Source organism: Lithobates pipiens, unplaced genomic scaffold (assembly GCF_037356315.1).
Source record: "Lithobates pipiens isolate NorthernLeopardFrog02 unplaced genomic scaffold, aLitPip1_a1.2 Scaffold_10, whole genome shotgun sequence".
Lineage (NCBI taxonomy): Eukaryota > Metazoa > Chordata > Amphibia > Anura > Ranidae > Lithobates > Lithobates pipiens.
Genome location: NW_027507686.1, coordinates 99613277 through 99896155, shown reverse-complemented (window position 1 = coordinate 99896155; position 282879 = coordinate 99613277). Strand labels below are relative to the sequence as shown.

Genomic DNA, 282879 nt, shown 5'->3' with positions numbered 1-282879 from the left:
TGAAGGGGTTAATAATATCAGCTCCCAGCTTGAAACAATGGGAAAGAAGTGAGAAATCTTCATAGTGTAAGACTTTTCTTTTTAAGAAAAAATAAAAAAAACACATTCACCAAAAAACTTACATTATCTCTGCTCTGTCCTCAGGATCAGCCTCATGGGGTGACAGTCTGCTCCCCCGCAGCCTCTCGTTTGTTCTCTTCCTGTGGTCAGGCTAGGGAATTTTTTGCGCCCAGGAATTGCTATTAGGCCACCGGGACTACATGTCCCACAATGCTTTGCAGCTGCTGGAGGCTCTGATGGGCTCCCTCCCTCTACCAATGAGGAAGCAGGGGAGGGAACAGAGTGGGCGGATGCTCACACAGGCTGCAGTGTTCGGAGGAGAGGAGGGGGGGAATCCCCCACACGAACTGACAGGTCAGGTTGGCTCTCACTCCACTGTCAGTGGATTAGTGTGAGTGCGACCGACGGGAGGTGCAAGAACAGAGCGGCCTCCACTACATAAGTGAGTGTGAGTGTCTCTTGAGTTTCCGTGCCCCTCCCTCTGCTTCAGCTTGCAGCCCCTGCCCTGACCCAAAAAGGAAAAAAAATCGTGAGCAGTGGCCGCCAGCCATTATGCATATATTGTTAGGGCAGCCTAGGGGGAAATTGCCACCCTGCCCCCCGGCCCAGCCCGCCCCTGTAGACCGCCAAGGACCGGTGGACCTAAACTGCAGCCTGCAGTACACTGCACCCAAAGGTGATATCCTCTTGCCCTCTGACATCCACCTGATAGAATCTGGTGAATGTGTGGACTGATGACCAAGTTGCAGCCTTACAGATCTGAGCCAGGGAGGCCTGGTGATGCACTGCCCAAGAAGCACTTACAGCCCTAGTTGAGTGCGCTTTCACTTGAAAAGGAGGGATCTTCCCTTTAACACTATAGGCCTGAGAAATAATCTGTCTAATCCACCTTGAGAGAGTGGATTTTGATGCCTCCTGGCCCTTCCTAGGGCCTTCCGGCAAAATAAATAAGCAATCAGTTTTCCTTATCTGAGCAGTTGCCTGATGATAGATACTGATTGCCCTTACCACATGCAAAGTGTGCAAAGATTCTTATTCTGCGGACTGTGGGTCCGGAAAAAAGGATGGTAGGATTACATCTTGATTCAAATGGAATCCTGAAACCACCTTAGGCAGAAAGGACCTGTTGGGACGCATTACCACCCGGTCCTTATGAATAATTAGATACGGCTCTTTGCTGGAGAGAGCTGCTAGTTCTGACACTCTTCTAGTCGTGGATATGGCTACCAAGAAAACCAATTTTTTAGTCAAAAGAACTAACGAAGCCTGATGCAAAGGTTCAAAAGGTTGCCCCTGCAAAGCTGAGAAAACCAAATTCAGAACCCATGGGCACACCGGAGGTTTGACTGGCGGCCTTATCCGCATAGCCCCCTGGATGAAAGCCTGCACCAGGGAATGCGATGCAAGTGGCTTCTGAAAAAACACTGACAAGGCCGAAATCTGCACCTTGATAGTGCTTACGGCCAAATTCATTTCTAGGCCTGACTGGAGGAAGGCCAAGATCCTGCTAATGACATACTTTCTAGGATGCCATTCCCTGAGTTCACACCAGGAAACATATGCCCTCCAGATTTTGTAGTAAATAAGCCTGGAGGCCGGCTTTCTGGCATTGACCAGAGTAGAAAGGACTGGCCCCGAAAGCCCACGGTCTCTCAGAATGTGGGTCTCAGCAGCCAAACCGTCAAATTCAGACTGTGTAAAGCAGGATGGTAAATTGGACCATGTGAGAGCAGATCTGGCCGGAGAGGGAGGATCCACGGCCTGCCTACTGCCAACTTCATGATCTCTGCGTACCACGGTCGCCTGGGCCAAGCCGGGGCTACCAAAAGAACCAACTTTGTCTCCCTCTTGACTCTTCCCAGGAACCGCGACAGAAGCGGACACGGGGGGAAGGCATAAATCAAATTGTACTTACCCCAGGGAACTGTCAGAGCATCCGACCCCTGAGCGAGTGTATCTCTTGTCCTTGACACGACCTTGTCCAGTTTTCTGTTGAACCTGGACGCAAACAGATCTACGTCTGGAGTACCCCACCTGCGACATATGTTCCAAAATACGGCGCGGTGCAGATCCCATTCTTCTGGGCACAACTGCTGGTGGCTCAGAAAATCCGCCTGCCAATTTTCCACTCCTGGAATGAAGACTGCAGAAAGGCATGGTACATGCCTTTCTGCCCAGACAAGTATGCGATTCACCTCTTTTTGAGCAACCAGACTCCTGGTACCGCCCTGGTGATTGATATAGGCCACTGCAGTGGCATTGTCAGACTGAACCCGAACAGGGAGACCCCGTAGTCTGAAAGACCAGTTTATGAGAGCCATATAAACTGCCCGGATCTCCAAGACATTTATGGGCAATAGATTCTCGATCGCAGACCATTTCCCCTGCGAGCACGTCTCCTCCAACACTGCTCCCCAGCCTGTCAGGCTGGCATCTGTCGTAATAATCTTCCATGGAAGAGGAAGAAAAGTTTTGCTTTTCAGCGAATTCTCGTTTGTAACCACCAGACGAGACTCTTGCGTGTCCCTGGGGATAGACGCATAGGAAGATCCAACGACTGGGGCTTCCTGTTCCAAGCCGCAAGGATGCATCTTTGCAGAGGCCTTCAGTGGAACTGGGCGAATGGAACGGCCTCGAAGGAGGCGACCATTTTCCCTAACAGTCTCATGCACAACCGAATGGGGGAAGATCATCTGCCCAGAATTAGGCGCACCAGATCCCCAATGGCCAAGGCTTTTGGCCTTGGTAGAAACACCTTGCCCTGAGCGGTGTCGATAACCATACCCAGGTATTCCAACCTGGTAGCAGGCTGTAGGGATGACTTTTTATAATCCAACCTAGACGTTCCAGGTGTTCTAGCGTTCTGGTAACACCGTGGTTCAGGAGCGCTACTGTTTTCTCTATGAGAAGCAAATCATCTAGATAAGCCATGACGGCTATACCCTGAGCTCTTAGGTTTGCCAAGAGAGGGTCCAGAATCTTTGTGAAGACTCGAGGGGCCGTCACGAGCCCGAACGGCAAGGCTACAAATTGAAAATGGCACCAATCTACCGCGAACCTTAGATACTTTTGGTGTGCGCGAAAAATTGGCACATGGAGATATGCATCCTTGATGTCTATTGATGCCATAAACTCTCCCCCTTGCAGGGAGGAGACCACAGTGCGAATTGACTGCATTCGGAAGGACTGGATGCGTAAAAAACTGTTCAGATCCTTCAGATCCTGGATAGGTCTGACACTTCCATTTGGCTTTGGAACAGTGAAGAGATGCGAGTAAAACCCTGAACCCTGTTCTTTTGGGTCCACTTCTACTATCACCCCCTGGGATAGTAAGTGATCTAAGGCCAGAAATAGCGGTCTTTGCTTTACTGGGTCCCTGGGGATCCTTGACCTTAGAAAGCGAGAAGGTGGAATCTCCTGAAACTCCAGCTTGTAGCCCAGAGATACCGAAGAGACCACCCACTTGTCCCGGATCTCTTCCCGCCAGGCTTCCGCAAACTGCAGGAGCCTTCCTCCCACTCGGCCGAGCGGGGGCGCCCCTTCTCAAGGAAGCTTTTGGGCTCTGCTTGGCAGGCTTTTGCCCCCCGGATTTCTTCTGCGCCTGGGCCCGGCCTTGAGCCTTTCCTGTAGAGGGGGGTTGAGAAGACCGTCGCCACTGCTTAGAGCTTGATGCTCCGGGAGAGAGAGAACGCCTAAATGATGGACGTTTTGACTGCAAGGAGAGTAGATTTACCCCATGAAATTTTTTGGACGAATTTGTCTAATTCTTCTCCAAACAAACTTTCCCCTTTAAACGGGAACCCAATCAAATGCTTCTTGCATGATAGCTCAGCTGTCCAATTCTTTAGCCATAGGGCCCTTCACATGTGTACCAACAGGAGAGACAAACGAGATGCTTGTTGGACAGAATCCAAAATCGTATCAATCATGAAACACAGAATTTGAGGTATTTCTGCATAATTCTCCACTTCCTCACTGGGAAGGAGGCCAAGCATCTGCTTAACCTGTTCCTTGAGGAACTGACACAACCCCACAGCTGCGACTGTAGGTTGCACTACAGCGCCAGTCATGGAAAAGGAGGCTTTTAATAATGTTTCCAGCTTTTTATCAGTTGGATCTTTAAATACCTGAGCATTATCCAAAGGACAGGTCAGGTTTCTATTCACGCAAGAAACAGCCGTATCGACAGATGGGACCTCCCATTTCTTGGTGAAACTTTCCTCCAGAGAATAAAGCATAGAAAACCTTTTAGGAGGAGCAAACAGTTTATCGGGATGTTCCCAATCCTCATGCAACAATTTATCCATTAAGGGATGAATTGGAAAGGAAAAGGCAGTCTGTGGGATTTTCCTGACTCCCAGGGAAGAAACAGAGGACGTAGCGATCTCAGCAGCAGACATTCTGAATGTGGTACGCACCAATTCAGTATAATACTGCACCTGTTTTCTGAGCGCCTTGGAGGAGGGAACTCTCTCCTCTTCCTCTGGTTCATCCAACTGCTCAAGATCCCTGTCCCAAGCTAGGGATCTCTCCTCATTGTCAGAAGTGTCATCTGAAAGAGGAATCTCAGCAGAGGGAGGGGGTCTACCCCTTTTCCTGCTGTCTTTCAGGGAAGCTGAAACAATATGTTTCTCCCTTCAAAACCCTCCAATGTAGCCCTAAGGGAGTCCTCAGTGACGTATATCGGGGCTGAAATATTAGGAGAGGCTGCAAAACCTGACAGGGGCACTGACTCATCCTGTGAGGCTGGCTCCAGTCTTGCAGGGGGGGGGGTGGTAACCTACAGGCATTTTTATAACCCCCTAGACCTAGGAAGTGACTTACCAGTGCCCTTGTATATCAAGAGGCTTCCGCGCTCTATGGCAAATAAGGTCAGAAGGCAAAATAACAACAGGAGCAGCAATCACTGTATGAGTTGGCTCTCAATGCTATATATACTTAAAACAGGGGGGGTTGTGTTGCGCTACCTTGAAAACCAAATAATATGAAAAAATAAAAATAAATCATTAATACTAGCAAAAACGAGTATCGGTGCAACTGAGTTTGTAAACTAAAACAGTGCCAAGTGCTTAAAAGTTATATGAAAAGTGCATACATGCATTTATACATAAATTAACTATTTAAAGGTGTCTCTGTGCATCATTCAGGTGTCAAAAATTCAGGGTACATTGCTAAATGCAATAAAACACATATCACCAAATAAAAAAAATAAAAAAAAAACAGTGTAAAATTGCAGTGTATATAAAATTAATTAAAACACGCAAAAAATAGACTAATTCCAACGGGAATCAATAGCAGCAAATGAGTGAGTTACGATAACATCAGTGAATCACACTAAAGTGTCCCATACATAGTCCAATCGTGCAATTTGAATGCAATAATCACAATCCGAAAATTAAAGTGCAATGTGCCAAACCAACTCTCTTCTGGTGATATTCCGTGCCAGTGATGCTTATGCTATATAATTACCTCGCAGCTGCAAGGTATGCAGCGAGAAACAAAGCAACTAAATTACAGAGAATGATCAAAGGGATGGCTGCAGAGCGGACTTCTGGAGATACCACAAACTCCTCCGATTTCCTCGTGGGTTATAAATGACAGGCAAGCTCAAAGGGATAAGTCAGAAAGGTCCACCATGGTGTAGTATTTCAAACCAACACTTTTATTTAAGATAAAACTTGTCTACTCACAAGAAAAACGGAACAGTACACAGTTATAACAATGGACCGGCGAGCGCCTTGCTCGGATGTAAACGTCACTTCCGGTTTCCTACGCGTTACGTCATCCAATGACTTCAACTGGGATCCCAGTTCTCATCTGATCTCAGAGGCTAAACAGGGTCGGGCCTTGTTAATACCCGGATGGGGGACCACCTGGGAATACTAGGTGTGGTAGACTTCTTCTTATGTTGTTGGCGTTGACTTGTTTTTTTTGTTTCCCAAGGTGACCATCTGGGCGTTTGTCAAGAGGGTGAAAAAGTGCCTGAAGAGATTGCCTACGGGCACATCACCCTGAAAGCACCCGATCTCGTTTGATGTTGGAGGCTAAGAAGAGTCAGGCCTGGTTAGTACCTGGATGGGAGACCACCTGGGAATACCAGTTATTGTAGGCTTCTTTTTATGTTGTTGGCGTTGATTTTTTTTTTTTTTTTCACTTGTTTCCCAAGGTGACCATCTTGGCATTTGTCAAGAGGGTTGAGAGTGCCCAAAGAGATCGCTTACAGCAGCAACACCCTGAAAGAGCCCTATCTCTTCTCATCTCTGAGGCTAAGAAGGGTTGGGCCTAGATAGTACCTGGATGGGAGACCGCCTGGGAATACCAGGTGTCGTAGGCTTCTTTTTATGACCTGTTTTTTTTCCGCTTGTTTCCCAAGGTGACCATCTTGGTGTTTGTCAAGAGGGTTGAGAGTGCCTGAAGAGATTGCCTATGGCCACATCACTCTGAAAGCACCCAATCTCATCTGATCTTGGAGGCTAAGAAGAGTCAGGCCTGGTTAGTACCTGGATGGGAGACCACCTGGGAATACCAGTTATTGTAGGCTTCTTTTTATGTTGTTGGCGTTGATTCGTTTGTTTTTTTCACTTGTTTCCCAAGGTGACCATCTTGGCATTTGTCAAGAGGGTTGAGAGTGCCCAAAGAGATCGCTTACAGCAGCAACACCCTGAAAGAGCCCTATCTCTTCTCATCTCTGAGGCTAAGAAGGGTTGGGCCTAGATAGTACCTGGATAGGAGATGGCGTTGGAATACCAGGTGCCGTATTCTTCTTTTTATGTTGTTGACATTGACCTGTTTTTTTTTCGCTTGTATCTCAAGGTGACTATCTTGGCATTTGTCAAGAGGGTTCAGAGTGCCCAAAGAGATTGCCTATGGGCACATAACCCTGAAAGCGCACAATCTCTTCTGATCTCAGAGGCTAAACAGGGTTGGGCCTTGCTAGTACCTGGATTGGAGACCACCTGGGAATACTAGGTGCCGTAGGCTTCTTTTTATGTTGTTGGCATTGACTTGTTTTTGTTTCGCTTGTTTCCCAAGGTGACCATCTTGGTGTTTGTCAAGAGGGTTGAGAGTGCCTGAAGAGATCGCCTACAGCCCCATCACCTTGAAAGTGCCCGATCGTGTCTGATCTCTGAGGCTAAGCATTGTCGGGCCTGATTAGTAACTGGATGGAAGACCGACTGGGAATACCAGGTGCCGCATGCTTATTTTTATGTTGTTGGCGTTGACTTGTTTTTGTTTTGTTTGTTTACCAAGGTGACCATCTTGTTGTTTGTCAAGAGGGTTGAGAGTGCCTGAAGAGTTCGCCTATGGCCACATAACCCTGAAAGCACCAGATCTCGTCTGATCTCAGAGACTAAACAGGGTCAGGCCTTGTTAATACCCGGATGGGAGGCCACCTGGGAATACTAGGTGCTGTATACTTCTTCTTATGTTATAGAAACAATATGGTCCAACCTATCCAGTGACACCGTGCAGAGATAGGCACATCATCTCCTAATAAATATGAAAATTACAAAACGGGGAAGGGGGATGGGAAGGGGAAACAAGGGAGATTTTTAAGCGGTGCAATTATAAACACTAATAGAACGAAATATAATAAAAATTAATTTATTCATATACATTAAAAAGCACTATAGTGTCAAATATAGTACGTAGAAATACAAAGAACAATGTACGCATTTTTACTGGACTAGAGGGATCCCGGAAATGCAAGTTGAAAGACTGATAGCACTCGTTCCCAACATGTTTCGCAACAAGCTTCTTCAGGGGAATGTGCAACTAACGATAAATATAATATAGAATTAATATACAAAGTAACATAAATCTACAATGTAATTACAAAGATACATAGATAAATATAGATATATATAGCAACCCAGGCATATGTGATCTAAACAAAATGGCGCTTACCACCTATCGACCAGCAACCGCAAACCAGGAATCAACACTAGATGAAGATATGTGCAACCGGCGTCACCGGTGTCACCGGCGTCACCGGCGTCTGACGTCACCGGCTCGATGCGGACATTCTGGAGAGAACACCGCGCATGTGCAGAGCCAGTTACGCCGACTGCCAGACTACATTTCCCATCATGCCACTAAGCTGGAGGTGGAGCTTCCAGCTGGGCAGTTGCCAACAGGGTTAACATTAGAGAGATGGCCATAATGGGTCTCTGGTGTTATAGAGACGGAAGTAGACAAGCCTGTATGCAAACTAGCCCTATCCCCATAATAGGGGTAACAGCCAGTGATCCACCATAACGGGTGTCCCCAAAGTCAATGACTCAAGAGGCACCCTGGGTGTCCGTATGCCCCCCAACCAAAAGGAAAAGGCTAATGGACCCACTGATTTGTCCCAGCGATGCAAAAAAAGGTATCGATTAATCCCGGACACGGCGCTAGCGATCTGTGGAGCGCCGCCCTGTGAACGAGAGTCATAGTGAACAACAGAGATCCCAATGTTTGTGCAGCATGATCCGCGAACACAGATACAAACAAACCAGGGTACCATGATAACTAGTTTATTATTAGACACAAAAGGAGAAAAAAATATCAATTATAATTACAGCAATGATCAAGTCAATTCATATGGTGTTATAACAAATCCAATAATGAAATAATAAAAAAAAAAAAAAAAAAGGGGGAATGGGGGGAGGGGAGGAGGGGGAGAAAAAAAGAAGGAAATTTCTTCATCTAAGTCCTGTTGTCAGGGAAAACCCAGAATGGGGTTTAGGGGAAAAAGTGGAAAAGAACACTGTTATAAAAATGATCTAAAACTGATATTTTCATTGAACCCCGGGTACTGGGTATCTTTTAAAGTGAAAATCCATTTGGCCTCGGTTTGTAAAAGAAACTTGTCAACAGAACCACCTCGTGAATTCAAGGGTATATGTGCCAAAGCTGTAAAACGAATCCAATCAGGGTCAAAGGAATGGTAAGTCCCAATATGCCTACTTATGGCTGTGACTTATTTAGTATAGGTTTAATATAATCCTTAATGCGGATTGAAAACAGTCGTTTAGTCTTACCAACATAGAAGCCTCCGCATCGGCATTGCGCTAGAAATACGATGCCGGGGGTGGAACACGTAACATGAAACTTAGGAAAAAAACAACTACCATTGGGTAGTTTCACTTTACAAGAGTTATTAATATACGGACACGTGTCGCATTGACCACAGGAATATGTGCCGAATTGTTTCAAAGAAGTGGATAATGGATTGTCAATAAAATGACTTTTAACTAAACAATCTTTTAGAGATTGTGATCTCTTAAAAGTAATTGCAGGTGAGTCAGTTATGTATTGATTTACAATAGGGTCGGCCTGTAATAAAGGCCAAAATTGTTGCACGATGGTCCGAAAGCATTTTGTTTGTTTACCAAGGTGACCATCTTGGTGTTTGTCAAGAGGGTTGAGAGTGCCTGAAGAGATTGCCTATGGCCACATCACTCTGAAAGCACCCAATCTCGTCTGATCTTGGAGGCTAAGAAGAGTCAGGCCTGGTTAGTACCTGGATGGGAGACCACCTGGGAATACCAGTTATTGTAGGCTTCTTTTTATGTTGTTGACATTGATTCGTTTATTTTTTTTCGCTGGGCACATCACCCTGAAAGCACCCAATCTCCTCTGATCTCAGAGGCTAGAAAGGGTCGCGCCTTGTTAATACCTGGATGGGAGACCACCTGGGAATACTAGGTGCTGTAGGCTTCTTTTTATATTGTTGGCGTTGACTTGTTTTTTTTGTTTGTTTCCCAAGGTGACCATCTTGGCGTTAGTCAAGAGGGTTGAGAGTGCCTGAAGAAATCTCCTACGGCCACATCACCCTGAAAGAGCCCAATCTCATGTGATCTGAGAGGTTAAGCAGGGTTGGGACCAGTTTAGTACTTGGATGGGAGACCGCCTGGGATTTCCAGATGCCGTAGTCTTCTTTTTTTTTTTTTCACATCAATAGCATTTATTGAAAATAAAGGTGAAACAATAACAGGAGTTATAACATTACAATTGCGTTTGGTGGTACATAAAAAATACTTTAAGAATCAGCGAAATCTTGTCCTCTTGGTACACCTATTTGCCAGAGGCTATAGCTTGTACAATAAAAGCTACTCGATCGTCTAAGGCAAACCCCCTTCGTCTAGTATTCTTAACCAGTGAGGAAAGAATGTGAGTAAGCTCGCAGGTGCCTAAACCGCCTGTACCATACAGCAAAATGAACTAATCCTCCAGATAAAATCTGTGATTAATAACTGAAAGAAAGATCATTCAGAGTTGAAGGGAGCAGAGAGGAAAGATAAAAGAGGAAAAGAGGAAAAAAGAAAGAGAAGAAAAAAGAAAAAAAAAAACCAGAGAACAGAGGTGAGTAGTCTATGCAAGTATACCATGCCTCAGATGGTCTGGAGGATATCGGCATGTCTCTTAGAATATCTGAACACTACCCAAGGTGTCCAGGTGTCATCAAATTGGTCCACCACATCATGGGCCTGAGCCACCGTTTCTTCCATTGCATAGGTATCAGCTACCTTAATCAACCATTCTTTCACCGTGGGGACTCTGGGGGAACGCCAGTGCAGCGGCACCAGTGCTTTAGCAGCATTCAGCAGATGTTTGAGCAACAAATTTTTATACCTCTTCCGAGGTATGTCGGTGATGTGCAGGAGACAACAAGCCACGTCCAATGTAATGGAGGTACGTGTCATTTGAGTGATTAATGATCTCACCTCATCCCAGTAGGGAGTTAACTTGGGGCAGCTCCACCAGATATGTGTAAGTGTCCCCACATCGCTTTGGCATCTCCAACACATCTCCGACACCTGTGGGAACCATCTGTGAAGTTTGTCTGGAGTGTGGTACCATTTTATCAGTAGTTTGTAGCATAACTCTTGGGTGGAAGCGCTAATTGAACATTTATGGGCCAATGCACAAGCGTCCCCCCACTGCGAGTCCGTAATATTTCTTTGGAGTTCCAGAGACCACTTAATCTTACAGTTGTCCTCAGAGTGCTTAGTTAGATTCTGCAGCCAGGAATACGCTACAGAGGTAGTCTTAATCTGTCGCTCACCAGACGCACAGACCGACTCAAAATCCGTCAAGGGTCTATGAAATGCTTCCTTATGTCTCGGGGAATTAACAAAGCTCCTGAGTACGAAGTACGTCCAAAGGGGGATTTTGGGGGCTTCCCAGTCTCTCCTAAGTGTGTTCAGGTCTTTCATTCTGCCATGGGTGAAACAGTCCTTCACCAGCCTCGGGGCTTCGGAAGTCGCGTTATAGAAGAAAGTGTTTCCCGTCCCCGGAATAAAGTCCGGGTTGTCTCGTAGTGGAGTCAGGGGGCCATATGGGGTTGTTACAGCAAAATATTTTGTCGTCGCGTGTAGCAGTGCCAGTGTTGTCTCAGTCAGGGGGTTCAGGCTAATCTCTTCTTTTAGTCTGTTCAGGGGAATCAATGGAGAGAATCTTAATCTATTCTCAGACAGCATGTCTTCCAATCCCACCCAGTCCTTATCGCTCTTATGGCATTGCCAATCGACTATCCTGGTCAGGTGGGCCGCTAACTGGTATTTCTTGAAGTCCGGAAGCCCCAGCCCTCCCTTGACCTTGGGTTTCGTCAGAAGGGCGAATCTAATCCTCGCCCTCTTTTTGTTCCATAAGAAATTCAACACCAGTGAATTTAATTTATGGAAGAAGCTTCTCGGAATCCGGACCGGTAGCGTCCTGAATAGGTAAATCAGTCTAGGTAATATTGACATCTTCAGAATAGCGGCCCGTCCAAACCAGGAGAACCACCGCGCACCCCATGAACGCAAGTCTTCTTCAATTGTTTTTAGCAACGGGGGAAAGTTAAGATCAAAAACTTTACCAATGTCTGGCGCCACCCACACCCCTAGGTATTTAAGCGCTACCTTCTCCCAGCGGAACGGGCAGTTCCCTTCAAATCTAGTTAGGTCTTCAGGGTTTAAGTTTATATTTAAAGCTTCAGATTTGGAGTAGTTGATTTTTAAATTTGATATGTAACCAAAGTTCGTAAAGGCCTTAAGTAAATTGGGGATCGGCGTGTGTGGGTCAACTAGGTAAAACATCAGGTCATCGGCGTAAGGCGCTACTTTAAACTCCCTATCTCGAACCCTGAACCCTCTGATCGAGTCCTCCCCTTTGATCGTTCTAATAAACGGCTCAAGGGAGAGTATGAATAAAAGTGGGGACAGGGGGCATCCCTGTCTGGTCCCATTTGCTATAGTCACCGGATCCGACAAGGAACCATTAACCCTGACTCTAGCCAAGGGATTTTGGTATATCGCCGAGAGCCACGACATCATCCGCTCTCCCATTCCTACCCATCTGCATGAGGCCAGCATGTAATCCCACGCAACTCGGTCGAAGGCCTTCTCCGCATCCGTGGACAGGAGAAGGCCTCCGAGCTGCCCTGCACGAGCGGCCTGAGTCAGCAGAAGCGTTTTAATAATGTTGTCTTTTTCCTCCCTCCCCTGCATGAAGCCTACCTGCTCCGGACCAATCAGGTCCGATAGTAGGGGGCACAGTCTGCAAGCTAGGATTTTTGTCAGTATTTTTAGATCTAAATTTAGTAGCGATATCGGCCTGTAGCTCGAGCATAGGGAAGGGTCTTTATTGGGTTTGGGCAGCACCGCTATATGTGCTGATAGGAAGTCGGGGGTGACCTGTCTGGGTATGGACAGGGAGTTCAAGGCTTTCTTAAGGGGAACCGAAAGGATATTCAGGAATGTTTTATAATAAATGGCCATGTAGCCATCTGGCCCAGGGCTCTTCCCAGTCTTCAGTTCGTTAACAGCCCTTTTAATCTCTTCATCAGAAATCTGTTCGTCAAGGAGAGCTAGGTCTTGGTCCCCAAGAGATGGGAGTCCACTTTTTAGTAAGAAGTCCGTGATAATTTGGGATCTGTTGCCGTCCAGGTCGGGTGGTCTATGTTGTGGGGTAGGTTATATAACCCCATATAGTAGTCGTGAAAGTGTGCAGCTATAGTTTCGTTGTTGACCGCTAAGGAACCGTCCGCATTCCGAATCCCATTGATGGTCTGTCCTGAGTGGTGTTCCCGAAGGGCTGTGGCAAGCAGTCGGCCAGATTTGTTGCCCCCTTCATAATAAATATTTTTTTTGAAAAATAACATACGTTTGGATTTAATGAGAAGCAAGTCATGTAGGTGTTTCCTGGTTTCCAACAAGTCTGTGGCCGTTCGTTCGCATAGTGTGCGTTTGTGCAAAGTTTCAAGTCTATTTATTTTTTCCAATAGGCCCCTCGTCTCCTCTTCCTGAGCTCGCTTGCGTCTCAAACCTAATTTGATTAGTACCCCCCTAACAGTGCATTTATGTGCTTCCCAGAGTACCAGTGGGTCCGTGTCGGGTAAGTCGTTGGTCAAGAAATATTATTTAATCGCTTCCTCAATTTGAGGTAGAGTGTGGGGGTCTGTCAGGAGGGATGAATTTAATCTCCAGGTGTCGGATTTCTGTCTATGCAAATTAAGGTCCAGGGTCACCGCTATTGGAGCATGGTCTGAGATAACTTGTGTGCCTATTTTGGCGGCACTGATGACTGATAAATCGCGTTGGGACACAAACAGGTAATCTATGCGGGAATATTTTTTATGAGGTGCAGAGAAGTGTGTGTAGTCTCTACCCTCTGGATTCAATAAACGCCATGAATCTACGAGTTGTAAGGATTGCAGAAGCTTCTTGATCTGTCTCAGTACCTGAAACTGGACACATGACTTCCCCGTCGAGGTATCCGCTAGTGGGTCTAAGGGGATATTAAAATCCCCGCCCAAAATGATGCAACCTGACACGAAACCCTGTAATTCCTGCATTAGTTTTTTGCAAAATTGTAAGTGGTTCCTATTGGGAAAGTAAGTGTTGGCCAGGGTAAGAGGCCTGCCCTTGTAGGAGCCTTTTAGGAAAATATAACGTCCCCCCGGGTCGGAGACCGTCTCGGATACTTCAAATGGAGTATCTTTACCCAGAAGAATTGAAACCCCCTTTGTCTTGGATAAGGGATTAGTAGCATGGAAAGCTCTTTTAAAGAATCTATTAGTCAGTCTGTGCGTCTGGCGCGAGAGAAAATGCGTCTCCTGAAGGAAAACGCATTGTGGCCTACTTTTTTGCAGTTCTCTGAGGACCGTGGTTCTTTTTTCCGGAATGTTCAATCCCTGTATATTGTGGGAGACCACCAGGGGCGTGGAGCCCAACGTTGAGTATGCCATTCAAGAAATTCCTTAGGCCTATAACCCCAGGCTTGTGTTCAGACTGGTCTCGCCCTCTGTGGTCTGGAGATCTAGGAAATCAATAAAATAAAGGTAGAACTAAAAGAAAAAGAAAAGAAAAAAAAAACCCTTGGGTTATGGACAAAGTACGAAACTGTTGTACCCTTTAATAAAGCAAGTCAACGCGTGGGAGGTATTAGAATCTAGTAACAGATAGGAAAGAACAGTGGAGAAAGAAGGAGAGGGAGGAATGAATGAAGAGCTGAAAGGAATGAAAAAGAGGTAGGGAACAGCAGACAGAAGATAGCTGTCCCCGAGTGTAAGTGAACAGATATTTAACCTCTGTGAGCTGTACTCAGCCCACAGGATTACAAATTAGCCTCTCGCTGAATCCGGCAAAGCGCCCGATCCTGGAGGGCTTGGTAGGGTCGTGGGTCAGTCCAGAAAGCGTATCGCTTTTTCTGGAGTGCTGACCTGAATAAGCGACTAACCAGGACACTGTAAAAAAACAACAGAAAAATCAAAACAGAAGAAAATAAAGAACACAGTGTCTAAGAACAATCAATTAAACAGCACGCTGAAATGGGATAGAGAGTCAGCAATAATAAACCAATTATTTGTAAAAGAAAAAGCAAAAAAAAAAAGTCTGTCATCTTCGTTCTTCTTAACCTATAAAAGGAGAATACATTAAGGCCATCTAGGCAAGAGTCCGTGGGTCATCCTTCGTCTGACATTGTCTCCTCTGGGGTATGAACTTACATTACAATACCGGGTAGGGTCACGGCCACCTCTTGTTGGACCATCACTGCCCTGATAGAAGCTGTACAAAGTAATTGCTCACTGAGCACGAGGATAGACCAGTCTGTGGGTATGCTGGGGGCAAACAGTGAAGGAGATGCACACTAAAAAAGCCAGATGCACAGAGTTAGCCGGGAAACAAAGTTCATGCAATCCTCGAGGGGGCTGATGAGTGTGAAGCGTGTCCAAGCTTTACCCGCCTAAGACAGAAAGTGCAGCAATCCTCCCCCAGACTCCTGTGCCATGCAAAATCCTTCAAATAACTGGCTCTGCAAGGTTGCGCTCTAGGTACATGGACACAATAACACTGCTTGGGTAGTGGAAATTTCTAATATCGTCTTATCGAGTCATTACCTACCCACTAGTTGCACCCCAACCACAAAACAAGAGAGTTAGTAGGTCACAGTATGAAAGGCGAGGTGTTCATTACCAGGGGTGGGCTAATGTGTGTCTTCCATAACATCAATCTCTAGCCCGCCCAAGACATACCCCTCGAAGCCATACGTTTTGCAGGGGTGACCCAAAGAATTCCCACGTAGAGCACACTGTGGGATAGAACAAATCAATCTAACCCTGGTCCCCCTCTCTAGCTCTAGAAGGGGCACGGCGGGAGTCAGGGGTTCCCATGGCTGAGTGATTCCCTGGGTTGTTCCTCATGCGCTTCGGGAGGTGTTTTTCCGGCGTTGAACAAGCTGAACCAGGGGGCTCCTGGGGCCCTACCGATGGCAAGAACTCCTGGTACCAGTCCGGTAGTGACAGTGGTTCTATGTGCAGGGCCTCGCAGAATTCCGGAAGGTCTTGCGGGGTACGCAGGGAAAGCTGCTTACCTCCGTGTGTGACTACCAAAGCGAATGGGAAGCGCCAGGTATAGCGAATCTCCCTCATCCTGAGGACATCTAATAGAGGGCGCAGGGCTCTCCTATTGCGCAGTGTGATTTGTGATAGGTCTTGGAAAAGCATGATGGCTGCTCCGTTAAAGACAATGCAGTCATTCCTCCTGGCTCTTCTCATTATATCCTCCTTAAGGGGGAAGCTCTGAAGACAGCAGATTATGTCCCTGGGGGGGGGCAGAGTCCGGTCCCTTCGCTCTGAGTGCTCTGTGGGCCCGTACAAAATCTATGGCGGTGTCTTCCTGTCTATCCAAGAGGCTATTAAAAAGTCTTCGTAGAGCAGGGACTATTTGATCCGGTTCCACCGACTCTGGGATCCCCCGTACCCTAATGTTATTCCTCCTCCCCCTATTGTCCAGGTCCTCTAAATGACGGTTCATTTCTATGAAATGTGAAGAGTGGGCCACCGCCACTGATTCCAGTGCACGGATGTCTTTGTCTCTCCGTTTCCCTGCCGCCTCTGCTGCTGTGATATTCTCTGTGAGAACCAGCAGGTTGGTTTTTAAGTCCGTAATGGCCGCTGAAAATGTGGACTTAATGTCTGCAGCAAAGCCCGACATGTGGTCGTATGTGAGGGGTTTGGAGGAGTGAAAACGACTCCTACCTGTGTCCTCCGGAGCGGACTGAGAGTCCTCGCTAAAATCTTCCTCCTCGCCATGCGCCCGCGCCATCTTGTCTGGGCCGCCGGTCCTCAGCATGGATTGAGATTTGAAGATTTCGGTGATATTCCTGGCTGCTCCGCCACTTGGGTTCCGCCGTGCACTCAAGTGAGGGGTGAGCTGTGTTTTCTTGCCCATCTCGAGCTGCTGGTGTGGGACAGACTGTGCTTTTTGCCGACTCTCTCCCCGGAGCTCAGCTAGTGCGCCGCCATCCTCGCTGCTGGCCAAGCCACGCCCCCAGTCTTCTTTTTATGTTGTTGTCGTTGACCTATTTTTTTCCGCTTGTTCCCAAGGTGACCATCTTGGCGTTTGTCAAGAGAGTTGAGAGTGCTTGAAGATATCGTCTACGGCCACATCACCCTGAATCTGTTCCATCTCGTCTGATCTTGGAGGCTAAGCAGGTTCGGGCCTGGTTAATGCCTGGATGGGAGACCGCCTGGGAATACCAGGTGTCGTAGGCTTCTTTTTTTTTTCAAATATAATTTTTTCTCCAAACGGGAAGATGGTCCCCCGAGTACATAATGCAACAGAGAAATACAGAGCAAAAAGCAGCTGAACAATACTTGATACTGGTATATTTGCAACTGTGAGTCTGCCTTCCATCAATCATAATGATTTGAGGCACGGATGAAGTACTGTACCAAGATCCAGGGTCACACAAACCCCAGGTCCCTCCGGCATAATCCATCCAGAGGGGGGTGTGGGGCCGTCATTCCCAATTTTCCACTTTTTCCAAAAGAGAGAGGGGGTGGAGGGGGTGAGAGATAGGGGAGGAAGGCAGAAAAGAGAAGGGGTGAAAGATCAGGAAAGGAGAAGAGGGGACGAGACACGATGGCAGCCACTGCCCAAGGGGCCAGTCAAAGAAAGCTCAGAGCACTAAGGCGATAGCAGGCTACATCCTTCCAGCGAGAATATAAAGGTATTCCAGATGTCCCAGGTTTGTTTAAAAAATTCTTGTTTACCTTGTGATGTGAGTCCTCCATTTTTATTTTTTTTATTTTTTTTCAAATAACAATTTATTTGGTTTTCGTGGTCGCATAACAAAAGTAATAGCACAGGCATACAGCAGTGGTAACATGGCTTCCAAAACACAGGAGGCCCATTGTAAATAGACAGTGCAGAAGAATACAGTACCGGGAAATGCAGCGTAAATCAGACCAACCGACCCAGGGTGCACAGCAGGACGGAAGACACCAAAAGTCAGTTATCCGTGCTGGAAACCAAAAGGCCACCCAGGGCCTGCTGCCTAGCTTATATGCCAAACTTAAAACAAAACAAGGACCATCAGTAGTATGAGCGAGAAGAGTGGAAAAGAGAAGAGGAGAGAGAAGGAAAGAAAGAGGGAAAGACATAGAAAAGGGAATAGAGTGCCAACGGTCCACATCACCATGTCCACACCGGTTCACCATCAGTCCTCCAGCAGCCGCCATCTCCCCCAGACCAGGTCATGCTCCTCAAGCCTGTCCCTCACCCTGGCAGTCATTTTCTCCATGAGCTCAACATCCTTGATCCTGGAGTAAAGGGCCTCCCTAGACGGGGGCAATGGATTTTTCCAGTTAAGGGCTATCAGGCAGCGGGCCGCTGTCAGGATGTGCCTAAGGAGCTTCCGGCCCGGCCTAGTCAGAGCGGGTTGGGACCGGCCCATCAAGAAAAATTTGGGGGAGTGGGGCACAGGAACGTCGAATAGACGCTGGAGCAGCCTACGAGTCGTAAGCCAGTATGGGGCAATCAGGGGACAGGCCCAGTAGATATGGAACAGGGAGCCCCGCTCCCTCAGACATCGCCAGCAGCGATCCGAGGTAGAGGGGTATATCCTGTGGAGAATATCCGGGGTCTGGTACCAGAAGAAAAGAATTTTGTAGAAATTCTCTTTGTACAATGTACACAGAGAAGATTTGGCTGCCTGGCGCCACACCCCCTGCCAGGTCTCAAGGGGGAGCTCCTCACCCAATTCCCCCTCCCAGCGTTTCATGTAGGAGTGCTTCCCCTTCGTTTGAAAGTGGTATGCGTTGAGGACGCGATAAATGTCTGAAATCAACCCTCTGCGATTCCATCCTGCCAGGATTATCAGTTCAAAGGGAGAGGGCGGGGAGAACCGTAGGTGAGGGGCCCTAGATTGTGCAAAGTGCCTAATTTGTAGGTAGCTGTAGAACGTCTGATGGGGGAGGTCATGCTTAGCCTGGAGCTCCGAGAAGGACAACAGCCGTCGTGTTCTGGGGTCCACCAGGTGCCCCAAGTGGAACAGGTCACGCGAGGCCCAAGGCCAGGACATCTGGTGGGTCAAGCTGGTCGGTAGAGTCGGGTTGTAGAGGAAGGAGGTCAGTAGGGAGAACTCAGAGTGGAGACTGTGGTCGCGGGAGAGCTTCCGCCAGAGGAGACGAAGCTGGGCCATCAGCCCCAGTAGTCGACCCGAATCTATATCGAACTTCGCTCCCCATAAGAAACTGTTCGGGTGTACAGGAGCCAGCCAGATCTTTTCAATCTCCGACCATCTATTATAAGACTTCTGCGGAAACCAGGAGGCTATGGCCCGCAGCTGACCGGCCTGGTAGTAGCGGACTAAGTCGGGGAACGCCAAACCGCCGTCAGAGCGCAAGGCCGTCAGGACAGAGCTTGGGACCCGGTGTTTTCTGTAGTTCCATACGAATTTCAACAGATCCTTCTGGAGCCCGCGTAACTGTGCATACGGGACCGGGATTGGCAGTGCCTGGAACAGATACAGGAGCTTGGGGAGGATCACCATTTTAATAGACGTGATCCGTCCTATGAGTGATATGTGGTGGGCCTTCCATTTACGTAGTAATTCCCTAATCGCCCGAAAGAGGGGGGGGAAATTAGCCTGATATAGGGAGTGGAATGATGGCGTAAGGAGGACCCCCAAATATTTAAGGGAAGAGCTTTCCCATTTGTATGGGAAAGCGGCGCGTAGGCGGGTCGTCTCAGTCGCCCCCATGTTTAGTGGGAGGGCCACCGATTTGGACGGGTTCATTTTGTAGCCGGAAAGTTCCCCATATCGGTCTAGCTTGGAGTGGAGGTTGGGGAGTGAGATCCCGGGCTGAGCCAAGGTGAGGATAACGTCATCTGCGAAGAGCGAAATCTTGAATTCCTTGCCCCTGACCGGGATCGCCCGAATATCGGGGTTGCTTCTAACGGCAGCCGCCAGAGGCTCCACACATAGAGCAAAAAGGAGAGGAGAGAGCGGACAGCCCTGGCGGGTGCCATTAGTGATAGAGAAAGTTGAGGACGTGGCGAAGGGGGTTTTAACCTGCGAGGAGGGGGTGGTGTAGAGGTGCCGCACCGCTCGCAGATATGGGCCCCGGAAGCCCATGCGGTGTAACGTGGCCTCCATAAAGGGCCAGCTGAGGCGGTCAAATGCCTTCTCGGCGTCTAAACTGAGAACCAAAGATCCTAGGTTATCCCTATTCGCCACGTCAATAAGATCAATGATCTTTCTAGTGTTATCCCCTGCCTGTCTCAAGGGGACAAATCCCACTTGATCCTTGTGTATTAGGGAAGGGAGGATTGTGTTAAGGCGATTCGCTAGCAGCTTCGTAAAAATTTTTAGGTTATAGGTCAGTAACTAGCGCAAACAGTCGGGTCTTTGTCTGGCTTGGGAATAAGGGAAATAAACGAGCCTAGCATGTCGGTCGGGACCGGGGTCTGTTGGAGAAAGGAGTTAAAAAGCTTGGTCATGTGCGGGCTTAAGAGGGGTATAAACGCCTTGTAGTATTCGTAGGGGAGCCCGTCTGGTCCCGAGGACTTGTGGGCAGGGAGGGTCCTCACAGTCTCCAAGAGCTCCTCTTCAGTGACAGAGGCGTTCAGTTCTCGGAGGTCCGCGTCTTGCAGTCGGGGTAGAACTATATTGTCCAAGTACTGGGTAATGCGGGCGGACTGGTCCGAGGTTGGGGGATTGTGGGGGATGTCCGGTCTGTTGTACAAGTCAGTATAATAGTCCGCGAACGCATCCACCATCGCTTGGGGGTGGGTCAAAAGGTCCCCCCCTTATTTTTAATTTGGGCGGGGGCAGAGGTCGCCGTACGGTCCGCCAGTTTCCGGGCCAATAGTGACTGTGCTTTGTTCCCTTTGTCATAGTACAGTTGTCGTAAGCGGACTAGAGCTTTTTCAACCGATCCCAACGCCAGGTCCCGAAGTGTCTGCCTAGTCTGGACGATTCGCTTAAGGGTGGGGACGGAGGGGGAGACCAAGAGACGGGCCTCAAGGGTCTTAAGTCGTTTTTCAGCCAGTAACCTGGCGGTCCGTGCGTCCCGCTTTAAGGCTGAAGACAGAGCTATACAGCGCCCCCGGATGACAGCCTTGTGGGCGGCCCAGAGGGTAGTGAGGGAGACGTCTGGAGTGTCGTTCTCAACAAAATAGTGCCGGAGCGAAGACTCCAGCTCCGCCTTTGCCGGAGCATGCTGCAGGAGATAGTTATTCAGCCTCCAGGTGCAGGGCTTATAAAGGGGGGAGTCCAGTGCTAGAGTTAGAGTTATGGGGGCGTGATCTGACCAGGAGATGGGGAGTATATTTGCAGATTGGACCGCCCGCAGTGTCGCGTTGTTAACAAAAAAGTGATCGATGCGCGAGTGTGTGCCGTGGGGAGCGGAGAAGAAGGTGTACTGGCGGTCTTGCGGGTGCAGAGCTCGCCAGGCGTCAAAAAGACCCCGCCTTCTGGTAATTTGGCGGAAGAGCCTGGAGTCTCTCAAGGTCCTAGCCTGAGGCATCCGGAGGCCCACTGCTAGGCGATCTCGGAGTGTGGACTGAGTAAGGTTAAAATCTCCCCCTATCACCAGGAGCCCGGGGGGCGTCTTAAACAAACGGGAAAACACCTTAGACAAGAATTTATGTTGATGGACATTGGGGGCATAGAGGACGCATAAGGTCAGTGCCTGCGTACGCCACAGACCACGGAGTATAATGTAGTGGCCCCGTGGATCTAGGTGCACGGATGTACAAGTAAAGGGGACTCCCCGCCGGAAAAGAATGGCCACTCCCGCTCTCTTCCGTGGGTTGAAGGCCTGATAAACCTGAGGGAAATGCCTGGAGGCAAACGCAAAGGAGTCTCCCCGGTTGAAATGTGTCTCCTGAACCATTACTATATCCGCCCCCGCCTGTCGGAACTCCCTAAGTGCCAGGTGCCGCTTTTTGTTGGAGTTTAGGCCATGAACGTTAAGGGACAGGATCCTAGCCATGGTCAAGTAGGGGTGGAGCATAGGGCATACTTAGCTCGGTCCATTGGAGGCCCAGGTGCCTCGGGAGGAGCAGCGACCACTGGAGGAGATACGGCAACCGGGAGAACCACTGGCATGGCACTTCTGAGGAGGCAAGAAGAGGAAAAAGCCTAGAAAGAGAGGAAAAAAGAGGAACAAAAACACAGTACAAGATAAAAGAAAACATTATCAAGTAACAGGTCCGGAGGTCCTATAGGGACACCGGATCTGTACGGTTCCTTATCGACTCCCCAACCCAAAAAGAAAAAAAAAAAAATCGGGTTAGGGAGGCACCAACAGTCCACTCCACCAAAGGAACCAACAAGTGCAAAACCACAGGGGGGGCAGTAACCCGGGAGTCGATCCGGTTCGAGACTCAACCTAGGCCAGCCCGAGGAAGAAAAACTGGTAAAATATGTAGCTCCGGCAATCGGGGGGAAAAAAGTAACAAAACCCCAAAAATAGGGGAAAAGAAAAAACTGTAGAGGGGAGACGTCCGTTGGACAGGGCCAGTGCTTCAGTCACGCTTGGGTGACCCGCGGTGGGGATCCGGGCCTCTGCGCCATTTGGCTGAAGGGACTTTCTGCCAGAGCACCGGCATCGGAGGGGGAGAGGCGACCAGATTCCAATCAGGCAGCTGAGGGACAGGAATGTCAAGAGTGTCACAAAAGGGGACAAGATCTTCCGGGTAGCGGAGAGTTGCCGACTTTCCTTGATGTCTCGCGGTCAGGCTGAAGGGGAAGCCCCATCTGTAGAGAACGTGCTTATCTTGCAGGGCTCGGAGAAGAGGCTGCAACAGCCTCCGTTTCTGAAGCGTGATCCAGGAAAGGTCCGGGTAAAGCTGAATCGGTGAGTTATCGAAGGCCAGATTTCGGATGGCACGGGACTTGCGCATAATGTCTTCCTTAAGCGGGAAGGAGTGAATTCTGCAAATAACGTCCCTGGGTTTGGAGGCCGGGCCTTTGGGTCTCAGGGCCCAATGGGCTCTATCCATTTCAATGTGCTTGTCCGGATCTTCCCCCAACATCTCGTTGAATAGCGTTTGCAGTGAAGACTGAAGGTCCTCGGCGCCCTCCGACTCAGGCAGACCGCGAATGCGGATGTTGTTTCTGCGACCTCTATTGTCGAGGTCTTCCACGTGGCGTTGCATATCCCGTAGCAAGAGGCGGTGGTCAGAGGTCTCCACCTGAGCACGATGGACCGCCAGCTTGGTCTCCTGGACCTCCTCTTCCACCATCTCCACACGGTCAGATAGATGTTTGAGGCCAGTGTGCAGGGACTGGATCTCAGCGCGGCAAGTGGCCTGTACCTCCGTGATAAGCTGTTTAAAGTCCTCTTTCGTCTGCATAGATTGCAGGTACATCTGCCAGTCAGGGCGAACGGCCTCATGGCATCGGGTAGGGGAGGGGGGCCACGATGGCAAAGGTCCCCTGGGGTCAGCCCAGGAGGTAGCATGGGGGGGGCAGGGTGAGGGGTCCAGTTGGGCAGTACCTCGGAGGCGGCCAGGGGCCCGGGCCACCTGGGCATAGGAGGGGATGGCATCTGAGCGGTCCCTGACTTCACTAGAGTCCCGAGAACGGGGGGGCCTCTGCGCCTTAGGGGAGGCAGGCTGCGGCCATGCCACCGGAGCCCCCCCATAGCCGCCAGGGGCGTTCCAGCATCCCCACTAGGGAGACAGTCCGAGCGCTCCCGAGAGTCCTCCATAACGCCCAAGGATGTGGGGGACAAGGAAGAGCTGAGGGCCTTGCTCGGGAGAGGAGCTGAGCGGAGAAGGCGGGGGAAGGCCTCTGAGCACTGGGTATGCAGCAGGGAAGGTGGTGGATCCATGGCCTGCTCCCCCCAGAGCACAGAGGGGGGGAGGGAGATGGGGAACCCTGGGTGGCCTCTCCAGAAGGTTGCCTGCCCTGCAAAAGGTCCTGGGAGAAGGCAGACAGGGACAGGGGCTGTGCGGTTGCAGGCAGGGGGGAGGGCTGGCATACCTGAGAGGACGCTGGGCGCCCGATCCGCGCCATCTTGCCGTTGCGGCCTAGCGCAAGGAGAGGATCCCTGGCCGGCCCATCCGGGGCCTCCTGGCAGTCCAAAGCAGGGTCCGGGGGGTGGTAGAAGGCATCCCGCTCCCCCGCAATCTCCGGGGGGAGCAGGGGCTGATATGCGACATCCGTCCGGAGGTCAGAGGGCGCCGAAGGAGGCCGTCTGTGAGGCTCCGCGCCGTCCGGCGCCATCTTGCTTCCTCCGCCCGGCAAGGCCTCGGGCGGCTGGAAGTAGCTTTTGAAGGCCGCGGCGGGTCCCGGCGGAGGCTGAGGCGTTCCCCGGAGTGAGGAGGAACGAGTGGCCCGTGATCTCCCCATGAGGTGCAGGTGGGGTCCCCGATTCAAGGCCTTGTAGCGGCGGGCTGGAGGAGAGCACTCACACTGTGCGTCCTTCCAGGTCGGCTGCCGGACACGCCCCCTATTTTTTTTTTTTTTTTAAACTTCTTTTTTTTTATTATTAGTAATTGGTACAGACAGGTATGATATAACAGACATTGTACATCAGGGTGTAATACAAACAGGACATCATGTATAGTATCAAGTCTTACGTTTTTAGCTTCCCTGTGCTTCATTTATTCAGTAAGTGTGTACTTTTTCTCCCCCCCCCTAAACCCCAACAACAATAAACAAACATACAAACAAACTGTTGCACGCATATGTAAGATAGTCAGGTGGCAAAAAGTTCGAAGCACAAACCCATTCCTCTGAGGTCAAGAGAGTCTCATGGTAGTATTCTCATATAATGTTAGGTTCACAATTCAGCAGTTCCACATGTTTCTACCTTTTCCACCCAATCTCCCCATATTTTAAGAAACTTTCCTGCCCTTCCCCTTGCCTCATATGTTATTTTGTATATCGGTATGTCCTGATTAATCAAGGCTTTCCATCTGTTTAAGGAGATCATTGCGGTTTGTGTCCATTGTAAGAGTACAGTCTTCCTAGCATAATATAGCAGAAAGCGCAAAAATTGCTTACGGTAACTACTAAGATCTACCTCCTCAAATACCGAGAGGAGACACCATTTAGGACTACATATATTGGGCAGGTCAAAAGTGACCGCAGCAAAGTGGGTCATCTGAGACCAAAATGGTCTTATCTTCTCACAGTCCCATAGCATATGTAACAAGTTTCCCTCCCCTCTACCACACTTATGACACACTGGGGTAGGTATTTTCCGCATACGAAAAAGACGTAGAGGAGTGTAGTATATCCTGTGAAAAATACGTATCTGTATCATTCTATCTCTGGCGGAGATAGCAGTGCTAAAATACGTATCCAGGAGTTCCTCCCAGTTACCCTCTGAAAGCTCAGGTATATCCCTCGTCCATTGTTGTTTCAGGATTTGTAATCTAGTAGCTCTAGGTTCATTCAGTACCTTGTAATAAGTGGAAACAAGTTTAACATGCTCTGGTCGTGCTAGCGCTCCCTCTAATGTAGAATTCTGAAAGAAAACATCCCTGAGTCCAAACTGAGAATCAGATGCGTGTTTCAGTTGTAAATATCTAAATCTCCAGGACTCAGGTATATCCAGCTCCTGTCGCAACGTTGGGAATGTTTTAAAGCCCCCCTCCTCGTACAGTTGGTGAACGTATTTTAAGCCTCTTTCAGCCCATCTGCCTGCAGCAGGTAAATCTCGAAAGTGTGGGAATGAAGGGTTGTTCCATATGGGCTGATTGGGTGATATCGTAGGGTGGGCTTCAGGCACCAGTGTCTGACATACTTTAAAGATTTTGAGAGAGACCTTGATCATGTCTGTACCACTCCTCCCAGCAACTCCCCCCCTAAATACAACGTTCGATAGTGCCTCATAGGAGGAAAGCAATGCTGCCTCTGCCGCAGTCGCAGCATTATTCAATTGTGGGAACAGCCACCAATGTACATATACCAATTGTGAGGCATAGTAGTACAGTCTCAGGTTTGGTAGTGCCAGCCCCCCCTTATTTATGGGTAATTGCAGAGTAGTCATTGCTATCCGTGGGTTTTTAGGAGACCACAGAAATGTGGATACTAAAGAGTCAATCTCTTGAAAAATTGCCTTGGGCACATATACCGGGCAGTTTGCTAAGATGTATAATAGTTTGGGAAAAAACACCATTTTAAATAAATTGGCCCTCCCCATCAACGTAAGGGGTAAGTTAACCCAGTTATTAAGTTTAACCTTAAGGGAAGCTATACAAGGGAGAAGATTATCTGGGATGTACTTTGAGATTGGTAGCCGAACCACCACCCCTAAGTATTTAAACTTTGTGGCAATCTGCAGAGGACAGTTTTGTGGTAATTGATCAGGGGAATCTGAGTCTATTGGGAATATAATGGATTTGATCCAATTAATCTTCAGCCCTGAATATGCGCCAAAAGCAGTGATCAACTGCAGCAACCTGGGAATCGTACATTTAGGATTCGACAAATAAAGCAGCACGGCATATAGTGATATACGCTCTTCCAACAGCCCTATCCACATGCCCTGTAGCTCCGCGGAACCCCTTAACAACCTTGCCAGAGGCTGCACTGCCAACGCATATAGAAGGGGTGACAGAGGACAACCCTGCCGGGTGCCTCTATGAATTCTAAAGGGTTTAGAAATTACACCATTAAGCCGAAGGCGTGCTATGGGTTGGTCATACAATATTCTAATCCAGGTAATAACATTGTGTCCGAAGCCAAATTTTTCCGTAACATATAGGAGATAAGGCCATTCCACTGAATCAAACGCCTTATGGGCATCCAGAGACACAATTGCTCTAGGGACTGTTATGCTGCGTACACACGAGCGGACTTTTCAACATCCAAAGTCCGGCGGACTGATTCCGTCAGACTATTCGATCGTGTGTGGGCTGCAACAGACTTTTGATTCGCCAAAGTCTGACGGACTTTAGAATATGGAACATGCTTCAAATTTTTCCAAAGGAACTCCGCCGGACCCGGTCCCTTCAAAAAATTTGCTCGTGTGTATGCTATTCTGACGGACTAAAACCGACACTAGGGCAGCTATTGGCTACTGGCTATGAACTTCCTTATTCGAGTCCAGTCGTACGTCATCACGTTCGAATCCGTCGGAGTTTAGTGTGATTGTGTGTGGCCAAGTCCGCTCATTCGAAAAGTCCGTCAGAACTCTGTCGGAACTCCGGCAGAACTCCTTCGGAAGTCTGTCAGACATAAGTCCTCTCGTGTGTACGGGGCTTTAGTGGATTGGGGGTCTGTAGATTGGTATATAATCTGCGAACGTTACTATAGGTAGATCTTCCGGAGATAAAGCCGGTCTGATCCGGGTTAATTAGGGTGCTAATTATAGAATTTAATCGAGTGGCTAGAATTTTTGATAAAATTTTCAGGTCCGTATTAATTAACGAGATTGGTCTGTATGATTCACAGTAATGCGGGTCTTTGTTGGGTTTGGGAATTAATACAATAAGTGCTTCTTTCATGGATGGGGGTAGGCAGCGCTGTGCAAAAATGGTTGAAAAAAGTTTACACAGTCTGGGCACTAGGATATCCTGATATTCTAGATACCATTCAATGGGGAATCCATCTGGACCCAGGGTCTTGTGTTTAGCAAAGTTTTTAATGGTGAGCGTTATCTCCTCAGCAGAAATGGGCGATTCCAGGGACATCTTCTGTTCTAGGGGCAACACTGGGAAGTCAATCGTATCAACATATTCATATAGTTCAGGAATGGTATAGTGGGCCTGGGAACGATATAAGTTTGTGTAGAAGCTTTGGAAAATCTCCATAATCTCATCCTGTGTATCTTTGAGTGTATTCAAAGTATCATAGACACAAGGGATGAAAAAGGGGTCAGGGAGCGGTGCGGCCAAAAACGCCAGCAGTTTCCCGCTCCTATCGCCCATTTCAAAAATCCGCTGACGTTGGTATAGGGCTTTTTTTGGGTCTTTGAAAGAAGTGCAAGTTCATATTCTCTACTAATGCTCTGTAAGTTCTGATAACAGAGGGGAGAGGGATCCCTGACATAGGAATCCTCCGCCACCTTTAGCTGAGAGGCCAACTTTCGTAGGCGCTCCCCATTTGCCCTCCTCAGATCCAGTACCCCCTTCATGTAGGCCCCTCTAGAAACCGCCTTAAAAGCATCCCAAGTTATTAGTTCGGGGACCTCATCCCTGTTTTCCTGCCAAAAGTGTGTCACTGCGTCTTTGCAGGTATATGTCACCATGGGCTCCTGCAGCCAATATGAGCTCATCCGCCACACCCGGTCGCCCAAGGCAGTGCATGTTCTCATAGTCAATTGCAGGGGTGAGTGATCCGATATTGCCCTCGGTAAGTAGGAAATCTCCTCTACTCCGGGAAACGCAGCCCCAGAGAGGAAAAACATATCCAGTCTAGAAAGAGATCTATAGGATGCCGATGCACAAGAGAACTCCCACAACTCCGGGTGCTTCCAACGCCATACCTCCTTAAGGTCATAGGAAGCGGCCCAATCACTCAACACTGTGGACGACGGTCTAGTGCATCGGAGCCTATCTCGATCTGCGCTCATAACCTGGTTAAAATCTCCTCCTATAAGGAGGTGACCTTGTAACATGGGAAGCACCACCTTCATACAGGCCCTCAGCCTTTGCAAGTCAAACGGCGGCGGCATATACATATTTACTAAAGTATACAACACTCCTAGGTATTGTTTACTGCCTAAATCTTAATAAAAAGATTTGCAAAAAAAAAGAAAGGGTATACAGAGAGGCTCGTGAATGCAGAAGACGGGCTTGTTTATACAGAGAGGCTAAAGTGTACAAAACACAGGCTAGTGTATATAGATAGGCTAGATTATACAGAACAACGTCCTAGGTATGCAGAGATGGAGGCTAAGGTATACAGAGAGAGAGGCTAGAGTATGCATACTTGCTAGTGTATACAGACGGACTAGTGTATACAGAAGACCTTTCTAGTTTATACAGAGAGGCTAATGTGTACAAAAGACAGGCTAGTTTATACAAATAGGCTAGATTATAGATAAGAAAGTCCTGGGTATGCAGAGATGGAGGCTAGGGTATACAGAGAGAGAGGCTGTGTTACACAAAGGCTAGTGTATGCAGACTTGCTAGTGTATACAGACGGACTAGTTAAGACTAGATAATGTATAAAGAGATACTAGTGTATACAAAAGACAACCAAGAGTAGACAGTGAGGCTCGTGCATACAGAGGAACGGCTACAGAGAGGCTAATTTGTACAAAAGACAGGCTAGTTTATACAGATAGGCTAGATTATACAGAAAAACTTCCTGGGTATGCAGATATGGAGGCTAGGGTATACAGAGAGAGAGGCTGAGTTACACAGACTTGCTAGTGTATACAGACGGAATAGTGTATACAGAAGACCGGCTAGTTTATACAGAGAGGCTAATGTGTACACAAGACAGGAAGGTTAAACAGAGGTAGAGGCTTTTTTACACAGAGAGGCTAGTGTATGCAGACTTGCTAGAGTATACAGACAGACTAGTGTATACAGAGAGGCTATTTTATACAGAGAGACTAGGGAAAACAGAGAGGCTAGTGTACAGAGACAAGCTGACAGTGAGGCTGGGGTATAAAGAGAAGCTAGGTTATACAGTAGACAGGCTAGTTTATATAAACGACAAGATTGGGTAAACAGAATACAGGCTGGGGTATAATGAGAGGCAAGATTATACAGAGAGGATAGGGTACACAGAGAGGCTAGTGTATAAAGACGTATACACGAGACCTGGGTATACCGAGAGACTAGGTGTATAAAAGACAAGCTAGACCGCCTGGGGTATACAGTGAGGCTATTATAATTGGAATGAGGCTGGGGTAATAAGAATGGTTCGGGTATACGGCGAAGTACAGCCTAGAAAAGAAACAGAAAACAGAAAAGTCAAACAAGGTAATACAGATAGGCTAATGTTATTCCCCTGAGCCTAGTGTATACAGAGAGGCTAGTGTGTACAGATAGGCTTGTGTATACAGAAGACAGTCTGGGGAATTCAGTGAGGCTAGTGTATGCAGAGAGGCTGGGACACCGAGACTATTGTAAAAAGAAGGCAGGCTAGTGTATATAGATTATGGGCACGGAGAGATTATTGTATACAGAAAGGCTAGCGTGTAAAGAAGACATGACTTTATTTTTTGCTAATGCAACTACTTCTGAATCATGTAAAGCGTTACAGTGCTTTTTTCATTCTTTGGTGCTGTTAAAAGTTCAGTGGTGTGTTGTCAGTGGTGATATCAATGTGACAGTTAATGTGGAGAACTACAAATATACAAAATAGAGCAAAAAAGTGCTAAGTTTATTTTGTTAAGTCATTGACTGATAGACGTTAAGTAATTGGCCATTATTGGTTTGGCAGTACATTGTTTTGTGTTGTTCTGGTAGCACTGAGAAGATGTTAGATGAGTGATACTATTGCAGAGATACCGGCTAATATCTTAATATGTGCTGCGTGTAAGGTAGAAATAAGATGGTTTTGTGTGATTTGGTTTACCAGGATTTAGAGATAGTAATGTGTTTATTCTAATAATAAATATAGCAAAATTACTCAGATTAATATTGAGACAGATATACAGGTCGGGTTTAAGTGGAAATACACGAAATAACAGCAACGACGTGTGTAGGTTTTTATCAATCAGGTTCATTACGTGTCTTTAATCATGTAGTGAATATCCCCCACATATAGCATGAGAATGAGAAAGGATAATAACTGGCAGAGGATGACATGGCAAAAAGACAAACTGCATTAGAAATGTGAAAGTGAATTTGAGATGAAATGTCAATCCCCATTGGTTACTTACAGGTAACCATTAATACAGTTAACACGGCTACGTACAGAAAAGTGTGAGCTAAGCAGCTAAATATTACTTAATATTACAGAGATTAAGTATTGAAGTTGAAAAGAGATTTGAAGCGTTAGTAGCCTCAAAATGACTGAGAAATCATTTCATTACTCTAAAATGTAAAAGTTATCCCGGTAGCACTGATTGGACTGATATTAGATGAGTGATCGTTGTAGTACAAATTCAGTTTCCTATAGCAGAGACTGTTTTCCGTTTCTACTGGTTATCGGCATAATGTAACAGTAACCCTGAACATTAATAGTGATAGACATTAGGATGTATGCTTGATGCTTTATTACAGAAATGCAAGGGTGTACAGATAAGCTGGTATATATAGAAGACTACAGCATACAGAAGAAAGGCTAGTGAATACAGAATACAGACTCATGTATGCAGATAGGCTTGAGTATACACAGAGAGGCTAGTTTAAAGAGAGGCTAGTATATACCAAGATGTTAGTGTATACAGATAGGACAGTGCATATAGAGAAACTAGTGTGTACATAAAACAGGCTTGGGTATAAATCAAAGCTGACAGTGTATACAGAAGACTGGGTAGTATACAGAGAATCTAGTGGGTACAGAAGACAGGCTGGTGTATACAGAGGTGTTAGTTTATACAGAGAGACTATTGTTCTAATGCTCTATTTTGCATATTTGTAATTCTCCACATCAACTGTCACATTGATATAACCACTGACCACACACCATTCTGACTTATTTTGCTTTATTTATTATTAGAAATACTATCTCAAAATCCGGTTAAATCTATTCACTTTGATGAGGTCTACCGCTAATTGTACGGTAATGCAAAATTTTCACAAAACCATCCATTTGCTACCAGACAAGATGTACATACGAAGAGCAATGTAAATATCGCTCGCTAAACAGTTTTATGGCTTTTCTGACATTAACTGAGTATCTCTGACTTTAACTGAGTATCTCTCTGCACTAGGATTGTAATAATAATAATAATAATAGAATTGTGTAATGCAAAGATCAACTAGTCTAATATAAGCTTTCTCAATGGTACCGACTTATCCTTTAAATTTAGACTAACGAAACAATTTTCGGCCATGCTCAAACTAAGCTTTCAATCTCCTACCGTTGAAACAGCGATACTTCCTCCCTGCAACATTAAGCCATTCAAATGTCCTATTGGTCGCCTATATTATACAACTCTCTGAAAAGCATATATATAGCGAATAAAACTAGTCTTACATCTTAATAAAACAGTTTTATTGCTCAACCAGTATCAGCTGTCATGACACAAGCAAATAAACGTTTTTATTTCACTGTTTGACTCTCTTTTCTGTATTACTTCTTTTTCTCCACCCTAACTGTCACAGTTAAAACACAGTGACAAAACATTCCTTTTTACCGCAGCAAAATCTGAGAAAAGCAGTGTAAGCCGTCTTTCTGCCATATGCTTCAGAAAATTAATGTACCGCTTTAAAATCCATATCAATGCCACATACTAATGTAAACCATCATACAATTTTAACATTTACTGATATTAGATTACGATTATACTAGTGGAAAAGGACCGTGTAATGGAACTGTCAAATTAATCATAATCTCATTGATTAATAATCTCATCAATCAGACGAGATAACACATCTGATAAATTTACGATTTTCTCAACGATTTACTCAACGATTTAAACTTAGATTTTTTCAAGCTAAATCAATTTAATCTTAAATAATTTATACTATATTCTACTGTACTCTTAAATAATGTACTGTTTTTCTGTATTTTAGCCGTGCTCATATTTCGTGTTATGTTGCAACCATCTAATCTCATTGCTATTCCGACATTCTGCCTTAATGATACTTTGCAACTATCCCTTGATCCCTTTTGTGTATTCACTTTATCTCGACCTATATATACTGCCTCAATATTTTCCTAATTTGTTTTGCTATACTTATTATTCTATTATAGAGATTACTATCTCTAAATCGTTGTAAACCTAACCATAGTTACAATGTCTACAGCTAATTTTACGTTAACGCAAAATTCACACAAAACCATCTTTTAAAAACGTTTTACACACTGCACATTAAGAGTAATGCATCCATCTCTCGTTACCTCTATGAAATGGGATTCTCTTTCTGACTCTATTTTGTGTATTACTTCTTCTCCACATTAACTGTCACACTGATAACCTTTTGTAACACATAACACTGGCAATATATTTTTTAACAGCAGCAAAATGTGAGAAAAGCAGTGGGACGGTTTACTTGATGTAGTAGTGGTTGCAGTAGCAAAGGATAGCAATAAAGCTTGATTACATTTAATAACACATAATGCAACTATTTTACATTCACATCAAGCATACATCCTAATGTCTATCACTATTAATGTTCAGGGTTACTGATATGCCGATAACCATTAGAAACGGAAAACAGTCAGTGTAAGCCGTCTTCGTGCGTAACAAAATTTATGGAACGATTTACACGTTGGAATTTTCAAGCTACAACAATTGACTCTTAAACAATGTATACCCTTTAGCTGCTTAGCTCACGCTTTGCTGTATGTAGCCGCGTTAACTGTATTAATGGTTACATGTAAGTAACCAATGGGGATTGACATTTCAATTCTATCTCACATCGCTAATGCAATTTGTCTCTTTGCCATGTCATACTTTGCCAGTTATTACACTTTCTCATCCTTAAAGACACGTAAGGATCCTGAAAAAAGATAGAAACCTAGTCACGTCGTTGCTGATATTTCATGATTACAGCAATCATCTCATCTAATTGCTATTCCGACATTCTACCTTGGTATCACTTTGCAACGCTCTATTGAACAATGTAAAGGTAAGCTAGATACTTTGTATATTTCCACTTAAACTCGACCTGTATATACTGTCTCAATATTATCCTTTCTAATTTTGCTAAATTCGATTATAGAGTTTGCTATGTCTAAATCCAGGTTACCTACTCACCTTTATTACGTATTCTGCAAATTTTAAGATAATACAAAACAATCTTATTGCTTCTTTACACGCCGCACATATTAGGAGTAATACAATGCTACCGATGTGAACAGTTTAATTGCTCTTCTCACCTTTATCTGGTATCTCTCTGCTATAGGAAACTGAATTTGTACTACAACGATCACTCATCTAATATCAGTCCACTCTGTGCTACCGGGATAACTTTTTGATCTCTTTTTAACTGCAATACTTAATCTCTGCAATATTAAGTAATATTTTGCTGCTTAGCTCACACTTTGCTGTACGTAGCCGTGTTAACTGTATTAATAGTTACCTGCAAGTAACCAATGGGGATTGACATTTCATCTCTAATTCACATTCACATTTCTAATGCAGTTTGTCTTTTTGCCATGTCATCCTATGCCAGTTATTATCCTTTCTCATCCTTATGCTCTATTTGGGGTATATTCACTACATGATTAAAGACACGTAATGAACCTGATTGATAAAAACCTAAACACGTCGTTGCTGTTATTTCGTGTACTTCCACTTAAACCCGACCTGTATATACTGTCTCAATATTAATCTGAGTAATTTTGCTATATTTATTATTAGAATAAACACATTACTATCTCTAAATCCTGGTAAACCTACCTTACACGCAGCACATATTAAGATATTAGCCGGTATCTCTCTGCAAAAGTAAACGTAATGTGTAGATCACTCATCTAATATCAGTCTTCTCAGTGCTACCAGAACAAAATAAACAATGTACTGCCAAACCAATAACGGCCAATTACTTAACGTCTATCAGTCAATGACTTAACAAAATAAACTTAGCACTCTTTTGCCCTATTTTGCATATTTGTAGTTCTCCACATTAACTGTCACATTGATATCACCACTGACAACACACCACTGACCTTTTAACAGCACCAAAGAATGAAAAAAGCATGAATGAAAAAAGCGCTTTACATGATTCAGAAGTAGTTGCATTAGCAAAAAATAAAGTCCTGTCTTCTTTACACGCTAGCTTTTCTGTATACATTAATCTCTCCGTGCCCATAATCTATATACACTAGCCTGCCTTCTTTTTACAAATACTTTCGTTGTCCCAGCCTCTCTGCATACAATAGCCTCACTGAATTCCCCAGACTGTCTTCTGTATACACAAGCCTATCTGTACACATTAGCCTCTCTGTATACACTAGCCATTCTTCTGTATACACTAGGCTCTATTATCTATCCTATCTGTATACACTAGCCGGTCTTCTGTAGACATTAGCCTCCCTGTATAAACTAGCTGGTCTACTGTATACACTAGTCCGTCTGTATACACTAGCAAGTCTGCATACACTAGCCTCTCTGCATACCCAGCACGTTCTTATCTATCATCTAGCCTCTCTGTATACACTAGCCATTCTTTTGTATACACTAGGCTCTATTATCTATCCTATCTGTATACACTAGCCTGTCTTTTGTACTCATTAGCCTCTCTGTATAAACTAGCCGGTCCCCTGTATACTCTAGTCCGTCTGTATACACTAGAGAGGCTTGGTTACACAGACTTGCTAGTGTATACAGACGTATTAGTGTATACTGCATACTCTAGCCACTCTGTGTAACACAGTCTCTCTCTGGGTACCCTAGCCTCCATCTGTGCATACCCAGGACCTTCCTCTGTATAATCTAGCCTATCTGTATACACTAGCCTGTCTTTTGTACAAATTAGCCTCTCTGTAGCCGTTCCGCGGCTTCCGCGCACGAGCCTCACTGTCTACTCTTGGTTGTCTTTTGTACACACTAGCATCTCTTTATACATTATCTCTCTGTATACCCAAGCCTCTCTGTATATACTAGTCCGCCTGCATACACTAGCAAGTCTGCATACACTAGCCTCTCTTTGTAACCCAGCCTCTCTCTCTGTATACCCTAGCCTCCATCTCTGCATACCCAGGACGTTCTTCTCTATTATCTATCCTATCTGTATACACTAGCCGGTCTTCTATAGACATTAGCCTCCCTGTATAAACTAGCTGGTCTACTGTATACACTAGTCCGTCTGTATACACTAGCAAGTCTGCATACACTAGCCTCTCTGTATACCCTAGGTTCCATCTCTGCATACCCAGCACGTTCTTATCTATCATCTAGCCTATTTGTATACACTAGCCTGTCTTTTGTACACATTAGCCTCTCTGTATAAACTAGAAAGGTCTTCTGTATACACTAGTCCGTCTGCATACACTAGCAAGTATGCGTACTCTAGCCTCTCTCTCTGTATACCTTAGCCTCCATCTCTGCATACCCAAGACGTTCTTCTGTATTAATCTAGCCTATCTGTATACACTAGCCTGTGTTTTGTACACTTTAGCCTCTCTGTATAAACTAGCCCGTCTTCTGCATTCACAAGCCTCTTAAACCCTTTTTTAGCCGTCTGTGTAACCAAGCCTCTCTAGTGTATACAGACGGACTAGAGTATACAGAGGGCCGGCTAGTTGGTACAGAGAGGCTAATGTGTACAAAAGACAGGCTAATGTATACAGATAGGCTAGATTATACAGAAGAACTTCCTGGGTATGCAGAGCGCTCAGCTTTAAGGGATGGCCAACGTGAGTAATATAAGGGACACTCCTCACCCCCCCCCCCCATCTACTAGATCTGATTTTCATCCCCTTTCCCTCTCTGCCCCGGTCATCTGGTGGCAGTTTTATGGACTCCCTTGCCCCCACCCATTCATAATCCTTACCAACCTTTCCTTCCGCTGCTCACAGGAACACACTGGATGACTTGTCTAATTAACCAACTGTACAAGACAGCGCTATCATCCTGGAGGAGGCTTTACCCCTCACTGTTTGGGTGGTCCCTTCCTCCCCCTGGATGCTCCACATATACCCCGACGACATTGTCGGAGGGGCACCACTTGACAGGACATGGGGCTGTCATGCCAGTGGCATCTCCCATTGTAAGAAGGGATGATGGCCCCAACCCCTTAGCTGCAGGTTCTTTCATGTACAGACCAGGGCGGCTCATCTTCCCTTCTGGAATCTTGACCTTAGAGGGGGGGTTGCACTTTGGGGGGTCTGAGTGATACTTAGTGCGCTGTACTGGAAGGGCTTGACATTCCCGCATATGTGTCCCCAACCCCGGTTTGCGCCCCTCCCCCCCTCTGGCCCCCACCTACTCTTTGCCGACATTGCCTTCTGCAGCTTTCGGGAACACCCTGGATGACTTATTTATTGAACCTATTGGTACGAGACACTGCTTCCCTCCAGTTTGACTCTGGACCCCCCTGGAGGATTTACCCCTTACTGTTTGGGCGGTCCCAGCCTCCCTCTGGATGCTCTACACAGCCCCCGATGGCGATGCAGGAGAGACACTAATTGGCGGGCCCCAGGACTGCTGCTCGGGTGAAGTCTCCCATTGGATGGAGGGACGGTGGCCCCAGCCCCTTGCCTGCCGGATTTTCCATGCACTAACCAGGGCTGCTCCTCTTTCATCTTGATGTGGTGACCATGGAGGGGAGGAGTTGAAATTTATGGGGTCCGGGTGGCTGCTGGTGTGAGTGCGCTAAAGGACTTGACATTTCCGCATGTTTGTCCCCTCTCCCTAGCTTCCCCGCCTTCCCTCCCCCCTTCCCCCCCTCCCCCTCTTCCCCCCCTTCCCTCCTTCCATTCCCTCCCCTCCCTCCTTTCCCCCTTCCCTCCCCCCTTTCCCACCCCCTTTCACCCCTTCCCCCCGTTTTCCCCCCTTGCCTCCCCCTTTTCCCCCCGGGGCATGGACGGGGGAGAGGGGGTAAGGAGAGGACAATCTGCCAAAGGGAGAAATGCATTTGTTCGGGGGCTGCATGTACTTTTGGGGTATGGGACGGGGGTGGTGTATCCCATTCTGTGATGCCTTTTCTGTTGTGACGGGCTCCCTCGTGCATGCCTACGTTTAGGGCGAGCCAAGGAGACCCCTCAGTGCTGATAGTTATCTGCTCAACCTCGGTTTTGATTATACTATTGTTTTTTGGTTCTATGATGTTACTGATTGTCTTTTATTTGCATACCGGTATCAGACGTGACATTTACCACTGCCAGGACTGGGGGGACTGGGATCCGGGGGCTCCCTCTCCGACCTGTCTACCCACCAACCCAAGTAGGACGGCGCTTTAAACCCAGTGTACATCTGGTAAGCGCTATAGCATAATTGTGCTGTTTTAGTATACCCTTCCTGTACTGTTGAGTGCAGACAACCCTTAATTTCCCTCTCCCCCTGGGGTTGAGGTGCCCGGCCTCTTTTTCCCCTTACCTTTCCTTCCATTTGCCCTTCCTTTCTCCCCCTTAGTTCCCACCATCCATTACCTACCCAATACCTACCTTGGTTCAACTTTATTTGCTTTTCTCTGACGTCCACCTCCCCCTCCCCGAGGAGCGATGGCAGACTCAGTCAAGGTCACCTCTCTAAACGTTAAGGGACTGAACTCCCCTGAAAAACGGCGGATCCTCCTGTGAGAACTGAAGACTTTCCGTACTGATGTGGCCTTTATACAAGAAACACATTTTAAAAATACTAGCCTCCCCTTTCTATGGTCGAGATCCTTCCCTCAGGCCGCGTACACACGCGGGGACTGTTCGCTCAACTTTGTCCGCTGAACAGTGTTTCGGCGCACAGTCCGCTCGTGTGTGGGCTTTCAGTGGACAGTTTCAGCGGACAGTCTGCTGAACAAAGTTTTTCAGAAATTCCGAAAAACTGTCCGCTGAAACTTTGTTTCAGCGAACAGTCCCCTCGTGTGTAGGCTTGTTCGTCAAACTAAGTTCCGCGCATGCTCAGAAAGGATTTACACGCAGAAGTTTGCATTGCAGTGTATAGGACGTCGTTTTCTAGTCCCGTCGTACGTGCCGTTCACGTCATCGCGCACGGTTTCAGCGGACTGTTCGTTCGTCGTGTGTGGCCAAGTCCGTCCATGCTAATTTTGAGCGGACTGTCCGCTGTTTGACGGACAAAGTTGAGCGAACAGTCCCCGCGTGTGTACGCGGCCTAAGGTCTACCATTCTACTAACCCCTCCTCTAAGACCAAGGGAGTCTCCATTCTGATCTCTAGCAGGCTCCCCTGGGTTCTCCAGAATTCTCTGGTGGACCCTGGGGGTCGATATCTTTTTCTTAGGGGCCACATTGGAGAGCTCCTTTTTACATTTGCCACTGTGTACGCTCCCAATGATCACCAAGACACGTTCCTCAGAACTACCCTGCACAGATTATGTGACTTTCGGGAGGGCCAGTTGATATTAGGTGGGTTGACACTTCTGCCTCTTGCTCCTCGCTCCCCATTTCCTCTAGAAAGCAGATTACTAAGTGTTTATTGAATGACCAATTAGTTGATGTCTGGCGTCTGCAACACTCCGGGGAAAGGGACTACTCTTTTTGCTCTTCCCCTCACAAATCATACTTTAGGATAGACTTCTTCTTGATTCCACATGACCAACTGCACTTGGTGAGCTCTTCCTCCATCGGCCATATTACTTGGTCTGACCACGCTCTTGTAGCCCTTACCTACACCCTCTATAGGGCCATAGGTGATCTCTTTGGGCACTCTCAACCCTCTTGTTAAACACCAAGATGGTCACCTTGGGAAACAAGCGAAAATAAACAGGTCAACGCCAACAACATACACAGATGGTCTCCCATACAGGTATTAACCAGGCCGTACGCTGCTAGGCCTCTGAGATCAGATGAGATTGTACGCTTTCAGGGTGATGTGGCCAAAGGTGTTCTATTCAGACACTCTCAACCCTCTTGACAAATGATGGTCATCTTGGGAAACAAGTGAAAAAAAAACAGGTCAAAGCCAACAACATAGACCCTGGCGGTCTCCCATCTGGCCCTAACCCTGCTTAGCCTCTGAGATCGGGCGCTTTCAGGGTGATGTGGCCTTAGGCGACCGCTTCGGACATACTCAAAACTCTTGACAGATGCTAAAATGGTCACCTTGGGAAACAAGCGAAAAAAAAACAGGTCAAAGCCAACAATATAAAAAGATTCCTATAGCACCTGTAATTAGGTACTATCCAGGCCGGACCCTGCTTAGCCTCTGAGATCAGATGAGATCGGGCGCTTTCAGGGTGATGTGGCCGTAGGAGATTTCTTTGGGCTCTCTCAGCCCTCTTGACAAATGCCAAGATGGTCACCTTGGGAAACAAGCGGAAAAAAAAACCATGTCAACGCCAACAACATAAAAAGAAGCCTACGGCACCTGGTATTCCCAGTCGTTCTCGCATCCAGTTACTAATCAGGCCCGACAATGCTTAGCCTCCGAGATCAGACAAGATCGGGCGCTTTCAGGGTGATTTGGCCATAGGCACTTTCTTTGGGCACTCTCAACCCTCTTGACAAACGCCAAGATGGTCATCTTGGGAAAAAAGCAAAAAAAAAAAACAGGTCAACGCCAACAACATTAAAAATAGGATTTTTATATACAGCTTACCTGTTAAATCCTTTACTTGAGAGTACATCACGGGACACAGGAGCTTCATTACATAGTGGGTTATATAGGCACCTCTGGTGATTGGACACTGGTTAACCCCCAATTAAGGAGAATTCCTCCCCTATATAACCCCTCCCATATGGGAGGCACCTCAGTTTTGTAGCAAAGCAATAGGAAACCACGTAAAATCCAAGAGGGACGGGAGCTCTGTGTCCCGTGATGTACTCTCAAGAAAAGGATTTTACAGGTAAGTTGTATATAAAAATCCTATTTTCTTGATCATACATCACGGGACACAGGAGCTTCATTACATAGTGGGATGTCCCAAAGCAATGCTCAGATTGAGGGGAGGGAGACAGAGATCATAATATATAGACCGCCAGGGGAGGGCTGGCAGCCTTAGGCCTGGGGGGCAAGTCTAGTCAAGTGGCCCATTAATCCACGAATCAGCTCACCATCAACAGTGCCCATCAATGCAGCCTCACCAATGCCCATCAATGCAGCCTCACCAATGCCCATCAATGCAGCCTTACTAGTGTCTATCAATGCAGCCTCATCATTGCTCATCAATGCAGCCTCACCAGTGCCCATCAGCTCAGCCTTGTCAGTGCCCATCAATGCAGCCTCACCATAGCCCATCAATGCAGTCTGTTCAGTGCATGGGGATTAGAGAGAGAAAAGCTGCTGGATAACACAGAGCGGAGATCTCCCGCTTACCCAGTGCGGCTTCTGTCATACGAAGTCGTGCCTCCTGGACCAGGTTCTATGATAGATGTCACCAGTGTGCTCTTTATCATAGGACATCCTTGGCTTCCTGGCGGTACACTGAGGTACACGTCACGAGGAGCCGATGCACGTACCCAGTTGCTGTGATGTCTGCCGGGCACCCGCAATCGCTCATGACAGAGCAGGAATGTGGATCTGTGTGTGTAAATACACAGATCCACATCCTGTCAGGGGAGAGGAGACAGATCGTATGTTCCTAGTATATAGGATTGGTCTCCTCCCTAGTCAGTCCCATCTCCCCCACAGTTAGAATCACTCCCTAGGTAACACATTTAACCCCTTGATTGCCCCTAGTGTTAACCCCTTCCCTGCCAGTGATATTTATACAGTAATCAGTGCATTTTTATAGCACTGATCGCTGTATAAAAGTCACTCGTCCCAAAATAGTGTCAAAAGTGTCCGATCTGTCCACCGCAATGTCACAGTCACAATAAAAATTGCAGCATTACTAGTAAAAAGAAAAAAATAATAAAAATTCCATAAATCAATAACTTATTACTGCTTATCGCAATTTTTTTTACCAAAAATATGTAGAAAATTACACATCAGCCTAAACTGTTAAGGCTTAAGTTGGCATATTATAGCAAAAAGTAAAAAATATTGTGTTTTTTTTAACCAGTTCCCGACCAGCGCACGCCGATGTACATCGGCACAATGGCACAGGCAGGCATATTGGCGTACAGGTACGTCCAATCTGGTTGGGACCCCTGTGAGTCCGGTCATGGGTCCCGCGGACTCAATCGCCGCGGGCATATCTGCGATCGTCTCACGGGGCGGCTGAACGGAGAGATGCCGTTGTAAACAGCATCTCCCCGTTCTGCCTAGCAACAAATTACGCTGATCTCTGCTCCGTGTGATTGGAGCAGAGATCAGTGTTCACTAAATGAAAGCCCAGCCCCCCCCCCACAGTTAGTAACACACCCCTAGGAACACTTAACCCCTACACTGCCACCCCCTGGTTAACCCCTCCACTGCCAGTGTCATTTACACAGGAATCACTGCATTTATATAGCAGTGATTGCTGTATAAATGACAATGGTCCCAAAAATGTGTCAAAAATGTCCGATGTGTCCGCCGTAATGTCGCAGTCACAATAAAAATCACTAATCGCTGCCATTACTAGTAAAAAAAAAATATTACTAAAAATGCCATAAAACTATCCCCTATTTTGTAAACGCTATAACTTTTGCGCAAACCAATCAATAATCGCTTATTGCGATTTTTTTAACCAAAAATATGTAGAAGAATACGTATCGGCCTAAACTGAGGGAAAATTTTTTTTTTTTATATATTTTTGGGGGATATTTATTATAACAAAAAGTAAAAAATAATGCGTTTTTTTCAAAATTGTCGCTCTATTTTTGTTTATAGCGCAAAAAATAAAAACCGCAGGGGTGATCAAATACCACCAAAAGAAAGCTCTATTTGTAGGAAAAAGAGAACGTCAATTTAGTTTGGGAGCCACGTCGCACGACCGCGCAATTGTCAGTTAAAGCGATGCAGTGCCGAATCGCAAAAAGTGGTCTGGTCTTTGGCCAGTAAAATGGTCCGGGGCTGAAGTGGTTAAAGTTGGCACTCTTTTTTTGTTTAAAGTGCAAATAATAAAAACCGCAGAGGTGATCAATTACCACCAAAAGAAAGCTCTATTTGTGGGAAAAAATTTATTTGGGTACAATGTTGCATGACCGCACAATGAAAACTGACCTGGGCAGGAAGGGATGAAAATGCCGGTAGTGTATTTCTTCCAAAAAAAATTGTATTTGAAAAACAGCTACATAAATACAGTGTGACGTAAAATATTGCAACAATTGGCATTTTATTCTCTAGGGTCTCTGCTAAAAAAAAAAAAAAAAATTTATATATATATATATATATATAGAAAGGCCAGTATGGTGGCCTGAAATTATGGGTGGAGCCCGGTGGTATTTAAGCAGCCGTTCGCCCATCCTTCCTCGTCGGTTCCAGTGCGCGATATCTGATACGTCAGATATCAAGGGCCGACTATCCAGACCAGACGCAGTGAGCCTGTTCGTCAGCTCCCGCGTTATTCGTCTCCAATTTTTTGACAAACCGTCTCTCATCCATCAGCACCCGTAGGTTTTCGCCGTCGGAGTGTCGTTGTACCCGTCGAATTTGTCGCTACACCTCGGGCCGGCTGTCGCAGGTAGGGCTTCGGCACCCTCTTTTTCATTATGTTTTCGATGTACCGTCATCATGCTTATACTCACGAGCCGCTCGGTCCTTTCATATCGAATGTTTTCGGTGGCCTCGTACGCATGTCACTATGTTCTACTTTCGATGTAGTCGTTATCATCATTCGACACGTTCGATTTTGCCACGTCAGGCGATTCATTCGCAGGTACGGCAGTCGAAATCGTTCGACTGCCCGAGCATTTCTATTTGTAGCGGTCGAATCGTTCGACTCACAGCCGACTGCTTGTTACGACAAGGCAAACAGTCCGCACGTTTCGCTTGGTCCACTCCAGTTCGAATATGTCTCTTCATTTATGCAATTGTGTTATGTGTCTCATTTATCATCTCGTTTCATTCATTTCAGTCCCAGTCATTTCTACTGTCTCAAAATCATTTCTGTCACTAGTCGCGCTCCGGCGCGAATCCTGTCGCACCTCCGGTGCACCGATTCGCTTTGAAGTGCCCCAGGGTTCGGCCTCATTTCTGTACATGCTCCAGAGACTGAATCACTCGCAGGATCACGCACGGTCCCCGATTCTTGTCTTTGTCATGGCATACCATTTCTGTCACTTATTACGCTCCAAATCGAGTCTTGTCGCATTTCTCTATGCACTGATTCGTCCTGGTGCGCCCAGCTGCTACGCCTCATTTCGGTACATGCCCCAGAGACGGATTCTCTTGTAAACCTACAGATCAGTCCTTGAATCCTGTCTCTGTCATGGGACATCATTTCTGTCACTTATTACACTCCAATTTGAATCCTGTCGCATATTGTTATGCACCGATTCATTCTGGTGTGCCCAGCTGCTACGCCTCATTTCAGTACATGCGCCAGAGACGGATTCTTTGTTGCTACCATCAGTCCAGTCGTTGATTCCTGTCTCTGTCATGGGATATCATTTCTGTCACTTATTACGCTCCGATTCGAATCTTGTTGCATTTATTGGATGCACCGATTCGTCCCGGCGTGCCCAGCTGCTACGCCTCATTTCAGTACATGCTCCAAAGACAGGATTCATCTGTTAGGTGCATGGGCTCGTCTTCTGATTCCAGTCTTTGTCATGGGTTTCATTTCATTTCACCTATCACGTTCCGGTACGAATTAATCACATTTACGATCCAATTCGTCCCGGCGTGCCCCAGGATTGGCCTCATTTCAGTACATGCTCCAGTTTCCGTTTCGTGCTCGGTCGCAAGTCTGTGGCATGGCGATTCGGATCTCTGTCATGGCAGATTTACTCATTTCACGGTCACGTATCGCTTCCCGCTTCGAGTCCAGTTGATTCTTCAATGTTGGATTCCTATCGGGGGGCCCTTGCTCGTCAGCCTCATTTCACAAAAAAAAAAAAAAGAGGGGGGAAAATATATATATAATAAAGGGGGTAGGGGGGAAGAGAAGAGAAATTTCATCTGTTTTCTTTCATTGGTGTCATCTCATGTCTGAAGTCTCACCTCCACTGTTAGCTAGCCTTCATCAGGTGCGAGTCTCAAACAAAACTTCACCTTCATCTCCTCAGGTCAGTCGAGTTCAGTAGGTCCAGCCTGCACCTGGTCGGACGGTGCCTCCTTCGGTAAGCATAAATCATCTAGGGGGAAAACGCCCTTCAGCAAAAGCATCCTTCCTTAAAACAGGTATTTCTGTAGGAGTCTCCAACCAGTTATAATCCATGTCACCCCTTGTAGGTCCATATTAGGAGAAAACCCGGATCACAGGGAGTAGCCTCATCAGACCCACGTTCCGTTACCATGTCACAGGCTGACAGCGAGGACCTCACGGCTCCATTATCCCCATCCGTTTCAGAAAATGGCAGTCAAAGGGCATTCAGAGCATGGACCATTCCCAGGCTGACAGCCGAGCTGAGACGCAGGGGCGTCCCCTTTCCAGCAACAGCCAGAAAGGCAGAGCTTTTCCGGCTCCTGTTTCCTCCCCCCGCGGTGGTGGAGGCTTCGGCTCAGCAGGCCTCATTGGGCTCCATCGCCTCCTCTATCTCGCAGCTCCACACCCTGGTGTCGTCCCTCACTACCTCGATGTCTGATCTACAGGGCCGAGTGGCCCTCCTCGAGACCCACCCCTCTGTTTCTCCGCCAGAGCCAGCATCCCAGCCAGCTGTTAGTCTTCCCGCAGGTATCTCCGGAGGTGCACCAATAGTGTACCCATCTCATTTGGTATCAGCAAACATCAGAAAAGATATATTAGAGGGCAAGGACGTCAACTTGGCTTCTCTTCTGATCTCGATTCACGAGCTGGCAGAGAATAAGGCGTATACTTGGGGGGACGTATCAGTGGTCCTCAAGGCCAAGGATCCCAGACTAGACAGGAAACTCTCTATCACCGAGTTTTCCCTGGCCTTCGGCATGATGAGGGACATCATTTGCTCAGCCTCCCCTGGCAGAAGGGAGGAGCTAGATCGGTACCTCCATGTGGTAGTTGACCTGGGGTACAAGTACGGCGGGTTTTCATTCTATGACTATCACCGCTCCTTCTCCGCTAGAGCAGCTGCCAGGCTCTCCCAGTTCCAGACCCCTACGGACTGGAGCACCATGGACACCGAACTGTTTTGCCGCCACTTCGCGGGGCTACGGTCCCCTCTGTGTGCAATATGCCAGTCAGCAACACATACTGCGGCCTGGTGCGCTACCTCAGTGGCAGCCTCTCCCTTCGACGGTCCATCTACCTCGGGTACCGCTCAGGGCCTGCAAGCACCAGCTCGCCCGCCACAGACCGATAAGCTAGGGCGCCCAGTTAAGACCATGGGCGGTGCTCCGATCTGCAACAACTACAACAGCGGGTCGTGTAACTTCAGTCAGTGTAGGCTGCTCCATGTGTGCACCCAGTGCCATAGAGCTCACCCCCGGCTCATGTGTGAGGTCAAGCAGCTCAAAAGGTCCTGACTGAGCCGACTCAATGTCGCATGGCTTAGCGTCTACCTTTCCAGTCATCCTACCCCCTCACTGTCCACCTTCCTCGTCCAGGGCTTCACAGAAGGTTTTCACACTGGACTTGTCTCCCTCCCTCACTGCACGCATGAATGCCAGAACCTACGGTCAGCAGCCACGGATGTACTAGCCATCCACCAACTGCTGCAATCGGAGCTAGATCAGGACTTTGTCATCGGCCCTTTTGAACAGCCCCCTTTCAGCACCTGGCGAGTCAGCCCTATTGGGCTTGTCAAGGGCAAGTTCTCTAATAAACTCAGATTGGTTTATGATTTGTCAGCGCCTCATTCCTCCATGGTTCCCAGCCTCAATTCCCTTATTCCCTCTGAGGAATTCTCCCTTAAATATGCATCAGTAGACATGGCCATCCAGGCCATTCTTAAAACAGGCACAGGTACCTGGCTTTCCAAAGCCGACATCTCAAACGCTTTTAAACTTCTTCCCATCCATCCGTCCCTCTGGTGCTGGCATGGAATCAAGTGGAGGCAGCGGTACTACTTTGCCACTAAACTCACGTTCGGGTCCAAAAGTAGTCCTTGGCTCTTCGACACCTTCGCGTCAGGAAGTCATTCATTATCTGGATGACTTCCTGCTGATAGAGCCACCCGGCTCTCCTCCACGAGATCTGGGTAAGTTGAGGGTAGTCTTCAACAATCTTAATGTCCCCATCGCCGAGCACAAGGTGGAGGGTCCGTCGCAGGCTATCACCTTCCTCGGGGTCAGCCTAGACACCAACACTATGCAGGCCAGCCTTCCCCCGGATAAACTGACCCGCATCAGGACGGTCATGAGGGACTTCACTCATGCCAGAACTTGTACCAAGAGACAACTTCAGTCCCTTCTTGGTATGCTTAATTTTGCTATGCGCATCATCCCCCAGGGGCGCTCGTTCGTGTCACGCCTGTTAGCCTTGTTATCCCACTCCCAGGACCCGGAGCAAGTACTCAGCCTGGATTCCGCGGCTATGGCAGACCTAGCCATGTGGGAGGAATTCTTATCTTCTTGGAACGGAGTGTCCCTGTTCGTCCCCTCCGTGTCCGCCCTTTCACCTCGGGTGGTGACCGACGCGGCGGCCTCCACTGGCTTTGCGGCGATCTTTGGCAACCTCTGGCTCGCAGCCCCCTGGCCTCCACAGATACTGGCTATTCCTGGCTTCACTGAAACGTCCTCCCTGTTTGAGCTATATCCCATTGTAGCCGCTGCACACACCTGGGGCCGCAGCTGGTCGGGCCAGACGGTGGTCTTTTCTACAGATAACCTGGCCACTGCGGAGATTGTTAATAAAGGCAGGTCCAGGTCTCTACAGATTATGTCCTTCCTGCGGCGACTGACCCAGCTCTCATTATTGTTTCAGTTCAACCTTCATTGTTCCTTTGTTCCCGGCAAATTTAATCAGGCGGCGGATGCTCTCTCCCGCTTTAACTTTGTTTCATTTTTTAATCAGGTACCCGGAGCCGAACCAACATCAGCAGCTATCCCGGACTGGTCTCAACTGATCTTGGATTAGCCCCACACTTGTCAGCAGCAACGCAACTCATCGATCACTCCCTCTCAGACAATACCCGCAAGGCCTATCAGTCGGCCTGGAGGGCCTTTAGTCGCTTCACATCATCTCACAATACAGAGTCCTCCCGGGTCAAACAAGTCCTTGCCTTCCTTTCCTACTGCCATTCGGACTTGGCATTATCCTTTAACACAATCCGCTTGTACTTGGCCGGGATACAACACTTCACGTCCCTCCAGGACCCTACCAAGCCCTCCTTATTTACCTGTCACGCCGTCCGGGCTCTCATGCGCGGCATTCAGAAACGTCGGCCAGTTTCCAGCGTCAAACGGCTGCCCATCACAGGCGAAGTGTTCAGGGACATGTCAGACATTTTGGCCTCTTCACCTTTCGGTCTCCATGTCAGTGTCGTCCTGCAAGCAGCCATACATCTGGCCTTCTACGGCTTCCTGCGCCCAGGCGAGTTTACCTGCAGTAGCCCCTCGGCACGTATGCTGTGCAAGCACCATCTAGTCAGGTTCGAGGACCACTTCATCTTGCACTTAGCGGTTTCCAAGACACAGCAGCTTGGCCCAGGGACGGACATACATTTCTATAAGACCTACAACCGCTGGTGTCCGGTTACTGTCCTCTCCCGCTTGTTGACCCTTTTGGCCGATCAACCAGGGACTGGCCCACTTCTACCCTTTCACTCAAAACCTCTCAACGCAGCCCAGTTCATGGAGCATGTCAGGATACTCCTGGGCATCCTTCACCTCAATCCTGCGCACTACTCAGGACATTCGTTTCGCATCGGGGCAGCTTCAACGGCCTCCCGCCAAGGGGTCCCGGTCCATGTTATAAAAAAGTTGGGCAGATGGAAGTCCTCCTGTTTTGCACGTTACGTACCCAATCCGCAGATTGAGATGGCCCAGGCCTTTGTCAAGCTTACCCAGTAACAGTCTGTGTTCAATAAAATGCTTCCCCTACCTGAGTGTTTTGCCCCCTTATTTTGGTATACCGTACGTTAGACCAAGGCACACTTTCAGGTCCATTTCAAGTAAGCAAGTTTATGTTATCCTTGTCTGTCATCCTTATCCGTATCGGTCAGAGGGCTCTACACCATAAATAGAAAGGCCAGTATGGTGGCCTGAAATTATGGGTGGAGCCCGGTGGTATTTAAGCAGCCGTTCGCCCATCCTTCCTCGTCGGTTCCAGTGCACGATACCCGCCCACCCGCCCCTTTTATCAGGCCTTTACTCTAGCACACTCCTCATATGAGTACTCATTTCACCCATTTCATATTTATTTCATTTTAAGGTATGCCCCCTTATTTTGGTATACCGTACGTTAGACCAAGGCACACTTTCAGGTCCATTTCAAGTAAGCAAGTTTATGTTATCCTTGTCTGTCATCCTTATCCGTATCGGTCAGAGGGCTCTACACCATAAATATATATATATATATATATATAATGCTTGGGGGTTCTAAGTAATTTTCTAACAAAAGATTTGTTACTTGTAAACAAGTGTCAAAAAAGGTTTAGGCATGAAGGGGTTAATAATATCAGCTCCCAGCTTGAAACAATGGGAAAGAAGTGAGAAATCTTCATAGTGTAAGACTTTTCTTTTTAAGAAAAAATAAAAAAAACACATTCACCAAAAAACTTACATTATCTCTGCTCTGTCCTCAGGATCAGCCTCATGGGGTGACAGTCTGCTCCCCCGCAGCCTCTCGTTTGTTCTCTTCCTGTGGTCAGGCTAGGGAATTTTTTGCGCCCAGGAATTGCTATTAGGCCACCGGGACTACATGTCCCACAATGCTTTGCAGCTGCTGGAGGCTCTGATGGGCTCCCTCCCTCTACCAATGAGGAAGCAGGGGAGGGAACAGAGTGGGCGGACGCTCACACAGGCTGCAGTGTTCGGAGGAGAGGAGGGGGGGAATCCCCCACACGAACTGACAGGTCAGGTTGGCTCTCACTCCACTGTCAGTGGATTAGTGTGAGTGCGACCGACGGGAGGTGCAGGAACAGAGCGGCCTCCACTACATAAGTGAGTGTGAGTGTCTCTTGAGTTTCCGTGCCCCTCCCTCTGCCTCAGCTTGCAGCCCCTGCCCTGACCCAAAAAGGAAAAAAAATCGTGAGCAGTGGCCGCCAGCCATTATGCATATATTGTTAGGGCAGCCTAGGGGGAAATTGCCACCCTGCCCCCCGGCCCAGCCCGCCCCTGTAGACCGCCAAGGACCGGTGGACCTAAACTGCAGCCTGCAGTACACTGCACCCAAAGGTGATATCCTCTTGCCCTCTGACATCCACCTGATAGAATCTGGTGAATGTGTGGACTGATGACCAAGTTGCAGCCTTACAGATCTGAGCCAGGGAGGCCTGGTGATGCACTGCCCAAGAAGCACTTACAGCCCTAGTTGAGTGCGCTTTCACTTGAAAAGGAGGGATCTTCCCTTTAACACTATAGGCCTGAGAAATAATCTGTCTAATCCACCTTGAGAGAGTGGATTTTGATGCCTCCTGGCCCTTCCTAGGGCCTTCCGGCAAAATAAATAAGCAATCAGTTTTCCTTATCTGAGCAGTTGCCTGATGATAGATACTGATTGCCCTTACCACATGCAAAGTGTGCAAAGATTCTTATTCTGCGGACTGTGGGTCCGGAAAAAAGGATGGTAGGATTACATCTTGATTCAAATGGAATCCTGAAACCACCTTAGGCAGAAAGGACCTGTTGGGACGCATTACCACCCGGTCCTTATGAATAATTAGATACGGCTCTTTGCTGGAGAGAGCTGCTAGTTCTGACACTCTTCTAGTCGTGGATATGGCTACCAAGAAAACCAATTTTTTAGTCAAAAGAACTAACGAAGCCTGATGCAAAGGTTCAAAAGGTTGCCCCTGCAAAGCTGAGAAAACCAAATTCAGAACCCATGGGCACACCGGAGGTTTGACTGGCGGCCTTATCCGCATAGCCCCCTGGATGAAAGCCTGCACCAGGGAATGCGATGCAAGTGGCTTCTGAAAAAACACTGACAAGGCCGAAATCTGCACCTTGATAGTGCTTACGGCCAAATTCATTTCTAGGCCTGACTGGAGGAAGGCCAAGATCCTGCTAATGACATACTTTCTAGGATGCCATTCCCTGAGTTCACACCAGGAAACATATGCCCTCCAGATTTTGTAGTAAATAAGCCTGGAGGCCGGCTTTCTGGCATTGACCAGAGTAGAAAGGACTGGCCCCGAAAGCCCACGGTCTCTCAGAATGTGGGTCTCAGCAGCCAAACCGTCAAATTCAGACTGTGTAAAGCAGGATGGTAAATTGGACCATGTGAGAGCAGATCTGGCCGGAGAGGGAGGATCCACGGCCTGCCTACTGCCAACTTCATGATCTCTGCGTACCACGGTCGCCTGGGCCAAGCCGGGGCTACCAAAAGAACCAACTTTGTCTCCCTCTTGACTCTTCCCAGGAACCGCGACAGAAGCGGACACGGGGGGAAGGCATAAATCAAATTGTACTTACCCCAGGGAACTGTCAGAGCATCCGACCCCTGAGCGAGTGTATCTCTTGTCCTTGACACGACCTTGTCCAGTTTTCTGTTGAACCTGGACGCAAACAGATCTACGTCTGGAGTACCCCACCTGCGACATATGTTCCAAAATACGGCGCGGTGCAGATCCCATTCTTCTGGGCACAACTGCTGGTGGCTCAGAAAATCCGCCTGCCAATTTTCCACTCCTGGAATGAAGACTGCAGAAAGGCATGGTACATGCCTTTCTGCCCAGACAAGTATGCGATTCACCTCTTTTTGAGCAACCAGACTCCTGGTACCGCCCTGGTGATTGATATAGGCCACTGCAGTGGCATTGTCAGACTGAACCCGAACAGGGAGACCCCGTAGTCTGAAAGACCAGTTTATGAGAGCCATATAAACTGCCCGGATCTCCAAGACATTTATGGGCAATAGATTCTCGATCGCAGACCATTTCCCCTGCGAGCACGTCTCCTCCAACACTGCTCCCCAGCCTGTCAGGCTGGCATCTGTCGTAATAATCTTCCATGGAAGAGGAAGAAAAGTTTTGCTTTTCAGCGAATTCTCGTTTGTAACCACCAGACGAGACTCTTGCGTGTCCCTGGGGATAGACGCATAGGAAGATCCAACGACTGGGGCTTCCTGTTCCAAGCCGCAAGGATGCATCTTTGCAGAGGCCTTCAGTGGAACTGGGCGAATGGAACGGCCTCGAAGGAGGCGACCATTTTCCCTAACAGTCTCATGCACAACCGAATGGGGGAAGATCATCTGCCCAGAATTAGGCGCACCAGATCCCCAATGGCCAAGGCTTTTGGCCTTGGTAGAAACACCTTGCCCTGAGCGGTGTCGATAACCATACCCAGGTATTCCAACCTGGTAGCAGGCTGTAGGGATGACTTTTTATAATCCAACCTAGACGTTCCAGGTGTTCTAGCGTTCTGGTAACACCGTGGTTCAGGAGCGCTACTGTTTTCTCTATGAGAAGCAAATCATCTAGATAAGCCATGACGGCTATACCCTGAGCTCTTAGGTTTGCCAAGAGAGGGTCCAGAATCTTTGTGAAGACTCGAGGGGCCGTCACGAGCCCGAACGGCAAGGCTACAAATTGAAAATGGCACCAATCTACCGCGAACCTTAGATACTTTTGGTGTGCGCGAAAAATTGGCACATGGAGATATGCATCCTTGATGTCTATTGATGCCATAAACTCTCCCCCTTGCAGGGAGGAGACCACAGTGCGAATTGACTGCATTCGGAAGGACTGGATGCGTAAAAAACTGTTCAGATCCTTCAGATCCTGGATAGGTCTGACACTTCCATTTGGCTTTGGAACAGTGAAGAGATGCGAGTAAAACCCTGAACCCTGTTCTTTTGGGTCCACTTCTACTATCACCCCCTGGGATAGTAAGTGATCTAAGGCCAGAAATAGCGGTCTTTGCTTTACTGGGTCCCTGGGGATCCTTGACCTTAGAAAGCGAGAAGGTGGAATCTCCTGAAACTCCAGCTTGTAGCCCAGAGATACCGAAGAGACCACCCACTTGTCCCGGATCTCTTCCCGCCAGGCTTCCGCAAACTGCAGGAGCCTTCCTCCCACTCGGCCGAGCGGGGGCGCCCCTTCTCAAGGAAGCTTTTGGGCTCTGCTTGGCAGGCTTTTGCCCCCCGGATTTCTTCTGCGCCTGGGCCCGGCCTTGAACCTTTCCTGTAGAGGGGGGTTGAGAAGACCGTCGCCACTGCTTAGAGCTTGATGCTCCGGGAGAGAGAGAACGCCTAAATGATGGACGTTTTGACTGCAAGGAGAGTAGATTTACCCCATGAAATTTTTTGGACGAATTTGTCTAATTCTTCTCCAAACAAACTTTCCCCTTTAAACGGGAACCCAATCAAATGCTTCTTGCATGATAGCTCAGCTGTCCAATTCTTTAGCCATAGGGCCCTTCACATGTGTACCAACAGGAGAGACAAACGAGATGCTTGTTGGACAGAATCCAAAATCGTATCAATCATGAAACACAGAATTTGAGGTATTTCTGCATAATTCTCCACTTCCTCACTGGGAAGGAGGCCAAGCATCTGCTTAACCTGTTCCTTGAGGAACTGACACAACCCCACAGCTGCGACTGTAGGTTGCACTACAGCGCCAGTCATGGAAAAGGAGGCTTTTAATAATGTTTCCAGCTTTTTATCAGTTGGATCTTTAAATACCTGAGCATTATCCAAAGGACAGGTCAGGTTTCTATTCACGCAAGAAACAGCCGTATCGACAGATGGGACCTCCCATTTCTTGGTGAAACTTTCCTCCAGAGAATAAAGCATAGAAAACCTTTTAGGAGGAGCAAACAGTTTATCGGGATGTTCCCAATCCTCATGCAACAATTTATCCATTAAGGGATGAATTGGAAAGGAAAAGGCAGTCTGTGGGATTTTCCTGACTCCCAGGGAAGAAACAGAGGACGTAGCGATCTCAGCAGCAGACATTCTGAATGTGGTACGCACCAATTCAGTATAATACTGCACCTGTTTTCTGAGCGCCTTGGAGGAGGGAACTCTCTCCTCTTCCTCTGGTTCATCCAACTGCTCAAGATCCCTGTCCCAAGCTAGGGATCTCTCCTCATTGTCAGAAGTGTCATCTGAAAGAGGAATCTCAGCAGAGGGAGGGGGTCTACCCCTTTTCCTGCTGTCTTTCAGGGAAGCTGAAACAATATGTTTCTCCCTTCAAAACCCTCCAATGTAGCCCTAAGGGAGTCCTCAGTGACGTATATCGGGGCTGAAATATTAGGAGAGGCTGCAAAACCTGACAGGGGCACTGACTCATCCTGTGAGGCTGGCTCCAGTCTTGCAGGGGGGGGGGTGGTAACCTACAGGCATTTTTATAACCCCCTAGACCTAGGAAGTGACTTACCAGTGCCCTTGTATATCAAGAGGCTTCCGCGCTCTATGGCAAATAAGGTCAGAAGGCAAAATAACAACAGGAGCAGCAATCACTGTATGAGTTGGCTCTCAATGCTATATATACTTAAAACAGGGGGGGTTGTGTTGCGCTACCTTGAAAAGCAAATAATATGAAAAAATAAAAATAAATCATTAATACTAGCAAAAACGAGTATCGGTGCAACTGAGTTTGTAAACTAAAACAGTGCCAAGTGCTTAAAAGTTATATGAAAAGTGCATACATGCATTTATACATAAATTAACTATTTAAAGGTGTCTCTGTGCATCATTCAGGTGTCAAAAATTCAGGGTACATTGCTAAATGCAATAAAACACATATCACCAAATAAAAAAAAAAAAAAAAAAAAACTGTGTAAAATTGCAGTGTATATAAAATTAATTAAAACACGCAAAAAATAGACTAATTCCAACGGGAATCAATAGCAGCAAATGAGTGAGTTACGATAACATCAGTGAATCACACTAAAGTGTCCCATACATAGTCCAATCGTGCAATTTGAATGCAATAATCACAATCCGAAAATTAAAGTGCAATGTGCCAAACCAACTCTCTTCTGGTGATATTCCGTGCCAGTGATGCTTATGCTATATAATTACCTCGCAGCTGCAAGGTATGCAGCGAGAAACAAAGCAACTAAATTACAGAGAATGATCAAAGGGATGGCTGCAGAGCGGACTTCTGGAGATACCACAAACTCCTCCGATTTCCTCGTGGGTTATAAATGACAGGCAAGCTCAAAGGGATAAGTCAGAAAGGTCCACCATGGTGTAGTATTTCAAACCAACACTTTTATTTAAGATAAAACTTGTCTACTCACAAGAAAAACGGAACAGTACACAGTTATAACAATGGACCGGCGAGCGCCTTGCTCGGATGTAAACGTCACTTCCGGTTTCCTACGCGTTACGTCATCCAATGACTTCAACTGGGATCCCAGTTCTCATCTGATCTCAGAGGCTAAACAGGGTCGGGCCTTGTTAATACCCGGATGGGGGACCACCTGGGAATACTAGGTGTGGTAGACTTCTTCTTATGTTGTTGGCGTTGACTTGTTTTTTTTGTTTCCCAAGGTGACCATCTGGGCGTTTGTCAAGAGGGTGAAAAAGTGCCTGAAGAGATTGCCTACGGGCACATCACCCTGAAAGCACCCGATCTCGTTTGATGTTGGAGGCTAAGAAGAGTCAGGCCTGGTTAGTACCTGGATGGGAGACCACCTGGGAATACCAGTTATTGTAGGCTTCTTTTTATGTTGTTGGCGTTGATTTGTTTTTTTTTTTTCACTTGTTTCCCAAGGTGACCATCTTGGCATTTGTCAAGAGGGTTGAGAGTGCCCAAAGAGATCGCTTACAGCAGCAACACCCTGAAAGAGCCCTATCTCTTCTCATCTCTGAGGCTAAGAAGGGTTGGGCCTAGATAGTACCTGGATGGGAGACCGCCTGGGAATACCAGGTGTCGTAGGCTTCTTTTTATGACCTGTTTTTTTTCCGCTTGTTTCCCAAGGTGACCATCTTGGTGTTTGTCAAGAGGGTTGAGAGTGCCTGAAGAGATTGCCTATGGCCACATCACTCTGAAAGCACCCAATCTCATCTGATCTTGGAGGCTAAGAAGAGTCAGGCCTGGTTAGTACCTGGATGGGAGACCACCTCGGAATACCAGTTATTGTAGGCTTCTTTTTATGTTGTTGGCGTTGATTCGTTTGTTTTTTTCACTTGTTTCCCAAGGTGACCATCTTGGCATTTGTCAAGAGGGTTGAGAGTGCCCAAAGAGATCGCTTACAGCAGCAACACCCTGAAAGAGCCCTATCTCTTCTCATCTCTGAGGCTAAGAAGGGTTGGGCCTAGATAGTACCTGGATAGGAGATGGCGTTGGAATACCAGGTGCCGTATTCTTCTTTTTATGTTGTTGACATTGACCTGTTTTTTTTTCGCTTGTATCTCAAGGTGACTATCTTGGCATTTGTCAAGAGGGTTCAGAGTGCCCAAAGAGATTGCCTATGGGCACATAACCCTGAAAGCGCACAATCTCTTCTGATCTCAGAGGCTAAACAGGGTTGGGCCTTGCTAGTACCTGGATTGGAGACCACCTGGGAATACTAGGTGGCGTAGGCTTCTTTTTATGTTGTTGGCATTGACTTGTTTTTGTTTCGCTTGTTTCCCAAGGTGACCATCTTGGTGTTTGTCAAGAGGGTTGAGAGTGCCTGAAGAGATCGCCTACAGCCCCATCACCTTGAAAGTGCCCGATCGTGTCTGATCTCTGAGGCTAAGCATTGTCGGGCCTGATTAGTAACTGGATGGAAGACCGACTGGGAATACCAGGTGCCGCATGCTTATTTTTATGTTGTTGGCGTTGACTTGTTTTTGTTTTGTTTGTTTACCAAGGTGACCATCTTGTTGTTTGTCAAGAGGGTTGAGAGTGCCTGAAGAGTTCGCCTATGGCCACATAACCCTGAAAGCACCAGATCTCGTCTGATCTCAGAGACTAAACAGGGTCAGGCCTTGTTAATACCCGGATGGGAGGCCACCTGGGAATACTAGGTGCTGTATACTTCTTCTTATGTTATAGAAACAATATGGTCCAACCTATCCAGTGACACCGTGCAGAGATAGGCACATCATCTCCTAATAAATATGAAAATTACAAAACGGGGAAGGGGGATGGGAAGGGGAAACAAGGGAGATTTTTAAGCGGTGCAATTATAAACACTAATAGAACGAAATATAATAAAAATTAATTTATTCATATACATTAAAAAGCACTATAGTGTCAAATATAGTACGTAGAAATACAAAGAACAATGTACGCATTTTTACTGGACTAGAGGGATCCCGGAAATGCAAGTTGAAAGACTGATAGCACTCGTTCCCAACATGTTTCGCAACAAGCTTCTTCAGGGGAATGTGCAACTAACGATAAATATAATATAGAATTAATATACAAAGTAACATAAATCTACAATGTAATTACAAAGATACATAGATAAATATAGATATATATAGCAACCCAGGCATATGTGATCTAAACAAAATGGCGCTTACCACCTATCGACCAGCAACCGCAAACCAGGAATCAACACTAGATGAAGATATGTGCAACCGGCGTCACCGGTGTCACCGGCGTCACGGGCGTCTGACGTCACCGGCTCGATGCGGACATTCTGGAGAGAACACCGCGCATGTGCAGAGCCAGTTACGCCGACTGCCAGACTACATTTCCCATCATGCCACTAAGCTGGAGGTGGAGCTTCCAGCTGGGCAGTTGCCAACAGGGTTAACATTAGAGAGATGGCCATAATGGGTCTCTGGTGTTATAGAGACGGAAGTAGACAAGCCTGTATGCAAACTAGCCCTATCCCCATAATAGGGGTAACAGCCAGTGATCCACCATAACGGGTGTCCCCAAAGTCAATGACTCAAGAGGCACCCTGGGTGTCCGTATGCCCCCCAACCAAAAGGAAAAGGCTAATGGACCCACTGATTTGTCCCAGCGATGCAAAAAAAGGTATCGATTAATCCCGGACACGGCGCTAGCGATCTGTGGAGCGCCGCCCTGTGAACGAGAGTCATAGTGAACAACAGAGATCCCAATGTTTGTGCAGCATGATCCGCGAACACAGATACAAACAAACCAGGGTACCATGATAACTAGTTTATTATTAGACACAAAAGGAGAAAAAAATATCAATTATAATTACAGCAATGATCAAGTCAATTCATATGGTGTTATAACAAATCCAATAATGAAATAATAAAAAAAAAAAAAAAAAAGGGGGAATGGGGGGAGGGGAGGAGGGGGAGAAAAAAAGAAGGAAATTTCTTCATCTAAGTCCTGTTGTCAGGGAAAACCCAGAATGGGGTTTAGGGGAAAAAGTGGAAAAGAACACTGTTATAAAAATGATCTAAAACTGATATTTTCATTGAACCCCGGGTACTGGGTATCTTTTAAAGTGAAAATCCATTTGGCCTCGGTTTGTAAAAGAAACTTGTCAACAGAACCACCTCGTGAATTCAAGGGTATATGTGCCAAAGCTGTAAAACGAATCCAATCAGGGTCAAAGGAATGGTAAGTCCCAATATGCCTACTTATGGCTGTGACTTATTTAGTATAGGTTTAATATAATCCTTAATGCGGATTGAAAACAGTTGTTTAGTCTTACCAACATAGAAGCCTCCGCATCGGCATTGCGCTAGAAATACGATGCCGGGGGTGGAACACGTAACATGAAACTTAGGAAAAAAACAACTACCATTGGGTAGTTTCACTTTACAAGAGTTATTAATATACGGACACGTGTCGCATTGACCACAGGAATATGTGCCGAATTGTTTCAAAGAAGTGGATAATGGATTGTCAATAAAATGACTTTTAACTAAACAATCTTTTAGAGATTGTGATCTCTTAAAAGTAATTGCAGGTGAGTCAGTTATGTATTGATTTACAATAGGGTCGGCCTGTAATAAAGGCCAAAATTGTTGCACGATGGTCCGAAAGCATTTTGTTTGTTTACCAAGGTGACCATCTTGGTGTTTGTCAAGAGGGTTGAGAGTGCCTGAAGAGATTGCCTATGGCCACATCACTCTGAAAGCACCCAATCTCGTCTGATCTTGGAGGCTAAGAAGAGTCAGGCCTGGTTAGTACCTGGATGGGAGACCACCTGGGAATACCAGTTATTGTAGGCTTCTTTTTATGTTGTTGACATTGATTCGTTTATTTTTTTTCGCTGGGCACATCACCCTGAAAGCACCCAATCTCCTCTGATCTCAGAGGCTAGAAAGGGTCGCACCTTGTTAATACCTGGATGGGAGACCACCTGGGAATACTAGGTGCTGTAGGCTTCTTTTTATATTGTTGGCGTTGACTTGTTTTTTTTGTTTGTTTCCCAAGGTGACCATCTTGGCGTTAGTCAAGAGGGTTGAGAGTGCCTGAAGAAATCTCCTACGGCCACATCACCCTGAAAGAGCCCAATCTCATGTGATCTGAGAGGTTAAGCAGGGTTGGGACCAGTTTAGTACTTGGATGGGAGACCGCCTGGGATTTCCAGATGCCGTAGTCTTCTTTTTTTTTTTTTTCACATCAATAGCATTTATTGAAAATAAAGGTGAAACAATAACAGGAGTTATAACATTACAATTGCGTTTGGTGGTACATAAAAAATACTTTAAGAATCAGCGAAATCTTGTCCTCTTGGTACACCTATTTGCCAGAGGCTATAGCTTGTACAATAAAAGCTACTCGATCGTCTAAGGCAAACCCCCTTCGTCTAGTATTCTTAACCAGTGAGGAAAGAATGTGAGTAAGCTCGCAGGTGCCTAAACCGCCTGTACCATACAGCAAAATGAACTAATCCTCCAGATAAAATCTGTGATTAATAACTGAAAGAAAGATCATTCAGAGTTGAAGGGAGCAGAGAGGAAAGATAAAAGAGGAAAAGAGGAAAAAAGAAAGAGAAGAAAAAAGAAAAAAAAAACCCAGAGAACAGAGGTGAGTAGTCTATGCAAGTATACCATGCCTCAGATGGTCTGGAGGATATCGGCATGTCTCTTAGAATATCTGAACACTACCCAAGGTGTCCAGGTGTCATCAAATTGGTCCACCACCTCATGGGCCTGAGCCACCGTTTCTTCCATTGCATAGGTATCAGCTACCTTAATCAACCATTCTTTCACCGTGGGGACTCTGGGGGAACGCCAGTGCAGCGGCACCAGTGCTTTAGCAGCATTCAGCAGATGTTTGAGCAACGAATTTTTATACCTCTTCCGAGGTATGTCGGTGATGTGCAGGAGACAACAAGCCACGTCCAATGTAATGGAGGTACGTGTCATTTGAGTGATTAATGATCTCACCTCATCCCAGTAGGGAGTTAACTTGGGGCAGCTCCACCAGATATGTGTAAGTGTCCCCACATCGCTTTGGCATCTCCAACACATCTCCGACACCTGTGGGAACCATCTGTGAAGTTTGTCTGGAGTGTGGTACCATTTTATCAGTAGTTTGTAGCATAACTCTTGGGTGGAAGCGCTAATTGAACATTTATGGGCCAATGCACAAGCGTCCCCCCACTGCGAGTCCGTAATATTTCTTTGGAGTTCCAGAGACCACTTAATCTTACAGTTGTCCTCAGAGTGCTTAGTTAGATTCTGCAGCCAGGAATACGCTACAGAGGTAGTCTTAATCTGTCGCTCACCAGACGCACAGACCGACTCAAAATCCGTCAAGGGTCTATGAAATGCTTCCTTATGTCTCGGGGAATTAACAAAGCTCCTGAGTACGAAGTACGTCCAAAGGGGGATTTTGGGGGCTTCCCAGTCTCTCCTAAGTGTGTTCAGGTCTTTCATTCTGCCATGGGTGAAACAGTCCTTCACCAGCCTCGGGGCTTCGGAAGTCGCGTTATAGAAGAAAGTGTTTCCCGTCCCCGGAATAAAGTCCGGGTTGTCTCGTAGTGGAGTCAGGGGGCCATATGGGGTTGTTACAGCAAAATATTTTGTCGTCGCGTGTAGCAGTGCCAGTGTTGTCTCAGTCAGGGGGTTCAGGCTAATCTCTTCTTTTAGTCTGTTCAGGGGAATCAATGGAGAGAATCTTAATCTATTCTCAGACAGCATGTCTTCCAATCCCACCCAGTCCTTATCGCTCTTATGGCATTGCCAATCGACTATCCTGGTCAGGTGGGCCGCTAACTGGTATTTCTTGAAGTCCGGAAGCCCCAGCCCTCCCTTGACCTTGGGTTTCGTCAGAAGGGCGAATCTAATCCTCGCCCTCTTTTTGTTCCATAAGAAATTCAACACCAGTGAATTTAATTTATGGAAGAAGCTTCTCGGAATCCGGACCGGTAGCGTCCTGAATAGGTAAATCAGTCTAGGTAATATTGACATCTTCAGAATAGCGGCCCGTCCAAACCAGGAGAACCACCGCGCACCCCATGAACGCAAGTCTTCTTCAATTGTTTTTAGCAACGGGGGAAAGTTAAGATCAAAAACTTTACCAATGTCTGGCGCCACCCACACCCCTAGGTATTTAAGCGCTACCTTCTCCCAGCGGAACGGGCAGTTCCCTTCAAATCTAGTTAGGTCTTCAGGGTTTAAGTTTATATTTAAAGCTTCAGATTTGGAGTAGTTGATTTTTAAATTTGATATGTAACCAAAGTTCGTAAAGGCCTTAAGTAAATTGGGGATCGGCGTGTGTGGGTCAACTAGGTAAAACATCAGGTCATCGGCGTAAGGCGCTACTTTAAACTCCCTATCTCGAACCCTGAACCCTCTGATCGAGTCCTCCCCTTTGATCGTTCTAATAAACGGCTCAAGGGAGAGTATGAATAAAAGTGGGGACAGGGGGCATCCCTGTCTGGTCCCATTTGCTATAGTCACCGGATCCGACAAGGAACCATTAACCCTGACTCTAGCCAAGGGATTTTGGTATATCGCCGAGAGCCACGACATCATCCGCTCTCCCATTCCTACCCATCTGCATGAGGCCAGCATGTAATCCCACGCAACTCGGTCGAAGGCCTTCTCCGCATCCGTGGACAGGAGAAGGCCTCCGAGCTGCCCTGCACGAGCGGCCTGAGTCAGCAGAAGCGTTTTAATAATGTTGTCTTTTTCCTCCCTCCCCTGCATGAAGCCTACCTGCTCCGGACCAATCAGGTCCGATAGTAGGGGGCACAGTCTGCAAGCTAGGATTTTTGTCAGTATTTTTAGATCTAAATTTAGTAGCGATATCGGCCTGTAGCTCGAGCATAGGGAAGGGTCTTTATTGGGTTTGGGCAGCACCGCTATATGTGCTGATAGGAAGTCGGGGGTGACCTGTCTGGGTATGGACAGGGAGTTCAAGGCTTTCTTAAGGGGAACCGAAAGGATATTCAGGAATGTTTTATAATAAATGGCCATGTAGCCATCTGGCCCAGGGCTCTTCCCAGTCTTCAGTTCGTTAACAGCCCTTTTAATCTCTTCATCAGAAATCTGTTCGTCAAGGAGAGCTAGGTCTTGGTCCCCAAGAGATGGGAGTCCACTTTTTAGTAAGAAGTCCGTGATAATTTGGGATCTGTTGCCGTCCAGGTCGGGTGGTCTATGTTGTGGGGTAGGTTATATAACCCCATATAGTAGTCGTGAAAGTGTGCAGCTATAGTTTCGTTGTTGACCGCTAAGGAACCGTCCGCATTCCGAATCCCATTGATGGTCTGTCCTGAGTGGTGTTCCCGAAGGGCTGTGGCAAGCAGTCGGCCAGATTTGTTGCCCCCTTCATAATAAATATTTTTTTTGAAAAATAACATACGTTTGGATTTAATGAGAAGCAAGTCATGTAGGTGTTTCCTGGTTTCCAACAAGTCTGTGGCCGTTCGTTCGCATAGTGTGCGTTTGTGCAAAGTTTCAAGTCTATTTATTTTTTCCAATAGGCCCCTCGTCTCCTCTTCCTGAGCTCGCTTGCGTCTCAAACCTAATTTGATTAGTACCCCCCTAACAGTGCATTTATGTGCTTCCCAGAGTACCAGTGGGTCCGTGTCGGGTAAGTCGTTGGTCAAGAAATATTATTTAATCGCTTCCTCAATTTGAGGTAGAGTGTGGGGGTCTGTCAGGAGGGATGAATTTAATCTCCAGGTGTCGGATTTCTGTCTATGCAAATTAAGGTCCAGGGTCACCGCTATTGGAGCATGGTCTGAGATAACTTGTGTGCCTATTTTGGCGGCACTGATGACTGATAAATCGCGTTGGGACACAAACAGGTAATCTATGGGGGAATATTTTTTATGAGGTGCAGAGAAGTGTGTGTAGTCTCTACCCTCTGGATTCAATAAACGCCATGAATCTACGAGTTGTAAGGATTGCAGAAGCTTCTTGATCTGTCTCAGTACCTGAAACTGGACACATGACTTCCCCGTCGAGGTATCCGCTAGTGGGTCTAAGGGGATATTAAAATCCCCGCCCAAAATGATGCAACCTGACACGAAACCCTGTAATTCCTGCATTAGTTTTTTGCAAAATTGTAAGTGGTTCCTATTGGGAAAGTAAGTGTTGGCCAGGGTAAGAGGCCTGCCCTTGTAGGAGCCTTTTAGGAAAATATAACGTCCCCCCGGGTCGGAGACCGTCTCGGATACTTCAAATGGAGTATCTTTACCCAGAAGAATTGAAACCCCCTTTGTCTTGGATAAGGGATTAGTAGCATGGAAAGCTCTTTTAAAGAATCTATTAGTCAGTCTGTGCGTCTGGCGCGAGAGAAAATGCGTCTCCTGAAGGAAAACGCATTGTGGCCTACTTTTTTGCAGTTCTCTGAGGACCGTGGTTCTTTTTTCCGGAATGTTCAATCCCTGTATATTGTGGGAGACCACCAGGGGCGTGGAGCCCAACGTTGAGTATGCCATTCAAGAAATTCCTTAGGCCTATAACCCCAGGCTTGTGTTCAGACTGGTCTCGCCCTCTGTGGTCTGGAGATCTAGGAAATCAATAAAATAAAGGTAGAACTAAAAGAAAAAGAAAAGAAAAAAAAAACCCTTGGGTTATGGACAAAGTACGAAACTGTTGTACCCTTTAATAAAGCAAGTCAACGCGTGGGAGGTATTAGAATCTAGTAACAGATAGGAAAGAACAGTGGAGAAAGAAGGAGAGGGAGGAATGAATGAAGAGCTGAAAGGAATGAAAAAGAGGTAGGGAACAGCAGACAGAAGATAGCTGTCCCCGAGTGTAAGTGAACAGATATTTAACCTCTGTGAGCTGTACTCAGCCCACAGGATTACAAATTAGCCTCTCGCTGAATCCGGCAAAGCGCCCGATCCTGGAGGGCTTGGTAGGGTCGTGGGTCAGTCCAGAAAGCGTATCGCTTTTTCTGGAGTGCTGACCTGAATAAGCGACTAACCAGGACACTGTAAAAAAACAACAGAAAAATCAAAACAGAAGAAAATAAAGAACACAGTGTCTAAGAACAATCAATTAAACAGCACGCTGAAATGGGATAGAGAGTCAGCAATAATAAACCAATTATTTGTAAAAGAAAAAGCAAAAAAAAAAAGTCTGTCATCTTCGTTCTTCTTAACCTATAAAAGGAGAATACATTAAGGCCATCTAGGCAAGAGTCCGTGGGTCATCCTTCGTCTGACATTGTCTCCTCTGGGGTATGAACTTACATTACAATACCGGGTAGGGTCACGGCCACCTCTTGTTGGACCATCACTGCCCTGATAGAAGCTGTACAAAGTAATTGCTCACTGAGCACGAGGATAGACCAGTCTGTGGGTATGCTGGGGGCAAACAGTGAAGGAGATGCACACTAAAAAAGCCAGATGCACAGAGTTAGCCGGGAAACAAAGTTCATGCAATCCTCGAGGGGGCTGATGAGTGTGAAGCGTGTCCAAGCTTTACCCGCCTAAGACAGAAAGTGCAGCAATCCTCCCCCAGACTCCTGTGCCATGCCAAATCCTTCAAATAACTGGCTCTGCAAGGTTGCGCTCTAGGTACATGGACACAATAACACTGCTTGGGTAGTGGAAATTTCTAATATCGTCTTATCGAGTCATTACCTACCCACTAGTTGCACCCCAACCACAAAACAAGAGAGTTAGTAGGTCACAGTATGAAAGGCGAGGTGTTCATTACCAGGGGTGGGCTAATGTGTGTCTTCCATAACATCAATCTCTAGCCCGCCCAAGACATACCCCTCGAAGCCATACGTTTTGCAGGGGTGACCCAAAGAATTCCCACGTAGAGCACACTGTGGGATAGAACAAATCAATCTAACCCTGGTCCCCCTCTCTAGCTCTAGAAGGGGCACGGCGGGAGTCAGGGGTTCCCATGGCTGAGTGATTCCCTGGGTTGTTCCTCATGCGCTTCGGGAGGTGTTTTTCCGGCGTTGAACAAGCTGAACCAGGGGGCTCCTGGGGCCCTACCGATGGCAAGAACTCCTGGTACCAGTCCGGTAGTGACAGTGGTTCTATGTGCAGGGCCTCGCAGAATTCCGGAAGGTCTTGCGGGGTACGCAGGGAAAGCTGCTTACCTCCGTGTGTGACTACCAAAGCGAATGGGAAGCGCCAGGTATAGCGAATCTCCCTCATCCTGAGGACATCTAATAGAGGGCGCAGGGCTCTCCTATTGCGCAGTGTGATTTGTGATAGGTCTTGGAAAAGCATGATGGCTGCTCCGTTAAAGACAATGCAGTCATTCCTCCTGGCTCTTCTCATTATATCCTCCTTAAGGGGGAAGCTCTGAAGACAGCAGATTATGTCCCTGGGGGGGGGCAGAGTCCGGTCCCTTCGCTCTGAGTGCTCTGTGGGCCCGTACAAAATCTATGGCGGTGTCTTCCTGTCTATCCAAGAGGCTATTAAAAAGTCTTCGTAGAGCAGGGACTATTTGATCCGGTTCCACCGACTCTGGGATCCCCCGTACCCTAATGTTATTCCTCCTCCCCCTATTGTCCAGGTCCTCTAAATGACGGTTCATTTCTATGAAATGTGAAGAGTGGGCCACCGCCACTGATTCCAGTGCACGGATGTCTTTGTCTCTCCGTTTCCCTGCCGCCTCTGCTGCTGTGATATTCTCTGTGAGAACCAGCAGGTTGGTTTTTAAGTCCGTAATGGCCGCTGAAAATGTGGACTTAATGTCTGCAGCAAAGCCCGACATGTGGTCGTATGTGAGGGGTTTGGAGGAGTGAAAACGACTCCTACCTGTGTCCTCCGGAGCGGACTGAGAGTCCTCGCTAAAATCTTCCTCCTCGCCATGCGCCCGCGCCATCTTGTCTGGGCCGCCGGTCCTCAGCATGGATTGAGATTTGAAGATTTCGGTGATATTCCTGGCTGCTCCGCCACTTGGGTTCCGCCGGGCACTCAAGTGAGGGGTGAGCTGTGTTTTCTTGCCCATCTCGAGCTGCTGGTGTGGGACAGACTGTGCTTTTTGCCGACTCTCTCCCCGGAGCTCAGCTAGTGCGCCGCCATCCTCGCTGCTGGCCAAGCCACGCCCCCAGTCTTCTTTTTATGTTGTTGTCGTTGACCTATTTTTTTCCGCTTGTTCCCAAGGTGACCATCTTGGCGTTTGTCAAGAGAGTTGAGAGTGCTTGAAGATATCGTCTACGGCCACATCACCCTGAATCTGTTCCATCTCGTCTGATCTTGGAGGCTAAGCAGGTTCGGGCCTGGTTAATGCCTGGATGGGAGACCGCCTGGGAATACCAGGTGTCGTAGGCTTCTTTTTTTTTTCAAATATAATTTTTTCTCCAAACGGGAAGATGGTCCCCCGAGTACATAATGCAACAGAGAAATACAGAGCAAAAAGCAGCTGAACAATACTTGATACTGGTATATTTGCAACTGTGAGTCTGCCTTCCATCAATCATAATGATTTGAGGCACGGATGAAGTACTGTACCAAGATCCAGGGTCACACAAACCCCAGGTCCCTCCGGCATAATCCATCCAGAGGGGGGTGTGGGGCCGTCATTCCCAATTTTCCACTTTTTCCAAAAGAGAGAGGGGGTGGAGGGGGTGAGAGATAGGGGAGGAAGGCAGAAAAGAGAAGGGGTGAAAGATCAGGAAAGGAGAAGAGGGGACGAGACACGATGGCAGCCACTGCCCAAGGGGCCAGTCAAAGAAAGCTCAGAGCACTAAGGCGATAGCAGGCTACATCCTTCCAGCGAGAATATAAAGGTATTCCAGATGTCCCAGGTTTGTTAAAAAAATTCTTGTTTACCTTGTGATGTGAGTCCTCCATTTTTATTTTTTTTATTTTTTTTCAAATAACAATTTATTTGGTTTTCGTGGTCGCATAACAAAAGTAATAGCACAGGCATACAGCAGTGGTAACATGGCTTCCAAAACACAGGAGGCCCATTGTAAATAGACAGTGCAGAAGAATACAGTACCGGGAAATGCAGCGGGATCAGACCAACCGACCCAGGGTGCACAGCAGGACGGAAGACACCAAAAGTCAGTTATCCGTGCTGGAAACCAAAAGGCCACCCAGGGCCTGCTGCCTAGCTTATATGCCAAACTTAAAACAAAACAAGGACCATCAGTAGTATGAGCGAGAAGAGTGGAAAAGAGAAGAGGAGAGAGAAGGAAAGAAAGAGGGAAAGACATAGAAAAGGGAATAGAGTGCCAACGGTCCACATCACCATGTCCACACCGGTTCACCATCAGTCCTCCAGCAGCCGCCATCTCCCCCAGACCAGGTCATGCTCCTCAAGCCTGTCCCTCACCCTGGCAGTCATTTTCTCCATGAGCTCAACATCCTTGATCCTGGAGTAAAGGGCCTCCCTAGACGGGGGCAATGGATTTTTCCAGTTAAGGGCTATCAGGCAGCGGGCCGCTGTCAGGATGTGCCTAAGGAGCTTCCGGCCCGGCCTAGTCAGAGCGGGTTGGGACCGGCCCATCAAGAAAAATTTGGGGGAGTGGGGCACAGGAACGTCGAATAGACGCTGGAGCAGCCTACGAGTCGTAAGCCAGTATGGGGCAATCAGGGGACAGGCCCAGTAGATATGGAACAGGGAGCCCCGCTCCCTCAGACATCGCCAGCAGCGATCCGAGGTAGAGGGGTATATCCTGTGGAGAATATCCGGGGTCTGGTACCAGAAGAAAAGAATTTTGTAGAAATTCTCTTTGTACAATGTACACAGAGAAGATTTGGCTGCCTGGCGCCACACCCCCTGCCAGGTCTCAAGGGGGAGCTCCTCACCCAATTCCCCCTCCCAGCGTTTCATGTAGGAGTGCTTCCCCTTCGTTTGAAAGTGGTATGCGTTGAGGACGCGATAAATGTCTGAAATCAACCCTCTGCGATTCCATCCTGCCAGGATTATCAGTTCAAAGGGAGAGGGCGGGGAGAACCGTAGGTGAGGGGCCCTAGATTGTGCAAAGTGCCTAATTTGTAGGTAGCTGTAGAACGTCTGATGGGGGAGGTCATGCTTAGCCTGGAGCTCCGAGAAGGACAACAGCCGTCGTGTTCTGGGGTCCACCAGGTGCCCCAAGTGGAACAGGTCACGCGAGGCCCAAGGCCAGGACATCTGGTGGGTCAAGCTGGTCGGTAGAGTCGGGTTGTAGAGGAAGGAGGTCAGTAGGGAGAACTCAGAGTGGAGACTGTGGTCGTGGGAGAGCTTCCGCCAGAGGAGACGAAGCTGGGCCATCAGCCCCAGTAGTCGACCCGAATCTATATCGAACTTCGCTCCCCATAAGAAACTGTTCGGGTGTACAGGAGCCAGCCAGATCTTTTCAATCTCCGACCATCTATTATAAGACTTCTGCGGAAACCAGGAGGCTATGGCCCGCAGCTGACCGGCCTGGTAGTAGCGGACTAAGTCGGGGAACGCCAAACCGCCGTCAGAGCGCAAGGCCGTCAGGACAGAGCTTGGGACCCGGTGTTTTCTGTAGTTCCATACGAATTTCAACAGATCCTTCTGGAGCCCGCGTAACTGTGCATACGGGACCGGGATTGGCAGTGCCTGGAACAGATACAGGAGCTTGGGGAGGATCACCATTTTAATAGACGTGATCCGTCCTATGAGTGATATGTGGTGGGCCTTCCATTTACGTAGTAATTCCCTAATCGCCCGAAAGAGGGGGGGGGAATTAGCCTGATATAGGGAGTGGAATGATGGCGTAAGGAGGACCCCCAAATATTTAAGGGAAGAGCTTTCCCATTTGTATGGGAAAGCGGCGCGTAGGCGGGTCGTCTCAGTCGCCCCCATGTTTAGTGGGAGGGCCACCGATTTGGACGGGTTCATTTTGTAGCCGGAAAGTTCCCCATATCGGTCTAGCTTGGAGTGGAGGTTGGGGAGTGAGATCCCGGGCTGAGCCAAGGTGAGGATAACGTCATCTGCGAAGAGCGAAATCTTGAATTCCTTGCCCCTGACCGGGATCGCCCGAATATCGGGGTTGCTTCTAACGGCAGCCGCCAGAGGCTCCACACATAGAGCAAAAAGGAGAGGAGAGAGCGGACAGCCCTGGCGGGTGCCATTAGTGATAGAGAAAGTTGAGGACGTGGCGAAGGGGGTTTTAACCTGCGAGGAGGGGGTGGTGTAGAGGTGCCGCACCGCTCGCAGATATGGGCCCCGGAAGCCCATGCGGTGTAACGTGGCCTCCATAAAGGGCCAGCTGAGGCGGTCAAACGCCTTCTCGGCGTCTAAACTGAGAACCAAAAATCCTAGGTTATCCCTATTCGCCACGTCAATAAGATCAATGATCTTTCTAGTGTTATCCCCTGCCTGTCTCAAGGGGACAAATCCCACTTGATCCTTGTGTATTAGGGAAGGGAGGATTGTGTTAAGGCGATTCGCTAGCAGCTTCGTAAAAATTTTTAGGTTATAGGTCAGTAACTAGCGCAAACAGTCGGGTCTTTGTCTGGCTTGGGAATAAGGGAAATAAACGAGCCTAGCATGTCGGTCGGGACCGGGGTCTGTTGGAGAAAGGAGTTAAAAAGCTTGGTCATGTGCGGGCTTAAGAGGGGTATAAACGCCTTGTAGTATTCGTAGGGGAGCCCGTCTGGTCCCGAGGACTTGTGGGCAGGGAGGGTCCTCACAGTCTCCAAGAGCTCCTCTTCAGTGACAGAGGCGTTCAGTTCTCGGAGGTCCGCGTCTTGCAGTCGGGGTAGAACTATATTGTCCAAGTACTGGGTAATGCGGGCGGACTGGTCCGAGGTTGGGGGATTGTGGGGGATGTCCGGTCTGTTGTACAAGTCAGTATAATAGTCCGCGAACGCATCCACCATCGCTTGGGGGTGGGTCAAAAGGTCCCCCCCTTATTTTTAATTTGGGCGGGGGCAGAGGTCGCCGTACGGTCCGCCAGTTTCCGGGCCAATAGTGACTGTGCTTTGTTCCCTTTGTCATAGTACAGTTGTCGTAAGCGGACTAGAGCTTTTTCAACCGATCCCAACGCCAGGTCCCGAAGTGTCTGCCTAGTCTGGACGATTCGCTTAAGGGTGGGGACGGAGGGGGAGACCAAGAGACGGGCCTCAAGGGTCTTAAGTCGTTTTTCAGCCAGTAACCTGGCGGTCCGTGCGTCCCGCTTTAAGGCTGAAGACAGAGCTATACAGCGCCCCCGGATGACAGCCTTGTGGGCGGCCCAGAGGGTAGTGAGGGAGACGTCTGGAGTGTCGTTCTCAACAAAATAGTGCCGGAGCGAAGACTCCAGCTCCGCCTTTGCCGGAGCATGCTGCAGGAGATAGTTATTCAGCCTCCAGGTGCAGGGCTTATAAAGGGGGGAGTCCAGTGCTAGAGTTAGAGTTATGGGGGCGTGATCTGACCAGGAGATGGGGAGTATATTTGCAGATTGGACCGCCCGCAGTGTCGCGTTGTTAACAAAAAAGTGATCGATGCGCGAGTGTGTGCCGTGGGGAGCGGAGAAGAAGGTGTACTGGCGGTCTTGCGGGTGCAGAGCTCGCCAGGCGTCAAAAAGACCCCGCCTTCTGGTAATTTGGCGGAAGAGCCTGGAGTCTCTCAAGGTCCTAGCCTGAGGCATCCGGAGGCCCACTGCTAGGCGATCTCGGAGTGTGGACTGAGTAAGGTTAAAATCTCCCCCTATCACCAGGAGCCCGGGGGGCGTCTTAAACAAACGGGAAAACACCTTAGACAAGAATTTATGTTGATGGACATTGGGGGCATAGAGGACGCATAAGGTCAGTGCCTGCGTACGCCACAGACCACGGAGTATAATGTAGTGGCCCCGTGGATCTAGGTGCACGGATGTACAAGTAAAGGGGACTCCCCGCCGGAAAAGAATGGCCACTCCCGCTCTCTTCCGTGGGTTGAAGGCCTGATAAACCTGAGGGAAATGCCTGGAGGCAAACGCAAAGGAGTCTCCCCGGTTGAAATGTGTCTCCTGAACCATTACTATACCCGCCCCCGCCTGTCGGAACTCCCTAAGTGCCAGGTGCCGCTTTTTGTTGGAGTTTAGGCCATGAACGTTAAGGGACAGGATCCTAGCCATGGTCAAGTAGGGGTGGAGCATAGGGCATACTTAGCTCGGTCCATTGGAGGCCCAGGTGCCTCGGGAGGAGCAGCGACCACTGGAGGAGATACGGCAACCGGGAGAACCACTGGCATGGCACTTCTGAGGAGGCAAGAAGAGGAAAAAGCCTAGAAAGAGAGGAAAAAAGAGGAACAAAAACACAGTACAAGATAAAAGAAAACATTATCAAGTAACAGGTCCGGAGGTCCTATAGGGGCACCGGATCTGTACGGTTCCTTATCGACTCCCCAACCCAAAAAGAAAAAAAAAAAAATCGGGTTAGGGAGGCACCAACAGTCCACTCCACCAAAGGAACCAACAAGTGCAAAACCACAGGGGGGGCAGTAACCCGGGAGTCGATCCGGTTCGAGACTCAACCTAGGCCAGCCCGAGGAAGAAAAACTGGTAAAATATGTAGCTCCGGCAATCGGGGGGAAAAAAAGTAACAAAACCCCAAAAATAGGGGAAAAGAAAAAACTGTAGAGGGGAGACGTCCGTTGGACAGGGCCAGTGCTTCAGTCACGCTTGGGTGACCCGCGGTGGGGATCCGGGCCTCTGCGCCATTTGGCTGAAGGGACTTTCTGCCAGAGCACCGGCATCGGAGGGGGAGAGGCGACCAGATCCCAATCAGGCAGCTGAGGGACAGGAATGTCAAGAGTGTCACAAAAGGGGACAAGATCTTCCGGGTAGCGGAGAGTTGCCGACTTTCCTTGATGTCTCGCGGTCAGGCTGAAGGGGAAGCCCCATCTGTAGAGAACGTGCTTATCTTGCAGGGCTCGGAGAAGAGGCTGCAACAGCCTCCGTTTCTGAAGCGTGATCCAGGAAAGGTCCGGGTAAAGCTGAATCGGTGAGTTATCGAAGGCCAGATTTCGGATGGCGCGGGACTTGCGCATAATGTCTTCCTTAAGCGGGAAGGAGTGAATTCTGCAAATAACGTCCCTGGGTTTGGAGGCCGGGCCTTTGGGTCTCAGGGCCCGATGGGCTCTATCCATTTCAATGTGCTTGTCCGGATCTTCCCCCAACATCTCGTTGAATAGCGTTTGCAGTGAAGACTGAAGGTCCTCGGCGCCCTCCGACTCAGGCAGACCGCGAATGCGGATGTTGTTTCTGCGACCTCTATTGTCGAGGTCTTCCACGTGGCGTTGCATATCCCGTAGCAAGAGGCGGTGGTCAGAGGTCTCCACCTGAGCACGATGGACCGCCAGCTTGGTCTCCTGGACCTCCTCTTCCACCATCTCCACACGGTCAGATAGATGTTTGAGGCCAGTGTGCAGGGACTGGATCTCAGCGCGGCAAGTGGCCTGTACCTCCGTGATAAGCTGTTTAAAGTCCTCTTTCGTCTGCATAGATTGCAGGTACATCTGCCAGTCAGGGCGAACGGCCTCATGGCATCGGGTAGGGGAGGGGGGCCACGATGGCAAAGGTCCCCTGGGGTCAGCCCAGGAGGTAGCATGGGGGGGGCAGGGTGAGGGGTCCAGTTGGGCAGTTCCTCGGAGGCGGCCAGGGGCCCGGGCCACCTGGGCATAGGAGGGGATGGCATCTGAGCGGTCCCTGACTTCACTAGAGTCCCGAGAACGGGGGGGCCTCTGCGCCTTAGGGGAGGCAGGCTGCGGCCATGCCACCGGAGCCCCCCCACAGCCGCCAGGGGCGTTCCAGCATCCCCACTAGGGAGACAGTCCGAGCGCTCCCGAGAGTCCTCCATAACGCCCAAGGATGTGGGGGACAAGGAAGAGCTGAGGGCCTTGCTCGGGAGAGGAGCTGAGCGGAGAAGGCGGGGGAAGGCCTCTGAGCACTGGGTATGCAGCAGGGAAGGTGGTGGATCCATGGCCTGCTCCCCCCAGAGCACAGAGGGGGGAGGGAGATGGGGAACCCTGGGTGGCCTCTCCAGAAGGTTGCCTGCCCTGCAAAAGGTCCTGGGAGAAGGCAGACAGGGACAGGGGCTGTGCGGTTGCAGGCAGGGGGGAGGGCTGGCATACCTGAGAGGACGCTGGGCGCCCGATCCGCGCCATCTTGCCGTTGCGGCCTAGCGCAAGGAGAGGATCCCTGGCCGGCCCATCCGGGGCCTCCTGGCAGTCCAAAGCAGGGTCCGGGGGGTGGTAGAAGGCATCCCGCTCCCCCGCAATCTCCGGGGGGAGCAGGGGCTGATATGCGACATCCGTCCGGAGGTCAGAGGGCGCCGAAGGAGGCCGTCTGTGAGGCTCCGCGCCGTCCGGCGCCATCTTGCTTCCTCCGCCCGGCAAGGCCTCGGGCGGCTGGAAGTAGCTTTTGAAGGCCGCGGCGGGTCCCGGCGGAGGCTGAGGCGTTCCCCGGAGTGAGGAGGAACGAGTGGCCCGTGATCTCCCCATGAGGTGCAGGTGGGGTCCCCGATTCAAGGCCTTGTAGCGGCGGGCTGGAGGAGAGCACTCACACTGTGCGTCCTTCCAGGTCGGCTGCCGGACACGCCCCCTATTTTTTTTTTTTTTAAACTTCTTTTTTTTTATTATTAGTAATTGGTACAGACAGGTATGATATAACAGACATTGTACATCAGGGTGTAATACAAACAGGACATCATGTATAGTATCAAGTCTTACGTTTTTAGCTTCCCTGTGCTTCATTTATTCAGTAAGTGTGTACTTTTTCTCCCCCCCCCTAAACCCCAACAACAATAAACAAACATACAAACAAACTGTTGCACGCATATGTAAGATAGTCAGGTGGCAAAAAGTTCGAAGCACAAACCCATTCCTCTGAGGTCAAGAGAGTCTCATGGTAGTATTCTCATATAATGTTAGGTTCACAATTCAGCAGTTCCACATGTTTCTACCTTTTCCACCCAATCTCCCCATATTTTAAGAAACTTTCCTGCCCTTCCCCTTGCCTCATATGTTATTTTGTATATCGGTATGTCCTGATTAATCAAGGCTTTCCATCTGTTTAAGGAGATCATTGCGGTTTGTGTCCATTGTAAGAGTACAGTCTTCCTAGCATAATATAGCAGAAAGCGCAAAAATTGCTTACGGTAACTACTAAGATCTACCTCCTCAAATACCGAGAGGAGACACCATTTAGGACTACATATATTGGGCAGGTCAAAAGTGACTGCAGCAAAGTGGGTCATCTGAGACCAAAATGGTCTTATCTTCTCACAGTCCCATAGCATATGTAACAAGTTTCCCTCCCCTCTACCACACTTATGACACACTGGGGTAGGTATTTTCCGCATACGAAAAAGACGTAGAGGAGTGTAGTATATCCTGTGAAAAATACGTATCTGTATCATTCTATCTCTGGCGGAGATAGCAGTGCTAAAATACGTATCCAGGAGTTCCTCCCAGTTACCCTCTGAAAGCTCAGGTATATCCCTCGTCCATTGTTGTTTCAGGATTTGTAATCTAGTAGCTCTAGGTTCATTCAGTACCTTGTAATAAGTGGAAACAAGTTTAACATGCTCTGGTCGTGCTAGCGCTCCCTCTAATGTAGAATTCTGAAAGAAAACATCCCTGAGTCCAAACTGAGAATCAGATGCGTGTTTCAGTTGTAAATATCTAAATCTCCAGGACTCAGGTATATCCAGCTCCTGTCGCAACGTTGGGAATGTTTTAAAGCCCCCCTCCTCGTACAGTTGGTGAACGTATTTTAAGCCTCTTTCAGCCCATCTGCCTGCAGCAGGTAAATCTCGAAAGTGTGGGAATGAAGGGTTGTTCCATATGGGCTGATTGGGTGATATCGTAGGGTGGGCTTCAGGCACCAGTGTCTGACATACTTTAAAGATTTTGAGAGAGACCTTGATCATGTCTGTACCACTCCTCCCAGCAACTCCCCCCCTAAATACAACGTTCGATAGTGCCTCATAGGAGGAAAGCAATGCTGCCTCTGCCGCAGTCGCAGCATTATTCAATTGTGGGAACAGCCACCAATGTACATATACCAATTGTGAGGCATAGTAGTACAGTCTCAGGTTTGGTAGTGCCAGCCCCCCCTTATTTATGGGTAATTGCAGAGTAGTCATTGCTATCCGTGGGTTTTTAGGAGACCACAGAAATGTGGATACTAAAGAAACAATCTCTTGAAAAATCGCCTTGGGCACATATACCGGGCAGTTTGCTAAGATGTATAATAGTTTGGGAAAAAACACCATTTTAAATAAATTGGCCCTCCCCATCAACGTAAGGGGTAAGTTAACCCAGTTATTAAGTTTAACCTTAAGGGAAGCTATACAAGGGAGAAGATTATCTGGGATGTACTTTGAGATTGGTAGCCGAACCACCACCCCTAAGTATTTAAACTTTGTGGCAATCTGCAGAGGACAGTTTTGTGGTAATTGATCAGGGGAATCTGAGTCTATTGGGAATATAATGGATTTGATCCAATTAATCTTCAGCCCTGAATATGCGCCAAAAGCAGTGATCAACTGCAGCAACCTGGGAATCGTACATTTAGGATTCGACAAATAAAGCAGCACGGCATATAGTGATATACGCTCTTCCAACAGCCCTATCCACATGCCCTGTAGCTCCGCGGAACCCCTTAACAACCTTGCCAGAGGCTGCACTGCCAACGCATATAGAAGGGGTGACAGAGGACAACCCTGCCGGGTGCCTCTATGAATTCTAAAGGGTTTAGAAATTACACCATTAAGCCGAAGGCGTGCTATGGGTTGGTCATACAATATTCTAATCCAGGTAATAACATTGTGTCCGAAGCCAAATTTTTCCGTAACATATAGGAGATAAGGCCATTCCACTGAATCAAACGCCTTATGGGCATCCAGAGACACAATTGCTCTAGGGACTGTTATGCTGCGTACACACGAGCGGACTTTTCAACATCCAAAGTCCGGCGGACTGATTCCGTCAGACTATTCGATCGTGTGTGGGCTGCAACGGACTTTTGATTCGCCAAAGTCTGACGGATTTTAGAATATGGAACATGCTTCAAATTTTTCCAAAGGAACTCCGCCGGACCCGGTCCCTTCAAAAAATTTGCTCGTGTGTATGCTATTCTGACGGACTAAAACCGACACTAGGGCAGCTATTGGCTACTGGCTATGAACTTCCTTATTCGAGTCCAGTCGTACGTCATCACGTTCGAATCCGTCGGAGTTTAGTGTGATTGTGTGTGGCCAAGTCCGCTCATTCGAAAAGTCCGTCAGAACTCTGTCGGAACTCCGGCAGAACTCCTTCGGAAGTCTGTCGGACATAAGTCCTCTCGTGTGTACGGGGCTTTAGTGGATTGGGGGTCTGTAGATTGGTATATAATCTGCGAACGTTACTATAGGTAGATCTTCCGGAGATAAAGCCGGTCTGATCCGGGTTAATTAGGGTGCTAATTATAGAATTTAATCGAGTGGCTAGAATTTTAGATAAAATTTTCAGGTCCGTATTAATTAACGAGATTGGTCTGTATGATTCACAGTAATGCGGGTCTTTGTTGGGTTTGGGAATTAATACAATAAGTGCTTCTTTCATGGATGGGGGTAGGCAGCGCTGTGCAAAAATGGTTGAAAAAAGTTTACACAGTCTGGGCACTAGGATATCCTGATATTCTAGATACCATTCAATGGGGAATCCATCTGGACCCAGGGTCTTGTGTTTAGCAAAGTTTTTAATGGTGAGCGTTATCTCCTCAGCAGAAATGGGCGATTCCAGGGACATCTTCTGTTCTAGGGGCAACACTGGGAAGTCAATCGTATCAACATATTCATATAGTTCAGGAATGGTATAGTGGGCCTGGGAACGATATAAGTTTGTGTAGAAGCTTTGGAAAATCTCCATAATCTCATCCTGTGTATCTTTGAGTGTATTCAAAGTATCATAGACACAAGGGATGAAAATGGGGTCAGGGAGCGGTGCGGCCAAAAATGCCAGCAGTTTCCCGCTCCTATCGCCCATTTCAAAAATCCGCTGACGTTGGTATAGGGCTTTTTTTGGGTCTTTGAAAGAAGTGCAAGTTCATATTCTCTACTAATGCTCTGTAAGTTCTGATAACAGAGGGGAGAGGGATCCCTGACATAGGAATCCTCCGCCACCTTTAGCTGAGAGGCCAACTTTCGTAGGCGCTCCCCATTTGCCCTCCTCAGATCCAGTACCCCCTTCATGTAGGCCCCTCTAGAAACCGCCTTAAAAGCATCCCAAGTTATTAGTTCGGGGACCTCATCCCTGTTTTCCTGCCAAAAGTGTGTCACTGCGTCTTTGCAGGTATATGTCACCATGGGCTCCTGCAGCCAATATGAGCTCATCCGCCACACCCGGTCGCCCAAGGCAGTGCATGTTCTCATAGTCAATTGCAGGGGTGAGTGATCCGATATTGCCCTCGGTAAGTAGGAAATCTCCTCTACTCCGGGAAACGCAGCCCCAGAGAGGAAAAACATATCCAGTCTAGAAAGAGATCTATAGGATGCCGATGCACAAGAGAACTCCCACAACTCCGGGTGCTTCCAACGCCATACCTCCTTAAGGTCATAGGAAGCGGCCCAATCACTCAACACTGTGGACGACGGTCTAGTGCATCGGAGCCTATCTCGATCTGCGCTCATAACCTGGTTAAAATCTCCTCCTATAAGGAGGTGACCTTGTAACATGGGAAGCACCACCTTCATACAGGCCCTCAGCCTTTGCAAGTCAAACGGCGGCGGCATATACATATTTACTAAAGTATACAACACTCCTAGGTATTGTAAAACTACCACAACATAGCAGCCCTGCGGGTCAGTCTTGACTTCCAGTATCTGGACTGGTAGAGATCTCAGTATAAGTATAGACACACCTCTAGAGTAATTTGAATAAGTTGCATGAAAAGCATGTGCAATGTATCTCTTTTTTAGGGCCATGACCCGTGATCCCACCAGCTGAGTTTCTTGGAGCATAAGTATTTGCGCCTTAGTACGCTTTAAGTAATCAAAGACGAGTGATCTCTTAATCTTTGAATTTAGTCCTCTGACATTCCAAGTAATACAATTAAAACTCATCGGTGGGATGTAGAGCCCATATAACAGAAAAGGGGAGAGAGGACAGGCCAGAAAAAAACTAGCCCCCATCTCCCCCCCTCTACCAACATATCATGAACATTGTGTAAGGAATTCAAAAATCGATCATGTCTATTCCACCAGTATTTTCGTTGCCAGTTTGTGCGTGCATTGTCTATGCAAGAAAAACAGAACAAACAACCCAACCTTAACCATCCAGGTTCCCCCCTCCCCCCTCCCTGCTCATTGTCCCCAACTGTAACGAGCTTCATCCCAAAAACCAAAAAGGAAAAACAGTTCAGTCTAGGGAGTGACCAGACGTAGCTCCCAGGTTCAGTTAGTAGTAAAACCTTGTCAGGTCAGTTAAGGGGAATCTTGGGCATCCCCCAGCAAATCATAGCAAATAAAAGGCACCTGATGTTGTAACAAAATGAAAAAGTGCGCATCCTATGTTGGGTTATGGGCACCAAATCTAGGTCCGCCAGGTAAACGTGAGGGTAACTCAGCATTAAACATAACTCCTGGGTAGGAAAACACAGAGATACCTCACACGATGTTCGCCCCAGCCCGTAAACAACAAATCCATCCGTAATAATAGGTAAGGGCAATCTCCGCGATGTCTGTGCAATGCCTTAGAAAGATAGGTTTATTGCAGTCCATCTAACCATTCCGAAGCTTCTGTGGGTGAAAGAAAAAATTGTACTCTGCCTTCATTAACCACTCTCAGCTTAGCAGGATACATCATGCTTTAAGGAAGGTGTTTCTCTCGTAGACGCTTCTTAACGTGGAGGAAAGCTGCTCTTTGTTTTTGGGTGTTTGCAGAAAAATCAGGGAAAATGGAGATCTTCTTTCCGTTATATTGTATATCTTGTAAGTTCCAGGCAGTAAGCATAATGCATTCTTTGTCCCGAAAGTGGAGCAACTTTGCCAGGATGGGACGTGGGGGCGCTCCAGGGGGCATAGGGCGCATAGGTACCCTATGAGCCCGTTCAATCGCAAACAAGGGTGACAGGGCCTCCCGCCCCAGCAAAGTACCCAGCCATTGCTCCAGGAATTGCTCTGTGTCCCTGCCTTCCGCGCCTTCCGGGAACCCCACGAATCGCAGATTGTTCCTGCGCATTCGGTCTTCAAGGTCTCCCAAATTAGTGGCATGCTCTTTAAGCTCCTGTTGGTGCATGCAGATAGTAGCAGACATAGGTTGTATACTGTCCTCCATATCACTGATTCTTTGCTCTGCAGTAGATATCCTAGAGCAAATCTTCTGCATGTCATGTTTAACAATGGATAAATCCAGTCTGACTGTTTCGATCTGTGTGGTTAGTGTAGTCTGGCATTGATGTATAGCCTCCATCACATGTTTTAAAGTAAGCTCTTCCTCTCCCTCCACCGTCCCCTCAGCCTCCATCCCCCGGTCCGCCCATGGTGTGGGATCGCCAGGGTCACTATCCTTCTCCCAGGCCCCATCCTCCTCCCATGGCTCCATGTCCGGTGATGCCACAGGCGGAGGGGTATGCTGACTGTGCGGGGAGTCCGCAAAATGTTCCTTAATGGTCGTCGGGGGCTTAGGTTTAATGCCATTGCTAGAGGATGTTTGTGTACCGGCCGAGGGGCCGGATTCGTCTGCGGCTTGCATTTCGGCGGCTTACCATTAGAGGAGGATGCGCCGGCGTCATCTTTGGCCTTGTTCCCCGCCTGTGAGGCCGCTCGCTCCGCGGCGGATTTATGACTCGCCGGGCCATTCCGACCCATTCTAACGGGTCCTGGCGAAGGCGGTGGGTGTTCCGGTGGTGTCTGCGAGACAGGGACAGTGTCGGTGCGGTCGGATGCTGTGCAGGATTCTTTGGTGCCGGAGGAGCTCTCAAGACACGCTGTCTACATGTCCGCCGCTGGCCACGCCCCCATCCATTTTTTTTAATGTCCTCTATTTTCCTAAGCCAGTGAGTAATGAAAGGGGGGGAACATTTTTTCCAATAGAGAGGGATTCAGGATTTCGCCGCATTTATCACATGCCGTAAAATTGTACTTCTTAATGGGAATCTGTGAATGGTGCAAGAGAAAGAATGCAGCCTCTTCCGGGATGGAGAAGTCTGTGAATTTTTTTGTTATGCATCGGATCTCTGTCCAGAAGTCCACCAAGCTGGGGCAGGACCAAAAATGTGGAGCAACGTGCCCTCTTCTTCTCCAAACCTCCAGCATATGTTCGAGGAAGAGGGGAAACATTTATGCAGCTTTGATGGTGTCAAATACCACCCGGTGAGAAGTTTAAAATTTGTCTCCTGTATCTTCATGCACAGTGAGGTTTTGAGAGCCAAAGTGATAATGCGTTGTCTCTGTGCTGGGGAAAACGAGCAATTAAGGTCCTTTTCCCAGTTGGACAGACAGGTTAAGTGTGGGTGATCTGTTTGAGAGAGAATGTGGGCCAAAGGGTCTTCGCTCCTGCATAGAGTCTCAAACTCCGTCTGAGGGCGGGCGAAAGTTTGAGGATTGGGGATGGAATGGAGAAAATGATGTCGTTGCGCCGCTCTCCAAAAAGGCAGTTGGAAAAGCCCTGTCGGATCTCTTAGGGTTGAGAAAGAAGGCCATTTCCCATCAATGACGAATTTAGACGCATGGTCTAGGTTGGAATTTCTAAGTGGGTCCCCAGTTCAAAGTTCGGATGGCCACGTATAGGGAATAGGGGGAAAGTCAAAGACGTGAGTGTGTTTTGGGTAGCGATCAGGTGACTGACTTTCAACGAAGCCCCTATAGTGGGATGTGACGTCAATTCTGTGGGTAAATCCATATAGCACCACATGGCGCTTCTTAGCAGAATTCGGGAGTGAGATTGTTCTAGTTGCACCCAGAGCTTAGAAAGTTTGTTTCAATGCCAGTCCAATACACGCCCCAGATGGGAGGCCAGGTAGTAGCGTCGCAAGTCAGGGAGAACCAACCCTCCCTGTTGTTTAGACAATGTCAGCTGTGACCGCTTAAGTCTGGGATTTTTGTGGGCCCAGTTAAATTGAGTGAGCAGGGATTGAGCTTGCTTAAAAAATGGGACTGGAATCTGGATCGGGAGAGCTTGGAAAAAATAGGTAAATTTAGGGAGTATGTTCATTTTAATGAGATTGCATCTCCTGAACCAGGAATGGAGGCCAGAATGCCACCCGGGAAGCAAACTGCGGATCTTACTGACAAGGGGTGGGGGGAAGTTCAACATAAACGAACGCGTGATGTCCAGTGGAATGTAAGTACCTAAGTACTTAAGGGCTGTATGGGTCCATTTAAAATGAAAATTGGACTGCAAGTCTAGTAATGTTTGCGGGGGGACTGCAAACCCCTTGGCCTCTAATTTCAAGAAGTATCCCGTATATCTGGAATTCCCGAAGGAGATTTGGCAAGGAAACTCTGGGATTCGTCAGCGAGAACAGCATGTCATCCACGTAGGCAGATATATCTTGCACTCAATAGTACCCATTAGGAGTCCCGTTATGTCTGAGTTTTGTCAAATTGTGGAGAAAAAGGGTTCCAATGACAGTGCGAATAATAGGGGCGACAGGGGGCAACCCTGTCTGGTCCCATTCCCGATGTCAAGGGGAGATGAGAGCACCCCATTCGCTTTGACTTGAGCTGAAGGGCGTGAGTATATCTTACTTATCCATGCCAGCATCCGTTCACTCAGACCTATATGACGAAGGACCGAGAACATGAATGTCCATTTGGATCAAAAGCCTTCTCGGCATCAGTACTCACGAAAAGACAAGGGGTCCCAGATGACTTTACTTTATGGACCAGGGTAAGCACCTTAATGGTGTTGTCCCTATCTTCCCTGGTGGGAATAAAACCTAACTGGTCAATCTGTATAAGGGACTGCAAGTGCTGTGCCAATCACGTGGCGAGGATTTTAGAGAATAGTTTTAGGACCGAATTTAGGAGGGAAATGGGTCTGTAGCTCCCACATAGGCCCGGGTCTTTGCCCTCCTTAGGTATCAACGAGATCTGGGCTCTAAGGGTAAATCCCCATTTGAGCTCAGAGTATTAAATAAATTCACCAAGCGCGGGCCGAGAATAGGGAGGAAGGTCTTATAGTATTGTGCGGTATATCCGTCAGGGCCCGGAGGCTTACCCACCTTCGGAGGTCCCACGGCCGTCTGGACTTCTTCCAGTGTAATCGGGTCCTCCAAGTACTCCCGTGATTCCGATGAGAGGGTTGGTAGACCAGAAGCGGTTACATATCTGTCTATATTGTCCTGTCCAGACCCTGAATCGGGCAGGTTGTAGAGATCAGAGTAAAATTTTTCAAAGACTTCGGCTATTTGGGTTGGGGTAGAGGCCCTCTGGCCATTCTCATCTCTCAACTGTGGTATGTAAGAGGCAGATTTCAACTCCTTTACCGACCTGGCTAAGATTTTTCCGCATTTGTCCCCTGACTCCTACGTCAAAACTGGAGTGCCGCTTTCGCTTTATAATGGAATAGGTCAGTAATCTGGGTATGGAGTGTCCGCAATTCAATCTCTAAGGTCCGTGAGGGGGCATGTTTATGTTTCGCTTCCACAGAGGCAAGTTCACGAAACAGATTAGCAAGCTGTTCCTTCCGTGTTCGTTTGATGCGCGCCCCGTGCCTGATAAGTACCCTGCGGAATACTGACTTATGTGCCTCCCAAATTATCCTCGGGTCGCAGTCCTGCGTTTAGTTTTCTTGGAAATAAAAGTCCAATTCCCTGGTCACATCTGCTAAAACTTCCGGTATCTGGAGGAGGCTCTCATTAAGGTGCCAGAATAGAGACCTAGGTGAAGGGTTCCTAGAGAGGGTGTAGGTAAGGGCTACAGGAGCGTGGTCGGACCAAGTAATATGGCCGATGGAGGAAGAGCTCACCAAGTGCAGTTGGTCATGTGGAATCAAGAAGAAGTCTATCCTTAAGTATGATTTGTGAGGGGAAGAGCAAAAAGAGTAGTCCCTTTCCCCGGAGTGTTGCAGACGCCAATCAACTAATTGGACATTCAGTAAACACTTAGTAATCCGCTTTCTAGAGGAAATGAGGAGCGAGGAGCAAGAGGCAGAAGTGTCAACTAATGGCGAAAGGGGACATTAAAGTCCCCACCTAATATCAACTGGCCCTCCCGAAAGTCACATAATCTGTGCAGGGTAGTTCTGAGGAACGTGTCTTGGTGATCATTGGGAGCGTACACAGTAGCAAATGTAAAAAGGAGCTCTCCAATGTGGCCCCTAAGAAAACGATATCGACCCCCAGGGTCCACCAGAGAATCCTGGAGAACCCAGGGGAGCCTGCTAGTGATCAGAATGGAGAATCCCTTGGTCTTAGAGGAGTGGTTAGTAGAGTGGTAGACCTTAGGGAAGGATCTCGACTGTAGAAAGGGGAGGCTAGTATTTTTAAAATGTGTTTCTTGTATAAAGGCCACATCAGTACAGGAAGTCTTCAGTTCTCACAGGAGGATCCACCGTTTTTCAAGGGAGTTCAGTCCCTTAACGTTTAGAGAGGTGACCTTGACTGAGTCTGCCATCGCTCCTCGGGGAGGGGGAGGTGGACGTCAGAGAAAAGAAAAGAAAGTTGAACTAAGGTAGGTATTGGGTAGGTAATGGATGGCGGGAACTAAGCAGGAGAAAGGAAGGGCAAATGAAAGGAAAGGTAAGGGGAAGAAGAGGCAGGGCACCTCAACCCCAGGGGGAGAGAGAAATTAAGGGTTGTCTGCACTCAACAGTACAGGAAGGGTATACTAAAACAGCACAATTATGCTATAGCGCTTACCAGATGTACACTGGGTTTAAAGCGCCATCCTACTTGGGTTGGTGGGTAGACAGGTCGGAGAGGGAGCCCTCGGACCCAGTCCCCCCAGTCCTGGCAGTGGTAAATGTCACGTCTGATACCGGTATGCAAATAAAAGACAATCAGTAACATCATAGAACCAAAAAACAATAGTATAATCAAAACCGAGGTAGAGCATATAACTATCAGCACTAAACGTAGGCATGCACGAGGGAGCCTGTCACAACAGAAAAGGCATCACAGAATAGGATCCACCACCCCCCGTCCCATACCCCAAAAGAACATGCAGCCCCCGAACAAATGCATTTCTCCCTTTGGCAGATTGTCCTCTCCTTACCCCCTCTCCCCAGTCCACGCCCCAGGGGATAAGGGGGAGGGAAGGGGGGAAAAGGGAGGAAGGGGCGAAAGGGGGAGGGAAATGGGGGAGGGAAGGGGGAAAGGAGGGAGGGGAGGGAAGGGAAGGAGGGAAGGGGGGGAAGGGGGGAGGGAAGGAGGGGCATCTAGGGAGAGGGGACAAACATACGGAAATGTCAAGTCCTTTAGCGCACTCACACCAGCAGCCACCCGGACCCCATAAATTTCAACTCCTCCCCTCCATGGTCACCACATCAAGATGAAAGAGGAGCAGCCCTGGTCGGTGCATGGAAAATCCGGCAGGCAAGGGGCTGGGGCCACCATCCCTCCATCCAATGGGAGACTTCACCCGAGCAGCAGTCCTGGGGCCCGCCAATTAGTGTCTCTCCTGCATCCCCATCGGGGGCTGTGTAGAGCATTCAGAGGGAGCCTGGGACCGCCCAAGCAGTAAGGGGTAAATCCTCCAGGGGGGTCCAGAGTCAAACTGGAGGGAAGCAGTGTCTCGTACCAATAGGCTCAATAAATAAGTCATCCAGGGTGTCCCCGAAAGCTGCAGAAGGCAATGTCGGCAAAGAGTAGGTGGGGGCCAGAGGGGGGGGGCGAGGGGTGCAACCAGGGGGAGGGGACACATATGCGGGAATGTCAAGCCCTTCCAGTACAGTGCACTAGGTATCACTCAGACCCCCCAAAGTGCAACTCCCCCCTCTAAGGTCAAGATTCCAGAAGGGAAGATGAGCCGCCCTGGTCTGTACATGAAAGAACCTGCTGCCAAGGGGTTGGGGCCATCATCCCTTCCTCCAATGGGAGATGCCACCGGCATGACAGCCCCATGTCCTGTCAAGTGGTGCCCCTCCGACAATGTCGTCGGGGTATATGTGGAGCATCCAGGGGGAGGCAGGGACCACCCAAACAGTGGGGGGTAAAGCCTCCTCCAGGAGGATAGCGCTGTCTTGTAAAGTTAGTTAATTAGACAAGTCATCCAGTATGTTCCTGTGAGCAGCGGAAGGAAAGGTCTGTAAGGATTATGAATGGGTGGGGGCCAGGGAGTGCATAAAACTGCCACCAGATGACCGGGGCAGAGAGGGAAAGGGGATGAAAGTCAGATCTGGTAGGTGGGGGGGTGAGGAGTGTCCCTCATATTACTCACATCGGCCATCCCTTGAAGCTGAGCACTCTGCATACCCAGGACGTTCTTCTGTATAATCTAGCCTATCTGTATACATTAGCCTGTCTTTTGTACACATTAGCCTCTCTGTATCAACTAGCCGGTCTTCTGTATACTCTAGTCCGTCTGTATACACTAGAGAGGCTTGGTTACACAGACTTGCTAGTGTATACAGACGTGCTAGTGTATACAGAGGACCGGCTAGTATATACAGACAGGCTAGTGTATACAGATAGGCTAGATTATACAGAAGAACGTCCTGGGTATGCAGAGTTGGAGGCTAGGGTATACAGAGAGAGAGGCTGGGTTACACAGAGAGGCTGGTTTATGCAGACTTGCTAGTGTATACAGACGGACTAGTGTATATAGAGAGGCTTGGGTATACAGAGAGCTAATGTATAAAGAGAAGCTAGTGTATACAAAAGACATCCAATGGTATACAGAGAGGCTTGTGAATGCAGAAGACGGGCTAGTTTATACAGAGAGGCTAAAGTGTACAAAACACAGGCTAGTGTATATAGATAGGCTAGATTATACAGAAGAACGTCCTGGGTATGCAGAGATGGAGGCTAAGGTATACAGAGAGAGAGGCTAGAGTATGCATACTTGATAGTGTATACAGACGGACTAGTGTATACAGAAGGCCTTTCTAGTTTATACAGAGAGGCTAATGTGTACAAAAGACAGGCTAGTTCATACAAATAGGCTAGATTATATATAAGAACGTCCTGGGTATGCAGAGATGGAGGCTAGGGTATACAGAGAGAGAAGCTGGGTTACACAAAGGCTAGTGTATGCAGACTTGCTAGTGTATACAGACGGACTAGTGTATACAGAAAGGCTTGGGTATACAGAGAGATAATGTATAAAGAGATGCTAGTGTATACAAAAGACAACCAAGAGTAGACAGTGAGGCTCGTACATACAGAGGAACGGCTACAGAGAGGCTAATTTGTACAAAAGACAGGCTAGTGTATACAGATAGGCTAGATTATACAGAAAACTTCCTGGGTATGCAGATATGGAGGCTAGGGTATACAGAGAGAGAGGCTGAGTTACACAGACTTGCTAGTGTATACAGACGGAATAGTGTATACAGAAGACCGGCTAGTTTATACAGAGAGGCTAATGTGTACACAAGACAGGAAGGATAAACAGAGGTAGAGGCTGTTTTACACAGAGAGGCTAGTGTATGCAGACTTGCTAGAGTATACAGACAGACTAGTGTATACAGAGAGGCTATTTTATACAGAGAGACTAGGGAAAACAGAGAGGCTAGTGTACAGAGACAAGCTGATAGTGAGGCTGAGGTATAAAGAGAAGCTAGGTTATACAGTAGACAGGCTAGTTTATATAAACGACAAAATTGGGTAAACAGAATACAGGCTGGGGTATAATGAGAGGCAAGATTATACAGAGAGGCTAGGGTACACAGAGAGGCTAGTGTATAAAGACGTATACATAAAGGCCTGGGTATACCGAGAGACTAGGTGTATAAAAGACAAGCTAGGGTATACATAAGACCGCCTGGGGTATACAGTGAGGCTATTATAATTGGAATGAGGCTGGGGTAATAAGATTGGCTCGGGTATACGGCGAAGTACAGCCTAGAAAAGAAACAGAAAACAGAAAAGTCAAACAAGGTAATACAGATAGGCTAATGTTATTCCCCTGAGCCTAGTGTAAGCAGAAGAATGGCTATTGTATACAGAGAGGCTAGTGTGTACAGATAGGCTTGTGTATCCAGAAGACAGTCTGGGGAATTCAGTGAGGCTAGTGTATGCAGAGAGGCTGGGACACCGAGACTATTGTAAAAAGAAGGCAGGCTAGTGTATATAGATTATGGGCACGGAGAGATTAATGTATACAAAAAGGCTTGCGTGTAAAGAAGACATGACTTTATTTTTTGCTAATGCAACTACTTCTGAATCATGTAAAGCATTACAGTGCTTTTTTCATTCTTTGGTGCTGTTAAAAGTTCAGAGCAAAAGAGTGCTAAGTTTATTTTGGTAAGTCATTGACTGATAGACGTTAAGTAATTGGCCATTATTGGTTTGGCAGTACATTGTTTTTTGTTGTTCTGGTAGCACTGAGAAGATATTAGATGAGTGATATATACACATCTCGTTTACTATTGCAGAGATAACGGCTAATATCTTAATATGTGCTGCGTGTAAGGTAGAAATAAGATGATTTTGTGTGAGTTGGTTGTTTTACACAGAGAGGCTAGTGTATGCAGACTTGCTAGAGTATACAGACAGACTAGTGTATACAGAGAGGCTATTTTATACAGAGAGACTAGGGAAAACAGAGAGGCTGACAGTGAGGGTGGGGTATAAAGAGAAGCTAGGTTATACAGTAGACAGGCTAGTTTATATAAACGACAAAATTGGGTAAACAGAATACAGGCTGGGGTATAATGAGAGGCAAGATTATACAGAGAGGCTAGGGTACACAGAGAGGCTAGTGTATAAAGACGTATACATAAAGGCCTGGGTATACCGAGAGACTAGGTGTATAAAAGACAAGCTAGGGTATACATAAGACCGCCTGGGGTATACAGTGAGGCTATTATAATTGGAATGAGGCTGGGGTAATAAGATTGGCTCGGGTATACGGCGAAGTACAGCCTAGAAAAGAAACAGAAAACAGAAAAGTCAAACAAGGTAATACAGATAGGCTAATGTTATTCCCCTGAGCCTAGTGTAAGCAGAAGAATGGCTATTGTATACAGAGAGGCTAGTGTGTACAGATAGGCTTGTGTATCCAGAAGACAGTCTGGGGAATTCAGTGAGGCTAGTGTATGCAGAGAGGCTGGGACACCGAGACTATTGTAAAAAGAAGGCAGGCTAGTGTATATAGATTATGGGCACGGAGAGATTAATGTATACAGAAAGGCTTGCGTGTAAAGAAGACATGACTTTATTTTTTGCTAATGCAACTACTTCTGAATCATGTAATGCGTTACAGTGCTTTTTTCATTCTTTGGTGCTGTTTAAAGTTCAGTGGTGTGTTGTCAGTGGTGATATCAATGTGACAGTTAATGTGGAGAACTACAAATATACAAAATAGAGCAAAAGAGTGCTACGTTTATTTTGTTAAGTAATTGACTGATAGACGTTAAGTAATTGGCCATTATTGGTTTGGCAGTACATTGTTTTTTTTGTTCTGGTAGCACTGAGAAGATATTAGATGAGTGATATACACATCTCGTTTACTATTGCAGAGATACCGGCTAATATCTTAATATGTGCTGCGTGTAAGGTAGAAATAAGATGGTTTTGTGTGAGTTGGTTTACCAGGATTTACAGATAGTAATGTGTTTATTCTAATAATAAATATAGCAAAATTACTCAGATTAATATTGAGACAGTATATACAGGTCGGGTTTAAGTGGAAATACACAAAATTACAGCAACGGACGTGTGTAGGTTTTTATCAATCAGGTTAATTACGTGTCTTTAATCATGTAGTGAATATCCCCCATATATAGCATGAGGATGAGAAAGGATAATAACTGGCAGAGGATGACATGGCAAAAAGACAAACTGCATTAGAAATGTGAATGTGAATTAGAGATGAAATGTCAATCCCCATTGGTTACTTACAGGTAACCATTAATACAGTTAACACGGCTACGTACAGCAAAGAGTGAGCTAAGCAGCTAAATATTACTTAATATTGCAGAGATTAAGTATTGCAGTTGAAAAGAGATTTGAAGCGTTAGTAGCTTCAAAATGACTGAGAAATCATTTCATTACTCTAAAATGTAAAAGTGATCATTGTAGTACAAATTCAGTTTCCTATAGCAGAGACTGATTTCCGTTTCTACTGGTTATCGGCATAATGTAACAGTAACCCTGAACATTAATAGTGATAAACATTAGGATGTATGCTTGATGCTTTATTACAGATGCAAGGGTGTACATAGAAGCTGGTATATATAGACTACAGCATACAGAAGAAAGGCTAGTGAATACAGAATACAGACTCATGTATGCAGATAGGCTTGAGTATACACAGAGAGGCTAGTATATACCAAGATGTTAGTGTATACAGATAGGACAGTGCATATAGAGAAACTAGTGTGTACATAAAACAGGCTTGGTTATACATCAAAGCTGACAGTGTATACAGAAGACTGGGTAGTGTTTACAGAGAGTCTAGTGGGTACAAAAGACAGGCTGGTGTATACAGAGGTGCTAGTTTATACAGAGAGACTATTGTTCTAATGCTCTATTTTGCATATTTGTAATTCTCCACATCAACTGTCACATTGATACCTTGGGGTGGTGGTCTTGAGGCAGGCTTCAGACTTCTTACCTCTGAATCTATCCCCAGTGGTTCAGGAGACACGACTGCGACTGAAGGCATGGGAATCTCTACCCCTATCATTGCTAGGGCGGATAAACCTGATAAAAATGAAAATCCTGCCCAAATTTCTCTATCTACTTCGCCAATCCCCACAATGGATCCCTAAATCATTTTTCTCCCGACTGCATAGCCTTTTTACCTCCTTTATCTGGGGGGGGGGCAGTCCCTCAGGTATGGATGGTCAGCGCTTACGCGTCAGTCCTCCCAGGGAGGACTGGCGTGCCCTGACCTGTACAAATATTTTTTAGCCACCCATCTGGTTACTGCGGCTTGGTGGCTCACTCCTGATAGGACGAACCCTGCCACCTTGGTTGAGGCGGCGGTGGTGAAGTCACTGGAAGCGCTGAAATTTTTACTGTATCGTGGCCCAAAAGCCCCATACCCGTTGACCCCCTCCATGCGCACCACGTTGTGTGCATGGGGGGCAGGACTTAAACTTGAAAAATACCCTGCCAATGCACTTTCTCCAGCTGCCCCCTTGTAATTGAACCCCACCCTGGAGCAGTTTTACAAACTACCTGAACCCCATGCTTGGACTAAGTTTAACGTTAAAACAGCGGACCAAATAATTTCCGACCAATCGCTGGCCCCATTCCCCAAGTTGATTTCTGACTTCAACGTCCCGCAGAGCTATTTTTTTAGATATCTACAACTCTCCCATGCCTTCAGATGCCAAATTCTCCGGGTCTCCCCCCCAGGTTGTCCAGTCCGTACCTCCTCACGTCCAGATGTGAAAATAAGCCCACCTCGAAACTTTACTCCCATTTGATAACGACCTCCCTCCCTACCTTGGGAAAACTCAGAGACAAATGGGTGCGCGACATTCCCACCTTTGATAATGATGATTGGGATGACATGTGGGACTTCCCTTTCAGATCCCTGGTCTCCCTGAGAGACCGGCTAATACAGTTTAAGATGGTCCACCGAGCATATTTCACCCCATATAGATTGCACAAAATGAACCCCGCTTCCCCCCCCGGGGTGTTGGCGTTGTGGGACAATACCGGGGGACTTCACTCATATTTTTTGGACCTGCCCGGCCATTGTCGACTATTGGAAGGAGATACTGAGGGTCATTGCACAGGCCACCCCCATATCGCTCCAGCCCTCCATAGAAATTTGCATACTGGGCCTGATAGATCATATTATTCCCACTGTGGCGCGACGCACCCTGGTTGGGCTTCTCCTGTTCTATGCCCGCAAGGTCATAGCCCTCAGCTGGCGTAAGCCAACTCCTCCTCCTCTCTCCCTGTGGAAAAAATTGGTCAACGGCAGCCTGCCTCTTTACAAAGACTGCTATGTTAATAGGGGTTGCCCGCAAAAATATGACAAGGTCTGGTCCAGCTGGCTGGCTGACGCCTCCACAGCCTCTGACCCGCAGCCTACTTAACAAGTTACCTTTTGCTAGTAAACTGGAAACTGCACCAGTGGAAATGTTGTTTGTCTGAGTAGCATGTTTTAACTCCAAGTTGTCCTGCTGCACATGGAGTCAGCTATCTGTGGCCAATGAGGTGCCTTAGACTCTCCGTCATATTCTGTATGTACCAAACTGTCTTGTATTACAACTCTGTATACACCACGCCTGTAACTGTAGTCGTGACCAATGTATGTGTTCTTTTTTGTTTGTTAGTTTGCTTGCTGTTGTTTACTGCCTAAATCTTAATAAAAAGATTTGCAAATAAAAAAAGGGTATACAGAGAGGCTCGTGAATGCAGAAGACGGGCTAGTTTATACAGAGAGGCTAAAGTGTACAAAACACAGGCTAGTGTATATAGATAGGCTAGATTATACAGAAGAATGTCCTGGGTATGCAGAGATGGAGGCTAAGGTATACAGAGAGAGAGGCTAGAGTATGCATACTTGCTAGTGTATACAGACGGACTAGTGTATACAGAAGACCTGTCTAGTTTATACAGAGAGGCTAATGTGTACAAAAGACAGGCTAGTTTATACAAATAGGCTAGATTATAGATAAGAACGTCCTGGGTATGCAGAGATGGAGGCTAGGGTATACAGAGAGAGAGGCTGGGTTACACAAAGGCTAGTGTATGCAGACTTGCTAGTGTATACAGACGGACTAGTTAAGACTAGATAATGTATAAAGAGATGCTAGTGTATACAAAAGACAACCAAGAGTAGACAGTGAGGCTCGTACATACAGAGGAACGGCTACAGAGAGGCTAATTTGTACAAAAGACAGGCTAGTGTATACAGATAGGCTAGATTATACAGAAAAACTTCCTGGGTATGCAGATATGGAGGCTAGGGTATACAGAGAGAGAGGCTGAGTTACACAGACTTGCTAGTGTATACAGACGGAATAGTGTATACAGAAGACCGGCTAGTTTATACAGAGAGGCTAATGTGTACACAAGACTGGAAGGTTAAACAGAGGTAGAGGCTGTTTTACACAGAGAGGCTAGTGTATGCAGACTTGCTAGAGTATACAGACAGACTAGTGTATACAGAGAGGCTATTTTATACAGAGAGACTAGGGAAAACAGAGAGGCTGACAGTGAGGGTGGGGTATAAAGAGAAGCTAGGTTATACAGTAGACAGGCTAGTTTATATAAACGACAAAATTGGGTAAACAGAATACAGGCTGGGGTATAATGAGAGGCAAGATTATACAGAGAGGCTAGGGTACACAGAGAGGCTAGTGTATAAAGACGTATACATAAAGGCCTGGGTATACCGAGAGACTAGGTGTATAAAAGACAAGCTAGGGTATACATAAGACCGCCTGGGGTATACAGTGAGGCTATTATAATTGGAATGAGGCTGGGGTAATAAGATTGGCTCGGGTATACGGCGAAGTACAGCCTAGAAAAGAAACAGAAAACAGAAAAGTCAAACAAGGTAATACAGATAGGCTAATGTTATTCCCCTGAGCCTAGTGTAAGCAGAAGAATGGCTATTGTATACAGAGAGGCTAGTGTGTACAGATAGGCTTGTGTATCCAGAAGACAGTCTGGGGAATTCAGTGAGGCTAGTGTATGCAGAGAGGCTGGGACACCGAGACTATTGTAAAAAGAAGGCAGGCTAGTGTATATAGATTATGGGCACGGAGAGATTAATGTATACAGAAAGGCTTGCGTGTAAAGAAGACATGACTTTATTTTTTGCTAATGCAACTACTTCTGAATCATGTAAAGCGTTACAGTGCTTTTTTCATTCTTTGGTGCTGTTAAAAGTTCAGAGCAAAAGAGTGCTAAGTTTATTTTGGTAAGTCATTGACTGATAGACGTTAAGTAATTGGCCATTATTGGTTTGGCAGTACATTGTTTTTTGTTGTTCTGGTAGCACTGAGAAGATATTAGATGAGTGATATATACACATCTCGTTTACTATTGCAGAGATAACGGCTAATATCTTAATATGTGCTGCGTGTAAGGTAGAAATAAGATGATTTTGTGTGAGTTGGTTTACCAGGATTTAGAGATAGTAATGTGTTTATTCTAATAATAAATATAGCAAAATTACTCAGATTAATATTGAGACAGTATATACAGGTCGGGTTTAAGTGGAAATACACGAAATAACAGCAACGACGTGTGTAGGTTTTTATCAATCCGGTTCATTACGTGTCTTTAATCATGTAGTGAATATTCCCCACATATAGCATGAGAATGAGAAAGGATAATAACTGGCAGAGGATGACATGGGAAAAAGACAAACTGCATTTGAAATGTGAAAGGGAATTAGAGATGAAATGTCAATCCCCATTGGTTACTTACAGGTAACCATTAATACAGTTAACACGGCTACGTACAGTAAAGTGTGAGCTAAGCAGCTAAATATTACTTAATATTGCAGAGATTAGGTATTGCAGTTGAAAAGAGATTTGAAGCGTTAGTAGCCTCAAAATGACTGAGAAATCATTTCATTACTCTAAAATGTAAAAGTTACCCCGGTAGCACTGACTGATATTAGATGAGTGATCGTTGTAGTACAAATTCAGTTTCCTATAGCAGAGACTGTTTTCCGTTTCTACTGGTTATCGGCATAATGTAACAGTAACCCTGAACATTAATAGTGATAGACATTAGGATGTATGCTTGATGCTTTATTACAGAAATGCAAGGGTGTACAGAGAAGCTGGTATATATAGAAGACTACAGCATACAGAAGAAAGGCTAGTGAATACAGAATACAGACTCATGTATGCAGATAGGCTTGAGTATACACAGAGAGGCTAGTTTAAAGAGAGGCTAGTATATACCAAGATGTTAGTGTATACAGATAGGACAGTGCATATAGAGAAACTAGTGTGTACATAAAACAGGCTTGGGTATAAATCAAAGCTGACAGTGTATACAGAAGAGTGGGTAAGACTCTTACCGTTGAAACAGCGATACTTCCTCCCTGCAACATTAAGCCATTTAAATGTCCTATTGGTCGCCTTTATTATACAACTCTCTTAAAAGCATATATATAGAGAATAAAACTAGTCTTACATCTTAATAAAACAGTTTTATTGCTCAACCAGTATCAGCTGTCATGACACAAGCAAATAAACGTTTTTATTTCACTGTTTGACTCTCTTTTCTGTATTACTTCTTTTTCTCCACCCTAACTGTCACAGTTAAAACACAGTGACAAAACATTCCTTTTTACCGCAGCAAAATCTGAGAAAAGCAGTGTAAGCCGTCTTTCTGCCATATGCTTCAGAAAATTAATGTACCGCTTTAAAATCCATATCAATGCCACATACTAATGTAAACCATCATACAATTTTAACATTTACTGATAGCAATTACTGATATTACATTACGATTATACTAGTGGAAAAGGACCGTGTAATGGAACTCTCAAATTAATCATAATCTCATTATTAATAATCTCATAAATCAGACGAGTTAACACATCTGATAAATTTACGATTTACTCAACGATTTACTCAACGATTTAAACTTAGATTTTTTCAAGCTAAATCAATTTAATCTTAAATAATTTATACTATATTCTACTGTACTCTTAAATTATGTACTGTTTTTCTGTATTTTAGCCGTGCTCATATTTCGTGTTATGTTGCAACCATCTAATCTCTTTGCTATTCCGACATTCTGCCTTAATGAAGATATTACTTTGCAACTATCCCTTGATCCCTTTTGTGTATTCACTTTATCTCGACCTATATATACTGCCTCAATATTTTCCTAATTTGTTTTGCTATACTTATTATTCTATTATAGAGATTACTATCTCTAAATCGTTGAAAACCCAACCATATTTACAATGTCTACAGCTAATTTTACGTTAACGCAAAATTCACACAAAACCATCTGTTAAAAACGTTTTACACACTGCACATTAAGAGTAATGCAACCATCGCTCGCTACCTCTATGCAATAGGATTGTCTTTCTGACTCTATTTTGTGTATTACTTCTTCTCCACATTAACTGTCACACTGATAACCTTTTGTAACACATAACACTGGCAATACATTTTTTAACAGCAGCAAAATGTGAGAAAAGCAGTGGGATGGTTTACTTGATGTAGTAGTGGTTGCAGTAGCAAAGGATAGCAATAAAGTTTGATTACATTTAATAACACATAATGCAACTATTTTACATTCACATCAAGCATACATCCTAATTTCTATCACTATTAATGTTCAGGGTTACTGATATGCCGATAACCATTAGAAACGGAAAACAGTCAGTGTAAGCCGTCTTCGTGCGTAACAAAATTTATGGAACGATTTACACGTTGGAATTTTCAAGCTACAACAATTTACTCTTAAATAATGTATACCCTTTAGCTGCTTAGCTCACACTTTGCTGTATGTAGCCGCGTTAACTGTATTAATGGTTACATGTAAGTAACCAATGGGGATTGACATTTCTAGTCTATCTCACATCTCTCATGCAATTTGTCTCTTTGCCATGTCATACGTTGCCAGTTATTACACTTTCTCATCCTTAAAGACACGTAAGGATCCTCAAAAACGATAGAAACCTAGTCACATCGTTGCTGATATTTCATGATCATCTCATCTAATTGCTATTCCGACATTCTGCCTTGGTATCACTTTGCAACGCTCTATTGAACAATGTAAAGGTACTTTGTATATTTCCACTTAAACTCGACCTGTATATACTGTCTCAATATTATCCTTTCTAATTTTGCTAAATTCGATTATAGAGTTTGCTATGTCTAAATCCAGGTTACCTACTCACCTTTATTACGTATTCTGCTAATTTTAAGATAATACAAAACAATCTTATTTATCTTATCATATTTTGCTGCTTAGCTCACACTTTGCTGTACGTAGCCGTGTTAACTGTATTAATGGTTACCTGTAAGTAACCAATGGGGATTGACATTTCATCTCTAATTCACATTCACATTTCTAATGCAGTTTGTCTTTTTGCTATGTCATCCTATGCCAGTTATTATCCTTTCTCATCCTTATGCTCTATTTGTGGTATATTCACTACATAATTAAAGACACGTAATGAACCTGATTGATAAAAACCTACACACGTCGTTGCTGTTATTTTGTGTACTTTCTCAATATTAATCTGAGTAATTTTGCTATATTTATTATTAGAATAAACATATTACTATCTCTAAATCCTGGTAAACCAACTCACACAAAATCATCTTATTTCTACCTTACACGCAGCACATATCCTTGTCAGAATTGGCTCCAGGAAGCCGATCTGGTCAGTGTTGGGGAGGTAAAGGTTTATCAGTGTTCCCTCAATAGCCCTCCATTGGTCTCGGAATGCCCACGGAGTTCTGGAGCGTATCAGCATTATGACCCCTTTTAGATTTAGACTCAGAGGAGCACCTGTGGTAGGCAACTGGAAAACAGCGATCATGGAGTGGTTGTGGTCTATCAGCTCGGAAATGAATTTCCTGGAGGAAGCATATGTGGGCTTTCGAATGTCTTAGATTGTTTAGTACCATGGACCGTTTCTCTGGGGTATTGAGTCCCCTGATGTTAATAGACATTAGCATAAGGGTCTCCGACGAGCCCATGGCCTCGGTAGAGAGCAGGGGCAAGGGGAAGCAAGGAAAAAAATGGGGGGAAGGGTGCAGGAGAGAAAGGGGAGGGTGAGGGAAAGAAGAGGGGAAATACCAGAGAGAGGATCACAGAGCTAGTAGTGATCCCAATGATCTAAAACGCCACTGGCGTATGAGAGAACTAGTCTCGTTACACCCTCAGGGCTCCTGCAAGGGGCCCTCAGAAGGGTAAAATCCTATGTGGGGAAAGGGGTCTGGTACCGCGGAATTCAGGAGCTCCCCAACCAGACCCAAACTATCAACCAACATCGTATAATAAGAGGTAAGCCAGCTATCTATCTAAAAAACTATATACGCTACATTATAACAGTCGGCATTCCCCGTTTCTTGTAGGGAGCATCCCTGGGGGACCCCAAATAGGACCCCCAGAAACGGTCCAACGGGAAGGATGACCAGAACACAAACATCAACCCCCCTCCAGTGGCAGCAAAACCCATCAGTCCAGAAGAATACAATAGCAAGATGCAAGCTGAGCTGTAAGGAAGGAAAAGGTTAATACAGCAGTAGTAAAACCTACAAATCAGTCCTCCCACCCTGACTAGTCTCTCCGGGGGGTCCCCAAGAACAGGTTGTGAGCAGCAGAGTTTACACCTAGGATCCTCAGGAGGCAGCGCCCTCAGCTACAGGCGGCGGAGCTCCCCAAGAGGGGATCTACCAAGTTACACAGGGGGCCATTCAGTCAATTCCTTGGAGGGAGGGGGCAATGAGGACCTAAGATGACAAACCAGGGAGGAGAACCCACCGCCAGCATTATACCGTCTAACGGGCAGGGGTTACAGTCAGTTGAGCACAAAGAAGCCCTGGGGTGCAAGCTACTTACATGGGGGTGTCCTGAAGATTCAAGGCTCCGGGTCGTCTCTCCCGATCGGGGAAGGCTACCTCCGTCTCCTCCTAGACGACTGGCATGGCAAGCCCAGCGGGGCTCCTCCAGGTGCAGGCTGAGCATATCTAGTGGACCAATCCGGCAGCTGTATCGGCTCCATCCCCAGAAACAGAAATAAATCTGGGAGGTCAGCGTGGCATCGCAGTGTGAATGGATCATTTGCCTTGTGGACGGTCGGTTGGATGGGGAAACCCCATCGATATGGTAGCGCAGCCCTGGGTAGCATTCCAAGTAAGGGCTTCAGCATCGCTCTTCGGATAAGTGTGGCTCAGGAAACGTCCGGGAAAAAAGAGATCTGTGCCCCATCAAAATCTATCAGACTCTTTGGGCGCACCGCTCTCAGAATCTGCTCCTTGGTTGAAGATTACATCCCGGGGTCTGTCCACCTTCGTGGGTCTGGGGCCGATCGCCCTGTGGACCCTGTCGAATTCTATGGGCGCTAGGGATTCTCCTTTGAGAATGATCGCCTGAACCGTTTCTTGCAAATTCTCTGGACCAGTCGCCTCCGGGTTCCCACGGAGCCGCAGGTTTTGGCAGCGGCTCCGGTTCTCCAAGTCCTCAGCGTGCGGCTGCACTTCCACCAGCTGGTCCTGGTTCCTCCGATGGGCTCGTTCTAGCTGGGCCACTCTCATCTCCAGGGCATCTCTGGCTGCCTCCTGCCTGGTCAGTCACCCATCTATCCCTGTCACCTCCATGCGTATCTCCTGAAGGTTCTGGCGGTGCTGTTCTTCCACCCTCTGCTACTCCATGTCCACCTTCGTGGGGAGGCTCAGTCCTCTCCCGGTGTCTCTGAGGAGGTATCAATACCGATCTGACTCCTGGAGCGGGAACCGAGAAGAGTCGAGATCCCCGTCCCCGCCAGGGGGAGAAGAAGAAGCCAGCCCCGCTGCCTCAGTGCAGGCATCCGGGGCACTTCTGGCTCTGTCCCTGAGGAATCGGTTGATCTGGATCACCGCGGCCGCCTTGAAACACCCCCTTTGCTTTCCTCTACGTCTGCTGCTTATGGCCAATAAAAGCAGAACTTTTACAAAAGGGCTTAACCTCCTTGATCAAAGGGTCTGGCTGCGGGAGCAAATAAGTAGAAACATAAAAAAGGTTGTCGACGCCAACAGCATATTATAAAACTGCCTACAGCACTTGATATTCCCAGGGGGTCTCCCTTCCAGGTACTAAATAGGCCCAACCCTGCTTAGAATCCGAGATGGGCGCATTCAGGGTGATGTGGCCATAGGCGATCTTGCTGGCCACTCTCAACCCTCTTGACAAACGCCAAGATGGTCATGTCGGCAAACAAGCAGAAAAATAAAACAGTTCGTCGATGCCAACAACATATTAAAAAAAAGCCTACGGCACCTGGTATTCCCAGGTGGTCTAGACCCTGCTTAGCCTCCGAGATCAGACGAGATTGGCCTCATTCAGGGTGATGTGGCCGTAGGCGATCTTGCTGGCCACTCTCAACCCTCTTGACAAACGCCAAGATGGTCACCTCAGCAAACAAGCAGAAAAATAAAACAGGTCGTCAACGCCAACAACATATAAAAAAACAACGGCCACAAAGCCCTGAATGCGCCCGATCTCATCTGATCTCGGATGCTAAGCGGGGTCGGGCCTGGTTCGTACCTGGACGGGTGACCGCCTTGGAATACCAAGTTCTGTAGGCAGTTTTTTAATATGTTGTTGGCGTCAGCGACCTGTTTTATTTTTCTGCTTGTTTCCCGAAGTGACCATCCTGGCATTTGTCAAGAGGGTTGAGAGTGGCCAGCAAGATCGCCTACAGCCACATCACCCTGAATGCGCCCCATCTCATCTGATCCTGAATGCTAAGCATGGTCAGGTCTGCTTGTTTGCTGAGTTGACCATCTTGGCGTTTGTCAAGAGGGTTGAGAGTGGCCAGCAAAATTACCTATGGCTACATCACCTTGAAAGCGCCCAATTTTGTCTGATCTTGGATGCTAAGCAGGGTTGGGCCTGGTTAGTACCTGGATGGGAGACCGCCTGGGAGTACCAGGTGCCGTAGGCTTTTTTTTAATATGTTGTTGGCGTTGACGACCTGTTTTATTTTTCTGCTTGTTTGCTGAGGTGACCATCTTGGTGTTGGTCAAGATGGTTGAGAGTGGCCAGCAAGATCGCCTACGGCCACATCACCCTGAATGCACCTGATCTCGTCTGATCTCGGATGCCAAGCAGGGTCGGGCCTGGTAAGTACCTGGGTGGGAAACCGACTGGAAAAACCTGGTGCTGCAGGCTTTTTTTAATATATTGTTGGCGTCGATGACCTGTTTCATTTTTCTGCTTGCTTGCCGAGCTGACCATATTGGCGTTTGTCATGAGGGTTGAGAGTGGCCAGCAAGATCACCTATGACCACATCACCCTAAATGCGCCCGATCTCGTCTGATCTCAGATGCTGAGCAGGGTCGGGCCTGGTAAGTACCCGGATGGGAAACAACGTGGAAAAACCTGGTGCCGTAGTATTTTTTTTAATATGTTGTTGGCATCGACGACCTGTTTTATTTTTCTGCTTGTTTGCCGGCATGACCATCTTGGCGTTTGTCAAGAGGGTTGAGAGTGGCCAGCAAGATTTCCTACGGCCACATCACCCTGAATGCACCCAATTGTGTCTGATGATATGCAGGGTTGGGCCTGGGTAGTACCTGGATGGGAGATCACCTGGGAATATCAGGTGCCGTAGGCTTTTTTTAAATTTGTTGTTGGCGTTTACGACCTGTTTTATTTTTCTGCTTGTTTGCTAAGGTGACCATCTTGGTGTTTGTCAAGAGGTTTGAGAGTGGCCAGCAAGATTGCCTACGGCCACTTCACCCTGAATGAGGCCAATCTCGTCTGATCTCGGATGTTAAGCAGGGTCAGGCCTGGTTAGTATCTGGATGGGGGACCGCCTGGGAATATCAGGTGCCGTAGGCTTTTTTTTAATATGTTGTTAGCGTCGACGACCTGTTTTATTTTTCTGCTTGTATGTCGAGTTGACCACCTTGCTGTTTGTCAAGAGGGTTGAGAGTGGCCAGCAAGATCACCATGAAAGGGTGCAATTTCGTCTGATCTCAAATGCTAAGCAGGGTTGGGCCTGGTTAGTACCTGGATGGGAGACCGCCTGGGAGTACCAGGTGCCGTAGGCTTTTTTTTAATATGTTGTTGGCGTTGACGACCTGTTTTATTTTTCTGCTTGTTTGCTGAGGTGACCATCTTGGTGTTGGTCAAGATGGTTGAGAGTGGCCAGCAAGATCGCCTACGGCCACATCACCCTGAATGCACCTGATCTCGTCTGATCTCGGATGCCAAGCAGGGTCGGGCCTGGTAAGTACCTGGGTGGGAAACCGACTGGAAAAACCTGGTGCTGCAGGCTTTTTTTAATATATTGTTGGCGTCGATGACCTGTTTCATTTTTCTGCTTGCTTGCCGAGCTGACCATCTTGGCTTTTGTCAAAAGGGATGAGAGTGGCCAGCAAGATCGCCTATGGCCACAACACCCTAAATGCGCCTGATCTCATCTGATCTCGGAAGCTGAGCAGGGTCGGGCCTGGTTAGTACCTGGATGGGAGACCGCCTGGGAATACCAGGTGCCGTAGGCATTTTTTTAAAATGTTGTTTGCGTCGACGACCTGTTTTATTTCTATGCTTGTTTGCCGAGGTGACCATCTTGGCGTTTGTCAAGAGGGTTGAGAGTGGCCAGGAAGATACCCTAGGGCCATTTCACCCTGAAGCAGGGTCGGGTCTGCTTAGTACCTGGATGGAAGACCACCTGGGAGTACCAGGTGCCGTAGGCTTTTTTTAACATGTTGTTGGCGTCGACGACCTGTTTTTTTTTTCTGTTGTTTGCCAAGTTGACCGTCTTGGCATTTGTCATCACCCTGAATGCGCCTGATCTCGGATGCTGAGCAGGGTCGCGCCTGGTGAGTAACTGGATGGGAAACCGCCTGTGAATACCTGGTGCCGCTGACTTTTTTATAATATGTTGTTGGCGTCGACGACCTGTTTTATTTTTCTGCTTGTTTGCTGAGGTGACCATCTTGGCATTTGTCAAGAAGGTTGAGAGTGGCCAGCAAGATCACCTATGGCCACATCACCCTGAATGCGCCCGATCTTGTCTGATCTCGGATGCTGAGCAGGGTCGGGCCTGGTAAGTACCTGGATGGGATACCGCCTGGAAAAACCTGGTGCTGCAGGCTTTTTTTAATATATTGTTGGCGTCAATGACCTGTTTTATTTTTCTGCTTGCTTGCCGAGCTGACCATCTTGGTGTTTGTCAAGAGGGATGAGAGTGGCCAGCAGGATCGCCTATGGCCACAACACCCTAAATGCGCCTGATCTCATCTGATCTCGGAAGCTAAGTAAGGTCGGGCCTGGTTCGTACCTGGATCGGAGACCGCCTTGGAATACCTGGTGCTGCAGGCTTTTCTTTAATACATTGTTGGCGTCGACTACCTGTTTTATTTTGCTTGTTTGCCGAGCTGACCATCTTGGCATTTGTGAAGAGGGTTGAGAGTGGCCAGCAAGATCGCCTACGGCCATATCACCCTGAATGCGCCCCATCTCGTCTGATCTCGGATGCTAAGCAGGGTCAGGTCTGCTTAGTACCTGGATGGAAGACCACCTGGGAGTACCAGGTGCCATAGGCTTTTTTTAACATGTTGTTGGCGTCGACGACCTGTTTTGTTTTTCTGTTGTTTGCTGAGTTGACCATTTTGGCATTTGTGAAGAGGGTTGAGAGTGGCCAACAAGAACGTTTAAGGCCACGTCACCCTTAATGCGCCTGATCTTGGATGCTGAGCAGGGTCGCGCCTGGTTAGTACCTGGATGGGAAACCGCCTGTGAATACCTGGTGCCGCAGGCATTTTTTTAATATGTTGTTGGCGTCAACGACCTGTTTTATTTTTATGCTTGCTTGCCGAGCTGACCATCTTTGCATTTGTCAAAAGGGTTGAGAGATGTCAGCAAGATCGCCTATGGCCACATCACCCTGAATGCGCCCGATCTCGTCTGATCTCACATGCTGAGTAGAGTCGGGCCTGGTAAGTACCTGGATGGGAAACCACATGGAAAAAACAGGCTTTTCTTTAATACATTGTTGGCGTCGACTACCTGTTTTATTTTGCTTGTTTGCCGAGCTGACCATCTTGGCACTTGTGAAGAGGGTTGAGAGTGGCCAGCAAGATCGCCTACGGCCACATCACCCTCAATGTGCCCAATTTTGTCCAATCTCAGATACTAAGCAAGGTCGGGCCTGGTTAGTACCTGGATGGGAGACCGCCTGGGAATATCAGGTACCGTAGGCTTTTTTTTAATATGTTGTTGGCATCGACGACCTGTTTTATTTTTCTGCTTGTTTGCTGAGGTGACCATCTTGGCATTTGTCAAGATGGCTGAGAGTGGCCAGCAAGATCACCTACGGCCATATCACCCTGGATGCGCCCCATCTCATCTGATCTCGGATGCTAAGCAGGGTCGGGTCTGCTTAGTACCTGAATGGAAGACCATCTGGGAGTACCAGGTGCCATAGGCTTTTTTTAACATGTTGTTGGCGTCGACGACCTGTTTTATTTTTCTGCTTGTTTGCCGAGGTGACCATCTTGGCGTTTCTCAAGAGGGTAAAGAGTAGCCAGCAAGATTGCCTACGACCACATAACCCTGAATGAGCCCGATCTTGTCGGATCTCAGATGCTAAGCAGGGTCGTGCTTGGTTAGTACCTGGATGGGTGACCACCTGGGAATACCAGGTGCCGTAGGCTTTTTTTTTTTTCAAATATATATTTTTATTTATCTCCGGTAGAGAAGTACCCCACAATACAGGCAAAAATAAAAACAAAAACAATTAGAGCCATGAATACAGGAAGAAATGTGGTACAGAGAAAGAGTAGCAACCCAAGCAGTGTAATGAACAAGATATGGTAAAACAAATGGGTACATAGGAGATCCTTGCTTTCACCTAATGAAAAAACAGTGGGCGTGAAAGCTCATTGAAGTGGCACAGAAACGGTGTACAGTATCTGAGCTTCCTCCTACCAACCATGGGGAGGAAACTCAGAGTTGCCGGAGGAGTATAAGGGGAAGAATTAAGGAGGGACAGAGGTGGAAAAAAGGGAATTAGGGGGAAAGAGGTAGGGGACAGACAGGAGAAGGATTGACCAATAGACATGGCGGTGGTTCAAGTCATCAGTTCCACAAAGGGGGCCGGGGGAGAGTCAGGGTTTTAGCAAGGATTGTCCTTCAGCGGAGAATATGAATAAACACCAGATTTCCCAAGTTTTTTTGTATATTTCTTGTTTGTGCTGTGCAGGGAGAATTAGGTCCTCCAATTTCCGTACATCTTCTACTTTCCGCAGCCAATGCGCCACTGTCGGGGGGGAACTTTGTTTCCAGTGAAGAGGGATGCACGCCTTAGCTGCATTGAGGAGGTGGCATATAAGTGATTTCCTATATTTTTTAAGGGGTGTCACTGAGAGATGAAGCAAAAAGAAAGCGGCATCCTCCGGGATGGGGTAGGCCGCAAACTTCTGGGAGATGCGACGAACCTCTTCCCAAAATGACCGCAGCCTGGAGCAGGACCAGAACACATGAAGCAGTGTACCCTTTTCCTCATTACAGCGCCAGCACCGATCTGAGGACGAGGGGTAGCATTTGCTCAACCTGGAGGGTGTCAGGTACCAACGGGTAAGGATCTTGAAGTTGGTTTCCTGAATTTTGGTACAAAGAGAAGATTTGAGGGCCAGAGTATCAATGCATTTCGTTTGTAGTGGTGAGAATTTATGGTCAAAGTCCTGCTCCCATTTACTTAGACAGGGTAAAGCTGGCTGGTCTACAGGTGAGGATAACAGGGCATAAGTCTGGGAAAGTACGTGAGCCAATGGGTCAGTCGTCGAGCACAAGTGCTCAAATGGCGTCAGGTGTTGCGCGAAGTCCCGGGGACGCGGTAGTGATTGTAACAAATGGTACAATTGTAAGGCTGTCCAGAATGGGAGACGGTATGTTCCTGATGATACAGTAAGTTCTGTCAGAGAGGGCCATCTCCCCTCCATCAAAAATTTGGCAGCATGGTCGTGGTCGGAGTCAACTAAAGATGCATAGTTAGTATAGTGTAGACCCGGTTCAAAACTCGGATGACCTAAGACGGGAAGCAGGGGTGAGATTTTAGAGATAAGGGAAGTTTTGATGGCAGCACCATAACTATGTCTCAGCGTTGTGCCAATAAGGGGGTGCAGTTTCAGAGGTGTCGGGAGCTCTTTATAGCACCACAGCGCTCCTTTCAAGGATATGTTGGTCTGGGCCTGTTCGATCTGCACCCAGAGTTTGGATGCCCCATTACGCCTCCAGTCAATGATCCTTCCCAAATGGGATGCCAAATAGTAGTTACGTATGTCGGGAAGCGCTAGGCCCCCCCAATGTTTGGGGAGTGTCAGCTGCGCGTGGCATAGCCGAGGTTTCTTACGCACCCAGACAAATTTGGTGAAGAGGGATTGCACCTGTCTAAAAAAAAGGGGTGGTATATGTATGGGCAGGGCTTGGATGAGGTAGATAAATTTGGGTAGGATATTCATCTTCAGGAGGTTGCATCTCCCAAACCAGGAGTGCAGTCCTCCCTGCCACTGTTCCAGCAATCGAGACTTAGTCAGTAGGGATGGAAAGTTAAGATCAAATGTCTGGGCAATAGTAGCCAGGATTTTCGTACCCAAGTACGTCAAAGCTTTGTCGGTCCATTTAAAGCTGAAATTGGCCTGTAAGTCAGAAAGGGTTCGGGGCGGTACTGCTATGCCCATTGCTTCGGACTTAGTAAAGTTTATTTTCAGGTGGGAGATCGCACCATAAAGCTGGAATTCTCTGAGGAGGTTCGGTAATGAGATTCTGGGGTTAGTCAGTGAGAATAAAAGATCATCTGCATATGCTGATATTTTGTAGTGTGAGACACCAGACCGTAGCCCTGATATATCAGGGTTACTTCTAATAGTACACAGGAACGGTTCCAGGGAGAGGGCAAAAAGCAGGGGTGACAGGGGGCAGCCCTGTCTCGTCCCGTTCCCTATGGGGAAGGGGCTTGAGAGGACTCTGTTAGCCTTGACTTGAGCAGTAGGGGTAGAGTAAATATTAGTGATCCATGGCAACATTTTGTCCCCCAAACCTATGTGGCGGAGGACAGAGAACATATAGCGCCAGTTGACTCTGTCCAAAGCTTTTTCGGCATCTGTATTAACCAATACACAGGGGATTTTTTGGGCTTCTGCAATGTGAAGTAGGTTCAACACCCTAATGGTGTTGTCTCTTGCTTCTCTAGTAGGTATAAACCCCACCTGATCTAAATAGACAAGGGACTGGATGTGTTGTGCTAGTCTGGTGGCCACAATTTTGGAGAATAGTTTCAGATCTAGGTTTAAGAGGGATATCGGTCTATAGCTACCACAGTGGCTCGGGTCCTTCCCGACTTTAGGGATCAGGGAAATATGTGCCCTCAGAGTGTCTCTCTGGAAGGAGGTGTCTGCACCTAATGCATTAAAAAAGGTCACCAGTCGTGGGCCCAGTATTGGAAAAAGGGTTTTATAGTACTGGGCAGTGAAGCCATCCGGCCCTGGTGCCTTATCTGCCTTTAATGCGGTGACTGCTATTTGTAGTTCCGCCAGAGTGATGGGCTCCTCCAGAAGAACTCGTGTCTCCGGCGGGAGTGAGGGGAGTTGGGAGTTGGTGATATACTCATTTATTTGGGACTGGCTACTGGAGTCCGGCAGGTTATAGAGACCCATATAGAAGTCCCAAAAGGTGCTAGAAATCTGCGTTGGAGTAGAGACTTTCTGGCCTTGCGAGTTAACTACCTGCGGAATATATGATGCCGATTTGGTAGCCCTAACCAAATTGGCCAATGTTTTCCCGCATTTATCACCACTTTCATAAGTTATGCGTCTGGAGAATTGTATCGCCGCTTTTGCTTTATAGCGGAGAGTCTCGGTTATTTGCGTGCAGAGTGTCAACAACTCCGTCTCCAAGGGTTGCGTGGGGGCATGTTTGTGTTGGGCTTCCACTGTAGCCAATTTGGTAAGCAAGTGTGTGAGAAGCTCATTCCTTTTTCTTTTAGTGTTGAAAATATTTTTATTAAAACATGTCAAGTAAAAACAATAAACAGAAACCATCATGAGGCATATACAGACAGGAACAGTAACAGAGGTACAATTACAGGAGATCGGCTAACGACAATCGGCCACAGCCGGTCCCTGACAGGAAGTTTGGAGGGTAGAAAAGACGGCCTGTGCTCCGGTCCCTAAGGTCACAGTAGGGAGAAGCACCCATGGGTTACTACATGACGCAGTTTTTAGACAAGAACATAAAAAAGAAAAGATAGAAAGGAAGAGAGAAGAGAAAGGAGCAAAGTAAAGAGGAGCAAGGCAGTATAGGGGAAAGCTAAATAGCAAGAGGAGAGGAAGGAAAAGGGGGAGGAAGGGGGGAGGGGGAAGGAATTGGGTAGGGGGGATAGGGTAAGGGAGAGCCCACAGCGTCTTTATGCGTTTAAGATTTGGTTCATTAAAGTGTCAGAAGAAGAGAAGCGGAGCCAGATCGACCACTGAGAAACACATTTGGCGTAAGTGTCATTGTCCAGTGCCAACATCTCCTCCATTCTCATGGTGTCATTCATAATCGATACCCATCGTGACAATGGGGGGTGGTCGTCGTCTTCCAATAGGCAGGTATCAGTTGCCTAGCGGAGGACATAAAAAAATGGAGCAACCTTTGTTTCTGCGATTTAATAGACCCTGGTAGAATAGAGAGTAATGCAATTTTTGGAGAGATAGGAACCGGGGTATCAGCCAAGAGATTATAACATTCAAAAACCTGTGTCCAGAAGGGGCGGATCCTCTCACAGTCCCACCAGACATGCATGTAAGTTCCGACTGAAGCTTCACAGCGACAGCAGGTGGCCGGGGTAGATGGGAAAATCCTGTGTAAAGTAGCAGGGTCCCTGTACCACCTGGATAATAGCTTGTAGTTCTTTTCTTGGGAGTAGCAGGAGATTGTTGACTTATGTGTGAAATGAAAAGAGGTATGCCATTCCGGCACAGAGATGTCCTCACCCAAATCCGCAGACCATAGCCTGGTGTAATGTGGGAGTTGATCATGTGCTAAAGTCTGTAGCAGGTTATATAAGGAGGACAGTAAGTGTTTGGGAGTTTCTGGAAGCAAACACAGTTCCTTGAAATTGGTAAGCTTGCAATGTATCTGAGAGGAGGAGTGTAGTCGTTTGGCAAATGCGGACACATGTAGGGCCGTGAGCCAATCTCCAGAGTCTGCCACGGAGACCGGGGTCCCCTGAGAGGGGTGCACAAAGGTACGGGCCTGCGGCCAATCTGTGCGCTTAAAAGGTCCTAGGGAGGTTGCCCCTGCACTTTGTGGCAAAGCAGGATGGTCAAAGAGGGACGTCAAAGGGCCCAGGTCCGAGGAGAGAGTGGAGTTTAGTCCCGTCCTGTACCACATCGTCAGGGAAGCCAAAGTCAGAGGGGACAAGGAGGTCATACGAGAGTAGGCCAGGTTATAACCCCATGAAAGGGCTCGGAGATCTACAGGAGAAAGGTCCTGTTCAACAGACACCGAGGCCTTGCAGGAAGGGCGAGAGAACCACTCAATGATGCGAGTCAAATGAGCGGACTTATGGAAAGTCTCAAAGTCAGGGAGGCCTGTGCCTCCCAGACTCTTCCGGATCGTTAGTAGTTTAAATTTAACCCTGGGGAGGCCCCGGTTCCACAAGAATCTGATTGCCAGCGAGCGTAGGGAGATAAAAAATGATTTGGGGACGTGGATGGGTATTGTTTGAGATAAATATAGGAACTTGGGTAGAGTGTCCATCTTCAGGATATTAATCCGTCCGAACCAGGGCAAGGGAGATCCCCCCCACTCCTCGAGGTCCTTCCGTATACGGTTAAGCAAAGGGATATAATTCAGAGAAAACAAATCAGCTAGGTTGGAGGGTATAACAATCCCTAGGTACGAGATCCCCTTAGCCTGCCATTTAAAAGAAAAGTTGGATTGCAGAAGGGACAGCGTGGAGGGGGCAAGGGATATGTTAAGGGCTTCCGTCTTAGAGATGTTGAGCTTAAAGTTACTATAGATACCAAAGCGTTGAAATTCACTAAGTAGGGATGGTATGGAGATGTGTGGATTCTGAATATACACTAGGAGGTCATCAGCATACAAGGAAAGTTTGTGATGGGCAGACGGAGTTTGAATACCAAGAATGGAGGGGTTTTGTCGTATGGCAAAAGCCAAATGCTCAATGATGATGACAAAGAGGAGGGGGGATAGGGGGCAGCCCTGCCGAGTACCATTGGCAATATCAAAGGGAGCCGACGTTGTACCATTGACCAGGACCGCAGCTGAAGGTCGGGAGTATAGGGACATTACTTTTGATATGAAGGAAGCTCAGAGGCCAAGTTGTTCCAGAGAGAGCTGTAGAAACCTCCAGCTGACCCTATCGAAGGCCTTTTCAGCTTCGAAGGATAAGAGGCAAGCTCTCAGACCTTTACGTTGGATCAGGGATATAAGATGTATCGTCTTGGTGGTGTTGTCCCTTGCCTCCCTGCCAGGGACAAACCCCACCTGATCATTATGAATAATCTTAGGCAATAGGGGGGACAGACGGGTGGCTAGGACTTTCGCAAATAGCTTGATATCTATGTTGAGCAGGGAGATGGGCCGATAGCTGCTGCATTGGGACGGATCTTTGCCCGGTTTAGGGATAATAGAAATGTTAGCAGACAAAGATTCCTTTGACGGGAAGTTAGAACTGTCCACCGAGTTAAAGGCTTTCATCAGAAGGGGAGCAAGCTGGGGGGCAAAAGTTTTGTAGAACCGGGGTGTAAAGCCGTCAGGGCCCGGGCATTTCCCCACTTTAAGGACTTTAATAGCCTGTAAAAAGTCAAAGGTAGTCAGGGGCTCGTCTAAGGTCGCTGCGTCCACAGCGTCAACAGTGGGTAAGGCGGTCTCTAGAATATAAGCCTGCGTGGGGTCAGAGGATGGAGGGGACCCAACTGGGGGGGTTGCATGCGGGAGGTTATAGAGCTGGGAGTAGCATTGCCTGAAGGATGCAGATATCCCAGAGGTGTTAAATGTTTTCGTTTGGTCTGGTCGAACAAGAAAGGGGATAGAATGTCGCGGGGTTCTAGGATGAATGACCCTAGCCAGGTACTTACCACATTTGTTTGCCAAAGAGTAGAAGTGGCTCCGCGCTTTATCCCTGGCAATCAGGGAGTGCGGGTCTAGGAGTAGGAGTAGGTCTCTGCGGGCATTGGAAAGCTGAACAAAAACAGCAGGGTCCAAGTCCTTTTTGTGGAGGGGTTCGAGGTCCGCAATGACAGTAAGGAGTCTGCGTATGTCATGGGCTCGGGCTTTTTTAAGGCGAGAACCATGTTGTATAAGGGTACCTCGGAGCACACATTTGAGAGTGTCCCACTGGTTCATAGGGGAGGTAGTGTCAGCGGAATGGTCACCTACAAAGTCCTGAATGGCCTGAGAGACATCCGCCACACACACGGTGTCCTGCAGCAGATTGTCGTTAAGTCTCCAGCTCGCTCCCCGACGGATAGCAGGGGGGCGAACCAGAGTCAGGTAGACGGGGGCATGGTCAGACCATAGAATATTACCGATCGAAGTGTGGAGAGGCGTGTCAAGCAGGGATTGTGATATGAGGAAGTGGTCCAGTCTACTATATGAGTCGTGTGCAACGGAAAAGTAGCTGTAATCCCTTTCCGTTGGATGCTGGATTCACCAGGCATCCACCAGATGGGAAGAATGTAGAAGTGATTTAATGCGTGCTAAGGTGGAACGGGGAATAGAAGACTTACCCGAGGATGTGTCTGCGGACGGGGAGAGGGCAACGTTTAGATCACCTCCAATAATGAAAGTTGACCCTCCAAAGGAGGACAGTCTGGTGAGGACCGAGGAGAGGAACCGAGCCTGGCCCACGTTCGGCACATAGATGTTAGCCACTGTGAAAAGAAAATCATTTAGCTTCAATTTCAGGAAAATATAGCGACCAGAGTTATCTATTAGAGAGTCTAGGACCTCCGGGTTGAAAGATTTATGAAAGGCGACAGACACCCCCTTAGACTTGGACTGAGGATTAACACTATGAAACCATTGTGAGTAATATCTATTGCGCAGGGCTGGAATAGCTCCCGCGCGAAAATGCATTTCTTGAAGCAGCAGGATTTGCGCACGCTTCTTGTGAAAATGGTAGAGTGTCTGGCTCCGCTTCTCAGGCGTGTTGAAACCCCTACAGTTAAAGGAAGCAAAGGTTATGGAACCGTCACTAGCCATGGGGGGGCCGTAGGGAGGAGCTGAGAATCAATATGAAAGGTGGTACTATGGGCAAACCTTGGGGGATATGGGAGCGGGAGAAAAGGTCAGGCCAGGGTGGCAGGGGGAGGAGCAGAGGAAAGACAGAGGGAGGAAAGAAGGCAGGAAAAGGGAGAAAAAACAGTAGAACAACCTCGTATAGGGAGTAGTGAGAAATAAAGGCAGGGATACCCGTTCCCAAAAGAATCAACAGGGGTATACATAAGACAACAGCTGTAAACATCAGTTGTGGGAAACAGGCCCGTGAGGTCTGGTGTAAAACAACATTTAGTAGAACAAAAAAAGCCACTGAGTGGCTCCAAAAGGGAAGCAGCATACAGGAAAAAAGCCTATCAGATAGGCACAAATCGATGCACCCCACAGCGATCATAGGAACACCGCGGGGCGCACAGCACAAAATAAAAAAGGAAAAACTAACAGATAAAGAACCCGTGAAAAGGAAAACAAAAAACAAAAAGAAAAAGAAAAAAGGGGGGAGGGCGAGGAGCTGAATCACCAAGCCGGGCAGCTCCCCGCACCCCGGCCCCACGGGTAAGCCGGAGATAGTTGCGACCTGTAAAGTGAATCAAATAACATATTAACATAAAATATTGTAGCGGTCATCCATAAATGCAATTGCAAACCGGCATGAAATAGAAACAACTAGAGGGGACATATTAACAACTGGAGAGTATGGTAAGGGCAGCCCAGAGGGGGACAAAAAACCTGTAAACAAAAAGGTTAACCAGCATTAAAGTCATTCGACCCGCTAGGGTCCAGGCACTTCACAGGGGAAGGCCCCAGAAGTGAAAAAAGAGAAACTGGTCCAGATGGGCCCGCAGGCACGAATTAGCTGTTAGGATCCTGAGGCAACGGAGATCGAGGGGTGCGCCTACGACCTTGCTTCTGCCATTGCGGAGTGTAGGGAAGGCCAGGTGTGGTCGGAGCAAACGGCCAATCGGGCAGCGCAACTTGAGGCAGTTCAAGTGTACTGAGGAATGTAGGCAGGTCCCCTAATGTACAGAATATGGCGGTTTTACCAGCGTGATGCACTCGAAGGTGGAACGGAAAGCGCCACTGGTATTTAATTTGTCTTGCTTGAAGGAGCTGCGTGAGAGGCCTCAGGGATTTCCGCATCGCCAAGGTTTGGCGGGAGAGATCAGGAAGGAGCATGACAGGCGTGTCGTTGAATAGGATCGACTGTTGTGTGCTGGCGGCCCTCATGATGTCCTCCTTTACTCTGTAAAAAAAGATACGGCAAAGAGTGTCACGGACAAAGGAGGGGTCAGGGGTGCGGGGACCCGATGTACGGTGCACCCGGTCCAATTCGATCGGGTCATCCTTGGGTCGTTGGAGTAGCTGGTTGAAGATGGCCGTAACCGCAGCAGGTAGATTCTTGGGTTCAACCGATTCAGGGATCCCCCGTATGCGTATGTTGTTGCGGCGGCTGCGGTTTTCGAGGTCATCCTGCTGATACGAGAGTTGTTGAAGCAGGACAGTGTGGGCATTTAGGATCTGGTCGTGTGACTGTACAGCGTCTCTCAGGCCATCAACCGTGTTGTCCACATCATCAAAGCGTACCCCCACATCTTTTCTCAGGTCTGAAATATCCTTCCGATAAGTTTCCTCAATCCGATGCACACAGCGTTCAAAGTCATCTTTAGTGGGAAGGGACCTCAGGTAGCCGTGCAGGGATCTGATTTGTGATTCCATGTCCCACCCATCCCCCGATCCCAATGAGGCATTCGAGCGGCTTCTGGTAAGCCTGGGGGAGAGGGCAATGTCCTCGGGGTGTGAGAGTGAACTGTGGGAACGTGCTGGAGGCTGCCGGGTTGGTTCAGAGTGTGCTGGTGACGGAGGAGCCGGCGGCTCTTTAGGTGCTGGGCGGTGCTGTGAAGACAACCTTCCGTGGCCGAAGTAGTCATCCAAATCCCCTCCTGGGTGACGGCTACTGCCGCCCCTGTGCGCCTTGGGCTTGTCTTTCCCCATGGAGCTGGGTATGGTCCGGTTTACAATCAAAAAATAAATCCCGTGGGGCCGGGGGAGCTAGGAGCCGAGTGCGGCCCGACTCACCGCTCCATACGGCTGGCCAGGCCCTCACAGAAGAAAAAACAAGTCAGTTAATTAGAAGGGACTTGCATATGATGAGACGTGATTATATAGGCATGCGACAGTGCGAGGCAGCATCCACAGTAGCAAATCTAAGAGGTACACTGGCTTGCGATCTGAGCGGATGTAAAGTACATCTAGGTAGGAGCAAAAAAAATTTGTCAATCCCCTGTTGCAGTAGAATAAACAAATATGCGGTGAAAGCCAGAACAGGTCCGCAAGTAGGGGGAACAAGAGACCGCAGGGGGTACTGGAGGCAGGATGCTGGGGACAGCGAGCCAGTGAAGCAAGTTAAAGGGAACAGTTCAGCATGGATGTATAGCCACAGGGAGATGGCATGCAAAGCAAGTCTTCCAAGAAGGGGGGGATGTGGGGGAGCAGCCAGGCCAGCGCAGGGAGCAGCCAGGCCAGCGAATCCCCGGGCCGCAGCTTTAGGAAACTCCGGGGATTCTCAGGCCTGAGTAGGCCGCACTAGGCCGGAGCTGGTCGCGGGCCCCCCCGGGGTCCGCGGGGGCCCGAAAACGCCTCAGACGGATCCTTATGGAAGGGGGAGAGGACGATGGGGGTCTAATGGTAGCTCCTTACCTCTCCCTCCGGTACAGCGGCGTTATCCTTCGGCGGCCCGGCAGGTCCAAGATGGCGGCGGCCAGCGGGGTCTCGAGCAGCGGATCCGGGCAGCCAGGAGCCTCAGCGCCGATAGATTTAAGGCCCGGAATGTGTGGAATCACAGCCCGGTCTCGGCCGGGCGATCTAGGAGGCAAAATCTGCCAGGGATGCAGAGGATGGCGGTGGATAGCTCCGTGGATGCTCGGAGCTCCTCAGTCATGCGTCCGCCGCCATTCGCGTCAGGCCACGCCCCCTCCTTTTTCTTTTAATAAGGGCCCCATGTTTGATAAATATTACCTGAATGACCGTTTTATGAGCCTCCCAGAGAATCCCAGGGTCGCAGCCCGGAGTGTCATTGTCCCTGAAGTACAGGCCAAGCTCTTTAGTAACATCTGTAAGAATCTCGGGCATTTGTAAAAGGCTCTCGTTGAGCCGCCAGAAAAGAGATCTAGGTGAGGGGTGGTCACTGAGGGAGTAAGTCATATAGATAGGGGCATGGTCCGACCATGTTATCTGCCCTAGAGAGGTAGAGGACACTAAGTGTAGCTGGTCATGTGGTACCAAGAAAAAGTCTATTCTGGAATAGATTTTGTATGGGGTAGAGTAAAAAGTGTAGTCTTTCTCACTGGGGTGATGAAGCCGCCACACATCCCACAGTTGGGTGTCGTGTAGTGTTTGGGCAATTCGCTTCCAACAGGTGGGCGATATCGAGGAGTGTCCTGAGGACGTATCAGAGGAGGGAGACAGCTGGACATTAAAGTCGCCGCCTAGGATCAGTTGGCCCGACGTAATATCCATTAAGCGTGTTAAGGTACGTTTGAGAAATCTGTCCTGGAGGACATTAGGTGCATAGAGAGAAGCTAATGTAAATTGCATATCTCCAATCAGGCCTTGCAGAAAGAGAAAACGTCCTTCAGGATCTTCTGTAACCGCCTGGCATTGCCAAGGCAGTTTGCCAGAGATCAGAATGGACACCCCTCTAGATTTAGAGGAGGGGTTAGTGGAATGGTATACCCTGGGGAAGTGTCTATTCCGAAGTAGGGGAAGCTTGTCATCCCGAAAGTGAGTTTCTTGGATAAAGACGATATCCGCATGAGCCTTTTTAAGGTCATGCAACAACAACCGTCTTTTCTCGGGGGTATTTAGGCCCTTGGTATTAAGAGATACTATTTTGATGGAATCCACCGCCATGTCCAAGAAAGGGAACGGGTAGGGACAGGAGGGGTTTAAAGAATAGAGAGGGGGTGCGGGAGAGAGTTGGGAGGAGGCAGGAGGGGAAAGGTGGGGTGGTAGAGAGGTGGGGGGCTGAGCCCGCGTATCACCTCAGTATCCCGTGTGGGGGACGGGGTAATAAACTAAATTGAAGACACTGTCTTCGTATGTGTACAACCCCAGAGTTCCGGGGGTATACTACGGCCTATGTGGGGCAAAGGTAGACAAAGGACCGGTGTGAGGTCCCGGTCTCCCTGTCCACCCCGGCATGGAGTAGTATAACAGCCAGTATAAATCAGTAAAACTAAACAAAACATCTGGCAACCTGTAAACCTGCGAGCAATATAATGTAAAGAGCAGACATCATGGAACAAACATTATAGTAGCCCCATAGGGCGGAACATACAGCATCATAATTGTGTAAAGAATAGGGGTGCACCTACAACACCAATGATAGCGGTGTCTCCCGACAAAAAAAAAAAAAAAAGGTATATAAGGACGGCAAGCACATCCCTCCCTCCTCCTACCACTGCAGCAGTGGACCTCGAGAGGAACCGTTTCAGGAGAAGGCTCTGTTGGTTTAACATAAGAGCTTACATGGTGGGATCACCTTTACCCATCTCCGGAAATCACCCCCCGGCGGGTCATCCCGATGAACGCGCCGACGAGTAGAGTAGGGTAGGACCCCCCAGTCTTATAAACGGTTAGCAGCTGAAACATCTGTAATAGGTCCCAGTTGAACAGGTGGGCTAGTGTCTCCTGTCGTATGCCCGTGGTATACCCCGTGTAGAAAGCATTCAGCAGGGGAGTGTGGCACCCTCGGCAGTTCCCCCACTGCCCCAACACCCTCCCTCTACAACCCCCCCAAGGCATCTGTCCCCCCCATATATAATATATAAGGCACTTCAAGGTCTGGGTAGGGGAACAACAAAGAGAGCACATCAAAGGCATGTAAAGGCAACTTAATCAACTTGGCGAAGTACAGCTGGCACCCAGTCTCCCTACCCCCTCCAACGCCCACCGGTGCGGCGGCGGGGTCATCCCCAACAAACTACATCCCTTCATCGGGGAGGAATAACTGGCTCAACGCCGTAAGGCAAAAATACTTGCGGGGGGTGCCGAGGAGCCGGGTAGTCATCAATCGACGAGAAAGAATGTCGGTAGGCAGTCCCAGGGCTGCGCGGTCCCCCGCGTGCAGCCGATCGTCGCAGGTGTCCCAGCCAAGGAAGGGTCTCCCATAGAGGCGGCACAGGAGGGGGCACGGAGCACCTCTGCTTGGACCGAGGGGCCCTGAAAGGGGAGCACTGCTCCTAGACTCAGGGCTGGTATAACTGACGAGTTGAAAGATGCGCTGGTCCACGTTCCCGGCACCGAGGTCTACTTGTAGAGGGCGACGGAGGCAGAGTCCACTGCAGTGAGTCCTGAGGTACACACATTGGGAGGGACGGAGTGCCACAGGATCGGGAGAGGTAAGACAGGCAGATCGTATGGTGTCATGGGAGTAACAGGCAAAGTCCGCTTACACCTCTCGGTCGCTTTCTTGTGAGAGGGCTCGGGGACGTCTGCTCCCCTTCTGTGTTCTCCGCGGCAGCAGGGCAGAGGATCCCAAGACAGTCGGGCGTCCCTGTGTTTGAGGCAAGTAGGCCAGCCAATTAGGGACATCAATAGGGTCAGCGTTGAGAAAAGTGAAAAGTTTTGGTAGGGCCTCCGGTGACCGTAACATAAAGGAGCGCTGGTTTTTAATGAAGGTCACTGAAATAGGGAACCCCCAGTGGTAGGTGGCATTGCAGCGCCTGGCCAAGTCCAAAAGGGGTTTCAATAAGGCTCCTCGGTATAAGGTCAGTCTGGAGATATCCGGTAGGATCTTGATTCGGGCCCCATTGAAGTCAATGTCGCCCGTCTCCCAGGATCTGCGTGCGATAATTTCCTTGTGCGTGTAGTGGTGCAGGCGGCACAATACATCTCTGGGTCGGCTCGGGTCTAATGATTTAGGGCCCAAGGCCCTGTGGACCATGTCCACCTCCACTCCGGTAGGTGGTCACCTGCTATTTGTCGGAATATCGCCGTGACCGTGGCTAGGAGATCCCCCGGCCCAGTGGCCTCCGGAAGGCCGCGGAGCCACACATTATTCCGGCGGCCCCGGTCTTCCATTTCTTCCATATGTAGTTGCATCTCCACCGCCGCGAGGAAATTATCCCTTTGTTGCGATTCGAGAGATGCCACTCGTTGCTCCAGGGAAGTCGCTGACTGTTCCCCCATTGTAACGCGAGTGTCTAGGCTCCTGTTGGATGGCCGCAATCTCCGTAATGTGTGCTGCTTCTACTCTCCCAATAATCGCTTCTATGTCCGCTTTAGTTGGGAGCGCCTGTAAAATGGCCTTCAATTCCGGGTCCGTCCGGTAGACCGGTAAGTCTATGGAGTCACTCAGGTCTGTGGACGGTGCCGCCGGAGAGCCCGGGTACAGTATCGGGCTCCGCGATCCCTCGGACCCGGAGGGTTCTTCCACCATCTCTGAGGCTGGAGAGTCCGGGCCACGTGGCTCCGCCATCTTGGGTCTCGAGAGTCCCGCACTCGAGCGGTGAAACAGTCTCTGTAGCTCGCCGGAGGCTTGGGAAGTGTTAGCTCGGTTGCTCTTCTGTTTCATGCGCTGAGTGGCCCGCTTCTTAGATGACATTATACAGGCTGCAACGATAGTAAAAAGCCAGGGTGGACACAAGGAGGCCGGGAGCTCAGTAGAAACACGTCTTCACCCGGCCATGTCCAGACCACGCCCCCCCCGTATGCTTTTTTAAAATATGTTGTTGGCATTGACGACGTGTTTTATTTTTCTGCTTGTTTGCCGACGTGACCATCTTGGCGTTTGTCAAGAGGGTAAAGAGAAGCCAGCAAGATCGCCTACGACCACATAACCCCGAATGCGCCTGATCTTGGATGCTAAGCTGGGTGGTCGCGCCTGGTTAGTACCTGGATGGGAGACCGCCTGGGAATACCAGGTGCCGTATGCTTTTTTTTATATATGTTGTTGGCGTTGACGACCTGTTTCATTTTTCTGCTTGCTTCCCGAGCTGACCATCTTGGCGTTTGTCAAGAGGGTAGAGTGTGGCCCCAAGTTTGCCTGCAGCCACATCACCCTGAAGGCGCCAAATCTCATCTGATCTCGGATGCTAAGCAGGGTCCGGCCTGGTTAGTACCTGGATGGAAGACCGCCTGGGAGTACCAGGTGCCGTAGACTTTTTTTAATATGTTGTTGGCGTCGATGACCTGTTTTATTTTTCTGCTTGTATGCCGAGTTGGCCATCCTGGCTTTGTCATTGCCTAATTTTGTCTGTTCTAAAATGCTAAGCAGGCTTGGGCCTGGTTAGTACCTGCATGGGACCTGGGAATATCAGGTCCTGTAGGCTTCTTTTTAATTTGTTGTTGGCGTCGACGACCTGTTTTATTTTTCTGCTTGTTTGCCAAGGTGACCATCTTGGCATTTGTCAAGAAGGTTGAGAGTGGCCAGCAAGATCGCCTATGGCCACATCAAAGGTGCCAAAGGTGTTATTTTGTTAATTCTGTATAAATTGTGTATAAATAGGTGACACCCATTTGAGATGTTACATATAAGAGATAATATCTGGCAGATCATGAAACAAGGTAGTTACGATTTTGCCACTTTCAATGTTGTTATTTTGTTAATTCTGTATGAATGGGTGACACCTCTGCTATTAAGGATTGTGCGCTGATTCCTGTAAATGCATATGCTTATTTTGGTTGCTGCGATTGATGTTTGATATAAGAGACATTATCCTCTACATATAGCGAGTTTTAGACTGCTTTTTGTTGAATTAAAGATTATTTAATAATCATTATTCTCATTCTAAAAATTATATTTCAGTGAGACGATATTGCTTTTGAAAGAGTTGTATTATTAGTTTCTTTTTTTTTTATTAGTATGGGTTGTATTATTAAACATACCATTGTATTTTTATACATTATACATTGCAGACCAATAGGACAGGTTATATTTCGCTTAATATTGCAGTGAGCAAGCATTGCAGATAATATGTGCAGATTATAAGGTAGCAACAAGATGCTTATATCTTAAAATTAGCAGTATATCTTACAAAGGTTTACCGGGATTTAGACATATAGCAATAAATTTAGCAAAATAAAAAAGGATAATATTAAACCTTTAAATTGTTCAAGGGAGAGTTGCAAAGTATTCCCAAGGCAGCAATGAGAATAGATGATTGCTGTATAACACGAAATAACAGCTTAAGGATGAGAAAGCACAATAACTGGCTGAGTTTGGCATGGCAAAAAGACGAATTGCATTAGAGATGTGAGATAGATAAAATGTCAAACCCCATTGGTAACATGTAACAGGTAACCATTAATACAGTTAAAGTTAATACAGCCAAGCATCTAAACATTATTTAAGAGTAAATTGACTTAGCTTTAAAACTCCAAAGTGTAAATCGTTAATTGTTCTTAATTTAAGTTAACCTTGAGATTGTAATATCTGCTAAATGTGACAGTTCCGTGTCGTGGTCCGTTTCCACTGATTATCAGCTAACTGTAAAATCAGTAATTGAAACCAGTAAATGCTAAGATTTTAACCGGTTTACATTAGGATGTAGAATTGATATGGATGTTAAATCGTTCCATTAATTTTCTGAAACTTATGTTAAGCACGAAGACGGTTTATACTGACTGTTTTTTTATTTTAGGATTATACAAAACCATCTTATTGCTACTTTGTACGCTGCACATATTATTATCGTAAAATTAAAAGTAGACCTTATTAAGGTGAGTAGGTTTACCGGGATTTAGACATAGCAATCTCTATAATCTAATAATAATTTAGCAAAATAAGAAAAGATAATATTGAGACAGTATATACAGGTCGAGTTTAAGTTGAAATACACAAAATATCTAGCTTACCTTCACATTGTTCTAGAGAGCGTTTTGTCACATTTCGATGCGGTTAAAATAAAGGGATTGTTAGTATGATAATCAGTGTAACAATACTCAAAATATAGTCAAACACTGGAAGAGTTTATTTTCTTATGCCATGATAGTTGATATTTGTAAAGATTTAAGATAGTTTTATTCTCTACAAATACCGGAGTTTTATTGTTAGCATATTATGTATACCGATAAACTAATATATACAGAAGACATGCTAGTATACGGAAGACGGTCTGGTTTATTCAGAACATAGGCTAGTGTATGTCGAATACCGGCTAGTGTATTCTGGGGTATACAGAGACGATGGTGTATAACAAAGAGGGTCGTGTATATAGAAGACTAGCTAGGATATAAAGAGTCATGTATACAGAAAACAGAAGACAATCTGGGATGAGAGTATGGTACCATCCACGTCAAGCACACACCTTAACATTTACTGATATTACATTATGCTGTCATTAGAAACCGATTGCGTAACGGATTAGTCACTGATATCAGCTGATAGCAATCTCCGGGTTAACTTATCTGATACATTTAGAATAATGCAACGATTTACACTTTGGAATGTTGAAGCTAATTCAATTTCCTCTTAAATTATGTGTACCTTTTAACTGCTTAGCTTTCACACTGCGGTAACCAGTTACCAATGGGGTTTGAGATTTCATCTAGCTCACATCTCTTATGGAGTTTGATCCTTGCAATGTTATTCTTTTTCATCCTTATGCTAAATTTAGATTTATTATAATTATATTATAATATATTATAATTTATTATATTATAATTTATTAAATTATAATCTCTAAATTATAGTAAAGTTATAATGTTTCTCCACTTTAACGGTCACACTGATTATCTCAGTTGCCACAGCTAAATAAAGTCCAGATTACATTAATAAAAATTTAACATTCACTGATTTCAATTACTGTTTTTACATTAAGTTGATAATCAGTGGAAACCACCGAAGTAAACATTTTTATTGCTATTCCGACATTATTCATAAGAAAACCAACTCTTCCACTGATTACTTTAAGTTGTGTATTACTTCTTTTTCTCCACCTCAACTGTAGCACTTATTATCTCACTGACAACACATTTATTTATGTGAGAAAAGCAGTGGGACGGTTTACATGATTGCATTGATAAAACCGTCTTAAAATCTTAATATTTACTAATTTCAATTACTGATTTTACATTAAGCTTATAATCGGTGGAAACCACCGAAGTAAACAGTTGTATTGCTATTCCGACTATAAGCTGGTATCTCTCTGCAATAGGATTCTGTTTCTGACTCTATTTTGCGTATTACTACTTTTTCTCCCCCTAAACTACCACATTTACAACATTTAACATTTAACCGCAGCAAAATGTGAAATAAGCAACAGTCTGTCCGTATGTTTCTGAAAATTAATGTAACCTTTCCATATCAATTGTGCGATAATGCAACATTCACACAAAACCATCTTTATTTGCTACGTGATAAGAGTAATGCAACTAACTCTCGCTACCGAGAAGATCAACTCATCTAATATCAGCGTTCTCTATGGTACCGGCATATATTTTCAATTTAGACGAATACAACTATTTCTCAGCTATTTTAAAGCTAATACAACTAAGCTTTCAATCTCTTACCGTTGAACTGCGATACTTCCTCCCTGTGATATTAAAACATTTAATTGTCATGTTGTCTCCAAGTATAGTATACCACTCTCAAAACGTCAACCTGCCATACTTACAATCTGTCATTCTTAGAAAATTCGATCATGCTAACAATAAAACTCCGCTATAACGCTATAAGTAGAGAATAAAACATATTATCTTAAATCTTTAGCAAACTGTTTGACTCTATGATGCGTGTTACTTATTTTCTCCACTTTAACTGTCACACTGATTACCTCACTGACAACACATTAGTTTTAACCGCCTCAAAATGTGAGAAAAGCAGTGGGACGTATTACCTGATTGATTTGAGGTTGCAACAGCTAAATAAAGTCCAGATTACATTAATAAAACCGTCTTAAAATCTTAGCATTTACAGATGTCAATTACTGTTTTTACATTAAGCTGATAATCAGTGGAAATCACCGAAGTAAACATTTTGTATTGCTATTCCGACATTAGTGATAAGAAAATCAACTCTTCCACTGTTTTTCTCCACCTTAACTGTCACACTCATTCTCTCACTGACAACACATTTATTTTAACCGCCTCAAAATGTGAGAAAAGCAGTGGGACGGTTTACATGATTGCATTGATAAAACCGTCTTAAAATCTTAATATTTACTGATTTCGACTTTAAGCTGGTATCTCTCTGCAATAGGATTCTGTTTCTGACTCTATTTTGTGTATTTCTTTTTCTCCACCTTAACTATCACATTTACAACATTTAACTTTTATCCGCAGCAAAAAGCGAGATAAGCAACAGTCAGTCCGTATATTTCTGAAAATTAATGTAACTCTTTTACATCCATATCAATTTTGCGATAATAAAACATTCGCACAAAACCATCTTTTTTTGCTACTTGATAAGCTGCAGATATTAAGAGTAATGAAACTAACTCTCGCTACCGATATAAACAGATTTATTGCTTTTCTTGATATTGAGGCTTGTATCTCTCTGCAATAGGAATGGATTGTTTAATGCAAAGATCATCTCATCTAATATCAGCTTTATCTGTGGTACCGGCATATATTTTCAATTTAGACGAATGCAACTATTTCTCAGCTATTTTGAAGCTAATACAACTAAGATTTCAATCTCTTACCGTTGAACTGCGACACTTCCTCCCTGTGACATTTAAATGTCATATTGTCTCCTATTTTATACAACTCTCAAAACCAAGGCATAGCGTCTAACTCCCAAACGTACACTTTCTTAAATCTTTAGCAAACATGGAACGATTTACACTTTGGAATTTTAAGCTAAGTCAATTTACTCTTATATAATGTATATCCTTTAGCTGCTTAGCTCACACTTTGTAGTATGTAGCCGTTTTAACTGTATTAATGGTAACCTGTAAAGGTAACCAATGGGAATTTCATCTATCTCACATTTCTAATGCAGTTTGTTTCTTTGCCATGTCATACTCTGAAAGTTATTATGCTTTCTCATCCTACTAACGCAATTAACGTTTCCGATCTCTATACTCTCTGCAATATTAAGCGAAATATAAACTGTCCTATAAACTGTGCTATGTACAGAACAACCCATACTAATAAAAAAACTTGCCATTTTTAGAATAATGATTCTAAATAATCTTTTATTCAACAAAAAACAGTCTAAAAGGCCGCTATATGTAGAGAATAATATCTCTTATATGTAACATCTCAAATGGGTGTCACCCATTTATACAGAATTAACAAAATAACACCTTTGGCAGTGGGTAAATCGTAACTATCTGTTTTTTATGATCTGCCAGATTGGGTGGTACTCAAGTTTGCCCAAGGGCACGCTGTATCCTTTTAGTCCACTATTTTTTAACCTAGGGGTAGGATGACCCGTGGGTCATCAGTTCGTTAAATGGGTGTTGAGAAAAAAGCTGAACTTTATGTGGTAGAGGGGGGGGGGGAAGAGGGGAGAGGAAAGAGAAGAAGGAGGGCGAGAGGAAAAAAGGACAGGCAAAGGGTGGGGGACCTCAGAGAGAAACCCCTCCCCAGGAAGGTTATATGAGAAGGGTAGTAAGTTTTCCCTCCAGATTCTCCACCGGGCAGCAGCAACTCACTCCAGGTCCACCAAACTAAGTGGCCAAGCATGCCATCAGCCGAGCATAAGCTTTCGAGTAGTAAAACTCTAGCCAATAGAACCACTTTTGGAGGAACCTCTATCTGTTGCTACCAGGTCCTCCATTCTACGAATCTCCACCCCCTTTTTCAGCCACACATCTGCGCCGCAGGCTCCTTCCGCTTCCAGTACAAGGGGATGCAACTTTTTGCTGCCGTGACCAGGAGAGATAAGATAGATTTCTGATAGGCCCTGCTCGGTATGGTATGGTGATGTAGGAGAAAGAACTCAGCTGACCGGGGCAGCACCCGATCCGTGAACCTTTGCATTATGTCATGTACCTCTGTCCAGAACATAGACAATATCTTGTACCCTGATTTCTGCTGTTGGGCACATACCGAGGTCTTACTCAAGAAGAGGAAAAGCCTCTCAGGTGGACTCTCATTTAACTGTATACCCAAGTCAAATTCCCACTTGGCTATGTAGGGGGGTCTGTAAACTTCTGGGGGTGTTACGAGGCTTTGGTATGCCAGTGAGATCGTATGGTGGTTTGGCCCCTGCTCTGTGCACAAAACTTCAAAGGGCATCAGGGCCCTGCCGTAGGGGTCGGGGTGGGCTGTGATCTCAAAAAGTGAGCCAACTGGAGCTTCTGCCAGAATGTGAGGTTCGCAAAATGGGGATCCTGCATGATGCTCTCCATGGTCATCCACTTACCGTGACTGATGAATTAACCAAGTCGAGATCTGCCTACCTCCTTGAGAGTCTAGAAATTGGGGTTGCTGAGACCCGAGCTAAAGGCTGGATTAGCAATCCCTGGCATTATTGGAGAGGGGCTTGGTGCCATCGAATGCGCTTAAACTGCTTTTTGGATTATCCGGCAAGTTTCACCCACCGTGGGATGAAGTATAGCGTGACATTGAAGATTCTGCTGACACCAGGGTAGTCCCTCCAAATCCATTCCTTAGAGGAGCCGCTCCACCTGGACCCATTGTTTAAGTGTTCCATGTCAGCCCTGGATCTCACCCTGGAAAGGAGAGACTGGGGAAGCAGGAAAAGATCAATTCTGGTGTAGGAATCATGTGGAAGGTAGTAGAATGTGTAGTCCCACTGGTTAGGGTTGAGGATCCTCCAGACATCTACCAGGTGAAAAGAATAAAAATTCTTCTTCAGACGCTTAAGTACCACGTATGAAACCTGAGACGACTGTCTAGAAGTGTTTAAGGAAAGATACATGGTGAAGTTCAGATCGCCACCCCAGGATCACCGCCCCCTTAGCAAAATCCTGTAACCTTGTCAGAATTGGCTCCAGGAAGCCGATCTGTCAGTGTTGGGGAGGTAAAGGTTTACCAGTGTGACGAGGGATCCGCCCAGGGTTCCTTTCAGGAATAGGGCACATCCCTCAATATCCCTCCATTGGTCTCGGAATGCCCACGGAGTTCTGGAGCGTATCAGCATTATGACCCCTTTAGATTTAGACTCAGAGGAGCACCTGTGGTAGGCAACTGGAAAACAGCGATCATGGAGTGGTTGTGGTCTATCAGTTTGGAAATGAATTTCCTGGAGGAAGCATATGTAGGCTTTCGAATGTCTTAGGTTGTTTAGTACCATGGACCGTTTCTCTGGGGTATTGAGTCCCCTGATGTTAATAGACATTAGCATAAGGGTCTCCGACGAGCCCATGGCCTCGGTAGAGAGCAGGGGCAAGGGGAAGCAAGGAGAAAAATGGGGGGAAGGGTGCAGGAGAGAAAGGGGAGGGTGAGGGAAAGAAGAGGGGAAATACCAGGGAGAGGATCACAGAGCTAGTAGTGATCCCAATGATCTAAAACGCTACTGGTGTATGAGAGAACTAGTCTCGTTACACCCTCAGGGCTCCTGCAAGGGGCCCTCAGAAGGGTACAATCCTATGTGGGGAAAGGGGTCTGGTACCGCGGAATTCAGGAGCTCCCCAACCAGACCCAAACTATCAACCAACATCGTATAATAAGAGGTAAGCCAGCACTATCCACTAAAAAACTATATACGCTACATTATGACAGTCGGCATTCCCCGTTTCTTGTAGGGAGCATCCCTGGGGTACCCCAAATAGGACCCCCAGAAACGGCCCAACGGGAAGGATGACCAGAACGCAAACATCAACCCCCCTCCAGTGGCAGCAAAACCCATCAGTCCAGAAGAATACAATAGCAAGCTGCAAGCTGAGCTGTAAGGAAAGAAAAGGTTAATACAGCAGTAGTAAAACCTACAAATCAGTCCTCCAACCCTGACTAGTCTCTCCGGGGGGTCCCCAAGAACAGGTTGTGAGCAGCAGAGTTTACACCTAGGATCCCCAGGAGGCAGCACCCTCAGCTACAGGCGGCAGCGCTCCCCAAGAGGGGATCTACCAAGTTACACAGGGGGCCATTCAGTCAATTCCTTGGAGGGAGGGGGCTATGAGGACCTAAGATGACAAACGGGAACACCAGACACCAGGGAGGAGAACCCACCGCCAGCATTATACCGTCTAACGGGCAGGGGTTACAGTCAGTTGAGCACAAAGAAGCCCTGGGGTGCAAGCTACTTACATGGGGGTGTCCTGAAGATTCAAGGCTCCGGGTCGCCTCTCCCGATCGGGGAAGGCTACCTCCGTCTCCTCCTAGATGACTTGCATGGCAAGCCCAGCAGGGCTCCTCCAGGTGCAGGCTGAGCATATCTAGTGGAGAGCGGGCTCAACCAATCCGGCAGCTGTATCGGCTCCATCCCCAGAAACAGAAATAAATCTGGGAGGTCAGGGTGGCATCGCAGTGTGAACGATTATTTTGCCTTGTGGACGGTCGGTTGGATGGGGAAACCCCATCGATATGGTAGCACAGCCCTGGGTAGCATTCCAAGTAAGGGCTTCAGCATCGCTCTTCGGATAAGTGTGGCTCAGGAAATGTCCAGGAAAAAAGAGATCTGTGCCCCATCAAAGTCTTTCAGACTCTTTGGGCGCACCGCTCTCAGAATCTGCTCCTTGGTTGAAATACGATGCAGGTGGCAGATAACATCCCGGGGTCTGTCCTCATTCGTGGGTCTGGGGCCGATCGCCCTGTGGACCCTGTCGAATTCTATGGGCGCTAGGGATTCTCCTTTGAGAATGATCGCCTGAACCGTTTCTTGCAAATTCTCTGGACCAGTCGCCTCCAGGATCCCACGGAGCCGCAGGTTTTGACAGCGGCTCCGGTTCTCCAAGTCCTCAGCGTGCGGCTGCACTTCTGGCGGTGCTGTTCTTCCACCCTCTGCTCCTCCATGTCCAGCTTTGTGGGGAGGCTCAGTCCTCTCCCGGTGTCTCTGAGGAGGTATCAATACCGATCTGACTCCTGGAGGGGGAACCGAGAAGAGTCGAGATCCCCATCCCCGCCAGGGGCTGCTGGCTTGGGCGCTGTGGGAACACCATGTTTCTTGACCGGGAAGAAGAAGAAGCCAGCCCGCTGCCTCAGTGCAGGCATCCGGGACACTTCTGGCTCTGTCCCTGAGAAATCGGTCGATCTGGGTCACCGCGGCCGCCTTGAAACACCCCCTGTGCTTTCCTCTACGTCTGCTGCTCATGGCAAATAAAAGCAGAACTTTTACAAAAGGGCTTAACCTCCTTGATCAGAGGGTCCGGCTGCGGGAGCCGGACCCTCTGAGTATATAGAGCTTATTAAAAAAACAGCCTGCGGCACCAGGTATTCCCAGAATGTTTCCCATCCAGGTACTAACCAGGCCCAACCCTGCTCAGCATCCGAGATCAAACGAGATCGGGCGCATTCAGGGTGATGTGGCCATAGGCGATCTTGGTGTCCACTCTAAACCCACAAACCCGGCAAACTACAGAAAAATAAAACAGGTCATCGACCCCAACAATATATTAAAAAAAGCCTATGGCACCTGGTACTCCCAGGCGGTCTTCCATCCAGGTACTAACCAGACCTGACCCTGCTTAGCATGCGAGATCAGACGAGATGGGGTGCATTCAGGGTGATTCAGCCCATAGGCAATCTTGTGGGCCACTCTCAACCCTCTTGACAAATGCCAAGATGGTCACCTCGGCAAACAAGCAGAAACATAAAAAAGGTTGTCGACGCCAACAGCATATTATAAAACTGATATTCCCAGGGGTTCTCCCTTCCAGGTACTAAATAGGCCCGACCCTGCTTAGAATCCGAGATCAGACGAGATTGGGCGCATTCAGGGTGATGTGGCCATAGGCGATCTTGCTGGCCACTCTCAACTCTCATGACAAACGCCAAGATGGTCACCTCGGCAAACAAGCAGAAAAATAAAACAGGTCGTGGATGCCAACAACATATTAAATAACAGCCTACGGCACCTGATACTCCTAGGCGGTCTCCCATGCAGGTACTAACCAGGCCCAACCCTGCTTAGCATTCGAGATCAGAAATTGCGCACATTCAGGGTGATGTGGCCGTAGGCGATCTTGCTGGCCACTCTCAACCCTCTTGACAAACGCCAAGATGGTCATGTCGGCAAACAAGCAGAAAAATAAAACAGTTCGTCGATGCCAACAACATACAAAAAAAAAGCCTATGGCACCTGGTATTCCCAGGTGGTCTCCCATCTAGATACTAACCAGGCCTGACCCTGCTTAGCCTTCGAGATCAGACGAGATTGGCCTCATTCAGGGTGATGTGGCCGTAGGCAAACTTGCTGGCCACTCTCAACCCTCTTGACAAACTCCAAGATGGTCACCTCAGCAAACAAGCAGAAAAATAAAACAGGTCTTCAATGCCAACAGCGTATAACAAAACAATGACCACAAAGCCCTGAATGCGCCCGATCTCGTCTGATCTCGGATGCTATGCGGGGTCGGGCCTGGTTCGTACCTGGACGGGTGACCGCCTTGGAATACCAAGTTCTGTAGGCAGTTTTTTAATATGTTGTTGGCGTCAGCGACCTGTTTTATTTTTCTGCTTGTTTCCCGAAGTGACCATCCTGACATTTGTCAAGAGGGTTGAGAGTGGCCAGCAAGATCGCCTACAGCCACATCACCCTGAATGCGCCCCATCTCATCTGATTCTGAATGCTAAGCATGGTCAGGTCTGCTTGTTTGCTGAGTTGACCATCTTGGCGTTTGTCAAGAGGGTTGAGAGTGGCCAGCAAAATTACCTACAGCTACATCACCTTGAAAGCGCCCAATTTCATCTGATCTCAGATGCTAAGCAGGGTTGGGCCTGGTTAGTACCTGGATGGGAGACCGCCTGGGAATTTCAGGTGCCGTAGGCTTTCTTTTAATATGTTGTTGGCATCGACGACCTGTTTTATTTTTCTGCTTGTTTGCTGAGGTGACCATATTGGTGTTTGTTATGAGGGTTGAGAGTGGCCAGCAAGATCGCCTATGGCCACATCACCCTGAAAGCGCCCGATCTCGTCTGATCTCAGATGCTGAGCAGGGTCAGGCCTGGTAAGTACCTGGATGGGAAACAACATGGAAAAACCTGGTGCCGTAGTATTTTTTTTAATATGTTGTTGGCATCGACGACCTGTTTTATTTTTCTGCTTGTTTGCCGGCATGACAATCTTGGCGTTTGTCAAGAGGGTTGAGAGTGGCCAGCAAGATTTCCTATGGCCACATCACCCTGAATGCGCCAAATTTTGTCTGATCTCGGATGATATGCAGGGTTGGGCCTGGGTAGTACCTGGATGGGAGATCGCCTGGGAATATCAGGTGCCGTAGGCTTTTTTTAAATTTGTTGTTGGCGTTGACGACCTGTTTTATTTTTCTGCTTGTTTGCTGAGGTGACCATCTTGGTGTTTGTCAAGAGGTTTGAGAGTGGCCAGCAAGATCGCCTATGGCCACTTCACCCTGAATGAGGCCAATCTCATCTGATCTCGGATGCTAAGCAGGGTCAGGCCTGGTTAGTATCTGGATGGGAGACCGCCTGGGAATATCAGGTGCCGTAGGGTTTTTTTTAATATGTTGTTAGCGTCGATGACCTGTTTTATTTTTCTGCTTGTATGTCGAGTTGACCATCTTGCTGTTTGTCAAGAGGGTGGAGAGTGGCCATCAAGATCACCTATGGCTACATCACCATGAAAGGGTGCAATTTCGTCTGATCTCAAATGCTAAGCAGGGTTGGGCCTGGTTAGTACCTGGATGGGAGACCGTCTGGGAGTATCAGGTGCCGTAGGCTTTTTTTTAATATGTTGTTGGCGTTGATGACCTGTTTTATTTTTCTGCTTGTTTGCTGAGGTGACCATCTTGGTGTTGGTCAAGATGGTTGAGAGTGGCCAGCAAGATCGCCTACGGCCACATCACCCTGAATGCACCCGATCTCGTCTGATCTCGGATGCCAAGCAGGGTCGGGCCTGGTAAGTACCTGGATGGGAAACCGACTGGAAAAACCTGGTGCTGCAGGCTTTTTTTAATATATTGTTGGCGTCGATGACCTGTTTCATTTTTCTGCTTGCTTGCCGAGCTGACCATCTTGGCGTTTGTCAAGAGGGATGAGAGTGGCCAGCAAGATCGCCTATGGTCACAACACCCTAAATGCGCCTGATCTCATCTGATTTTGGAAGCTAAGCAAGGTCGGGCCTGGTTAGTACCTGGATCGGAGACCGCCTGGGAATACCAGGTGCCGTAGGCTTTTTTTTAATTTGCTGTTGGCGTAGACGACCTGTTTTATTTTTCTGCTTGTTAGCTGAGGTGACCATCTTGGCATTTGTCAAGAGGGTTGAGTGTGGCCAGCAAGATCTCCTACGGCCACATCACCCTGAATGCGCCCCATCTCGTCTGATACCGAATGCTAAGCCGGGTCGGGTCTGGTTAGTACCTTAATGGAAGACCGCCTGGGAGTAACAGGTGCCATAGGCTTTTTTTAATATGTTGTTGGCGTCGATGATCTGTTGTTTTTTTCTGCTTGTTTGCCAAGGAGACCGTATTGGCATTTGTCAAGAGGGTTGAGAGTGGCTACCAAGATTGCCTATGGCCACAACACCCTAAATGCGCCTGATCTTGTCTGATCTCGGATGCTAAGGAGGGTCGCGCCTGGTTAGTACCTGGATGGGAAACCGCCTTTGAATACCTGGTGCCGCAGACTTTTTTTTAATATGTTGTTGGCGTCGACGACCTGTTTTATTTTTCTGCTTGTTTGCTGAGGTGACCATCTTGGCATTTGTCAAGAAGGTTGAGAGTGGCCAGCAAGATCACCTATGGCCACATCACCCTGAATGTGCCCGATCTCATCTGATCTCGGATGCTGAGCAGGGTCGGGCCTGCTAAGTACCTGGATGGGAAACTGCCTGGAAAAACCTGGTGCCGCAGGCTTTTTTTAATATGTTGTTTACATCGACAACCTGTTTTATTTTTCTGCTTGTTTGCCGACATGACCATCTTGGCGTTTGTCAAGAGGGTTGAGAATGGCCAGCAAGATTGCCTACGGCCACAGGCTTTTTTTAATATGTTGTTGGTGTCAACGACCTGTTTTATTTTTCTGCTTGTTTGCCGAGTTGACCATCTTGGCATTTGTCAAGAGGGTTGAGCGTGGCCAGCAAAATTGCCTACGGCCACATGCCCCTAAATGTGCCCAAGCTCGTCTGATCTCGGATGCTGAGAAGGGTCGGGCCTGGTAAATACCTGCATGGGAAACCGCCTGGAAAAACCTGGTGCCGCAGGCTTTTTTTTTAATATATTGTTTGGCGTCGGTGACCTGTTGTTTTTTTCTGCTTGTTTGCAGAGGAGACCATCTTGGCGTTTGTCAAAAGGGTTGAGAGTGGCCACAAAGATTGCCTATGGCACAACACCTTAAATGTGCCTGATCTCATCTGATCTCAGAAGCTGAGCAGGGTCGGGCCTGGTTAGTACCTGGATGGGAGACCGCCTGGGAATACCAGGTGCCGTAGGCTTTTTTTTAATATGTTGTTGGCGTCGACAACCTGTTTTATTTCTATGCTTGTTTGCCGAGGTGACCATCTTGGCGTTTGTCAAGAGGGTTGAGAGTGGCCAGGAAGATCCCCTAGGGCCATTTTACCCTGAAGCAGGGTCGGGTCTGCTTAGTACCTGGATGGAAGACCACCTGGGAGTACCAGGTGCCGTAGGTTTTTTTTAATATGTTGTTGGCGTCGACGACCTGTTTTTTTTTTTCTGTTGTTTGCCAAGTTGACCGTCTTGGCATTTGTCAAGACGTTTGAGAGTGGCCACCAAGATTGCTTACGGTCACATCACCCTGAATGCGCCTGATCTCGGATGCTGAGCAGAGTCGCGCCTGGTGAGTACCTGGATGGGAAACCGCCTTTGAATACCTGGTGCCGCAGACTTTTTTTATAATATGTTGTTGGCGTCGACGACCTGTTTTATTTTTCTGCTGGTTTGCTGAGGTGACCATCTTGGCATTTGTCAAGAAAGTTGAGAGTGGCCAGCAAGATCACCTATGGCCACATCACCCTGAATTCACCCGATCTTGTCTGATCTCGGATGCTGAGCAGAGTCGGGCCTGGTAAGTTCCTGGATGGGATACCGCCTGGAAAAACCTGGTGCTGCAGGCTTTTTTTAATATATTGTTGGCGTCGATGACCTGTTTTATTTTTCTGCTTGCTTGCCTAGCTGACTATCTTGGCTTTTGTCAAGAGGGATGAGAGTGGCCAGCAGGATCGCCTATGGCCACAACACCCTAAATGCGCCTGATCTCATCTGATCTCGGAAGCTAAGTAAGGTTGGGCCTGGTTCTTACCTGGATCGGAGACCACCTTGGAATACCTGGTGCCGCAGGCTTTTCTTTAATACATTGTTGACGTCGACTACCTGTTTTATTTTGCTTGTTTGCCGAGCTGACCATCTTGGCGCTTGTGAAGAGGGTTGAGAGTGGCCAGCATGATCGCCTACGGCCACATCACCCTCAATGTGCCCAATTTTGTCCGATCTCAGATACTAAGCAAGGTCGGGCCTGGTTAGTACCTGGATGGGAGACTGCCTGGGAATATCAGGTACCGTAGGCATTTTTTTAATATGTTGTTGGCATCGACGACCTGTTTTATTTTTCTGCTTGTTTGCTGAGGTGACCATCTTGGCATTTGTCAAGATGGCTGAGAGTGGCCAGCAAGATCACCTATGGCCATATCACCCTGGATGTGCCCCATCTCATCTGATCTCGGATGCTAAGCAGGGTCGGGTCTGCTTAGTACCTGGATGGAAGACCATCTGGGAGTACCAGGTGCCATAGGCTTTTTTTAACATGTTGTTGGCGTCGACGACCTGTTTTATTTTTCTGCTTGTTTGCCGAGGTGACCATCTTGGCGTTTCTCAAGAGGGTAAAGAGTAGCCAGCAAGATTGCCTATGACCACATAACCCTGAATGAGCCCGATCTTGTCTGATCTCAGATGCTAAGCAGGGTCGGGCTTGGTTAGTACTTGGATGGGTGACCGCCTGGGAATACCAGGTGCCGTAGGCTTTTTTTTTTTCAAATATATATTTTTATTTATCTCCGGTAGAGAAGTACCCCACAATACAGGCAAAAATAAAAACAAAAACAATTAGAGCCATGAATACAGGAAGAAATGTGGTACAGAGAAAGAGTAGCAACCCAAGCAGTGTAATTAACAAGACATGGTAAAACAAATGGGTACATAGGAGATCCTTGCTTTCACCTAAAGAAAAAACAGTGGGCGTGAAAGCTCATTGAAGTGGCACAGAAACGGTGTACAGTATCTGAGCTTCCTCCTACCAACCATGGGGAGGAAACTCAGAGTTGCCGGAGGAGTATAAGGGGAAGAATTAAGGAGGGACAGGGACAGAGGTGGAAAAAAGGGAATTAGGGGGAAAGAGGTAGGGGACAGACAGGAGAAGGATTGACCAATAGACATGGCGGTGGGTCAAGTCATCAGTCCCACAAAGGGGGCCGGGGGAGAGTCAGGGTTTTAGCAAGGATTGTCCTTCAGCGGAGAATATGAATAAACACCAGATGTCCCAAGTTTTTTTGTATATTTCTTGTTTGTGCTGTGCAGTGAGAATTAGGTCCTCCAATTTCCGTACATCTTCTACTTTCCGCAGCCAATGCGCCACTGTCGGGGGGGGAACTTTGTTTCCAGTGAAGGGGGATACACGCCTTAGCTGCATTGAGGAGGTGGCATATAAGTGATTTCCTATATTTTTTAAGGGGTGTCACTGAGAGATGAAGCAAAAAGAAAGCGGCATCCTCCGGGATGGGGTAGGCCCCGAACTTCTGGGAGATGCGACGAACCTCTTCCCAAAATGACTTCAGCCTGGAGCAGGACCAGAACACATGAAGCAGTGTACCCTTTTCCTCATTACAGCGCCAGCACCGATCTGAAGATGAGGGGTAGCATTTGCTCAACCTGGAGGGTGTCAGGTACCAACGGGTAAGGATCTTGAAGTTGGTTTCCTGAATTTTGGTACAAAGAGAAGATTTGAGGGCCAGAGTGACAATGCGTTTCGTTTGTAGTGGTGAGAATTTATGGTCAAGGTCCTGCTCCCATTTACATAGACAGGGTAAAGCTGGCTGGTCTACAGGTGAGGATAACAGGGCATAAGTCTGGGAAAGTACGTGAGCCAATGGGTCAGTCGTCGAGCACAAGTGCTCAAATGGCGTCAGGTGTTGCGCGAAGTCCCGGGGACGCGGTAGTGATTGTAGAAAATGGTACAATTGTAAGGCTGTCCAGAATGGGAGACGGTATGTTCCTGATGATACAGTGAGTTCTGTCAGAGAGGGCCATCTCCCCTCCATCAAAAATTTGGCAGCATGGTCATGGTCGGAGTCAACTAAAGATGCATAGTTAGTATAGTGTAGACCAGGTTCAAAACTTGGATGACCTAAGACGGGAAGCAGGGGAGAGATTTTAGAGATAAGGGAAGTTTTGATGGCAGCACCATAACTATGTTTCAGCGTTGTGCCAATAAGGGGGTGCAGTTTCAGAGGTGTTGGGAGCTCTTTATAGCACCACAGCGCTCCTTTCAAGGATATATTGGTCTGGGCCTGTTCGATCTGCACCCAGAGTTTGGATGCCCCATTACGCCTCCAGTCAATGATCCTTCCCAAATGGGACGCCAAATAGTAGTCACGTATGTCGGGAAGTGCTAGGCCCCCCCAATGTTTGGGGAGTGTCAGCTGCACGTGGCGTAGTCGAGGTTTCTTACGCGCCCACATGACATATTTGGTGAAGAGGGATTGCACCTGTCTAAAAAAAAGGGGTGGTATATGTATGGGCAGGGCTTGGATGAGGTAGATAAATTTGGGTAGGATATTCATCTTCAGGAGGTTGCATCTCCCAAACCAGGAGTGCAGTCCTCCCTGCCACTGTTCCAGCAGCAATCGAGACTTAGTCAGTAGGGATGGAAAGTTAAGATCAAATGTCTGGGCAATAGTAGCCAGGATTTTCGTACCCAAGTACGTCAAAGCTTTGTCGTTCCATTTAAAGCTGAAATTGGCCTGTAAGTCAGAAAGGGTTCGGGGCGGTACTGCTATGCCCATTGCTTCGGACTTAGTAACGTTTATTTTCAGGTGGGAGATCGCACCATAAAGCTGGAATTCTCTGAGGAGGTTCGGTAATGAGATTCTGGGGTTAGTCAGTGAGAATAAAAGATCATCTGCATATGCTGATATTTTGTAGTGCGAGACACCAGACCGTAGCCCTGATATATCAGGGTTACTTCTAATAGTACACAGGAACGGTTCCAGGGTGAGGGCAAAAAGCAGGGGTGACAGGGGGCAGCCCTGTCTCGTCCCGTTCCCTATGGGGAAGGGGCTTGAGAGGACTCTGTTAGCCTTGACTTGAGCAGTAGGGGTAGAGTAAATATTAGTGATCCATGGCAACATTTTTTCCCCCAAACCTATGTGGCGGAGGACAGAGAACATATAGCGCCAGTTGACTCTGTCCAAAGCTTTTTCGGCATCTGTATTAACCAATACACAGGGGATTTTTTGGGCTTCTGCAATGTGAAGTAGGTTCAACACCCTAATGGTGTTGTCTCTTGCTTCTCTAGTAGGTATAAACCCCACCTTATCTAAATGGACAAGGGACTGGATGTGTTGTGCTAGTCTGGTGGCCACAATTTTGGAGAATAGTTTCAGATCTAGGTTTAAGAGGGATATCGGTCTATAGCTACCACAGTGGCTCGGGTCCTTCCCGACTTTAGGGATCAGGGAAATATGTGCCCTCAGAGTGTCTCTCTAGAAGGAGGTGTCTGCACCTAGTGCATTAAAAAAGGTCACCAGTCGTGGGCCCAGTATTGGAAAAAGGGTTTTATAGTACTGGGCAGTGAAGCCATCCGGCCCTGGTGCCTTATCTGCCTTTAATGCGGTGACTGCTATTTGTAGTTCCGCCAGAGTGATGGGCTCCTCCAGAAGAACTCGTGTCTCCGGCGGGAGTGAGGGGAGTTGGGAGTTGGTGATATACTCATTTATTTGGGACTGGCTACGGGAGGAGTCCGGCAGGTTATAGAGACCCATATAGAAGTCCCAAAAGGTGCTAAAAATCTGCGTTGGAGTAGAGACTTTCTGGCCTTGCGACTTAACTACCTGCGGAATATATGATGCCGATTGGTAGCCCTAACCTAACGTTTTCCCGCATTTATCACCACTTTCAAAAGTTATGCGTCTGGAGAATTGTACTGCCGCTTTTGCTTTATAGCGGAGAGTCTTGGTTATTTGCGTGCGGAGTGTCAACAACTCCGTCTCCAAGGGTTGCCTGGGGGCATGTTTGTGTTGGGCTTCCACTGTAGCCAATTTGGTAAGCAAGTGTGTGAGAAGCTCATTCCTTTTTCTTTTAATAAGGGCCCCATGTTTGATAAATATTCCCTGAATGACCGTTTTATGAGCCTCCCAGAGAATCCCAGGGTCGCAGCCCGGAGTGTCATTGTCCCTGAAGTACAGGCCAAGCTCTTTAGTAACATCTGTAAGAATCTCGGGTATTTGTAAAAGGCTCTCGTTGAGCCGCCAGAAAAGAGATCTAGGTGAGGGGTGGTCACTGAGGGAGTAAGTCATATAGATAGGGGCATGGTCCGACCATGTTATCTGACCTAGAGAGGTAGAGGACACTAAGTGTAGCTGGTCATGTGGTACCAAGTCGTCGCAGGTGTCCCAGCCAAGGAAGGGTCTCCCATAGAGGCAGCACAGGAGGGGGCACGGAGCACCTCTGCTGGGACCGAGGGGCCCTGAAAGGGGAGCACCGCTCCTAGACTCAGTAGGGGGTCAGGGCTGGTATAGCTGATGAGTTGAAAGATGCGCTGGTCCACGTTCCCGGCACCGAGGTCTACTTGTAGAGGGCGATGGAGGCAGAGTCCACTGCAGTAAGTGCTGAGGTACACACATTGGGAGGGACGGAGTGCCACAGGATCGGGAGAGGTAAGACAGGCAGATCGTATGGTGTCATGGGAGTAACAGGCAAAGTCCGCTTACACCTCTCGGCCGCTTTCTTGTGAGAGGGCTCGGGGACGTCTTCTCCCCCTCTGTGTTCTCCGCGGCAGCAGGGCAGCGTCCCTGTGTTCGAGGCAAGTAGGCCAGCCAATTAGGGACATCAATAGGGTCAGCGTTGAGAAAAGTGAAAAGTTCTGGTAGGGCCTCCGGTGACCGTAACATAAAGGAGCGCTGGTTTTTAATGAAGGTCACTGAAATAGGGAACCCCCAGGGGTAGGTGGCATTGCAGCGCCTGGCCAAGTCCAAAAGGGGTTTCAATAAGGCTCCTCGGTATAAGGTCAGTCTGGAGATATCCGGTAGGATCTTGATTCGGGCCCCATCGAAGTCAATGTCGCCCGTCTCACAGGATCTGCGTGCGATAATTTCCTTGTGCATGTAGTGGTGCACGCGGCACAATACATCTCTGGGTCGGCTCGGGTCTAATGATTTAGGGCCCAAGGCCCTCCACTCTGTCCGGTAGGGAGTCACCTGCTATTTGTCGGAATATCGCCGTGACCGTGGCTAGGAGATCCCCCGGCCCAGTGGCCTCCGGAAGGCCGCGGAGCCGCACATTATTCCGGCGGCCCCGGTCTTCCATTTCTTCCATATGTAGTTGCATCTCCACCGCCGCGAGGAAATGATCCCTTTGTTGCGATTCGAGAGATGCCACTCGTTGCTCCAGGGAGGTCGCTGACTGTTCCCCCGTTGTAACGCGAGTGTCTAGGCTCCTGTTGGATGGCCGCAATCTCCGTCCTGTGTGCTGCTTCTACTCTCCCAATAATCGCTTCTATGTCCGCTTTAGTTGGGAGCGCCTGTAAAATGGCCTTCAATTCCGGGTCCGTCCGGTAGACCGGTAAGGCTATGGAGTCACTCAGGTCTGTGGATGGTACCGCCGGAGAGCCCGGGTACAGTATCGGGCTCCGCGATCCCTCGGAACCAGAGGGTTCTTTCACCATCTCTGAGGCTGGAGAGTCCGGGCCACGCGGCTCTGCCATCTTGGGTCTCGAGGGTCCCGCACTCGAGCGGTGAAACAGTCTCTGTAGCTCGCCGGAGGCTTGGGAAGTGTTAGCTCGGTTGCTCTTCTGTTTCATGGGCTGAGTGGCCCGCTTCTTAGATGACATTATACAGGCCGCAACGATAGTAAAAAGCCAGGGTGGACACAAGGAGGCCGGGAGCTCAGTAGAAACACGTCTTCACCCGGCCATGTCAAGACCACGCCCCACCCCGTATGCTTTTTTTTAATATGTTGTTGGCATTGACGACGTGTTTTATTTTTCTGCTTGTTTGCCGACGTGACCATCTTGGCGTTTGTCAAGAGGGTAAAGAGAAGCCAGCAAGATCGCCTACGACCACATAACCCTGAATGCGCCTGATCTCGGATGCTAAGCTGGGTCGCGCCTGGTTAGTACCTGGATGGGAGACCGCCTGGGAATACCAGGTGCTGTAGGCTTTTTTTTAAATATTATATCTATCCACCGGGACTCCGCGTTTTTTTTTTAAAAGCCAGCAGCTACAAATACTGCAGCTGCTGACTTTTAAAATAGTGACACTTACCTGTCCAGCGCGACCCGTCTGTCGGGTCCTGCCGCCGCCATCTTGGGTATGGGAATCAGGGAATCCTTTCGGCTTCATTTCCCGGTTCCCTACTGCGCATGCGCGAATCGCGCTGCGCAATAAGGACGCTCCCCGCTGCCTCTGGGATCTGTGTGTTTCGCAGCAGGCAGCGGGGCACTTGTGGGAAGGGGCGGGCACTTGCGGAAAGGGGCGTAAGTTACGCCCCTTTCCGCAGAGAGCTATCCCGGAAGTGGGTGCAGTTACCTGGATTATCCAGGTAACTGCACCCCCCCTCCCCCCTGAAAGGTGCCGATTGTGGCACCGGAGGAGGGGAGGGTTCCGATGAGCGGAAGGTCCACTTTAGGGTGGACCTCCGCTTTAAGATGCTTATATCTTAAAATTAGCAGTATACCTTACAAAGGTTTACCAGGATTTAGACATATAGCAATAAATTTAGTAAAATAAAAAACGAAAATATTAAACCTTTAAATTGTTCAAGGGAGAGTTGCAAAGTATTCCCAAGGCAGCAATGAGAATAGATGATTGCTGTATAACACGAAATAACAGCTTAAGGATGAGAAAGCACAATAACTGGCTGAGTTTGGCATGGCAAAAAGACGAATTGCATTAGAGATGTGAGATAGATGAAATGTCAAACCCCATTGGTAACATGTAACAGGTAACCATTAATACAGTTAAAGTTAATAGTTAATGAGTAGTTTTACCGGGATTTAGACATAGCAATCTCTATAATCTAATAATAATTTAGCAAAATAAGAAAAGATAATATTGAGACAGTATATACAGGTCGAGTTTAAGTTGAAATACACAAAATATCTAGCTTACCTTCACATTGTTCAAGAGAGCGTTTTGTCACATTTCGATGCGGTTAAAATAAAGGGATTGTTAGTATGATAATCAGTGTAACAATACTCAAAATATAGTCAAACACTGGAAGAGTTAATTTTCTTATGCCATGATAGTTGATATTTGTAAAGATTTAAGATAGTTTTATTCTCTACAAATACCGGAGTTTTATTGTTAGCATATTATGTATACCGATAAACTAATGTATACAGAAGACATGCTAGGAAATACGGAAGACGGTCTGGTTTATTCAGAACATAGGCTAGTGTATATCGAATACCGGCTAGGGTATTCTGGGGTATACAGAGACGATGGTGTATAACAAAGAGGGTCGTGTATATAGAAGACAAGCTAGGGTATAAAGAGTCATGTATACAGAAAACAGAAGACAATCTGGGATGAGAGGATGGTACCATCCACGTCAAGCACACACCTTAACATTTACTGATATTACATTATGCTGTCATTAGAAACCGATTGCGTAACGGATTAGTCACTGATATCAGCTGATAGCAATCTCCGGGTTAACTTATCTGATACATTTAGAATAATGCAACGATTTAGACTTTGGAATGTTGAAGCTAATTCAATTTTCTCTTAAATTATGTGTACCTTTTAACTGCTTAGCTTTCACACTGCGGTAACCAGTTACCAATGGGGTTTGAGATTTCATCTAGCTCACATCTCTTATGGAGTTTGATCCTTGCCATGTTATTCTTTTTCATCCTTATGCTAAATTTAGATTTATTATAATTATATTATAATATATTATAATTTATTATATTATAATTTATTAAATTATAATCTCTAAATTATAGTAAAGTTATAATGTTTCTCCACTTTAACGGTCACACTGATTATCTCAGTTGCCACAGCTAAATAAAGTCCAGATTACATTAATAAAAATTTAACATTCACTGATTTCAATTACTGTTTTTACATTAAGTTGATAATCAGTGGAAACCACCGAAGTAAACATTTTTATTGCTATTCCGACATTATTCATAAGAAAACCAACTCTTCCACTGATTACTTTAAGTTGTGTATTACTTCTTTTTCTCCACCTTAACTGTAGCACTTATTATCTCACTGACAACACATTTATTTATGTGAGAAAAGCAGTGGGACGGTTTACATGATTGCATTGATAAAACCGTCTTAAAATCTTAATATTTACTAATTTCAATTACTGATTTTACATTAAGCTTATAATCGGTGGAAACCACCGAAGTAAACAGTTGTATTGCTATTCCGACTATAAGCTGGTATCTCTCTGCAATAGGATTCTGTTTCTGACTCTATTTTGCGTATTACTACTTTTTCTCCCCCTAAACTACCACATTTACAACATTTAACATTTAACCGCAGCAAAATGTGAAATAAGCAACAGTCTGTCCGTATGTTTCTGAAAATTAATGTAACCTTTCCATATCAATTTTGCGATAATGCAACATTCGCACAAAACCATCTTTATTTGCTACGTGATAAGAGTAATGCAACTAACTCTCGCTACCGAGAAGATCAACTCATCTAATATCAGCTTTCTCTATGGTACCGGCATATATTTTCAATTTAGACGAATACAACTATTTCTCAGCTATTTTAAAGCTAATACAACTAAGCTTTCAATCTCTTACCGTTGAACTGCGATACTTCCTCCCTGTGATATTAAAACATTTAATTGTCATGTTGTCTCCAAGTATAGTATACCACTCTCAAAACGTCAACCTGCCATACTTACAACCTGTCATTCTTAGAAAATTCGATCATGCTAACAATAAAACTCCGCTATAACGCTATAAGTAGAGAATAAAACATATTATCTTAAATCTTTAGCAAACTGTTTGACTCTATGATGCGTGTTACTTATTTTCTCCACTTTAACTGTCACACTGATTACCTCACTGACAACACATTAGTTTTAACCGCCTCAAAATGTGAGAAAAGCAGTGGGACGTATTACCTGATTGATTTGAGGTTGCAACAGCTAAATAAAGTCCAGATTACATTAATAAAACCGTCTTAAAATCTTAGCATTTACTGATGTCAATTACTGTTTTTACATTAAGCTGATAATCAGTGGAAACCACCGAAGTAAACATTTTGTATTGCTATTCCGACATTAGTCATAAGAAAATCAACTCTTCCACTGTTTTTCTCCACCTTAACTGTCACACTCATTCTCTCACTGACAACACATTTATTTTAACCGCCTCAAAATGTGAGAAAAGCAGTGGGACGGTTTACATGATTGCATTGATAAAACCGTCTTAAAATCTTAATATTTACTGATTTCGACTTTAAGCTGGTATCTCTCTGCAATAGGATTCTGTTTCTGACTCTATTTTGTGTATTTCTTTTTCTCCACCTTAACTACCACATTTACAACATTTAACATGTATCCGCAGCAAAAAGCGAGATAAGCAACAGTCAGTCCGTATATTTCTGAAAATTAATGTAACTCTTTTACATCCATATCAATTTTGCGATAATACAACATTCGCACAAAACCATCTTTTTTTGCTACGTGATAAGCTGCACATATTAAGAGTAATGAAACTAACTCTCGCTACCGATGTAAACAGATTTATTGCTTTTCTTGATATTGAGGCTTGTATCTCTCTGCAATAGGAATGGATTGTTTAATGCAAAGATCATCTCATCTAATATCAGCTTTATCTGTGGTACCGGCATATATTTTCAATTTAGACAAATGCAACTATTTCTCAGCTATTTTGAAGCTAATACAACTAAGATTTCAATCTCTTACCGTTGAACTGCGACACTTCCTCCCTGTGACATTTAAATGTCATATTGTCTCCTATTTTATACAACTCTCAAAACCAAGGCATAGCGTCTAACTCCCAAACGTACACTTTCTTAAATCTTTAGCAAACATGGAACGATTTACACTTTGGAATTTTAAGCTAAGTCAATTTACTCTTATATAATGTATATCCTTTAGCTGCTTAGCTCACACTTTGTAGTATGTAGCCGTTTTAACTGTATTAATGGTAACCTGTAAAGGTAACCAATGGGAATTTCATCTATCTCACATTTCTAATGCAGTTTGTTTCTTTGCCATGTCATACTCTGACAGTTATTATGCTTTCTCATCCTTATGCTATATATAGATTATACTCGCTACATGATTAAAGACACGTAAGGATCCTGAAAAATGATAGATACCTAGTCACGTAGTTGCTGATATTTCGTGTTATACAGCAATCATCTCATCTAATTGCTATTGCGGCAATCTGCCTTGGTATTACTTTGCAACGCTCTCTTGAACAATGTAAAGGTAAGCTAGATATTTTGTGTATTTCCACTTAAACTCGACCTGTGTATACTGTTTAAATATTATCCTTTCTTATTTTGCTAAATGTATTATTAGAGATTGCTATGTCTAAATCCTGGTAAACCTACTCACCTTAATAAGGTCTACTGATAATTTTAGGATAATACAACATCTTATTGCTACTTTACACACTGCAAATATTCAATCATCTCTAGCTCTGATGCCCCGTACACACGAGCAGACTTTTCGACATCCAAACTCCGACGGACTGAGTCCGGCGGACTATCCGATCGTGTGTGGGCTGCAACGGACTTTAGCGGAGCTAAAGTCTGACGGACTTTAGAAATGAAGCATGCTTTAAATTTTCCCGACGGAACTCCGCCGGACCCGGTCCCCTTTGAAAAATCCGCTCGTGTGTGTGCTACTCCGACGGACTAAAACCGACGCTAGGGCAGCTATTGGCTACTGTCTAGGAACTTCCTACGTCGAATCCAGTCGTACGTCATCACGTTCGACTCCGTCGGAGTTTGGTGTGATGGTGTGTGGTCAAGTCCGTTCGGTCGAAAAGTCCGCCAGAACTCCGTCGGAACTCCGGCGGAACTCCTTTGGAGGTCTGTCAGACTTAATCCCTCTCGTGTGTACGGGGCATAACAGTTTTATTGTTATTCTCACATTTAGCTAGTATTACTTTGCATTAGGAAACGTAATGAACGCAACTCATGTTTTATTTTTCAGTCATTTTGAAGCTACTAACGCAATTAACGCTTCCGATCTCTATACTCTCTGCAATATTAAGCGAAATATAAACTGTCCTATAAACTGTGCTATGTACAGAACAACCCATACTAATAAAAAAACTTGCCATTTTTAGAATAATGATTCTAAATAATCTTTTATTCAACAAAAAACAGTCTAAAACGCCGCTATATGTAGAGAATAATATCTCTTATATGTAACATCTCAAATGGGTGTCACCCATTTATACAGAATTAACAAAATAACACCTTTGGCAGTGGGTAAATCGTAACTATCTGTTTTTTATGATCTGCCAGATTGGGTGGTACTCAAGTTTGCCCAAGGGCACGCTGTATCCTTTTAGTCCACTAGTTTTTAACCTAGGGGTAGGATGACCCGTGGGTCATCAGTTCGTTAAATGGGTGTTGAGAAAAAAGCTGAACTTTATGTGGTAGAGGGGGGGGGGGGAAGAGGGGAGAGGAAAGAGAAGAAGGAGGGCGAGAGGAAAAAAGGACAGGCAAAGGGTGGGGGACCTCAGAGAGAAACCCCTCCCCAGGAAGGTTATATGAGAAGGGTAGTAAGTTTTCCCTCCAGATTCTCCACCGGGCAGCAGCAACTCACTCCAGGTCCACCAAACTAAGTGGCCAAGCATGCCATCAGCCGAGCATAAGCTTTCGAGTAGTAAAACTCTAGCCAATAGAACCACTTTTGGAGGAACCTCTATCTGTTGCTACCAGGTCCTCCATTCTATGAATCTCCACCCCCGGTATGGTGGTTTGGCCAATGCTCTGTGCACAAAACTTCAAAGGGCATCAGGGCCCTGCCGTAGGGGTCGGGGTGGGCTGTGATCTCAAAAAGTGAGCCAACTGGAGCTTCTGCCAGAATGTGAGGTTCGCAAAATGGGGATCCTGCAAGATGCTCTCCATTGTCATCCACTTACCGTGACTGATGAATTAACCAAGTCAAGATCTGCCTACCTCCTTGAGAGTCTAGAAATTGGGGTTGCTGAGACCCGGGCTAAAGGCTGGATTAGCAATCCCTGGCATTATTGGAGAGGGGCTTGGTGCCATCGAATGTGCTTAAACTGCTTTTTGGATTATCCGGCAAGTTTCACCCACCGTGGGATGAAGTATAGCGTGACATTGAAGATTCTGCTGACACCAGGGTAGTCCCTCCAAATCCATTCCTTAGAGGAGCCGCTCCACCTGGACCCATTGTTTAAGTGTTCCATGTCAGCCCTGGATCTCACCCTGGAAAGGAGAGACTGGGGAAGCAGGAAAAGATCAATTCTGGTGTAGGAATCATGTGGAAGGTAGTAGAATGTGTAGTCCCACTGGTTAGGGTTGAGGATCCTCCAGACATCTACCAGGTGAAAAGAATAAAAATTCTTCTTCAGACGCTTAAGTACCACGTATGAAACCTGAGACGACTGTCTAGAAGTGTTTAAGGAAAGATTCATGGCGAAGTTCAGATCGCCACCCCAGGATCACCGCCCCCTTAGCAAAATTCTGTAACCTTGTCAGAATTGGCTCCAGGAAGCCGATCTGTCAGTGTTGGGGAGGTAAAGGTTTACCAGTGTGATGAGGGATCCGCCCAGGGTTCCTTTCAGGAATAGGGCACATCCCTCAATATCCCTCCATTGGTCTCGGAATGCCCACGGAGTTCTGGAGCATATCAGCATTATGACCCCTTTAGATTTAGACTCAGAGGAGCACCTGTGGTAGGCAACTGGAAAACAGCGATCATGGAGTGGTTGTGGTCTATCAGCTCGGAAATGAATTTCCTGGAGGAAGCATATGTAGGCTTTCGAATGTCTTAGGTTGTTTAGTACCATGGACCGTTTCTCTGGGGTATTGAGTCCCCTGATGTTAATAGACATTAGCATAAGGGTCTCCGACGAGCCCATGGCCTCGGTAGAGAGCAGGGGCAAGGGGAAGCAAGGAGAAAAATGGGGGGAAGGGTGCAGGAGAGAAAGGGGAGGGTGAGGGAAAGAAGAGGGAAATACCAGGGAGAGGATCACAGAGCTAGTAGTGATCCCAATGATCTAAAACGCCACTGGCGTATGAGAGAACTAGTCTCGTTACACCCTCAGGGCTCCTGCAAGGGGCCCTCAGAAGGGTACAATCCTATGTGGGGAAAGGGGTCTGGTACCGCGGAATTCAGGAGCTCCCCAACCAGACCCAAACTATCAACCAACATCGTATAATAAGAGGTAAGCCAGCACTATCCACTAAAAAACTATATACGCTACATTATAACAGTCGGCATTCCCCGTTTCTTGTAGGGAGCATCCCTGGGGTACCCCAAATAGGACCCCCAGAAACAGCCCAATGGGAAGGATGACCAGAACACAAACATCAACCCCCCTCCAGTGGCAGCAAAACCCATCAGTCCAGAAGAATACAATAGCAAGCTGCAAGCTGAGCTGTAAGGAAGGAAAAGGTTAATACAGCAGTAGTAAAACCTACAAATCAGTCCTCCCACCCTGACTAGTCTCTCTGGGGGGTCCCCAAGAACAGGTTGTGAGCAGCAGAGTTTACACCTAGGATCCCCAGGAGGCAGCGCCCTCAGCTACAGGCGGCAGCGCTCCACAAGAGGGGATCTACCAAGTTACACAGGGGGCCATTCAGTCAATTCCTTGGAGGGAGGGGGCTATGAGGACCTAAGATGACAAACGGGAACACCAGACACCAGGGAGGAGAACCCACCGCCAGCATTATACCGTCTAACGGGCAGGGGTTACAGTCAGTTGAGCACAAAGAAGCCCTGGGGTGCAAGCTACTTACATGGGGGTGTCCTGAAGATTCAAGGCTCCGGGTCGCCTCTCCAGATCGAGGAAGGCTACCTCCGTCTCCTCCTAGACGACTTGCATGGCAGCCCAGCGGGGCTCCTCCAGGTTCAGGCTGAGCATATCTAGTGGAGAGCGGGCTCAACCAATCCGGCAGCTGTATCGGCTCCATCCCCAGAAACAGAAATAAATCTGGGAGGTCAGCGTGGCATCGCAGTGTGAACGATTATTTTGCCTTGTGGACGGTCGGTTGGATGGGGAAACCCCATCGATATGGTAGCGCAGCCCTGGGTAGCATTCCAAGTAAGGGCTTCAGCATCGCTCTTCGGATAAGTGTGGCTCAGGAAACGTCCGGGAAAAAAGAGATCTGTGCCCCATCAAAGTCTTTCAGACTCTTTGGGCGCACCGCTCTCAGAATCTGCTCCTTGGTTGAAATACGATGCAGGTGGCAAATAACATCCCGGGGTCTGTCCACATTCGTGGGTCTGGGGCCGATCGCCCTGTGGACCCTGTCGAATTCTATGGGCGCTAGGGATTCTCCTTTGAGAATGATCGCCTGAAGCGTTTCTTGCAAATTCTCTGGACCAGACGCCTCCGGGATCCCACGGAGCCGCAGGTTTTGGCAGCGGCTCCGGTTCTCCAAGTCCTCGGCGTGCGGCTGCACTTCCGCCAGCTAGTCCTGGTTCCTCCGATGGGCTCATTCTAGCTGGGCCACTCATCTCCAGGGCATCTCTGGCTGCCTCCTGCCTGGTCAGTCGCCCATCTATCCCTGTCACCTCCATGCGTATCTCCTGAAGGTCCTGGCGGTGCGGTTCTTCCACCCTCTGCTCCTCCATGTCCACCTTCGTGGGGAGGCTGAGTCCTCTCCCGGTGTCTGTGAGGAGGTATCAATACCGATCTGACTCCTGGAGGGGGAACCGAGAAGAGTCGAGATCCCCGTCCCCGCCAGGGGCTGCTGGCTCGGGGCGCTGTGCGAACACCATGTTTCTTGACGGGGAAGAAGAAGAAGCCAGCCCGCTGCCTCAGTGCAGGCATCAGGGACACTTCTGGCTCTGTCCCTGAGGAATCGGTCGATATGGGTCACCGCGGCCGCCTTGAAACACCCCCTGTGCTTTCCTCTACGTCTGCTGCTCATGGCCAATAAAAGCAGAACTTTTTTGGGGCGTGGCCTGGACATGGCGGAGTAGGGACGTGCATTGCTCGAGCTCCCGGCCGTCTCTCACCTTCTCTGCAGACGTTTACCAGTTTACCGCATTATGCCCTCCTCGAAAAAGCGGGCTGCGTTGCGGAAGAGCATCCCTGCCGGGCCGTCCCTTCCCGCGCCGCAGACGGGGGATATAGAGAGGCTTTTTCATCTGTCCCAGCTCCGCTCCCCGGGCCCTGTCATGGCGGCGCCACGTGCCTGCGGCAGCGGGGACCGTGCTGCCTGCGCCTCCCCGGACCTCGACCCAGAGACCTCCATAGCGGATCCCTTGATGGACACCCCCTTGGATTTCCACCGGGAAGTGCCTGACGTCCCGAGAGCAGCGGTGCCGCCGCTCCAGCTGGATGAGGAACTCCGCTCGTTGCTGCAGTCCCTCCCTACCAAGTCGGACATTGCCACGCTTATCGGAGCGGTGGAGGCTGCCCACCGCAAGGAGATATCCCTCGTCCGGGAGGAGGTGAAGGTCCTCACCACCAGAGTATCAGGCGGCGAGACGTCCTTGGCGGCCCTGGAGGGCCGGGTGGCGGCCTTGGAGGCCGTTCGGACCGCCCAGGCGGAAGCTTTGCTGGGGCAGCAATTAAAGCTGGAGGAGATGGAGGACCGTAGTCGCAGGAACAATCTGCGACTGCGAGGTCTACCGGAGGCGACGGGATCAGAGGACCTGGCGGCCACGGTGGCGGCGATATTCCGCAGCATCCCTGGAGTGGACCTGCCGCCTCGCCTGGAGTTCGATCGGGTTCATAGGGCCCTGGGCCCACGATCGACGGACCCTGACAGACCACGCGATGTAGTCTGTCGACTGCACCACTACCTTCATAAGGAGGAGGTCCTGCGGAAATCCTGGGAGGCCCCTGCCGTAGAGTTTGATGGGGTGGACCTGAAGATTTTGCCGGACATTTCTCGTGCTACGCTACAGAGGCGGGCCCTGTTGAAGCCTCTACTGGAGCTAGCTCGTCGCAGGGGAGCAACTTACAGATGGGGCTACCCCCTGTCGGTCACGTTCCGAATGGACCAGCGTTTCTTCCATCTCCGCCACCCTGGCTCCTTACCGGACCTGTTTGACTTCCTGGCGGCGGACCCTATCACAATCCCGAATTGGCTAGCCCCTCTGCCCCGGGCTCAGGGTGCAGCTGCGGGCCCTGGCCGCCGCGGAGACCTGCCGCCCAGGCAGCAGAGGAACCGTCGGAGGCCCAGGGCGTCTTCTCCGGAGATCTCCAGGGAACTGTAAGGTGACTTTTATCTTTGGGTTTCCCTTCCTCCCCCCCCCCCGCCTGCTGATGCTGATGCCGCTAATGTTCTGGGCGGCCCCGTTTGCCTCTGTCCCTCCGGTTGCTATCCGTGTCTGGACGGCTTCCCCCTGTTGGCCGGTTGCGACCATAGTAGTTACCCTGGCTCCCCCCCCCCGCTGACTTGGGCCACACGCTGCGGCGGTGGCCCACTTCCTCTGCCCGACCTGCTGGGTGGCTTCCCCCGCACTGATGTTCTGTCCTGCCCACAGCCTGCCCTGGGATGTTGATGGAGGGGGTGGTGCTGCTGAGCCCTTCCTGCCCCTGGCTTGTGGTCCTTGGGTCCCGTGGGTGCCCCGGCCTGTGTTGTTGCCTGGACTCTGGGGGGTCTTTCCGCCGCCCCTCCCAGCATCCCGTTGTACCTAGACTGTCTTTGGGTACCCCCCCCCCTCTTTTTGCTCTACCCTCTACCGTACGGAGCTGCTGTTCCGAAGACGACCAGGATTCATGTGGATGGGGGTTCTGGACTTGGTGGGTGGTGGGTGGGGGGCTGGGGGATCTCCCCCTGAGGTTGGTATGGGGACTCTATACCGGGCGTACCTGGTGGGACTTAATGTTTCTCTATCTGTTGGTTGTGGAGCGGGGACTTCATGGGGGGGTGGTTGGTTGCGATGGGCGGGGAGATTGGGGCTGTGTTTTATTGTGGGGGTGAGACAGACGGTACGCGGCGCCCATGCCAGTGCCCGGATTTGCACGGATGGGGCTTTGTGTCGCTCTGGTCGGCTATACGTTGTGTGCCTTCATGTCTCCCTGTGCTGTGTGGGGGGCGGGGGGATTTGGGGAGGTGCCCATTTGCCGGCGCCCTACAGACGGTGCACGGTTTTGGTTCCTGACTGCGATTTTGCATAGACTAGGCCGTGTATCGTCTGGGTTCGGTATGCTTTCACAATTATTGTGTTTCCTTGCTTGTTTGTTTTTTTTGTTTTTTTTTTTCTCTTTTTCCCTTTTTTATTTTCTGCTTGATGGTTATATGTGGGTTGCTTTCTATTTTGTTATTTTTTGTTTATCCCGCTACATGTGCTCCATTCTATCTGGGGTTGTGCATTTTGCTATAGTGATACTACAAGGTGGGAGACTGGTATAGGGAACTGGTTATTTCCTTCCCTGTACGGTTTGCTCCCCCCCATAGGCTAGCATGTTCTGCTAGAGGGTATGTTTTGCCCTCAAAGCACTATATGCAATTAACTATTTTAGTCCTCTCTGGAAACATAGGGCATTAGGCCCGGTTTCCGACAACAGTTTTACTTCTTTGATTTTTTGTCTTTTCCCTTTTTTTTTTTTTTCTCTCTTCCTTTCCAGTCACCCCCCCTCCCACACTTCCCCTCTGTCTTTCCCTCACCTACCCTTCCCCCCCCCTCCCTACCGACTCCCGTCCCCCCTGCGTCCCCTTCTGTCCCCCTTGTCTAGGTATGGCCTCACCTCGCCTCCGCCTTTTGTCGCTTAACGCGAAGGGCCTTAATACGCCCGAAAAAAGGCGTATTTTACTGGCGGATCTGAAAAGGCTACGCACGGATGTTGCCTTTATACAAGAAACGCATTTTAAATCTAATGCGCTACCATACCTCCGCAATAGACACTACCCGTTCTCGTATCACTCTGTCAATCCGCTGGCCAAGTCAAAGGGGGTCTCCATACTTCTCTCCCACAAACTTCCGTGGAGATGTCAAGCCTCCCTGATAGACACGGCTGGCCGTTATGTTTTTCTGAAGGGGCTCATTGGCACAGTTCAAGTGACCCTGGCAACTATATATGCACCTAATGAGCTCCAAGCCACCTTTGTGGAGGGAATTATGGAGAAACTACAGGGCTTTAGGGCAGGTCAGTTGTTGTTGGGTGGGGATTTTAATGTCCCCTTATTGCCATCTGTAGACACCTCGGCGGGTCGTACTTCCTTGCCAGTGAATCAGCTTAAAAAGGTTGCGAAGGCACTCCACAACTCCCAACTGATTGATGTCTGGAGACTCCAGCACTCTAGTGAACGGGACTATACATTCTACTCCTCTGTACATAAGGTTTACACTCGCATTGATTATTTCATGATCCCTTACTCCCAACTACATGCGGTGGAACATTCCTCCATCGGGAGCAGGACTTGGTCGGACCACGCACCGATCTTTTTGACTTACAAACTGTCTGACACCCCACACCTGACGACCAGATTTTGGCGCCTAAATGAAAGCTTGCTGCAGATCCCAGAGGTTCTGGAGGAGGTGACCGCGACATTACGTCATTACCTCCGAGAAAATGATCTTCCGGACTGTGATCCGGGTGTGCTCTGGGAGGCTCACAAGACTGTAGTCAGGGGTGTTCTTATCAAACATGGGGCACGGCTTAAACGTGAACGCACTAAACTTCTTGACCAGTTATTGGAGAACCTACACTTAGCGGAGGCCCGACATAAACATGCCCCTACACATTCCTCTGATACCGATATACAATTTCTACGGAAACAAATTACGGACATTCTTCATTACAGGGCTAAAGCGGCCATGCAATCCTGTCGTAAGATGACCTACGAGGCGGGTGACAAGTGTGGAAAGCTGCTAGCGCGGCTGATAAGGGAACGTAAACTTCTGACATATATCCCCCACGTTGTTGCACCAGGGGGACGGAAGGTTACTTTGCCTCAGGATGTCACTCAGGAATTCCGTAATTTTTATTCCGATCTCTATAATCTCCAGGCTGACCCCCCACCGCGGTCGGCCATGGTCGATTATATTGTGGCATCCCGTATGCCCTCCATTTCGCCAGAGGCCAGTGCAGAACTGGAATCCCCAATAACTTTGGTGGAGATTCATAGAGCTATGGGGTCCATGAAGCTTGGGAAGGCCCCGGGCCCAGACGGCTATACTCTGCAGTACTATAAAAAATTGATAGATCTACTGGGTCCGCCCATGCTCACGCTATTTAATGCAATGGGCTCGGGCGGGTGCTTTCCTAGAGACTTCTTGAGTGCCCATGTCTCGGTGATACCCAAAGAGGGGAAGGACCCTACGTCTTGTGGTAGTTACAGGCCGATATCTCTTTTGAACATAGATTTGAAAATTTATACTAAGATCCTGGCCACTAGAATAGCCACCCATCTTCCACACTTAATCCACCTGGATCAGGTGGGTTTCATCCCCTCTAGAGAAGCCCGTGATAGTACCACGAAGGTTCTAAACCTGCTCCATTTGGCGACGGCCGCTAAAACCCCCTGTGTCTTGCTGAATACGGATGCCGAGAAGGCTTTTGACCGCGTGAACTGGTCATTTATGTTCGCAGTGCTCCGACATGTGGGGTTGGGGGAACAAATGCTCAACAGGATAGCGGGTGTTTATTCTAACCCCACAGCCCAAGTTAAAGTTAACGGGACTCTCTCGACCCCTCTCCCGATAACCAATGGGACACGGCAGGGTTGCCCTTTATCCCCTCTTTTGTTTGCATTATCCCTGGAACCCTTCCTCGCCATGATCAGGCTTAATCCCGATATACAAGGGGTGCGCGTTGGACAGTCTCAGCATAAAATCTCAGCTTATGCTGACGACATGCTCTTTACGCTGACTAACCCAGGGATATCGCTGCCAAATTTGCTTCGGGAATTTGAGAAGTATGGGAGATTTTCCAACATGAAAATAAATTTTACCAAATCAGAAGCTATGGGTATTATGTTACCACCCCGATTACTGCCTACTTTACAATCCGCTTTCCAATTTAAATGGACGTCTACCACACTGACATATCTGGGGACTAGTATCCCCCCGAATGTGTCGGACCTCTATGAACGAAATTTCCCTCCTCTCCTTGCTAGGGTGAGGCTGCTTTTGGACTCATGGCAGAAGGGGATCCACTCCTGGTTCGGTAGGTGCAATCTGCTGAAAATGTGCGTCCTGCCCAAATTTTTGTACCTTTTTCAGGCGTTACCGATTAAAATTCCGCCCACGTATTTTAAACAGGTACAGGCGTTGTTTACCCGGTTCGTCTGGGCCCAGAGGCAGCCTCGGATACCTCGATCCCAACTCTCTCTACCGAAACCTTATGGGGGGTTGGCGCTACCAGACGTTAGACAGTATTATTCTGCTGTACACTTAGGTAGGATCTTGGACTGGGGTCGCAATCTCGACGCTAAACTATGGGCACAAATTGAGCAACAACAGTGCTCGATCCCGTTGCGGACGGCCCTCTGGTGCTACGAGGCACTACCGCGAGCAGTGAAATCCCACCCTCTTATTGGCGTCACAATCTTTCAAGGCGCAAAGGCGGCACTGAAACAGTCTCTGACGACCACAGCGTCACCGTTGACACCTATCCTTGGTAATCCCAGCTTTACACCAGGTCTGTCACGTGCACAATTTCAACCGTTATGGAGCTCCGGTCTCTCTACGGCCTCTCATTTTGTGCTGCGGGGAAATTGGACGTCCATCCCGGATCTTATGGACCCTTTGGGTCCGTACCGTCTGGATTTTTGGAACGCCAATCGCCTACACCACTTTCTCCATTCTCTCCCGAACCCCCTAGACTACTCCAGACCGCTTACTGCTTTTGAAACATACTGTTCTGACACTGAACCGATCTCCCGAACCCTTTCTAAAATGTACGCCCTACTTAATACACCGGCACACCCGCCATGCGTCGCTGGTCTCACTAAATGGGAAGCGGACTTGGGCCACACCTTTACACAAATACAAGTTAACAACATACTGCGGTTCGCTTTGCGGTCCTCAATATGCACCAAAATACAAGAGACGAACTATAAAATTCTTGTCTGGTGGTACCTGACGCCTAGTCGTCTTCACCTTATCTACCCGGACACGTCTGAGGGCTGCTGGCGCTGTCGCGAAGAACGGGGCACTATTTTTCATATTTTTTGGTCCTGCCCTAGGCTCTCTGAGTTCTGGACCGTGGTCCGGACCATTTCTCAAAAATTTACCGAATGGCAGATCCCTAATGATCCAGCCTTTTTTTTACTGCATGTTTCGGACATACCCCCTAGGAAATACGCGCGATCGATACTACGACACTTAACGAATGCGGCCAAGTCCTGCATCCCCTTGCTTTGGAAACAGCAGACTCCGCCTTCAGCGGCAATGTGGGTAAGGAAAGTGGAGGATATTAATAAAATGGAAGACCTAGTGCTCACAGCTCAGGATCGGCAGGAGACATATCGCAAGACTTGGTCTCTCTGGAACGTGTTTGTATACTCGGATGAGGGCAAAGCCCTGTTTGGCCATTAATTCACTTATTGCTGGTAGCTGACAGACCGCATAGGTAAGGCCATTCCCACTCCGCCCCTCCCTCCTCCTTCCCTTATCCTTCGCCCCCCCGCCCCTCTCTTCCTTTTTTCTTTTTTCTCTTCTCTCTGCCACTCTTTTATTTCCGTCTCAGTTTTCGCTCTCTCTCTGGGTCGCGGCTCCAGACCTGCTCCCGTTGACCTTGTGCTGAGGCGCTGGTTTAGGCCTCGGCATGCCCGTTTTGTTTTTAGAGGGAGGCAGGAGCACCTCTAACAGTCCAAGTCCTCCAAGGTCGGTGGATAGGACGTGTTTTACTAATACTTCATATGTTGCCATGCCACTACATATACAGCATGTTTGTGAGGCTGCGACCTCTTTTGTTTCCTTTGTTTTCCTTATTACTGTTTGTTTTGGGGTTCTCCCCAAATGTGGTTTTTGTTTTTGTTTTCTTTGTTATTTGAAATACTAATAAAAATGATATTTGCAAAAGCAGAACTTTTACAAAAGGGCTTAACCTCCTTGATCAGAGGGTCCGGCTGCGGGAGCCGGACCCTCTGAGTATATAGAGCTTATTAAAAAAAACAGCCTGCGGCACCAGGTATTCCCAGAATGTTTCCCATCCAGGTACTAACCAGGCCCGACCCTGCTCAGCATCCGAGATCAAACGAGATCGGGCGCATTCAGGCGAACGCTTCAGGACATACTCAAAACTCTTGACAGATGCTAAAATGGTCACCTTGGGAAACAAGCGAAAAAAAAAACAGGTCAATGCCAACAATATAAAAAGATTCCTACGGAAGCAGAAACATAAAAAAGGTTGTCGACGCCAACAGCATATTATAAAACTGCCTACGGCACCTGATATTCCCAGGGGGTCTCTCTTCCAGGTACTAAATAGGCCCGACCCTGCTTAGAATCCAAGATCAGACGAGATTGGGCGCATTCAGGGTGATGTGGCCATAGGCAATCTTGTTGGCCACTCTCAATCCTCATGACAAACGCCAAGATGGTCACCTCGGCAAACAAGCAGAAAAATAAAACAGGTTGTGGACGCCAACAACATATTAAAAAACAGCCTAGGGCACCTGATACTCCCAGGCGGTCTCCCATGCAGGTACTAACCAGGCCAAACCCTGCTTAGCATTCGAGATCAGATGAAATTGCGCACATTCAGGGTGATGTGGCCTTAGGCGATCTTGCTGGCCACTCTCAATCCTCTTGACAACGCCAAGATGGTCATGTCAGCAAACAAGCAAAAAAATAAAACAGGTCGTCGATGCCAACAACATATTAAAAAAAGCCTACGGCACCTTGTATTCCCAGGTGGTATCTCATGCAGATACTAACCAGGCCTGACCCTGCTTAGCCTCCGAGATCAGACGATATTGGCCTCATTCTGGGTGATGTGGCCGTAGGCGATCTTGCTGGCCACTCTCAACCCTCTTGACAAACGCCAAGATGGTCACCTCAGCAAACAAGCAGAAAAATAAAACAGGTCGTCAACGCCAACAACATATAAAAAAACTACGGCCACATAGCCCTGAATGCGCCCAATCTCGTCTGATCTCGGATGCTAAGCGGGGTCGAGCCTGGTTCGTACCTGCACGGGTGACCGCCTTGGAATACCAGGTGCTGTAGGCAGTTTTTTAATATGTTGTTGGCGTCAGCGACCTGTTTTATTTTTCTGCTTGTTTCCCGAAGTGACCATCCTGGCATTTGTCAAGAGGGTTGAGAGTGGCCAGCAAGATCGCCTACAGCCACATCACCCTGAATGCGCCCCATTTCATCTGATCCTAAATGCTAAGCAAGGTCAGGTCTGCTTGTTTGCCGAGTTGACCATCTTGGCGTTTGTCAAGAGGGTTGAGAGTGGCCAGCAAAATTACCTACGGCTACATCACCTTGAAAGTGCCCAATTTTGTCTGATCTCGGATGCTAAGCAGGGTTGGGCCTGGTTAGTACCTGGATGGGAGACTGCCTGGGAATTTCAGGTGCCCTAGGCTTTTTTTTAATATGTTGTTGACATCGACGACCTGTTTTATTTTTCTGCTTGTTTGCCGAGGTGACCATATTGGCGTTTGTTATGAGGGTTGAGAGTGGCCAACAAGATCGCCTATGGCCACATCACCCTGAATGCGCCCAATCTCGTCTGATCTCAGATGCTGAGCAGGGTCGGGCCTGGTAAGTACCTGGATGGGAAACAACGTGGAAAAACCTGGTGCCGTAGTATTTTTTTTAATATGTTGTTGGCATCGACGACCTGTTTTATTTTTCTGCTTGTTTGCCGGCATGACCATCTTGGCGTTTGTCAAGAGGGTTGAGAGTGGCCAGCAAGATTTCCTACGGCCACATCACCCTGAATGCGCCAAATTTTGTCTGATCTCGGATGATATGCAGGGTTGGGCCTGGGTAGTACCTGGATGGGAGATCGCCTGGGAATATCAGGTGCCATAGGCTTTTTTTTAAATTTGTTGTTGGCGTCGACGACCTGTCTTATTTTTCTGCTTGTTTGCTGAGGTGACCATATTGGTGTTTGTCAAAAGGGTCAAGAGGGTCAAGAGGGTTGAGAGTGGCCAGCAAGATTGCCTTCGGCCACATCACTCTGCATGTGACCGATCTCATATGCTAAGCAGGGTCGGGGCTGGTTAGTACCTGGATGGGAGACTGCCTAGGTATACCAGGTGACGTTTTTTTTTTAATATGTTGTTGGTGTCGACGATCTGTTTTATTTTTCTGCTTGTTTGCCGAGGTGACCATCTTGGCGTTTGTCAAGAGGGTTGAGAATGGCCACCAAGATCCCCTACAGCCACCTCACCCTGAATGCGCCCGATACCATCTGATCTGGGATGCAAAGCAGTGTTGGGCCTGGTTAGTACCTGGATTGGAGACCGCCTGGGAATACCAGGTGCCATAGGCTTTTTTTATAATATGTTGTTGGTGTCGACGACCTGTTTTATTTTTCTGCTTGCTTGCCGAGGTGACCATCTTGGCATTTGTCAAGAGGGTTGAGAGTGGGCAGCAGGATCACCTTTGACCACATCACTTTGAAGACGCCCGATCTCATTTGGTCTTGAATGCTAAGCAGGGTCGTGCCTGGTTTGTACCTAGAGGGGAGACCGCCTGGGAATACCAGGTGCCGTTGGCTTTTTTTAAATATGTTGCTGGCATCGACGACCTGTTTTATTTTTCTGCTTGTTTGCCGAGGTGACCATTGTGGCGTTTGTCAAGAGAGCTGAGAGTGGCCAGCAAAATCACCTATGGCCACATCACTCTGAATGCACCCAATCTTGTCTGATCTGGGATGCTAAGCAGGGTCAGGCCTGGTTAGTACCTGGAGAGAAACCGCCTGGGAATCCCAGGTGCCATAGGCTTTTTTTAATATCTTGTGGGCGACGACGACCTGTTTTGTTTTCTGGTTGTTTGCCGAGGTGACCATCTTGGCGTTTGTCAAAAGGGTTGAGAGCCGCCAGCAAGATTGCCTTCGACCAATTCACCCTGTATGCGCCTGATCTTGGATGCTAAGCAGGGTCGGCCCTGGTTAGTACCTGGATGGGAGACTGCCTAGGAATACCAGGTGACATTTTTTTTCGTAAGTTGTTGGCATCAATGACCTGTTTTATTTTTCTGCTTGTTTGCCGAGGTGACCATCTTGGCATTTGTCAAGAGGGTTGAGAGTGGCCAGCAAGATCGCCTATGGCCATATTACTCTGAATGCACCCAATCTCGTCTGATAGTAAATACTAAACAGGCTCAGGCCTGGTTAGTACCTGGATGGGAAACCGCCTGGGAATTCCAGGTGCCATAGGCTTCTTTTTAATATGTTGTTGGTGTCGACGACCTGTTTTATTTTTCTTCTTGTTTGCCGAGGTGACCATCTTGGTATTTGTCGAGAGGGTTGAGTGTGGCTGGTAAGATCACCTATGGCCACATTACCCTGAATGCGCTTGATCTTGTCTGCTCTCGGATGCTAAGCGGAGTCTGAGTGGTTAGTACCTGGATGGGAGACCGCTTGGGAGTACCAGGTGACGAAGGCTTTTTTTAGTATGTTGTTGGCATCGACGACCTGTTTTATTTTTCAGCTTGTTTGCCAAGGTGACCATCTTGGCGTTTGTCAAGAGGGTAGAGAGTGGCCAGCAAGATCGCCTACGGCCACATCACCTTGAATGTGACCAATCTCGTCTAATCTCGGATCCTAAGCAGAGGCGGGCCTGGTTAGTGTCTGGATGGGATTCCGCCTGGGAAAACCAGGTGCTGTAGGCATTTTTCTAATATGTTGTTGGCGTCGACGACCTGTTTGATTTTTCTGCGTGTTTGCCGAGGTGACCATCTTAGCGTTTGTCAAGAGGGTTGAGAGTGGCCAACAAGATCACCTATGGCCACATCACCCCGAATGCACCTGATCTCATCTGATCTTGGATGCTAAGCAGAGTCGGGCCTGGTAAGTATCTGGATCGGAGACCGCCTGGGAATTCCAGGTGCCGTAGGCTTTTTTTTAAATGTTGTTGGTGTTGAAATGGATATTTTGATGATAGGCAACTCCTATCCTCATATTGATTAGTGGTTCCAAATTAATAACTACTGCAGTAGGGAACAGACACAAAAGATACGCTCAGCATCTTTCCAAATAACCGTTCTCCTTTATTATGACGCATGTGAAGGTTTTTATACACATGATTACGTAGGTATCACATTAATATTACAATTGTACGTTTATGGTAACAAGGGGCGTTACATAGGCAGGCTAATTCTAATCAAGACTCGAAAGAATGCAAAACATGTACTGAAAACATTGTTAGTGCCGTGTGCACAGTGAGGGCATCGTGCAATACATATAAAATAGAATACAATTATATACAGAACCTACAAATTTCCATTACAGTGTCGACGACCTGTTTTATTTTTCTGCTTTTTTGTCGAGGTGACCACCTTGGCATATGTCAAGAGGGCTGAGAGTGGCCAGCAAGTTTGCCCTGAATGTTCCCGATTTTGTCTGATCTCCGATGCTAAGCAGGGATGGGCCTGGTTAGCACCTGGATGGGAGTCCGCCTGGGAATACCAGGTGACGTAGGCTTTTTTTTAAATATGTTGTTGGCGTCGATGACCTGTTTTATTTTTCTGCTTGTTTGCCGAGGTGACCACCTTGGCATTTGTCAAGAGGGTTGAGAGTGGCCAGCAAGATCGCCTATGGCCACATCACATCACCCTGAATGCGCTCGATGTTGTCTGATCTCGGATGCAAAGCAGGGTTGGGCCTGGTTAGTACCTAGATGGGAGACCGCCTGGGAATACCAGGTGCTGTAGGCTTTTTTTTAATATGTTGTTGGCATCGATGACCTGTTTTATTTTTTTGCTTGTTTGCCGAGGTGAACATCTTGGCGTTTGTCAAGAAGGTTGAGAGCGGCCAGCAAGATTGCCTGTGGCCACATCACACTGAATGCGCCCAATCTCGTCTGATCTTGGATGCTAAGCAGGGTCGGGCTTGGTTAGTACCTGGATGGGAGACCGCCAGGGAATACCTGCACCTGTAGTCTTTTTTTTTAATATGTTGTTGGCGTCGACATCCTGTTTTATTTTTCAGAATGTACCCAATCTTCTCTGATCTTGGATGCTAAGCAGGGTCAGGTCTGGTTAGTACCTGGATGGGAGACTGCCTGGGAATACCAAATGCTGTAGGCTTCTTTTAATATATTGTTGGTGTCGACGATCTGTTTTATTTTTCTGCTTGTTTGCCGAGGTGACCATCTTAGCGTTTGTCAAGAGGGTTGAGAATGGCCACCAAGATCCCCTACAGCCACCTCACCCTGAATGCACCCGATACCATCTGATCTGGGATGCTAAGCAGTGTTGAGCCTGGTTAGTACCTGGATTGGAGACCGCCTGGGAATACCAGGTGCCATAGGCTTTTTTTATAATATGTTGTCGGTGTCGACGGCCTGTTTTATTTTTCTGCTTGCTTGCCGAGGTGACCATCTTGGCATTTGTCAAGAGGGTTGAGAGTGGGCAGCAGGATCAACTTTGACCACATCACTTTGAATACGCCCGATCTCATTTGGTCTTGAATGCTAAGCAGGGTCGTGCCTGGTTTGTACCTAGATGGGAGACCGCCTGGGAATACCAGGTGCCGTTGGCTTTTTTTAAATATGTTGCTGGCATCGACGACCTGTTTTATTTTTCAGCTTGTTTGCCGAGGTGACCATTGTGGCGTTTGTCAAGAGAGCTGAGAGTGGCCAGCAAAATCACCTATGGCCACATCACTCTGAATGCACCCAATCTTGTCTGATCTGGGATGCTAAGCAGGGTCAGGCCTGGTTAGTACCTGGAGAGAAACCGCCTGGGAATCCCAGGTGCCATAGGCTTTTTTTAATATCTTGTTGGTGACGACGACCTGTTTTGTTTTTTGGTTGTTTGCCGAGGTGACCATCTTGGCGTTTGTCAAGGGGGTTGAGAGCCGCCAGCAAGATTGCCTTCGACCAATTCACCCTGTATGCGCCTGATCTTGTATGCTAAGCAGGGTCGGCCCTGGTTAGTACCTGGATGGGAGACCGCCTAGGAATACCAGGTGACATTTTTTTGTTGTAAGTTGTTGGCATCAACGACCTGTTTTATTTTTCTGCTTGTTTGCCGAGGTGACCATCTTGGCATTTGTCAAGAGGGTTGAGAGTGGCCAGCAAGATCGCCTATGGCCATATCACCCTGAATGCGCCCAATCTCGTCTGATAGTGAATACTAAGCAGGCTCAGGCCTGGTTAGTACCTGGATGGGAAACCGCCTGGGAATACCAGGTGCCATAGGCTTCTTTTTAATATGTTGTTGGTGTCGACGACCTGTTTTATTTTTCTGCTTGTTTGCCGAGGTGACCATCTTGGTATTGGTCGAGAGGGTTGAGTGTGGCTGGTAAGATCACCTATGGCCACATTACCCTGAATGCGCTTGATCTTGTCTGCTCTCGGATGCTAAGCGGAGTCTGAGTGGTTAGTATGTAGCCTGTGGCCACATCACACTGAATGTGCCCAATCTCGTCTGATCTTGGATGCTAAGCAGGGTCGGGCCTGGTTAGTACCTGGATGGGAGACCGCCAGGGAATACCTGCAGCTGTAGTCTTTTTTTTTTAATATGTTGTTGGCGTCGACATCCTGTTTTATTTTTCAGAATGTACCCAATCCTCTCTGATCTTGGATGCTAAGCAGGGTCAGGTCTGGTTAGTACCTGGATGGGAGACTGCCTGGGAATACCAAATGCTGTAGGCTTCTTTAAATATGTTGTTGGCGTCGATGACCTGTTTTGTTTTTCTGCTAGTTTGCCGAGTCGACCATCTTGGCGTTTGTCAAGAGGGTTGAGAGTGGCCAGCAAGACTGCCTACAGCAACATCACCCTGAAAGAGCCTGATCTCGTCTGATCTCAGATGATAAGCAGGGACGGGCCTGGTTAGCACCTGGATGGGAGAATGCCTGGGAATACGAAGTGCCTTGTTTGTAGAGGTTACCATCATGGCATTTGTCAAGAGGGTTGAGAGTTGCCAGCAAGATTGCCTACGGCCACATCACCCTGAATGCGCTTGATCTCGGGTGCTAAGCAGGGTCCGGTCTGGTTAGTACCTGGATGGCAGACCGCCTGGGAATACCAAGTGCTGTAGTCCTTTTTTTAAATATGCTGTTGGAGTCAACGACCTGTTTTATTTTCTGCTTGTTTGCAGAGGTGACCATCATGGCATTTGTCAAGAGGGTTGAGAGTGGCCAGCAAGATTGCCTACGGCCACATCACCCTGAGTGCGCTTGATCTCGGATGCTAAGCAGGGTCTGGCCTGGTTAGGATCTGGATGGTAGACCGCCTGGGAATCCCAGGTGCTGTAGGCTTTTTTTAAATATGCTGTTGGCATCGACGACCTGTTTTATTTTTCTGCTTGTTTGCCGAGGTGACCATCTTGCCGTTTGTCAAGAGGGTTGGGAGTGGCCAGCAAGATCACCAATGACCACATCACCCTGAATGCGCCCATTCTTTTTTAATCTCGGATGCTAAGCAGGGTCGGGCCTGGTTAGTACCTGAATGGGAGACCGCCTGGGAATACCAAATGCTGTAGGCTTCTTTTTACTATGTTTTTGGCGTCGACGACCTGTTTTATTTTCTGCTTGTTTGCCGAGGTGACCATCTTGGCGTTTGTCAAGAGGGTTGAGAGTGACCAGCAAGATTGCCTACAGCCACATCGCCCTCAATGCGCCTGATCTCATATGATCTCGGATGATAAGCGGGGTCGGGCCTGGTTAGTACCTGGATGGGAGACCGTCTGTGAATACCAGGTGCCGTAGACTTTTATTTTTCTGCTTGTTTGCGAGGTGACCATCTTGGCGTTTCTCAGGAGGGTTGAGAGAGACCAATAAGATCGCTTACGGCCACATCACCCTGAATGCGCCTGATCTCATCTCATTTCGGATACTAAGCAGGGTCGGGCCTGGTTAGTACCTGGATGGGAGACCGCCTGGGAATACCAGGTGCCATAGGCTTTTTTTATAATATGTTGTTGGCGTCCACCACCTGTTTTATTTTTCTGCTTGCTTGCCGACGAGACCATCTTGGCGTTTGTCAAGAGGGTTGGGAGTGGGCAGCAAAACCACCTTTGACCACATCACTCTGAATGCGCCCGATCTCATTTGTTCTCGAATGCTAAGCAGGGTTGCGCCTGGTTAATACCTGGATGGGAGACCGCCTGGGAAGACCAGGTGCCATAGACACTGTTGTAATATGTTCTAGGCGTCGACAACCTGTTTTATTTTTTTGCTTGTTTGCCGAGGTGACCATCTTGGCATTTTTCAAGAAGGTTGAGAGTGGCCAGCAAGACGGCCTATGGACTCATCAACCTGAATGTGCCTGATCTCTTCTAATCTCAGATGCTAAGCAGGGTCGGGCATGCTTAGTACATGGATGGGAAACCTCCTGGGAATACCAGGTGCCGTAGGCTTTTTGTTATTTGTTGTTGGCGTCTACGACCTGTTTTATTTTTCTGCTTGTTTGCCGAGGTGACCATCATGGCATTTGTCAAGAGGGTTGCGAGTGGCCAGCAAGATTGCCTACGGCCACATCACCCTGGATGCGTTTGATCTCGGATGCTAAGCAGGGTCCAGCCTGGTTAGTACCTGGATGGGAGACCACCTGGGAATAACCGTAGGCTTTTTGTTATTTGTTGTTGGCGTCTACGACCTGTTTTATTTTTCTGCTTGCTTGACGAGGTGACCATCTTGGCGTTTTTCAGGAGGGTTGAGAGTGGCCAGAAAGATTGCCTTCGGCCACATCACTCTGCATGTGCCCGATCTCGTATGCTAAGCAGGGTCGGGCCTGGTTAGTACCTGGATGGAGACCGCCTAGGTATACCAGGTGATGTTTTTTTTTAATATGTTGTTGGCGTCGACGACCTGTTTTATTTTTCGGCTTGTTTGCCGAGGTGACCTTCTTGGCGTTTGTCAAGATGGTTGAGAGTGGCCACCAAGATCCCCAACGGCCACCTCACCCTGAATGTGCCCAATATCATCTGATCTGAGATGCTAAGCAGGGTTGGGCCTGGTTAGTACCTGGATTGGAGACCGCCTGGGAATACCAGGTGCCATAGGCTTTTTTTATAATATATTGTTGGCGTCCACCACTTGTTTTATTTTTCTGCTTGCTTGCCGACGAGACCATCTTGGCGTTTGTCAAGAGGGTTGAGAGTGGGCAGCAAGACCATCTTTGACCACATCACTCTGAATGCGCCCGATCTCATTTGTTCTTGAATGCTAAGCAGGGTTGGGCCTGGTTAATACCTGGATGAGAGACCGCCTGGGAAGACCAGGTGCCATAGACACTGTTGTAATATGTTCTAGGCGTCGACGACCTTTTTTATTTTTTTGCTTGTTTGCCGAGGTGACCATTTTGGCATTTTTCAAGAAGGTTGAGAGTGGCCAGCAAGTTGGCCTATGGACTCATCAACCTCAATGTGCCTGATCTCTTCTTATCTCAGATGCTAAGCAGGGTCGGGCATGCTTAGTACATGGATGGGAGACCACCTGGGAATACCAGGTGCCGTAGGCTTTTTGTTATTTGTTGTTGGCGTCGATGACCTGTTTTATTTTTCTGCTTGTTTGCCTAGGTGACAATCATGGCATTTGTCAAGAGGGTTGCGAGTGGCCAGCAAGATTGCCTATGGCCACATCACCCTGAATGCGTTTGATCTCGGATGCTAAGCAGGGTCTGGCTTGGTTAGTACTTGGATGGGAGACCACCTGGGAATACCAAGTGCCGTAGTCCTTTTTTTTTTAATATGTTGTTGGCGTCGACGACCTGTTTTATTTTTCTTCTTGTTTGCCGAGGTGACCATCTTGGCATTTGTCAAGAGGATTAAGAGTGGGTGCGAAAATCTCCTACAGCTACATCACCATGAATGCTCCCAATCTCATCTTATCTAGGATGCTAAGCAGGGTCGGGCTTGGTTAGTATCTGCATGGGAGACCAACTGGGAATACCAGGTGCTGTAGGCTTTTTTTATAATATATTGTTGGCGTCCACCACCTGTTTTATTTTTCTGCTTGCTTGCCGACGAGACCATCTTAGCGTTTGTCAAGAGGGTTGAGAGTGGGCAGCAAGACCACCTTTGACCACATCACTCTGAATGCGCCCGATCTAATTTGTTCTCGAATGCTAAGCAGGGTTGGGCCTGGTTAGTACCTGAATGGGAGACCGCCTGGGAAGACTAGGTGCCATAGGCACTGTTTTAATATGTTCTAGGCTTCGACGACCTGTTTTATTTTTTTGCTTGTTTGCCAAGGTGACCATCTTGGCGTTTGTCAAGAAGGTTGAGAGTGGCCAGCAAGATGGCCTATGGACTCATCAACCTGAATGCGCCTGATCTCTTCTAATCTCAGATGCTAAGTAGGGTCGGGCATGCTTAGTACATGGATGGGAGACCTCCTGGGAATACCAGGTGCCGTAGGCTTTTTGTTATTCGTTGTTGGCGTCGACGACCTGTTTTATTTTTCTGCTTGTCTGCCGAGGTGACCATCTTGGCGTTTATCAAGAGGGTTGAAAGTGGGCAGCAAGATTGCTTGCAGCCACATCACCCTGAATGCACCCGATCTAGTCTGATCTCTGATGCCAAACAGGGTTGTGCCTGTTAGTACCTGGATGGGATTCAGCCTGGGAAAACCAGATGCCGTAGGCATTTTTTTAATATGTTGTTGGCATCGACGACCGGTTTGATTTTTCTGCGTGTTTGCCGAGGTGACCATCTTAGCATTTGTCAAGAGGGTTGAGAGTGGCCAGCAAGACTGCCTACGGCCACATCACCCTGAATGCGCCCGATCTCATCTGATCTTGGATGCAAAGCAGGGTCAGGTCTGGTTAGTACCTGGATGCGCCCGATCTCGTTTGATCTCGGATGCTAAGCAGGGTCGGGCCTGGTTAGTACCTGGGTGGGAGACAGCCTGGGAATACCAGGTGCCGTAGGCTTTTTTTTATATGTTGTTGATGTCGACGACCTGTTTTTTTTATGCTTGTTTGCCGAGGTGACCATCTTGGCATTTGTCAAGAGGGTTGAGAGTAGCCAGCAAGATCGCCTATGGCCAAATCACCCTGAATGCACCTGACCTTTTCTGATATCGGATGCTGAGCAGGGTCGAGCCTGGTTAGTTCCTGGATGGAATTCCGCCTGGGAATACCAGGTGCTGTAGGCATTTTTTTAATATGTTGTTGGTGTCGATTACCTGCTTTATTTTTTTGCTTGTTTGCCGAGGTGACCATCTTGGCGTTTGTCAAGAGGGTTGAGAGTGGCCAGCCAAGATGGCCTATGGCCTCATCAACCTGAATGCACCTGATCTCTTCTAATCTCAGATGCTAAGCAGGGTCGGGCATGCTTAGTACATGTATGGGAGACCTCCTGGGAATACCAGGTGCCGTAGGCTTGTTGTTATTTGTTGTTGGCGTCAATGACCTGTTTTATTTTTCTGCTTGTTTGCCGAGGTGACCATCTTGGCGTTTTTAAGGAGGGTTGAAAGTGGTCAGCAAGATTGCCTTCGGCCACATCACTCTGCATGTGACTGATCTCGTATGCTAAGCAGGGTCGGGGCTGGTTAGTACCTGGATGGGAGACCGCCTAGGTATACCAGGTGACGTTTTTTTTAAATATGTAGTTGGTGTCGACAACCTGTTTTATTTCTCTGCTTTTTTGCCAAGGTGACCATCTTGGCGTTTGTCAAGAGGGTTGAGAATGGGCACCAAGATCCCCTACAGCCACCTCACCCTGAATGCCGAGGTGACCATCTTGGCGTTTTTAAAGAGGAAGTAAACCCTTCCAAACAACTTGGACCTATAGGTAAGCCTAGATTAAGGCTTACCTGTAGGTCCAAGCAATATCTCCTAAACCTATATGGTTTAGGAGATATTTGCCCGAAAATGGGCACCGCTGTCTACGGCGCATGCGCCGTAGACAGCGGCGCGCATGCGCACTAAATGCGGCAAATCCAAGAATGGATTTGCCAAATTTGTCGACTCCCGTGCGCATGCGCGGGAGTGACGTCATCGCGGCTTCGCCGTATGACAGTGGCGGAGCTGCGAGGCGCGACTCCCGTGCGCATGCGCGGGAGTGACGTCATCGCGGTTGCGCTGCTGTGATTCGTCGGAGCTGCGAGACGCCACAAGCAACATGGATGCGGCGGACTACAGGGATCAGCGGCGACTTCGCTGGCTCCTGTGTCAGGTAAGTGACACATAATGAGCTACTATGCGATGCATAGTAGTCCATTATGCTTTACCTTTGCAGGGAAAAAAAGAGGAAGTAAACCCATCAGGGTTTACTTCCTCTTTAAGGAGGGTTGAAAGTGGTCAGCAAGATTGCCTTCGGCCACATCACTCTGCATGTGACTGATCTCGTATGCTAAGCATGGTCGGGGCTGGTTAGTACCTGGATGGGAGACCGCCTAGGTATACCAGGTGACGTTTTTTTTTTAATATGTAGTTGGCGTCGACAACCTGTTTTATTTTTCTGCTTGTTTGCCGAGGTGACCATCTTGGCGTTTTTAAGGAGGGTTGAAAGTGGTCAGCAAGATTGCCTTCGGCCACATCACTCTGCATGTGACTGATCTCGTATGCTAAGCAGGGTTGGGCCTGGTTAGTACCTGGATTGGAGACCGCCTCTGAATACCAGGTGCCATAGGCTTTTTTTATAATATGTTGTTGGTGTCGACGACCTGTTTTATTTTTCTGCTTGCTTGCCGAGGTGACCATGTTGGCATTTGTCAAGAGGGTTGAGAGTGGGCAGCAAGATCCCCTTTGACCACATCACTTTGAATGCGCCCGATCTCATTTGGTCTTGAATGCTAAGCAGGGTCGGGCCTGGTTTGTACCTAGATGGGAGATCGCCTGGGAATACCAGGTGCCGTTGGCTTTTTTTAAATATGTTGCTGGCATCAACGACCTGTTTTATTTTTCTGCTTGTTTGCTGAGGTGACCATCGTGGCATTTGTCAAGAGAGTTCAGATTGGCCAGCAAAATCACCTATGGCCACATCATTCTGAATGCACCCAATCTTGTCTGATCTGGGATGCTAAGCAGGGTCAGGCCTGGTTAGTACCTGGAGGGAAACCGCCTGGGAATCCCAGGCGCCATAGGGTTTTTTTGATATGTTGTTGGCGGCGACGACCTGTTTTGTTTTCTGCTTGTTTGCCGAGGTGACCATCTTGGCGTTTGTCAAGAGGGTTGAGAACAGCCAGCAAGATTGCCTTCAACCAAATCACCCTGTATGCGCCTGATCTTGGATGCTAAGCAGGGTCAGGCCTGGTTAGTACCTGGATGGGAGACCGCCTAGGAATACCAGGTGACATTTTTTTTTAGTAAGTTGTTGGCATCAACGACCTGTTTTATTTTTCTGCTTGTTTGCCGAGGTGACTATCTTGGCATTTGTCAAGAGGGTTGAGAGTGGCCAGCAAGATCGCCTATGGCCATATCACCCTGAATGCGCCCAATCTCTTCTGATAGTGGATGCTAAGCAGGCTCAGGCCTGGTTAGTACCTGGATGGGAAACCGCCTGGGAATACCAGGTGCCATAGGCTTCTTTTTAATATGTTGTTGGCGTCGACGACCTGTTTTATTTTTCTGCTTGTTTGCCGAGGTGACCATCTTGGTATTTGTCAAGAGGGTTGAGTGTGGCAGGTAAGATCGCATTTTGCCACATTACCCTGAATGCGCTTGATCTTGTTTGCTCTCGGATACTAAGCGGGGTGTGAGTGGTTAGTACCTGAATGGGAGACTGCCTGTGAGTACCAGGTGCCGAAGGCATTTTTTTAATATGTTGTTGGCGTCGACGACCTGTTTTATTTTTCAGCTTGTTTGCCAAGGTGACCATCTTGGCGTTTGTCAAGAGGGTAGAGAGTGGCCAGCAAGATCGCCTACGGCCACATCACCTTGAATGTGCCCAATCTCGTCTGATCTCTGATCCTAAGCAGAGTGGGGCCTGGTTAGTGTCTGGATGGGATTCCGCCTGGGAAAACCAGGTGCCGTAGGCATTTTTCTAATATGTTGTTGGCGTCGACGACCTGTTTGATTTTTCTGCGTGTTTGCCAAGGTGACCATCTTGGCATTTGTCAAGAGGGTTGAGAGTGGCCAGCAAGACGGCCTATGGACTCATCAACCTGAATGCGCCTGATCTCTTCTAATCTCAGATGCTAAGCAGGGTCGGGCATGCTTAGTACATGGTTGGGAGACCTCCTGGGAATTCCAGGTGCCGTAGGCTTTTTTTTAAAAATGTTGTTGGTGTCGACGACCTGTTTTATTTTTCTGCTTTTTTGCCGAGGTGACCACCTTGGCATATGTCAAGAGGGTTGAGAGTGGCCAGCAAGATCGCCTATGGCCACATCACATCACCCTGAATGCACTCGATGTTGTCTGATCTCGGATGCTAAGCAGGGTCGGGCCTGGTTAGTACCTAGATGGGAGACCGCCTGGGAATACCAGGTGCCGTAGGCTTTTTTTAAATATGTTGTTGGCATCGACGACTTGTTTTATTTTTTGCTTGTTTGCCGAGGTGAACTTCTTGGCGTTTGTCAAGAGGGTTGAGATTGGCCAGCAAGATCGCCTACGGCCACATCACCCTGAATGCGCAAGATCTTGTCTGATCTCGGATGCTAAGCAGGGCCGGGCCTGGTTAGTACCTGGATGGGAGACCTCCTGGGAATAGCAGGTGCCAGAGGCTTTCTTTTAATATGTTGTTGGCATTGACGACCTGTTTTATTTTTCTGCTTGTTTGCCGAGGTGACCATCTTGGCGTTTGCCAAGAGGGTTGAGGGTGGCCAGCAAGAACGCCTATGGCAACATCACCCTGAATGCACCGGATCTCATCTGATCTTGGATGCTAAGCAGGGTTGGGCCTGGTTAGTACCTGGATGGGAGACCGCCTAAGAATATCAGGTGACTTTTTTTTAATAAGTTGTTGGCGTCGATGACCTGTTTTATTTTTCTGCTTGTTTGCCGAGGTGACCATCTTGGCATTTGTCAAGAGGGTTGAGAGTGGCCAGCAAGATTGCCTATGGCCATATCACCCTGAATACTTTCATACTTTGTATTCCCAACCTGTTTTCTGTATAATCTAGCCTACCTTCTGTATACCTTTAGCCTCTCTGTATAAACTAGCCTTCCTTTTATATACACTGCCATTTATGAGGTAAACAAAGAGTCTAGTGTACATAAACGACAGGCTAGAGTATAAAGAGAGGATAGGGTATACAGAAGAAAGCCTAGTGTATACAGAACACAGGCTAGTACCCTGAGCCTGGGTGAGAGAGGATGAGGAGCATTAGGAGGGCTTGGTCTTCCACATCCGACCAAGTGTTCGGCATGATGTGGCTCAACATGTCCAGCTGCCGAAAATAAGGACAAGCGTGGGAGGCACACAACACCCACTGTAACAGTGCTAGGTTCCTCTATTACAGAAACAGAACACCAGCAATAAGGGGTATCTTCAGGTTTATACTGTGCAGGAGGCACACAACACCCACTCTAACTTCTGCACTGCAGATGCCTGTATTGAAGAAATTGAACACCAGTAATAAAGGGTAGCTTCAGGTGTGTACTGTGCTGGAGGCACATAACACCCACTGTAACAGTGCTAGGTTCCCAAGCAGTAAAGACACTGTCCCTGCCTATCATCCTCTTTCCCTGACCGCCGCAACACACTATACAAGGCCGCCGCGCTAGCGGCCTTATATAGTGTGGGGTGTGTACTAAACTTCCCTGAGATATAATTGGCCACAGGAATACTGCCTGTGGTCAATTGTGGCTCTCCTCTCAGAGGATGTCACATCTGTTCTTATTATATAGAACTTATTATGCTCCTCGTACACTTTTTCAATTTGGCCGAACGGCCGGACGCAAGTTGCCCCCGGTGCGGGAACATGGTGGGAGACATGATGCACATGTTTTGGAGATGCCCGAAGTTGATCCGCTACTGGACGGAGGTCACAGGAACCATTGATCGGGTGTTTGGAACCTCCACCAGGATGGAGGCGAAGTATTGTCTCCTGGGATTAGTTGAAGGAGTTGGAAACCCGGGAAGCAGCCAGATGGCAGTTCTGAGATGCCTATTTCAGGCAAGGAAACTGATTGCCCAACCCTGCTTAGCCTCCAATGTTGGCAATGACTTGTTTTTTTTCGTTTGTTTCCCAAGATGACCATATTGGCATTTGTCAAGATGGTTGAGAGTGCCCGAAGAGATCGCCTATGGCCCCATCACCTTGAAAGTGCCCGATCTTGTCTGATCTCGGAGGCTAAGCATTGTCGGGCCTGATTAGTAACTGGATGGAAAACCGACTGGCAATACCAGGTGCCGTATGCTTATTTCTTGATCATACATCACGGGACACAGGAGCTTCATTACATAGTGGGTTATATAGGCACCTCTGATGATTGGACATTGGTTAACCCCCAATTAAGGAGAATTCCTCTCCTATATAACCCCTCCCATATGGGAGGCACCTCAGTTTTCTCGCCAGTGTCTATGGTGGTTGGTCACGTAAAACATGTGCTATGAAGAAAGCTCTGTGCAGGTCCCTGCGGGGGCCTAAGGGCTACAACAAACCGGATCCATATCTCGGGCCGATATTTTGACTCCCAAGATGATATGGTACCCGAGCCTCGTCATCCGAAGAAATGAGGTTTTGCCTGTAAGTCCTCTCCTATTGGAAGACTGGGCTCTGGGAAAACCAGACTTGGTGTACTATTTACATAGTGGCACGAAAATTTCTGGCAGAGTCTTTTACAAGGTCCAGGTAGGAGGTTCTTCTGAGAAGGAACCCCAAAAAAACCCTGAAGGTTTCCACAACTCTGCCCGCTGTGATGGGTGAAGGCTGGAATCTGTCTGTTTTCAGCAATTCCTGCGGCGAGGACAGGTAAGGGAAGTTAATCCTATATAAATTATATTATGGATTTATTCATTAAGTAGTTGTATGTCTTACCTGGTTTCCACCACTAGAGGGAGTAAGAGCAGCCTGATTCATACTTACATGCCTTTCAGATACACACACTCAGTGAAGCCTGGTTCTCCCAGATGATTCACGTCTCCACTGCAATCTCTGCCACAATGAAGGTAATACAGGGGTCCAACGTAGTCTGGGGGTTCCCACGCAGCTCCGATGGCAATTCCCTTCCCCCCTGGATAGCGACGGTCCTCGTGCACGCGCGCTGAGCGTGCTCCCATGCTAATGGAGGAGGGGGGAGTGTGGTTGCGAGCCGTGCACGTCGGTGTGCACGGTGCTGTACTGCACAGGCACCAGGCGGCAGTTTTAAAAAGCCCAGAGCGTCAGGGGGCTGTAAGTGGAGACACAGGAGCTGTGGGCAGTAAGCATCCCAAGGGATTGGATCCAGGCAAACCTAAGACACCTACTCAGCATCAGGTTGTGCAGTTTAAGCATATATATTTATTGTGAGACTTTAAGCACAACAGTGATTGCACTTTGTACTAGTACCTCTGCTTTGTAGCTTAGGACTATGTCTCCTCGTAAGAGGGTCTCAGGGGGAGGTAACAAGGGCACTGGTAAGTCACCGCCTAGTTCTAGGGGTTCTAAAAATGCCTGTAGGTTACCATGCCCCCCGCAAGACTGGAGCCAGCCTCACAAGATGAGTCAGTGCCCCTGTCAGGTTTTGCAGCCTCTCCTAATTTTTCAGCCCCGATATACGTCACTGGCGACTCCCTTAGGGCTACATTGGAGGTTTTTTTTAAGGGAGAATCATGAATTTTAATTCAGCTTCCCTGAAAGACAGCAGGAAAAGGGGTAGATCCCCTTCCTCTGCTGAGATTCCTCTTTCAGATGATACTTCTGACAATGAGGAGAGATCCCTATCTTGGGACAGGGATCTTGAGCAGTCGGATGAATCAGAGGAAGAGGAGAGAGTCTCCTCCTCCCAGGCGCTCAGAAAACAGGTGCAGTATTATACTCAATTGGTGCGTACCACATTCAGAATGCCTGCTGCTGAGATCGCTATGTCCTCTGTTTCTTCCCTGGGAGTCAGGAAAATCCCACAGACTGCCTTTTCCTTTCCAATTCAATCCTTAATGGATAAATTGTTGTATGAGGATTGGGGACATCCCGATAAACTGTTTGCTCCTCCTAAAAGGTTTTCTATGCTTTATCCTCTGGAGGAAAGTTTCACCAAGAAATGGGGGGTCCCATCTGTCGATACGGCTGTTTCTTGCGTGAATAGAAACCTGACCTGTCCTTTGGATAATGCTCAGGTATTTAAAGATCCAATTGATAAGAAGCTGGAAACATTATTAAAAGCCTCCTTTTCCATGACTGGCGCTGTAGTGCAACCTACAGTCGCAGCTGTGGGGTTGTGTCAGTTCCTCAAGGAACAGGTTAAGCAGATGCTTGGCCTCCTTCCCAGTGAGGAAGTGGAGAATTATGCAGAAATACCTCAAATTCTGTGTTTCATGATTGATGCGGTTCAGGATTCTGTCCAACAAGCATCTCGTTTGTCTCTCCTGTTGGTACACATGCGAAGGCCCCTATGGCTAAAGAATTGGGCAGCTGAGCTATCATGCAAGAAGCTTTTGATTGGGTTCCCGTTTAAAGGGGAACGTTTGTTTGGAGAAGAATTAGACAAATTCGTCCAAAAAATGTCAGGGGGTAAATCTACTCTCCTTCCAGTCAAAAGGAGCAAACGTCCATCATTTAGGCGTTCTCTCTCTCCCGGAGCATCAAGCTCTAAGCAGTGGCGACAGCCTTCTCAACCCCCCTCTACAGGAAAGGCTCAAGGCCAGGCCCAGGGGCAGAATAAATCCTGGGGGCGAAAGCCTGCCAAGCAGAGCCCAAAAGCTTCCTTGTGTAGGGGCGCCCCCGCTCGGCCGAGTGGGAGGAAGGTTCCTGCAGTTTGCGGAAGCCTGGCGGGAAGAGATCCGGGACAAGTGGGTGGTCTCTTCAGTATCTCTGGGCTACAAGCTGGAATTTCAGGAGATTCCACCTTCTCGCTTTCTAAGGTCAAGGATCCCCAGGGACCCAGTAAAGCAAAGACCGCTATTTCTGGCCTTAGATCACTTACTATCCCAGGGGGTGATAGTAGAAGTGGACCCAAAAGAACAGGGTTGAGGGTTTTACTCGAATCTCTTCACCGTTCCAAAGCCAAATGGAAGTGTCAGACCTATCCTGGATCTGAAGGATCTGAACCGGTTTTAACGCATCCGGTCCTTCCGAATGCAGTCAATTCGCACTGTGGTCTTCTCCCTGCAAGGGGGAGAGTTTATGGCATCAATAGACATCAAGGATGCATATCTCCATGTGCCAATTTTTCCCGCACACCAAAAGTATCTAAGGTTCGCGGTAGAGCGGCGCCATTTTAAATTTGAGGCCTTGCCATTCGGGCTCGCTACAGCCCCTCGAGTCTTCACAAAGATTCTGGACCCTCTCTTGGCAAACCTAAGAGCTCAGGGTATAGCCGTCATGGCTTATCTAGACGATTTGCTTCTCATAGAGAAAACAGTAGCGCTCCTGAACCACAGTGTTACCAGAACGCTAGAACACCTGGAACGCCTAGGTTGGATTATAAACCTAGAAAAGTCGTCCCTATAGCCTGCTACTAGGTTGGAATACCTGGGTATGGTTATCGATACCGCTCAGGGCAAGGTGTTTCTACCAAGGCCAAAAGCCTTGGCCATTGGGGATCTGGTGCGCCTAATTCTGGGCAGAAGATCTTCCCCCATTCGGTTGTGCATGAGACTGTTAGGGAAAATGGTCGCCTCCTTCGAGGCCGTTCCATTCGCCCAGTTGCACTCAAGGCCTCTGCAAAGATGCATCCTTGCGGCTTGGAACAGGAAGCCTCAGTCCTTGGATCTTCCTATGCGTCTATCCCCAGGGACACGCAAGAGTCTCGTTTGGTGGTTACAAACCGAGAATTTGCTGAAAGGCAAAACTTTTCTTCCTCTTCCATGGAAGATTATTACGACAGATGCCAGCCTGACAGGCTGGGGAGCAGTGTTGGAGGAGACGTGCTCGCAGGGGAAATGGTCTGCGATCGAGAAGCTATTGCCCATAAATGTCTTGGAGATCCGGGCAGTTTATATGGCTCTCATAAACTGGTCTTTCAGACTACGGGGTCTCCCTGTTCAGGTTCAGTCCGACAATGCCACAGCAGTGGCCTATATCAATCACCAGGGCGGTACCATGAGTTTGGTTGCGCAAAAAGAGGTGAATCGCATACTTGTCTGGGCAGAAAGGCATGTTCCATGCCTTTTTGCAGTCTTCATTCCAGGAGTGGAAAATTGGCAGGCGGATTTTCTGAGCCGCCAGCAGTTGTGCCCAGGAGAATGGGCTCTGCACCCCGACGTGTTTTGGAACATATGTCACAGGTGGGGTACTCCAGACGTAGATCTGTTTGCGTCCAGGTTCAACAGAAAACTAGACAAATTCGTGTCAAGGACAAGAGATACACTCGCTCAGGGGTCAGATGCTCTGACAGTTCCCTGAGATCAGTACAATTTGATTTATGCCTTTCCCCCGTGCCTGCTTCTGTCGCGGTTCCTGGGAAGAGTCAAGAGGGAGGCAAAGTTGGTTTATGTGGTAGCCCCGGCTTGGCCCAGGTGACCGTGGTATGCAGAGATCATGAAGTTGGCAGTAGACAGGCCGTGGATCCTCCCTCTCCGGCCAGATCTGCTCTCACAGGGTCCAATTTACCATCCTGCTTTACACAGTCTGAATTTGAAGGTTTGGCTGCTGAGACCCACATTCTGAGAGACCGTGGGCTTTCGAGGCCAGTCCTTTCTACTCTGGTCAATGCCAGAAAGCCGGCCTCCAGGCTTATTTACTACAAAATCTGGAGGGCCTATTTTTTACTGGTGTGAACTCAGGGAATGGCATCCTAGAAAGTATGTCATTAGCAGGATCTTGGCCTTCCTCCAGTCAGGCCTAGAAATCAATTTGGCTGTAAGCACTATCAAGGTGCAGATTTCGGCGTTGTCAGTGTTTTTTCAGAAGCCACTGGCATCGCATTCCCTGGTGCGGGCTTTCATCCAGGGGGCTATGCGGATAAGGCCGCCAGCCAAACCTCCGGTATGCCCATGGGATCTGAATTTGGTTCTCTCAGCTTTGCAGGGGCAACCTTTTGAACCTTTGCATCAGCCTTCGTTAGTTCTTTTGACTAAAAAATTGGTTTTCTTGGTAGCCATATCCACGGCTAGAAAAGTGTCAGAACTAGCAGCTCTCTCCAGCAAAGAGCCGTGTCTAATTATTCATAAGGACCGGGTGGTAATGCGTCCCAACAGGTCCTTCCTGCCTAAGGTGGTTTCAGGATTCCATTTGAATCAAGATGTAATCCTACCATCCTTTTTCACAGTCCGCAGAAGAAGAATCTTTGCACACTTTGCATGTGGTAAGGGCAATCAGTATCTATCTTTAGGCAACTGCTCAGATAAGGAAAACTGATTGCTTATTTATTTTGCCGGAAGGCCCTAGGAAGGGCCAGGCGGCATCAAAATCCACTCTCTCAAGGTGGATTAGACAGATTATTTCTCAGGCCTATAGTGTTAAAGGGAAGATCCCTCCTTTTCAAGTGAAAGCGCACTCAACTAGGGCTGTAAGTGCTTCTTGGGCAGTGCATCACCAGGCCTCCCTGGCTCAGATCTGAAAGGCTGCAACTTGGTCATCAGTCCACACATTTACGAGATTCTATCAGGTGGATGTCAGAGGGCAAGAGGATATCGCCTTTGGGCGCAGTGTACTGCAGGCTGCAGTTTAGGTCCTCCGGTCCTTGGCGGTCTATATATTATGATCTGTGTCTCCCTCCCCTCAATCTGAGCATTGCTTTGGGACATCCCACTATGTAATGAAGCTCCTGTGTCCCGTGATGTATGATAAAAAAAATAGGATTTTTATATACAGCTTACCTGTAAAATATTTTTCTTGAGAGTTCAATCACGGGACACAGGGCTCCCGCCCCTCTTTGGTTTTACGTGGTTTCCTATTGCTTTGCTACAAAACTGAGGTGCCTCCCATATGGGAGGGGTTATATAGGGGAGGAATTCTCCTTAATTGGGGGTTAACCAGTGTCCAATCACCAGAGGTGCCTATATAACCCACTATGTAATAAAGCTCCTGTGTCCCGTGATGTACTCTCAAGAAAAGGATTTTACAGGTAAGCTGTATATAAAAATCTTATTTTTTATGTTGTTGGCGTTGACCTGTTTTTTTTGCTTGTTTCCCAAGATGACCATCTTGGCGTTTGTCAAGAGGGTTGAGAGTGCGCAAAGAAAGTGCCTACGGCCAAATCACAAGTAAAGTGCCTGATCTTGTCTGATCTCGGAGGCTAAGCATTGTCGGGCCTGATTAGTAACTGGATGGGAGACCGACTGGGAATACCAGGTGCCGGAGGCTTCTTTTTATGTATTTGTCAAGAGTTTTGAGTATGTCCTGAAGCGTTAGCCTAAGGACACATCACCCTGAAAGCGCCCGATCTCAGAGGCTAAGAAGGGTCAGGGTCAGATGTGAGACCGCCAGGGTCTATGTTGTTGGCGTTGACCTGTTTTTTTTTCACTTGTTTCCCAAGATGACCATCTTGGCATTTGTCAAGAGGGTTGAGAGTGTCTGAATAGAACACCTATTGCCACATCACCCTGAAAGCGCACAATCTCATCTGATCTCGGAGGCCTAGCAGTGGACGGCCTGGTTAATACCTGTATGGAAGACCATCTGTGAATACCAGGTGCCTTAGGCTTCTTTTTATGTTGTTGGCGTTGACCTGTTTATTTTTCGCTTGTTTCCCAAGGTGACCATCTTGGTGTTTAACAAGAGGGTTGAGAGTGCCCAAAGAGATCACCTATGGCCTCATCACCCTGAAAGCACCCGATCTCGTCTGATCTCGGAGGCTAAGCAGTGTCGGGCCTGGTTAGTACCAGGATGGGAGAACGTCTGGGAATAACAGGTGCCGTAGGCTTCTTTTTATGTTGTTGGCCTTGACCTGTTTTTTCTTTTCACTTGTTTCCCAAGGTGACCATCTTGGCGTTTGTGAAGAGGGTTGAGAGTGCCTGATGAGATCACCTACGGCACCATCACCCTGAAATCGCCCAATCTCGTCTGATCTCGGAGGCTAAACAGTGTCAGGCCTGGTTAGTACCTGGATGGCAGGCCGCTTGGGAATACCAGGTGCCATGGGCTTCTTTTTATGTTGTTGGCTTTGACCTTTTTTTTTCGCTTGTTTCTCAAGGGGACCATATTGGCGTTTGTCAAGAGGGTTGGGCGTTTCTTGAAGAGAACGCTTACGGCCACATAACCCTGAAAGCACCCGATCTCATCTGATTTCAGAGGCTAAGCAGCGTTAGGCCTGGTTAGTACCTGAGCTAAAACTTATAAAACAAAATTATAAAGTGACATAATTTTTCTAATTTACAAAAAATCCCAAAAACATGCAAAAATAGTGCCAAAGTAATAATTTCCAGGCATATAAGCAGTCCAAAGAAAAGGAAAGATGGATAGGATGCTGAATCTTAGTCCATTTTCGGTGACTCTCAAAAACCACCCTTTACACACGTAGCAGGTGCACCCAGAGTAGAAAGAGATTATACACCACCAAATTAGAGGAGGCTTACCAGCTGTCAAGATCTCTTTTTAAGGAGATCATACGGGCTTGTAAAATGTTACGTTCCTGGTCCCCACACTGGGCTCTGTTGGTAACACCAATCTATCTGCTCCCTCTTTATGGTATATCTCGTTCCACCACAATCATTTAGTACGGCAAAGAGAGAAGAAAAAAAGCTCCCATAGCATAATTCCGTAAAGATTTATTAAAATATAAAAAGTAAAGTAACAACTCACGAATTCCCAGCAGAGTGTAAGCGTATAGCATATAAAAAACGAGCCGGCCGGCTCTCTCTTGTTTGCACTGCCCGCCCTTCCGGATTAACGTGGAAATGCGGTGACGTCAGCACGCCGCTCACCCTACGTCGTTTCGTCAAAATTTTTACAACTTTTTTGAAATCAGTGCATTGACTATAATTCAAATATGCACGTCCATTGGGATATAGGGTACTGACCCCGGGGTGTGGTTAGACCCATCGGAGGGACCTCGGTATGACATCTGAGATGGGTCTGGTCATCCCTGGGTTTATTCACTTAGGGGGAGTAATGGTTAAACATATAAATACTATTCCTCCCTCTAGGATGGGGTTAAGTAATACCAACATCCGTATGGATGTAATAATATACTTTGTTTATATGAAGTAAAGAAAAGCCCTATATTTTTTGGTAATTGTGATAGTGGCAATTGGGGGGGGGGGGTGTTCTGACTCCTTTTATTTATTATGTATATGGTTATTAATATATCCATTGAATATACAGTTTAAGACAAGAATTCATCTTTATCTTTATTCATTCATCTTTTAATAAATTCCCGATAGTGGTATGTTTTTTGATTATACCCCTAGATGAGGAACGTTTTTTAATATAGGTTCTGGATTTTTATCCATTTTATTGGTTTTATGGACTGGTGTAACAATCTAATTACCGTATATACTCGAGTATAAGCCGAGATTTTCAGCCTCTTTTTTGAGGCTGAAAGTGCCCCCCTCGGCTTATACTCGAGTCATCGCTGTCTGCCCGCTCGATCAGCGTGTCGAGCAGACAGACAGCGGCCATTCTATGATTCAAAAGCCGCGCCTCCGGCTCCGCCTTCGCCTGTGATAGGCGGAACACTGAATTTCCCAGCAGCCTGTGTTCCGCCTATCACGGGCATCTTCTCATCCTCGTACTACGGACGAGGATGATACGACGTCCGTGATAGGCGGAACACAGGCTGCTGGGAAATTCAGTGTTCCGCCTATCACAGGCGAAGGAGGAGGCGCGGCTTTTGAATTTTACAATGGCCGCCGACGAAGAGGGCACGGGACGGAGGCAAGGCAAGGCACGGCACGGGACAGGACGGGACGGGACGGGACGGGACGAAGGCAAGGCACGACACGGGACGGAGGCTCGGGACAAAGGCTCGGGACACAGGTAGGCTGGACACACACACACACACACACACACACACACACACACACACACACACACACACACACACACACACGGATGGAGACACACACACACAGGGATGGATGGATGGATGGATGGATGGAGACACACACACACAGGGATGGATGGATGGATGGATGGATGGATGGAGACACACACACACAGGGATGGATGGATGGATGGATGGATGGAGACACACACACACAGGGATGGATGGATGGATGGATGGAGACACACACACACAGGGATGGATGGATGGATGGACACACACACACACAGGGATGGATGGACGGACACACAGGGATGGACGGACACACAGGGATGGACGGACACACAGGGATGGACGGACACACACACAGGGATGGACAGGCATGTCTCACCCTCGGCTTATACACGAGTCAATAAGTTTGCCAGTTTTTTTGGGGGTAAATTGGGGGCCTCGGCTTATATTCGGGTCGGCCTATACTCGAGTATATACGGTACTGGTCTTAATACATACCCCTTATTTAGTTAGGAAGTATGTGATCGTTTAATAACTTGCGCATGGGGAATTTGCGCGTTCGGATACAGACACCTCTGTTGATGAATTAAACAAACAAATTGGTTCCTTAGGTACAGTGGTGTGAAAAAGTGTTTGCCCCCTTCTTCATTTCCTGTTCTTTTGCATGTTTGTCACACTTAAGTGTTTCGGAACATGAAACCAATTTAAACAATAGTCAAGGACAACACAAGTAAACACAAAATGCAATTTGTAAATGAAGGTGTTTATTATTAAAGGTGAAAAAAAATCAAAACCATCATGGCCCTGTGTGAAAAAGTGATTGCCCCCCTTGTTAAAACATACTATAACTGTGGTTGTCCACACCTGAGTTCAATTTCTCTAGCCACACCCAGGCCTGATTATTGCCACACCTGTTCACAATCAAGGCATCACTTAAATAGGAGCTGCTTGACACAGTAAGGTCCACCAGAAGATCCTTAAAAGCTACACATCATGCCGAGACCCAAAGAAATTCAGGAACAATTGAGAAAGAAAGTAATTGAGATCTATCAGTCTGGAAAGGGTTATAAAGCCATTTCCAAAGCTTTGGGAATCCAGCGAACCACAGTGAGAGCCATTATCCACAAATGGCGAAGACATGGAACAGTGGTGAACCTTCCCAGGAGTGGCCGGCCGCCCAAAATTACCCCAAGAGTGCAGCGACGACTCATCCAAGAGGTCACAAAAGACCCCACAACAACGTCCAAGGAACTGCAGGCCTCACTTGCCTCAGTTAAGGTCAGCGTTCATGCCTCCACCATCAGGAAAAGACTGGGCAAAAATGGCCTGCATGGCAGAGTTCCAAGGAGAAAACCACTGCTGAGCAAAAAGAACATCAAAGCTCGTCTCAATTTCTCCACAACACATCTTGATGATCCCCAAGACTTTTGGGACAACATTCTGTGGACCGATGAGACAAAAGTGGAACTCTTTGGAAGGTGTGTGTCCAAGTATATCTGGAGTAGAAGGAACACTGCATTTCATAAAAAGAACATTATACCAACAGTAAAATATGGTGGTGGTAGTGTGATGGTCTGGGGCTGTTTTGCTGCTTCAGGACCTGGAAGACTTGCCATGATAAAAGGAACTATGAATTCTGCTGTCTACCAAGAGATCCTGAAGGAGAATGTCCGACCATCTGTTCGTGTACTCAAGCTGAAACGAACTTGGGTTCTGCAGCAGGACAATGATCCTAAACACACCAGCAAGTCCACCACCGAATGGCTGAAGAAAAACAAAATGAAGACTTTGGAGTTGCCTAGCCAAAGTCCTGACCTGAATCCTATTGAGATGTTGTGGTATGACCTTAAAAAGGCCGTTCATGCTCGAAAACCCTCTAATGTAACTGAATTAGGACAATTCTGCAAAGATGAGTGGGCCAAAATTCCTCCAGGACGCTGTAAAAGCCTCATTGCACGTTATCGCAAACGCTTGGTTGCAGTTGTTGCTGCTAAGGGTGGCCCAACCAGTTATTAGGTTTAGGGGGCAATCACTTTTTCACACAGGGCCATGATGGTTTGGATTTTTTTTCACCTTTAATAATAAACATCTTCATTTACAAATTGCATTTTGTGTTTACTTGTGTTGTCCTTGACTATTGTTTAAATTGGTTTGATGTTCCGAAACACTTAAGTGTGACAAACATGCAAAGGAACAGGAAATGGGGAAGGGGGCAAACACTTTTTCACACCACTGTATATTGTTCCTATGTAGGTGTAAACTTGCTATTTTTTGGGAAATGGGTTCCTTTTCCCTTTGGAACAGGTGATGATCTAGTATGGGCAGATTGCCCTATTCTAAGATGGCGAATTGGGAACTGTGACCAGGAGCTTGGAAATGGGCGGTTACAATCACCAGTGAGTACTTATGGCGGTGGGTCAGCATGCCGCTCGTACCCCAGGAAGAAGTCACTTTTGATGAAATGACGTAGGGTGAGCGGCGTGCTGACGTCACTGCATTTCCACGTTAATCCGGAAGGGCGGGCAGTGCAAACAAGAGAGAGCCGGCCGGCTCGTTTTTTATATGCTATACGCTTACACTCTGCTGGGAATTCGTGAGTTGTTACTTTACTTTTTATATTTTAATAAATCTTTACGGAATTATGCTATGGGAGCTTTTTTTCTTCTCTCTTTGCCGTACTAAATGATTGTGGTGGAACGAGATATACCATAAAGAGGGAGCAGATAGATTGGTGTTACCAACAGAGCCCATTGTGGGGACCAGGAACATAACATTTTACAAGCCCGTATGATCTCCTTAAAAAGAGATCTTGACAGCTGGTAAGCCTCCTCTAATTTGGTGGTGGATAATCTCTTTCTACTCTGGGTGCACCTGCTACGTGTGTAAAGGGTGGTTTTTGAGAGTCACCGAAAATGGACTAAGATTCAGCATCCTATCCATCTTTCCTTTTCTTTGGACTGCTTATATGCCTGGAAATTATTACTTTGGCACTATTTTTGCATGCTTTTGGGATTTTTTGTAAATTAGAAAAATTATGTCACTTTATAATTTTGTTTTATAAGTTTTAGCGCAGCCATATTTTTTTGATTGTTGTATATTGTGTGTCTCGCATTGGGTTGCAGCAAGAACTTACTACTGTCAGTATTAACACTAATATCAAGTTTTTGTTTTATTTACACTTGATTTTTTCATACATATTTGTCTAGCACTTTGTTTAGACCACGCTGTTTTTCGAAGGTTTTATGGTTAGTACCTGGATGGGAGACTGCCTGGGAAGACCAGGTGCCATAGAAGGATCTGGCCTGGTTAGTGTCTTGATTGGGAGATCGCCTGGGAATACCGGCTGCCATAGGCTTCTTTTTATGTTGTTGGCTTTGACCTGCTTTTTTTAGCTTGTTTCCCAAGGTGACAATCTTGGCCTTTGTCAAGAGGCTTCAGAGTGCCCAAAGAGAGTGCCTATGGCCAAATCACCCTGAAAGAGCCCAATCTCATCTGATCTCAGAGGCTAAGCAGCGATGGGCCTGGTTAGCACCTGCATGGGAGACAGCCTGGGAATACCAGGTCCCGTAGGCTTCTCATTATGTTGTCGGCGTTGACCTATTTTTTTTCCCTTGTTTCCCAAGGTGACCATCTTGGCATTTGTCAAGAGGGTTGAGAGTGCACAAAGAAATTGTTTACGGGCACAACACCCTGAAAGCACCCAATCTCGTCTGGTCTCAGAGGCTAAGCAGGGTTGGGCCTGGTTTGTACCTGGATGGGAGACCAACAGGGTTTTCCGGATGCCGCAGGCTTCTTTTTATGTTGCTGGTGTTGACCTGTTTTTTTCTCTTGTTTCCCAAAGTGATCATCTTGGCATTTGTCAAGAGGGTTGAGAGTGCCTAAAGAGATCGCTTACAGCCGCATCACCCTGCAAGCACCCTATCTCTTCTGATCTCGGAGGCTAAGAAGGGTTGGGCCTAGTTAGTACTTGAATGGGAGACGGGCTTGGAATACCAGGTTCCGTATTCTTCTTTTTATGTTGTTGGCGTTGACCTGTTTTTTTTCGCTTGTTTCCCAGGGTGACTATCTTGGCATTTTTCAAGAGGGATGAAAGTGCCCAGAGAGATTGCCTATGGGCACATCACCCTGAAAGCGCCCAATCTCCTCTGATCTCAGAGGCTAGAAAGGGTCGCGCCTTGTTAATACCTGGATGGGAGACCGCCTGGGAATACTAGGTGCTGTAGGCTTCTTTTTATGTTGTTGGCGTTGACTTGTTTTTTGTTTGTTTCCCAAGGTGACCATCTTGGCGTTTGTCAAGAGGGTTGAGCGTGCCTGAAAAAATCTACTATGGCCGCATCACCCTGAAAGAGCCCAATCTCATTTGATCTCAGAGGCTAAGCAGGGTTGGGACCTGGTTAGTACCTGGGTGGGAGACCGCCTGGGATTTCTCGATGCCATAGGCTTTTTTTTTAAGTTGTTGGCATTGACTTATTTTTTTTTTTGCTTGTTTCCCAAGGTGACCATCTTGGCGTTTGTCAAGAGGGTTGAAAGTGCCTGAAGAGATTGCCTACGGGCACATCACCCTGAAAGCACCCGATCTCGTTTGATGTTGGAGGCTAAGAAGAGTCGGGCCTTGTTAGTACCTGGATGGGAGACCGCCTGGGAATACCAGGTGTCGTAAGCTTCTTTTTATGTTGTTGCCGTTGACCTGTTTTTTTTCCGCTTGTTTCCCAAGGTGACCATCTTGGCATTTGTCAAGAGGGTTGAGAGCGCCCAAAGAGATCGCTTACAGCAGCAACACCCTGAAAGAGCGCTATCTCTTCTCATCTCTGAGGCTAAGAAGGGTTGGGCCCAGTCAGTTCCTAGATAGGAGATGGCGTTGGAATACCATGTGCAGTATTCTTCTTTTTATGTTGTTGCCATTGACCTGTTTTTTTTCGCTTGCATCTCAAGGTGACTATCTTGGCATTTGTCAAGAGGGTTGAGAGTGCCCAAAGAGATTGCCTATGGGCACATAACCCTGAAAGCGCCCGATCTCCTCTGATCTCAGAGGCTAAATGGGGTTGGGCCTTGCTAGTACCTGGATTGGAGACCACCTGGGAATACTAGGTGCCGTAGGCTTCTTTTTATGTTGTTGGCGTTGACTTGTTTTTGTTTTGTTTGTTCACCAAGTTGACCATCTTGGTGTTTGTCAAGAGGGTTGAGAGTGCCTGAAGAGCTCGCCTATGGCCACATAACCCTGAAAGCACCAGATCTCGTCTGATCTCAGAGGCTAAACAGGGTCTGGGCCTTTGTTAATACCCAGATTGGAGACCACCTGGGAATACTAGGTGCTGTAGACTTCTTCTTATGTTGTTGGCGTTGACTTGTTTTTTTTGTTTGTTTCCCAAGGTGACCATCTTGGCGTTTGTCAAGAGGGTTGAGCGTGCCTGAAAAAATCTACTATGGCCGCATCACCCTGAAAGAGCCCAATCTCATAGGCTAAGCAGGGTTGGGACCTGGTTAGTACCTGGGTGGGAGACCGCCTGGGATTTCTCGATGCCATAGGCTTTTTTTTTAAGTTGTTGGCATTGACTTATTTTTTTTTGCTTGTTTCCCAAGGTGACCATCTTGGCGTTTGTCAAGAGGGTTGAAAGTGCCTGAAGAGATTGCCTACGGGCACATCACTCTGAAAGCACCCAATCTCGTCTGATCTTGGAGGCTAAGAAGAGTCAGGCCTGGTTAGTACCTGGATGGGAGACCACCTGGGTATACCAGTTATTGTAGGCTTCTTTTTATGTTGTTGGCGTTGATTCGTTTGTTTTTTTCCGCTTGTTTCCCAAGGTGACCATCTTGGCATTTGTCAAGAGGCTTGAGAGTGCCCAAAGAGATCGCTTACAGCAGCAACACCCTGAAAGAGCCCTATCTCTTCTCATCTCGGAGGCTAAGAAGGGTTGGGCCTAGTTAGTACCTGGATAGGAGATGGCGTTGGAATACCAGGTGCCGTATTCTTCTTTTTATGTTGTTGACATTGACCTGTTTTTTTTTGGCTTGTATCTCAAGGTGACCATCTTGGCATTTGTCAAGAGGGTAGAGAGTGCCCAAAGAGATTGCGTATGGGCACATAACCCTGAAAGCGCCCGATCTCCTCAGATCTCAGAGGCTAAACAGGGCCGGGCCTTGCTAGTACCTGGATTGGAGACTACCTGGGAATACTAGGTGCAGTAGGCTTCTTTTTATGTTGTTGGCGTTGACTTATTTTTGTTTTGTTTGTTTACCAAGGTGACCATCTTGGTGTTTGTCAAGAGGTTGGGCCTTGTTAATACCTGGATGGGAGGCCACCCAGGAATACTAGGTGGTGTAGACTTCTTCTTATGTTGTTGGCGTTGACCTGTTTTTTTTCCCTTGTTTCCCAAGGTGACCATCTTGGCATTTGTCAAGAGGGTTGAGAGTGCACAAAGAAATTGCTTACGGGCACAACACCCTGAAAGCACCCTATCTCTTCTGATCTCGGAGGCTGAGAAGGGTTGGGCCTAGTTAGTACTTGAATGGGAGACGGTCTTGGAATACCAGGTGCCGTATTCTTCTTTTTATGTTGTTGACGTTGACCTGTTTTTTTTCGCTTGTTTCCCAGGGTGACTATCTTGGCATTTTTCAAGAGGGTTGAGAGTGCACAAAGAAATTGTTTACGGGCACAACACCCTGAAAGCGCCCAATCTCGTCTGGTCTCAGAGGCTAAGCAGGGTTGGGCCTGGTTTGTACCTGGATGGGAGACCAACAGGGTTTTCCAGATGCCGCAGGCTTCTTTTTATGTTGCTGGTGTTGACCTGTTTTTTTCGCTTGTTTCCCAAAGTGATCATCTTGGCATTTGTCAAGAGGGTTGAGAGTGCCTAAAGAGATCGCTTACAGCCGCATCACCCTGCAAGCACCCTATCTCTTCTGATCTCGGAGGCTAAGAAGGGTTGGGCCTAGTTAGTACTTGAATGGGAGACGGGCTTGGAATACCAGGTTCCGTATTCTTCTTTTTATGTTGTTGGCGTTGACCTGTTTTTTTTCGCTTGTTTCCCAGGGTGACTATCTTGGCATTTTTCAAGAGGGATGAGAGTGCCCAAAGAGATTGCCTATGGGCACATCACCCTGAAAGCGCCCAATCTCCTCTGATCTCAGAGGCTAGAAAGGGTCGCGCCTTGTTAATACCTGGATGGGAGACCGCCTGGGAATACTAGGTGCTGTAGGCTTCTTTTTTTTTTTGCAAATATAACTTTATTCAACTCCAAACGGGGGAATGCAGGTCCCGCGGTACATATTAAACAAAGTAAATCAGAGCAGAAGGCAGCAGGAAAGACTTAACATGAGTATACAAGCACCAGATTCAGTCTTGCAATACCACGAAAATTCTGCGGTACATAAAACAATATAAGACCGAGATCCGTGGTCATCTCCACACTCTGCCCTGCCAGCATCCGCCTGCAGCCCAAAGGGGGCCATCATTCCCAATTTTCACTCTTTTCTAAGGGTAAGGGGGGGGGTGGGGGGGGAAGAAAAGAGGGGGAGCAGATGGGGGGGAGAGAGAAAGAACAGAGAAAGGAGGAAGAGACATGACAGGACGCCATGGCGAACCACATTACTATAGCGCCAACAGTCGACGGCCCTCCAACGAGAACCTAAAAACACTCCAAGCGTCCCACGTCTGTTTGAAGGTTTCTTGTTTGTTCTGAGATGTCAGAATCAGGTCTTCCATCTTCCTGATATCCTCAATTCTCCTAACCCAGTGTGTAACCGTAGGAGGAGTGCGCTGTTTCCAGTAGAGAGGAATGCATGCCTTCGCCGCATTTACCAAATGCCGCAGAAGTGATTTTTTATGTAGTTTTATTGGGATCCGTGAGTGGTGTAGAAGGAAAAAGGCGGGTCCCTCCGGTATGGGATAGTCCGTGAATGTTTGTGTTATACGGCGGACCTCTGTCCAGAAGTCCGTCAGACCGGGGCAAGACCAGAAAACATGGAGCAACGTGCCCTCCTCCTCTCAACACCGCCAGCATCTATCAGAAACGGATGGGAAGCACTTATGCAATTTCGTCGGAGTCATATACCACCTAGTTAGAAGCTTGAAATTCGACTCCTGTATCTTAGTACACAACGAAGTTGTGAGAGCCAGGGTAATAATGCGCTGACTCTGTGTCGGGGAAAACGAACAGCCAAGATCCCTCTCCCACTTGGACACACAGGTCAAATGAGGGTGGTCCAGCTGCCCATTCAGGAGAGCGTAAGTCCGAGAGAGGATGTGGGCCAAAGGGCCCTCACCCCTACACAGAGTCTCAAACTCCGTCAGGGGACCTGCAAAGGCTTGAGGGTCGGGGATGGAGTGCAAAAAGTGATGTAAACGCACCGCTTTCTAGAAGGGTAGGTAAAACAAACCTGCCTGGTCGGTCAGGTCGACGATAGAAGGCCACTTCCCGTCGATAACAAATCTAGACGCATGGTCCACGTGTAGTTCACTAAGTAGTTTGTAGTCTCCTATATAGATCCCTGGATCAAAGTGTGGGTGGCCTAGGATAGTGTTCAAGGGGGAGGACAACGACGTGATTTTGTTCTGGGAAGCAGTCAGGAATCCGACTCTTAGAGACGCCCCTATAGTAGGATGCGATTTCAGTTCTGCCGGCAACGCCCGGAAGCACCACATGGCACTTCTCAGCGGGATGCGGGATTGAGATTGCTCAACTTACACCCAGAGTTTTGTAGAGCTATTGCGATTCCAGTCCAAAATCCTTCCAAGATGTGAGGCCATATAATAACGCCGTATGTCAGGTAGCGCCAATCCCCCTTGCTGTTTAGAGAGGGTCAACTGTGACCACCGAAATCTGGGTTTCTTGTGCGCCCATACGAATTGCGTGAGCACGGATTGTGCCTGTTTAAAGAATGGAGGCGGGATCTTGATGGGTAGAGCCTGAAAAAGGTAGGTAAATTTAGGGAGTATGTTCATTTTTATCAGATTACATCTCCCGAACCAGGAGTGAAGGCCAGAATGCATGTTCTAGTGAGCAGGGGAGGGAAGTTCAGCCTGAACGTGTTCGCAACGTCCGGTGGAATGTAAGTGCCCAGATATTTAAGTGCGGTGTTCGTCCATCTAAAGCGGGAATTGGATTGTAAATCCAGAAGCAGCCTCGGGGGGACAGCCACCCCCATGGACTCTGATTTCGAGAAATTGATCTTCAAGTGCGACAGCTTCCCATACATCTGGAATTCCCGAAGGAGGTTCGGCAGGGAGGTTCTGGGATTCGTCAGGGAAAACAACATATCATCTGCGTAGGCAGATATCTTGCACTCAGTCGCACCCATGCGGAGGCCCGTTATGTCTGGGTTCCGCCGAACCGAGGCCAGAAAGGGTTCCAGGGACAATGCAAATAAGAGGGGCGATAAGGGGCAGCCCTGTCTAGTCCCATTACTAATATCAATGGGGGAGGAGAGCACCCCATTCGCCTTAATTTGCGCAGAGGGTCGCCAGTATATTTTGCTAATCCAAGTGAGCATCCGATCACCTAGCCCTACATGGCGGAGGACTGAGAACATAAAAGGCCAATGGACCCTATCAAAGGCCTTCTCCGCATCCGTGTTCACAAAGACACACGGAGTATTCGACGCCTGAGCTTTGTGCACTAAAGATAAGACCTTGATAGTGTTGTCCCTAGCCTCCCTGGAGGGAATAAAACCCACTTGATCAACATGGATGAGGGATTGCAAGTGGTGAGCTAGTCGCGTGGCCAGAATTTTAGAGAACAATTAAGCAGGTAGATAGGTCTGTAGCTTCCGCATAGTCCCGGGTCCTTGTCCTCTTTGGGAATCAGAGAGATATGTGCTCTAAGGGTGTCCAAAGCGAATTCTCTACCGGAGCTCAAAGCATTGAACCAGTCCACCAAGCGTGGGCCAAGAATGGGGAGAAAGGTCTTGTAGTATTGCGCGGTGTACCCATCCGGGCCCGGCGCCTTGCCAAGCTTCAGAGAGCCCACAGCCATCCGGACCTCCACCAGGGTAATTGGTTCCTCCAGCAACTCCCGGGCTTCCAGCGATAGGGAGGGCAGACCAGATCCGGCTACATAACTGTCTATCTCTGCTTGCCCAGCCCCCGAGTTCGGAAGCCTATAGAGCTCAGAGTAGAATTTCCCAAAGGCCTCGGATATCCGCGTCGGCGTCGAAACCAGCCGACCGTCGGCATCTGTTATCTGCGGGATGTAAGCGACCGATTTCAGTTCCTTGACTGACTTGGCCAGGAGTTTCCCACACTTGTCCCCTGATTCGTATGTCAATTTACGGCAGAACTGGAGTGCAGCCTTCGCTTTATAGTGGAGTAGATCAGTAATCTGGGAACGAAGCGTCTCCAATTCAATCTCTAGAGGCCGTGAAGGAGCATGTTTTTGTTGTGCTTCAACTCGGGCCAGATCCCGAAACAATCCGATCAGCTGTTCGTTCCGCAAGCGTTTGATACGCGCCCCATGTTTGATTAACACCCCGCGAAGGACTGCTTTGTGAGCTTCCCAAACTATACCCGGGTCAGAGCCTTCCGTTTCATTTTCCTGAAAATAAAGCTCCATTGCTCTAGTCACATCCGCTAGGACTTCCGGTATCTGGAGGAGACTCTCATTTAGTCGCCAGAATAGAGACCTGGGCGAGGGATTCCCGGAAAGCGCGTAGGTAATGGCTACTGGGGCATGGTCAGACCAAGTAATGTGGCCAATAGAGGAGGAACTCACTAGGTGAAGTTGATCATGGGGAATCAAAAAAAAGTCTATCCGTGAGTAGGATTTGTGGGGGGGGGGAGTAAAAAGAATAATCCCTCTCTCCAGAATGTTGAAGACGCCAAACGTCCATTAACTGGGCCGACATCAGACATTTAGATATTCGCTTCCTAACCGAAATTGGGACTGAAGAGGAGGAGGTAGAAGTGTCTAGCACTGGGGAGAGGGGGGTGTTAAAATCCCCGCCCAGGATCAACTGGCCCTCCCGAAAGTCAGTTAGACGTCGCAATGTACTGTGTATGAATACATCCTGGTGGTCGTTGGGGGCATATACTGTAGCAAAGGTGAAGAGAAGCTGTCCAACATGGCCCTTGAGAAAAAGAAAGCGGCCCTCCGGATCCGCCAGCAGGTCACGGCAGGCCCACGGAATGCTGCTAGATATCAAGATAGAGACCCCCTTAGTCTTAGAGTGAGGGTTAGTAGAGTGATAGACCTGTGGAAAAGCGCGGGACTTCAAAAGTGGAAGACTAGAAGTTTTAAAATGGGTTTCTTGGATGAACGCAACATCTGCGGAATTAGTCTTCAGTTCCCGCTGCAAGATCCGTCGCTTCTCCGGGGAATTCAGTCCCTTGGCGTTCAACGAAAAGAACTTAATGGAGTCCGCCATCATGTCTCAATATTGCCGCAAAGAGCGTCAAGTAAGACAGAGAAAGAATGTACTGAGCAAAGAACAGAAAGGGGACAGGAGCAGGGACCAGGAAGGTGCGAAAGAGGGGAAAGTGAGGGGGGGGAGGTGAGGGGGGGGAGGGCGGAGGGTAGTAAGGCCCTACTTCCCACGGGAAAAGAGCGAGGGAAGACGGGCTCCCACTTAAACTAAAAATCAAGCACAGACGTGCTCTGGCACTTACCTACCCTAACTGGGCTGAAAGCGCCGGCCTATTTGGGCACGTGGATAGACAGGGCAGAGAGGGAGCCGCCGGAACTCAGTCCCCCCAGATTCGGCATAAAGCAATAATCCTGCAATTACCGGCATGCACATGTAGAGCATATAAGAAACATAGAAAACAAAGAGCAACTCACAGTGTGTAAAACAGAACATCAGCAGGCATAAGTCCAGCAGCACCGGTGGACCACTCCGGGCCACCCCAATCTTGGGTAGTCACCAGAACGTCTCCACCGGCGCGACCGACACAACACAGATTGGGAGCCCCACCATCACTCCCCCCAACTAACCGGGTATCCCCCCACCACCCCCAGCCACCACCTAACCACCTGAGAGAACTGCTGCCTCCCCCCGCCCCCCCCGGCCAAACAGGTACTACCCTCCCCCTCCTCAGGAAGGGACATCACGGCACCGGGTGGGGACAGGGGGGGAGAGAAAAAAGGGTCGCCAGCAAGGGCAGGAGAGAAAGGAGGGGGGGAGGTGTGCCGGAGAGGGGAGGAGGAGCCCAGCCCAGGAGCCCGGGGAAACCCAGGGGGCAGGGAACCCAGGGATGGGGAGGGAAGGCGAGGGAGGACACCCGGGGATTGCCGAGCACAAACCTACCACCTAATGATACCGAAGTCCCTCTCAACTACTCTGCCCCGTATCCCTCAGCAAGCCCACCCGCCCCCTCAAGAAACAGTCCCTCCCCGGCTCTCCCCCCCACCAGGTGCGCGGCAACTTCAAAGTTCCGCTGCTCACCCACCAGCGCTCCCCCCTTAGCTTAGCGTCCCCCAGTATCTGAAGAGAGGTCAACAAAAAAAACCCCAGGGGAACATGGGAAAATCCTCAGAGAGCTCGTCACAGTGGTCCGGCAGGGGCCAATACTAGCCCGCGGCTCTCCGCCCATAGCAGCAGTCGTACTCGGCTCGGTATGTTCCTGTAGGTCGCAATAATCCGCTGCCAGAGGGGGACAACCAAGGCTTCCCGTCAGCCACAGTAAAAACCCCGACATTCCCGCACAGAGCCCACCCGCCTCCCCAGCACACCCCCGTCCCACAGAGGCAGAGATCCAGTAGGGGATGATAGGGGTCCGGGCATGCGTCGAAGGTAGCCGCCTGTTCTGGGGACATTGTTGCCCGCGCCACCCACCAAGGAGCCATCCCCCGCCTGCCACCCCACACCCCGGGGAGCCCCAGCCATACCTGCAAGTACCGAAGAGATCAGTAAGGCCACACCCGGCGGGCAGGGAGAGTTCGGGGAGGGCTGCAAACAGATGATGAGGGGCCTCCCGTGGATCCCCCCTACCAGGTGGCAAGGAGAGCAGTCCGGGGTGGCTCCCTGGCTCAGTGGGACCAAGGCCGACAACACCAAAAGGGGGAAGCAGTCCGGGGGGCCCCCGCCTCCGGCAGCAGGCAAACTAGGCAACCAGGGAGAGGAGTGAGAAGTCAGATCGGTGGCAGGGGGGAAAGGGGGCATCCCCATATCTGCTCACGTTGGTGATCCCGAGAGGTCGATCTCCGTCGCCCGCCTGGTCGTGGATGGCAGCGGGGGAGAGGGCCCTGATTTTGAAGAATGCCCGATCTGCCAGTGGGTCGGGGCAGGAGCTGCAGCCAATCCGGAAACGGGATCGGTTCTTCTCCAAGGTATCCGAACAGGGCCGGTAGATCCGCAGGGGTCTGGAGCATGAACGAAGAGGACTCCTTCCGGAAGATCACCGACAGGGGATATCCCCATCGGTAGGAGAAACCCTGTCGCTTTGCTAGGTCAAGCAGGGGTCTGAGCAGGGCTCTCCGACGCAGTGTAGCCCTGGAGAGGTCTGGGAGAAGCTGAATCTGAGCGCCATTGAACTCCAGTGCGCCGTGTTCCCATGCACGCCGGAGGACCATTTCTTTCTGCACATACCGATGGAAGCGACAGACTACATCCCGCGGTCTTGTGGGGTCCACCGACCTAGGGCCCAAAGTCCTGTGCACCCTGTCCAGCTCAAAATCCATGGCTGGGTCCGCGGCCACCTCCCGCAGGATAGTCAGCACCACGTCCCCCAGGCTCTCTGTTCCAGATGACTCCGGAATACAGCGGAGCCGAATGTTTGAGCGGCGACTTCGATCCTCAGCATCCTCCAGTTGGAGTTGTAGGGCAGCTGCCGCCTCCCGGTGTTGGTCTCTCATTCGTTCCAGCGACAGCACCCGGTTCTCCAGGGCGGCGACTGACGTTTCACCCGCGGACACCTGTTCCATTAGGCCGCTGACCTCGCCTCGCACCTCTTGGATATCGCGGCGGTGGGTTTCCTCCATGCGCAGGATCAGGGCCTCAATGTCCGTCCACGTTGGGAGCGCCTGCAATAGGGCCCTAATGTAACCACAGCCGCGGCGGGGCTCCCGGAGGACATCACCGTCTCAGGCTGTGCGGTTGTTCCGCTGTTAGCGCTCGGGTGTATGGAAGGGCCAACCGGGTTTGGGAGTTCTTCCTGCAGAGGGGAGTCCCTCGTGACACTTCGGGTAGGCCCACGCGGAGCCGCGGCCCTGGAGCCTGAAGAGACAGCCGGGATTTGCTCAAAAAAGCGGCGAATCTCCACCGGATTCATGGCAGCTAGCGTCCCTCGGGTAATGGCTCTCGTTCTATGCCATTTAGAAGGCAACATGCCGGTTTAGAAGATGAAATAGGGCCGAAAGAGGGGACCAAGGCCGGGAGCTCTGTAAAATCACTTCCTCACACCGCCATGTCCAGGCCACACCCCCTGTAGGCTTCTTTTTATGTTGTTGGCGTTGACTTGTTTTTTTTGTTTGTTTCCCAAGGTGACCATCTTGGCGTTTGTCAAGAGGGTTGAGCGTGCCTGAAAAAATCTACTATGGCCGCATCACCCTGAAAGAGCCTAATCTCATAGGCTAAGCCGGGTTGGGACCTGGTTAGTACCTGGGTGGGAGACCGCCTGGGATTTCTCGATGCCATAGGCTTTTTTTTTAAGTTGTTGGTATTGACTTATTTTTTTTTGTTTGTTTCCCAAGGTGACTATCTTGGCGTTTGTCAAGAGGGTTGAAAGTGCCTGAAGAGATTGCCTACGGGCACATCACTGTGAAAGCACCCAATCTCGTCTGATCTTGGAGGCTAAGAAGAGTCAGGCCCGGTTAGTACCTGGATGGGAGACCACCTGGGAATACCAGTTATTGTAGGCTTCTTTTTATGTTGTTGGCGTTGATTTGTTTGTTTTTTTTCGCTTGTTTCCCAAGGTGACCATCTTGGCATTTGTCAAGAGGCTTGAGAGTGCCCAAAGAGATTGCTTACAGCAGCAACACCCTGAAAGAGCCCTATCTCTTCTCATCTCGGAGGCTAAGAAGGGTTGGGCCTGGGTTAGTACCTGGATAGGAGATGGCGTTGGAATACCAGGTGCCGTATTCTTCTTTTTATGTTGTTGACATTGACCTGTTTTTTTTCGCTTGTATCTCAAGGTGACTATCTTGGCATTTGTCAAGAGGGTAGAGAGTGTCCAAAGAGATTGCGTATGGGCACATAACCCTGAAAGCACCCGATCTCCTCAGATCTCAGAGGCTAAACAGGGCCGGGCCTTGCTAGTACCTGGATAGGAGACTACCTGGGAATACTAGGTGCAGTAGGCTTCTTTTTATGTTGTTGGCGTTGACTTGTTTTTGTTTTGTTTGTTTACCAAGTTTACCATCTTGGTGTTTGTCAAGAGGGTTGAGAGTGCCTGAAGAGCTCGCCTATGGTCACATAACCCTGAAAGCACCAGATCTCGTCTGATCTCAGAGACTAAACAGGGTCGGGCCTTGTTAATACCCGGATGGGAGGCCACCCGGGAATACTAGGTGGTGTAGACTTCTTCTTATGTTGTTGGCGTTGACCTGTTTTTTTTCCCTTGTTTCCCAAGGTGACCATCTTGGCATTTGTCAAGAGGGTTGAGAGTGCACAAAGAAATTGCTTACGGGTACAACACCCTGAAAGCGCCCAATCTTGTCTGGTCTCCGAGGCTAAGCAGGGTTGGGCCTGGTTTGTAGTTGGATGGGAGACCGCCTGGGTTTTCCAGATGCCGCGCGCTTCGTTTTATGTTGCTGGTGTTGACATGTTTTTTTCGCTTGTTTCCCAAAGTGATCATCTTGGCATTTGTCAAAAGGGTTGAGAGTGCCTAAAGAGATTGCTTACAGCCGCATCACCCTGAAAGCACCCTATCTCTTCTGATCTCGGAGGCTGAGAAGGGTTGGGCCTAATTAGTACTTGAATGGGAGACGGCCTTGGAATACCAGGTGCTGTATTCTACTTTTTATGTTGTTGACGTTGACCTGTTTTTTTCGCTTGTTTCCCAGGGTGACTATCTTGGCATTTTTCAAGAGGGATGAGAGTGCCCAAAGAGATTGCCTATGGGCACATCACCCTGAAAGCGCCCAATCTCCTCTGATCTCAGAGGCTAGAAAGGGTCGCGCCTTGTTAATACCTGGATGAGAGACCGCCTGGGAATACTAGGTGCTGTAGGCTTCTTTTTATGTTGTTGGCGTTGACTTGTTTTTTTTGTTTGTTTCCCAAGGTGACCATCTTGGCGTTTGTCAAGAGGGTTGAGCGTGCCTGAAAAAATATACTATGGCCGCATCACCCTGAAAGAGCCCAATCTCATTTGATCTCAGAGGCTAAGCAGGGTTGGGACCTGGTTAGTACCTGGGTGGGAGACCGCCTGGGATTTCTCGATGCCATAGGCTTTTTTTTTAAAGTTGTTGGCATTGACTTTTTTTTTTTTTGCTTGTTTCCCAAGGTGATCATCTTGGCGTTTGTCAAGAGGGTTGAAAGTGCCTGAAGAGATTGCCTATGGGCACATCACCCTGAAAGCACCCCATCTCGTTTGATGTTGGAGGCTAAGAAGAGTCGGGCCTTGTTAGTACCTGGATGGGAGACCGCCTGGGAATACCAGATGTCGTAAGCTTTTTTTTATGTTGTTGGCGTTGACCTGTTTTTTTTTTCGCTTGTTTCCCAAGGTGACCATCTTGGTGTTTGTCAAGAGGGTTGAGAGTGCCTGAAGAGATTGCCTATGGCCACATCACTCTGAAAGCACCCAATCTCGTCTGATCTTGGAGGCTAAGAAGAGTCAGGCCTGGTTAGTACCTGGATGGGAGACCACCTGGGAATACCAGTTATTGTAGGCTTCTTTTTATGTTGTTGGCGTTGATTCGTTTGTTTTTTTTCGCTTGTTTCCCAAGGTGACCAACTTGGCATTTGTCAAGAGGGTTGAGAGTGCCCAAAGAGATCGCTTACAGCAGCAACACCCTGAAAGAGCCCTATCTCTTCTCATCTCGGAGGCTAAGAAGGGTTGGGCCTAGTTAGTACCTGGATAGGAGATGGCGTTGGAATACCAGGTGCCGTATTCTTCTTTTTATTTTGTTGACATTGACGTGTTTTTTTTCGCTTGTATCTCAAGGTAACTATCTTGGCATTTGTCAAGAGGGTTGAGAGTGCCCAAAGAGAATGCCTATGGGCACATAACCCTGAAAGCGCCCGATCTCCTCTGATCTCAGAGGCTAAACAGGGTCGAGCCTTGCTAGTACCTGGATTGGAGACCACCTGGGAATACTAGGTGCAGTAGGCTTCTTTTTATGTTGTTGGCGTTGACTTGTTTTTGTTTTGTTTGTTTACCAAGGTGACCATCTTGGTGTTTGTCAAGAGGGTTGAGAGTGCCTGAAGAGCTCGCCTATGGCCACATAACCCTGAAAGCACCAGATCTCATCTGATCTCAGAGACTAAACAGGGTCGGGCCTTGTTAATACCCCGGATGGGAGGGCACCTGGGAATACTAGGTGCTGTAGACTTCTTCTTATGTTGTTTCTTTTCTTTTTGTTTGTTTCCCAAGGTGACCATCTTGGCGTTAGTCAAGAGGGTTGAGAGTGCCTGAAGAAATCTCCTATGGCCACATCACCCTGAAAGAGCCCAATCTCATCTGATCTCAGAGGCTAAGCAGGGTTGGGACCAGTTTAGTACCTGGATGGGAGACCGCCTGGGATTTCCAGATGCCGTAGTCTTCTTTTTATGTTGTTGCCGTTGACCTATTTTTTGTGTTTTGGTTAGCGATCAGGTGACTGACTTTCAACGAAACCACTATAGTGGGATGTGACGTCAATTCTGTGGGTAAATCCTTATAGCACCACATGGCGCTTCTTAGCGGAATTCGAGAGTGAGATTGTTTTAGTTGCACCCAGAGCTTAGAAAGTTTGTTTCGATGCCAGTCCAAATACACGCCCCAGATGGGAGGCCAGGTAGTAGCGTTGCAAGTCAGGGAGAACCAACCCTCCCTGTTGTTTAGACAGTGTCAGCTGTGACCGCTTAAGTCTGGGATTTTTGTGGGCCCAGTTAAATTGAGTGAGCAGGGATTGAGCTTGCTTAAAAAATGGGACTGGAATCTGGATCGGAAGAGCTTGGGAAAGATAGGTAAATTTAGGGAGTATGTTCATTTTAATGAGATTGCATCTCCTGAACCAGGAATGGAGGCCAGAATGCCACCCGTGAAGCAAACTGCGGATCTTACTGACAAGGGGTGGGGGGAAGTTCAACATAAATGTACTCGCGATGTCTGGTGGAATGTAAGTACCTAATGTCGTGTACACACGACCGGACTTTTCAACATCAAAAGTCAGACGGAATGATTCCAGCAGACCATTCGATCGTGTGTGGGCTGCAGCGGACATTTGATTTGCAAAAGTCTGACAGACTTTAGAAATGGAACATGTTTCAAATTTTTCCGACAGAACTCCGCCGGACCCAGTTCCTACTGAGAAATCCGCTCGTGTGTATGCTAGTCCGACGGACAAAAACTAACACGAGGGCAGCTATTGGCTACTGGCTATGAACTTCCTTATTCTAGTCCAGTCGTACGTCATCACGTTCGAATCCTTCGGACTTTGGTGTGATTGTGTGTGGCCAAGTCCGTACATTCGGAAAGTATGTCAGAACTCTGTCAGAACTCCGTCGAAAGTCTGTCGGACCTAGTCCCTCGAAAAGTCAGGTCGTGTGTACACAGCATAAGTACTTAAAGGCAGTATGGGTCCATTTAAAATGAAAATTGGACTGCAAGTCTAGTAACGTTTGTGGGGGGACTGCAACCCCCATGGCCTCTGATTTCAAGAAGTATCCCGTATATATCTGTAATTCCCGAAGGAGATTTGGCAAGGAAACTCTGGGATTCATCAGCGAGAACAGCATGTCATCCACGTAGGCAGATATCTTGCACTCAATAGTACCCGTTATGTCTGAGTTTTGTCGAATTGTGGAGAGAAAGGGTTCCAATGACAGTGTGAATAATAGGGGTGACAGGGGGCAAACCTGTCTGGTCCCATTCCCGATGTCAAGGGGAGATGAGAGCACCCTATTCGCTTTGACTTGAGCTGAAGGGCGTGAGTATATCTTACTTATCCATGCCAGCATCCCTTCAATCAGACCTATATGGCGAAGGACCGAGAACATGAATGTCCATTTGACCCAATCAAAAGCCTTCTCGGCATCAGTACTCACGAAAAGACAAGGGGTCCCAGATGACTTTACTTTATGGACCAGGGTAAGCACCTTAATGGTGTTGTCCCTATCTTCCCTGGTGGGAATAAAACCTAACTGGTCAATATGTATAAGGGACTGCAAGTGCTGTGCCAATCACGTGGCGAGGATTTTAGAGAATAGTTTTAGGACCGAATTTAGGAGGGAAATGGGTCTGTAGCTCCCACATAGGCCCAGGTCTTTGCCCTCCTTAGGTATCAACGAGATGTGGGCTCTAAGGGTATCCTCAGGAAAATCCCCATTCGAGCTCAGAGTATTAAATAAATTCACCAAGCGCGGGCCGAGAATAGGGAGGAAGGTCTTATAGTATTGTGCGGTATATCCGTCAGGGCCCGGAGGCTTACCCACCTTTGGAGGTCCCACGGCCGTCTGGACTTCTTCCAGTGTAATCGGGTCCTCCAAGTACTCCCGTGATTCCAATGAGAGGGTTGGTAGACCAGAAACGATTACATATCTGTCTATATTGTCCTGTCTGGACCCTGAATCGGGCAGGTTGTAGAGATCAGAGTAAAATTTTTCAAAGACTTCGGCTATTTGGGTTGGGGTAGAGGCCCTCTGGCCATTCTCATCTATCAACTGTGGTATGTAAGAGGCAGATTTCAACTCCTTTCCCGACCTGGCTAAGATTTTTCCGCATTTGTCCCCTGACTCCTACGTCAGTTTACGACAAAACTGGAGTGCCGCTTTCGCTTTATAATGGAGTAGGTCAGTAATCTGGATACGGAGTGTCCCCAATTCAATCTCTAAGGTCCATGAGGGGGCATGTTTATGTTTTGCTCCCACAGAGGCAAGTTCAGAAACAGATTAGCAAGCTGTTCCTTCCGTGTTTATTTGATGTTCGCCCCATGCCTGATAAGTACCCTGCGGAATACTGACTTGCGAGCCTCCCAAATTATCCCCGGGTCGCAGTCCTGCGTTTAGTTTTCTTGGAAATAAAAGTCCAATTCCCTGGTCACATCTGCTAAAACTTCCAGTATCTGGAGGAGGCTCTCATTAAGGTGCCAGAATAGAGACCTAGGTGAGGGGTTCCTAGAGAGGGTGTAGATAAGGGCTACAGGAGTGTGGTCGGACCAAGTAATATGGCCAATGGAGGAAGAGCTCACCAAGTGCAGTTGGTCATGTGGAATCAAGAAGAAGTCTATCCTCAAGTATGATTTGTGAGGGGAAGAGCAAAAAGAATAGTTCCTTTCCCCGGAGTGTTGCAGACGCCAGACATCAACTAATTGGTCATTCAGTAAACACTTAGTAATCCGCTTTCTAGAGGAAATGAGGAGCGAGGAGTAAGAGGCAGAAGTGTCAACCGATGGCGAAAGGGGACATTAAAGTCCCCACCTAATATCAACTGGCCCTAACGAAAGTCACATAATCTGTGCAGGGTAGTTCTGAGGAACGTGTCTTGGTGATCATTGGGAGCGTACACAGTGGCAAATGTAAAAAGGAGCTCTCCAATGTGGCCCCTAAGAAAAAGATATCGCCCCCCAAGGTCCACCAGAGAATCCTGGAGAACCCAGGGGAGCCTGCTAGAGATCAGAATGGAGACTCCCTTGGTCTTAGAGGAGGGGTTAGTAGAGTGGTAGACCTTAGGGAAGGATCTCGACCGTAGAAAGGGGAGGCTAGTATTTTTAAAATGTGTTTCTTGTATAAAGGCCACATCAGTACAGGAAGTCTTCAGTTCTCATAGGAGGATCCACCGTTTTTCAGGGGAGTGCAGTCCCTTAACGTTTAGAGAGGTGACCTTGACTAAGTCTGCCATCGCTCCTCTGGGAGGGGGGGGGGGGGCGTCAGAGAAATGCAAAGAAAGTTGAACCAAGGTAGGTATTGGGTAGGTAATGGATGGCGGGAACTAAGGGGGAGAAAGGAAGGGCAAATGGAAGGAAAGGTAAGGGGAAAAAGAGGCCGGGCACCTCAACCCCAGGGGGAGAGGGAAATTAAGGGTTGTCCGCACTCAACAGTACAGGAAGGGTATACTAAAACAGCACAATTATGCTATAGCGCTTACCAGATGTACACTGGGTTTAAAGCGCCGTCCTACTTGGGTTGGTGGGTAGACAGGTCGGAGAGGGAGCCCCCGGATCCCAGTCCCCCCAGTCCTGGCAGTGGTAAATGTCACGTCTGATACCGGTATGCAAATAAAAGACAATCAGTAACATCACAGAACCAAAAAACAATAGTATAATTAAAACCGAGGTAGAGCATATAACTATCAGCACTAAACGTAGGCATGCACGAGGGAGTTCATCACAACAGAAAAGGCATCACAGAATAGGATCCACCACCCCCCGTCCCATACCTCAAAAGTACATGCAGCCCCCGAATAAATGCATTTCTCCCTTTGGCAGATTGTCCTCTCCTCACCCCCTCTCCCCCGTCCACGCCCCGGGGGGAAAAGGGGGAGGGAAGGGGGGAAAACGGGGGAAGGGGCGAAAGAGGGAGGGAAAGGGGGGAGGGGAGGGAAGGGAAGGAGGGAAGGGGGGAAGGGGGGGAAGGGGGGAGGGAAGGAGGGGCAGCTAGGGAGCGGGAACAAACATGCGGAAATGTCAAGTCCTTTAGCGCACTCACACCAGCAGCCACCCGGACCCCATACATTTCAACTCCTCCCCTCCATGGTCACCACATCAAGATGAAAGAGGAGCAGCCCTGGTCGGTGCATGGAAAATCCAGCAGGCAAGGGGCTGGGGCCACAATCCCTCCATCCAATGGGAGACTTCACCCGAGCAGCAGTCCTGGGGCCCGCCAATTAGTGTCTCTCCTGCATCCCCATCGGGGGCTGTGTAGAGCATCCAGAGGGAGGCTGGGACCGCCTGAACAGTAAGGGGTAAATCCTCCAGGGGGGTCCAGAGTCAAACTGGAGAGAAGCAGTGTCTCGTACCAATAGGCTCAATAAATAAGTCACAAAGAGAAATACAAAAAGGGAAAACACTGCGCTATAGTTTGTGAAGAGATGGCCACAACAGCCACAACAGCAGCCAACACCAAAAACAAACAAAGTTCAACGGATAAAATAATAAAAACAGTGTAGCGCTTCAATGATAATAAATGTAATCAACATAAATTATAAAAATAATAATGATATAACAAAAATCGTTAAAAGTCCAACATTAGGCGCTCATTCCACTATGTAGATGGCATAGGAGTGACCAAACCGTCACAGAGAAGGAAAATGTTGTACTAGACGAATGTATTCATGTGGGTCTACTTGATTGTAAACATCAGAGAAAAGTAGATAAATACTTCTTACCGGAACAGTTGGACTCACACAGTCATATGACGGTTGAGTCTAGAAGGCTTGAGGTCACAATCTGGGACCAAGGAGTGTAAGGAGAGAGGTCTGTTGAGCTGATGGAAGAGCTCCGGGCGGTTGTAGGCTCAATGATGGATCCTTTCAGATGGAACGTCAAAGTAATCAAGCTCAGACGCAGCCCGTTGTCCCAATACTCCAACCTCCCCCGGATGAGGAGGGGGGTGTTGTGAAGTTTTAAACCAAAACAATGGAAAAAAAGAAGAAAAGGCTCCACATGGTGCGGGTCAAACGATATAAAAAATGTTGGTTTATTGAAGTCAAAAGGTAATTAATGACTTGGTGATCACATAAAAAAACAAAATAAAATTAAAAGCAATGTGGGGTGCCAACAGCTCGCCCGACGCGTTTCGACATATGTGTCTTCAACTGGGGCATGTTGGAACCCACCACATTGCTGACAAATATATAGAGAATGAGAGAGAGGTTCCACCTAGCAAGAGGTGGGGAATCCAATCTCAGACAGCCTCTTAAAGCTACAGTGAACAATTTAGTCAAATCAGAGTAAACTTATTCAGACAATATAAGCAAATACAAATAGCATCTAGAAATATCACTCATACAGACTGTTAGATAGGTATTGATGACAATAAAATCTAAAAAATATGTAAAAAATATACCACCATGCTCACGCGTGGATAGCACTAAATAGATTACATTGTTCATAGCCTAATCAGGTATATAGATGCAGGATGATTCAATTCACTTATAAAGCATATGCGGAGAACACATCAAGCACTAATACAAAAGGATCAGACATGCGTTGTTAGTTATACATAAATTACATTATACCTTCACCTGAAACTACCAGTTTACATTTGCATTATTCATAGCCTCATCAGACTCATAGAATGCAGGAAGCTTCAATGCACATATAAAGTGTATACAGAAAACACATCCAGTTCAAGTACAAAAAATCAGACATGCATTGTCAATTATACATAGGCTGCATTGTACTATCCCATAAACGGACTAGTTTATTTGTATTATATCATGAATGGAGCTGTGAAAGTATCAGTAATAATGTCTGATAGAGATCTATCATTATGTAATTTAGATGTCTCTTACTTGTTGTACCAGCAGTGTGTAACCTGGAGATATGCATGAGTAACCATGGTGACAATTCACACGTGTTGATCAGTCTTTTTAAGTTCAGATCAGATGATCTAAAGTGTCATGACGTACAATGACACAGAAAGACTACACCAATAACTCAATGTGTATGTCATGTGACTAAATGTGGGAGTGGTTGAAAGAAGCTCGCAACTATAGAGTAGAGGCGTGTATGTTTGCACATCATTATGCAGGAATGTAAGGAGGGGGTGTCATTCAAAACTTGGCGCCAATTACTCGTTATTATGCGTTCCACGCTGCGGATCAAAACGAGCAGCGTGAGCGCTTATCAAGTGCATGACGACAAAGTGGGGCGTGTGTGTATAAGCGTCACATGTTGCGTAGTTATGCAAAGGAGTAAAGGGGGCGTGTAAGCGTGAACGTCACGCTCTACATCTCTCCACAAAAGTATAGGAGAGGAGGAAACATCTGAGCCTGGCGCCAATTTCGCACATGGAGACCGTCACACGCCACAGGGCGTGGCCGGCAGCATGAGGGCCAATCCGAGAGTGCGTCACTCTGCACATGCGCCATGACTAGTGACGTAATTACGTCATGTCATGCGCAGTGGTGGATCGAGGGCAAATATAACAAGAGGAATATAAAAGATGTGACAACATCACGTCGCGTCCAATAGTAAGGCCCGACGCAACCATGACAACCACAAAGGCGTCATGGCATTTAGGGTCGAAAAGATACCGCAAGTAGAGGGACGCAAATAACAGGAAAAAAGTAAAAGGAAAAAACAAATATCGCTCCATAATCAGAATATACATCTTACTCAGGGGATTTTACAACTAATAACCAAAAGGTCATGTGTAGTAAAAAAATATATAAGGAATAGTGTCGTGGGTCAGATGCAATGCATGCAAATTACGCACGTATTAACCTAAAAAAATATTTTGAGGTACCTGAAACCTGGGAGTGAACTTAGAATATAGTTCACTCCCAGGTTTCAGGTACCTCAAAATATTTTTTTAGGTTAATACGTGCGTAATTTGCATGCATTGCATCTGACCCACGACACTATTCCTTATATATTTTTTTACTACACATGACCTTTTGGTTATTAGTTGTAAAATCCCCTGAGTAAGATGTATATTCTGATTATGGAGCGATATTTGTTTTTTCCTTTTACTTTTTTCCTGTTATTTGCATCCCTCTACTTGCGGTATCTTTTCGACCCTAAATGCCATGACGCCTTTGTGGTTGTCATGGTTGCGTCGGGCCTTACTATTGGACGCGACGTGATGTTGTCACATCTTTTATATTCCTCTTGTTATATTTGCCCTCGATCCACCACTGCGCATGACATGACGTAATTACGTCACTAGTCATGGCGCATGTGCAGAGTGACGCACTCTCGGATTGGCCCTCATGCTGCCGGCCACGCCCTGTGGCGTGTGACGGTCTCCATGTGCGAAATTGGCGCCAGGCTCAGATGTTTCCTCCTCTCCTATACTTTTGTGGAGAGATGTAGAGCGTGACGTTCACGCTTACACGCCCCCTTTACTCCTTTGCATAACTACGCAACATGTGACGCTTATACACACACGCCCCACTTTGTCGTCATGCACTTGATAAGCGCTCACGCTGCTCGTTTTGATCCGCAGCGTGGAACGCATAATAACGAGTAATTGGCGCCAAGTTTTGAATGACACCCCCTCCTTACATTCCTGCATAATGATGTGCAAACATACACGCCTCTACTCTATAGTTGCGAGCTTCTTTCAACCACTCCCACATTTAGTCACATGACATACACATTGAGTTATTGGTGTAGTCTTTCTGTGTCATTGTACGTCATGACACTTTAGATCATCTGATCTGAACTTAAAAAGACTGATCAACACGTGTGAATTGTCACCATGGTTACTCATGCATATCTCCAGGTTACACACTGCTGGTACAACAAGTAAGAGACATCTAAATTACATAATGATAGATCTCTATCAGACATTATTACTGATACTTTCACAGCTCCATTCATGATATAATACAAATAAACTAGTCCGTTTATGGGATAGTACAATGCAGCCTATGTATAATTGACAATGCATGTCTGATTTTTTGTACTTGAACTGGATGTGTTTTCTGTATACACTTTATATGTGCATTGAAGCTTCCTGCATTCTATGAGTCTGATTAGGCTATGAATAATGCAAATGTAAACTGGTAGTTTCAGGTGAAGGTATAATGTAATTTATGTATAACTAACAACGCATGTCTGATCCTTTTGTATTAGTGCTTGATGTGTTCTCCGCATATGCTTTATAAGTGAATTGAATCATCCTGCATCTATATACCTGATTAGGCTATGAACAATGTAATCTATTTAGTGCTATCCACGCGTGAGCATGGTGGTATATTTTTTACATATTTTTTAGATTTTATTGTCATCAATACCTATCTAACAGTCTGTATGAGTGATATTTCTAGATGCTATTTGTATTTGCTTATATTGTCTGAATAAGTTTACTCTGATTTGACTAAATTGTTCACTGTAGCTTTAAGAGGCTGTCTGAGATTGGATTCCCCGCCTCTTGCTAGGTGGAACCTCTCTCTCATTCTCTATATATTTGTCAGCAATGTGGTGGGTTCCAACATGCCCCAGTTGAAGACACATATGTCGAAACGCGTCGGACGAGCTGTTGGCACCCCACATTGCTTTTAATTTTATTTTGTTTTTTTATGTGATCACCAAGTCATTAATTACCTTTTGACTTCAATAAACCAACATTTTTTATATCCTTTGACCCGCACCATGTGGAGCCTTTTCTTCTTTTTTTCCATTGTTTTGGTTTAAAACTTCACAACACCCCCCTCCTCATCCGGGGGAGGTTGGAGTATTGGGACAACGGGCTGCGTCTGAGCTTGATTACTTTGACGTTCCATCTGAAAGGATCCATCATTGAGCCTACAACCGCCCGGAGCTCTTCCATCAGCTCAACAGACCTCTCTCCTTACACTCCTTGGTCCCAGATTGTGACCTCAAGCCTTCTAGACTCAACCGTCATATGACTGTGTGAGTCCAACTGTTCCGGTAAGAAGTATTTATCTACTTTTCTCTGATGTTTACAATCAAGTAGACCCACATGAATACATTCGTCTAGTACAACATTTTCCTTCTCTGTGACGGTTTGGTCACTCCTATGCCATCTACATAGTGGAATGAGCGCCTAATGTTGGACTTTTAACGATTTTTGTTATATCATTATTATTTTTATAATTTATGTTGATTACATTTATTATCATTGAAGCGCTACACTGTTTTTATTATTTTATCAATAAATAAGTCATCCAGGGTGTCCCCGAAAGCTGCAGAAGGCAATGTCGGCAAAGAGTAGGTGGGGGCCAGAGGGGGTGGGGACGAGGGGCGCAACCAGGGGAAGGGGACACATATGCGGGAATGTCAAGCCCTTCCAGTACAGCGCACTAGGTATCACTCAGACCCCCCAAAGTGCAACTCCCCTCTCTAAGGTCAAGATTCCAGAAGGGAAGATGAGCCGCCCTGGTCTGTACATGAAAGAACCTGCTGCCAAGGGGTTGGGGCCATCATCCCTTCCTCCAATGGGAGATGCCACCGGCATGACAGCCCCATGTCCTGTCAAGTTGAGCCCCTCCGACAATGTCGGCAGAGAGGGCAAGGGGGTGAAAGTCAGATCTGGTAGGTGGGGGGTGAGGAGTGTCCCTCATATTACTCACGTTGGCCATCCCTTGAAGCTGAGCGCTCTGCATACCCAGGACGTTCTTCTGTATAATCTAGCCTATCTGTATACAATAGCCTGTCTTTTGTACACATTAGCCTCTCTGTATCAACTAGCCGGTCCTCTGTATACAATAGTCTGTCTGTATACACTAGACAGGCTTGGTTACACAGACTTTCTAGTGTATACAGACGTACTAGTGTATACAGAGGACCGGCTAGTATATACAGTGAGGCTTATGTGTACAAAAGACAGGCTAGTGTATACAGATAGGCTAGATTATACAGAAGAACATCCTGGGTATGCAGAGATGGAGGCTAGGGTATACAGAGAGAGAGGCTAGAGTATGCATACTTGCTAATGTATACAGACGGACTAGTGTATACAGAAGACCGGCTAGTTTATATAGAGAGGCTAATGTGTGCAAAAGAAAGGCTAGTGTATACAAATAGGCTAGATTATAGAGAAGAACGTCCTGGGTATGCAGAGATGGAGGCTAGGGTTTACAGAGAGAGAGGCTGGGTTACAAAGAGAGGCTAATGTATGCAGACTTGCTAGTGTATACAGGTGGACTAGTGTATACAGAGAGGCTTGGGTATACAGAGAGATAATGTATAAAGAGATGCTAGTGTATACAAAAGGCAACCAAGAGTAGACAGTGAGGCTCGTGCATACAGAGGAATGGCTACAGAGAGGCTAATTTGTACAAAAGACAGGCTAGTGTATACAGATAGGCTAGATTATACAGAGGAAGGTCCTGGGTATGCAGAGATGGAGGCTAGGGTACCCAGAGAGAGACTGTGTTACACAGAGAGGCTAGAGTATGCAGAAGACCAGCTAGTTTATACAGAGAGGCTAATGAGTACAAAAGGCAGGCTAGTGTATACAGATAGGCTAGATTATACAGAAAAACTTCCTGGGTATGCAGATATGGATACTAGGGTATACAGAGAGAGAGGCTGAGTTACACAGACTTGCTAGTGTATACAGACGGAATAGTGTATACAGAAGACCGGCTAGTTTATACAGAGAGGCTAATGTGTACAAAAGACAGGCTAGATTATATAGAAGAACGTCCTGGGTATGCAGAGATGGAGGCTAGGTTATACAGAGGGAGAGGCTTTTTTATACAGAGAGGCTAGTGTATGCAGACTTGCTAGAGTATACAGACAGACTAGTGTATGCTATTTTATACAGAGAGACTAGGGAAAACAGAGAGGCTAGTGTACAGAGACAAGCTGACAGTGAGGCTGGGGTATAAAGAGAAGCTAGGTTATACAGTAGACAGGCTAGTTTATATAAAAGACAAAATTGGGTAAACAGAATACAGGCTGGGGTATAATGAGAGGCAAGATTATACAGAGAGGCTAGGGTACACAGAGAGGCTAGTGTATAAAGATGTATACATAAAGTCATGGGTATACCGAGAGACTAGGTGTATAAAAGACAAGCTAGGGTATACAGTGAGGCTATTATAATTGGAATGAGGCTGGGGTAATAAGATTGGCTCGGGTATACGGCGAGGTACACCCTAGAAAAGAAACAGAAAAGTCAAACAAGGTAATACAGATAGGCTAATGTTATTCCCCTGAGCCTAGTGTATACAGAAGAATGGCTAGTGTATACAGAGAGGCTAGTGTGTACAGATAGGCTTGTGTATACAGAAGACAGTCTGTGGAATTCAGTGAGGCTAGTGTATGCAGAGAGGCTGGGACACCGAGACTATTGTAAAAAGAAGGCAGGCAAGTGTATATAGATTATGGGCACGTGTATACAGAAGACAGAGAGGCTAGTCTATATAGAGAGGCTGGTGTATACAGAGAGATTAATGTATACAGAAAGGCTAGCGTGTAAAGAAGACAGGACTTTATATATTTGCTAATGCAACTACTTCTGAATCATGTAAAGCGTTACAGTGCTTTTTTCATTCTTTGTTGCTGTTAAAAGGTCACAGGTAACCATTAATACAGTTAACACGGCAAAGTGTGAGCTAAGCAGCTAAATATTACTTAATATTGCAGAGATTAAGTATTGCAGTTGAAAAGAGATCGGAAGTGTTAGTTGCAGTAGCTTCAAAATGACTGAGAAATCATTTCATTACTCTAAATGTTCACATCGGTAGCATTGTATTACTCAATATGTGCAGCGTGTAAATAAGCAATGAGATGGTTTTGTATTATCCTAAAATTAGCAGTATACGTAATAAAGGTGAGTAGGTAACCTGGATTTAGACATAGCAAACTCTATAATCTAATTTAGCAAAATTAGAAAGGGTAATATTGAGATACAGGTCGAGTTTAAATGGAAATACACAAAATATCTAGCTTACCTTTACATTGTTTAATAGAGCGTTGCAAAGTAATACCAAGGCAGAATGTCGGAATAGCAATAAGATGAGATGATTGCTGTAATCATGAAATATCAGCAACGACGTGACTAGGTTTCTATCGTTTTTCAGGATCCTTAAGACACGTTTAAGGATGAGAAAGTATAATAACTGGCAATGTATGACATGGCAAAGAGTCAAATTGCATTAGAGATATGAGATAGACATGAAATGTCAATCCCTATTGGTTACTTACATGTAACCATTAATACAGTTAACGCGGCTACATACAGCAAAGTGTGAGCTAAGCAGCTACATTATTTAAGAGTAAATTGACGTAGCTTTAAAATTCCAACGTGTAAATCGTTCCATTAATTTTGTTACGCACGAAAACGGCTTACACTGACTGTTTTCCGTTTCTACTGATTATCGGCATAATGTATCAGTAACCCTGAACATTAATAGTGATAGACATTAGGATATATGCTTGATGTGAATGTAAAATAGTTGCATTATGTGTTAATAAATGTAATCAAACTTTATTGCTATCCTTTGCTACTGCAACCACTACTACATCAAGAAAACTGTCCCACTGCTTTTCTCACATTTTGCTGCTGTTAAAAAATGTGTTGCCAGTGTTATATGTTACATATGGTTATCAGTGTGACAGTTAATGTGGAGATGAAGTAATACACAAAATAGAGTCAGAAAGAGAATCCTATTGCATAGAGGTAGAAGAGATGGTTGCATAACTCTTAATGTGCAGTGTGTAAAAGGTTTTAAAAAGATGATTTTGTGTGAATTTTGCTTTAACGTAAAATTTGCTGTAGCCATTATATGGTTAGGTTTACAGTGATTTAGAGATAGTAATCTCTATAATATAATAATAATAAGCATAGCAAAACAAATTAAGAAAATATTGAGGCAGTATATATATATAAAGTGAATACACAAAAGGGATCAAGGGATAGTTGCAAAGTAATATCCTCATTAAGGCAGAATGTCGGAATAGCAATAAGATTAGATGGTTGCAACATAACACGAAATATGAGCACGGCTAAAATACAGAAAAAGAGTACATAATTTAAGAGTACAGTAGAATATAGTATACATTATTTAAGATTAAATTGACTTAGCTTGAAAAAATCTAAGTTTAGATCGTTGAGTAAATCGTAAATTTATCAGATAAGTTAACTTTGAGATTATGATTAATTTGACAGTTCCATTACACGGTCCTTTTCCACTGGTATAATCATAATGTAATATCAGTAATTGCTATCAGTAAATGTTAAAATTGTAAGACGGTTTACATTAGGATGTGGAATTGATATGGATTTAAAAGCGGTACATTCATTTTCTGAAGCATATGGCAGAAAGACGGCTTACACTGCTTTTCTCACATTTTGCTGCGGTAAAAATAAATGTTTTGTCACTGTGTTTTAACTGTGACAGTTAAGGTGGAGAAAAAGAAGTAATACAGAAAATAGAGTAAAACAGTGGAAACGTTTATTTGCTTGTGTCATGACAGCTGAAACTGGTTGAGCAGCAAAACTGTTTTATTAAAATGTAAGACTAGTTTTATTCTCTACATATATGCTTTTAAGAGAGTTGTATAATATAAGCGACCAATAGGACATTTAAATGGCTTAATGTTGCAGGGAGGAAGCATCGCTGTTCAACGGTAAGAGATTAAAAGCTTAGCTTGAGAATGGCCGAAAATAGTTGCGTTAGTCTAAATTTAAAGGAAAGCTTACATTAGACTAGGTGATCTTTGCATTACACAATCCTATTATTATTATTACAATCCTAGTGCAGAGAGATACTCAGTTAATGTCAGAGATACTCGGTTAATGTCAGAAAAGCAATAAAACTGTTTACATCGTTAGCAAGCGATATTTACATTACTCTTAGTATGTGCAGCATGTCTGGTAGCAAATGGATGGTTTTGTGAACATTTTGCATTACCGTACAATTAGCGGTAGACCTCATCGAAGTGAATAGATTTAACCGGATTTTGAGATAGTATTTCTAATAATAAATAAAGCAAAATAAGTCAGGATGGTGTGTTGTCAGTGGTTATATCAATGTGACAGTTGATGTGGAGAATTACAAATATGCAAAATAGAGCATTAGAACATTAGTTGCTCTGTATAAACTAGCATCTCTGTATACACCAGCCTGTCTACTGTACCCACTAAACTCTCTGTATACAATACCCAGTCTTCTGTATACACTGTCAGCTTTGATGTATACCCAAGCCTGTCTTCTGTATACACTAGTTTCTCTATATGCACTGTCCTTTCTCTATACACTCGACCCTCTCTATACACTAACCTCTCTATATACACTAACATCTTTGTATATACTAGCCTCTTTTTAAACTAGCCTCTCTGTGTACCCCAGCCTATACTGTTTACTCTAGCATCTAGGTATACTCAAGCCTATCTGCATACATGAGTCTGTATTCACTAGCCTTTCTTCTGTATGCTGTAGTCTTCTATGTATACCAGCTTCTCTGTACACCCTTGCATCTCTGTAAACACTGTGTAAACTAGTCAGTCTTATGTATACACTCGCCGACTGTATACACTAGACTCTCTGAATACACTAAACCCTCTGTATACCACAGCCTGTCTTCTGTATACACTAGACTGTAAAAACTAGCTAGAATACACCAGCCTGTCTTCTGTTCCCACTAGACACTCTGTATACACTACCCAGTCTTCTGTATACACTGTCAGCTTGGATGTATACCCAAGCCTGTCTTCTGTATACACTAGTCTCTCTATATGCACTGTCCTATCTGTATACACTTGACTCTCTCTCTACACTAACCTCTCTATATACACTAACATCTTTGTATATACTATCCTCTCTTTAAACTAGTCTCTCTGTGTAACCCAGCCTCACTGTTAACTCTAGCATCTCTGTACTCTGTATTCACTAGCCTTTCTTCTGTATGCTGTAGTCTTCTATATATACTAGCTTCTCTGTACACCCTTGCATCTCTGTAAACACTGTGTAAACTAGCCAGTCTTATGTATACACTAGACTCTCTGAATACACTAAACCCTCTGTATACCACAGCCTGTCTTCTGTATACACTAGACTGTAAAAACTAGCTAGAATACACCAGCCTGTCTTCTGTACCCACTAGACTCTCTGTATACACTACCCAGTCTTCTGTATACACTGTCAGCTTGGATGTATACCCAAGCCTGTCTTCTGTAACGGCCGGATGCAAGTTGTCCCCGATGCTGGAACATGGGGGGAGACATGATGCACATGTTTTGGAGATGCCCGAAGTTGATCCGCTACTGGACGGAGGTGACAGGAACCATTGATCGGGTGTTTGGAACCTCCACCAGGATGGAGGCGAAGTATTGTCTCCTGGGATTAGTTGAAGGAGTTGGAAACCCGGGAAGCAGCCAGATGGCAGTTCTGAGATGCCTATTTCAGGCAAGGAAACTGATTGCCCAACCCTGCTTAGCCTCCAATGTTGGCAATGACTTGTTTTTTTTCGCTTGTTTCCCAAGATGACCATGTTGGCGTTTGTCAAGATGGTTGAGAGTGCCCGAAGATATGCTTATTTCTTGATCATACATCACGGGACACAGGAGCTTCATTACATAGTGGGTTATATAGGCACCTCTGGTGACTGGACACTGGTTAACCCCCAATTAAGGAGAATTCCTCCCCTATATAACCCCTCCCATATAGGAGGCATCTCAGTTTTTTCGCCAGTGTCTATGGTGGTTGGTCACGTAAAACATGTGCTATGAAGAAAGCTCTGTGCAGGTCCCAGTGGGGGCCTAAGAGCTACAACAAACCGGATCCATATCTCGGGACGATATTTTGACTCCCAAGATGATATGGTACCCGGGCCTTGTCATCCGAAGAAACTAGGTTTTGCCTGTAAGTCCTCTCCTATTGGAAGACTGGGCTCTGGGAAAACCAGACTTGGTGTACTATTTACATAGTGGCACTAGAGTCTCTGGCAGAGTCTTTTACAAGGTCCAGGTAGGAGGTTCTTCTGAGAAGGAACCCCAATAAAAACCTGAAGGTTGGCACAACTCTGCCCGCCGTGATGAGTAAAGGCTGGAATCTGTCTGTTTTCAGCAATTCCTGTGGCAAAGACAGGTAAGGGAAGTTAATCCTATATAAATTATATTATGGATTTCTTCATTGAGTAGTTGTATGTCTTACCTGGTTTCCACCACTAGATAGTAAGAGCAGCCTGATTCATACTTACATGCCTTTCAGATACACACGCTCAGTGAAGCCTGGTTCTCCCAGATGACTCACGTCTCCAATGCAATCCCTGCCACAATGAAGGTTATACAGGGGTCCCACGTAGTCTGGGGCTCCCACACAGCTCCGATGGTGATTCCCTTCCCCCCTGGATACCGGCGGTCCTCGTGCACGCGCGCCGAGCACGCTCCTGTGCTAATGGAGGAGGGGGGAGTGTGGTCACGAGCCATGCACGTCGGTGTGCACGGCGCTGTACTGCGCAGGCGTCAGGCGGCAGTTTTACAAAGCCCAGAGCGTCAGGGGGCTGTAAGTGGAGACACAGGAGCTGTGGGCAGTAAGCATCCCAAGGGATTGGATCCAGGCAAATCTAAGACACCTACTCAGCATCAGGTTGTGCAGTTTAAGCATATATATTTATTGTGAGACTTTAAGCACAACAGTGATTGCCCTGTAGTAGTACCTCTGCTTTGTAGCTTAGGACTATGTCTCCTCATAAGAGGGTCTCAGGGGGAGGTAACAAGGGCACTGGTTCTAAAAATGCCTGTAGGTTACCATCCCCCCCTGCAAGACTGGAGCCAGCCTCACAGGATGAGTCAGTGCCCCTGTCAGGTTTTGCAGCCTCTCCTAATATTTCAGCCCCGATATACGTCACTGAGGACTCCCTTAGGGCTACATTGGAGGGTTTAGAAGGGAGAATCATTTTATTTCAGCTTCCCTGAAAGATAGCAGGAAAAGGGGTAGATCCCCTCCCTCTGCTGAGATTCCTCTTTCAGATGACACTTCTGACAATGAGGAGAGATCCCTATCTTGGGACAGGGATCTTGAGCAGTTGGATGAATCAGAGGAAGAGGAGAGAGTCCCCTCCTCCAAGGCACTCAGAAAACAGGTGCAGTATTATACTGAATTGGTGCGTAATACATTCAGAATGCCTGCTGCTGAGATTGCTACGTCCTGTTTCTTCCCTGGGAGTCAGGAAAATCCCACAGACTGCCTTTTCCTTTCCAATTCATCCCTTAATGGATAAATTGTTGTATGAGGATTGGGAACATCCCGATAAACTGTTTGCTCCACCTAAAAGGTTTTCTATGCTTTATCCTCTGGAGGAAAGTTTTACCAAGAAATGGGGGGTCCCATCTGTCGATACGGCTGTTTCTTGCGTGAATAGAAACCTGACCTGTCCTTTGGATAATGCTCAGGTATTTAAAGATCCAACTGATAAGAAGCTGGAAACATTATTAAAAGCCTCCTTTTCCATGACTGGCGCTGTAGTGCAACCTACAGTCGCAGCTGTGGGGTTGTGCCAGTTCCTCAAGGAACAGGTTAAGCAGATGCTTGGCCTCCTTCCCAGTGAGGAAGTGGAGAATTATGCAGAAATACCTCAAATTCTGTGTTTCATGATTGATGCGATTTTGGATTCTGTCCAACAAGCATCTTGTTTGTCTCTCCTGTTGGTACACATGCGAAGGGCCCTATGGCTAAAGAATTGGGCAGCTGAGCTATCATGCAAGAAGCATTTGATTGGGTTCCCGTTTAAAGGGGAATGTTTGTTTGGAGAAGAATTAGACAAATTCGTCCCAAAAATTTCAGGGGGTGAATCTACTCCAGTCAAAACGTCAATCATTAGGCGTTCTCTCTTTCCCGGAGCATCAAGCTCTAAGCAGTGGCGACGGCCTTCTCAACCCCCCTCTACAGGAAAGGCTCAAGGCCGGGCCCAGGGGCAGAAGAAATCCTGGGGGCGAAAGCCTGCCACGCAGAGCCCAAAAGCTTCCTTGTGAAGGGGCGCCCCCGCTCGGCCGAGTGGGAGGAAGGCTCCTGCAGTTTGCGGAAGCCTGGCGGGAAGAGATCCGGGACAAGTGGGTGGTCTCTTCGGTTTCTCTGGGCTACAAGCTGGAGTTTCAGGAGATTCCACCTTCTCGCTTTCTAAGGTCAAGGATCCCCAGGGACCAAGTAAAGCAAAGACCGCTATTTCTGGCCTTAGATCACTTACTATCCCAGGGGGTGATAGTAGAAGTGGACCCAAAAGAACAGGGTTCAGGGTTTTACTCGCATCTCTTCACTGTTCCAAAGCCAAATGGAAGTGTCAGAACTATCCTGGATCTGAAGGATCTGAACTGGTTTTTACGCATCCAGTCATCCTGAATGCAGTCAATTCGCACTGTGGTCTCCTCCCTGCAAGGGGGAGAGTTCATGGCATCAATAGACATCAAGGATGCATAGCTCCATGTGCCAATTTTTCCCGCACACCAAAAGTATCTAAGGTTCGCGGTAGAGCGGCGCCACTATCAATTTGTGGCCTTGCCGTTCGGGCTCGCGACGGCCCCTCAAGTCTTCACAAAGATTCTGGACCCTCTCTTGGCAAACCTAAGAGCTCAGGGTATAGCCGTCATGGCTTATCTAGATGATTTGCTTCTCATAGAGAAAACAGTAGCGCTCCTGAACCACAGTGTTACCAGAACACTAGAACACCTGGAACGCCTAGGTTGGATTATAAACCTAGAAAAGTCATCCCTACAGCCTGCTACCAGGTTGGAATACCAGGGTATGGTTATCGACACCGCTCAGGGCAAGGTGTTTCTACCAAGGCCAAAAGCCTTGGCCATTGGGGATCTGGTGCGCCTAATTCTGGGCAGAAGATCTTCCCCCATTCGGTTGTGCATGAGACTGTTAGGGAAAATGGTCGCCTCCTTTGAGGCCGTTCCATTCACCCAGTTCCACTCAAGGCCTCTGCAAAGATGCATCCTTGCGGCTTGGAACAGGAAGCCCCAGTCCTTGGATCTTCCTATGCGTCTATCCCCAGGGACACGCAAGAGTCTCGTCTGGTGGTTACAAACCGAGAATTTGCTGAAAGGCAAAACTTTTCTTCCTCTTACATGGAAGATTATTACGACAGATGCCAGCCTGACGGGCTGGGGAGCAGTGTTGGAGGAGACGTGCTCGCAGGGGAAATGGTCTGCGATCGAGAAGCTATTGCCCATAAATGTCTTGGAGATCCGGGCAGTTTATATGGCTCTCATAAACTGGTCTTTCAGACTACGGGGTCTCCCTGTTCAGGTTCAGTCCGACAATGCCACAGCAGTGGCCTATATCAATCACCAGGGCGGTACTAGGATTCTGGTTGTGCGAAAAGAGGTGAATCGCATACTTGTCTGGGCAGAAAGGCATGTTCCATGCCTTTCTGCAGTCTTCATTCCAGGAGTGGAAAATTGGCAGGCGGATTTTCTGAGCCACCAGCAATTGTGCCCAGAAGAATGGGCTCTGCACCCCGCCGTGTTTTGTAACATATGTCGCAGGTGGGGTACTCCAGACGTAGATCTGTTTGCGTCCAGGTTCAACAGAAAACTGGACAAATTTGTGTCAAGGACAAGAGATACACTCGCTCAGGGGTCGGATGCTCTGACAGTTCCCTGGGATAAGTACAATTTGATTTATGCCTTCCCCCGTGCCCGCTTCTGTTGCGGTTCCTGGGAAGAGTCAAGAGGGAGACAAAGTTGGTTCTTTTGGTAGCCCCGGCTTGGCCCAGGTGACCGTGGTACGCAGAGATCATGAAGTTGGCAGTAGGCAGGCCGTGGATCCTCCCTCTCCGGCCAGATCTGCTCTCACAGGGTCCAATTTACCATCCTGCTTTACACAGTCTGAATTTGACGGTTTGGCTGCTGAGACCCACATTCTGAGAGACCGTGGGCTTTCGGGGCCAGTCCTTTCTACTCTGGTCAATGCCAGAAAGCCGGCCTCCAGGCTTATTTACTACAAAATCAGGGAATGGCATCATAGAAAGTATGTCGTTAGCAGGATTTTGGCCTTCCTCCAGTCAGGCCTAGAAATTAATTTGGCCGTAAGCACTATCAAGGTGCAGATTTCGTCAGTGTTTTTTCAGAAGCCACTTGCATCGCATTCCACTTGCATCGCATTCCCTGGTGCAGGCTTTCATCCAGGGGGCTATGCGGATAAGGCCGCCAGTCAAACCTCCGGTATGCCCATGGGTTCTGAATTTGGTTCTCAAGAAAGCTAAATGCAGGACTGTGACCCGGGGATAATTTGGGAGGCTCATAAGTCAGTATTCCACAGGGTACTTATCAGGCACGGGGCGCGCATCAAACGAACACAGAAGGAAGAGCTGCTAATCTGTTTCGTGAACTTGCCTCTGTGGAAGCGAAACATAAACATGCCCCCTCACGGACCTTAGAGATTGAATTGGGGACACTCCTTACCCAGATTACTGACCTACTCCATTATAAAGCGAAAGCGGCACTCCAGTTTTGTCGTAAACTGACGTAGGAGTCAGGGGACAAATGCGGAAAAATCTTAGCCAGGTCAGTAAAGGAGTTGAAATCTGCCTCTTACATACCACAGTTGATAGATGAGAATGGCCAGAGGGCCTCTACCCCAACCCAAATAGCCAAAGTCTTTGAAAAATTTTACTCTGATCTCTACAACCTGCCCGATTCAGGGTTTGGACAGGACAATATAGACAGATATGTAACCGTTTCTGGTCTACCAACCCTCTCATCGGAATCACGAGAGTACTTGGAGCACCCGATTACACTGGAAGAAGTCTAGACGGTCGTGGGACCTCCGAAGGTGGGTAAGCCTCCGGGCCCTGACGGATATACCGCAAAATACTATAAGACCTTCCTCCCTATTCTCGGCCTGCGCTTGGTGAATTTATTTAATACTCTGAGCTTGAATGGGGGTTTTCCTGAGGATACCCTTAGAGCTCACATCTCGTTGATACCTAAGGAGGGCAAAGACCCGGGCCTATGTGGGAGCTACAGACCCATTTCCCTCCTAAATTCGGTCCTAAAACTATTCTCTAAAATCCTCGCCACGTGATTGGCACAGCACTTGCAGTCCCTTATACAGATTGACCAGTTAGGTTTTATTCCCACCAGGGAAGATAGGGACAACACCATTAAGGTGCTTACCCTGGTCCATAAAGTAAAGTCATCTGGGACCCCTTGTCTTTTCGTGAGTACTGATGCCGAGAAGGCTTTTGATCGGGTCAAATGGACATTCATGTTCTCGGTCCTTCGCCATATAGGTCTGAGTGAACGGATGCTGGCATGGATAAGTAAGATATACTCACACCCTTCAGCTCAAGTCAAAGCGAATGGGGTGCTCTCATCTCCCCTTGACATCGGGAATGGGACCAGACAGGTTTGCCCCCTGTCACCCCTATTATTCGCACTTTCATTGGAACCCTTTCTCTCCACAATTCGACAAAACTCAGACATAACGGGTACTATTGAGTGCAAGATATCTGCCTACGCGGATGACATGCTGTTCTCGCTGACGAATCCCAGAGTTTCCTTGCCAAATCTCCTTCGGGAATTCCAGATATATACGGGATACTTCTTGAAATCAGAGGCCATGAGGGTTGCAGTCCCCCCGCAAACGTTACTAGACTTGCAGTCCAATTTTCATTTTAAATGGACCCATACAGCCCTTAAGTACTTAGGTACTTACATTCCACCGGACATCGCGCGTACGTTTATGTTGAACTTCCCCCCACCCCTTGTCAGTAAGATCCGCAGTTTGCTTCACGGGTGGCATTCTGGCCTCCATTCCTGGTTCAGGAAATGAACATACTCCCTAAATTTACCTATCTTTTCCAAGCTCTCCCGATCCAGATTCCAGTCCCATTTTTTAAGCAAGCTCAATCCCTGCTCACTCAATTTAATTGGGCCCACAAAAATCCCAGACTTAAGCGGTCACAGCTGACATTGTCTAAACAACAGGGAGGGTTGGTTCTCCCTGACTTGCGACGCTACTACCTGGCCTCCCATCTGGGGCGTGTATTGGACTGGCATCGAAACAAACTTTCTAAGCTCTGGGTGCAACTAGAACAATCTCACTCCCGAATTCCGCTAAGAAGCGCCATGTGGTGCTATAAGGATTTACCCACAGAATTGACGTCACATCCCACTATAGGGGCTTAGTTGAAAGTCAGTCACCTGATCGCTACCCAAAACACACTCACGTCTTTGACTTCCCCCCTATTCCCTATACGTGGCCATCCGAACTTTGAACCGGGGACCCACTTAGAAATTCCAACCTAGACCATGCGTCTAAATTCGTCATTGATGGAAAATGGCCTTCTTTCTCAGCCCTAAGAGATCCGACAGGGCTTTTCCAACTGCCTTTTTGGATTCCCAATCCTCAAACTTTTGTCCGCCCTCAGATGGAGTTTGAGACTCTATGCAGGAGCGAAGGCCCTTTGGCCCACATTCTCTCTCAAACAGATCACCCACACTTAACCTGTCTGTCCAACTGGGAAAAGGACCTGAGACAATGCATTATCACTTTGGCTCTCAAAACCTCGCTGTGCACGAAGATGCAGGAGACTAATTTTTAACTTCTCACCAGGTGGTATTTGACACCATGTTGGGCGGGCGTGTCCGGATGTGAACAGCGGCGGACGTCTACTATGAGAGCTCCGCTACTCCTACAGCCTAATCCACCGCCATCCGCATCTTTTTGGAGCTGTTGGGAGCCAGACACCTTACCCAGCTGACCGTCTGGGTGCCCTGTGGGGTTTGGAGCCAGTATTGCCCGGAGTTCCTGCTCTGGACAGCCCGAGAGCCTTCTCTCCTGGACACTCGCGGCCGCCATCTTGGAGATCCGAGGCCTGCAGACACCGGCCTTCATCCGCACGAACCGGGAGGTAGGAAACCCTCATCCACCCTCCCAGCCTTGTCCTACATCCTCTCTGCACCCTCCGGTGGCCCGGCTGAGCTCCGGGGGCGCTCGTAGAGGCCGCGGCCGGATCCGGCCTAGTGCGGCCTAGTGGGGCCTGCGGATCCCCGGTGTGTCCTAAAGTGTGCATCCTGCGGAGGGGCGGTGCGGCCGGCCTGGCCTTGGCTTGGAGGAGCAGGGCGTCCCTCTCTTCGCCCAAACAAGAACCCATCCCTGGTCTATGTGGTGCGGGGGGGGGGGGAACGGACCTAGGCCTGAAGAAGCAGCCATCTTGCTCCACCCAAAGACTCGTGGCTGGGTGGTATAGCGGCCATCTTGCTACATCCGGCTGGCTTCTTACAGTCATAGCAGCCATCTTGCTCCACCCAGTGCTGTCATTCCTTCGTGCCTGGCCACAGCCCGCCCCCCTCCTCGGCCCCAAGAGCACCCCAGACTGCCACACCATATTCCAGCTCCCCCCTGCTCTCCCCTCCTTTTATAAACGCCTGATAGGAGGGCTGCTCCCAATTCCAATCCTGTGGCCATCTTACTCCACCCGGACACTAACACTGCACCAAGAGCCCACTTCCACCGCCAATACGGACCGCATAAGCTGCTCTACCACTTTACCTACGGGTGCGTGTGGCTGTTGATGGCCGGCTGAAGATATGTACCACTGAGCTCTGTGCTACCCCGACAACTGCAGGCTGTGTTCCCAACTAATCATACCCGACTTGCTGATGGCGGCTTCTAGCTCTCATCCTGCTGACTTTGCTGAACTACAATAAAGGCTCTATCCAACGTTACCTACTCCGTACAACCTCACAAGACTCCCGTGCAGGAAAAGACAAGCTCTCGACAAGCCGAACCCCAGGCAAACTTAAGCCTCCTCCCCCGACTACAGCGTCTTGCCCTACCCCTGGGAACAACTCGGTTGCTCAGCCGAATCCCCCGATGGACCCTCCAGATCCCCTGGCCGGATCTACACTGTCCCCTACCACAAACGTAACTGTTGCTTCAGAAGAGATGCCTTCCTCAGCCTTGAACAGGGATCCGGGCTCCACATCCACTGCCCTACTCTCTGCCTTCAGGGCTGACTTTGAGTCCTGGGCCTCCAAAATGGAAACTTCTCTCCAAAGTGAACTGAATGCCCTCAAACAGCGGGTTTCGGCATCAGAGACTGCAATTTCTACAATGGCCCCACCCAAGATGACCATACGTCCCGTATAACAGCACTTGAACTCACATCTACGGCTCACCTCTCCCGGTTGCGGCAACACCAGCTCCGAATAGAAGACAGTGAAAACCGGAGCCGCAGGAATAACATCCGGCTGCAGGGTGTCCCGGAGGCAACCTCGGGTAATGACCTCAAACCCACTATTGTTGCTATCCTAAATCAGGTCCTGGAGAGGGAAGTTATGTCCCCTATCGAATTGGATAGAGTGCATAGGGTTGGGGGTGTGGGGGGAGACGGCAGGGATCGCCCTCGTGATGTCCTCTGCCGGGTACACTACTATACCCTGAAGGAAGAGATCTTGCGCAAGGCCTGGCGCCTGGGCCCACTGGACTTTCACGGATCCTCCATACACCTGTACCCAGATCTTTCCCGCAACACGCTTTAAATGCGGCGGGTGGTTCGCCCACTACTGGAATTGATTCGCCAAGCAGGTGCGACGTACACGTGGGGTCACCCCTTTAGCATCAAAGTGACCCGGGAGGATAACCACAAATTTGTCCTATCAGATCCGGACCAGCTTCCTGCCTTCTTCCTCTTTCTGGACGGAGACCCTATCACCGTCCCAAATTGGCTGGATCCTCCAGATGATCGTCAAAGACTACCGGGTCCTCCCCTGCAACGCCGGAGATACTCACATCCTAGATTTGTTCCCCCTGGTCCCAGAATACGGAGAGCCACATCACCAGAAGACTAATCTGCACTCTCTCTCCTCACTAGGAGGTTACGGGTCTTGTCCTTGATACAGGCCAGGTTTGCCTGAACAATGTTCCCTATGCTCTGTTTTTTCCTCCCCTTTGTACGTTTGTTCCCCTCCCATTGACTCCTGATAACTGTGTAATTTGAATGCTATGGGTGCATATTGCCCTCCGCTGGTACAGTTGTGATAGCTGGGGCTCTGGAAGGGTGGACATTACCACTGATGTTGTTTATTGGGTTGTAGTGGACACATTCATTATGTCTCCGTAAAACGTTGGACCTGCGGATTGACTTGACATGTCTCGAACATGGTCCCCTGGTTTGTTCTGGGGATTCCAAGTCTCTCCTCAGCACCAACCCCAAATTTCTCTGTGGCTCGAGATCGGTAGCCCTTGTCGAGGGCAACTAATGTACGTTTACATTGTTATCGGAGCTAGGCTATGACAACAATCTTGGATAAAGCTGCTATGAATGTGGTAATTGGTGTGTTCAACCTCCTTGGGACCACATGGGAATACCTGAGCCCTTATGTTGCCCCTAGCCAGTTCATACCTTGTTGTTCACTCCTGTTGTTTTTTCTTTTTTGTTTATATTCCTATAATGTTTATGTAGCCCGAGGGTACCATGGTATTAGCTATACATTCTATTTTTTAGTGCCTACGAAATTGAGCATTAGACGCCATGGTCATTGGGTATGTTACACTTATGTTATATGTGCCTGCTAAGTTGTCGGGATCACAACTCAGCTATTCTAACCTCGTTCTCTCCCCCTCCATAGGATCGGCACAATCCGTGCCTACTACGTGATATTTCACGAAGTGTTACGTTTTCACGGACACTCTAGGATTCTTCTAGAGCCGCCTTACCCCAGGGGCTCTTTCTGACCTACCTCTTTTCCATTTCTCCCCCCTCCTTTCTTCCTCCCCGTCTGTCTTTGGACATCTCTCCCTTTGCTCCACTACCCTTCCTATTGTTGTCTTAATTGTTTTGTTTTTTTGTCACTCTATCGTGGCCCACACGGCGACGTCTCAACCCAGGCTACAGTTTTGTTCATACAATGCGAATGGCCTTAATATTGCCGCTAAAAGAGGACAAATCCTCTACCAGATGCACAAACGCCTAGTTAATGTGCTTCTGCTACAGGAGACACATTTTCACTCTGCCCCCACTCCTTCCTGTTCCAGCAGATACTTTAACAGATGGTTCCATAGTACTAACCCGACTCAGAAAACCAAGGAAGTGTCTATTGCCTTTCATAAGATGCTCCCTATAGAAGTGCTCGATCATTTGTCTGACCCCCAGTGAAGGTATGTTTTCGTGAAATTCATGTTATGGGGCACCAAATTTACGGTAGCTAATATTTACCTCCCAAATGTCAACCCAGTATCATCTGCGTTGCAATCCCCTCCACTCCAATTAGGGAGTGGACATGGCGGTTGAATGATTCGTTGCTTACAAACTCGGAGTGTGTGGCGCAGGTTACGAATACCATATCTAACTATTTTGCTGACCACGCCTCTAATACGACGTCGCTGCCCTTTCAATGGGAGGCATTAAAAGCAGTCCTACGTGGAACCTTTATGCAACTGGGTACACGCCTAAAGAGGGAACGCTCAGCCGCCATCACGGCTGCAATCCAAACTCTTAGGAACCTAGAAACTGAACATAAACGATCCCCGACAGTGACCACGCTGGCGGACGTTTCTAGGGCGAGATCTGAACTCAGAGAACTATAAGAGACCTCCGCACGCACATATTCGGATAAGATTGCTTTCCACCAATATAAGTTTCAGGATAAATGTGGTAGGTCAATGGCTCGATCCCTGCATCCCAAGGCATCTTCAGCTTTTGTGCCCCATATTAGGGGGGCGCGGGGGGAATTGGTCTCTTCACCCTCTAAGATGGCTGAGGAATTCAGGAACTTCTATCAGTCTCTGTACAATATCCCTCTGTCTCGACAAGTGGGTTCCCCTTCTATCGAGTTGGCAGACAAACTATCCTATGTCTCGGAAACCGCGCTCCCTCAATTGGACGGAGACACCATTGCTGACCTAGAAACCCCTATCACTGAGGACGAAGTTGCCTAAGCCATAGTGGGAACGCCAAGTGGAAACAGCCCAAGCCCCGACGGCTTCACTCCTAGGTTTTACAAACTTTTCGCCACCCTTCTTACACCCTTTCTCACTAGGATGTTCAACTCCATGACGGAGGGATCTAAGTTCCCTCCACAAACACTTGAGGCCCACATCTGCCTCATACCAAAACCAGACAAAGACGCCACTCTCTGTGCAAACTATAGGCCAATATCCTTGATTGGTGTCGATTTGAAAGTCTTTGCCAAAATCCTAGCCAATAGATTGCAACCATTGTTGCCCAGGATAATACACTTAGACCAGGTTGGCTTTGTGAGCGGCCGGGAGGCTAGGGACAATACTCTAAAGACCCTCCTTCTGACTAATTATGCCCGGTCCCATGATATTCCACTATGCCTCTTAACAGTCGATGCGGAGAAGGCATTCGACCGGGTAGACTGGCAGTTCCTCCGATTATCCCTGCAACAAATAGGCTTGGGAACTAATATGGTAGCAAGAATAATGTCCCTATACTCCTCTCCGTATGCTAGGATTAGACTGAATGGTTCATTATCTCCAGCTTTTTCAATCTCCAACGGGACACGTCAGGGGTGCCCATTGTCCCCCCTCCTCTATGTTCTAACTATGGAACACTTGGCCGTTGCTATACGCAACAATCCCTCTACCCAAGGCATAACAGTCGGGCCCACTCAAACTAAACTCGCCCTATTCGCAGATGATCTGCTCCTGTACGTGACTCACCCACGCACATCCCTACCCTCAGTATTGAGGGAATTCCAAAAATTCGGAGCAGTTAGCAATTTCAAAGTTAATTATAGTAAATCAGAAATCCTTAATATATCCATGCCTAAGTCGGACATACGAAGACTCTCGACTACTTTCTCATTCAAAACTGGTTCCTCTTCCATTAAGTATCTCGGAATCCAAATACCGGTGGACGCGTCCCAGCTCTTTGCTCTGAATTTTGCCCCCCTACTTCTTAGGGCCCAGGCAGATCTAGCTACATATACGTCAAAACGGCTGTCATGGCTGGGTAGAGTGCATGCCTTGAAAATGGACGTTCTTCCTCGTTTCTTGTATCTGTTTCAAACCGTTCCTATCCACATACCCAATTCGTACTTCAAGAAATTACGCCAGCTGTTCTCCAAATTTATTTGGAATGCTGCCCGCCCCAGAATACGGTATGAAACACTATCTCGTCCAAGGGATCGGGGGGGGGGGCGGAGCCCCGGACGCCTCCCTGTATCATAAAGCAGCAGTGCTCACGCGCATACTAGATTGGTTCCATCACTCTTCCACCAAGCTTTGGGTTCAATTAGAAAGTTATATGAACCCAATAGACCTCTCCGCCCTCCCATGGACCTTGCCCACGGTCCGGGGGGGGGTCGGGCCCTCTCAACGACCTTACTCGTCACACAATCCAGATTTGGGACCGTATGCTGACCAAAAGGGGCTTATCAAAATATATGGGGCCTATGACTCCCTTCTTTGGGACCCCGGCCTTTCCTCCAGCTATGGGTGTATCAAAATTTGGACCATGGCAAAGAGAAGACCATAGGAGACTTGCCCAAGTTCTTCGGGCAGATCCCACTTTAAGGACAGATACCCCTACCAGTCTGACCTCCCGACATCCCATGCAGTGGATGCAGAGACAACAAACCACCTCCTACATCCGGACTTTCCAGATATCCTTGCTGAACCGACAGGATTTGAGGAACTGCTCTTGCAGGCAGAACCCCCAACGCAAGTGGTGTCTCAACTTTACTCCCTCTTGCTCAATATCTCCTCCCCTGACCTCCCTCTGTTTACGGTGGCCTGGGAGACAGAACTACAACACCCTATCTCTCCTATTGACTGGCAAAAATGCTTTATCCTGACGCACAAAATATCCCTCGCCACTAAGACCCAGGAAAAGGGATTTAAACTGGTAACGAGATGGTACAGATGCCCATCGACGATAAACCATTTCAACCCGGGAGCACCAGATACCTGCTGGCGGTGTCTTAGCTCCCGGGGAATCATGCTACACATATGGTGAGAATGCCCTCCGGTACAAAAGTATCGGCAACAGATATTCAAACTTTACTGTAAGCTGATGGCGACCTCTATACACCCCTCACCTGAGGTGGCTCTCTTATCTATACTCCCTGGTACATTCAAATCCATCAAAAAAGATATTTTACGACACTTCCTGGCGGCGGCCAGGGTAGTGATCCCCCGTCACTGGAGATCGACGATCATGCCTTCCCTTGGGGACTGGGCTACGGAGGTGGACCGCATAAGGGACCTGGAACGTCTGTTGGCAGAGGAATGTGGTAAAAATGAACAGTTTACTCTCACCTGGACATCATGGTCCATGTTCCGATATTCCTCTGAGTTTATCTCCTGGGCTGAACATGGCCTGGACGGCGTCGCCCTGGGTCCATGATGGAGTGATTCTCGTCCCCTACCTCTATGCCCCCTCTTATATGTCCCTGATTCTTTTTCTTTTTTATATATTTCCATACACCCCTAGGAATACATCTAGCTAATGTACCATGGCTCCAACTTATCTAGTGTTCCTGAACTGGTGTAAGAACCCTACGTAATATCTTTCCTGCAGATTTTTATATAATTTCGTCCGGAGTTCTGCGCAGGGGTCAGCTTTGATCCCCCCTGGCAGTACTGAAGACGAAAGGTTCTTTAGCTTATACGCTGTATTTATTTTACTCTATCTGTATGTATGTGTCTATATGTATATGTATATGTATATATATATACATATATATATTTTTTTTTTTTCTCTTTTCCTTTTCCCCTTCTCCCCCAAACATGGATTGGTATCATTATTGGTTACCTGGTAGGCTTTATTTACATGCTTTCAATCCATTTATATGTACCATAGACATGTTTTTGTTCAGGCACATACGAAGCATACTGTTGGTGTATCTTGTTACTGCTTGTGTTGTTTACCTTCTCTTTCTCATCCTTTTTTCTGAATAAAATAAGATTGAATTAAAGCTGCATAAATGTTTCCCCTCTTCCTCGAACATATGCTGGAGGTGTGGAGAAGAAGAGGGCACGTTGCTCCACATTTTTTGGTCCTGCCCCAGCTTGGTGGACTTCTGGACAGAGATCCGATGCATAACACAAAATTCACAGATTTCTCCATCCCGGAAGAGGCTGCATTCTTTCTCTTGCACCATTCACAGATTCCCATTAAGAAGTACAAAAAAATCTATTTTACGGCATGTGATAAATGCGGCGAAAACCTGCATCCCTCTCTATTGGAAAAAATGTTCCCCCCCTTTCATTACTCACTGGCTTAGGGAAATAGAGGACATTAAAAAAATGGAGGACTTGATCCTCACATCACAAGGTAAACAAGAATTTTTTTAACAAACCTGGGACATCTGGAATAGCTTTATATTCTCGCTGGAAGGATGTCGCCTGCTATCGCATTAGTGCTCTGAGCTTTCCTTGACTGGCCCCTTGGGCAGTGGCTGCCATTGTGTCTCGTCCCCTCTTCTCCTTTCCTGATGTTTCACCCCGTCTCTTTTCTGCCTTCCTCCCCTATCTCTCACCCCCTCCACCCCCTCTCTCTTTTGGAAAAAGTGGAAAAGTGGCCCCACACCCCCCTCTGGATGGATTATGCCGGAGGGACCTGGGGTTTGTGTGACCCTGGATCTTGGTACAGTACTTTATCCGTGCCTTGAATCATTATGATTGATGAAAGGCAGACTCACAGTTGCAAATATACCAGTATCAAGTATTGTTCAGCTGCTTTTTGCTCTGTATTTTTCTGTTGCATTATGTACTCGGGGGACCGTCTTCCCCTGTTTGGAGAAAAAATTATATTTGAAAAAAAAGAAAGAAGCCTATGACACCTGGTATTCCCAGGTGGTCTCCCATCCAGGCATTAACCAGGCCCGACCCTGCTTAGCCTCCAAAATCAGACGAGATGGAACAGATTCAGGGTGATGTGGCCATAGCCAATATCTTCAGGCACTCTCAACTCTCTTGACAAACGCCAAGATGGTCACCTTGGCAACAAGCGGAAAAAAATAGGTAAACGGCAACAACATTAAAGGAAGACTACGGCATCTGGAAATCCCAGGCGGTCTCCCATCCAGGTACTAAACTGGTCCCAACCCTGCTTAGCCTCTGAGATCAGATGAGATTGGGCTCTTTCAGGGTGATGTGGCCGTAGGAGATTTCTTCAGGCACTCTCAACCCTCTTGACTAACGCCAAGATGGTCACCTTGGGAAACAAACAAAAAAAACAAGTCAACGCCAACAACATAAGAAGAAGTCTACAGCACCTAGTATTCCCAGTTGGTCTCCCATCCGGGTATTAACAAAGCCCGACCCTGTTTAGTCTCTGAGATCAGATGAGATCTGGTGCTTTCAGGGTTATGTGGCCATAGGTGAGCTCTTCAGGCACTCTCTACCCTCTTGACAAACACCAAGATTGTCACCTTGGTAAACAAACAAAACAAAAACAAGTCAACGCCAACAACATAAAAAGAAGCCTACGGCACCTAGTATTCCCAGGTGGTCTCCAATCCAGGTACTAGCAAGGCCCAACCCTGTTTAGCCTCTGAGATCAGAGGAGATCTGGTGCTTTCAGGGTTATGTGCCCATAGGCAATCTCGTTGGTCACTCTCAAACCTCTTGACAAATGCCAAGATAGTCACCTTGAGATACAAGCGAAAAAAAAACAGGTCAATGTCAACAACATAAAAAGAAGAATACGGCACCTGGTATTCCAACGCTATCTCCTATCCAGGTACTAACTAGGCCCAACCCTTCTTAGCCTCAGAGATGAAAAGAGATAGGGCTCTTTCAGGGTGTTGCTGCTGTAAGCGATCTCTTTGGGCACTCTCAACCCTCTTGACAAATGCCAAGAAGGTCACCTTGGGAAACAAGCGGAAAAAAAAAACCGAATTAACGCCAGCAACATAAAAAGAAGCCTACAATAACAGGTATTCCCAGGTGGTCTCCCATCCAGGTACTAACCAGGCCTGACTCTTCTTAGCCTCCAAGATCAGACGAGATTGGGTGCTTTCAGAGTGATGTGGCCATAGGCAATCTCTTCAGGCACTCTCAACCCTCTTGACAAACACCAAGATGGTCACCTTGTGAAACAAGCGAAATGAAAACAGGTCAACGCCAACAACATAAAAAGAAGCCTACGACACCTGGTATTCCCAGGCGGTCTCCCATCCAGGTACTAACAAGGCCAGACTCTTCTTAGCCTCCAACATCAAACGAGATCGGGCGCTTTCAGGGTGATGTGCCCGTAGGCAATCTCTTCAGGCACTTTCAACCCTCTTGACAAACGCCAAGATGGTCACCTTGGGAAACAAGCAAAAAAAATGAGTCAATGCCAACAATTTAAAAAAACAGCCTATGGCATCGAGAGATCCCAGGCGGTCTCCCATCCAGGTACTAACCAGGTCCCAACCCTGCTTAGCCTCTGAGATCAAATGAGATTGGGCTCTTTCAGGGTGATGCGGCCATAGTAGATTTTTTCAGGCACGCTCAACCCTCTTGACAAACGCCAAGATGGTCACCTTGGGAAACAAACAAAAAAACAAGTCAACGCCAACAACATAAAAAGAAGCCTACAGCACCTAGTATTCCCAGGCGGTCTCCCATCCAGGTATTAACAAGGCGCAACCCTTTCTAGCCTCTGAGATCAGAGGAGATTGGGTGCTTTCAGGGTGATGTGCCCATAGGCAATATCTTTGGGCACTCTCATCCCTCTTGAAAAATGCCAAGATAGTCACCCTGGGAAACAAGCGAAAAAAAAACAGGTCAACGCCAACAACATAAAAAGAAGAATACGGCACCTGGTATTTCAAGGCCGTCTCCCATTCAGGTACTAACAAGGCCCAACCCTTCTTAGCCTCCGAGATCAGAAGAGATAGGGTGCTTTCCAGGTGATGCGGCTGTAAGCGATCTCTTTAGGCACTCTCAACCCTCTTGACAAATGCCAAGATGATCACTTTGGGAAATAAGCGAAAAAAACAGGTCAACACCAACAACATAAAAAGAAGCGTGCGGCATCTGGAAAACCCAGACGGTCTCCCATCTAGGTACAAACCAGGCCCAACCCTGCTTAGCCTCTGAGACCAGATGGGATTGGGCGCTTTCAGGGTGTTGTGCCCATAAGCAATTTCTTTGTACACTCTCAACCCTCTTGACAAATGCCAAGATGGTCACCTTGGGAAACAAGTGAAAAAAAACAGGTCAACGCCAACAACATAAAAATAAGCATACGGCACCTGGTATTCCCAGTCGGTCTTCCATCCAGTTACTAATAAGCCCCGACAATGCTTAGCCTCCGAGATCAGACAAGATCGGGCACTTTCAAGGTGATGGGGCCGTAGGCGATCTCTTCAGGCACTCTTAACCCTCTTGACAAACACCAAGATGGTCACCTTGGCAAACAAGCGAAAAAAAAACAGGTCAACACCAACAACATAAAAAGAAGCCTATGACACCTGGTATTCCCAGGCGGTCTCCCATCCAGGTACTAACAAGGCCCGACTCTTCTTAGCCTCCAACATCAAACGAGATCGGGTGCTTTGAGGGTGATGTGCCCATAGGCAAACTCTTCAGGCACTTTCAACCCTCTTGACAAACGCCAAGATGGTCACCTTTGGAAACAAACAAAAAAAACAAGTCAACGCCAACAACATAAGAAGAAGTCTACAGCACCTAGTATTCCCAGGTGGTCTCCCATCCGGGTATTAACAAGGCCCGACCCTGTTTAGTCTCTGAGATCAGACGAGATCTGGTGCTTTCAGGGTTATGTGGCCATAGGCGAGCTCTTCAGGCACTCTCAACCCTCTTGACAAACACCAAGATGGTCACCTTGGTAAACAAACAAAACAAAAACATGTCAACGCCAACAACATAAAAAGAAGCCTATGGCACCTAGTATTCCCAGGTGGTCTCCAATCCAGGTACTAGCAAGGCCCAACCCTGTTTAGCCTCTGAGATCAGAGGAGATCGGGCGCTTTCACGGTTATGTGCCCATAGGCAATCTCTTTGGGCACTCTCAACCCTCTTGACAAATGCCAAGATAGCCACCTTGAGATACAAGCGAAAAAAAACAGGTCAATGTCAACAACATAAAAAGAAGAATACGGCACCTGGTATTCCAACGCCATCTCCCATCCAGGTACTAACTAGGCCCAACCCTTCTTAGCCTCAGAGATGAGAAGAGATAGGGCTCTTTCAGGGTGATGCTGCTGTAAGCGATCTCTTTGGGCACTCTCAACCCTCTTGACAAATGGGAAACAAGGGAAAAAAAACAGGTCAACGCCGACAACATAATGAGAAGCCTATGGCATCTGGTTTTCCCAGGCTGTCTCCGATCCAGGTACTAACCAGGCCCATCGCTGCTTAGCCTCCGAGATCAGATGAGATTGGGCTCTTTCAGGGTGATTTGGCCGTAGGCACTCTCTTTGGGCACTCTGAAGCCTCTTGACAAAGGCCAAGATGGTCACCTTGGGAAACAAGCTAAAAAAAACTGGTCAAAGCCAACAACATAAAAAGAAGCCTACGGCATCCGGTATTCCCAGGCGATCTCCCAACCAAGACACTAACCAGGCCAGATCCTTCTATGGCACCTGGTCTTCCCAGGCAGTCTCCCATCCAGGTACTAACCAGGCCTGACACTGCTTAGCCTCTGAAATCAGACGAGATTGGGTGCTTTCAGGGTGATGTGGCCGTAAGCGTTCTCTTCAAGACACGCCCAACCCTCTTGACAAACGCCAAGATGGTCACCTTGGGAAACAAGCGGAAAAAAAAACATGTCAACGCCAACAACATAAAAAGAAGCCTACGGCACCTGGTATTCCCAGTCGGTCTCCCATCCAGTTACTAATCAGGCCCGACAATGCTTAGCCTCCGAGATCAGACAAGATTGGGCACTTTCGGGGTGATTTGGCCGTAGGCACTTTCTTTGGGCACTCTCAACCCTCTTGACAAACGCCAAGATGGTCATCTTGGGAAACAAGCGAAAAAAAACAGGTCAACGCCAACAACATAAAAAATAAGATTTTTATATACAGCTTACCTGTAAAATCCTTTTCTTGAGAGTACATCACGGGACACAGGAGCTTCATTACATAGTGGGTTATATAGGCACCTCTGGTAATTGGACACTGGTTAACCCCCAATTAAGGAGAATTCCTCCCCTATATAACCCCTCCCATATGGGAGGCACCTCAGTTCTGTAGCAAAGCAATAGTAAACCACGTAAAACCCAAGAAGGGCAGGAGCCCTGTGTCCGGCTATGTACTCTCAAGAAAAGGATTTTACAGGTAAGCTGTATATAAAAATCCTATTTTCTTGATCATACATCACGGGACACAGGAGCTTCATTACATAGTGGGATGTCCCAAAGCAATGCTCAGATTGAGGGGAGGGAGACACAGATCATAATATATAGACCGCCAAGGACCGGAGGACCTAAACTGCAGCCTGCAGTACACTGCGCCCAAAGGCGATATCCTCTTGCCCTCTGACATCCACCTGATAGAATCTGGTGAATGTGTGGACTGATGACCAAGTTACAGCCTTTCAGATCTGAGCCAGGGAGGTCTGGTGATGCACTGCCCAAGAAGCACTTACAGCCCTAGTTGAGTGCGCTTTCACTTGAAAAGGAGGGATCTTCCCTTTAACACTATAGGCCTGAGAAATAATCTGTCTAATCCACCTTGAGAGAGTGGATTTTGATGCCGCCTGGCCCTTCCTAGGGCTTTCCGGCAAAATAAATAAGCAATCAGTTTTCCTTATCTGAGCAGTTGCCTGAAGATAGATACTGATTGCCCTTACCACATCCAAAGTGTGCAAAGATTCTTCTTCTGCGGACTGTGGGTCCGGAAAAAAGGATGGTAGGATTACATCTTGATTCAAATGGAATCCTGAAACCACCTTAGGCAGACAGGACCTGTTGGGACGCATTACCCCCCGGTCCTTATGAATAATTCGATACGGCTCTTTGCTGGAGAGAGCTGCTAGTTCTGACACTCTTCTAGCCGTGGATATGGCTACCAAGAAAAACAATTTTTTAGTCAAAAGAACTAACGAAGCCTGATGCAAAGGTTCAAAAGGTTGCCCCTGCAAAGCTGAGAGAACCAAATTCAGAACCCATGGGCATACCGGAGGTTTGACTGGCGGCCTTATCCGCATAGCCCCCTGGATGAAAGCCTGCACCAGGGAATGCGATGCAAGTGGCTTCTGAAAAAACACTGACGAAATCTGCACCTTGATAGTGCTTACGGCCAAATTAATTTCTAGGCCTGACTGGAGGAAGGCCAAGATCCTGCTAACGACATACTTTCTAGGATGCCATGCCCTGAGTTCACACCAGGAAACATATGCCCTCCAGATTTTGTAGTAAATAAGCCTGGAGGCCGGCTTTCTTGGCATTGACCAGAGTAGAAAGGACTGGCCCCGAAAGCCCACGGTCTCTCAGAATGTGGGTCTCAGCAGCCAAACCGTCAAATTCAGACTGTGTAAAGCAGGATGGTAAATTGGACCCTGTGAGAGCAGATCTGGCCGGAGAGGGAGGATCCACGGCCTGCCTCCTGCCAACTTCATGATCTCTGCGTACCACAGTCACCTGGGCCAAGCCGTGGCTACCAAAAGAACCAACTTTGTCTCCCTCTTGACTCTTCCCAGGAACCGCGACAGAAGCGGACACGGGGGGAAGGCATAAATAAAATTGTACTTATCCCAGGGAACTGTCAGAGCATCCGACCCCTGAGCGAGTGTATCTCTTGTTCTTGACACAAATTTGTCCAGTTTTCTGTTGAACCTGGACGCAAACAGATCTACGTCTGGAGTAACCCACCTGCGACATATGTTACAAAACACAGCAGGGTGCAGAGCCCATTCTTCTGGGCACAACTGCTGGTGGCTCAGAAAATCCGCCTGCCAATTTTCCACTCCAGGAATGAAGACTGCAGAAAGGCATAGAACATGCCTTTCTGCCCAGACAAGTATGCGATTCACCTCTTTTTGCACAACCAGACTCCTGATACCGCCCCGGTGATTGATATAGGCCACTGCTGTGGCATTGTCGGACTGAACCCGAACAGGGAGACCCCGTAGTCTGAAAGACCAGTTTATGAGAGCCATATAAACTGCCCGAATCTTCAAGACATTTATGGGCAATAGCTTCTTGATCGCAGACCATTTCCCCTGCGAGCACGTCTCCTCCAACACTGCTCCCCAGCCTGTCAGGCTGGCATCTGTCGTAATAATCTTCCATGTAAGAGGAAGAAAAGTTTTGCCTTTCAGCAAATTCTCGGTTTGTAGCCACCAGACGAGACTCTTGCGTGTCCCTGGGGATAGACGCATAGGAAGATCCAAGGACTGGGGCTTCCTGTTCCAAGCCGCCAGGATGCATCTTTGCAGAGGCCTTGAGTGGAACTGGGCGAATGGAACGGCCTCGAAGGAGGCAACCATTTTCCCTAACAGTCTCATGCACAACCGAATGGGGGAAGATCTTCTGCCCAGAATTAGGCGCACCAGATCCCCAATGGCCAAGGCTTTTGGCCTTGGTAGAAACACCTTGCCCTGAGCGGTGTTGATAACCATACCCAGGTATTCCAACCTGGTAGCAGGCTGTAGGGACGACTTTTCTAGGTTTATAATCCAACCTAGGCGTTCCAGGTGTTCTAGCGTTCTGGTAACACTGTGGTTCAGGAGCGCTACTGTTTTCGCTATGAGAAGCAAATCATCTAGATAAGCCATGACGGCTATACCCTGAGCTCTTAGGCTTGCCAAGAGAGGGTCCAGAATCTTTGTGAAGACTCAAGGGGCCGTCGCGAGCCCCGAACGGCAAGGCCACAAATTGAAAATGGCGCCGCTCTACCACGAACCTTAGATATTTTTGGTGTGCGGAAAAAATTGGCACATGGAGATATGCATCCTTGATGTCTATTGATGCCATAAACTCTCCCCCTTGCAGGGAGGAGACCACAGTGCGAATTGACTGCATTCGGAAGGACCAGATGCGTAAAAACCAGTTCAGATCCAGGATAGGTCTGACACTTCCATTTGGCTTTGGAACAGTGAAGAGATGCGAGTAAAACCCTGAACCCTGTTCTTTTGGGTCCACTTCTACTATCACCCCCTGGGATAGTAAGTGATCTAAGGCCAGAAATAGCGGTCTTTGCTTTACTGGGTCCCTGGGGATCCTTGACCTTAGAAAGCGAGAAGGTGGAATCTCCTGAAACTCCAGCTTGTAGCCCAGAGATACCAAAGAGACCACCCACTTGTCCCGGATTTCTTCCCGCCAGGCTTCCGCAAACTGCAGGAGCCTTCCTCCCACTCGGCGCCCCTTCACAAGGAAGCTTTTGGGCTCTGCTTGGCAGGCTTTCGCCCCCAGGATTTCTTCTGCCCCTAGGCCCGGCCTTGAGCCTTTCCTGTAGAGGGGGGTTGAGAAGGCCGTCGCCACTGCTTAGAGCTTGATGCTCTGGGAAAGAGAGAACGCCTAAATGATGGACGTTTTGACTGGAAGGAGAGTAGATTTACCCCCTGAAATTTTTTGGACAAATTTGTCTAATTCTTCTCCAAACAAACGCTCCCCTTTAAACGGCAACTCAGCTCAGCTGCCCAATTCTTTAGCCATAGGGCCCTTCACATGTGTACCAACAGGAGAGACAAACGAGATGCTTGTTGGACAGAATCCAAAATCGCATCAATCATGAAACACAGAATTTGAGGTATTTCTGCATAATTCTCCACTTCCTCACTGGGAAGGAGGCCAAGCATCTGCTTAACCTGTTCCTTGAGGAACTGACACAACCCCACATCTGCGACTGTAGGTTGCACTACAGCGCCAGTCATGGAAAAGGAGGCTTTTAATAATGTTTCCAGCTTCTTATCAGTTGGATCTTTAAATACCTGAGCATTATCCAAAGGACAGGTCAGGTTTCTATTCACGCAAGAAACAGCCGTATCGACAGATGGGACCCCCCATTTCTTGGTGAAACTTTCCTCCAGAGGATAAAGCATAGAAAACCTTTTAGGAGGAGCAAACAGTTTGTCGGGATGTTCCCAATCCTCATACAACAATTTATCCATTAAGGGATGAATTGGAAAGGAAAAGGCAGTCTGTGGGATTTTCCTGACTCCCAGGGAAGAAACAGAGGACGTAGCGATCTCAGCAGCAGGCATTCTGAATGTGGTACACACCAATTCAGTATAATACTGCACCTGTTATCTGGGCGTCTTGGAGGAGGGGACTCTCTCCTCTTCCTCTGATTCATCCAACTGCTCAAGATCCCTGTCCCAAGATAGGGATCTCTCCTCATTGTCAAAAGTGTCATCTATAAGAGGAATCTCAGCAGAAGGAGGGGATCTACCCCTTTTCCTGCTATCTTTCAGGGAAGCTGAAATAAAATGATTCTCCCTTCAAAACCCTCCAATGTAGCCCTAAGGGAGTCCTCAGTGACGTATATCGGGGCTGAAATATTAGGAGAGGCTGCAAAACCTGACAGGGGCACTGACTCATCCCGTGAGGCTGGCTCCAGTCTTGCAGGGGGTGGGGTGGTAACCTACAGGCATTTTTAGAAACCCCTAGACCTAGGCGGTGACTTACCAGTGCCCTTGTTACCTCCCCCTGAGACCCTCTTATGAGGAGACATAGTCCTAAGCTACAAAGCAGAGGTACTAGTACAAAGGGCAATCACTGTTGTGCTTAAAGTCTCACAATAAATATATATGCTTAAACTGCACAACCTGATGCTGAGTAGGTGTCTTAGGTTTGCCTGAATCCAATCCCTTGGGATGCTTACTGCCCACAGCTCCTGTGTCTCCACTTACAGCCCCCTGACGCTCTGGGCTTTTTAAAACTGCCACCTGGCGCCTGTGCAGTACAGCGCCATGCACACCGACATGCATGGCTCGTGACCACACTCCCCCCTCCTCCATTAGCACAGGAGCGTGCTCGGGAATTGCTGAAAACAGACAGATTCCAGCCTTTACCCATCACGGCGGGCAGAGTTGTGCCAACCTTCAGGTTTTTATTGGGGTTCCTTCTCAGAAGAACCTCCTACCTGGACCTTGTAAAAGACTCTGCCAGAAACTCTCGTGCCACTATGTAAATAGTACACCAAGTCTGGTTTTCCCACAGCCCAGTCTTCCAATAGGAGAGGACTTACAGGCAAAACCTCGTTTCTTCGGATGACGAGGCCCGGGTAACATATAATCTTGGGAGTCAAAATATCGGCCCGAGATATGGATCCGGTTTGTTGTAGCCCTTAGGCCCCCGCAGGAACCTGCACAGAGCTTTCTTCATAGCACATGTTTTACGTGACCAACCACCATAGACACTGGCAAAAAAACTGGGGTGCCTCCTATATGGGAGGGGTTATATAGGGGAGGAATTCTCCTTAATTGGGGGTTAACCAGTGTCCAATCACCAGAGGTGCCTATATAACCCACTATGTAATGAAGCTCCTGTGTCCCGTGATGTATGACCAAGTAATAAGCACACGGCACCTGGTATTCCCAGTCGGTCTTCCATCCAGTTACTAATCAGGCCCGACAATGCTTAGCCTCCGAGATCAGACAAGATCGGGCACTTTCAAGGTGATGGGGCCATAGGCAATCCCATTCGGGCACTCTCAACCATCTTGACAAACGCCAACATGGTCATCTTGGGAAACAAGCTAAAAAAAACAAGTCATTGCCAACATTGGAGGCTAAGCAGGGTTGGGCAATCAGTTTTCTTGCCTGAAATAGGCATCTCAGAACTGCCATCTGGCTGCTTCCCGGGTTTCCAACTCCTTCAACTAATCCCAGGAGACAATACTTCGCCTCCATCCTGGTGGAGGTTCCAAACACCCGATCAATGGTTCCTGTCACCTCCGTCAAGTAGCAGATCAACTTCGGCCATCTCCAAAACATGTGCATCATGTCTCCCGCCATGTTCAAGTACCGGGGCAACTTGCGTCCGGCCGTTACAGAAGACAGGCTTGGGTATACATCCAAGCTGACAGTGTATACAGAAGACTGGGTAGTGTATGCAGAGAGTCTAGTGGGTACAGAAGACAGGCTGGTGTATTCTAGCTAGTTTTTACAGTCTAGTGTATACAGAAGACAGGCTGTGGTATACAGAGGGTTTAGTGTATTCAGAGAGTCTAGTGTATACATAAGACTGGCTAGTTTACACAGTGTTTACAGAGATGCAAGGGTGTACAGAGAAGCTGGTATATATAGAAGACTACAGCATACAGAACAAAGGCTAGTGAATACAGAATACAGACTCATGTACGCAGATAGGCTTGAGTATACAGCGATGCTAGAGTAAACAGTGAGGCTGGGGTACACAGAGAGGCTAGTTTAAAGAGAGGATAGTATATACAAAGATGTTAGTGTATATAGAGAGGTTAGTGTAGAGAGAGAGTCGAGTGTATACAGATAGGACAGTGCATATAGAGAGACTAGTGTATACAGAAGACAGGCTTGGGTATACATCCAAGCTGACAGTGTATACAGAAGACTGGGTAGTGTATACAGAGTGTCTAGTGGGAACAGAAGACAGGCTGGTGTATTCTAGCTAGTTTTTACAGTCTAGTGTATACAGAAGAAAGGCTGTGGTATACAGAGGGTTTAGTGTATTCAGAGAGTCTAGTGTATACAGTCGGCGAGTGTATACATAAGACTGGCTAGTTTACACAGTGTTTACAGAGATGCAAGGGTGTACAGAGAAGCTGGTATACATAGAATACTACAGCATACAGAAGAAAGGCTAGTGAATACAGAATACAGACTCATGTATGCAGATAGGCTTGAGTATACAGAGATGCTAGAGTAAACAGTATAGGCTGGGGAACACAGAGAGGCTAGTTTAAAAAGAGGCTAGTATATACAAAGATGTTAGTGTATATAGAGAGGTTAGTGTATAGAGAGGGTCGAGTGTATACAGAAAGGACAGTGCATATAGAGAAACTAGTGTATACAGAAGATAGGCTTGAGTATACATCAAAGCTGACAGTGTATACAGAAGACTGGGTAGTGTATACATAGAGTCTAGTGGGTACAGAAGGCAGGCTGGTGTATACAGAGATGCTAGTTTATACAGAGCGACTAATGTTCTAATGCTCTATTTTGCATATTTGTAATTCTCCACATCTTTTCAAATGTTTTTATTGAGATTTTAAGCAGAGTTAGTTACAACAAGGGTTACAAAACAAAAAAAAATAATATATAGTAATAAAAGTAACATAACACAGTATAATGTAGTGACAGGGTTTTCTCAGCACAATATAGCATATAAACAAATAATCCACAATAAAGAATAAAGTAGTATTCCCAAGTATCTAATATTCATAGTCATAAAGGGACTCGAACAAGAGTAAGTCTCTTAGAATTTGTATAATAAAGTCTGTAATATAATTATTGTAAGATTTATAAATAGCGATATGGATAATGGCCACTTCTGGACCCCAAGACACCCCTCACAGGGATCTATCTGTGTCTTGGAGTACCTAGTCCAACATCCTAAAGGAAATTCAAACACAGTAGTTATCTTTTATGAAGGAAAATAAAGATCTATTCTTACTCCGCAGCTCAATTCAGATAAACAAACATGTGATATATTTGTCACTTTGTTATGAAATTATTTTTAAAGCCATCCAAAAAAATATATTAAAAAACGCACAGGAGTTCTTTCTTCTATATGATTAAAGAATCAGCATTATCTAAATAGTGGAAGTATAATTTTTGTACCATGTACTCCAAGGTTCCCATAGTTGTTGTTCCTTAATATATAGGGATTTGTCATTAGGAAATAACAATTCGTAGGAGTGGTGGAGTTGGGTTAATTCTATAACTTCTGTCATAGTAGGAAGAGAGTCAGTTTTCCATTTTCTAGTTATGGATAGTCTCGCAGCTAAAAGTATATGTGTTACTATTTTACGATATTGTTTGGGAATCGTATGTAAATTCATATTCAGAATGGCTAGTTCTGGTGAAAGTTGAAGGACAATACCTGTTACGGAAGTGAGTAAATGGGAGATTGCCTGCCAGTAGTTATGTAAGCTTGGGCAGTCCCTCATAATATGAAATAGGGTCCCCAATTGGGTACAATTTCTCCAGCAAGTAGGTGACGAGTTCCCCTTGAATTTTGCTAGGATATGTGGAGTCAGGTATTGTCTTTGAACAATTTTTTGTGCCAGTTCCCATAGTGTAACACATGCAGTGGCCCTATATATGCTTCGTAGGGAAGCCATCCATTGTTTAATTGAAAAGTCTTGCCCCAAATCTTGTTCCCATTTAAGGAAGGAAGGTAGTTTGCTGGGTATGTTTTTTTCCCCTAGAATTGGGTATATTGTAGCTACTCCTTTCTGTGAGGTGGCATGGTTATTGAGGAAAGACCATATTTTAACCGGGATTGAAGCTCTGAGTTGTGGATTGTGTAGCAGACACTTTTCTATTTGAATATATGTAGATCGTTCAGAATTCGGAAGCTGTAATTCATTACTTAACTGAGAAAAAGACTTTAATGAGCCCTGTTGGAAGAAGGAACCAAGTTTGATATCCCGACCCAAATTCCAGTCGTGTATTTGTACGCCAGGAATTAATGTTGGTATAATTGTTAGAGGAGGGTTTAACACCGTTATTGGAGTTTTATCCCATTTGTATGTGATGATTCTCTGCCAAGAGTGTAGCGTCGCTTTCACCGTTGGTGGGTATTGAGCTGTAATTGTGGACTTAATTTTCCTACTAAGTAACCAGAATTGCATATTAGGCTGTCGTGTGATGTCTTTCTCAATTTGTCCCCATAAAGTTTTAGGAGTAGGCAAGAACCATTCTTGCAATTGGGTCAAAAGAGTTGCGTCATAATAATCCTGTAGATCAGGTACGGTCGCACCACCTATATTTCTATGTTTAATTAGTATATGGTATGCGCAACGGGATTTTTTGCCATTCCATAGATATTTTCCCAAACTGCTTTGTAAGGATTTAAAGTAGTATTTAGGGATACATATTGGAAGGGACCTGAGTTGATATAATAATTTTGGTAAGGTCATCATTTTGAAAGCTGCCAGGCGACCAGCCCATGTAAATTCGAATTTACTAAGTGTTGTCAGATCTGTTTCAAAATGTTTCTTAAATGGTAAAAAGTTTGTTTTAAATAACTGTTTTGTTTTGTTAGTGAGAGTGATTCCTAAGTAAAAAATCCCCTCGTCTTTCCAGTGGTAGGGGTATTTATTAGACAATAACTGCCTGGTTGTGTTATCTAATCCTAGGTCTAAAATATTGGACTTAGTTTCATTGATTTTATAATATGATGCTGCTCCAAATGTCGTTAGTATATTTTGGAGATTGGGGAGAGATGAAATAGGATCAGACACTATAAGCACTATGTCATCTGCGAACAGACTTATTTTATTATCTATTTGCCCAATATTTATACCAGATAGTTTTGTGTCAGATCGTATACGTTCTGCTAGAGGTTCGATGGCTAAATTAAATATTAAAGGAGATAAGGGGCAACCTTGTCGTGTTCCATTCGAGATGCCAAAGGGCCTAGACATCATATCATTTGTGTATACTCTCGCTGAGGGGCCCTTATACAGTGCAAAAATTGCTGATAAAATATTTCCATGAAAGCCGAATTTTAAAAGCACTGACTGTAAATAGCCCCAATGGACCCTATCAAACGCCTTCTCTGCATCCAAAGAAAGGAGCAGAGAAGGCGTTTGATGTCTCTCAGTGAAGTGTATAATATCAATCAGACGTCTTGTTGCATCTGAAGATTGTCGACCTTTAGTAAAGCCAGATTGATCTTTGTGAATGAGGTCTGATATGTAGTTCATCAGTCGATTCGCTATTGCTTTGGCGTATATTTTGATGTCAATGTTCAATAATGAAATCGGTCTGAAATTTTGGGGAGCATTGGGATCTTTGCCTGGTTTGGGCAGTGTTATGATCAAGGCCTGAAGCATCTCAGCCGGAAATTCTGATTTGGATGCCGCTTCGTTAAAAAGTGAGCATAAGTGGGGAGCCAGTATATCTCGAAGTAATTTATAGTATTCTCCTATCATTCCGTCTGGGCCCGGAGATTTATTGTTGGCAGGGAGTCTACAGTTCTAGCAATTTCTTCCACTGAAAATGGGACGTTAAGATCAGAGATTTGATCAGTAGTTAATGATGGGAGATTAATAGTATCTAAGAAATCACTTATTATCTTTGGGGTAGGTGTGGGAGTTTAAGAATCATCTTTAAGATTGTAAAGGGAGCTATAATAACAGCTAAATGCATTTGCTATGTCTTGGGGGTCTTGCAATTTTTCTCTAGTAATAGGGTGGTATAGATATGGAATCTTTGATTTGGAATATCTGCCTTTGATCCGAAGTGCTATGTTTTTTCCTGCTTTGTTGCTAGTATGGTAATATTTAGCTTTAAGTTTTCTAGTATGTTTTTCAAATGTATCCAATAAAGTCGTTCTGAGTTCCTGTCGTAATATTTGTAGTTTAGTTTTCAGTTGTTGTGATGGGTGAGATTGGTTTTGGGAATCTAATGTTTTAATGTCAGCAGTAAGTTTCTCAATGAGTTTCGTTTTATTTTTCCTGAATTGAGCATTCAGTTGCATTAGGATTCCCCTACTAAATGCTTTATGAGCACCCCATAGGGTGGCGGAGTCTGACACCGATCCCACATTATATTTAAAGAATTCAGTTATCTGGTTTTGTATAGCTGTAGCATAGGTAGGCATTTTGATAAGATATGCATTTGTTCTCCATAGAAAATGGGTCGTTTGAGAGTGTTTAGGTAGAATAGTCATAGTAATTGGGGCATGATCAGTCCAAGTGATGGGTGCAATGTCAGACTCCCTCACCCGCTGCAATAACCACTTATCCGTAAAAATATAATCGATACGAGTATAGGTATTATGTACCAGGGAATGATATGTGTATTCATGATCTCCAGGATGATGGCATCTCCATACATCATAGAGATCGCTTTTATTCAAAAAAAATTTAAGTGCACAGTTGGTTCTGGTTTTGGGATTAGAAGTGTCTAGTTCTTGTTCATGTATTGTGTTGAAGTCTCCACAAATTATTAAGGCACCTTTTTGGCATTTACCTATTTTTCTCATCAGGCCATTCAGAAAATGGGATTGCCTTTTATTAGGCGCATACACATTTACCAATGTAGTAAGTGCATTATCAATGGTACATATTAATATGAGGTATCGCCCATTGGTATCTACAATAGATTCATGCAATTGAAAATTAACTGAATGATGTATGGCAATAAGTACTCCTCTTTTTTTCTGTTGGCCTGATGCTGTAAATATGTGAGGAAAGTTCTTATGGGTGCAAGTGGGAATAGCGCCTGTTTTGAAATGGGTTTCTTGTATACACAATATTTGACATCGCTGGGTGTTAGCCATTTGCCACATCGACGCTCTTTTTGCTGGATGGTTAAGACCATTAGTATTTAAAGATATTAACTTTATACTCATAAAAGGATATTAATAAGATGGAAAAAGTAAGTACATACTAGCCTGATAATAGCTTTAAATTCTACTTCCATGTGAACAATCTGTAGTCTGAAATGACTATGAATGTCCAAAAATTTAGTGACTGAAAAGTTTTGATTCAAATTTTGTAGGTTCACAACATACCTGTCCCTTTGAATGCTATGAGTTGTGTATAGGATACTGTGAAGAAAAAAATAAAAGTAAAAGCACAAACAAAAATATAACCAAACATTAAACTTAACTTGCAGTGGTAAACATTTCAATGTATACTGCAACATTAGAATGGGGAATTAGTGCAAAGGTCAACTGTTCCAAAGATTTAGTATCGCACGGCACGGCGGGCAAGCTGATAGATCGGTTTCCTATAGATAGGATTGTATTTTGACCGGATCTAGTCAATGAAAGCTAATGCCATTGTGGCGTAAGTTTCTCTGGATTCTTCTTAGCTCCGATAGGTGGAGTTGGTTCGGGGATAATACCCCATGCGTGAAGTAACTTAATGCCTTGTTCCACAGAAGTGATTGTATGGTAGGTGTCGTTCTTCTGTATCAGTAGTGTAGATGGTTGTTTCCAACGGTATTCAATTTTATGATTACGCAGAGCTTTTGTAATCGTGGAAAGTTGTCTTCTCATATCTAGAGTATGTTTAGACAAGTCAGCATAAATCTGGATTGTATTATATGGTTGTGGAAGTTGTCCTAGATGTCGCACTTTATATAGGATTTGTTCTTTAACATGGTAGAAGTGTACTCTAAGTAGTACATCACGTGGTATCTGTGGAGGGAGAAATGACGGTTTCGGAATCCGATGGATACGATCAATTGTGAGCTCTAAGGCTGGTATAGCTGGCAGCAAGTTGGAGAATAAGTCAGTGGCATATTTTTTAAGATCAGACTGCTGTATATTTTCAGGGATACCCCTGATTTTGAGATTGTTCTTCCTTGAGCGGTCTTCTAAATCTGCGATTTTAAATTTAAGCCACTCTTTTTCAGCTTTATTTTCTTCATGAGCATCTATTAAATCATTAATAGTATTGGTCATGTCTCCCATAGAGTTTTCAATAGTGTGTACTCTTTCACCTAAGGAGTTCACTGCTTTGGAGAATTGATTTGTGAGTTGTAAAATATCCGTATGAAGCGAAGTATGTAAAGTTAATAGCATTTCTTTTAATTGGGTGTCCAGAATAGGCTGGTTATTTGAATGCGGCTATAGGTGAAGCTATAGGAGTTATGACTGTGTTATCTTGACTAATATGAGGTATTTTATAGCTTACCTCCTGGCCTGTGAAATCCAGTCTGATACGAGTTTTAGCCGGGCTGCGACATGTAGGGCTGAGGTAATCTTCCTCATGAGGAGATTCCAGATGTGTTTTGTGAGGTAATTCTTCTAGAGCAGCATCAGGCCTGTCAGTGTATTGCGCTCTCCCTGAGGAGGCTGTTGCTGGTACAGCAGCTGTGAGAGGATCTGTGCCATCTTTTTTTCTCCTTCCCACTGACTGAGAGGAGAATGTTGTTAGTTTTTTCATTTTCCGTTCGTCTTTCCGCTTTTTTGACATCACCTTCGGATTCAGGAACTCTTCCGTCGTCTGTTCGTATCTTTTTTACCGATATTCGCTGTAAATTGTCGCTAATATGCCCGTTCGTGTCACAGAGCTCTCTCACAGAGCTTCCATTCAGCTCATGCGCTGGCCACGCCCCCCTGTAATTCTCCACATCAACTGTCACATTGATATAACCACTGACGACACACCATCCTGACTTATTTTGCTTTATTTAATATTAGAAATACTATCTCAAAATCCGGTTAAATCTATTCACTTCGATGAGGTCTACCGCTAATTGTACCGTAATGCAAAATGTTCACAAAACCATCCATTTGCTACCAGACATGCTGCACATACTAAGACTAATGTTAATATCGCTCGCTAACGATGTAAACAGGTTTATTGCTTTTCTGACATTAACCGAGTATCTCTGACATTAACTGCAATTACTGATATTACATTACGATTATACCAGTGGAAAAGGACCGCGTAATGTAACTGTCAAATTAATCATAATCTCAGAGCTAACTTATCTGATAAATTTACGATTTACTCAACGATTTACTCAATGATTTAAACTTAGATTTTTTCAAGCTAAGTCAATTTAATCTTAAATAATTTATACTATATTCTACTGTACTCTTAAATTATGTACTGTTTTTCTGTATTTTAGCCGTGCTCATATTTCGTGTTATGTTGCAACCATCTAATCTCATTGCTATTCCGACATTCTTCCTTAATATTAATATTACTTTGCAACTATCCCTTGATCCCTTTTGTGTATTCACTTTATCTCGACTTAGATATACTGCCTCAATATTTTCCTAATTTGTTTTGCTATACTTATTATTATTATATTATAGAGATTACTATCTCTAAATCATTGTAAACCTAACCATAGTTATAATGGTTACAGCTATTTTTACGTTAAAGCAAAATTCACACAAAATCATATTTTTAAAACCTTTTACACACTGCACATTAAGAGTAATGCAACCATCTCTTGCTACCTCTATGCAATAGGATTCTCTTTCTGATTCTATTTTGTGTATTACTTCTTCTCCACATTAACTGTAACACTGATAACCATTTGTAACAAATAACACTGGCAACACATTTTTTAACAGCAGCAAAATGTGAGAAAAGCAGTGGGACGGTTTACTTGATGTAGTAGTGTTTGCAGTAGCCAAGGATAGCAATAAAGTTTGATTACATTTACTAACACATAATGCAACTATTTTACATTCACATCAAGCATACATCCTAATGTCTATCACTATTAATGTTCAGGGTTACTGATACATTATGCCGATAATCAGTAGAAACGGAAAACAGTCAGTGTAAGCCGTCTTCGTGCGTAACAAAATTAATGGAACGATTTACACGTTGGAATTTTCAAGCTACGTCAATTTACTCTTAAATAATGTAGCTGCTTAGCTCACACTTTGCTGTATGTAGCCGCGTTAACTGTATTAATGGTTACATGTAAGTAACCAATGGGGATTGACATTTCATGTTTATCTCACATCTCTAATGCAATTTGACTCTTTGCCATGTCATACATTGCCAGTTATTATACTTTCTCATCCTTAAACGTGTCGTAAGGATCCTGAAAAACGATAGAAACCTAGTCACGTCGTTGCTGATATTTCATGATTACAGCAATCATCTCATCTAATTGCTATTCCGACATAATGCCTTGGTATTACATTGCAACGCTCTATTGAACAATGTTAAGGTAAGCTAGATATTTTGTGTATTTCCACTTAAACTCGACCTGTATTACCCTTTCTAATTTTGCTAAATTAGATTATAGATCATAGTTTGCTATGTCTAAATCCAGGTTACCTACTCACCTTTATTACGTATACTGCTAATTTTAGGATAATACAAAACCATCTTATTTCTTCTTTACACGCTGCACATATTAAGAGTAATACAATGCTACCGATGTGAACATTTAGAGTAATGAAATGATTTTTCAGTAATTTTGAAGCTACTGCAACTAACACTTCCGATCTCTTTTCAACTGCAATACTTAACCTCTGCAATATTAAGTAATATTTAGCTGCTTATCTCGCACTTTGCCGTGTTAACTGTATTAATGGTTACCTGTAAGTAACCAATGGGGATTGACATTTCATCTCTAATTCACATTCACATTTCTAATGCAGTTTGTCTTTTTGCCATGTCATCCTCCGCCAGTTATTATCCTTTCTCATCCTTATGCTATATTTTGGGTATATTCACTACATGATTAACCACTTGCTTACTGGGCACTTAAACACCCTTCCTGACCAGACCAATTTTCAGCTTTTGGTGCTCTCACACTTTGAATGACAATTACTCAGTCATGCAACACTGTACCCAAATGAATTTTGTGTCCTTTTTTTCCCCACAAATAGAGCTTTCTTTTGGTGGTATTTGATCACCTCTGGGGTTTTTATTTTTTGCGCTATAAATGAAAAAAGACCGAAAATTTTGAAAAAAAACGCATATTTCTTTGTTTCTGTGACAGAATTATGCAAATTATTAATTTTTCTTCATAAATTTTGGCCACAATTTATACTGCTACATATCTTTGGTAAAAAATAACCCAAATTAGTGGATACTATTTGGTCTTTGTGAAAGTTATAGAGTCTACAAGCTGTGGTGCGAATCGCACAAAATTGATCACATCTGATGTACTGGTGGCCTATCTAGCTTCTTGTGACCCAAACAAGTCAGGAAAGTACAAATACCCCCCAAATGACCCTTTTTTGGAAAGTAGACATTCCAAGGTATTTAGTAAGAGGCATGGTGAGCTTTTTGATGTTGTCATTTTTTTCCCACAATTCTTTGCAAAAATTAAGATTTTTCATTTTTTTTATTTTTCTCCACAAAATTGTCATTGTAACAGGTTATTTCTCTCACATGGCATGTGTATACCACAAATGACACCCCCAAAAAAATTCTGCTACTGCTCCTGAGTATTACAACACCACATGTGTGTGACTTTTTCACAGCCTGGCCACATAGAGAGGCCCAACATGCAGGGAGCACAATCACGTGTTCTAGGAGCATAAATTACACATCTAACTTGTTGACTACTTATTACACTTTTGAAATACCAGGACAATGATACGTGGAAATGATGACACTTATACGTGGCACTGATGACACGTGGCACTGATGACAGATGGCACTAATATGTGGCACTGATGACAGATGACACTAATATGTGGCACTGATGACACGTGGCACTAATACGTGGCACTGATGACACGTGGCACTAATACGTGGCACTAATACATGGCACTAATATGTGCCACCGATGACAGATGGCACTAATACGTGGCACCGATGACGCGTGACACTGATGACAGATGGCACTGATAAGTGGCATTGATGACACGTGACACTGACAACAGATGGCACATGACACTGACAGGTGGCACTGATGACAAATGGCACTGATACGTGGCACTGATGACAGATGGCACTAATACGTGGCACTGATGACAGATGGCACTATGTGGCACTAATGACACGTGGCACTGATGACAGATGCCACTTATACGTGGCACTGATGACAGATGGCACTGGGGACAAATGGCACTGACAACAGGTGGCACTGGGGACAGATAGCACTGGGGGCAGGTGGCACTGGGGTGGGGTGGATTGCACTGGGGCGGATGGCACTGGGGCGGATGGCACTGGGGCAGGATGGCACTGGGGCAGGATGGCACTGGGGCGGATGGCGCCCGCGGCGGCGGGCATTGCGGAAGTAAACAATAGGACGTCCAGGGACGGCCAATTGCAGGAAAGCGCCTGCTCTAAGGCCGTAAATCGGCTATAGGGCGGACGCGAGGTGGTTAAAGACACGTAATGAACCCGAGTGATAAAAACCTACACACGTTGTTGCTGTTATTTCGTGTATTTCCACTTAAACCCAACCTGTATATACTGTCTCAATATTAATCTGAGTTATTTTGCTATATTTATTATTAAAATAAACACATTACTATCTCTAAATTCTAGTAATCCAACTCACACAAAACCATCTTATTTCTACCTTAGGCCGCGTACACACGCGCGGACTGTTTGCCCAACCTTGTTCGTCAAACAGTTTCGGCAAACAGTCCGCTCAAAATTTGCATGAGCGGACTTGCCCACACACGAGCGGACTGTTTGACGAACAAGGTTGGGCAAACAGTTCGCTCAACTTTTGAAATGAACGGACTCGCCCACGTAAGGAGGAGGCAAATCCGCCCATTTCGAGCGCGTGTACAGGTAGGCGGGGCCCGCGAAGGATACTTCGCGGGCTCCGCCGCCTGGAATGGGCTTAAAGGGGAACCCCAACGCCGAAAAAAATCGGCGTGGGGGTTCCCCCAAAGTCCACACCAGACCCTTGTCCGAGCACGCTACCCGGCCGGCCAGGAAAGGGGGGCGAGCGAGCGCGCCCCCCCTCCTGAGCCGTACCAGGCCGCGTGCCCTCAACATGGGGGGGTGCCTTGGGGAAGGGGGGGGCCGCGCGGCCCCCCCACCCCAAAGCACCTTGTCCCCATGTTGATGAGGACAAGGGCCTCTTCCCGACAACCCTGGCCGTTGGTTGTCGGGGTCTGCGGGCGGGGGGCTTATCGGAATCCGGGAGCCCCCTTTAAGAAGGGGGCCCCCGGATACCGGCCCCCCACCCTATGTGAATGAGTATGGGGTACAATGTACCCCTACCCATTCACCTGTGAAATAAAGTACAAAAAAAAACACAACACAGGGAAAAAATATTTTATTGCACAGCTCCGGGGGTCTTCCGTCTTCGGGGGTCTTCTCGCCGGACTCCTCCGCTATGTGTGTGTAGCTCTTTTACTAGCGGAGGAGTCCGGCTTTCTTCCTCCCCGCCGCCGGCCTCTTCTCCCGACTTCGGGGGTCTTGTCCCCCTCTTTGGTTCTTCTGCCGGGCCACCGCGCCTGGTCCGGTGGCCCGGTCTTCTGTCGCCGTCTTCCGTTCTTCTGTCGCCGCCTTCGGTTCTTCTGCCGGGCCACCGCGCCTTCTTGTAGCTCTTTTACAGGCGGTGGCCCGGTCTTCTGTCGCCGCTGTCGTCGTCGCCGCCGCCGCCGCCGCCGCCTTCCGTTCTTGTTCTTCTTCTTGTTCTTCTTCTTCTCCTGGAGATGTTGACTCGACGAGCTCTCCGGCCGGAATGCCAGGGACACGCTCCGCTGCCACTTATATAGTGACAATGGGGCGGTGTCACATGGTATATGTCACATGGGTTGGTCACATGGGTTGATGTCACATGGGGACTATGACATCGTAAGGGGGCGGGGTCACCATGTGACCAACCCATGTGACATATACCATGTGACACCGCCCCATTGTCACTATATAAGTGACCGCACAGCGCGGCTCTGGCATTCCGGCCGGAGAGCTCGTCGAGTCAACATCTCCAGGAGAAGAAGAAGAAGAACAAGAAGAAGAACAAGAACGGAAGGCGGCGGCGGCGGCGACGACGACAGCGGCGACAGAAGACCGGGCCACCGCCTGTAAAAGAGCTACAAGAAGGCGCGGTGGCCCGGCAGAAGAACCGAAGGCGGCGACAGAAGAACGGAAGACGGCGACAGAAGACCGGGCCACCGGACCAGGCGCGGTGGCCCGGCAGAAGAACCGAAGAGGGGGACAAGACCCCCGAAGTCGGGAGAAGAGGCCGGCGGCGGGGAGGAAGAAAGCCGGACTCCTCCGCTAGCAAAAGAGCTACACACACATAGCGGAGGAGTCCGGCGAGAAGACCCCCGAAGACGGAAGACCCCCGGAGCTGTGCAATAAAATACTTTTTCCATGTGTTGTGTTTTTTTTTGTACTTTATTTCACAGGTGAATGGGTAGGGGTACATTGTACCCCATACTCATTCACATAGGGTGGGGGGCCGGTATCCGGGGGCCCCCTTCTTAAAGGGGGCTCCCGGATTCCGATAAGCCCCCCGCCCGCAGACCCCGACAACCAACGGCCAGGGTTGTCGGGAAGAGGCCCTTGTCCTCATCAACATGGGGACAAGGTGCTTTGGGGTGGGGGGGCCGCGCGGCCCCCCCTTCCCCAAGGCACCCCCCCATGTTGAGGGCACGCGGCCTGGTACGGCTCAGGAGGGGGGGCGCGCTCGCTCGCCCCCCTTTCCTGGCCGGCCGGGTAGCGTGCTCGGACAAGGGTCTGGTGTGGACTTGGGGGGAACCCCTACGCCGATTTTTTTCGGCGTTGGGGTTCCCCTTTAAGCCCATTCCAGGCGGCGGAGCCCGCGACGTCTCCTTCGCGGGCCCCGCCTACCTGTACACGCGCTCGAAATGGGCGGACTTTCCGAGCGGGAACAGTCCGCTCATTTCGAAAGTACAGCGGACAGGCCCACACACGGGCGGACTGTTCGCTCAAACACAGTTTCAGCGGACAGTTTTTCGGAATTTCCGAAAGACTTTGTCCGTCCAACTGTCCGCTGAAACTGTCCGCTGAAAGCCCACACACGAGCGGACTGTCCGCCCAAACACTGTTCAGCGGACAAGGTTGGGCGAACAGTCCACCCGTGTGTACGCGGCCTTACACGCAGCACATATTAAGATACAAACATTTAGCCGGTATCTCTCTGCAATAGTAAGCGAAATGTGCAGATCACTCATCTAATATCAGTCTTCTCAGTGCTTCCAGAACAAAATAAACCATGTACTGCAAAACCAATAACGGCCAATTACTTAACGTCTATCAGTCAATGACATAACAAAATAAACTTAGCACTCTTTTGCTATATTTTGTATATTTGTAGTTCTCCACATTAACTGTCACATTGATATCACCACTGACAACACACCACTGACCTTTTAACAGCAGCAAAGAACGAAAAAAGCACTGTAACGCTTTACATGATTCAGAAGTAGTTGCATTAGCAAATATATAAAGTCCTGTCTGCTTTACACGCTAGCCTTTCTGTATACATTAATCTCTCCGTGTACACCAGCCTCTCTATATAGACTAGCCTCTCTGTCTTCTGTATACACGTGCTCATAATCTATATACACTAGCCTGCATTCTTTTTACAATAGTCTCGGTGTCCCAGCCTCTCTGCATACACTAGCCTCACTGAATTCCCCAGACTGTCTTCTGTATACCCAAGCCTATCTGTACACACTAGCCTCTCTGTATACACTAGCCATTCTTCTGTATACACTAGGCTCAGGGGAATAACATTAGCCTATCTGTATTACCTTGTTTGACTTTTCTGTTTTCTGTTTCTTTTCTAGGGTGTACCTCGCCGTATACCCGAGCCAATCTTATTACCCCAGCCTCATTCCAATTATAATAGCCTCACACTAGTCTGTCTGTATACTCTAGCAAGTCTGCATACACTAGCCTGTCTGTATAAAAAAAAACTCTCCCTCTGTATAACCTAGCCTCCATCTCTGCATACCCAGGACGTTCTTCTATATAATCTAGCCTGTCTTTTGTACACATTAGCCTCTCTGTATAAACTAGCCGGTCTTCTGTATACACTATTCCGTCTGTATACACTAGCAAGTCTGTGTAACTCAGCCTCTCTCTCTGTATACCCTAGTATCCATATCTGCATACACAGGAAGTTTTTCTGTATAATCTAGCCTATCTGTATACACTAGCCTGCCTTTTGTACTCATTAGCCTCTCTGTATAAACTAGCCGGTCTTCTGCATACTCTAGCCTCTCTGTGTAACACAGTCTCTCTCTGGGTACCCTAGCCTCCATCTCTGCATACCCAAGACCTTCCTCTGTATAATCTAGCCTATCTGTATACACTAGCCTGTCTTTTGTACAAATTAGCCTCTCTGTAGCCTTTCCTCTGTATGCACGAGCCTCACTGTCTACTCTTGGTTGCCTTTTGTATACACTAGCATCTCTTTATACACTATCTCTCTGTATACCCAAGCCTCTATGTATACACTAGGCCGCCTGTATACACTAGCAAGTCTGCATACATTAGCCTCTCTTTGTAACCCAGCCTCTCTCTCTGTATACCCTAGCCTCCATCTCTGCATACCCAGGACGTTCTTATCTATAATCTAGCCTATTTGTATACAATAGCCTGTCTTTTGTACACATTAGCCTCTCTGTATAAACTAGAAATGTCTTCTGTATACACTAGTCCATCTGTATACACTAGCAAGTATGCGTACTCTAGCCTCTCTCTCTGTATACCTTAGTCTCCATCTCTGCATACCCAGGACATTCTTCTGTATAATTATATACACTAGCCTGTGTTTTGTACACTTTAGCCTCTCTGTATAAACTAGCCCGTCTTCTGCATTCACAAGCCTCTCTGTGTACCCTTGGATGTCTTTTGTATACACTAGCTTCTCTGTATACATTAGCTCTCTGTATACCCAAGCCTCTCTGTATACACTAGTCCATCTGTATACACTAGCAAGTCTGCATAAACCAGCCTCTCTGTGTAACCCAGCCTCTCTCTCTGTATACCCTAGCCACCATCTCTGCATACCCAGGACGTTCTTCTCTATAATCTAGCCTATTTGTATACACTAGCCTTTCTTTTGCACACATTAGCCTCTCTATATAAACTAGCCGGTCTTCTGTATACACTAGTCCGTCTGTATACACTAGCAAGTATGCATACTCTAGCCTCTCTCTCTGTATACCCTAGTCTCCATCTCTGCATACCCAGGACGTTCTTCTGTATAATCTAGCCTATCTGTATACACTAGCCTGTCTGTTGTACACATTAGCCTCTCTGTATATACTAGCCGGTCCTCTGTATACACTAGTACATCTGTATACACTAGCAAGTCTGTGTAACCAAGCCTGTCTAGTGTATACAGACGGACTAGTGTATACAGAGGACCGGCTAGTTGATACAGAGAGGCTAATGTGTACAAAAGACAGGCTAATGTATACAGATAGGCTAGATTATACAGAAGAACGTCCTGGGTATGCAGAGCGCTCAGCTAAAAGGGATGGCCAACGTGAGTAATATGAGGGACACTCCTCACCCCCCCACCTACCAGATCTGACTTTCATCCCCTTGCCCTCTCTGCCCCGGTCATCTGGTGGCAGTTTTATGCACTCCCTGGCCCCCACCCATTCATAATCCTTACCAACCTTTCCTTCCGCTGCTCACAGGAACACACTGGATGACTTGATGTATAGAATACCTCTGCGCCAACCAACCAAACAGGGAAAATGAAAAACTGCTGCAAACACTAGAGAGGAGCTTGACCTACTCCCTAAGCAATATGAATTTGAAGATTTTAGTGTTGCGCAATGTACAGGAGAGTAGGGGAGGGGGGAGGGGGGGGGGGGGGGGAAGAAGGGGGGAGAAAAAAGAAAAAAAAGGAGGGGAAAAGAGGGAAGGAATGGAAAGAGGATGAAAAAGGAAGTAAGGGATGAAGGGGGAAATAGGCAAAGGAACAAGAGAGTTGCAGACAGAAGGATACTAGAAAGAGAATAAAAATATGTATAGTGACTAAATGTAAACAGTGCCTTTTAGACTAATAAAGTGCGTGATTGGCTAAAATAAAAAATCATAAATAAATGCCATAAAAAATGATAATATTAATCATGAATAAATGCCTAAGCACATAAATAATAAAACCAAAAAGCTGTGCAAAACTGCAATATAATGTGCCAGGTGAATATATAAATAAAGAGACAGTCCGAGGTATATAACCAAATATCAGCAATTTACAGATACTCACATAAGCACAATACCATGTGACATGCCAAGTGAGAAAAAACAAATCTCAATAAATCCAATGAACATATAAACACAAAATAAGTATTCCATGCAGTGCATTTATTCGTTTAAACTACTACACTATGGATTACCATCTCCTTATTTTGTGAGGCACACCTACCCTAAGGCTATAGGAATCGGAGCAAGTTATTCATCATTATTTTATTAAGGCTGTAACCTCACAGCCGTGAGGTAAGGGCACATCCGTTCATTCATTGGATGACAGAAAGGAAAAGTCACTGCACCTATATGTTTGCACATGTAACTGGAGTCTGAAGCAAAGAGTTTTCTCTTTAGAACACTGCACGTTTATATTTCTGAATAGTTCATATTGACTATTAGCACTTTATTTGTTTTTTACTCAGTTTTTTCATCCTTTTTCACTTGCAATGGTTATGTCCTGTATTGCTGCTAGCATCATTTGCACATAAATGCACTGCATGGAATACTTATTTTGTGTTTATATGTTCATTGGATTTATTGAGATTTGTTTTTTCTCACTTGGCATGTCACATGGTATTGTGCTTATGTGAGTATCTGAAAATTGCTGATATTTGGTTATATACCTCGGACTGTCTCTTTATTTATATATTCACCTGGCACATTATATTGCAGTTTTGCACAGCTTTTTGGTTTTATTATTTATGTGCTTAGGCATTTATTCATGATTGATATTATCATTTTTTATGGCATTTATTTATGATTTTTTATTTTAGCCAATCACGCACTTTATTAGTCTAAAAGGCACTGTTTACATTTAGTCACTATCCATATTTTTATTCTCTTTCTAGTATCCTTCTGTCTGCAACTCTCTTGTTCCTTTGCCCATTTCCCCCTTCATCCCTTACTTCCTTTTTCATCCTCTTTCCATTCCTTCCCTCTTTTCCCCTCCCTTTTTTCTTTTTTCTCCCCCCTTCTTCCCCCCCTCCCCCCTCCCCAACTCTCCTGTACATTGCGCAACACTAAAATCTTCAAATTCACACTGGATGACTTGTCTAATTTTCCAACTGTACAAGACAGCACTATCCTCCTGGAGTAGGCTTTACCCCTCACTGTTTGGGTGGTCCCTGCCTCCCCCTGGATGCTCCACATATACCCCGACGACATTGTCAGAGGGGCACCACTTGACAGGACATGGGGCTGTCATGCCGGTGGCATCTCCCATTGGAGGAAGGGATGATGGCCCCAACCCCTTGGCAGCAGGTTCTTTCATGTACAGACCAGGGCGGCTCATCTTCCCTTCTGGAATCTTGACCTTAGAGGGGGGAGTTGCACTTTGGGGGGTCTGAGTGATACCTAGTGCGCTGTACTGGAAGGACTTGACATTCCCGCATATGTGTCCCCTCCCCCTGGTTGTGCCCCTCGTCCCCACCCCCTCTGGCCCCCACCTACTCTTTGCCGCCATTCCCTTCTGCAGCTTTCGGGGACACCCTGGATGACTTATTTATTGAGCCTATTGGTATGAGACACTGCCTCCCTCCAGTTTGACTCTGGACCCCCCTGGAGGAATTACCCCTTACTGTTTGGGCAGTCCCAGCCTCCCTCTGGATGCTCTACACAGCCCCCGATGACGATGCAGGAGAGACACTAATTGGCGGGCCCCAGGACTGCTGCTCGGGTGAAGTCACCCATTGGATGGAGGGATGGTGGCCCCAGTCCCTTGCCTACTGGATTTTCCATGCACCGACCAGGGCTGCTCCTCTTTCATCTTGATGTGGTGACCATGGAGGGGAGGAGTTGAAATTTATGGGGTCTGGGTGGCTGCTGGTGTGAGTGCGCTAAAGGACTTGACATTTCCGCATGTTTGTCCCCTCTCCCTAGCTGCCCCTCCTTCCCTCCCTCCCTTCCTCCTTCCCTCCCCTCCCCCCTTTCCCTTCCCCCTTTCGCCCCTTCCCCCATTTCCCCCCTTCCCTCCCCCTTTTCCCCCCCGGGGCTTGGACGGGGGAGAGGGGGTAAGGAGAGGACAATCTGCCAAATGGAGAAATGCATTTGTTCGGGGCTGCATGTACTTTTGGGGTATGGGACGGGGGATGGTGGATCCTATTCTGTGATGCCTTTTCTGTTGTGACGGGCTCCCTCATGCATGCCTACGTTTAGTGCTGATAGTTATATGCTCTACCTCGGTTTTGATTATACTATTGTTTTTTGGTTCTATGATGTTACTGATTGTCTTTTATTTGCATACCGGTATCAGACGTGACATTTACCACTGCCAGGACTGGGGGGACTGGGACCCGGGGGCTCCCTCTCCGGCCTGTCTACCCACCAACCCAAGTAGGACGGCACTTTAAATCCAGTGTACATCTGGTAAGCGCTATAGCATAATTGTGCTGTTTTAGTATACCCTTCCTGTACTGTTGAGTGTGGACAACCCTTAATTTCCCTCTCCCCCTGGGGTTGAGGTGCCCGGCCTCTTTTTCCCTTTACCTTTCCTTCCATTTGCCCTTCCATTCTCCCCCTTAGTTCCCGCCATTCATTACCTACCCAATACCTACCTTGGTTCAACTTTCTTTGCGTTTCTCTGACGTCCCCCTCCCCCTCCCCGAGGAGCGATGGCAGATTTAGTCAAGGTCACCTCTCTAAAAGTTAAGGGACTGCACTCCCCTGAAAAATGGTGGATCCTCCTGTGAGAACTGAAGACTTCCTGTACTGATGTGGCCTTTATACAAGAAACACATTTTTAAAATACTAGCCTCCCCTTTCTACGGTCGAGATCCTTCCCTAAGGTCTACCACTCTACTAACCCCTCCTCTAAGACCAAGGGAGTCTCCATTCTTTTTTTTTTTTTTAAAACAGGAGTGCTTTATTTCAAAGATATCACATCAGGATACAAAACAGAATGAGGCAGAGGAACAACTCAATTGTACAGCCAAGTAGTTACAGACTAACATTGTAGTTCAGAGTATCACATAACAGAAAAGGGATAATCGAATACCCCGACAGTGAGGCCAAGAACAGATCATCTATCACCGAACACAATACAGGAGATATACCCATATAAGTAAGCTTAGGTCTTCATAGTAAGCATCGGCGGATGGGAGATGGGGAGGGAAGGGGGGGGTAAGGGCAGAGGAAGGGGGATATGAGGGGGGGGGGAAAGGAGGGGGAGGGGAGGGGGGGGGGAGGGAGGGGGACCCACCGAGGGGGAGGAGGGGAGAAAGGGGGGGGGGGGAGCAGACCCAAACAAACTGGAGGGCAGGCCAGCCATGATCCCAACTCTATCCTCCAGTGGCTGTCCTGGAGGTCCACGGGAGCCAGATCTTGTCAAACTTCCACGGACAACCCCGATTATGGTACGTTAGCTTGTATAATGGGAGGGCAGCGTCGACTGCTCGTTCCCACCGGGCTACACTTGGGGGGCGCTCCGAAAGCCATTTACACAAAATCACCTTCTTCGCATAGAAGAGGAGATAGGAGGTCAATAGCTTCGAGTAGTAAGGCGTGAGCTCATCTGGATGGATGCCCAATAAGGCTAGTGCAGGGGACCGAGGGACCCCTAACCCCAGCCGGGTATTTAAGTGATCAAAAACGCCTAACCAGAAATCCTCCAGCCGTCGACACTCCCAGAACATATGCAGGTATGTTCCAACCTCAGTTCGACACCCTGGGCAGTGGGGATCTCTAGTGGGATATATCCTGGACAGACGCACTGGAGTGAGGTACACCCGATGAAGAAATTTCGTCTGGACGAGTTTATCACTTGCTGATATAACCAGTTTAGTACCCCTCTCCAGGCATTCCTCCCAATCCTCCCTCTCCAGAGCAGGGATATCAACCTGCCACTTACTCCAAAGCAGATTCAGCCTCGTAGATTCAATTGGGAAGACCACCCGGTACACATCCGAGAGGGGTTTCTTTGGGCCCTCCCCCCGTGAATAATTCTTCAAGTGGAGTGAATTGTAAGGTCGGGGATATAGAAAATTGAGCTCTAACAGCATGGCGCAGCTGGAGGTATCTGAAATACATCCAACCAGGCATGGCGCGCGGTCCTGCCAGACGAGCAAAGGAAAGCATCCCTCCCGACGACAGGATGTCCCCCAGCGTATTTATTCCGAATCGCACCCAGACCTGCGGGTCCGGGATCGACCTAAAGTGCGGCAGGTTCGGGTTACCCCACAGTGGCTGGGCCGGAGACCAGCAATTCGGTCTCGCAAACCTTCGCCCTGCTACTCGCCAAACCCTGAGCGTCGTCTTCGTCGGGCCGGGGAGCGCCGTGTTCGCCGCCACTCCCCTGTAAACCAGCTCCTGCAAGTCCGTAAGCGAGCCCACAACAGCCGCCTCCAGGCTCACAGCCCCATTCGACCTCGACGCCGCAAACCACCACAAAACCGTAACCAGTATAGCCGCCCAGTAGTAGGCCCTTAAATTGGGGAGGGAGAGGCCACCGACATTCGTTGGAGACTGTAAAACAGACCTAGCCAGCCTGGGGGACGATCCGTTCCATATAAAGGACCCAATGAGCTTATCCGCCTCCCTGAAAAAAGACCCCGGAATCCAGCCAGGGCAATTTCGAAAAATATAATTAAATTTGGGGAGGAGTACCATTTTCAGAATATTTATGCGCCCTATGATATTCAATGGGAGTCCGGACCAGGACCGGCATCTCTCTCTCAGGGCGCGGAGAAGAGGGAGCACATTTAGAGCGTAATACCGAGCAGGATCCCTAGCCACCGTCACCCCGAGATACCTGAACTCGGCAGCCCTCTGCAGTGGGATACTACTGGCCGGCGAGGGCACTTGGTCGTCCACAGGGAACAAGATTGATTTGGACCAATTTATACAAATCCCCGAAAAGGAACCAAATTTGTTGAAAATCGCGAGCGCCTCCGATAGCGACGGACCCGTGTCATTTAAGTAGAGAAGGGCATCGTCGGCGTACAGGGAAATCCGTTCCTCCAGATCCCCCTTCCGAAAACCCCTAATAACCGACGACTCTCTAATGAGGATTGCCAGGGGTTCCAGGGCCAGAGCAAACAACCCCGGCGATAGAGGGCATCCCTGCCGGGTGCCCCTCTGAAGAGAGAGGGGCCCCGACAGCCAGGCGTTTGTGCGCACCCTGGCCCTGGGAGCTCTGTAGAGCAATCTGAGCCATCTCGTAAATACAGGGCCGAACCCGAAACAACCGAGCACCCCCCAGAGGAAGCCCCACTCTACCGAGTCAAATGCCTTCTCGGCATCGAGAGAGGCAATTGCACGGGACCCCGGTGTCTCATGAGCTATAGAAAGGTTAAGGAACAAGCGCCTAATGTTGATATCGGTGCCCTTTCCAGGCATAAAACCCGTTTGATCAGCGTGAATCAGGGTCGAGATCACCGAATTCAATCTAGTGGCTAGAATCTTCGCTAACAGCTTGGCATCCACATTCAAGAGAGAAATTGGACGATAAGCCCCACAATCCCGAGGGTCTTTACCCGGTTTTGGAATGAGGACAATGATAGCATCCCCCATGGAATCCGGAAGGCAGTCCTCCTCTCCGAGCCCATCAAGGAGGCTCTTAAATTTAGGAGCCAGCACATCACTATGTTGGGAGTAAAACTCCGCCGGCAGACCATCAGCGCCCGGGGCCTTGCCCGCTTGAAGGCCTCCAATCGCCAACTGGATCTCCTCCAGCGCAATCGCCCCGTCCAGCATCGTCCTCTGCTCTGCAGACAACACCGGAAAGGGGATGCCCGCCAGATAGCCCGTCAGTGCAGCGTCCGAGTAGCCTCGCCTAGACTCGTACACCCCTTTAAAAAATTCATAAAACATATTATTTATGTCCTCAGGGGAGGTGAGCTCCCGTCCCTGAGCATCACGGATACTGGCAATGTGTGTGGAAGCCGAGCGAACCCTCGCCAGCCACGCCAACAGCCTACCGTTCTTGTTGTCATATTCAAAAATCCTCTGCTTAGAGTGTAGCAGCGATTCCTGGGTCTGGGTCACAGCCAGCAGGGAAACATCCCGGACTGCCTCCTGCCACCTCCGATAGGCCTCCTCCCCTCCCGTGCGAACATACTCCGCCTCCCACCTACCACACCGCCCCTCCAAGTCTGTAAGGGATTGAGACGCTGCCTTGCGCAAGGAAGCAATATTGGAGATGTAATGTCCCCGGAGCACAGCTTTAAAGGAGTCCCACACAATAGAACCTTTCTCAAAGTCAGCATTGTGCTGCCAAAAATTACTGACAGCCTCTTCAGTTTTTTCCCGCAACCGCTCATCAGTGGCCCAGAACCCGGACAGACGCCACACCCTCGAATTTGGCGGGCGGGACAAGGACAAGGTAAGCATGAGAGGGGCATGGTCAGAGATCCCTCTAGGCAGGTGTCGCACAGACCTGGTCCATCTCAGAGCCCCAGGAGAGGCATAAGCCAGGTCTATGCGAGACATCGCTCGGTGAGTAGCAGAGTGGCAAGTGAATTCACGACCACTGGGATGAAAGTGGCGCCAGAGATCAGTAAGGGAAAAGGTGTCAGCCCAACTCTGAAGTTCCCCACCAGCCCGGGAGGTAGAGCGCAGTCTGTCCAAGTCCTGTTGAGGCACTAAATTAAAATCCCCAACTAAGAGGATCTCCGAGGTATGAAAACCCAAGGCCAAATGCATAATGTCATATAATAGCTGCCCGTTCGCCGGGGGGGGGGGGGGTAGAGGCCCACTAACACCATATCTTTATCATATACAGACATATGTAGAAGCACAAACCGGCCCCCAGGGTCCGTCCGTACCTCCTTGATCTGAACCGGGAGGGACCTGTGGATCAGGACACTGACACCTCTAGCGTAGTTGGAATAAGTTGCGTGATAATGAGTGCCCACCCAGGCCCTGCGGACTCCAAGTATCCGCGAGCCAAGCAGGTGGGTTTCTTGGAGTATACAAATGTGGGGGTTAAATCTCTGTAAAAATTTGAACACTAGGGAACGCTTGGTCGCCGAGTTAAGGCCTCGGACATTCCAAGAGATAAGCGAGATCTCACCCATCAGGCCAGGAAAGCATATAAAGTGTCACAATCCACAGGATCCCCCCCCCTCCCCGGACCCCCCCCAGCAGCCCCTCAGAGAAAGGTGCAAGCTGAACATATCCATACCAGGCTATAGAGAAAAGTGAGCATGTCCCCTTGAGCCATAAAGACACTCCAACACAAACGAAAATAACAAAAAACAGAAAAAGAAACACAACCCCACCTGCAACGGCAGATATAAACAGTCCCCCCCTCCCCGCACCCCGCCCCAAACCCGGGGGCACTTTAATCCCCCAAACCAGTAACCAAGTCATTTGCTATGGAGGGCACAGAAACATAGCGTGAGGTTCTGCGCAAAGGCACCAGTGGGCCATAGAGGTGCTGACCAAGTATAACAAATCTCCCACCTCCCGGTGGGGGTTCCAAACTTAGGTTGCTACAGAAAGTCCCGGAATAACCTCCCCGAGCGGGAGACCTGCAGGGGAGAAAATAAACAGTTCTGTCTCAAGACATGCAATAAACACATTCCCCCCCCGGACTCCGAATGGCCACAAGTCAAGGATAATAAAGAGAGCACTTCTCAAGAGCTACTCCCCGCCACAGTAGCGCATATCTTCCAGGGTCCCATGTCCCCAACGCTCCGCCACTAAGTCCAGACTGTGCAGTCAGTTTCCATCAAATCCAGCGGAGGCAAACAACCCCAGGCCCCGACCTGATGGGGGGCCGCAGCAACTGCAATCGGTATTGACATCAGCCATCGAAGCCCTCAACGGACGTTAGCTACAGGCGTTCGCTCCAAAAACGTTCGCTGATGTACATGTCCATGCGTACAGTGGGGGGCAGGGCCTGAGTACAAAGAGTGAGAAATCCCCTCGAATCTCACGACCTACAGGAGAGACTCACACAGGAGGTAAGTAAGAGGGGCCGGGGGGAGAAAAGTACATCTAAATCAAGACAGGGATGACAGCAAAAGTGTACCTTTCTGTACCCGCAGCCGAGCCGGGAAAAGAACGCTGTACTTCACATGATCAAATGACCTTCGCAGCTTCTGTGTCTCCAGAGAGTAATCCGGGAACAGCATTACGGTGGCATTCTGGTATGTGAGATCTCCCGTGCGACGGGCCGCCCTAAGAGCTTCGTCCCGATCCCGAAAGTGCAGGAGCCTGAAGATGAGTGTGCGCGGCCGCGCACCCGGAGGTCCCGGGGTGGGGGGAACCCGATGCGCCCTCTCAACTGTAAAATAGGGTGAGAATTGCGCTTCAGGAAGGAGGCCACGCAACATTTCCTCCACAAATACGGTGGGGTTCCTCCCCTCGACTCCCTCGGGCAGGCCGACGATACAGAGATTGCTCCGCCGGTTCCTGTTCTCGGCGTCGTCGGCTTTGTACTCCAGGGCTCGCACTCGTGTATGGAGGGTGCGTATGGACTCCACGTGCTCCGAGGTAAGATCCTCCACTCTGCTCACACGCTGCTCCGTCTCTGTCACCCGCGACCGCAGCTTATCTAGGTCCTGACGGACCAGGCCGACATCCAGTTGCACAGCCTCAATCTTGTTAGTCAGCGCCGCTTGACAGGTGGCAATAGCCGCTATGACCTCCCGGAATCCAATCTCGGCGTCCACCTCCCGGTCCTCCATCTCCGTTTGGGACGCCATATTGCGCGCCTGCACGAGGGGAGCCGCCGCCTGCAGGGCCAGAACCGGGGCTGGGTCCGGGTAAGAATGCTTTTTTCCCTTGCGCTTTGTCCTGCCTGACATCCGGAGCTCAGGGATGTAGGTACCAGGTGGATTCAAAGTATGGAAATTAGTGGCCGGATAAGAAAAGTCAGCAGAGCTCTGGCAACCACAACCTCTCAGGTCGCCATCTTGGACACGCCCCCTCGGAGTCTCCATTCTGATCTCTAGCAGGCTCCCCTGGGTTCTCCAGCATTCTCTGGTGGACCTTGGGGGCCGATATCTTTTTCTTAGGGGCCACATTGGAGAGCTCCTTTTTACATTTGCCACTGTGTACGCTCCCAATGATCACCAAGACACGTTCCTCAGAACTACCCTGCACAGATTATGTGACTTTCGGGAGGGCCAGTTGATATTAGGTGGGATCTTTAATGTTCCCTTTCGCCATCGGTTGACACTTCTGCCTCTTGCTCCTCGCTCCTCATTTCCTCTAGAAAGCGGATTACTAAGTGTTTACTGAATGACCAATTAGTTGATGTCTGGCGTCTGCAACACTCCGGGGAAAGGGACTATTCTTTTTGCTCTTCCCCTCACAAATCATACTTGAGGATAGACTTCTTCTTGATTCCACATGACCAACTGCACTTGGTTCGCTCTTCCTCCATCGGCCATATTACTTGGTCCGACCACGCTCCTGTAGCCCTTACCTACACCCTCACCTAGGTCTCTATTCTGGCACCTTAATGAGAGCCTCCTCCAGATACCGGAAGTTTTAGCAGATGTGACCAGGGAATTGGACTTTTATTTTCAAGAAAACTAAACGCAGGACTGCGACCCGGGGATAATTTGGGAGGCTCATAAGTCAGTATTCCGCAGGGTACTTATCAGGCATGGGGCGCGCATCAAACGAACACGGAAGGAACAACTTGCTAATCTGTTTCGTGAACTTGCCTCTGTGGAAGCGAAACATAAACATGCCCCCTCACGGACCTTAGAGATTGAATTGGGGACACTCCGTACCCAGATTACTGACCTACTCCATTTTAAAGCGAGTTTTGTCGTAAACTGACGTAGGAGTCAGGGGACAAATGCGGAAAAATCTTAGCCAAGTCGGTAAAGGAGTTGAAATCTGCCTCTTACATACCACAGTTGATAGATGAGAATGGCCAGAGGGCCTCTACCCCAACCCAAATAGCCGAAGTCTTTGAAAAATTTTACTCTGATCTCTACAACCTGCCCGATTCAGGGTCCGGACAGGACAATATAGACAGATATGTAACCGTTTCTGGTCTACCAACCCTCTCATCGGAATCACGGGAGTACTTGGAGGACCCAATTACACTGGAAGAAGTCCAGACGGCCGTGGGACCTCCGAAGGTGGGTAAGCCTCCGGGCCCTGACGGATATACCGCACAATACTATAAGACCTTCCTCCCTATTCTCGGCCCGCGCTTGGTGAATTTCTTTAATACTGTGAGCTCGAATGGGGATTTTCCTGAGGATACCCTTAGAGCCCACATCTCGTTGATACCTAAGGAGGGCAAAGACCCGGGCCTATGTGGGAGCTACAGACTCATTTCCCTCCTAAATTTGGTCCTAAAACTATTCTCTAAAATCCTCGCCACGTGATTGGCACAGCACTTGCAGTCCCTTATACAGATTGACCAGTTAGGTTTTATTCCCACCAGGGAAGATAGGGACAACACCATTAAGGTGCTTACCCTGGTCCATAAAGTAAAGTCATCTGGGACCCCTTGTCTTTTCGTGAGTATTATTCGCACTGTCATTGGAACCCTTTCTCTCCACAATTTGACAAAACTCAGACATAACGGGACTCCAAATGGGTACTATTGAGTGCAAGATATATCTGCCTATGTGGATGACATGCTGTTCTCACTGACGAATCCCAGAGTTTCCTTGCCAAATCTCCTTCGGGAATTCCAGATATACGGGATACTTCTTGAAATTAGAGGCCAAGGGGTTGCAGTCCCCCCGCAAACGTTACTAGACTTGCAGTCCAATTTTCATTTTAAATGGACCCATACATCCCTTAAGTTCTTAGGTACTTACATTCCACCGGACATCACGCGTACGTTTATGTTGAACTTCCCCCCACCCCTTGTCAGTAAGATCCACAGTTTGCTTCACGGGTGGCATTCTGGCCTCCATTCCTGGTGCAATCTCATTAAAATGAACATACTCCCGAAATTTACCTATCTTTTCCAAGCTCTCCCGATCCAGATTCCAGTCCCATTTTTTAAGCAAGCTCAATCCCTGCTCACTCAATTTAACTGGGCCCACAAAAATCCCAGACTTAAGCGGTCACAGCTGACATTGTCTAAACAACAGGGAGGGTTGGTTCTCCCTGACTTGCGACGCTACTACCTGGCCTCCCACCTGGGGCATGTATTGGACTGGCATCGAAACAAACTTTCTAAGCTCTGGGTGCAACTAGAACAATCTCACTCCCGAATTCTGCTAAGAAGCGCCATGTGGTGCTATAAGGATTTACCCACAGAATTGACGTCCCATCCCACTATAGGGGCTTCATTGAAAGTCAGTCACCTGATCGCTACCCAAAACACACTCACGTCTTTGACTTCCCCCCTATTCCCTATACGTGGACATCCAAACTTTGAACTGGGGACCCACTTAGAAATTCCAACCTAGACCATGCGTCTAAATTCGTCATTGATGGGAAATGGCCTTCTTTCTCAACCCTAAGAGATCCGACAGGGCTTTTCCAACTGCCTTTTTGGAGAGCGGCGCAATGACATCATTTTCTCCATTCCATCCCCAATCCTCAAACTTTCGCCCGCCCTCAGACGGAGTTTGAGACTCTATGCAGGAGTGAAGGCCCTTTGGCCCACATTCTCTCTCAAACAGATCACCCACACTTAACCTGTCTGTCCAACTAGGAAAAGGACCTTAATTGCTCGTTTTCCCCAGCACAGAGACAACGCATTATGACTTTGGCTCTCAAAACCTCACTGTGCACGAAGATACAGGAGACGAATTTTAAACTTCTCACCAGGTGGTATTTGACACCATCAAAGCTGCATAAATGTTTCCCCTCTTCCTCGAACATATGCTGGAGGTGTGGAGAAGAAGAGGGCACGTTGCTCCACATTTTTTGGTCCTGCCCCAGCTTGGTGGACTTCTGGACAGAGATCTGATGCATAACACAAAAATTCACAGACTTCTCCATCCCGGAAGAGGCTGCATTCTTTCTCTTGCACCATTCACAGATTCCCATTAAGAAGTACAAAAAATCTATTTGACGGCATGTGATAAATGCGGCGAAATCCTGCATCCCCCCCTTACATTACTCACTGGCTTAGGAAAATAGAGGACATTAAAAAAATGGAGGACTTGATCCTCACATCACAAGGTAAACAAGAATTTTTTAAACAAACCTGGGACATCTGGAATACCTTTATATTCTCGCTGGAAGGATGTAGCCTGCTATCGCTGAGCTTTCTTTGACTGGCCCCTTGGGCAGTGGCTGCCATTGTGTCTCGTCCCCTCTTCTCCTTTCCTGATCTTTCACCCCTTCTCTTTTCTGCCTTCCTCCCCTATCTCTCACCCCCTCCACCCCCTCTCTCTTTTGGAAAAAGTGGAAAATTGTGAATGACGGCCCCACACCCCCTTCTGGATGGATTATGCCGGAGGGACCTGGGGTTTGTGTGACCCTGGATCTTGGTACAGTACTTTATCCGTGCCTCGAATCATTATGATTCATGGAAAGCAGACTCACAGTGGCAAATATACCAGTATCAAGTATTGTTCAGCTGCTTTTTGCTCTGTATTTCTCTGTTGCATTATGTACTTGGGGGACCGTCTTCCCCTGTTTGGAAAAAAAATTATATTTGAAAAAAAAAAAAAGAAGCCTATGACACCTGGTATTCAAAGGCGGTCTCCCATCCAGGCATTAACCAGGCCCGACCCTGCTTAGCCTCCAAGATCAGACGAGATGGAACAGATTCAGTGTGATGTGGCCGTAGCCAATATCTTCAAGCACTCTCAACTCTCTTGACAAACGCCAAGATGGTCACCTTGGGAACAAGCGGAAAAAAATAGGTCAACGGCAACAACATAAAAAGAAGACTACGGCATCTGGAAATCCCAGGCGGTCTCCCATCCAGGTACTAAACTGGTCCCAACCCTGCTTAGCCTCTTAGATCAGATGAGATTGGGCTCTTTCAGGGTGATGTGGCCGTAGGAGATTTCTTCAGGCACTCTCAACCCTCTTGACTAACGCCAAGATGGTCACCTTGGGAAACAAACAAAAAAAACAAGTTAACGCCAACAACATAAAAAGAAGCCTACAGCACCTAGTATTCCCAGGCGGTCTCCTATCCAGGTATTAACAAGGCGCGACCCTTTCTAGTCTCTGAGATCAGAGGAGATTGGGTGCTTTCAGGGTGATGTGCCCAGCGAAAAAAAAAAAAAACGAATCAACGTCAACAACATAAAAAGAAGCCTACAATAACTAGTATTCCCAGGTGGTCTCCCATCCAGGTACTAACCGGGCCTGACTCTTCTTAGCCTCCAAGATCAGATGAGATTGGGTGCTTTCAGAGTGATGTGGCCATAGGCAATCTCTTCAGGCACTCTCAACCCTCTTGACAAACACCAAGATGGTCACCTTGGTAAACAAACAAAACGCTTTCGGACCATCGTGCAACAATTTTGGCCTTTATTACAGGCCAACCCTATTGTAAATCAATACATAACTGACTCACCTGCAATTACTTTTAAGAGATCACAATCTCTAAAAGATTGTTTAGTTAAAAGTCATTTTATTGACAATCCATTATCCACTTCTTTGAAACAATTCGGCACATATTCCTGTGGTCAATGCGACACGTGTCCGTATATTAATAACTCTTGTAAAGTGAAACTACCCAATGGTAGGTGTTTTTTTCCTAAGTTTCATGCTATGTGTTCCACCCCCGGCATCGTATATCTAGCGCAATGCCGATGCGGAGGCTTCTATGTTGGTAAGACTAAACTACTGTTTTCAATCCGCATTAAGGATTATATTAAACCTATACTAAATAAAAAAATAGTCACAGCCATAAGTAGGCATATTGGGACTTACCATTCCTTTGACCCTGATTGGATTAGTTTTACAGCTTTGGCACATATACCCTTGAATTCACGAGCTGGTTCTGTTGACAAGTTTCTTTTACAAACCGAGGCCAAATGGATTTTCACTTTAAAAGCTACCCAGTACCCGGGGTTCAATGAAAATATCAGTTTTAGATCATTTTTATAACAGTGTTCTTTTCCCCTTTTTCCCCTAACCCCCATTCTGGGTTTTCCCTGACAACAGATAAAGAAATGTCCTTCTTTTTTTCTCCCCCTCCTCCCCTCCCCCCCTTTCCCCCCCCCTTTTTTTATTTTTATTATTTCATTATTGGATTTGTTATAACACCATATGAATTGACTTGATCATTGCTGTAATTATAATTGATATTTTTTTCTCCTTTTGTGTCTAATATGTAAACTAGTTATCATGGTACCCTGGTTTGTTTGTATCTGTGGTTTGCGGATCATGCTGCACATACATTGGGATCTCTGTTGTTCACTATGACTCTCGTTCACAGGGCGGCGCTCCACAGATCGCTAGCGCCATGTTCGGGATTAATATATATATATATTATACTTTTTTTTGCATCGCTGGGACAAATCAGTGGGTCCATTAGCCTTTTCCTTTTGGTTGGGGGGCATACGGACACCCAGGGTGCCTCTTGGGTCATTGACTTTGGGGACACCCGTTATGGTGGATCACTGGCTGTGACCCCTATTATGGGGATAGGGCTAGTTTGCATACAGGCTTGTCTACTTCCGTCTCTATAACACCAGAGACCCATTATGGCCATCTCTCTGTTGTTAACCCTGTTGGCAACCGCCCAGCTGGAAGCTCCACCTCCAGCTTAGTGGCATGATGGGAAATGTAGTCTGGCCGTCGGCGTAACTGGCTCCGCACATGCGCGGTGTTCTCTCCAGAATGTCCGCATCGAGCCGGTGACATCAGACGCCGGTGACGCCGGTAACACCGGTGACGCCGGTTGCACATATCTTCATCTAGTGTTGATTCCTGGTTTGCGGTTGCTGGTCGATAGGTGGTAAGCGCCATTTTGTTTAGATCACACATGCCTGGGTTGCTATATATATCTATATGTATCTATGTATCTTTGTAATTACATTGTAGATTTATGTTACTTTGTATATTAATTCTATATTATATTTATCGTTAGTTGCACATTCCCCTGAAGAAGCTTGTTGCGAAACATGTTGGGAACGAGTGCTATCAGTCTATCAACTTGCATTGCCGGGATCCCTCTAGTCCAGTAAAAATGCGTACATTGTTCTTTGTATTTCTACGTACTATATTTGACACTATAGTGCTTTTTAATGTATATGAATAAATAAATTTTTATTATATTTCGTTCTATTAGTGTTTATAATCGCACCGCTTAAAAATCTCCCTTGTTTCCCCTTCCCATCCCCCTTCCCCGTTTTGTAATTATCATATTTATTAGGAGATGATGTGCCTATCTCTGCACGGTGTCACTGGATAGGTTGGACCATATTGTTTCTATAACATAAGAAGAAGTCTACAGCACCTAGTATTCTCAGGTGGCCTCCCATCCGGGTAATAACAAGGCCCGACCCTGTTTAGTCTCTGAAATCAGACGAGATCTGGTGCTTTCAGGGTTATGTGGCCATAGGCGAGCTCTTCAGGCACTCTCAACCCTCTTGACAAACAACAAGATGGTCACCTTGGTAAACAAACAAAACAAAAACAAGTCAACGCCAACAACATAAAAATAAGCATACGGCAACTGGTATTCCCAGTCGGTCTTCCATCCAGTTACTAATCAGGCCCGACAATGCTTAGCCTCCGAGATCAGACAAGATCGGGCACTTTCAAGCTGATGGGGCTGTAGGGGATCTCTTCAGGCACTCTCAACCCTCTTGACAAACACCAAGATGGTCACCTTGGGAAACAAGCGAAACAAAAACAAGTCAACGCCAACAACATAAAAAGAAGCCTACGGCACCTAGTATTCCCAGGTGGTCTCCAATCCAGGTACTAGCAAGGCCCAACCCTGTTTAGCCTCTGAGATCAGAAGAGATTGTGCGCTTTCAGGGTTATGTGCCCATAGGCAATCTATTTGGGCACTCTGAACCCTCTTGACAAATGCCAAGATAGTCACCTTGAGATACAAGCGAAAAAAAACAGGTCAAAGTCAACAACATAAAAAGAAGAATACGGCACCTGATATTCCAACACCATCTCCTATCCAGGTACTATCTAGGCCCAACCCTTCTTAGCCTCAGAGATGAGAAGAGATAGGGCTCTTTCAGGGTGTTGCTGCTGTAAGCGATCTCTTTGGGCACTCTCAACCCTCTTGACAAATGCCAAGATGGTCACCTTGGGAAACAAGCGAAAAAAAACAAACGAATCAACGCCAACAACATAAAAAGAAGCCTACAATAACTGGTATTCCCAGGTGGTCTCCCATCCAGGTACTAACCAGGCCTGACTCTTCTTAGCCTCCAAGATCAGACGAGATTGGGTGCTTTCAGAGTGATGTGGCCATAGGCAATCTCTTCAGGCACTCTCAACCCTCTTGACAAACACCAAGATGGTCACCTTGGGAAACAAGCGAAATAAAAACAGGTCAACGTCAACAACATAAAAAGAAGCCTACGACACCTGGTATTCCCAGGCGGTCTCCCATCCAGGTACTAACAAGGCCTGACTCTTCTTAGCCTCCACCATCAAACTAGATCGGGTGCTTTCAGGGTGATGTGCCCGTAGGCAATCTCTTCAGGCACTTTCAACCCTCTTGACAAACGCCAAGATGGTCACCTTGGGAAACAAACAAAAAAAACAAGTCAACGCCAACAACATAAGAAGAAGTCTACAGCACCTAGTATTCCCAGGTGGTCACCCATCCGGGTATTAACAAGGCCCGACCCTATTTAGCCTCTGAGATCAGACGAGATCTGGTGCTTTCAGGGTTATGTGGCCATAGGCGAGCTCTTCAGGCACTCTCAACCCTTTTGACAAACACCAAGATGGTCATCTTGGTAAACAAACAAAACAAAAACAAGTCAACGCCAACAACATAAAAAGAAGCCTACGGCACCTAGTATTCCCAGGTGGTCTCCAATCCAGGTACTAGCAAGGCCCAACCCTGTTTAGCCTCTGAGATCAGAGGAGATCGGGCACTTTCAGGGTTATGTGCCCATAGGCAATCTCTTTGGGCACTCTCAACCCTCTTGACAAATGCCAAGATAGTCACCTTGAGATACAAGCGAAAAAAAACAGGTCAATGCCAACAACATAAAAAGAAGAATACGGCACCTGGTATTCCAACGCCATCTCCTATCTAGGTACTAACTAGGCCCAACCCTTCTTAGCCTCAGAGATGAGAAGAGATAGGGCTCTTTCAGGGTGTTGCTGCTGTAAGCAATCTCTTTGGGCACTCTCAACCCTCTTGAGAAATAGGGAACAAGCGGAAAAAATAAAATAAAAAATCAACGCCAACAACATAAAAAGAAGCCTACAATAACTGGTATTCCCAGGTGGTCTACCATCCAAGTACTAACCAGGTCGGACTCTTCTTAGCCTCCAAGATCAGACGAGATTGTGTGCTTTCAGAGTGATGTGGCCATAGGCAATCTCTTCAGGCACTCTCAACCCTCTTGAAAAAACACCAAGATGGTCACCTTGGGAAACAAGCGAAATAAAAACAGGTCGACGCCAACAACATAGAAAGAAGCCTACGACACCTGGTCTTCCCAGGCGGTCTCCCATCCAGGTACTAACAAGGCCCGACTCTTCTTAGCCTCCAACATCAAACGAGATCGGGTGCTTTCAGGGTGATGTGCCAGTAGGCAATCTCTGCAGGCACTTTCAACCCTCTTGACAAACGCCAAGATGGTCACCTTGGGAAACATACACAAAAAACAAGTCAACGCCAACAACATAAAAAGAAGCCTACAGCACCTAGTATTCCCAGGCGGTCTCCCATCCAGGTATTAACAAGGTGCGACCCTTTCTAGCCTCTGAGATCAGAGGAGATTGGGCGCTTTCAGGGTGATGTGCCCATAGGCAATCTCTTTGGGCACTCTCATCCCTCTTGAAAAATGACAAGCTAGTCACCCTGGGAAACAAGCGAAAAAAAACAGGTCAACGCCAACAACATAAAAATAAGAATACGGCACCTGGTATTCCAAGGCCGTCTCCCATTTAAGTACTAACTAGGCCCAACCCTTCTAAGCCTCCGAGATCAGAAGAGATAGGGTGCTTTCAGGGTGATGCGGCTGTAAGCGATCTCTTTAGGCACTCTCAACCCTCTTGACAAATGCCAAGATGATCACTTTGGGAAACAAGCGAAAAAACAGTTCAACACCAACAACATAAAAAGAAGCCTGCGGCATCTGGAAAACCCAGGCGGTCTCCCATCCAGGTACAAACCAGGCCCAACCCTGCTTAGCCTCTGAGGCCAGACAAGATTGGGCGCTTTCAGGGTGATGCGGCCATAGTAGATTTTTGTCTCCGACCCAGGTACTAACCAGGCCCATCGCTGCTTAGCCTCTGAGATCAGATGAGATTGGGCTCTTTCAGGGTGATTTGGCCGTAGGCACTCTCTTTGGGCACTCTGAAGCCTCTTGACAAAGGCCAAGATGGTCACCTTGGGAAACAAGCTAAAAAAAAACAGGTCAAAACCAACAACATAAAAAGAAGCCTACGGCATCCGTTATTCCCAGGCGATCTCCCAATCAAGACACTAACCAGGCCAGATGCTTCTATGGCACCTGATCTTCCCAGGCAGTCTCCCATCCAGGTACTAACCATGCCTGATGCTGCTTAGCCTCAGAAATCAGATGAGATCGGGTGCTTTCAAGGTTATGTGGCCATAAGCATTCTCTTCGAGACACGCCCAACCCTCTTGACAAATGCCAAGATGGTCGCCTTGAGAAACAAGCGAAAAAAAGAGGTCAAAGCCAAAAACCTGGTATTCCCAGGCGGCCTCCCATCCAGGTACTAACCAGGCCCGACACTGCTTAGCCTCCGAGATCAGACAAGATCGAGTGCTTTCAGGGTGATGGGGCCGTAGGTGATCTCTTTGGGCACTCTCAACCCTCTTGTTAAACACCAAGATGGTCACCTTGGGAAACAAGCGAAAATAAACAGGTCAAAGTCAACAACATAAAAAGAAGCCTACGGCACCTGGTATTCACAGATGGTCTCCCATACAGGTATTAACCAGGACGTACACTGCTAGGCCTCCGAGATCAGATGAGATTGTGCGCCTTCAGGGTGATGTGGCCATAGGTGTTCTATTCAGACACTCTCAACCCTCTTGACAAATGCCAAGATGGTCATCTTGGGAAACAAGTGAAAAAAAACAGGTCAACGCCAACTGACCCTGACCCTGCTGAGCCTCTGAGACCGGGCGCTTTCAGGGTGATGTGGCCTTAGGCAAACGCTTCGGGACATACTCAAAACTCTTGACAGATGCTAAAATGGTCACCTTGGGAAACAAGCGAAAAAAAAAACACCATGTCAAAAACATAAAAATAAGACTACGGCACCTGGTATTCCAACGCCATCTCCCATCCAGGTACTAACTAGGCCCAACCCTTCTTAGCCTCAGAGATGAGAAGAGATAGGGCTCTTTCAGGGTGATGCTGCTGTAAGCGATCTCTTTAGGCACTCTCAACCCTCTTGACAAATGCCAAGATGATCACTTTGGGAAAAAAGCGAAAAAAACAGGTCAACACCAACAACTTAAAAAGAAGCCTGCGGCATCTGGAAAACCCAGACGGTCTCCCATCTAGGTACAAACCAGGCCCAACCCTGCTTAGCCTCTGAGACCAGATGAGATTGGGCGCTTTCAGGGTGTTGTGCCCGTAAGCAATTTCTTTGTAAACTCTCAACCCTCTTGACAAATGCCAAGATGGTCACCTTGGGAAACAAGGGAAAAAAAAACAGGTCAACGCCAACAACATAAAAATAAGCATACGGCACCTGGTATTCCCAGTCGGTTTTCCATCCAGTTACTAATCAGGCCCGACAATGCTTAGTCTCCGAGATCAGACAAGATCGGGCACTTTCAAGGTGATGGGGCCGTAGGCGATCTCTTCAGGCACTCTCAACCCTCTTGACAAACACCAAGATGGTCACCTTGGGAAACAAGCGAAGAAAAAAACAGGTCAACGCCATCAACATAAAAAGAAGCCTACAACATCTGGTATTCCCAGGCGGTCTCCCATCCAGGAACTAACAAGGCCCGACTCTTCTTAGCCTCCAACATCAAACGAGATCGGGTGCTTTCAGGGTGATGTGCCCGTAGGCAATCTCTTCAGGCACTTTCAACCCTCTTGACAAACGCCAAGATGGTCACCTTGGGAAACAAACAAAAAAACCAAGTCAACGCCAACAACATAAAAAGAAGCCTACAGCATCTAGTATTCCCAGGCGGTCTCCCATCCAGGTATTAACAAGGTGCGACCCTTTCTAGCCTCCGAGATCAGAAGAGATAGGGTGCTTTCAGGGTGATGCGGCTGTAAGCAATCTCTTTAGGCACTCTCAACCCTCTTGACAAATGCCAAGATGATCACTTTGGGAAACAAGCGAAAAAAACAGGTCAACACCAACAACATAAAAAAATGCCTGCGGCATCTGGAAAACCCAGTCGGTCTCCCATCCAGGTACAAACCAGGCCCAACCCTGCTTAGCCTCTGAGACCAGACGAGATTGGGCGCTTTCAGGGTGTTGTGCCCGTAGGCAATTTCTTTGTGCACTCTCAACCCTAGTCACCTTGGGAAACAAGGGAAAAAAGGGAAAAAAAAACAGGTCAACGCCGACAACATAATGAGAAGCCTACGGCACCTAGTATTCCCAGGCTGTCTCCCATCCAGGTACTAACCAGGCCCATCGCTGCTTAGCCTCTGAGATCAGATGAGATTGGGCTCTTTCAGGGTGATTTGGCCGTAGGCACTCTCTTTGGGCACTCTGAAGCCTCTTGACAAAGGCCAAGATGGTCACCTTGGGAAACAAGCTAAAAAAAAACAGGTCAAAACCAACAACATAAAAAGAAGCCTACGGCATCCGTTATTCCCAGGCGATCTCCCAATCAAGACACTAACCAGGCCAGATGCTTCTATGGCACCTGGTCTTCCCAGGCAGTCTCCCATCCAGGTACTAACCATGCCTGATGCTGCTTAGCCTCTGAAATCAGACGAGATCGGGTGCTTTCAGGGTTATGTGGCCGTAAGCATTCTCTTCAAGACACGCCCAACCCTCTTGACAAATGCCAAGATGGTCGCCTTGAGAAACCAGCGAAAAAAACAGGTCAAAGCCAACAACCTGGTATTCCCAGGCGGTCTCCCATCCAGGTACTAACCAGGCCCGACACTGTTTAGCCTCCAAGATCAGACGAGATTGGGCGCTTTCAGGGTGATGGCCATAGGTGATCTCTTCGGGCACTCTCAACCCTCTTGACAAACGCCAAGATGGTCACCTTGGGAAACAAGTGAAAAAAAAACAGGTCAATGCCAACAACATAGACCCTAGCGGTCTCCCATCTGACCCTGACCCTGCTTAGCCTCTGAGATCGGGCGCTTTCAGGGTGATGTGGCCTTAGGCGAACGCTTCGGGACATACTCAAAACTCTTGACAGATACTAAAATGGTCGCCTTGGGAAACAAGCGAAAAAAAAAACAGGTCAAAGCCAACAATATAAAAAGATTCCTACGGCACCTGTAATTAGGTACTATCCAGGCAGGACCCTGCTTAGCCTCTGAGATTAGATGAGATCGGGCGCTTTCAGGGTGATGTGACCGTAGGAGATTTCTTTGGGCTCTCTCAGCCCTCTTGACAAATGCCAAGATGGTCACCTTGGGAAACAAGCGGAAAAAAAACCCCATGTCAACGCCAACAACATAAAAAGAAGCCTACGGCACCTGGTATTCCCAGTCGGTCTCCCATCCAGTTACTAATCAGGCCCGACAATGCTTAGCCTCCGAGATCAGACAAGATCGGGCACTTTCAGGGTGATTTGGCCGTTGGCACTTTCTTTGGGCACTCTCAACCCTCTTGACAAACGCCAAGATGGTCATCTTGGGAAACAAGCGGAAAAAAAAACAGGTCAACGCCAACAACATAAAAAATAGGATTTTTATATACAGCTTACCTGTAAAATCCTTTTCTTGAGAGTACATCACGGGACACAGGAGCTTCATTACATAGTGGGTTATATAGGCACCTCTGGTGATTGGACACTGGTTAACCCCCAATTAAGGAGAATTCCTCCCCTATATAACCCCTCCCATATGGGAGGCACCTCAGTTTTGTATCAAAGCAATAGGAAACCACGTAAAACCCAATAGGGGCGGGAGCCCTGTGTCCCTTGATGTACTCTCAAGAAAAGGATTTTACAGGTAAGCTGTATATAAAAATCCTATTTTCTTGATCATACATCACGTGAGACACAGGAGCTTCATTACATAGTGGGATGTCCCAAAGCAATGCTCAGATTGAGGGGAGGGAAACACAGATCATAATATATAGACCGCCAAGGACCGGAGGACCTAAACTGCAGCCTGCAGTACACTGCGCCCAAAGGCGATATCCTCTTGCCCTCTGACATCCACCTGATAGAATCTGGTGAATGTGTGGACTGATGACCAAGTTGCAGCCTTACAGATCTGAACCAGGGAGGCCTGGTGATGCACTGCCCAAGAAGCACTTACAGCCCTAGTTGAGTGCACTTTCACTTGAAAAGGAGGGATCTTCCCTTTAACACTATAGGCCTGAGAAATAATCTGTCTAATCCACCTTGAGAGAGTGGATTTTGATACCGCCTCACCCTTCCAGCAAAATAAATAAGCAATGAAGATAGATACTGATTGCCCTTACCACATCCAAAGTGTGCAAAGATTCTTCTTCTGCGGACTGTGGGTCCGGAAAAAAGGATGGTAGGATTACATCTTGATTCAAATGGAATCCTGAAACCACGCATTACCACCCGGTCCTTATGAATAATTAGATACGGCTCTTTGCTGGAGAGAGCTGCTAGTTCTGACACTCTTCTAGCCGTGGATATGGCTACCAAGAAAACCAATTTTTTTAGTCAAAAGAACTAACGAAGCCTGATGCAAAGGTTCAAAAGGTTGCCCCTGCAAAGCTGAGAGAACCAAATTCAGAACCCATGGGCATACCGGAGGTTTGACTGGCGGCCTTATCCGCATAGCCCCCTGAATGAAAGCCTGCACCAGGGAATGCGATACAAGTGGCTTCTGAAAAAACACTGAAAAGGCTAAAATCTGCACCTTGATAGTGCTTACGGCCAAATTAATTTCTAGGCCTGACTGGAGGAAGGCCAAGATCCTGCTAATGACATACTTTCTAGGATGCTATTCCCTGAGTTCACACCAGGAAACATATGCCCTCGAGATTTTGTAGTAAATAAGCCTGGAGGCCGGCTTCCTGGCATTGACCAGAGTAGAAAGGACTGGCCCCCGAAAGCCCACGGTCTCTCAGAATGTGGGTCTCAGCAGCCAAACTGTCAAATTCAGACTGTGTAAAGCAGGATGGTAAAATGGACCCTGTGAGAGCAGATATGGCCGAAGAGGGAGGATCCACGGCCTGCCTATTGCCAACTTCATGATCTCTGCGTACCACGGTCACCTGGGCCAAGCCGGGGCTACCAAAAGAACCAACTTTGTCTCCCTCTTGACTCTTCCCAGGAACCGCGACAGAAGCGGGCACGGGGGGAAGGCATAAATCAAATTGTACTTATCCCAGGGAACTGTCAGAGCATCCGACCCCTGAGCGAGTGTATCTCTTGTCCTTGACACGACTTTGTCCAGTTTTCTGTTGAACCTGGACGCAAACAGATCTACGTCTGGAGTACCCCACCTGCGACATATGTTCCAAAACACGGTTGGGTGCAGAGCCCATCCTTCTGGGCAGAACTGCTGGTGGCTCAGAATTAGGCGCACCAGATCCCCAATGGCCAAGGCTTTTGGCCTTGATAGAAACACCTTGCCCTGAGCGGTGTCGATAACCATACCCAGGTATTCCAACCTGGTAGCAGACTGTAGGGATGACTTTTCTAGGTTTATAATCCAACCTAGGCGTTCCAGGTGTTCTAGCGTTCTGGTAACACTGTGGTTCAGGAGCGCTACTGTTTTCTCTATGAGAAGCAAATCATCTAGATAAGCCATGATGGCTATACCCTGAGCTCTTAGGTTTGGCAAGAGAGGGTCCAGAATCTTTGTGAAGACTCAAGGGGCCGTCGCGAGCCCGAAAGGCGAGGCCACAAATTGAAAATGGCGCCGCTCTACCGCGAACCTTAGATACTTTTGGTGTGCGGGAAAAATTGGCACATGGAGATATGCATCCTTGATGTCTATTGATGCCATAAACTCTCCCCCTTGCAGGGAGGAGACCACAGTGCGAATTGACTGCATTCGGAAGGACCGGATGCGTAAAAACCAGTTCAGATCCTTCAGATCCAGGATAGGTCTGACACTTCCATTTGGCTTTGGAACAGTGAAGAGATGAGAGTAAAACCCTGAACCCTGTTCTTTTGGGTCCACTTCTATATCACCCCCTTTTATAGTAAGTGATCTAAGGCCAGAAATAGCGGCCTTTGCTTTACTGGGTCCCTGAGGATCCTTGACCTTAGAAAGCGAGAAGGTGGAATCTCCTGAAGCTCCAGCTTGTAGCCCAGAGATATATATGCTTTTGAGAGAGTTGTATAATATAGGCGACCAATAGGACATTTAAATGGCTTAATATTGCAGGGAGGAAGTATGGCTGTTCAACGGTAAGAGATTGAAAGCTTAGCTTGAGAATGGCCGAAAATAGTTGCGTTATTCTAAATTTAAAGGATATGCCGGTACCATTGAGAAAGCTTAAATTAGACTAGTTGATCTTTGCATTACACAATCCTATTATTATTATTATTATTAAAATCCTAGTGCAGAGAGATACTCAGGTAATGTCAGGGATACTCGGTTAATGTCAGAAAAGCAATAAAACTGTTTACATCGTTAGCGAGCGATATTTACATTACTCTTAGTATGTGCAGCATGTCTGGTAGCAAATGGATGGTTTTGTGAACATTTTGCATTACCGTACAATTAGCGGTAGACCTCATCGAAGTGAATAGATTTAACCGGATTTTGAGATAGTATTTCTAATAATAAATAAAGCAAAATAAGTCAGGATGGTGTGTCGTCAGTGGTTATACCAATGTGACAGTTGATGTGGAGAATTACAAATATGCAAAATAGAGCAAAAGAGTACATGGTTTATTTTGATGTATAATACCAGTTATTGTAGGCTTCTTTTTATGTTGTTGGCGTTGATTCGTTTATTTTTTTTCGCTTGTTTCCTAAGGTGACCATCTTGGCATTTGTCAAGAGGGTTGAGAGTGCCCAAAGAGATCGCTTACAGCAGCAACACCCTGAAAGAGGCCTATCTCTTCTCATCTCTGAGGCTAAGAAGGGTTGGGCCTAGTTAGTACCTGGATAGGAGATGGCGTTGGAATACCAGGTGCCGTATTCTTCTTTTTATGTTTTTGACATTGACCTGTTTTTTTTGCTTGTATCTCAAGGTGACTATCTTGGCATTTGTCAAGAGGGTTCAGAGTGCCCAAAGAGATTGCCTATGGGCACATAACTCTGAAAGCTCCCGATCTCCTCTGATCTCAGAGGCTAAACTGGGTTGGGCCTTGCTAGTACCTGGATTGGAGACCACCTGGGAATACTAGGTGCCGTAGACTTCTTTTTATCTTGTTGGCGTTGACTTTTTTGTTTTGTTTGTTTACCAAGGTGACAATCTTGGTGTTTGTCAAGAGGGTAGAGAGTGCCTGAAGAGCTCGCCTATGGCCACATAACCCTGAAAGCACCAGATCTCATCTGATCTCAGAGACTAAACAGGGTCGAGCCTTGTAAATACCTGGATGGGAGACCAACTGGGAATACTAGGTGCTGTAGACTTCTTCTTATGTTGTTGGCGTTGACTTGTTTTTTTTGTTTGTTTCCCAAGGTGACCATCTTGGCGTTAGTCAAGAGGGTTGAGAGTGCCTGAAGAAATCTCCTACGGCCACATCACCCTGAAAGAGCCCAATCTCATCTGATCTCAGAGGCTAAGCAGGGTTGGGACCAGTTTAGTACCTGGATGGGAGACCGCCTGGGATTTCCAGATGCCGTAGTCTTCTTTTTATGTTGTTGCCGTTGACCTATTTTTTTCTGCTTGTTCCCAAGGTGACCATCTTGGCATGTGTCAAGAGAGTTGAGAGTGCCTGAAGATATTGGCTACGGCCACATCACCCTGAATCTGTTCCATCTCGTCTGATCTTGGAGGCTAAGCAGGGTCGGGCCTGGTTAATGCCTGGATGGGAGACCACCTGGGAATACCAGTTTTTCCAAAAGAGAGAGGGGGTGGAGGGGGTGAGAGATAGGGGCGAAAGGCAGAAAAGAGATGGGGTGAAACATCAGGAAAGGAGAAGAGGGGACGAGACACGATGGCAGCCACTGCCCAAGGGGCCAGTCAAGGAAAGCTCAGAGCACTAAGGCGATAGCAGGCGAAATCCTTCCAGCGAGAATATAAAGGTATTCCAGATGTCCCAGGTTTGTTTAAAAAATTCTTGTTTACCTTGTGATGTGAGGATCAAGTCCTCCATTTTTTTAATGTCCTCTATTTTCCTAAGCCAGTGAGTAATGAAAGGGGGGGGGGGGGGACATTTTTTCCAATAGAGAGGGATGCAGGATTTCGCCGCATTTATCACATGCCGTAAAATTTATTTTTTGTACTTCTTAATGGGAATTTGTGAATGGTGCAAGAGAAAGAATGCAGCCTCTTCCGGGATGGAGAAGTCTGTGAATTTTTGTGTTATGCATCGGATCTCTGTCCAGAAGTCCACCAAGCTGGGACAGGACCAAAAAATGTGGAGCAGCGTGCCCTCTTCTTCTCCACACCTCCAGCATACAGTGGTGTGAAAAAGTGTTTGCCCCCTTCCTCATTTCCTGTTCCTTTGCATGTTTGTCACACTTAAGTGTTTCGGAACATCAAACCAATTTAAACAATAGTCAAGGACAACACAAGTAAACACAAAATGCAATTTGTAAATGAAGGTGTTTATTATTAAAGGTGAAAAAAAATCCAAACCATCATGGCCCTGTGTGAAAAAGTGATTGCCCCCTAAACCTAATAACTGGTTGGGCCACCCTTAGCAGCAACAACTGCAACCAAGCGTTTGCGATAACGTGCAATGAGGCTTTTACAGCGTCCTGGAGGAATTTTGGCCCACTCATCTTTGCAGAATTGTCCTAATTCAGTTACATTAGAGGGTTTTCGAGCATGAACGGCCTTTTTGAGGTCATACCACAACATCTCAATAGGATTCAGGTCAGGACTTTGGCTAGGCCACTCCAAAGTCTTCATTTTGTTTTTCTTCAGCCATTCGTGGTGGACTTGCTGGTGTGTTTAGGCTCATTGTCCTGCTGCAGAACCCAAGTTCGTTTCAGCTTGAGTACACGAACAGATGGTCGGACATTCTCCTTCAGGATCTCTTGGTAGACAGCAGAATTCATAGTTCCTTTTATGACGGCAAGTCTTCCAGGTCCTGAAGCAGCAAAACAGCCCCAGACCATCACACTACCACCACCATATTTTACTGTTGGTATAATGTTCTTTTTATAAAAAGGAGGGTTCCTTCTACGCCAGATATACTTGGACACACACCTTCCAAAGAGTTCCACTTTTGTCTCATCGGTCCACAGAATGTTGTCCCAAAAGTCTTGGGGATCATCAAGATGTGTTGTGGAGAAATTGAGATGAGCTTTGATGTTCTTTCTTGCTCAGCAGTGGTTTTCTCCTTGGAACTCTGCCATGCAGGCCATTTTTGCCCAGTCTTTTCCTGATGGTGGAGGCATGAACGCTGACCTTAACTGAGGCAAGTGAGGCCTGCAGTTCCTTGGACGTTGTTGTGGGGTCTTTTGTGACCTCTTGGATGAGTCATCGCTACGCTCTTGGGGTAATTTTGGGCGGCCGGCCACTCCTGGGAAGGTTCACCACTGTTCCATGTCTTCGCCATTTGTGGATAATGGCTCTCACTGTGGTTCGCTGGATTCCCAAAGCTTTGGGAATAAAGCCTTTCTATCAGTCTGGAAAGGCTTTATAACCCTTTCCAGACTGATAGATCTCAATTACTTTCTTTCTCAATTGTTCCTGAATTTCTTTGGGTCTCGGCATGATGTGTAGCTTTTAAGGATCTTCTGGTGGACCTTACTGTGTCAAGCAGCTCCTATTTAAGTGATGCCTTGATTGTGAACAGGTGTGGCAATAATCAGGCCTGGGTGTGGCTAGAGAAATTGAACTCAGGTGTGGACAACCACAGTTATAGTATGTTTTAACAAGGGGGGCAATCACTTTTTCACACAGGGCCATGATGGTTTGGATTTTTTTTCACCTTTAATAATAAACACCTTCATTTACAAATTGCCTTTTGTGTTTACTTGTGTTGTCCTTGACTATTGTTTAAATTGGTTTGATGTTCCGAAACACTTAAGTGTGACAAACATGCAAAGGAACAGAAAATGAGGAAGGGGGCAAACACTTTTTCACACCACTGTATGTTCGAGGAAGAGGGGAAACATTTATGCAGCTTTGATGGTGTCAAATACCACCTGGTGAGAAATTTTAAATTCGTCTCCTGTATCTTCGTGCACAGCGAGGTTTTGAAAGCCAAAGTGATAATGCGTTGTCTCTGTGCTGGGGAAAACGAGCAATTAAGGTCCTTTTCCCAGTTG

General features: G+C 47.3%; 1 non-coding gene and 105 pseudogenes across 1 annotated transcript; 79 read left to right on the top strand and 27 right to left on the bottom strand.

Annotated features, from left to right (window-relative positions):
* The first annotated feature begins 6053 nt into the window (after window positions 1-6053).
* On the top strand, window positions 6054-6172 carry LOC143951229 (5S ribosomal RNA; annotated as a pseudogene).
* A 310-nt stretch (window positions 6173-6482) lies between these two features.
* LOC143954474 (5S ribosomal RNA) lies at window positions 6483-6601 on the top strand (annotated as a pseudogene).
* A 759-nt stretch (window positions 6602-7360) lies between these two features.
* On the top strand, window positions 7361-7479 carry LOC143953064 (5S ribosomal RNA; annotated as a pseudogene).
* A 2011-nt stretch (window positions 7480-9490) lies between these two features.
* On the top strand, window positions 9491-9609 carry LOC143955189 (5S ribosomal RNA; annotated as a pseudogene).
* A 7358-nt stretch (window positions 9610-16967) lies between these two features.
* On the top strand, window positions 16968-17086 carry LOC143953185 (5S ribosomal RNA; annotated as a pseudogene).
* Window positions 17087-39824: 22738 nt separating this feature from the next.
* On the bottom strand, window positions 39825-39943 carry LOC143944049 (5S ribosomal RNA; annotated as a pseudogene).
* A 15127-nt stretch (window positions 39944-55070) lies between these two features.
* Window positions 55071-55189, top strand: LOC143951218 (5S ribosomal RNA; annotated as a pseudogene).
* A 310-nt stretch (window positions 55190-55499) lies between these two features.
* Window positions 55500-55618, top strand: LOC143956905 (5S ribosomal RNA; annotated as a pseudogene).
* Window positions 55619-56377: 759 nt separating this feature from the next.
* LOC143953042 (5S ribosomal RNA) lies at window positions 56378-56496 on the top strand (annotated as a pseudogene).
* Window positions 56497-58507: 2011 nt separating this feature from the next.
* On the top strand, window positions 58508-58626 carry LOC143955181 (5S ribosomal RNA; annotated as a pseudogene).
* A 7359-nt stretch (window positions 58627-65985) lies between these two features.
* Window positions 65986-66104, top strand: LOC143953174 (5S ribosomal RNA; annotated as a pseudogene).
* Window positions 66105-99273: 33169 nt separating this feature from the next.
* LOC143956576 (5S ribosomal RNA) lies at window positions 99274-99392 on the top strand (annotated as a pseudogene).
* Window positions 99393-99500: 108 nt separating this feature from the next.
* On the top strand, window positions 99501-99619 carry LOC143948696 (5S ribosomal RNA; annotated as a pseudogene).
* Window positions 99620-100173: 554 nt separating this feature from the next.
* LOC143942744 (5S ribosomal RNA) lies at window positions 100174-100292 on the top strand (annotated as a pseudogene).
* A 320-nt stretch (window positions 100293-100612) lies between these two features.
* Window positions 100613-100731, top strand: LOC143948575 (5S ribosomal RNA; annotated as a pseudogene).
* Window positions 100732-100838: 107 nt separating this feature from the next.
* LOC143948144 (5S ribosomal RNA) lies at window positions 100839-100957 on the top strand. The gene has a single exon (XR_013265370.1). It is a non-coding gene; the product is annotated as a 5S ribosomal RNA (ribosomal RNA).
* A 478-nt stretch (window positions 100958-101435) lies between these two features.
* Window positions 101436-101554, top strand: LOC143942927 (5S ribosomal RNA; annotated as a pseudogene).
* A 107-nt stretch (window positions 101555-101661) lies between these two features.
* Window positions 101662-101780, top strand: LOC143942512 (5S ribosomal RNA; annotated as a pseudogene).
* A 105-nt stretch (window positions 101781-101885) lies between these two features.
* LOC143957140 (5S ribosomal RNA) lies at window positions 101886-102004 on the top strand (annotated as a pseudogene).
* Window positions 102005-102542: 538 nt separating this feature from the next.
* Window positions 102543-102661, top strand: LOC143946585 (5S ribosomal RNA; annotated as a pseudogene).
* Window positions 102662-102769: 108 nt separating this feature from the next.
* Window positions 102770-102888, top strand: LOC143957258 (5S ribosomal RNA; annotated as a pseudogene).
* Window positions 102889-102995: 107 nt separating this feature from the next.
* Window positions 102996-103114, top strand: LOC143943166 (5S ribosomal RNA; annotated as a pseudogene).
* Window positions 103115-117730: 14616 nt separating this feature from the next.
* On the top strand, window positions 117731-117849 carry LOC143947061 (5S ribosomal RNA; annotated as a pseudogene).
* Window positions 117850-126956: 9107 nt separating this feature from the next.
* LOC143953737 (5S ribosomal RNA) lies at window positions 126957-127075 on the bottom strand (annotated as a pseudogene).
* An 86-nt stretch (window positions 127076-127161) lies between these two features.
* On the bottom strand, window positions 127162-127281 carry LOC143953372 (5S ribosomal RNA; annotated as a pseudogene).
* A 322-nt stretch (window positions 127282-127603) lies between these two features.
* On the bottom strand, window positions 127604-127719 carry LOC143948000 (5S ribosomal RNA; annotated as a pseudogene).
* Window positions 127720-127827: 108 nt separating this feature from the next.
* LOC143946288 (5S ribosomal RNA) lies at window positions 127828-127946 on the bottom strand (annotated as a pseudogene).
* A 464-nt stretch (window positions 127947-128410) lies between these two features.
* On the top strand, window positions 128411-128529 carry LOC143955599 (5S ribosomal RNA; annotated as a pseudogene).
* Window positions 128530-128637: 108 nt separating this feature from the next.
* On the top strand, window positions 128638-128756 carry LOC143953748 (5S ribosomal RNA; annotated as a pseudogene).
* Window positions 128757-128864: 108 nt separating this feature from the next.
* On the top strand, window positions 128865-128983 carry LOC143947557 (5S ribosomal RNA; annotated as a pseudogene).
* Window positions 128984-129091: 108 nt separating this feature from the next.
* Window positions 129092-129210, top strand: LOC143947116 (5S ribosomal RNA; annotated as a pseudogene).
* Window positions 129211-129545: 335 nt separating this feature from the next.
* Window positions 129546-129664, top strand: LOC143955120 (5S ribosomal RNA; annotated as a pseudogene).
* A 107-nt stretch (window positions 129665-129771) lies between these two features.
* Window positions 129772-129890, top strand: LOC143957063 (5S ribosomal RNA; annotated as a pseudogene).
* A 334-nt stretch (window positions 129891-130224) lies between these two features.
* On the top strand, window positions 130225-130343 carry LOC143947458 (5S ribosomal RNA; annotated as a pseudogene).
* A 108-nt stretch (window positions 130344-130451) lies between these two features.
* Window positions 130452-130570, top strand: LOC143945403 (5S ribosomal RNA; annotated as a pseudogene).
* A 460-nt stretch (window positions 130571-131030) lies between these two features.
* On the top strand, window positions 131031-131148 carry LOC143954320 (5S ribosomal RNA; annotated as a pseudogene).
* Window positions 131149-131668: 520 nt separating this feature from the next.
* On the top strand, window positions 131669-131787 carry LOC143953792 (5S ribosomal RNA; annotated as a pseudogene).
* Window positions 131788-131894: 107 nt separating this feature from the next.
* LOC143943950 (5S ribosomal RNA) lies at window positions 131895-132013 on the top strand (annotated as a pseudogene).
* A 105-nt stretch (window positions 132014-132118) lies between these two features.
* LOC143951979 (5S ribosomal RNA) lies at window positions 132119-132237 on the top strand (annotated as a pseudogene).
* A 108-nt stretch (window positions 132238-132345) lies between these two features.
* Window positions 132346-132464, top strand: LOC143955745 (5S ribosomal RNA; annotated as a pseudogene).
* A 107-nt stretch (window positions 132465-132571) lies between these two features.
* Window positions 132572-132690, top strand: LOC143957057 (5S ribosomal RNA; annotated as a pseudogene).
* Window positions 132691-137991: 5301 nt separating this feature from the next.
* On the top strand, window positions 137992-138100 carry LOC143952466 (5S ribosomal RNA; annotated as a pseudogene).
* Window positions 138101-154438: 16338 nt separating this feature from the next.
* Window positions 154439-154557, bottom strand: LOC143956958 (5S ribosomal RNA; annotated as a pseudogene).
* Window positions 154558-154665: 108 nt separating this feature from the next.
* LOC143946177 (5S ribosomal RNA) lies at window positions 154666-154784 on the bottom strand (annotated as a pseudogene).
* A 330-nt stretch (window positions 154785-155114) lies between these two features.
* LOC143946133 (5S ribosomal RNA) lies at window positions 155115-155233 on the top strand (annotated as a pseudogene).
* Window positions 155234-155473: 240 nt separating this feature from the next.
* On the top strand, window positions 155474-155592 carry LOC143946464 (5S ribosomal RNA; annotated as a pseudogene).
* Window positions 155593-155927: 335 nt separating this feature from the next.
* LOC143951537 (5S ribosomal RNA) lies at window positions 155928-156046 on the top strand (annotated as a pseudogene).
* Window positions 156047-156842: 796 nt separating this feature from the next.
* On the top strand, window positions 156843-156960 carry LOC143949813 (5S ribosomal RNA; annotated as a pseudogene).
* Window positions 156961-157278: 318 nt separating this feature from the next.
* Window positions 157279-157397, top strand: LOC143950975 (5S ribosomal RNA; annotated as a pseudogene).
* Window positions 157398-157957: 560 nt separating this feature from the next.
* On the top strand, window positions 157958-158076 carry LOC143942990 (5S ribosomal RNA; annotated as a pseudogene).
* A 693-nt stretch (window positions 158077-158769) lies between these two features.
* On the top strand, window positions 158770-158893 carry LOC143944765 (5S ribosomal RNA; annotated as a pseudogene).
* Window positions 158894-159001: 108 nt separating this feature from the next.
* On the top strand, window positions 159002-159120 carry LOC143947768 (5S ribosomal RNA; annotated as a pseudogene).
* Window positions 159121-159372: 252 nt separating this feature from the next.
* On the top strand, window positions 159373-159491 carry LOC143950189 (5S ribosomal RNA; annotated as a pseudogene).
* Window positions 159492-159827: 336 nt separating this feature from the next.
* On the top strand, window positions 159828-159945 carry LOC143949791 (5S ribosomal RNA; annotated as a pseudogene).
* A 319-nt stretch (window positions 159946-160264) lies between these two features.
* On the top strand, window positions 160265-160383 carry LOC143946066 (5S ribosomal RNA; annotated as a pseudogene).
* A 188-nt stretch (window positions 160384-160571) lies between these two features.
* On the top strand, window positions 160572-160690 carry LOC143943237 (5S ribosomal RNA; annotated as a pseudogene).
* A 1086-nt stretch (window positions 160691-161776) lies between these two features.
* LOC143956665 (5S ribosomal RNA) lies at window positions 161777-161895 on the top strand (annotated as a pseudogene).
* A 73-nt stretch (window positions 161896-161968) lies between these two features.
* On the top strand, window positions 161969-162087 carry LOC143956280 (5S ribosomal RNA; annotated as a pseudogene).
* A 109-nt stretch (window positions 162088-162196) lies between these two features.
* LOC143945370 (5S ribosomal RNA) lies at window positions 162197-162315 on the top strand (annotated as a pseudogene).
* A 984-nt stretch (window positions 162316-163299) lies between these two features.
* Window positions 163300-163418, top strand: LOC143949569 (5S ribosomal RNA; annotated as a pseudogene).
* A 334-nt stretch (window positions 163419-163752) lies between these two features.
* Window positions 163753-163861, top strand: LOC143950620 (5S ribosomal RNA; annotated as a pseudogene).
* Window positions 163862-163972: 111 nt separating this feature from the next.
* LOC143950366 (5S ribosomal RNA) lies at window positions 163973-164091 on the top strand (annotated as a pseudogene).
* A 109-nt stretch (window positions 164092-164200) lies between these two features.
* On the top strand, window positions 164201-164319 carry LOC143945183 (5S ribosomal RNA; annotated as a pseudogene).
* Window positions 164320-164427: 108 nt separating this feature from the next.
* Window positions 164428-164546, top strand: LOC143952998 (5S ribosomal RNA; annotated as a pseudogene).
* A 617-nt stretch (window positions 164547-165163) lies between these two features.
* LOC143951571 (5S ribosomal RNA) lies at window positions 165164-165282 on the top strand (annotated as a pseudogene).
* Window positions 165283-165391: 109 nt separating this feature from the next.
* Window positions 165392-165510, top strand: LOC143945084 (5S ribosomal RNA; annotated as a pseudogene).
* Window positions 165511-166872: 1362 nt separating this feature from the next.
* LOC143952887 (5S ribosomal RNA) lies at window positions 166873-166991 on the top strand (annotated as a pseudogene).
* Window positions 166992-167099: 108 nt separating this feature from the next.
* Window positions 167100-167217, top strand: LOC143949912 (5S ribosomal RNA; annotated as a pseudogene).
* Window positions 167218-167536: 319 nt separating this feature from the next.
* Window positions 167537-167655, top strand: LOC143956782 (5S ribosomal RNA; annotated as a pseudogene).
* Window positions 167656-167989: 334 nt separating this feature from the next.
* On the top strand, window positions 167990-168108 carry LOC143953814 (5S ribosomal RNA; annotated as a pseudogene).
* A 108-nt stretch (window positions 168109-168216) lies between these two features.
* On the top strand, window positions 168217-168335 carry LOC143952267 (5S ribosomal RNA; annotated as a pseudogene).
* Window positions 168336-168444: 109 nt separating this feature from the next.
* LOC143956982 (5S ribosomal RNA) lies at window positions 168445-168568 on the top strand (annotated as a pseudogene).
* Window positions 168569-168675: 107 nt separating this feature from the next.
* Window positions 168676-168794, top strand: LOC143942673 (5S ribosomal RNA; annotated as a pseudogene).
* A 108-nt stretch (window positions 168795-168902) lies between these two features.
* Window positions 168903-169022, top strand: LOC143951924 (5S ribosomal RNA; annotated as a pseudogene).
* A 1291-nt stretch (window positions 169023-170313) lies between these two features.
* Window positions 170314-170432, top strand: LOC143952732 (5S ribosomal RNA; annotated as a pseudogene).
* Window positions 170433-176338: 5906 nt separating this feature from the next.
* On the top strand, window positions 176339-176457 carry LOC143943972 (5S ribosomal RNA; annotated as a pseudogene).
* A 440-nt stretch (window positions 176458-176897) lies between these two features.
* On the top strand, window positions 176898-177016 carry LOC143948078 (5S ribosomal RNA; annotated as a pseudogene).
* Window positions 177017-183633: 6617 nt separating this feature from the next.
* Window positions 183634-183752, top strand: LOC143947901 (5S ribosomal RNA; annotated as a pseudogene).
* Window positions 183753-184070: 318 nt separating this feature from the next.
* LOC143952389 (5S ribosomal RNA) lies at window positions 184071-184189 on the top strand (annotated as a pseudogene).
* Window positions 184190-184718: 529 nt separating this feature from the next.
* LOC143943233 (5S ribosomal RNA) lies at window positions 184719-184837 on the top strand (annotated as a pseudogene).
* Window positions 184838-193756: 8919 nt separating this feature from the next.
* On the top strand, window positions 193757-193875 carry LOC143943728 (5S ribosomal RNA; annotated as a pseudogene).
* A 322-nt stretch (window positions 193876-194197) lies between these two features.
* Window positions 194198-194316, top strand: LOC143953108 (5S ribosomal RNA; annotated as a pseudogene).
* Window positions 194317-195727: 1411 nt separating this feature from the next.
* LOC143955173 (5S ribosomal RNA) lies at window positions 195728-195846 on the top strand (annotated as a pseudogene).
* A 321-nt stretch (window positions 195847-196167) lies between these two features.
* On the top strand, window positions 196168-196286 carry LOC143952821 (5S ribosomal RNA; annotated as a pseudogene).
* A 31419-nt stretch (window positions 196287-227705) lies between these two features.
* Window positions 227706-227825, bottom strand: LOC143952599 (5S ribosomal RNA; annotated as a pseudogene).
* Window positions 227826-228142: 317 nt separating this feature from the next.
* Window positions 228143-228261, bottom strand: LOC143944886 (5S ribosomal RNA; annotated as a pseudogene).
* A 322-nt stretch (window positions 228262-228583) lies between these two features.
* Window positions 228584-228702, bottom strand: LOC143955581 (5S ribosomal RNA; annotated as a pseudogene).
* A 100-nt stretch (window positions 228703-228802) lies between these two features.
* Window positions 228803-228921, bottom strand: LOC143953350 (5S ribosomal RNA; annotated as a pseudogene).
* A 1189-nt stretch (window positions 228922-230110) lies between these two features.
* LOC143946200 (5S ribosomal RNA) lies at window positions 230111-230229 on the bottom strand (annotated as a pseudogene).
* A 98-nt stretch (window positions 230230-230327) lies between these two features.
* On the bottom strand, window positions 230328-230446 carry LOC143945591 (5S ribosomal RNA; annotated as a pseudogene).
* A 100-nt stretch (window positions 230447-230546) lies between these two features.
* On the bottom strand, window positions 230547-230665 carry LOC143952876 (5S ribosomal RNA; annotated as a pseudogene).
* Window positions 230666-230965: 300 nt separating this feature from the next.
* Window positions 230966-231084, bottom strand: LOC143945812 (5S ribosomal RNA; annotated as a pseudogene).
* A 381-nt stretch (window positions 231085-231465) lies between these two features.
* LOC143947413 (5S ribosomal RNA) lies at window positions 231466-231584 on the bottom strand (annotated as a pseudogene).
* A 5550-nt stretch (window positions 231585-237134) lies between these two features.
* On the bottom strand, window positions 237135-237253 carry LOC143952168 (5S ribosomal RNA; annotated as a pseudogene).
* Window positions 237254-267502: 30249 nt separating this feature from the next.
* Window positions 267503-267621, bottom strand: LOC143956845 (5S ribosomal RNA; annotated as a pseudogene).
* Window positions 267622-270523: 2902 nt separating this feature from the next.
* Window positions 270524-270642, bottom strand: LOC143955167 (5S ribosomal RNA; annotated as a pseudogene).
* Window positions 270643-270959: 317 nt separating this feature from the next.
* LOC143943142 (5S ribosomal RNA) lies at window positions 270960-271078 on the bottom strand (annotated as a pseudogene).
* A 100-nt stretch (window positions 271079-271178) lies between these two features.
* Window positions 271179-271297, bottom strand: LOC143949724 (5S ribosomal RNA; annotated as a pseudogene).
* A 307-nt stretch (window positions 271298-271604) lies between these two features.
* On the bottom strand, window positions 271605-271723 carry LOC143950731 (5S ribosomal RNA; annotated as a pseudogene).
* Window positions 271724-271824: 101 nt separating this feature from the next.
* On the bottom strand, window positions 271825-271943 carry LOC143950355 (5S ribosomal RNA; annotated as a pseudogene).
* A 2126-nt stretch (window positions 271944-274069) lies between these two features.
* On the bottom strand, window positions 274070-274188 carry LOC143949459 (5S ribosomal RNA; annotated as a pseudogene).
* Window positions 274189-274933: 745 nt separating this feature from the next.
* Window positions 274934-275052, bottom strand: LOC143943485 (5S ribosomal RNA; annotated as a pseudogene).
* Window positions 275053-275412: 360 nt separating this feature from the next.
* Window positions 275413-275527, bottom strand: LOC143948962 (5S ribosomal RNA; annotated as a pseudogene).
* A 479-nt stretch (window positions 275528-276006) lies between these two features.
* On the bottom strand, window positions 276007-276125 carry LOC143957280 (5S ribosomal RNA; annotated as a pseudogene).
* A 3821-nt stretch (window positions 276126-279946) lies between these two features.
* LOC143945492 (5S ribosomal RNA) lies at window positions 279947-280065 on the top strand (annotated as a pseudogene).
* Window positions 280066-280163: 98 nt separating this feature from the next.
* On the top strand, window positions 280164-280283 carry LOC143952588 (5S ribosomal RNA; annotated as a pseudogene).
* The last annotated feature ends 2596 nt before the right edge of the window (window positions 280284-282879 follow it).